At 57.1% G+C, this 243793-nt stretch overlaps 4 protein-coding genes across 14 annotated transcripts; 2 read left to right on the top strand and 2 right to left on the bottom strand.

Moving 5' to 3' along the window:
* Positions 1-91414: 91414 nt before the first annotated feature.
* BEGAIN (brain enriched guanylate kinase associated) lies at positions 91415-114707 on the top strand. 9 transcript variants are annotated; one of them, XM_055132302.1, is made up of 8 exons: positions 91415-91546; positions 100848-100876; positions 107099-107185; positions 108980-109141; positions 109875-109941; positions 111169-111276; positions 112137-112220; positions 112855-114707. In XM_055132302.1, the coding sequence occupies exons 1-8, from the start codon at positions 91505-91507 to the stop codon at positions 114211-114213; spliced, it is 1938 nt and encodes a 645-aa protein (XP_054988277.1). In that variant the 5' UTR covers positions 91415-91504; the 3' UTR covers positions 114214-114707. The 9 variants fall into 9 exon arrangements, with proteins under 9 accessions (XP_054988277.1, XP_054988280.1, XP_054988281.1 ...); XM_055132303.1 differs by lacking the exon at positions 91415-91546 and adding an exon at positions 100211-100249; XM_055132304.1 differs by lacking the exon at positions 91415-91546 and adding an exon at positions 100476-100499.
* A 1829-nt stretch (positions 114708-116536) lies between these two features.
* WDR25 (WD repeat domain 25) lies at positions 116537-206550 on the bottom strand. 2 transcript variants are annotated; one of them, XM_004603584.3, is made up of 8 exons: positions 206447-206550; positions 204885-205061; positions 202933-203774; positions 149919-150066; positions 141296-141426; positions 118721-118891; positions 117106-117246; positions 116537-116886 (listed from the first exon to the last, which is right to left on the bottom strand). In XM_004603584.3, the coding sequence occupies exons 3-8, from the start codon at positions 203737-203739 to the stop codon at positions 116665-116667; spliced, it is 1620 nt and encodes a 539-aa protein (XP_004603641.1). In that variant the 5' UTR covers positions 203740-203774; positions 204885-205061; positions 206447-206550; the 3' UTR covers positions 116537-116664. The 2 variants fall into 2 exon arrangements, with proteins under 2 accessions (XP_004603641.1, XP_054987243.1); XM_055131268.1 differs by having other exon boundaries at positions 202933-203828.
* Positions 206551-206593: 43 nt separating this feature from the next.
* Positions 206594-237741, top strand: WARS1 (tryptophanyl-tRNA synthetase 1). 2 transcript variants are annotated; one of them, XM_055133382.1, is made up of 11 exons: positions 206594-206686; positions 213295-213456; positions 220668-220872; positions 221768-221876; positions 228481-228600; positions 229629-229811; positions 231457-231557; positions 233533-233645; positions 233739-233912; positions 236204-236344; positions 236912-237741. In XM_055133382.1, the coding sequence occupies exons 2-11, from the start codon at positions 213361-213363 to the stop codon at positions 237071-237073; spliced, it is 1404 nt and encodes a 467-aa protein (XP_054989357.1). In that variant the 5' UTR covers positions 206594-206686; positions 213295-213360; the 3' UTR covers positions 237074-237741. The 2 variants fall into 2 exon arrangements, with proteins under 2 accessions (XP_054989357.1, XP_054989356.1); XM_055133381.1 differs by lacking the exon at positions 206594-206686 and adding an exon at positions 206732-207063.
* Positions 237742-238566: 825 nt separating this feature from the next.
* On the bottom strand, positions 238567-242603 carry SLC25A47 (solute carrier family 25 member 47). Its single transcript, XM_055133092.1, has 6 exons — positions 242503-242603; positions 240753-240796; positions 240397-240468; positions 239754-239936; positions 239111-239429; positions 238567-239016 (listed from the first exon to the last, which is right to left on the bottom strand). The coding sequence occupies exons 1-6, from the start codon at positions 242528-242530 to the stop codon at positions 238727-238729; spliced, it is 936 nt and encodes a 311-aa protein (XP_054989067.1). The 5' UTR covers positions 242531-242603; the 3' UTR covers positions 238567-238726.
* Between the last annotated feature and the right edge of the window lie 1190 nt (positions 242604-243793).

The raw sequence follows: 243793 nt of genomic DNA on the forward strand, positions 1-243793 counted from the left end.
TTTTAAATTAAAAAGAAAAAAACTCCAACTAGGTCAACATGAAGTGAGCAGAGAAGAATGTAGCAGACACCCTACATCTGTCTCCACGCAAGCGGGTTCCCAGCGCCGCCCGCCAGAACCCCAGGAGAGACGAGGCCAAACCAGTACAATTCACAGGCACACCGGTCTCGGGCTGCAGATTCTGGGGCGCTCTGCAAAGGGGGGGCCACGTCCCCACCCTGCTGAGGCCTGGGGGCGGCCCCAGACCTCAGTCACCTCAATGCACACCTTGAAGACGGTCCAACTTCAACCTGGGCAGATGCCAAGCCAATGAAACACTCCAGGTACTCGGGTTTTCAGGCCGAGAACCCTGGGGCCTTCTCAGAATTCGGCGGGGAAGCCCCCACCCCAGTTCTGCAACACCCAACTTCCCACAGTACCCGCGTACACACAGCTCCCTGGCCTCTCTGCCTTACCGCCTATCTCTGGAGAGACAAGTAAAGCCGCTGAGACCCAGGGGCCGGTTCTACAGCAGAGCCTGGAGTCTCGGACCCCGTGGTCTCAAGGCCGCCATCCTCACAGCCCCGGGGAGGCACCAAATTGGATGGGAAAGGGGTGTCGAAGCCAAGTAAGCTCAACTAACAAAGCCAGCAAGACAGAGGGTCGGCCCCCACACGCAGCTCAGCAGACCCTCAGACAGGGACTCTTAGCCCACCGTGGAGACAACGATTTCCACAATGTTTCCCCAGCTGGACTATTTTTCTATAGTTCCATGGGCCATTTTGTTGTAACCAGCAATAGAAAAGAAGTGACCTTGTGCTGCCCAGGAGGCAGGGCTGGGCAGGGGGAGGGCGCCCCGGTGGGGCTCCGAGGGGCTGGAGCATCAGACGCCCAAAACAACGGGGTTTTGAACAACTTCATAAGCCCCAGGGCCTAAACAGTTTCTTTAAAGAAAGAAAACAGTGGAGGGGAAAGTCTGCCTTAAGGATGTGCCAGGCTAACACCAATCAGAAGGAAAGAAGGAAACAGGGTCACTGAGTCCTTTCCCCACCGCACAGAGCGGAGTGAAGGGAGTGCGGGTGGAGGCGCCCGGCACTAACCGGGACGGGAAGCAGAGCCCCCTCCTGGCGGGACAGGCCCGTGCCGAGACAGTCTGTGCCTGACCTGACACCCTCCACCACACACACGCCTGCACACATGCACACACACATATGCACACATGCACACACGCACATACATGCGCGCGCACACATGTACATACATGCACACATGCATACACACATGCATATACATACAAACACGCACACGCACGCACACATGCACACACAAGCATGCACACACGCACACACATGTGTGCGCACACATGTGCACACATGCACACATAGATGCACACATGCCCACATATGCACACACACACGCACACGCATACACACATGCACATATATATGCACACACATGCACACACAACCACACACAAATGCACATACACAGGCACGCACGCAAGCATACACACACGCACACATGCATAAACACACATACACACGCACGCACACACACGCATGCACACACACACCCTCACACACATACACACATGCACACACGCATGCATATACAAACACATACACACATGCTCACATACACACATATTCACATGCACACATGTGCACACACATACACATACACACATGCATGCATGCACACACATGCAGCCCTGTCTAAGCACAGTGGGGAAGTTGAGGGCTCTCCCATTCTGCACTTGGAGCACCCCTGGTTTTGGACCCCAGTGGCCCCTCTGCAGGTCACGACGACCTGAGCTTGACCTTTTGCTTCTGAGAACCCCCCGGCCCTGAAAGGCAAACGTAGTGCTGTGGTGCCCGCGGGTCTGCCTGTCCGTGGGAGCTGGGCAGCAGGTCCCCAGGGCTGGGAGCCCGGCTGCCCCTCGGCTCCTGCTGCCCAGACGCACAGGCCGGGGGCGTCTCTGTCTCACTCAGTGCGCCGGAGGCAGGGGCCTGGGACGGGCGGAGGCGCCGGCCCTGCGTGAGGCTGACGCTGGTTTGCTCCCCCGGGAGCGCCAGAGCCCGGGGTCCTTTGCCGGGACCCACAGCCCGGTTGCAGAGATTCAGCACGAAGGGCCCCTGTCTCGGCACTGCCGGGAGGGCCCCAAATAGACGAGATAAAGCAGGAGTGACAGGAGCACCAGAGCACTGTGTGCTGGGCTCAGACCCGCAGCCGCACCCAGCACCGGCCAGGGACTGACCGGTGAGGGCGACAGGGAGACCGTCAGGCCCATCAGCACTGTCTGAGCTCCCCAGAGAGCTCTCGGTGACAGCCGGGGACGGAAGAGAGGGCACAGCCCGCAGGGCACCTGCTTGCACACAACTGGCTGTTCTCATCCCCAGCACCTCTTTATGGACCCCCACCCCACTAAGTTGGGTGTGGACACCCCAAAAACCATTAGGAGGCTTGCTGAGACGAGGAAACCAATGGCAGGGAGTCTCAGCGCGGGCCGAGAAAGCAGAACAACGTTCGCTCAGATCACTGACCGCGAGGACACGGTCGCAGACCAAGTCACAACCGGGGGACCGGGCAAGAGGACGTCAGAGGCCAAGGGCCGGGTCAGTGGGGTAGAGGCCAGGCCTGGTCAGTGGGGTAGAGGCCAGGCGGACTCAGGCCGGCTCAAGGAAGTTTAAGAACTAAGGGAAATGGAGTCTGTGTGTGGAGCAGCACGGAGAGGAGCTAATTCACATTCGAGGTTGCTCAGAAGAGGAGGAAAGAGAGAAAGGGGAAGATTCATGAGTAGCAAACAAACAGCCAAGACATTCCCCAGTCTGAGGACAGACACATATACCCTGATCTCAGCGAGTCGCAGGGTAAATGGAAACAGATGTACATCAATACATAACGGACTGGCAAGAGCCAGGACAGAGATAAATCCTGAAATCAGCAGGAGTCATATATAAGGGAACACCCTCAAGATTTATAGCATATTTACCGTCTGAAATCCTACAGGGAAGGGGGAATCAGAAGACATAGCCAACTGCTGGGGAAAAAAAGATCTTCAGCCAATAAAACTCCATCCAACTAGGTTACCACAGAGCTCTGAAGGATAATATAATGTTTTTCAGATAAACATAGTTAAAGAATTTCATAACCTCTGAAACACGCTGCCAGAAATACCACGAGGCCTTGAATAAAAAGCAAGGAAATCCATTTTTTAAAAGTAAAATATTTTTAAAAAGTAAAATGTGGTTAAGAAGGAAAGTAATCATGGGACATTTTAGAAAAACTCGACTGATTTTCCTTAAGTTTAATGGGGGATACAAGTTTAGAATTCTAGATGTGAACTTCATGACAATCTCAATACAAAAACACTTAGAAGGAAGAAAAAGACAAAAATGGAAGTTGATTACTAGACAAAAGACAGATACAAAAACAAGAGGAAGAAAGAGAGTTAAAAAAAGGAAAGGCATTTCACAGAGGCATAGAACATATGTGATCATTTAGAAAAAAAATGGAAATAAATTTCATTATTTTAACAATTTCATTAAACATTAACGGCCAGCCAGAGGGGAAGCGTGGCGAGGTGGATCAAGAGGTAAAACCCACTTGAACTTTACTAAAAAGCACAGGCTCGAAACAAAAGATTGGAAAATAATCACTCAGGCAAGGGAGTCGAAAAGGCAGGGACGGGAATATTTATACCTAATAAAACACAGTTCAAACAAAAAACAGTCATTGGGATAGGATTTATCTCCTGATTAAAGTATCAGCACATCAAATGAAGCTAATACTTATGAATATGCGAGTATGAAATGAGGGCAGGGAAACATCCAGTAACTCTGCAGAGAGAGAGACTTTGGCAGGGGCACGAGCGTTGTGGGAGACCTCGGCATTCACGTACGCCATTGGATAGATCAACCAGACAAAAAAATCAATAAGGGCCTGCTAATAGACCCAAGGAGATAAATCGACAACCACACAATAGCAGTGGGAGACTTTAATGCCCCATCCCTGCCGCTGGACAGACCAAGCAGACAGAAAATCAATAGGAAAACAAGAGCCATAAATGAGGAATTAGAAGAGCTGGGATTAGCAGACGTGGACAGGACGTTCCTCGTCCCAAACCCAAATCCTCGTCCTTCTCCCGGGCACACGGAACCTTCATCACGACAGACCACGTGCTTGGGCACAATTCAAGTGTCCACAGAATCATGAAAGTATAAGTTGTGCCAAGTATCTTTCAGACCACAGTGCCACTAAGGTATAAGTTAACTATAAAAAGAAAGCTAGAGAAACGCCAACATTTGGAAAGTGAACAACGTACTGTGGAAAGAGAAGTGAGAAGGTCCCTAGGTATGAGTCTCACGACAGAGCTGCCAGGACCCACGGGACACGGGGAGAGCTGTACTGAGAGGGACGTCCACTGTAGCACCGTTAACATCGGGGCATAAGAAAAAGTTCAAGTTAATATCCTCAATGCACAGTTTAAGATATTAGAGAAAAAATAAACAGCAAAGTCGGTAGGGGGAAGGAAATAATTAAAGTGAAAGCAGCAGAGATCAACGATACAGAAATCAAGAAAATAACCCAAAGGGAAAAAAAGAAAACCAGAAGTTCCTTTTTTAAAAGAATAAGCAATATTGGTGAAGGGAAGCTGACCCTGGCGGCAGGATCGGCGGTGGAACATGGTATGTCAAAAACCCAACTATAAAGAACTTTGCAGCTCACAGTGCTTTAATAAGATAAAATTTGAGGGAAAAAAATGACCAGAATGGGGGAAAAAAAAAAAAGAATAAGCCATATTGACAACCATAGCTAGAGTCATGAGGGGGAAAGAGAGAGAAAACTTTAACGAATAGATCACGGGTGAAAGTAGATAAAATGACAGCGGACACTTCAGGAATGCAAGGCGTCTTCGAGGTTGCTCTGAGCTACAGTACGGGGCGGGGCCGGGGACCCAGAAGGAAGCGACAGAACCACACAGTCGCCCGAGTCTGAGTCAGGAGGAAGTCAGAAGCCTGAGCAGGTAGGTCATGAGCAAGGACATTCAAACGTAGTGAAAAAAATCACCCCCAAGCACGAGACAAGGGCCAGAGGGCTTCAGCAGTGAGTGCCACCAAGTCTTCAAGGAAGACTTATCCTGACCGCAAACTCTTCCAGATTAGGGAAGAGACGAGAATCCTTCTGGCAGCTTCTGTGGCTCCCGTCCCACCCGGTAGGAGAAGAGATGAATCCTCAGGTCACTGCCGCCGGGAGGGGCTGGAGGCGCCGTGCCAAGCACAGGGCGTCAGAGGGAGGAGGCAAGTGCCAGGGGGCCTGTGCCACATGTGGCGTGTAAAGACACGCGGGGCAAACGCCCAACCACAACGGCCCAGAGTGGCCTGCAGGGCTGTTTGTCAGCGGAGGCAGGGGCGAAAGGGTCTAGGGGCCGTTGGAGGGGGCGGGCTCTCTGGTGGCCCGTGTCTGTGGTGGTGTTGTGGGCTGGTGCCAACCGCCAACTGTACTGTCCACCGCTGTGCCTAGATTCAAAAGAGAAGATCATAAACAAAAAGATGAACTACTACGATCCCCCTCAAGCATCTTGGAAAATTGAAGAACAATGTCCTGACGCCGCTGTCTTCATGGCTCCTCAGAGGGGCGGGTTCCCTCCTGGCCCCAAGCAGAGCCCCGGCAGCCACAAACCTCCAGAACCTAACCTCAGAACCTAACCTCAGAACCTAACCTCAGAACCTAACCTCAGAACCTAACCTCAGAACCTAACCTCAGAACCTAACCGCAGAACCTAACCTCAGAACATGACCTCAGAACCTAACCTCAGAACCTAACCTCAGAACCTAACCTCAGAACCTGACCTCAGAACCTAACCTCAGAACCTGACCTCAGAGCCTGACCTCAGAACCTGACCTCAGAACCTGACCTCAGAACCTGACCTCAGAACCTGACCTCAGAACCTGACCTCAGAACCTGACCTCAGAGCCTGACCTCAGAACCTGACCTCAGAACCTAACCTCAGAACCTAACCTCAGAACCTGACCTCAGAGCCTACCCTCAGAACCTAACCTCAGAACCTAACCTCAGAACCTGACCTCAGAACCTGACCTCAGAACCTGACCTCAGAACCTAACCTCAGAACCTGACCTCAGAGCCTAACCTCAGAACCTAACCTCAGAACCTAACCTCAGAACCTGACCTCAGAACCTAACCTCAGAACCTAACCTCAGAACCTAACCTCAGAACCTAGCCTCAGAACCTAACCTCAGAACCTAACCTCAGAACCTGACCTCAGAACCTAACCTCAGAACCTGACCTCAGAACCTGACCTCAGAACCTAACCTCAGAACCTAGCCTCAGAACCTAACCTCAGAACCTAACCTCAGAACCTAACCTCAGAACCTAACCTCAGAACCTGACCTCAGAACCTGACCTCAGAACCTGACCTCAGAACCTAACCTCAGAACCTGACCTCAGAGCCTAACCTCAGAACCTAACCTCAGAACCTAACCTCAGAACCTGACCTCAGAACCTAACCTCAGAACCTAACCTCAGAACCTGACCTCAGAACCTAGCCTCAGAACCTAACCTCAGAACCTAACCTCAGAACCTGACCTCAGAACCTGACCTCAGAACCTGACCTCAGAACCTGACCTCAGAACCTAACCTCAGAACCTAGCCTCAGAACCTGACCTCAGAACCTAACCTCAGAACCTAACCTCAGAACCTAACCTCAGAACCTAACCTCAGAACCTAACCTCAGAACTTGACCTCAGAACCTAACCTCAGAACCTAACCTCAGAACCTGACCTCAGAACCTAACCTCAGAACCTGACCTCAGAACCTAACCTCAGAACCTAACCTCAGAACCTGACCTCAGAACCTAACCTCAGAACCTAGCCTCAGAACCTAACCTCAGAACCTAACCTCAGAAACTGACCTCAGAACCTAACCTCAGAACCTAACCTCAGAACCTGACCTCAGAGCCTAACCTCAGAGCCTAGCCTCAGAACCTGACCTCAGAACCTGACCTCAGAACCTGACCTCAGAACCTGACCTCAGAACCTGACCTCAGAACCTGACCTCAGAACCTGACCTCAGAACCTGACCTCAGAACCTGACCTCAGAACCTGACCTCAGAACCTGACCTCAGAACCTGACCTCAGAGCCTAACCTCAGAACCTGACCTCAGAGCCTAACCTCAGAGCCTAACCTCAGAACCTAACCTCAGAGCCTAACCTCAGAGCCTAACCTCAGAGCCTGACCTCAGAACCTGACCTCAGAACCTGACCTCAGAACCTGACCTCAGAACCTAACCTCAGAACCTAACCTCAGAACCTAACCTCAGAACCTAACCTCAGAGCCTGACCTCAGAGCCTGACCTCAGAGCCTGACCTCAGAGCCTGACCTCAGAGCCTGACCTCAGAACCTGACCTCAGAACCTGACCTCAGAACCTGACCTCAGAACCTGACCTCAGAACCTGACCTCAGAACCTGACCTCAGAACCTAGCCTCAGAACCTGACCTCAGAACCTAACCTCAGAACCTGACCTCAGAACCTAACCTCAGAACCTAGCCTCAGAACCTGACCTCAGAACCTAACCTCAGAACCTGACCTCAGAACCTAACCTCAGAACCTGACCTCAGAACCTAACCTCAGAACCTGACCTCAGAGCCTGACCTCAGAACCTGACCTCAGAACCTGACCTCAGAACCTGACCTCAGAACCTGACCTCAGAACCTGACCTCAGAGCCTGACCTCAGAACCTGACCTCAGAGCCTGACCTCAGAACCTAACCTCAGAACCTGACCTCAGAGCCTAACCTCAGAACCTAACCTCAGAACCTAACCTCAGAACCTGACCTCAGAACCTGACCTCAGAACCTGACCTCAGAACCTAACCTCAGAACCTGACCTCAGAGCCTAACCTCAGAACCTAACCTCAGAACCTGACCTCAGAACCTGACCTCAGAACCTAACCTCAGAACCTAACCTCAGAACCTGACCTCAGAACCTAGCCTCAGAACCTAACCTCAGAACCTAACCTCAGAACCTGACCTCAGAACCTAACCTCAGAACCTGACCTCAGAACCTGACCTCAGAACCTAACCTCAGAACCTAGCCTCAGAACCTAACCTCAGAACCTAACCTCAGAACCTAACCTCAGAACCTAACCTCAGAACCTGACCTCAGAACCTGACCTCAGAACCTGACCTCAGAACCTAACCTCAGAACCTAACCTCAGAACCTAGCCTCAGAACCTAACCTCAGAACCTAACCTCAGAACCTGACCTCAGAACCTAACCTCAGAACCTAGCCTCAGAACCTGACCTCAGAACCTAACCTCAGAACCTAACCTCAGAACCTGACCTCAGAACCTAACCTCAGAACCTAACCTCAGAACCTGACCTCAGAGCCTAACCTCAGAACCTAACCTCAGAACCTAACCTCAGAACCTGACCTCAGAACCTGACCTCAGAACCTGACCTCAGAACCTAACCTCAGAACCTGACCTCAGAACCTAACCTCAGAACCTGACCTCAGAGCCTAACCTCAGAACCTAACCTCAGAACCTAACCTCAGAACCTGACCTCAGAACCTGACCTCAGAACCTAACCTCAGAACCTAACCTCAGAACCTAGCCTCAGAACCTAACCTCAGAACCTAACCTCAGAACCTGACCTCAGAACCTAACCTCAGAACCTAACCTCAGAACCTGACCTCAGAACCTAACCTCAGAACCTAGCCTCAGAGCCTAACCTCAGAGCCTAACCTCAGAACCTAACCTCAGAACCTAACCTCAGAGCCTAACCTCAGAACCTAACCTCAGAACCTGACCTCAGAACCTAACCTCAGAACCTAACCTCAGAGCCTAACCTCAGAACCTAACCTCAGAACCTGACCTCAGAACCTAACCTCAGAACCTAACCTCAGAACCTAACCTCAGAGCCTAACCTCAGAACCTAACCTCAGAACCTGACCTCAGAACCTAACCTCAGAACCTAATCTCAGAACCTGACCTCAGAACCTAACCTCAGAACCTGACCTCAGAACCTCACCTCAGAGCCTAACCTCAGCTGCGCTCTACAAGCTCGGACGAGCCTCACCCAGAGGAAACCTGCAGAAAAACCCAGGTTTGCAGAACCCATGACTGAGATACCCAAGCACGCCCGGAACGGGACTGGGCCTCCTCCCCTCCGTTCCCCAGTTTCCCAGTAGCTTGGCAGTCACACCCACAAACTGCCCCTGGCACCATGTAATCTCATCAACGGCCAAGACCCAGAGACTATGAAATAAGCTTCCGGAAGAGAGCAACACGTAACGTCCTGGACCTCTTATACTCTAGCCCACTGATGTACCAAAAGTAACTCACATTTGTTTGGTTTTAACATACAAGCTTTCGTTCTCTTTTATAAGGGCTTAAATGGCTCCAGGATGAAGTACAACAATCTTCACATACTTTCCTCTTATGGTGGTGGGAAGGTGTATGGTGGTGGGGTTGGTGTTTGATTATTATCTGTAATGACCTATTGTGAGCAACCATAAAAATAAAATTTAAAAAAATTATCATTATTATTATTATTATTATTATTATTATTATTATTATTATTATTTGTCATATCCAGTATGCACAGGTAGCTTTCCAGGCTCTGCCGTGCAGGCTCCATACTCTCGGTAGCTTGCCGGGCTCTCTGAGAGGGGCAGAGGAATCGAACACGGGTCGGCCACGTGAAAGGCAAACGCCCAACGTCTGTGCTATCGCTCCAGCCCCAAAACCAGTAACAGTAACTCTCTCAATGAGAGACATTACTGGTGCCCGCTCAAACAAATCGATGAGCAACGATGACAGTGACAGTGATTATTATTATTATTACTGTCATCCCATTGATCATTGATTTGCTTGAGTGGGCCCAGTAACGTCTCCATTCATCCTAACCCTGAGATTTTAGCAGCCTCTCTTTACTTATCCTTCCCAATGGTGTCGTATTAGAGGCTCTTCAGGGTCAGGGGAATGAGGCCCATCATTGTTACTGTATTTGGCATATGAATACGCCATGGGGAGCTTGCCAGGCTCTTCCCTGTGTGGGCAGTAAACTATTGGTAGTTTGCCAGGTTCTCCAAGAGGGAGAACTAGGCTATCAGATGCCTTCCAGGAACTTGGTTTTATAGTCTCTGGATGTTGGTCATTGATGGGATTACACGGTGGGGGGGGCAGTGTTTCTGGGTGTGACTGCCTAGCTACTGGAAAATGGGGAATCTGGGTGGAAGAGGCCCAGTCATATATATTTATATACATATATACATATATATACACATATATACATATATGTAAAATATATACAAAGAAAACTGAAGAAACAGGAATTCTTTCAAATAGTTTCTTGGAGAACAACATTAACCTAACACCAAAGCCAGTGAAGAATCCCGTTCCCTTTTTATTTTGGGCCACTATCTCTGAAGAACAGAGCTGTAAAAATCCTCAACAAGGTCCCAGTAGACCTAATCCCGCACTACATTAAAAGGATTATACATCATGACAAAGTGACATTTATGCGAAAGATATGAGGACGGTTCTACATATGCAAATCTATTTATGTACTACACTGCATTAACAGACCCAAAGGTGTGGAACTATGATCCTTTCAATAGGTGCAGTGAAAGCTTTGGATGAGACTCAGTGTCTGCTTCTGATAAGATTCTCAACACTTGGTTTTTTTTTTTTTTAATTTTATTGAATCACCATGTGGAGGGTTACATAGTTCTCAGGATTATGTCGGTTATACAATTCTCAAACACCCTTCCCTTCACCAGTGCCCATCTTCCATCACCAACCCCCCAGTATACCTGCCGCCCCCTCCCACCTCCCCAGTCCCCACCCTTGTACTTGATAAGTTTCACTTCGTTTATGCCTTATCTCGATTACATTCCATGTTTCAACACACAACTCACTACCGTTGTTGGGGTTTCCCCCCAAAAAGAAAAGCAGTCCTATTGCCAAGGAGGCATTTGATAGTTCTCCACTACTAAGAATATAGAGATATTAAGTCCCGCTGTTTGTTACATAACTTTTCTTTTTCCCCCTTGCCCCGCGCCACCGAGTTCACACCTGTTTAGTAATCGCCACGCTGCCTGACAAGGGAAAAAAAAAAACGAAAACAAAAAGCGAAAAGGATGGTTATTTCCCGTCATCAGCAGACGTGGGGCTCTGGCTTAGTTGATAGACTAGTAGAGTGTCTGCAAGCAGTTTCTGGAACCGAAGGTCTTGCGCTGGTATCGGCTCCGGCTCGAGATTCCACCAGCGTCCCACTGTTCCATGTACATAATTTTTCCCCTTATATCCCATTCCCACGCCACCAGGTCTGTTTGCTTAATGGACATCACATTGTAGTTGACGACACGCCGCGTTTCTTCCCGAGTTATAAAAACATAATATTGTCTTCTTGTGTCTATACAAAAAAGACATAGCTTTAAAGTAAATTATTCAAAAGGCATAAAGAGAAGAGAAAGGCAATGTTATAATATTCAGTGTCCTAGGAAGTTCTGACCTTACCAATTAACAGAGTTTGATTAAGGGAAGAGCAGATAAACTGGTAGAAATGGTTACAGATAAACAAAGGAATGGGAGTGACTCGGGAGCACTTTGATGGGTGTGACTGATAAACCTAAGCTCCTAGTGGCAAGGGGGAAAGGACAAACCAATGATATCCAACAGGAACCAATAGAGTTTCTATTACACTCGGCCCTGAGATTTTAGCAGCCTCTCCTTACTCGTCTTTCCCAGCAATTGGAGGCTCTTTCAGAGTCAGGGGAATGAGACCTATCGTTTCTGTTTTTGGCATATCAAATACGCCACGGGTATCTTGCCAGGCTCTGCCTGTGTGGGCGGGATACTCTCGGTAGCTTGCTGGACTCTCTGAGAGGCATATATACAACATATATGTATTAATATATATATAACAGATTATATATATAGTCTGTTACTGTATTTGGGGTATGAATACGCTATGGGAGCTTGCAAGGCTCTCCCTTATGGGCAATAGAATCTTGGTAGCTTGTCAGGTTCTCCAAGAGGAAGAATAAGGCTATTAGGTGTCACGTGGCCGCAAAGAGCAAAGTGGCCGCGTGCTTCTGGGAGCTTGGCCTTATGGTCTCTGGGATTACACAGTGCCGGGGGCATTTTTGGTGGGGTTACACAGTGCCAGGGGCAGTTTGTGGGTGTGGCTGCCAAGCTACTGGAAAATGGGGTGTCTGGGTGGAGAAGCCCCAGTCCCAATCCGAGCAGGTTTGGAGACCTCAGCCCTGGGTCCCGCACACCTGGGTTCCTTTGCTGGTCTCTTCACGCATGAGGCTTGTCTGAATGTGTGGAGAGTGGCCTTGGGCATGGCTGTGGCTGGGTTCCGGAGGTCTTCAACTGTCAAGGCTCTGCTTGGGGGGTGGAGGGGAAGGCAACCCGTCCCCTCCGAGGGGCGCCGGTGAAGACAATACTACTGCATTTTACTAAATAGTGGGCTACAAATTGATATTCAAAAATATGCTGCATTTCTACACTTGAACAATGAGCCAGAAGGAAAATATAGTTTAAAAATTCTCATTTACAACTGAATCCCCTAAATCAAGTATCTGGGAATCAGCTTAAGATGTGAAATGAAAGGCATCTACTAAAAACTGTAAATCAGGATTAAGAGAAACAGAGGAGATGGGGAAATGGAAACAATCTTCCCTGCTGGTGCCCAGAAAGAGTCGAGACTGTTAGAATAATTGTCCTTTCCAAAGCATCACACAAATTCCACACAAATCCTCAGGTCTCTCGGGGCATTCTTCAAAGACTCGGGGCAAACACTACGCAAGTTTGTGTGGGGCGACAAACGCCCCCACAGGGCAAGCAGCCCTCAGGGAGCGGAATCCAGAGGCACCGTGTTCCCGGCTGCAGGCTATATGGCAAGGCTAGAGTCATCAAAACAGTGTGGCGCTAGAATAAAATACCTCAGACACTAACGGCATAGAAATGGGAGCCTGGGGGCTGGAGCGATAGCACAGCGGGGAGGGCATTTGTCTTGCGTGTGGCTGACCCGGGTTCGATTCCCAGCATCCCATATAGTCCCCTGAGCACCGCCAGGAGTAATTCCTGAGTGCAAAGCCAGGAGGTAATCCCTGTGCATTGCCGGTCGTGACCCAAAAAGCAAAAGAAAGAAAGAAAGAAAGAAAGAAAGAAAGAAAGAAAGAAAGAAAGAAAGAAAGAAAGAAAGAAAGAAAGAAAGAAAGAAAGAAAGAAAGAAAGAAAGAAAGAAAGAGAAGGAAGGAAGGAAGGAAGGAAGGAAGGAAGGAAGGAAGGAAGGAAGGAAGGAAGAGAGAGAGAAAGAAAGAAAGAAAGAGAGAGAGAGAGAGAGAAAGAAAGAAAGAAAGAAAGAAAGAAAGAAAGAAAGAAAGAAAGAAAGAAAGAAAGAAAGAAAGAAAGAAAGAAAGAAAGAAAGAAAGAAAGAAAGAAAGAAAGAAAGAGGAATGGGAGCCTGACCAGACGGGGCGGGTGTTGTCCCTCCGCCTGCCCTCCAAGAGCTCCAGTGGTCGCCATCTTCTAGAAGCCGGTGAGAAGCACCAGGTACGAGTCTGGATGATGGTGAATCCCAAGTCTCGAGGGACGGGGAGGAGTGGGCCGGCCTTCCCCCCGCCCTGTTGGGACGCCAAGATGATGCCACATTCGCCCACTGTCTACTTAAGCTCCACGTGGCCACCATCCAGAGACACACAAATGAATCTCGGGTCCGAGCAACTTGCGGGAGCGATTTCTTCAGACCCTAATTATTAAAATCCTAGAATTCCTAGAACACGACATTATATTATATCCATAACAAGCAATACAAAGTACTTTGTCTAGCCATTGTATTTTCAGCAGGTATGAGGGTGGTACAACTGTTCTCGAAATATCGAAGGTAACTAAAGTAGAGAAAGAATATTTTGTAAATTGCCACACAGGCAGGGGGAGCTGTGGAATGGGGGGGGGGCGGATACTGGGGATTTTGGTGGTGGAAAATGTGCCCTGGTGAAGAGATGGGTGTTTGATGACCGTATAATAGAAGTTCAAACATGAAATTTTTGTTACTGTACCTCACGGTGGATTAATAAAAATTTTAAAAAACTTTAAAAAAGAAATAGGAGCCTTGGGAATACACCCTCAGCTATATGGACAGTAACTTATGATGAAAGAACTAAGAACATAAAAAGGAGAAAGAATTATCCTTGTCTTATCCACAAGGGCCAGCAATATCGCTCCATAGTTGGAATCCTGTCTCATGAGCTGGGGGAGAAGGCAGCTGGAATTCAAAAGGGATCACTAAGTCAGTGATGGTTGGAGAGATCACTCGGGATGGGAGCTGTGAGCAGAAAGTAGATAAAGGACCAAACGTGAGGGCCTCTCAGAATCTGTATTGAAAACCATAATGCCCAAAAGTAGAGAGAGAGTCTGGAGGAAATTGTCTGCCATGGAGGCAGGGGGAGGGCTGGAAAGGGGGGGGGATACTGGGGACATTGTTGGTGGAGCGTGTGCACTGGTGGAGGGATGGGTGTTTTTGATCATTGTATGACTGAAACTCAAACATGAAAGCTTTGTTACTGTGTCTCATGGTGACTCAATAAAAAAAGAAAAGGGAAAAAAGAATAGTCTAATCAACAAATGCTGTCGGGAAAACTGGAGAACTTCATGCAAAAGATTAAAATTGAACCATAGTCTCAGACATAGCACAAATAGTATCTCCATCTGAGGTAAGTGACATATGTGTACATAATCCCATGAGATACATCACGTAAGACACAGGCACAGGCTACGTGATGTTGCCTTCAATGTCATTTTCAGTGATGCAGCTATGTAGGCAAGAAAAGGATGATATTAGACAAACTGGGGTGGGCACAGATCCAGCTCAATGGGCGGGAGCACTTGCCTTGCGTTCAGGGAGCCCAGGTTGATCCCTGACACCACCCAGGTTTCCCTGAGCACCTCCAGGAGTGAACTCTGAGCCAGGAAAAGCCCCTGAGCATGGCTGCAAGTCCCCCCAAACAAAACAATGACAAACAAACAGAGGGTCTAGAAAGATAGTGCAGTGGGTAAGGCACTTGCCTAACACAACAACCACTGGGGTTTGATCCTCGGCACTCACTATGGTCCCCAGACCACCCCCCCCAGGAGTGATGCAGAGCACTGAGCCAGGAGTAAGGCCAGAGCACAGCCAGGTATGATCACCCCTGAAAAACAAAACCCAGGGGGCAGGAGTGATAGTACAGCGCGTGGGACATTTGCCTTGCATGCTGCCCACCTGGGTTCGTGCGATCCCCAGCATCCCATATGGTCCCCCCGAGTACCGCCAGGAGTGATTCCTGAGTGCAGAGCCAGGAGTAACCCCTGAGCATCGCTGGGTGTGACCAAAAATGAAAAACAAAACAAAACAAAACAAAATTTCTGCACTACAAAAGAAACTATTACTGAAACAAAAATAAATCCTGGTGAATGGGAGAAAATAGACCCACACTGTTCTTATGACAAAGAGCTAAAATCCAAGCTCTATAAATCACACCCAAGATTCAACAACAAAAAGACAAACAACCGAACAACTGCATTAAAAAAATGGAAGAACTGAGTAGACACTTCTCCAAAGACATAGAGATAGCTAGCAGGTGTGTGATAAAGTGGTAATCAATACTGATTGTCAGGAAAATACAAATCAAAATTACAATGAGATGTCATCTGGTGCCATTGAGAAAGCCTAATATCAAAAAAGAACATAAATAACAAGTGCTTGAGTGAATAAGAAAAAAAAACATATATCACTCTTGGTAGGTAAAAATGTTAATGACTATAAATAATGTAGATGATCTGAAAAGTTGCTTATTCCTCTTTCATAACTGAGTGATAACTAGCTGGGCAAAAAAATTCTCCTTTGGGGAAATTTTTCAACTTGCTTTTCTGGTCGGTTTCTGTAAAGAAATATTCTGGGGATGGGGTCCTATGGATATTTCCATTTATGTGATTCTGATTTTCTCTTGTTGCTTTTAGAAAGCTCTATTTTTTATTTCTTTCCTATTTTAGCTATGATGTATCTTGGTATATCCACATTTTATGTGTCTTTAAGGGGATTTCTTTTTCTTTTTGGGTCACACCTGGCAATGCTCAGGGGTTACTCCTGGCTCTGCACTCAGGAATTACTCCTGGCAGTGCTCGGGGGAACATATGGGATGATGGGAATCGAACCTGGGTCGGCCACATGCAAGGCAAACGCCCTCCCCGCTGTGCTATTGCTCCAGCTCCGTTCTTTGGGATTTGTTTTAACTTCCTGGATCTGGGTGTCTAACTTCTTTCTCAGCTTAGGGAAGTTCTCAGCTATTATTTCTTCAGGTCAAAATTCTGCTGCTTTAGCTCGGTTTCCTCTTCCTGGCATTCCCACAATGCAAATGTTCATCTTGATGCGGTCGCAGACAGCACTTAAATTATCTTTTGATTCTCTCTTCTCTCTGCTTTCTGCGGGCACATAAAATAATGTGCCACTACTTTATTTTCAAGCTCATGAAGTTCATCTTGGACTTCTCTCCCTCGGCCAGAGCTCCCCTGTTGTGTTTTTCAGTCCAGCTCGTATCTTCCTCAGCTCTGTCCTTTCTGCTCGGACTTTCTCAGCCATCCTCCCTCTTTGCTGATATTTGGTTCCGTTGGTTGCTCGTTCAGCGAGCCCTGGGTGGCCTGGGGCTCGGCGTTCTTCCTGCGGCTGCAGAGTTCCTTGCATTAGTTCTTCACAGAGCTTCTTCCTTGATAACGCCAGCTGCGCTGAGTTCCTCTCCCTCCCCATGAAGTCTTAGTTGTCGTTGTTGCGCTTTTCGGGGGCCATGCCCTACAGTGCTCAGGGGTCACTCCTGGCTCTGCACGAAGGCATTACTCCTGGGGAGTCCTCAGGAGCCCCCAGGGGAGGCTGGGGTGGAACCCAGGTTGGCTACATGCGAGGCCGACGCCCTCCCGGCTGGACGTCACTCCAGCCCCACGTGAAGTCTTGTCCCTGCTGGGGAATTGGGACTTTGCAGTCACCGTGTCTGGTCCCTGCTGTCGCTCTGAGTTCGAGCACGCTGGGGCTGAACAGGGGACTGAGACCGCGAGCGCCTACAGGCACCAGTGTGGCAGGGGGCAGAGTCGGCCTGGCTGAGGCCACAGTAAGCACCGGAGCCCCCGGCACACTGGCCGTGACTCTGGAGCAAGGCGGGGGGCTCGCTGGATGATGCAAGGGGGTAGTTTATCTGCTCGCAGATAACTGGGGTCCGGTAGGAGCTGGGTGGGTGTGTTAGGAGGCGTGAGCAGTGTGGATAATGATCTCTCCAGGCCCCAGTTAACTCGACTATTTGCCAGGAGGAGCTGGAACTTTCCAGAATAATCCCTGAGGACCCGTTGTAATGGTGGCTGGGATCCTATGTAGCACCCACCAGCAAGGTCTCCAGTTCTTGGGGACAGGTGCGGGTAAGGAAGTGCTGGGGTAGCTGCCCCAGAGACCCTCACTCGGCTACTAGAAAGACCAAGTAGAACAGGTTTTGTCTATCATAGATAAAGCTGGAAGGGTCATGTTAAGTGAAATAAACCAGGAAGAGAAAGACAAATAGAGATGACGATGACCATAGAGATGACCATGACCTCACTCAGAGGAGCGTGTAAGAAAGCAAGAGCGTTCGGTGTGGTCAAGCCCTTAGATTCCGACAGGAGAAGTGGGCCACTGAAGGTGGGGGAGTGGAAGGGAAGGACCTCTGGATTGGGGGGACGGACGTTTATGTCACGTGGGTATGGTGTACCACTTAAGCACTGACACTCTAGTAAACATTTACACTCTTGTAAACTAATGTTACCTAAGGAAATAGTGTATCCATCTGCATTATCTAATGATTCAGGATCAATTAATTCTCCAAGGCCACATAAAAATCCTTGATATGTATCTTCCTCAAAATCAAACATCAAAATAAGTAAGACAAAAACTGAGCATCATAAAGAGAAATAAATGAATGTACAGCATAATTAACACCACTCTTCAACGCCATTCTATCACGATCACGAAATCCCGTTAATCACCGATTTCTCAGGCGGGCTCAGTAACATCTCATTTCGTCCTTTCCCTGAGATCTTAGGAGTCCATCTCGACTTGGCCCTCCTAACGATGTTGCACTGGGGGCTCTTCAGGGTCAGGGGAATGAGATCCAGCTTGTTACTGGATTTAGCTTGCAAGGCTGTCCCATGTGGGCAGGAAACTCTCAGAAGATTGCCAGTTTCTCCCAGAGGGACAAGTAGGCTAAAGATAGGCTTCTGGGAGCTTGCTTTTAAGTCTCTGGATGTTGGCCGCTGATGGGATTACACACACCTGGGTTCCTCTGCCGGTACCTTCATGCATGAGGCCTGTCCGAATGTGTGGAGAGGGGCCTCCAGCATGGCTGTAGCTACGTTCTGGTGGTCTTCGGCCACCAGGAGCTCTGCTCGGGGTGGGGAGGGAAGCTGGAGCCCATCCCCTCCGAGGGGCCCTGGGGAAGACAGCCAGGCATGCGGGCAAAAGACTCTCTGCCATTCTATACAAATAGTCATATAAATAAATTACTTGTATCACTTGTCATCCCGTTGATCTTCGATTTGCTCGAGCGGGCGCCAGTAATGTCTCCACTCATCCCTGTCATGTACTAGTATAGCCCAATGGCATCTACTCACTCCAGGAAAACACAAAGAGCCTCAAATAATTTGTTCAAGGTTTTGACAAAGAAGTCTGACCATCTCGTAGGTGGGCAGCCACGAGATCTTTTATTTATTTATTTATTTATTTATTTATTTATTTTCCACGAGGTCTTTTGACATCCCATGGAATCCAGTTGGTAACACCTCTAGTCTAGTGGTTCTCTCTGAACCGCATTACGTGACCGGCCCATCTGATTTTCGACGCCTTGGCAAAGAGACAGCGTCCCTGATTCTTGACTGTCGACAGAGGTCGGAACTCCGGATTCCTTCTCTCACTTGAGTGAGACGTGATACTCCAAGCATGGCTCTTTCGATTCCTCTTTGGGATACCCGAATAGCGTTCTCATCCTGTTTGCGTAGGGCCCAGGTCTCTGAGGCCTATGTTAGTGCAGGAAGAACGGTGGAGTCGAAAAGATGTGCCCAGTGCCGGAGGTTCTTCGTCCTCTTAACCACTTCTTCGATGCTTTTGAAGGTGTTCTACGCTATCTCTTCCTCCTGCGCAGGTACCAGGTCATTTGTCATGTTGAGTTCTCGACCCAGGTACACATAACTGTTGCATTCAGAGTTGTTCGTTCTGTTGAGGGCAAATAGAACATTAGGAACTAGTTCGTTTCTCATGAACATTGTCTTCTTGAGATTCAGCTGTTGTCCGACCTTTCCACACTCATGGTCGAAGTCGGTCAGCATTTGTGCCGCTTGGCTAGTGTTTGGTGATATTAGAATGATGTCATCAGTGAAGCAGAGGTGGTGTAGTTGCCGACCGTCTATCTTCACTCCCATTCCTTCCCATTCCAGTCATCGCATGATGTTCTTGAGAGTGGCACTGAAGAGTTCGGTAAATGGTGTCACTTCCTTGTAGAATTGTGAGATCCTTGTGGTGAATCCATAATGCAGCTTGAGGAGGACCCTGATGTACTGAATTTGAATTCCCTATTTGGCCAGGGCTTCAATGACCGCTTCAGTCTCAACAGAATCAAAGGCCTTCTTTAAATCAATGAACGTTAGACAGAACAGCATCTTGAACTCTCGGTGACACAGTGACCTCATGGTTGTCCTTCGTTTAGTATTCAGCCAATCCTATTCAGGAGTGAACAATTTGTAGACAGATGGACAACAGGCAGATCGGGCGATAGTTGCCAATGTCATGAGAATGTCTCCCTTCTTGTACAACAGGACAGTCCTGCTGGTTTTCCATTGGGACGGAACCTTGCATTCTGACAGGTAGCGTGTGAAGAGCCAAGCCAGTGTATTGATGAGTACTGGCGGCAGATTCTTCAGGTGTTTGGGTCATTAATAAATAAGAAACCAATAAAGCATAACTGAACTCAGCCACACCATCAGGTGACTGGATATAATTGACATCTACTGACCTTTTCACCCAGCAGCTGCAGAATCTTCTCCACCTCACAGGAAACATTCCTGAGGAGAGACCACATTCTGGCTACAAAATGCGCCTAGAATTTTAAGACTAGAGATTATAGTATCTGCTTTGAGATAGCGAAGGAATTAAGCTAGAAATAATTCACAAAAATATAATTGGAAAATCCTAAGACACTTGGCGATTAAACAACACTCTGATTATAAATAACACTTGGCTCCAAAGAGAACTCTTAAGAGAAACTTTCAAAAATATTTTGAATAAAAATGAAAACACAACTTAAACTTCTGCAGTCCGGTGGAAGCTGGGCTTAGGAGAAAATTTATAGCATTCCACACGTGTTTTAGAAAAGGAAGGAGAGGTAGGACCGAGATGACTGAATAAGGAGAACTTGTGTTTATCTATCCTCATAATCAGGGCAAATCCAAGCAAAATTTGAATTTACCTACACACACACACACACACACCTGACATAGCTCACACAACAAAGTTTCTACAGCAACAGACAAAATATAAGCTCTCAAACAGATTGAAGATGGTGGGAAAGCCTTGTCACCAGGGAAGCCACCCAAGGGAACTGTAATAAGGAAGCGATCTTTACGTTTTGGAACTAAACTCTGGGAACACTGTCTTGCACTGACTACCAGAGCCCCAACGCTACAAATCTGTACCGGAGAGGCTGGCACACATCAAAAGGAATGAAAACCACCAGTGCTGGTGTGGATGTGGGGAAAAGGATACCCTCATTTCCTCCCTGCTGGGGGAATGTTGACTGGTTCAACTTTTGGGGCAAAAAGTTTGGACACTCCTCAAAAATACAAAGTTTTGAAATTTCATATGACCCAGCAATTCTACTTCTGGGCACCAACCCATAAAGACCCAAAAACTCTATTCCAAAAAGACATTTTTCAACCCTTTGACCACAGAGGTGAAACAACCCAAGTGTCCAAGAGCAGATGAGTGGGTAAAGGAACCATGGTACATGCACACAATGGCACAGCAGTTGGCTCTAAGAAACAATGAAATGTTGCAATTTTCCAATGCAGGGAGGGCCCCAGAGGGGATTGTACTGAGCTTCGTCAGCCAGCCAGAGAGGGACAGATGCAGACTGTCTGACGTGTGGGGCATGAGGAAGCAAGGAAGGAGTAACAGATCTCTAAAGGCAAGAGATCCTAAGCACTCGTCTACAGACCTGAGCTTCCTGTGGCGAGGAGGAGGAGGAGGAGGAGGGTTTTGGAGGGACCCTGAGACACTGTGTAAGGAACAGCGCCCCTGATAGGCGAGGGTGGGGTGTGCGTGTGAAAGCCTGTTATTGAACGTATTATAAATCTCAGTGACCGAAATGTTTTCGAGAGGGTAACAGGAGACAAAGATAAATCTTACCTATTGACCAGGGGGGTCAATCCAGGAAGACGGGAACTCGGGAACGTGGCCATTATTAGATAGCAACAGGGGAGTGTGTCCCAGGGTACAAATAGTCATTACCAGGCTTCACACCTGTTAGTGGGCCGACCTCTACAGCAATACAATAATTGTGTGGGAGCTCAACGCACCACCTACAGAAATGGACACATCATCTGGTCAAAAAATTAACAGGAAAATAATGTTACTAAATAAAACAACCAAAGAGATGGACGTAATAAATATGCAACAGAAACTTCCAAACTCAAAGATAAGAATCTGCATTCCTCTCAAATGCACATGGAACATTCTCAAGGGCAGATCATATGCTGAGACACAAAAGAAACCTTAATACATGCATGAAGACAACAACCTTTTCTGACCACAATGGGGTGAGAATAGAAATCAACAACAAAAAGAAAATATTTGAAAAAATAAAACTAGAGGGGCTGGAGCGATAGCACAGTGGGTAGGGTGTTTGCCTTGCACACAGCCGACCCGGGTTCGATTCCCAGCATCCCATACGGTCCTCCCAGCACTGACAGAAGTTATTCCTGAGTGCATGAGCCAGGAGTAACCCCTGTGCATCGCCGGGTGTGACCGAAAAAGCAAAAAAAAGTTAAATAAATAAAATTAAATTAAAAAAAATAAAACTAGAAAGGTAAATAACATGCTTCTGGATAATTCTTGGGTCAATGTAGATATGAGTGGGATATCTACTGAATATCTACTGCTATTCATTTATATTTAGTATCTACTACTAAAATATGAAAGCAGTGGGAGAACAACAGAGACAGAAAGGCGAGTTATCAGTGCTCTGGAGTGCGGCCAGGGCAGGTGAGGAGGAACAGTCGGACCTTCTGCTCCGTTGTCGCAGGTGAGGCGGCCTCCGGCTGAGGTCACGAGGCTGACGCCCCTGGGCCTACTGACGTCATTCCTGACATCACGAGGCTGACGTCACTAATCGGATGTCAGTGGGCCTAGTGCCGGGGGGTCCCAGCGGCCGACACCTGACCTGTGCCGTGTGAAGGGCCAAGTCACGGCTCTGCCTGACCTGCCCGCGGCTCCCACCGCAGGACCGGCAGAGAAGACAGGGAACAATCCCCGGCTTAATCCTCCAGTTTGTCCTGGGGTGGGGGCGGGGGTGACCACAACACTCACCCCAGCACAGCAGCGCTGGAAACCGACACGGTAAACCTGTAAAGCCAAGCCCAGCAGGCTCGGTGCTCAGTGCTCGGTGCGTGAGAACGATACCCCGGGAGACACAAACACCCCCAGCAGCCCCTCGGGGGGCGTCTTTGGTGACACTCTGACGAGGGTGTCCCAGGAGTTCAAAGGAACGACACGCAGGGAGCCGGCAAAGCACAGGAAGGTCCGGGAGTCGGAGTGGAAACCCCAGTCAGAGATGAGGGACGCGGGAGCGACACGACCAAGCCCCGGGAGGCAGAACAACAGAAGCCAAGCACAAGCTTTTATTGATTTTTTTTTTTTTTTTTTTTTTTATTGAATCACCAAGTGGAGGGTTACAAAGTTCTCAGGATTATGTCAGTTATACAATATTCAAATACCCCTTCCTTCACCAGTGCCCATCTTACATTCCCAACCCCCCCAGTCTATCTGCCGCCCCCTCCCACCTCCCTAGTCCCCACCCTTATACGTGATAGGTTTCACTTCATTTGCGCTTATCTCGTTTACATTCCATGTTTCAACACACAACTCACTACCGTTGCTGGGGTTTCCCCCCAAAAAGAAAAAGACAGTCCTATTGCCAATGAGGCATTTGATAATTCTCCATTACTAAGCATATAGAGATATTAAGTCCTGCTGTTTGTTACATAACTTTTCTTTTTCCCCCTTGCCCCGCGCCACCGAGTTCACGCCTGTTTAGTAATCGCCACGCTGTCTGACAAAGGGAAAAAAAACCGAAGAGGATGGTTATTTCCCGTCATCAGCCGGCGTGGGGCTCTGGCTTAGTTGATAGTCTAGTAGAGTGTCTGGAAGCAGTTTCTGGAACCAAAGCTCTTGCGCTGATATCGGCTCCGGCTCGAGATACCACCAGCGTCCCGCTGGTCCATGTACCTAATTTTTCCCCTTATTTCCCATTCCCATGCCACCAGGTCTGTTTGCTTAATGGACATCACACTATGTTTGACACCACGCCACGTTTCTTCCCGAGAAAGAAGGATATTTCTTCTCAGCCAGCGTGGGGATATAGCTTAGTTCAGTCTAGAGAGATGGCTACCATTTTGATTGCCTTCAATATTTCAACAAAATACTTACTATTCTTGTTAGGAACACCCACAAAAGTCCGACCCATTAAGAAGGAACCATTACATACTGCTGATACTAAGATGACATTAAGTCGCGCGGCCGCGGCAGCGGCCGCGCGGTTTTGGGTTTCTGTCTAAAGTCCAGGGAGAAAGTTGAAGGAGAGAGAGAGAGAGATTTCCGCACGGGGGACCTGGCGGAAACTCTCAAGTCACATACTGCAGGTTGCTGGTAGGCTGCCGGTGTCCCAAGCAGCTCCGTCCTCTTCGTCAGTCATTCTGGGGGTGCGGGCGCGGAGAAATGGGAAAGCCCACGTGGCTGCACTCTCTTTAAGTGTCCGATGTGGGCGGAGACCGGTACTTCCCCGCCCTCGATCCCCCGCCAGCCGCGCCGCGCACTTGGGTGCGTCTCTCCATTTTGTGCTCAGAAGTGGGATAGATGCTGTGCTGTGCCCAGAGGTTGAGGGGAAGAGAGATAGATTAAAGAAAAAAAAAAAAGAGAAACGCCAGGCCCCCGCTCGGGGGACCTGGCGGAAACTCTCAAGTCACATACTGCAGGTTGCTGGTAGGCTGCCGGTGTCCCAAGCAGCTCCGTCCTCTTCGTCAGTCATTCTGGGGGTGCGGGCGCGGAGCGCTTTTATTGATTTATTTACTGATAACTATAGTTGCCATTTCTTTAAGTTTTATCGGGCCAAGTAATAGTAAATAAATTTGTTATATACTTGCCCTCCTCGGAGGGGCGGGTTGAGTTTCCCTCCGCGCCCCAAGCAGAATCCCGGCAGCCAAAAACCTCCGGAACCCAGGCACAGCCATGCTCAAGGCCCCTCTCCACACGCTCAGACGAGCCTCAAGCATGAAGGAACCGACAGAGGAACCCAGGTATGTGGGACCCAGGGCTGAGCTCTCCAAGCCTGCTCGGATCAGGACTGGGCCTCCTCTACCCAGATCCCCCGTTTTCCAGTAGTTTGGCAGTCACACCCACAAACTGCCCACAGGCACCATGTAATCCCATCAATGGCCAAGATCCAGAGACTATAAAACAAAGCTCATGGAAGAGAGTGATGCAATTTTTCCAGGACCTCTTATTTATTTATTTATTTATTTTTCCCTGCACGGCAGAGACTGGCAAGCTACCCCTAACATATTTGATATGCCAAAAACAGTAACAACAATGTGCTTTTCGTGTTCCTGGAGCAAGCAGATGCCATTGGGCTACACTAGCACGCAACAGGGACAAATGAAAATGTTACCGGCACCCGCCAAGCAAATCAATGAACAATGGGATGACAGGGATACAATGATCTACTTGCCCAGGGGGACGGCTGGGGGTAGGAGGGAACCTGGGGACATCGGTGGTGGGATTAGTGCTGTTATGTTGAATGCCTGAAACAACCCTATTTAGAACAACTTCGTAAATCACAGTGTCTCAATAAACACTGAGAAAAAATAAAAAATAAGAAAATTACTCATAGCAATATAGGCCCACATCAGCAATCCAAAAATATTATCAAAAAGGGGCTGGAGCGATAGCACAGCGAATAGGGCGTTTGCCTTGCACACGGCCAACACGAGTTCGATTCCCAGCATCCCATATGGTCCCCTGAGCACCGCCAGGGGTAATTCCTGAGTGCAGAGCCAGGAGTGACCCCTGTGCATCACCGGATGTGACCCAAAAAACAATATACATACATATATATATATATATATTTAATCAAACAAATGATCTAGTCTTACACCTGAAGGAACTAGGAAAGAAGAAACAAATGGAACCAAAAACAACAACAGCAACAACAAAAAGAAAGAAAATAATAACACTGTCGCACTGTCCTCCCATTGTTCATCGATTTGCTCGAGCGGGCACTAGTAACGTCTCCATTATGAGACTTGCTGTTACTGTTTTTGGCATCTCGAATACGCCACGGGGAGCTTGCCAGGCTCTGCCGTGCAGGCGCGATACTCTGGGTAGCTTGCCCGGCTCTCCGAGAGGGATGGAGAAATCAAACCCGGGTCGGCCCCGTGCAAGGCAAACGCCCTCCCCGCTGTGCTATCACTCCATCCCAGTGAAAATAATAAAAAAAAAATTACAGTGGAGAAAATCAAATAGAAATAAAATGATTTTATTTCAAAACCCCCCAGTAAAACCAGGATTTGCTTTTTTTTGGGTAAGAGTAATAAAACTAATGAACCTCTTTCTAGGTTCACCAAGCAAACACCCTGAGAAAAGAAATCAGATGGAAAGGAAGTGAAGGTGCAAGTGACGACATAAGAACACGGAGTATGACAAAAATAAAAAATAAATTTCGGCGAAGGGCCCCTCTGGCTCCTGGTGAAGCAGCTTAACGGCCATGATCCCAGGGACACACGCGCGAATCTCAGAACCCAGCAGCTTTCGGCAGAAATTCCTCCGAATTTAATTTTTAAAATTTCAGAATCTCAAAGCCACGCGGCTGCTATTGCGGCCGTGCGACATCATATGCTATTCATAATCAGCAATAGAAAACAAATTGCCTAATGCTGCCTTTTCGGCAGGGCTGAGTGTTGGGGGCAAATCCCCAACAATAAGAGTGGGTCTGGGGTCGAATATTGAATGTAATCAAAGTAGAGTGTAAAGTGGAAATCATCTGCCACACAGGTAGGGGGAGGGTGTGGGATGGGGGGGACACTGGGGTTTTCTGGTGGTGGAAAATGTGCACTGGTGAGGGACGGGTGTTTCATCATTGTATGACAGAGACTTAAACCCGAAAGCTTGGTAACTGTTCTCATGGTGATTCAATAAATAAATTTATAAAAAAATAAAATAAATAATATTTTTTTTTTTGCTTTTTGGGTCACACCTGGCAATGCACAGGGGTTACTCCTGGCTCTGCATTCAGGAATCACTCCTGGCGGTGCTCAGGGGACCATATGGGGTGCCGGGGATCGAACCCGGGTCAGCCATGTGCAAACGCCCTCCCCGCTGTGCTATGTCTCTGGCCTCAGTCAAGCTTACTCTGACCCCTGCCACAGCCTCTGGTCCCCAGAGCACCACCAGGAGTGGTCCTTGAGCACAGAGCCAGAAGGAAGCCCCGAGCCCACCTGCGTGAGACCCCCCCAAGTTACTCCCCCCGACTACGTGGATTCCTAATGCAGGTCGCCTCGGAGAGGCAGGGGTGGCCAACTTACACAGATAAATGAACGGAACACTCAGCGAAAAAGAAAGAGAAAAACCCCAAGATCGTGTGAAAAGATGCCGGAAGAGCCTTTGACCAAAGTCGACAAATCATTTATAATAAAAACACCCAGTAGCCAGAAAGGAAGACCCCACATGTGAACCCGAGTCCTGGAAATCTGCACGAAAACTTGGGTGAATCACAGAAACATCCATGGAACCCGGGGGCAGGGGTGTGCCGGGAACAGGCGTGGGACGGACTGGGAGAGTCGGGCGACCTCACCCACGCGGAGGCCTCATTTCCAAGCATAGGATGCAGCAACCAGGAAGATAACTCAGGGTGGGCGAGCCGACAGCCACTGGCAGAGGGACGCCCCGATGGAGAGCGGGCAGGGGAGCTCCCGGCAATGCGGAAGGAGGGACAGGTTTGATCAGGAGAGAAGTCGCAGTGGTCTTGGCACAGGAAACTGAGGCAGACCAGAGGCCTGGCAGCACCCCCCATGGACCCTTGCGTTGAATCCCCTGCCCTGGTCAGCTGAAAACCCCCAGAAGGGGCCCCGTGGGCCTTCTGAGCATGCCCTTGGAAGCACCCCTCTATACACAACACACACACACACACACACAGATCTAAATTTTAAATGCAGTACAGAGGTTCAAGTCGAAAATGACAGAAACTAAAGATTAAATTCTTGAGCTCAAGGTAAGAGAATAAATCATCCGAAAGAACACATAGGAGTGAAAAGAATTTTAAAAACGAAGATGATGGGAGATTTATGGGAGCAGCAACCAGAAGAGCAAAGTCCACACCACAAGGTCCCCGGGAGGAAAAGTAAGAAACTAAATGGTGGGATTCATATTCGAGGAAATAATAGCCAAGAGTGTCCTCAAATGGAGGCAGAAGCAGGTAACCCAGGTCCAGGGATCTTAGAAAGTTGCAAAGGACTCAAACAGACGTACAGCAAGTGTATGTCAAAAAAATAACTGTACATTAAGACTCACTGAAATTAGGATGACAAAAGTCAGAGATTAAAAGAGGATCCTCAAAGCAGCAAGAGAAAATGAAACTGTTCTATGAAGGGCACAGAGACCCCGATCAGAGTTGTAGAACTGAAATCTCTCGGCCCCGAGGGACAGTAGGAAATATCCGAGGCATTGACGGAAGCAGATCTCCAGGCAGGAATATTCCACTCAGCGAGGTGACCGCTCCGATTCAAAGGAGTGATGCAAAACACTTTCAGATAGCTAGCAGTTCCAGAAATCCATGGTCAGACACACACAGAAATCTCGGACCCGAGCAACTTGCGGCAGAGATGGCCGGGACTTTGCAATAGTCCTTCTCCACTGGGCGGCTCCAGACGGGGGCAGTGCCGTCCCTCCGCCTGCCCTCTAAGAGCCCCAGCGGTCACCCTTTTCTACAAGCCGGCAAGAAGCACCAGCTACCACCTGGCCACGATCCAGAGACACACAAACCAATCTCGGAGCCGAGCAACTTGTGGCAGTGATTTCTTCAGACCCTCATTATTAAAATCTTAGAATTCCTAAGCGATTCCTAAGGACTGAAGCCATAGCACAGCGGGTAGGGCATTTGCCTTGCAGGCAGCCGACCTGGGTTCGATTCCTCCGCCCCTCTCGGAGAGCCTGGCAAGCTACCGAGAGTATCCCGCCCGCACGGCAGAGGCTGGCAAGCTCCCCGTAGCGTATTGGATATGCCAAACACAGTAACAACAAGTCTCACAATGGAGACGTTACTGGTGCCCGCTCGAGCAAATTGATGAACAATGGGATGACAGTGCTCCAGTGCTAGAATTCCTAGATCATGTGGCCGCTCTTGCGGCAGTGTGACATTGTATTATATCCATAACAAGCAATACAAAACACATCGTCTAGCAATTGCATTTTCGGCAGGTATGAGGGGTGGTAGGACTGGTCCCGAAATATCGAAGGTAACTAAAGCAGAGAAAGAATACTTTGCAAATGATCAGCCACACAGGCAGGGGGAGGTGTGGAAATGGGGGCGGGGGGATACTGGGGATTTTGGTGCTGGGAAATGTGCACTGGTGACGGGATGGGTGTTTGATGACCATATGATCGAAGTTCAAACATGAAATTTTTGTTATTGTATCTCACGGTGAATGAATAAAAAATAAAAAATAATAATTAAAGAAAAGGAAATCCATGATCAATTTTGCTGCAACAAGCAATACAAAATAAGCAATTTTGTGCCTTCCAAGGGGGCAAGCTTGGGAGGGTGGCTGGTAAACTGGGGACAGTGGTGAAGGGAAGGTCACACTGGTGTTCGAACATTAACTGCCCCAAAAAAACTGTAGTATGAACAATTTTGTAAACATGGTGCATAATGAAAAATTTTTAACTAAAAAAAAATAAGAAGAAATTCATGATCACTAAACCGGCTTTCTGTCCTAAATGGTCTGTGAAAGTCAAGGAAACCCCACTTGAAGTCAGAAGACACATGAAAAGCATAAAATGAAGGAAAGGAAGGAAAGAGGGAGAGTGTCCTGGAGTCAACACAGGATGCACTTGCTTTAAACATCAAATGAAAATCAAGCTAGGATTGCAGATACCAACTTGATGAGAACCTGGAGAGAAGAGTACTTAGCGGAAACAACCAAGAAACCAGCGCAGCTGAAGCTCCACCCATGCAGGCGTCCCCCGAGAGGATGCAGGGCCAGAGAATCGAGACAAAGGGTGCAGACTCCCCGGACCCCTGTGGGAGCACTGTACTTAGTTCCTTTATATCAACAACTTCTCTAAGCACCAACCAGCCGGACCTACCAATCAAAAGACACAGAGTGGCCAGGTCGGATACGGAACACATTCCCAACTCGGACGTCTACAGCAGATGTATTTGGAGTTTAAGGACAAACACAGGATCTGGTGAGAAGGTCAGGAACAGCCCGATGTGCCACTTCAGCCTTTAAGGGGCCAGAATGGTCAAACCTATACAGATAAAATAGGATTTAAACAGAAAAGGGCAAATGGGATGGACATTGTATATTAAGGGAGTGGCACATCAACGGGACTTAATCCTCACTGTCAAATATGCACAAGATTTTGGGGCATCTAGTGTCTAAGTTTATAAAGTAACTATTAATAGGCAGGAGAGGGACGCTGGCAGACACCGAGGAGAAGATTTATATGGCCTCTCACACAACGAGACAAATCAACCAGCCGGAAAATCTTCAAGAAAGCAACAGTTCTTAATACATGAAGAATTAGGTGATCTGAAATTAATAAGCACTTGCAGAGCTCTGTCTGACAGAGAAGGATGAACACGCACGCTCCTGCGGGTCAGGGGCACTCTGAGAAATAGACCACATGCCGCGGCACAAGTTTATAATTAATGAGATCATAAAGGTCGAAATCATATCAAGTATCCTTTCTATCGCAATGAAATAAAACTAGAAACCAACCACAGATGAAAAATAGAATTTAAAAGTTAGAGCATAAACAAAATCCTATTGTAAAGTGCTTTGGAAATGAGTAAATCAAAAGGAATTTTTTTTAAGTTCCAGGGAACTAATAAGAATAAAGATATGAGCTATCAGGACATACGGTCAAACAAAGGCAGTACATAGCCACGTAGGATTATATAAGAAAATAAGAGAAGGCTCAAATAAATAACATAACTAAAAATCTGAAGGAATCAGAAAAAGAAAAAGAAATCAAATCAAAAGAGAGAAGGAAATAAGACTTTAAATAGAGCAGAAATAACCAACACAGAAATGAGGACATCAGGACCGAATAATGAAACTAAGAGCAGATTCACTGAAAGAATTTTAAACGGGGGCCGGAGAGAAAGTACAGTGAGGGGAGCACTTGCCTTGTATTCAGCCAAGGCAGGTGTGTTCCCCAGCCCCACACATGATGCCCCGGGAGTGATCCCCGAGCACAGAGCCAGGAGGAAGCTCTGAGCATCACCAGCTGTGGCCTCCTTGTACCCTCCCCCCCAAAAAAAAAAAACTTGACAAACAGACTCATGAGGTGAAAAATTAGCAAAACCCTTAATAGAATCAGAAATGAAAATAAAAAGTCATAACCTGTAGGATAACATTGCCACAGGTAGCTTAGGTTTATTTGGGTTACTCCCATCACAGTGCTCCCATTCCTCTGTGTTTATTTGTAACTTCTTTCTCTGTGCTCTGTTAACTTGTGAATATTGTTTTCCTCTTCTCCTTAAGTTCTTTGCATAGTTTATTCAGAGCCATGTCCTTTTTGTATGGGCACAGGAAGACAGTAAATGCTATGTTAATTGACTCAGTTATATTTTCCTCCTGGGCATCTGTTCTCTCGACCTAAGCCTCAGCTGCCCTTACTTCCTAGCACCCCCAAAAGCAGGGTCCCGAAGAGGGACTGGATGGACCCAGGGCAAGCGGTGAGTTGTGTGCTACCCTGGCATCGAGATGGGCCTGGCCAAAGTGCCTAATGCTTAACCACAAGTTAAGAGCTTGGTCATGGACAGATGCTGTCATGATCCAAACAGTGATAACTAGATTCGGACCCTGCTGGGGCTACTCATGTGGTTAGAGCAAGGCCCTGGCTTGGACCCTCTGTACTGCATGGCCTCCTAACAGCAGCCAGGTATGACCCAAGACCCTCTGTAGAGCAGTCCCCTCATCAAATAAAAAATTGCATGCAATATACAGGTCACAGTGAAGCCGTGGTGGTACTGTGGTCACCTTAGCCACACGGCCTTAACCGTGAACAAAGACATGGGTTGTTGGCTTACTACGTGCTAACACGTGCCTAATAATGTGTGAAGACCATTGACAGTTGCATGCTACAATGACTCATTAGACATCCACTGAGAATCAGGTCCTAGATGGGACAGGAACTGCTGCTTCTGAGATTAATTAACTGGGATACTGTGACCTCCCCACCCCAAGGGACCCAGCCCCAGCAGCCGACCTCCACTACCCTACTGCCGCCATGCTCCAGGCCGCTTTCCACATGCTCGGGCCGAGCCTCACGCATAAGTTAACATATTCCTGGACCACCCAGCCGCAAAACATCCGTGTGACACATCATCACAGAGGGAAATATATATATATATATATATATATATATACATATATATGTATATACATACATATATATATATTCAGGATGACACGAGTGAACAACTTGTAGACGACAGACAGCAGGCAGATTGGGCGATAGTTGCCGATGTCGTGGATGTCTCCCTTCTTGTACAACAGAACAGTCCTACTGGTTTTCCACTGGGACGGAACCTTGCATTCAGACAGGTAGCGTATGAAGAGTCGGGCCAGTGTATTGATGAGTACTGGCGGCAGATTCTTCAGGTGTTCGGGTCTGACCTTGTCCAGACCAGGTGCTGTATGCCTCTTTACCATGAAATGGCATGTCGGATTTCGGAAGGGAGGACGTTGGGAACGACATATCCATCCTGCAGAATTTGGTACATGGGCAGGTGGACATGTCTGTCAAAGAGATCCGAGTAGAAGTCATGAATAATCCTGTCCATTGCCTTTCTGGAAGATGTGATAGTGTGATAGATGTCATCTTGGTCTTGTAGTTGGCAAAAGACAGGCGAGTGTTGCGAATACTTTTCCCGGCTTCTGCCGCATCGGCCAACACTGCTGCTCTTCTCTCTTTGAGGTCTTCCTTTATCGCATCTCTGCACAGCTTTGTGAGCTCGGACTTTAGCTTGTGGTTGCCTGAGGCTCGCGCCAAACCATGTTGACGAATGAGCTCGAGAGTTTCCAAAGACAGGCATCTGTTTGTGGCTTTCCCACTCTCGGTATTCTTCGCACAGGCATGGAGGTGCTGAACCAGTTGATCGTATTCCTCGTCAATGTTGTCAAGGACGGCATCTTCCCACGTTGCTGCAAAGGTGCCAAAGAGCTCCCAGTTGGTGGTCATTCTGGGAGTTGCCTTCTTAGACTTAAATTTTGCAGACCTTTCTCCTTGCTCTGTGAAGTAGAATTTTGCACAAAGGAGATGGAGGTCCGATCCCGTTTGGAATTTTGGGACAACAGCAACATCGATCAGGCAAAACCTTCGATTGAATATGATGTGGTCAATTTCCTTGTGGAACTGTCCACCGGGAGACTCCCACGTCCAGCATTTAGATTCGGCCTTCTGGAACTGTGAGTTACCATGGATGGTCTTGGTCGACATGATGAATTCAGACAGTCTCTCACCCTGTTTGTTCCATTCTAGGCCATGTGTCCCAATGTGGAGTTCTTCGGGCGACCTTCTTGGACCTATCTTGGCATTAAAATCACCAACAATGATCTTGTAGAAGGTGTGGTCTTCTTTATAGAACTTCTCCAGTTCCATGTAGAACCTCTCAATTTCTTCTTCATCGTAGTTGGAAGTTGGTGCGTAGACGATGAAGATAGAAACTGCAGGCAGTGAGCCACATCTATTCAAGCGTAATCGTCCAATTTGGGTTGTTAGGCATTCGAATGAATCGATGCTCATGGCCAAGTTTGTGTTGACAAGGACACCAATGCCACCGACGCCTCTGTTGTCACATGTTCCGAGTAACAATTCTTCTCCAGTGTCAAAAATGGAGTGATGTGATTGATGTCTCCTCGTTTCGGTCAGACCAATGATATTCGTACTTGATCTTCTGCGCTTGCACCATCAGGTCCTCGATGAATGCTTCTGATGCCAGTGTCCGTGCCTTGAAAGTACAGACAATCATTTTAGTCTTTCTTCGTTTTGGCAGCCTAGTTTGTCCCCAAGATTTCTTCAGCCTCTCCTTGCTCATCTTTCTTAATGCTGCCGTATTGGGGGCTCTTTCAGTGACAGGTGAATGAGGCCAATTGTTGTTACTGTTGTTGGCATTTCGAATATGCCACGGGTATCTTGCCAGGCTCTTCCATGTGGGCGGGATACTCTCGGTAGCTTGCCAGGCTCTCCAAGAGGGACGAAGGCTTTTACGGCGGCCTCTAATTGCCCTTAGAGTTGTTACCATTGTTCACACCAAATTTAAACCTATCAAATATGGTGCGGAAATAATGGGTATAAAGTGTCTTATGGCCTTTCCAGCCCCGCGCGAGATCGACCCCGGAGGCCACTGAACCACTTTGGACACGAGCGGTGCCCCCAAAATGCCTCCAAACTGTGTGCTCGGAGCTTCTGGCCCAGGCGCTGCCGGCAGGGTATGGTCTTTTCTCTCTCAACTCTTTCTTTTTGAACACAGCGAGGCAATAGCCGGTTTTTAGACTCTACAGGAAGCCCAGGAAAGCCTATGGGCGGGACTTCCGGATCCGCCCTGTGCCGGCCGACATTTAAGCACAGAGCCATGTGGGGACGCTCCTTTCCGGCCCTGCGCGAGATCGACCTCGGAGGCAACTGAACCACTTTGAACACGAGCGGCGCCCCCAAAATGCCTCCAAACTGTGCTCGGAGCTTCTGGCCCAGATGCTGCCAGCGACTGATGCAATTACCAAAAGAATTTTCCCTGGACTTCATATAGAAATCCAATAGCAGCCGCGCGACCTAATATCTCTTGATTGTCAGCAACGTGTAAATGTTCCTTTTTGGCAGGGCTTAACGTGGGGGGAAACTCCAAACAATAGTACTAAGTTTTTTGTTGAAGGGTAAAAGATTGTAGCGATAGAATTTTAGGCAGAATTTTCCCTGGACTTTATATAGAAACCCAAAACCGCGCGGCCGCGGCAGCCTAATGTCATCTAATCATCAGCAATATGAAATGGTCCCTTTGTAATGGGTTGGACTTTGGGGGGACCATAATAGGGTTAAAGTTTGTAGCGACGTGTAATTTCTGGCTGTGCTTTCCCTAGACTTTATACAGAAATTCAAAGCCGCGAGGCCGCTGCCATGGCCACGCAACCTATTGTCATTTAATCATCACCAATATGAAATGGTTCCTTCTTAACGGGTCGGACTTTGGTGGGAAATCCTAACAAGAATAGTAAGTCTTTTGCTGAAATATTGAAGGCTACCAAAGTGGTAGCCATCTCTATAGACTGAACTAAGCCATATCCCCACGCCGGCTGAGAAGAAATATCCTTCTTTCTCGGGAAGAAACGCGGCATGGCGTTAACCATAGTATGATGTCCATTAAGCTGACACGGACCTGGTGGCGTGGGAATGGGATACAAGGGAATAAATTATTATGTACTTGGAACAGCGGGACGCTGGTGGAATCTTGAGCCGGGGCCGATACCAGCGTATTACTTTTGGTTCCAGAAACTGCTTGCAGACATTCTACCAGACTATCAACTAAGCCAGAGCCCCACGCCGGCTGATGACAAGAAATAACCATCTTTTTTGGTTTGTTTTCCCTTTGTCAGGCAGCGTGGTGATTACTAAACAGGCGTGATCTCGGTGGCACGGGATGAGGGGGGAAAAAATAGAAAAGTTATGTAACAAACAGCGGGACTTAATATCTCTACATTCTCAGCAATGGAGAGCCATCAAATGCTTCCTTGACAGTGGGACTGTCTTTTCTTTTTTGGGGGGAAACCCTAGCAACAATAGTGAGTTATGTGTTAACATGGACTGTAACCAAGATAAAGCGTAAACGAAGTGAAACTTATCACTTACAAGGGCGGGGACTGGGGGGGCGGGAGGGGGAGGGAGGTATAATGGGGTGGTTGGTGATGGAATATGGGCACGGGTGAAGGGAAGGGTGTTTGAGTATTGTATAACTGACATAATCCTGAGAACTATGTAACCCTCCACAGGGTGATTCAATAAAATTTATATAAAAAAAATTAAAAAAAATAAAGTGTCTTATGGTGTGTCTTATGGTGGTCCGGAGATCCGCCCGTAGCGTGGCAGTGGCTGGGTAGTGGATGTAGTGGGGGTCGGCCAGTGAGGTATTTATCTGGCTTGGGTAGGGTGGGGCACCTGGGTTTGACGCCTCCCTCAGATGCCGGAGATTGGAGGAGGCAGACAGAGGATCTTGTTTCCAGGTCTCGTTGAACCTGGAGTTCAAGGTCAAAAAGTTCTGCTTACCTGGTTTTGTGGGGCTTCACTAATGCGTGAGGTTTGGCCCAAGTGTCTGGAGAGCGGCCTGGAGCGTGGCGGTGGCTGGGTAGTGTTCACTCGTGTCATCCTGAATAGAATAGGCAGAACATTAGACGAAGGACAACCATGCGAGCAAGCCGGGTTCCGAAGGGGATTTAGCACGATCGACCATATCCACAGAGTGACCAAACTCATTGAAGTTTCGAGAGAGTTCAAGATGCCGCTCTGTCTAACGTTCATCGACTTTAAAAAGGCCTTCGATTCTGTTGAGACTGAGGCGGTCATCGAAGCCCTGGCCAAACAGGGCGTTCAAACTCAGTATATCAAAATCCTCCACGAGCTGTATTGTGGATTCACCACCAGGATCTCACCATTCTACAAGGAAGTGATCATTGATGTAAAGAGAGGGGTGCGTCAGGGTGATACCATTTCACCAAAACTCTTCAGTGCCACCCTCGAGAACATCATGTGACGACTGGAATGGGAAGGAATGGGAGTGAAGATAGACGGTCGGCAATTACACCACCTCCGTTTCGCTGATGACATCGTTCTCATAACACCAAACATTAGCCAAACAGCACAAATGCTGGCTGACTTCGACCACGAGTGTGGAAAGGTCGGATTGCAGCTGAATCTCAACAAGACAATGTTCATGAAAAATAAACTGGTCCCTGAGGCTCCATTTGCTCTCAATGGAACGAACATCTCCGAATGCAGCAGCTATGTGTACCTGGGTCGAGAACTCAACATGAGGAACAACTTGGTGCCAGAACCGCGCAGGAGGAAGAGAGCAGTGTGGAATGCCTTCAAGAGCATTGAAGAAGTGGTTAAGAGGACAAAGAACCTCCGACTCCGGGCACATCTTTTCGATTCCACCGTTCTTCCTGCACTAACATGTGCCTCAGAGACCTGGGCCCTACGCAAACAGGATGAGAATGCTATTAGGGTATCCCAAAGAGGAATCGAAAGAGCTATGCTTGGAGTATCACGTCTCACTCAAGTGAGAGAAGGAATCCGGAGTTCTGACCTCCGTCGATTGTCAAGAATCAGGGACTCTGTCTCGTTTGCCAAGGCGTCAAAAATCAGATGGGCCGGACACATATTGAAATTCAGAGACAACCGCTGGACTAGAGCTGTTACCGACTGGATTCCATGGGACGTCAGAAGACCTCATGGCCGCCCACCAACTAGATGGTCAGATTTCTTCGTCAAATCCCTGAATGAACGATTTGAGGCTCTTCCTGTCCCTGGAGCAAGCAGATATCATTGGGCTGCACTAGCACGCGACAGGGACAAATGGCAACATTACTGGCGCCCGCTCGAGCAAATCGAAGATCAACGGGACAACGAGTGATACGAGTGATGCCTCTCAGAGAGCCCGGCAACCTACCAAGAGTATCCCACCCACACGGCAGAGCCTGGCAAGATCCCTGTGGCTTATTTGATATACCAAAAACAGTAACAATAACAGGTCTCATTCCCTGACCCTGAAAGAGCCTCCAATTGTCAGGAAAGACGAGTAAGGAGAGGCTGCTAAAATCCCAGGGTTGGGACAAATGGAGACATTACTGGCACCCGTTCAAGTAAATCGATGAACAAAGGGATGACAGTGATACAGTGAATCTGGCCTGGGAACTGTAGTCCGAGTCTGTGGCAAGATGTTCCCAGGAGAGCTGCCCTACAAGCCTCAATGTATCTCTCACTGTGCCCATACAAAAATAACTAATATTAAGATGTTAATTAAGATGCTAGGAGGAGAGGAATGTCCCTAGGTGGTGGGCAGTCAGGAAGAGCTTTCTTGTGTTGATTTTGTTGCCAGACTGGGGTGTAGAGTGGGCCCAGAGGGCAAGGGGTGGAGAGGAGAGTGGGGGAGAGAGGCAGAAAAGGGGAGTCAGGGAGTCCTTGGGAGAGAAGCAGAGTCAGAATCCAGAGAGGAGCCAGAGCCCAGGCTGCGAGATGGAGGCGGAGAGACGGGAGAGGCAGGAGGAGGCGGGATGAGGGGCCGTGTGAGGCTAGAGAGGGGGCTCAGAGAGACTGGAACAGGAAGTGGGGAGAATGGAATAAACGGCAACTGATCAACCAACCGGCTTGGCGCTCGTTTCCTCCTCCGTCTGCCCCATGGCCTGGGCCGCCCCGGCTGGGCGAGCAGCCCGGGACCACCCCTGGTGCCCGCCACCCTCGGAGATTTTACAATAACCCATAACACAAAAATACAAAAAATATGAGACTAATATGGACAACTTTGAGTCACTAAATTGGAGAAGCTAGAAAAAAAATGGACAAGTGTTAAGAACCATGCAACCTATAAAGACTGAATCAAGAATAAATAGAAAACCTGGGGCCAGAAATATAGCATAGTGGTTAGATCATTGCTTTGCATGAAGTTGACTCTCGGCCCCTCTGAGTCCCAGCACTAGGGTTTCTTAAGTACCACCAGGAACAACCCTGAGCACAGAGGCAGGAGTAGCCCCAAGTACTGTCACATGTGGCCCCAAGCCCTAACCCAAAAAACAACTAGAAACCCCGAACAGATAAATTTCTAGGAAGCCCAGATCCACAGGGGTTTACTAGTGAGTTCTAACAAATCTTTAGAGATGGCCTTTTTATCTACCTCTCTCACACTCTTTGTAACAATCAGATACTGGAATTTTTTCAATTGAATTTTGTATGGGACAAACATTTAACTAATACCAAAATCTGACAGTTCCTATATAAAAAAAGAAAAATATAGACCACTAGCCCTAAAGAATATAGATGCAAAAATCCTCCATAAAATTAAAACAAAACTAATTCAGAACTACATTAAAAGGATCGTATGTCCTGACCAAGTGGCATTTACTCCAGGGCTGTGAAGATGGTCCTACATGTGCAAGTCAATTTATGTAATATCAACAAAAGCAAAGATTAAAAACTCTATTATGTTAGTAGCTGCAGGGGAAGCTTCTGACCAGCTTCAATATCTGCTGGTGACAAGATGTTCCAGTAGCTTGGGGACAGAAGGAACATAATATTAGTACCAGTGAATGCTACATGCGGCACAGCCACAGCTAAAACCATGCCCCAAAACTACAGAGCTGAAAACTTTGATTAGGCATAAGACAAGGATGAACACTCTCACTGCTACTATTTGACGCAGTATTGGGAGTCAGACCTATAGCAATTAGGTGAGAAAAAGAAATGAAAGGGATCCAAATTGGAAAAGAAGTCAGAGCATCAATACTTGCAGATGACACAATAACATATATTCAAAACCCCAAAGACTCCACTAAAAGAACTATTGGAAACAAGAATCAATATGGTAAAGTGGCAGACTGCAAAATCAATATAAAAAATCTCTTGTATTTTTAGGAACAAAAAATTATCTAGAAGAAAAAAATAAATAAAACAGTAATGTTTAAAACAGCACCCTCCAAAAAAGAAATATCTAGGAATCAACTTGAGTTTTAAAATGAAAGACTTATATAGCAAAACTATGAAACCTGCCTCGCCCAGGTGAGATCCGGAGCAGCCGCGCATGAACGGCCCCTCTGCTCCTTAAAGACTATGATCCGGGAGGTCTATAACCCATTTTGGCACCCAGCGGCTTCTTATAGAAATGCATCTAGGCTGTGAACTGAGTTAAAACATCAGAAATCCAAAACCGGCCGCACGAGCTCATATAACTGTCATTCTCAGCAATGGAAAACAAATTATCAAATGATGCCTTTTCAGCAGGTTTGATTGTTGGGGGAAAATTCCAAATAATAATAGTGAGTTCTCTGTTGAAATATTGAATGTATTCAAAGTATAGAGCGAATAAAGTGAAGATCATTAGCCACTCAGGTGTGGGAGTGAGTGTGAGAGGGGGGTATATGTTGGGGTTCTTGGTGGTGGAACATGTGCACTGGTGAAGGGATGGGGGTTTGATCATTATATGACTGAGACTTAAACCTGAAAGCTTTGTAACTTTTTTCACGATGATTCAATAAAATAAAAAATTTAAAAAAATTATGAAACCCTATGAAAAGAAATAGAAGAAAATGGAAGAACATTCCACGCTCAAGGATTAAAAGAGTTAACATTGCTAAAAAGGTTATCCTCTCAAAGTACTATGTAGATTAAAATAAATACTTAACAGAATTTCAGGGGTATTCCTCAAGCCACTGGAAAGATGCAATAAACATTACTTAAATAGCATTGCTTAACTTTCTTTGGAGTTATAAACACCTCTCAAATACTCAAAACAACCCTGAGGAGAAAAATAAAGAATGTAGGAGGCGTTGTTTCCCAGATTTTAAAGCATAGGATAAACTTGCATCACTTGTATCACTTGTCATCCCATTGTTCGTCGATTTGTTCAAGCGGGCACCAGTAACGTCTCCATTTGTCTCTGTCACGTGCTAGTGTAGCCCAATGGCATTTGCTCCAGGAACACAGAGCCTCAAAACATTCATTCAAGGTTTTAACGAAAAAGTCTGACCATCTTGTAGGTGGGCGGCCACTCGGTCTTTTGACATCCCATGGAATCCAATCGGTAACATCTCTAGTCCAGCGGTCATCTCTAAATCGCATTACATGACCGGCCCATGTGATTTTTGATGCCCTGGCAGACGAGACAGTGTCCCTGATTCTTGACCGTCGACGGAGGTCGGAACTCTGGATTCCTTCTCTCACTTGAGTGAAACGTGATACTACTAGCATAGCTCTTTCGATTCCTCTTTGGGATACCCGAATAGCATTCTCATCCTGTTTGCATAGGGCCCAGATCTCTGAGGCGTATGTTAATGCAGGAAGAATGGTGGAGTCGAAAAGATGTGCCTAGAGCCGGAGGCTCTTCATCCTCTTAACCACTTCTTCAACACTCTTGAAGGCATTCCACGCTGCTCTCTTTTTCCTGCGCAGTTCAGGTGCCAGGTCATTTGTCACGTTGAGTTCTCAACCCAGGTACACATAACTGCTGCATTCAGAGATGTTGGTTCCGTTGAGAGCAAATGGAATGTCAGGAACTAGTCCATTTCTCATGAACATTGTCTTGGTGAGATTCAGCTGCAGTCCGACCTTTCCACACTCACGGTCAAAGTCAGCCAGCATTCGTGCCACTTGGTTATTGTTTGGTGTTATTAGAATGATGTCATCAGCGAAGCGGAGGTGGTGTAGTTGCCGACCGTCTATCTTCACTCCCATTCCTTCCCATTCCTTGGCTGACACCCAAGGACAGTAGATACAAGGGCCAGGAGGATTGCCCCATAGCTGGGAGACTGCTTCATGAGCGGGGCGGAGAAGGCAGATGGAATAGAAAAGGGATCACTAAGAAAATGATGGCTGGAGGAACCAGTCGGGATGGGAGAATAATCCACTCAATGTGAACTGATCGGAAATAGTAATTTCAATTATGAATCCATAAGCCTCGAGCGGATCTGGTGGGAATAAAGGAAAGAGGTGATTCAAGTAGAAAGGCAAAGCTAAAGTCTCAGAAGAAAAATGGAAGAAGCTGAAAATTCAATAAGTGACCTCAAAAAATAAAGTATACAACTCATCGATAGAAGAGGTAATAGAAAAAAGATCAGGAAAAATGAGAATTTGAGATAAAGTTGGCAATATCGGGACCAGAGAGACAGCCCAGCAGGTAGGGCACTTGCCTTACACTTGCCTTTCATGCGCCCCCACAATTTGACCCTGGCACTCCCTATGGCCACCTGAGCGCCTCCAGACCCCACGGAGCGGGAGATCCTCAATATGAACAGGAGATGCAGTGCCCCAGAGGCTGACAGAAAATCGATCAAATTAAACAAAACACCAAGACACACTGTCCTCGAAATGTGAAGAACCAGAGACGGGCCAGACTCCTTAAAGCCACAAGAGAGAAGTAAGAACTCACATACAATGGGAGAAACGTAAGATTTCTCACAGGTTTGTCCAGTGAAACTGCGAGAAAGAAGAGAACAGACAGGTATAAAGTATGAGTGAAAAATACCCAGCCAAGAGTCATCGGTTCTGCAAGGCCATCACTCAAGTTTGAAGGAATGATAAAAAACATTCTCTGGCAAATAAATGCTGAGGCATCTGATACCCTCTAAATCAGTTCTGATAGGGCTGTGGAAATTTAAAAAAATCAGTGGTCATACGTCAAAAGGAACAAAAATCCTCATAGATAATAAAAACAAATTCCTTTGTATCAATCACTTCCCTAATGTCAATGGAAAGCCCCATTGGAAGGCACAGACTGGCTGGAGGATCAGGACACAAAATTCAACTATTGTTTATAAGAGACACACTTCAACTCTCATGATACAAACCAGCTCAGTGAATAGGTGGAAGACAGGAAAACAGCCACACGGCTAGTGGTAGATGAAAGCTATGACATGCTGGTTAAAGATTCAATAGAGCAAGAAGCAACAGGCAAAGCTCATACAGCAACTGCTGATGGACATACAGAAACACACGGATGGCAACAGAAAAGGAGTGAAAGAGGGGCTGGAGAGATAGCACAGCGGGTAGGGCGTTTGCCTTGCACGCGGCCGACCCGGGTTCAAATCCCAGCATCCCATATGGTCCCCTGAGCACGGCCAGGGGTGTTCCTGAGTGCAGAGCCAGGAGTAACCCCTGTGCATCGCCAGGTGTGACCCAAAAAGCAAAAAAAAAAAAAAAAAAAAAAAAAAAAAAGAAAAGGAGTGAAAGATGCTAAGACCCCACTGTTAATTAGTCATTGGATTAATCAGACAGGACATCAGGGAAACAACAGCCCTAAACGAAGAATTGAAAGACTTGGGATTAAGACATATACAGGGCCCTCCAGCCAAGTCAAACACACATCTTCTCCAGTTAGCGAGGAACATTCTCCAGGATAGACAGCGTACTGGAGCATTATTTAAATGTCCATAGCTTCATGAAAATAGAAACCAGATCAGGTATACTTTAAATTTTTTTTTATTGAATCACCATGAGAAAAGTTACAAAGCTTACAGGTTTAAGTCTCAGTCATACAATGATCAAACCCCCATCCCTTCACCAGTCCCCAGTATACCTTCCCGCCCCGCGCTGCCTGTGTGGCTGATGAGTTTCACTTTACTTTGATTACATTCAATATTTCAGCAGGAAACTCACTATTATTATTTGGAATTTTCCCCCAACAATGAGACCTGCCGAAAAGGTATCATTTGATCATTTGTTTTCCATTGCTGAGAATGCAGAGCATATGAGGTTGTGCAGCCGCTGTTGCGGCCACGTTTTTTTGGATTTCTGGTATTTTAGTAATTAAGTCCAGAGAAATTTCTGCCAGGAGTTGCGTCTCTGTTTAGTGGGCTCTAAAACATGGCAGTCGCCACGCTGCCAGAGCCACAGAAAGGAAGGGCCAAGAGAGAAAAACCTTTCCCCTCCCGGGGCGGCATCGGGCAGTAACTTAGTTCACAGTCTAGAGACATTTCTGCAAGAAGCCGCTGGGTTCCGAAATTAGTTGGTGGGCCTCCGGGATCACGGTTGTTCAGGAGTGGAGGAGGCGTTCATGTGGTGGATCAGGTCCATTTTTTAGACCACAGTACTATGAAAGGAGAAATTAACTAGGAAAAGAAATCTAGGAAGAGTTCTAACATTATAAAACTGAGCTATTATTTATGGCCAAACAACATTAGATCAAAGAAAAAATTAAAACATTCCTAGAAATTAATTAGAACGAAGACAGGCTATCAGAACTTGCAGCATACAGCGAAAAGAGTAATAAGTTCATATCATTCAAACTTTCATCCAGAAACAAACAAAAAGCTCCAATAAATTACTTAACCTCCCAGCTTGAGAAACTAGAAAAAGAACAACAAACGAATCCCACATTAAGTGTAAGTCAGGAAATAATAAACGAGATACAGCTCCCATCTGAACCAGCCTCTCTGGAGGCCACAAGAGTCTGTGGTTGGACCCCATGGCCCCAGGTGATGCCCTCACTTGCACCCTGGCTTGAAATTCCAGATAAAGGAGCTGGGTGGCCCCGATGATGGAGACTAATCTTGGAAGGAATGCCAGGCTGATGGAACCCTGGGGCCTCCTTGGAAGGGGACGAGCTGAGAATCATCCCGGTTCTGCAGGTCCTGGATCGCAGGAATAGTCGCCCACATGCACAGCCACTCACCACCTCCAGATTCCACAGTCCTGACTGCCCCGTAGGAGCACCCACAGCAGCAGGAAAGGGGCAGAGAAGCCCAGGGAGCTTCGTAAACACAGAAGGCTCAGCTAGCAGCAGCACACAGCTCAGTAAACGCTCAGATGGGGACTGTAATAAACCTCTGTGAGGTAAAACTGTCACTGTCTCCGTCACTGTCATCCCGCTGCTCATCGATTTGCTCAAGCGGGCACCAGTAACATCTCCATTGTGAGACTTGGTGTTACTGTTTCTGCCATATCAAATATGCCACAGGGAGCTTGCCAGGCTCTGCCATGTGGGAGAGATACTCTCGGTAGCTTGCCAGGCTCTCCGAGAGGGACGGAGGAATTGAACCCGGGTCGGCCGCATGTAAGGCGAATGCCCTACCCGCTGCGATTTTCACAAATTTTCTTTTACTGAACTATTTTTTGAGAATGTCTGTTACCATTTTGTTGTAACAAGCAATATAAAATTAGTTATTTTGTGCCTCCTAAAGGGGGCCAGACTTGGGGGCAGGGGGCAATTGGGGAGGCTGGCCACACTGGTGGCGGGATTGGTGTTGGAATCCTGAAAGCCTGAAACAACTCTATTATGAATGGCTTTGTAAACCACAGTGTTTAAGTAGAAAAAATAGTTTAAAAAAATGAGAAGAAACGAAATGATAGAGAAGCCAATAAGATGATGTAAAGAGTAAAGGAGCTTTCTTTCCAAAAGAATAAACCAGACTGGCGAGTCCTCAGCAAAATTCAAGAGGAGAAAAAAGTGGAAATCCAAGTATCTGACAGAGATAAAGGGAAGAAACTACAATAGACACGTCAGACACGCAAATGGCCTCAGAGCTTGTTGCCGATGAGTCTCTGCTACCAGTTCGTAGAATCCACAGACATGGGGAAATGTCTGGCACCATACAACTTGCCAAGGCTGAGTCAGGAAGAAGTAGGAAAAACCTGCACAGCCAAATTTCAAGTGAGTGAATATAGATGGGAAGGATGGTTGAGTGGAGAAACTATGGAGCCCACAAACAATGGAGCACTCTTGGGCCTTAAAAACAGGAGAAATAGTGCAATTTGCTGCACTGGGTCTGGATCTGGGATCAGATTAGAAGTGAAGTTAGAAGAACATCTCTCTCATCTCTCTCATAACTTCATTGGTTAGGGCTGGAGAGATAGGACAGTGGGTGGGGAGCTTGCCTTGCACACTGCCCACCCGGGTTCTACCCCCAACATTCTGGAGGGTCCCTGAGTTCCACCAGGAGTAACTCCTGAGTGCAGAGCCAGGAGGAAGCCCTGAGCACCTCTAGGTGCAGCCCAGAAAAAAAAAACCGACAACATAGAACCATCACTGTCACTGTCTGTCACTGTCATCCCGTTGCTCATCGATTTGCTCGAGCAGGCACCAGCAATGTCTCCATTGTGAGACTTGTTGTTACTGTTTTTGGCATATCAAATACGCCACGGGGAGCTTGCCAGGCTCTGCCGTGCAGGTGAGATACTCTCGGTCGCTTGCCGGGCTCTCCGAGAGGGGCGGAGGAATCGAACCCGGGTTTGTCGCGTGCAAGGTGAATGCCCTACCCGCTGCGCTATCGCTCCAGCCCACGTAGAACCATAGTAGGGGAATAACAAACACCCAAAGGCAACAGGTGATGGGGACACTGGGACGAAGGTAGCGGGACGCAGACGCTCCGTGAGTGTTTAGTGTGTGAATCCCGACCACCAGCAGCTTTGTAAACTATGGTGTCTCGAATAAGTTTTTAAAAATATTCTTTCCACCCAGGTCCAGATGGGTTCCCTAGTAACTTCTATCAAACCTACAAAGAAGACTCACGTACCTATATTCCTCAAGGACTTGCAATTTTTCAAAGAAACAGGAACTCTTCCTAAGTACTTCTATAAAACCAACATTACCCTAACAGCAAAACCAGACAGATATTACTAAAAAAAGAGAAAATTCAAGTTAATATCCCTGATGAACGTTAACGAAAAGATCCTCAACAAAATCTCATGAGTTATTGAAGCTGAACTCAAAAATATGTCAAAAGAATCATAGTATGATCAAATTTATTCCAGAAACATAAAACGCAGTCAATATATGCAAATCAATTATGCAATACACCATGTCAACAGAAGGAAAAATAAAAAATCAGATGATCAGATCATTGATACAGAGACAGCTTTTGACAAGATTCAACATTCATTCAGGTTTGTTTATTTTTTTAATCAGCACAACAGGAATAGAAGAAGGAAACTTCAGGATATCAGCTGCCATACAGGACGAGGCCCCACCAACACTCACTCGAGGGTGAAGGGCTGGAAGCCTTCCCTCTGAGGTCAGGCACGGGCAGGGATGCCCCGTTCTCTACCGTCACTCCACAGAGCACTGGAAACTGTCGCCATGGCAATCAGGCAAGAAAAGCCCGTCCAAGGCATCCAAAGTGGGAGAGAAAATCGTGCTCTGGGAATGTTGTGGCTGAGAACTCGATCGGGGCGGCCCCTCCCACCTCCCCGCACTTCCACAGGCCCCGGCAGCCACGTCCAGGAACCACCATTGCCGCCACGTACACACAGCTACCAGCCTTGTTCCAGAAACTCATAAATAAATCTCAAAAAAAGATCAACTAGCTGTAAAATTTCCTGGACACCCATTCTTAGCTGAGACCTCCAGGGCGATGTCTGAACCAAGCCCCTGGCAGCCACTCCCACACCCCAAAGCTGCCGTCATGCCCCCAGCTGGACCCCTGCCTTAGGGGAGAGAACCTGACCTACTGAAAACTCCAGGTACACTGTGGCTGAAAACTCAGGCCTTTTCAGGGTGGGTTTGGGGTGGGTGACCTCCCCCCACTTCCCTGTACTTCCGGAAGCCAGGCAGTCATGCCCAGTTAAATACTTAGCTGCCCAGTTAAGCATTCTGGGTCTTCTGGAGCAGCGTGTCCAAACTCTACGACATTGCCATCCCAGCTGTAGGACACCAGGTTGGACAGGATGTGATGCAAAAGACAACCAACGTGGGGAGGGATGCTGGGGTCACCGGTGGAGGAGAACGGGCACTGGTGGAGGGATGGGTACTCGAGCGTTGTATGACTGAAACACAAGCACGAAAATATGTAAATCTGTAACTGTGCCCTCAGGGTGATTCACTAATTAAAAAAAAGACAACCAACGTGGACTAATAAAAACGTTGATACAGAAGGCTTAACTTGCAACAACAACTTAGTAAACCCTCAGCCAAGGATTTAATGTTCCCATATTGAGATACAACAAATTGCACAGATTTTCTTCTACAAAAATAATATTTTTATCATTCCGTTAGCTATATAATGGTAACAAGCAATATAAGATAAATGTTTGTGGGCTTGCTAGGGGTGCACACTTGAGGGGAGTTGGGAAAATATGGACAATGGTAGAAGGAAGGTGGCAGTGGTGGTGGTATCGGGGTTGGAAAATCGAACGCCTGTAACACACCATCATGAACAACTTTGTAAACCGCACTGTCCAAATAAAGTGGGCAGGGAAGAGAAGTGTGCCCAGATCCTTCCAGTCTGCCCTGGATTTTCACCCCACATTGCCCCCAAATTTCAGCCTACAGCCTAAACTAAAAAAGCCAAAACTGCCTGCTGTCCCTGTTAAGCCCAGGACTCTGGGTCCCCAAGCAGGGAGACGGACAAAAACACAAACTCAATAATGCAAAAGCAGTTTTATTCCAGTATACCGGGGTCAACTAACTCACCCACAGAGGGGTCTCTTGATAACGATCCCGACTGCAGGCAGCAAGCAGCTTATATAGGGTTTGATTGCATAAGCAGTACATGCCTTATTGTTTCAGAAAAGAATCTTACTTAGTTACCAAACAAAGGTGTTTTGGCAAGTGTCTGGGGTAACAGTGGTTAGGTAACAACTAAACAATAATTTCCAGCATCAGTGCCAATTTTAAGATCAGATAGACTTCTCGTTCTTTTAGGGTTAACAAAAAGCAACTTCTGGGGCGTTGTGAGAACTGATTGATTGAGCCACTTGCTGAGCCCGGGAACTTTCCCAGGTGGGCTCAGGGTGGCCAGTTACACCTTGCTCTATTGCTGGGAAACTGAAACAGTTCCCATAGTCCGCCAGAATCCAGCGGAGGGCTGGGAAGGTCTGATGAGATGCAGGTGAGATGAGAAGGCCAGCAGGAAGAGGCAAGACGGGACCAAGGAAGGAGGAGCAGGACAGGGACCAAGGAAGGAGGAGCAGGACGGGGACCAAGGAAGGAGGAGCAGGACGGGGACCAAGGAAGGAGGAGCAGGACGGGGACCAAGGAAGGAGGAGCAGGACGGGGACCAAGGAGCTTCTCCGTCGGGCTCAACGGCTGTTCCTGGTGCAGGGACAGGTGACTTCGGCGAGGTCGTGAAAGGTGATGGTTGGCCAAATTCATCTCCGTGCTACCTGGCTGCTGAAGGATGATGAAGAAGGGGAAGGAGAAACAGATGGTGGTGATGGTGACGATGAGAAAGAAGGACTGGGAGATGGTGAGAAAGAAGGGAGGGGGTGAAGGTGAGAAAGATGAAGGTGAGGACGAGGAGGAAGCTGTAAGGGAACATTGGTGGATTCCAGTCCTTCGCAGCTGTTCTTCCTCCGTTCTGGTGCTCAGTCACCCGACTTCAAGGTCACTTTCCTCTCATTCACATCACGGTTCTCCATTTAATTCAGGGGAATAACATTAAGCAGAACATAGTGTGTGTGTGTCGGGGGGGACTTCCTCCCCTCTCTGTCCCAACTTCATTTTTGCCCCTTCCCATCTCAGCAAAAACTTTATGGAATAAAATCAGCAAATGTTGTGTGGGGACAAAAGCAAAGAAGCAAAGCCTTCTTGGATCTGGCGGGTGCTCAGTCCCTGTGTGTGGAGTTTAGTGACTAAATTCTAGCGTTTTCCCTGCTTTATCTATATATGTGTCTCAGAGATCACCCTGTGTGATACAGAGACAGTTCACAATCACCAACAGGTACTGTATATTTTCTCTTGTTTAAAAAAAGTGGGGTTCTGGGGCTGGAGCAATAGCATAGCAGGTAGGGTGTTTGCCTTGCACGCGGCCAACCCGGGTTCGATTCCCAGCATCCCATATGGTCCCTTGAGCACCACCAGGAGTAATTCCTGAATGCAGAGCCAGGACTAATCCCTGTGCATTGCTGGGTGTGACCCAAAAAGCAAAATAAATAAAAAAGTTAAAAAAAATTTTTTTAAAAAGTTTTTTGGGTCACTGGGTGTGACCCCAAAAGGGTCACTTTTGGGTCACTTTTTGGGTCACTGGGTGTGACCCAAAAAGCAAAGTAAATAAAAAAGTTTAAAAAAAAGTTTTTAAAGTTTTAAAAATAAAAAAGTGGGGTTCTAACATTCATGGTGGGAATCTGGCTCAACCTCTGTGGAAAACAATACAGTTATATCTCAAAAAAATTAGGGAGAGGACTTCAATACAAGCCAGCTATTCTTGGCATCTGTTCCCCAAACACAGAAGCATTAATCCTGAATTGTGCATGCAATATGTGCATACCGATGTTCATTGCCACACTCATGACGATAACTAGGACGTGGAAACAACCCGAATGCCCAACTACAAATGAATGGATCAAAAATTTGTGGCATATCTACACAATGGAATACTATGCAGCTATAAAAAAGAACAAAATCAGGCAATTTGCTGCCACATGGATCAAACTAGAGGATCTCGTGCTGGGTGAAAGTCAGTGAGAATGAAAGGGACAGGTACAGAATGATCTCTCACGTGTGGAACCTAATGATACACGGCAAGATGGCAACAAAGGGCCAAAGGAAATATAAGAGAACTATCCACCCAACTGAGCTTGTGACAGAGAGAGGGAGGGGACGAAGGTGGGGTGTAGTATCGGGGTTACGGGCAGGTACACTGGTGAGGGGTGTGGTGTTGGGGTTGCATGCCTGAAGTCAATCATTAACAGTATTGTAAATCACAGAACCTCAATCAGTGCAAGTTCTTGAAAACGGAGGTTATAGGACATGAGCCAAGAGAGGCTTGAGACATCTTGATGGGTCAAGCAGGCGTTTGGAAACTTGGTTTCTCCTCCCGCAAGCTGGATCATGGCGTGCAGTTTAAAATTCTCTCCCAGTGACTGCGCCTCTCATCTCAACAGGAGAGTCAGCAGAACCTAAGGGATCTTAGTTGAATTGTAATTTTGCTCCTGCTTATTTTAGCTTTTATTTTTGTTTCACTGGAAAGAACTCCGTTTTTTATGCTAAAAATGTACAACTTGCTTTGTTGCAGTAAAACTAAATGCATATGTGAAAAAAAGGATAAAAATGAAGCTAATCAATATGTGTAGATGGCAGAGTAATGTATATGGAAGACCATAAAAGCTCCACTAAAAAATAGACTTTTAGAAAAAAAAAAACAATATGGTAAAGCAACATGCTACAAACTCAACATGCAGGAATCTTAATCTTTTGCATTTCTACATGCAGATGGTGAGCTAGAAGAGATGGTGAAAGACACGGCTCCATTTAAAACAGCGGCATGGTGCTGGGTGCCACGTGCACGGAGCTCTGAATTAACAGTATGGAAAGTAACAATGGCCCGGAAAAAAATTGGAAAGAAATCGTCTCTAGAAGCATCAAGTACTTAGGAATCCACTTAACACATGTGAAAAATGTATACATCAAAAACTGTAAGGCAGAGGGGCTGGAGCGATAGCACAGCGGGGAGGGCGTTTGCCTTGCACACGACCGACCCGGGTTTAATTCTCAGCATCCCATAGGGTCCTCTGAGCACCACCAGGAATAATTCCTGAGTGCAGAGCCAGGAGGAATCCCTGAGCATCGCTGGATGTGACCCAAAAGGTCAGGGGTTCCTCCTGGCTCTGCACTCAGGAATTACTCCTGGTGGTGCTGGGGGACCCTGTGGGATGCTGGGAATCGAACCCGGGTCATCCGCGTGCAAGGCAAATGCCCTACCCGCTGTGCTATCACTCCAGCCCCAGCCAAAAAAAAAATTTAAATGACTGCATTAAAAAAAAAGAACCTATAAGGCACTATTGAAATAGACTCGTACACTGGGAAATGGGAAAATAATCTGTATTCATGGATAGGAAGAAAAAGTAACACTGTTAAAACCACCATCATATCCAAAGCCTTATATGGATTCAGTGCATTCCCCATCAAAATACCAATCATATTCTTCAAAGACTTAGAACAAATGTTACTAAAATTTGCACAGAATCACAGGACTTCCTGAATAAACAAAGTAATTATGAGCAAATAAAGATGGGGGGTATTATATTCCCCGATTTTATTTTATTTATTTATTTATTTTTTGGTTTTGGGTCACACCCGGCGATGCACAGGGGTCACTCCTGGCTCATATACTCAGGAATTACTCCCGGCGGTGCTCGGGGGACCATATGGGATGCTGGTATTCGAACCCGGGTTGGCCGCGTGCAAGGCAAACGCCCTACCCGCTGGGCTATCTCTCCAGCCCCACATTCCCCGATTTTAAAGCAATCAAAATACATGTTACTAGAATGAAGATAGAATCTCAGATCAACAGAATGGAGTTGAAACCAGAGATAAGGCCTCCAACTTATGGACAGTAAGTCTATGATAAGGAAGTTGAGTTAAGAAAGAGGAGCAAGGAAAGTTTTTTCAACAAATGCTGCTGGAAAAACTAGAAATTCACATGCAAAGCAACTACAAAAACAGTCTGTATCTCACACCATACACAAAAGTTAACTCAAAGTGGACTAAAGACCTTGAGATTATGCCAGAATCCATAAAGCACACTGAAGGAAATACAGGCAAAGCACCAGGATACGGACTTCAGAGATATCTTCAATGATTTGATTCCACCGACAAAGGAAAATAAATGGATTATATCAAATTTAAAAGGTTCGGCATGGCAAAAGAAACCGGAGCTAAAATTAAAAGACTCCCCACTGAATGGAAGTATTTGTACTCGAAACATCAAATAAGGGTTAATATTCAAGACATATAAAGGAATCACGAAGCTCAGCAACAATAACAAATAATCCCGTCAAAAACTAGACAGGCGAGATCAGTAGACTCTGCCCAGGGGGATACAGGGAGGTCTGTCTCGGAGGAAAACGTGTTCACTGTCACTTTCTATCAGAGAATTGAAACTCGACTTGGCGATGAGACATCTCACACCAGTGAGAATGACACAAATGAAAAGGGCTGGAAGCCACCAGTGCTGGAGGGGATATGGCGGGGAAAGGTCGTTTCACAGCTGCTGGGAATGTCATCTGGCTCAGCCTGGCTGGGAAACAACACGGGGACTTAGCAAAAAAAGAAAAACAGATGGACTTACTCTCTCTCCCCCACAGAGAATGCAGAGGACCCGACCCAGCAATGCCAACAGCAAAACATCAATTGGAAATCGACTGGGTCACACCCAGTGGTAGTCAGGAATTACATCTTCTTCCAGCAACAGAACGTTCGTTGGAAATTTGTGCATGCTATTTGCCCAACTTTGTTCGTGGCGGGGCTACGTCCCATGGCCAGAAAGTGAAAACAACCCGAACATACACAGTGGAAGGTTGAGCGGCTACAGGGAAAGATTAAGTCTTGCAGTTGGCTGACGCCTGACAGAATCGGAGATAGCCACGTAGGAGAAGCCAGAGAGAGAACAGCTCCCTGCCACGCCCGGGTTATCCAGAGAAGCCCAGTGAGGGGACAGGTGATATTAACTGACAAGAGGCCTTGGCCTCTGAGGACAGGCTGAGATAGCGAGCAGTGGGAGGGAAGGAAGAGGAGAAGTAACATGAGGACAGTGGGAGGGACCAAGGCACTGTGGTCACGGTGAAGATGCAGTAGCTTTGTCTGGCCAAACCGTAAGAGCTACCATTTTGGAAACATTGGATCTCAGCTACAATTTTTTTAAAATTCAAGTGTGACTGGAGCCAGGGCGATAGTACGACAGGCAGGGCATTTGCCTGGCACGCAGCCGGTCTGGGTTCAATCCTCAGCTTCCCACAAGGTTCACTGAGCACCGAGAGTGACCCCTGAGTGCAGCGCAGTCCTAAGTCCTGAGCACTGCTGGGTGTGGTCCTAAAGCAAAACATAAAACAGAGCAACTGCGGCCGAACCAACCCAGAGTCTATTGTGGCCATTAAATTCCAGCCTCTCGTATCTGTACTTCACGATAATTGTCGTGTTTACCCGTAATTATATATGCACATATATGCATATAGCATGATTATATACGCATATATGTATATAATATAATATGTTTTAAAACATATTTGTAAACGTATTTTAGAAATTCTAGCCAGAGCAATTGGACAAGTAAAGGATATGAAAGGAATCAAAATTGTAAAAATAAAACTTTATTTACTGAGGACATGAACATACACATATTAAACCCTAAAGGCTTCTCAAGAAAATTAGCTTTAAAATAGTGTGTTCATTAATGTAGCAGGATACAAAATCAATAAAGGACCAAGAGCAATAGTGCAGCAGGGAGTGTGTCTGCCTTGCACACAGCTAACCCAGGTCTGACCCCCAGGAGACTATATGGTTCTGAGGCCTGCTAGCAGTGATTCCCGGGCACAGAGCAAGATGTAATTCCTGACTACCACTGGGTGTGACCCCAAAACAAAAAAATGGAAAAAGAAAAATAAATGTACCTTTGAGAGGAAATGGATGGACCTTGAGGTGATTATGCTGAGTACGATAACAGGAGTGAGACTCAGAGGGACTCAGTCATTGGCGGGACGTAAATCACTAAAGCTGGGCATAACCAGTTGACACGAGCTGGCAAGAAACACAGAATTCAGTCCTAGACTCAGAAGAAAATTAGGAGAGGGGTCTTTGGGGGCTGTATGGCGCTGGGGAGGCAGACAATTGCACATATGTCACAGGTATGAAGCTGAACCCCCGGAATTTCATAACTTTGTAAGCCTCTGGGCAAAGACGTTTACATTTAATTCAAATGTAAAACCCAAAATCCTAGAACACAACCGAGGAGAGTCTAGAATCTAGTCTTAGGTTTGGTGACATTTCAGATGGTGAAGGAAGGAAATTCCCTTTTAGACACACTCCGGAAAGGAAAAACGGGTGGATCAGACTCACCACAGTCAAAGCTTCTGGAGAGGGAAGGACAGAGGAAGGAGAAAGCACAGCACTGGAGAAGATGCTTGCCAGAGACACACGTGACGCCATCATCCAAAGACACGCGTGATGTCGTCATCCAAAGACACGCGTGACACCATCATCCAAAGACACATGTGACACCGTCATCCAAAGACACGCATGATGCCGTCATCCAAAGACACGTGTGATATTGACATCCAAAGACACGCGTGATGCTGTCATCCAAAGACACACGTGACATCATGATCCAAAGACACGCATGACGCCATCATCCAGAGACATGCATGACGCTGTCATCCAAAGACACACGTGACATCATGATCCAAAGACACGCGTGACATCGTCATCCAAAGACACGTGTGCTGTTGTCATCCAAAGACACGCGTGATGCCGTCATCCGGAAAGAGCCCCTAGTGCGCCGCAGAGAGGACACAGTCCGGCTGTAGCACAGCGAAACCCTCCCCAGGCCCGGCTGTGCCCAGGACGGCTGCTGCTGTGTCTGTTGTTCCCGGGGCCTCCGGCTGTGTCTGAGGGCTCATCCCAGCCTGTGCCCGGGGCTCGGCCTCCTCCCAGCCTCTCTCCATGCCCGACCTCGCGTGCGCCCACCCCCACAGCCGCACTCCCGCATGGAGCCCCCGATTCGCCCACCGCCCCCTCTCCAGCACAGGGAGGGGCGCTTGCCCTCCACGCCAGCCCCCTGCCTCCCAGCCTCGGCGCGGAGACCTGCCCTTCCTTGGTTCACCCCTCTCATTCCCACTGAGAGCACTGTGCCGTGAGCCAGGCCCTGGCAGAGGTGCCACGCCCACTCGTCAGGAACTCTGGGCCGGGTGTTCCGGGCCCAGCCCCTGCACGGGCAGCACCGGGGTGGCAGAGAAGTCTCGGGCGGGAAGCAAGAGGGGCTTTGCATGAGTCACAGGAAGGCACCAAGCCAGGTCGTGAGGGCACACACACACACACACACATGCACACACACGCGCGTGCACACACACGCACACACGTACACATGTACACGCATGCGCACATGCGCACATGCGCACATGCACACGCAGACACATGAACACACATGCACACACATGCAAACACACATGCACATGTACATATGCACACAAGCATGCACACACGCATACACATACGCACACATGCACACGCACACAAGCACACACGCACACACCACACATGCCTCCTTGCCTCCACACAGGACACAGCTGTCTCACACGTGTGACAGCAGCCCCGCATTTGGGCCTCAGTGGATTCTGTTGACCCATGAAGTGTTTCATGGAGACAGAGGGGGCAGACTGAGGCAGCTTTGGTGGGGGGGTGGCATTCCCTGGGGGAGGCCTGGGCACTAGGCGGCAGCTCTTCCCTGTCCCAGCTTCCTGGCTGCCAGGGACCTGCCAGGCTCAGGGCTCTGTGGGATGGTCCCTTACTGAGCACCTGCTGTGGACCGCTGACAGCAAGGCCCGGCCCACCATGGGGGAGGGCTGCACAAAGCACTGTCTGGGCATCTGGGGTGTGTGTCCTGGGCAGGGAAATACATCTGGGAGAGGGGGGGAGGGGAGGTGGGAGATGCTGATGGACCAGCCTGGTAGAGACAGAGGCAGGGAACCAGAGAGGGGGATGGCACTAGAAGGAAAGAACCTGGGGAAGGTGTGGCCGTGCAAAGGTCCTGGGGCAGACACTCCATCTGTGCCCCCGGTGAGGAGAGAAGGGGGTGGGGTGTCTGCATGATTGCAGGGGGCTCTCAGGAACCTGGGGGGTTTAAGCAACAGCACAGGTGGGCGCCTGGATAGGAGGAGGTGGGCTCTGTTGGTCTGTCTGCAGGGACACAGGCTGGGCCAGGGTAGCTGGAGGGAGGCCATGTCTGTCTGTCTGTCTGTCTGTCTGTCTGTCTGTAGGGACAAAGGCTGAGGGCCTGAGTAGGTGGAGGGAGGCCATGTCTGTCTGTCTGTCTGTCTGCGGGGACACAGGCTGGGGGCGGGGGCAGGAGCCCCCTCAGATCCCAGGGAGTGAGCTGCAGTCTCTGTCTGGGGGCTCTGGAGTCCGCAGGCAGCGTCTCCCCGGGCCAGCACCAAGTCCTGGCCTGGGAGCAGGTTCAGGGAGGTTGGGGCGGCCGAGCTCTGTTCTCCACGGACACACGTGCGGGGTGGGGGTGGGGGGGCAGGTGGCCGCCCTGACCCTTTCCCTGCTCTGTCCAGTGGACGCTGGGGTGGGGGGCCCTGCCGACGGCCCCTCAGCCTGGGCCCAGCCCTGAGCACTTCCGACCCTGTGCACCTGCTACAGCCCCAGTCTGGCCCTGGCACAAGTCTGCCTCGGTTTCCCCACTGGCTCACGGGCATATCTTCTCTGGCCTCTGGGAGGGCAGGGGTCAGGGTGCAGGTCCTGGATACTCAGGAAAGGCCTGTGCTCAGCCAGGGTGCGGGGTCAGCGTGCAGGGTCAGGTGTGGGGTCTGGGTGCGGGGTCTGGGTGCGGGTGGGTCCGGGTGCAGGTGGGGTCTGGGTGCGGGTGGGGTCCGGGTGCGGGGTCCGGGTGCGGGCGGGCCCAGGCGGGCGGGCCCAGGCTGAGCTGCTGCCCGGCCTCCCGCGGGGCTGCCCTGCCTGAGTCATCGGTGTCTGCAGGAGCCAAAAGGCCAATTGCGGCCTTTCAGCGCGGTGATGCGCAAAGTGGCGCCTCCGCCAGTCAGGGCGCGGGGCCGGGAGCAAAGGGCGCCCTGCGCGCTCTTCCCAGATAACAGCTCGTGCCCGAGCCCGGGGGCCCGCGCCCAGGGGCTTCAGCGGGCGCGGCCAGCCCGGGGGGCCAGCCCGCACCTGCCGGCCCCGACTCCCCGGCCCGTCCTGTTTCAGGGCAGCTGGGTGGTCTGCGGGCACGGGTGGAGGGCGGGGCCAGGTGGCCTAGCACAGGCCCGAGGTGCCCGAGGGGGGCTGTGCGCGCGTGGGCACCCCCAGCCGCGTCTAGGAGCATGCGCGGAGCACGGAGCAGGGACAAGGCGGCAGAGATGTGCCGCAGGGCTGCGGGAACCGGGCCCGGAGGTGTCTCTTCCCGGCCCCCCTCACCCCTGCACGAAGGCGGGGCCGCACCATGTCCATCAGCCCCCGCTGGCCCCTGTTGGGGTCAGCCCGCCCCTGACACTCGGGTGTGGGAGCAGAAGGTGGTTTGCTTCTTGGCTCATGGACAAAGGTTAAGTTTGTGACATCGGGATCCAGCTCCGAGCGGGCAGGTGTTTGCCTTGCACCGGCCGACCTGGGGACACCCCCAGCAGCCCGCCACGCGTCACCCCTGCGCATCATGGGGTGTGGCCCCGAGCACCACAAAAACAGCCCCACAGGTGACTCGGAACGTGCCCGGGGACATGAGGACCCAGTGACAGGAGCCGGACACAGAACAGCAAATCCTGCCAGCCCCGTCGTCGGGAGCCGGGCCGGGCCAAGAAGTCAGGGGTCTCTGTGCCTGGGGTCAGGGGCCACTCCAGCACTGGGACACCAGCGCCCTCCAGAGCGGGCTGCCGGGCTGCCCCGAGGCGCAGAGCAGGGGGCACCGAGCTGCCAGCACCCGACAGACAGCCGGGCCTGCTGGGGGCTCTGCGGGCAGCGCCTGGCGCGGTGGGTGCTGAGCCACGTGGCTCACGGGCACATAGAATCAGCCCAAACTCCATCCCAAAGATCCTCACCCACCTGGGCCCACAGGGGCATCCCTGCAGGGAGGGGGCCCCTCTCCCAACCTAGAACCTTCTTCCTGGACTCACATGGCCAGGAGGAAGTCAGTGACCACCCCCACCTCCCTCCTCACCAGTCACGGGAGACAGAACCCGGGACCCCTGGAGACGCCCCCCCCAGCCAGGAGAGTGGGGTTTATGTGGCTGGGCCTTAAACAGACAGACTCTGGCCCACACACGTGTCGCTGGGCCCTGGAGATGACCCCTGCAGCAGGGCCACGTCCCTCCACCCAAGTCCAGAGCTCACTTAGTCATTTCATCGGAGCAGTGCTCAGCGGCCACTCCTGGACCCTGGTGGGGGGCTTGGGAACCATATTCAGTGCCAGGGGTCAAACCAGTCTTAGCCAGCTGTACAGCCCGGCCTGCCTGCCTGAGCACTGGGCACTGAGCAGGAAGGAGACCCACCCAGGGCTCTCCCAGGTGGGCCGGAAGGAGAGGTGCAGAAGGGGAGACCCAGGGGACCACAGTCCTCTTCATCTTCTCTCACTGTTTTTTGACAGTTATTGATTGTTACGTGCCGGAGAATTGTGAGCTCTGTATTCGACCTGGATAGATATCTGGGCATTGTGTGCAAATTTTTCTCTTCCTGTCTAGTAGGGTTTTTTTTTTATATTAGCCTGTATCACTTGTATCACTTGTCATCCTGTTGATCTTTGATTTGCTTGAGCAGGCGCCAGTAACGTCTCCATTCGTCCTGTCGCGTGCTAGTGCAGCCCAATGATATCTGCTCGCTCCAGGGACAGGAAGAGCCTCAAACCGTTCAGTCAGGGCTTTGACGAAGAAGTCTGACCATCTCGTAGGTGGGCGGCCATGCGGTCCTTTGACGTCCCGTGGAATCCAGTCGGTAACAGCTCTAGTCCAGCGGTCATCTCAATAGCATTGCGTGTCCGGCCCATCTGATTTTTGACGCCTTGGCAAACGAGACAGCGTCCCTGATTCTTGACTGTCGACAGAGGTCGGAACTCCGGATTCCTTCCTCACTTGAGTGAAACGTGATACTCCAAGCATGGCTCTTTCGATTCCTCTTTGGGATACCCGAATAGCGTTCTCATCCTGTTTGCGTAGGGCCCAGGTCTCTGAGGCGTATGTTAGTGCAGGAAGAATGGTGGAGTCGAAAAGATGTGCCCAGAGCCGGAGGTTCTTCGTCCTCTTAACCACTTCTTTGACTCTCTTGAAGGTGTTTCATGCTGCTCTCTTCCTCCTGTGCAGTTCAGGTGCAAGGTCGTTTGTCATGTGAGTTCTCAACCAAGGTACACATAACTGCTGCATTTGGAGATGTTTGTTCCACTGAGGGCAAATGGAACGTCAGGAACTAGTCCGTTTCTCGTGAACATTGTCTTGGTGAGATTCAGCTGCAGTCCGACCTTTCCACACTCGAGGTCGTAGTCGGCCAGCATTTGTGCCACTTGGCTAATGTTTGGTGTTATGAGAACGATGTCATCAGCGAAGCAGAGGTGGTGCAGTTGCCGACCATCTATCTTCACTCCCATTCCTTCCCATTCCAGTCATGAAAAAAAAAAAAACAGGTCTTTTTTTTTTTTTCAGACTACAATGCCATGAAGGTAGAAATTAATTGCAAAAAGGAATCCAGGAAAAGTTCTAACATCTGGGCACTGAAGGGCATACTTCATATCGACATAAAAAGAGGGGTTCAGCAGGGCGATACCATTTCACCAAAATTCTTCAGTGCCACCCTTGAGAACATCATATTAACCTGAGTTTGTGAAAATAAATTTCAGTCTAATCTAGTCCAAGTTCATTCTTGCTTTGCTTTTCTGCATCAAAATTTGTTTATTTGAGAGTCTGGTGAGCAACGCGGCCGGAGAAATGCTCCGGACCGGAACCCGGGCCAACAACACCAGGGATCCGGATGGAGGAGGTACAGCTGGGACGCCTTCTCCAAATGGAGCCCTGGCGACACTGAGCAGCAACTAACACGGCTCCGGGTTGCGGGACTGGAACACATCCAAACTGCGCGGCCGCATTAGCGGCCGCGCGACCTTTTCTAAAAACTGAAAACGTACAATCTTTTAATGGAAAACCAATTATCAAATGCTTCCTTAGTAAGGCTGTCTTTCTTGGGGGGAAACTCCAACAACAATAGTGAGTTATGTTTTGCAATATGGAACGTAATCAAGGTAAAGAGAAAATGAAGTGAAATTCATCAGTTATACAGTGGGGGGTGGGGGGCGGGGGGTAAACTGGGGATTCTGGTGGTGGAATATGGGCACTGGTGAAGGGATGGTGTTTGAATATTGTATAACTGAGACAGAAACCTGAAAACTGTGTATCTTTCCACATGGTGATATAATAAAAATTTTAAAAAATAACACAAATAGAAGGGGAAAATCAATTAAAAAGAACTCTTAAGTTTTAAAAATTAAAAAAAATTGTTTATTTGACGGTTTTTTTCTGGATATCAGACTGTATTGCTATGAGCTACCCCACACCCCCAATTTCTGCTCTTGCTGTGTTCCATAAATTCTGATCATTTGTGTCTTTACTCTTGTTCATTTTGAGGAATCTTTTTATTTCTTCTCCCTGACCAATTGGTGTTTTGAAGAACGCCCTTCAGTGCCCAGATGTTAGAACTTTTCCTGGATTCCTTTTCACAATTAATTTCTACCTTCATGGCATTGTAGTCTGGAAAAAAACCTGTATTATTTTTATTTCATCGCCTTACAAAGACAAGAATTGTGCAGACACTTGATGTCTCCTGGGAAATGGGGTGTGTGTGTGTGTGTGTGTGTGTGTGTGTGTGTGTGTGTGTGTGTGTGTGGTTCTTTGCTGGGGAGGGTGGTGGGTGACCTGTTTATGTCTCTGAAGCCCACTTCTTCTGATTCCTGGTCGAAGCTTCTTGTTCCCTGCTGCTGTTCTGTCTGATTGATCTGTTGGGAGGTGAGAGTGGGGTGCCAAAGGCTCACGCTGCATTGAACTGCTGTCACTCTATCTCCTCGGGTCTATAAACTGTCATTTTATCAACTTCACCGCCCCTCTGGTGAATACACATTGACAAGCCCTCTTGAACTATTGATTCCTTACCTGATACACCATGTCCGGCCCTGCCTCCTTTTCCGGAGTGGGGGGTTAGGGACACGTCCAGCAGTGCTCAGGGCTTATACCTGGCTCTGTGCTCAGGGATCGCTCCCGGCCGACTCAGGGAACCATAGGGGGTGCTGGAGATCAAGCCCAGGGTGTCCACATGCGCCTCCCCTGCTGCGCTGTGGCTTCAGCCCTGGTCCTACCTCTTACTGCTTTCTTTAGCTTGGATGCTCTTTTGTCTCTTATAAATGTGGCCACCCCTGCTTTTTGCCAGTCACACTAGTCCCACTGGTCACTCTGAGCTGTGTGTTTATTCTGAGGATCCAAGGCTGCTCGCAGAAGCACGAGGAAGCTGCATCTTGCTTCCTGGCCCCTCCAGACGCTCCTGAAGTTCCGATGGCCGAGCTCGTCCACTGGCATTCAAGGAAACTACTGAGATAACTTTGTTTGCCATGAGGATGTTGGTGGCTCTTGATATGGGACCTAGGCCATTCAGTACCTCTAGGAGAGCCAGTTTAGATGTGACAAATGTCCTCGGTGCTTATCTGAGAATAATTTTATTATTCCTTCAAATCTGAGAGGTAAGGGCCGGAGAGACAGTGCAGGAGTTTGAGAATTTGCCACATACCCGGCTGACCCTGGTGTAATCCTCTGGACCACATAAGGTCCCCTGAGCACCACCAGGAGTGACCACTGAGCACAGAGCCAGGAGTACGCCCCCAGCACTACCTGGTATGGTCCAAAACCCAAGCAACACAAATAAGCCAAGAAATCCGAATGATAAACTTGCAGAAGGGGGCGGGGGGCATTTCTGGCTGAAGGTGTTTTTCATTCTATACTTTGAATTGATCACCTCAGTCTCTTCTTTCTTGTAGAACTTCCTTTGAGAAACTAATGTGAGTCTTTCCTTGTCCTTCGCTGATTTTAAGGAATCCGTCTTTTATTCAAGCCATGCTGATTACAGGCGTTTGGTTGCTGCTCTCCTTGGCTTGCATTTCGCTCTCTGGGCTCTGTGCACTGATCCACTCTTCAGAGTGAAGGAGTTCTCAACATTACTTGCCCTCCAGCCTCCTTCTCCTCCCCTTTCTGGCTGTCCTGGAACCCCTGGTCCTGAGGTCATTTCTCATGGTATTGTCGCCATCTCTCTTGCACGCTTTTTATATTTTTCCTGATCTCTTTTCTATTGCCTCCTGTTCACCGATGGAGCTGAGGCCCCTGGCTTCCAGGTAATTGGCTCGATTTTCAGCTTCCTCCATTCTGCCACTGAGACCTACTTCTTTCGTTCCTGAATTTTTACTTGAAAGAGTTCTTTTTTATTATTATCATTATTAGACTCGTCAAGTTTTTTTTATTCTCTTTCAATTATCTTTTTTTCCGGATCACTCGATGTTACAAAGATTATTGTTCCAAAGTCTTCTTCGGGTAATCTTAGAAAGATGGGGTGCAGATGAAGCCCGTCCTGGAATTCTGTCACCATAGAAGCAGTCGAGCAAATCCCTTCTTTTCTCTGATCTGGTGTGGCATCTGGGTGGGGTCAAACCGGCCACAGCTCCGGGCATCTCCCGCTGGTCAGGGGGCCCAGCACCCCCTGGGCCAGGCTCACGTCAGGGTGGGGAGTCTGTGCCATCTACCTGGCCCGTGTGTGTGGTGGAGCTCTGGCCACTCATGTCCCCAGAGTTGCCTCCGGCCGGGGCGCATCTCTCCTTATAACCCCACGTGACCCCCGTCAGCAGAAGCTCGCGTGAGTTGGAGCTGGGCCGTGCGCACGGGGCGGGCCTGGGCAGTGCCCCTAACCCCGGTGAGTCCTCCAGGTTCAGGCAGACGACTGCGGCCACTGCAGGACTGCAGAGCTTCTGTGGAGCCTTGGGTGTCTAACCTGCCACCACACAGGACACAAAGCTGCCCCCTGCAAATTTACCACATTCCTCAAGAAAGTACAGGACTGGCCCCACAGGCCATGCCAAAGTCCCAGGACCACCAGGCGGGTTTCAGTGGCGCGAAGCTCTTTAAGCCAAGAGCAGGGCTGTGGGGAGCACCAGCGGGGGAGCCTTCCTGGCAGCCTAGAGACAAAGATGAGAGTCAAGTTTTCAGAGCCCCAGAAAAAGGACTACACAGCACCCCGGGTGGGACCAGCCCGGGCACCCACATACGGGTCACAAGTCAGGGCTCCGGGGCCAGGGACAGCAGGGAGGGCACTTGCCTTGCACGTAGCAGATCCAGGTTCGATCCCTGGCACCACATAGACCCCCCCACCGGCCCCCAGCACTGCCAGGAGTGTGCGTGCAGAGCCCAAAGTAAGCCCTGAGCACAGCCTGGAGTGGCCCTAGCGCCCTCCACAAACAGACTTAGACCTCCTGGGTCTCAGCCCCTCCCCCTCCTCACTGTGCTGTGTGGCTCTGAGCCAGCTATCAGCGCCCCTGTGCTCCGTCCCCATGCTAGACACGCGGCAGGAACAGTGGGACCGCAGGCCCTGGCCTGCTTCCTGGCCTAAGCGGCCCCACGCCTCTCTGGCGCTCCGAAGCCGCCCCAGAGAAAATCTGGACTGGACTCTGGCCAGGCTCAGCAGTCTCTGTTGCTGGCCACTTGGAGGCCCTGGGGACACTGGGCACGAGCGTCACCTGGGACGTGGCATGTCAGAGACAGCGCGGGGAGAGTCTCGGGCAGAGTAAACACAAGCTCCCTCCCACGTTCCCGCGACTCGCTGCCCCACAGTGGCAGAGGGCAGCGCCGAGAGGGACTGCAGGACTTCGCCCCACCGGGAGTGACCGCCCGCCTGGGGCGGGTGTGTTCATGGGGGGCGGCCTCATCGGGGTCAGGGGCTGGGACGTGGCTCAGACGGGCCCCACACCGGAGCGGGTGGGCCTGGGGCCCTTCCCACTGGCTCCCATCGGGCCCTCAATCCCCTTCCCCTGCGCCCGGCGTCAGCTCCAGGGGGCTGAGACCGAGGCAGCATCCGGCCCCGAGCCTCTCCAGGGCCCCGGGGCGGGGACGGAGCGGACAGAGGTACCCGCGGTGCCCAGATGAATGACGACAGCTGCGCAGGTGGAGGGTCTGCGGGCGTGGGGTGGGGGCCGGGGGTCGGCCCGAGCGTCCGGACTCCAAGTCAGATGTCAGGCTGCACCTCCCGCCCCGCGACCCCCAACGCCAGAGGCACACCTGCAGCAACCCAAGGCCCCGGACGTCCAGTCCACCTGCAGGGCCCCCTGGGCCCACGCAGGGCAGGAAAGGACGGGACCCCCGCCCAGGGCGGCCAGAGACGGCCTTCAGGGTCCCTCGCCGAGCCTCCCGTCCGCCTGCCTCTTCCTCTTCCTGCTCCTGCTCCTCAGCGCCGCCCCCAGTCTCCGAAAAGAAAATCTGATTGGACCTGCTCACCCACTTATGCCACACCCCCCATGTTGATTGGCTGCCGGTCAGTGTGTGTCTGGCGTGGACCAATGGGTGCTGCCCTCGGTGGGGGGCGTGGCCACACAGTGTGACCCCGCCCCGTACAGCGACTACGTCAGCCGGCCCCCGGGCTTGGCCGAGGACCTGCCAGGGCGGTGGGCCTTGGACGAGTCGCCGCCCGTCCCTGTGCATCCGTTTTCTTTGTCGAATGCGGGCCAGGTGGTCTCCATCTCATGAAGTCGAAATACGACGTGCGTGAGGCGATTCCGGGAACCGTGCTTGGCATGGGCAATATACTTAGTAAATAAAAGCTGTTTATCATCCTCCAGCCCTCATTACTCGGGGGAGCACTGGCATCTGGCTCCGTTTCAGAAGCTCTGCCTGCGTCCCCCCCGCCAGCCCCCACCCCGAGCCTGCTGCGAGTCCAGGAGACAAGCCTGGTGAATAAAGCAGGGGGAGGGCGGGGAGGGAAAGCTGTAATTACCCGGGCTGCCAGCTCAGAGAGAGGATCCGCCCAGCCCACCTTGCAATTTATTTCCCGGGGAGGCCAGATGGGCGCTGCGGGGGCGGCCCGAGCCGCTGCTCCATCCCTTGTGGGGGGCTGGGGGAAGGGCCCTGGTCACCTGCCTGAACCTCAGAACCCCAGTCTTGGGGTGTTTTTGTTTGTTTGCTGGGGGGATCGGGGAGTAGGTCACACCCGGCTGTGCTCAGGGCTGACTCCTGGCCCCGCACCCAGGGATTACTCCAGCCTTGCTGCGGGGACCGCATGGAGTGCAGGGTTGGCCCCCGTGCCAGGCAAGTGCCCTAGCTGCTGTCCTGTCTCTCCGGCCCCCTCCTGGGGGGGGTTAAAGCAAAGACCAGACACCCAGGAGTCCCCCAAGGCCCCGGCTGGTCTTCTCTCTGCTCTTCCTGCCCTGAGCTCTGGCCTCTCTGCCTTTCCACTAAGCCCTCCTCTGACTCAGCGTGTTTGCAAGGGCTGTTCCCTGCCTGATGCTGTTCCCTGCGCCCTTCTTCTGGCTCCCTGGCTCCTACCACACTGTCCAGGCCTGCCCTGGCCCCCAGGCCCAAGGACCCCGCCCCCCGGGAGCCGACCCTTCCCCGGAAGCCTGCAGTCTCATTCCGGTCTCGTGAGGTTCATACTCAGGGACGCCCCTGGCTGTGCTGGGCTCTGGACCCCCTTTTCTCCGGGGCCCTGGGAGCACGCAGGCAGGAGCACCCTGACCCACAGGGCCACGTTTTACTGTCAAGTAGCCTGTCTCTGTGCTTGGGCCGGGGAGGCCTGTCGGACTAATTCATCTCCCAGGTCCACACAAACAAAAGAGCCGAAAAGGAGCACTGGAGTCAGCCCCAGCCAGCCCCCTAGGTTGCAGGGGCGAGGGGCGCCTGGAGGTGCTGATGGCTCCTGGCTTCCCCTCTTGTGGGCCCCCCTGGGTTAACCTGAGGAGCCCCTGTGGGCACAGCCACCCCTGGGTCCTCTACGCCCAGAGTCTGTCCTGACTCCCCCCACACCCCACTGCAGTCTCTGTCCTGCGAACAGGGAAAGCCCCACGGCCTGGTATCGCCTTCTGTCTGCCTGTGGGCACTGTCCAGGGAGCCCTGGTCTCCCTGTGCGATGTCCCCTGCCTGCCCGTGAGGCCCAAATGCCCTTGTCCATGTGTCACGGCCACAGACTGCCCTTTGGAGGTATGGGATGAAGGAACCTCAGTTCTGGGAACCCCCGCAAAAGCATAGACACCACTTGTTAGAACCAGAGTGAGCACTGGCCTGTGAGCAGGGCTGGAATGTGGGTGCCTGGAAGCCTTGGGTAGTGGGTGACCCAGATTCCCTCTGAAGCCAGCACCTCAAATGGCCCCTCTGAGTGACCAAGGTGGCCGGGGGTCCCTGAACCCAGCAGTGCCGGTTCAGGGGATTCCCAAATATTTACTCGCCAAAGGTCACGGGGTTACACGCCCCTAATACCCGGCCAGAACCCCACAACAAACAGCAGTTTCCCCCACTTGGCCCCGGGGTTCCACGAAGGACCCGCCCAGGACTGTGCTTTCAAACTGGGGGCTGAGTTCTGGGTTGGCGGGCAGGGGGCCCCCGGCAGAGCCTGGCAGCCCTGAGCGGCCCCCGAACCCCAGTCCTCACCTCTGGGCCTGGTGACAAGCAAGGTGGCCTTCAGCGTGGCTGGTTTGCTCATGCACCCTCCCGGGGGGAGGGGGGCCTTAAAGGGACAGGGTGCAGATGGAGAGTGTCTGGTCACCCTGGTCACCTCCCACTGACCCTGCGACGCTAGTCGGTCCCAGGCCCAAGTCCCCCACGTGGGGCCGAGGACCCACAGCATGAGCCTCCCAAGGGCTTCAGACACCCCCGTGGTGCCACCCTCCCCCCGCCCCCACTGGGCCTCAGAGGCCTGAGCTTCCACCCAAAACCTTCCCCCACACCCCCAGCCCGAGAGGGGTGGCGGGCGCCGGCCCACTGCTGGCCTGGTGCCCGGCCCTGCACCAGGGATAAAGGCCCCATTCACGGCAGGCCGGGTCAGGGCCAGCCCGCGGGCGCGTGTGGACACCCGGACTGTTGGCACCGCGTGCCTGGGCTGCCCTGGAGCAGGTCGCAGACAAAAGGGGCCTTGAGACCTCCCCTGCTCGGGCCCCCGGGGCTCTACCCCCAGCCTCCACCTGGCCCCCCTGAGGCTCCCCTCTACGCTCCCGGGGCCCAGGGAGCCCGGCCTCACCCCCGGAGCCCCCACACAGACTCCCCGTTTGGTGGGCGCCGGGCCTGAGAGAGCCTCCTGGTCCCCCGCCGGGCCCAGAGACAGCGGCCTTCGTCCCCGAGAGTCGCCCTCCCACAGCTGTGCCCCCACCCCTCCCGACGCTCAGACTCAGGATTCCGGGTGTCGCTGGCACGGGAAGAACCTCCTCCCTCCGAGAGCATCCCCAGGATAACTGACATGTGGGGTGGACACCCACACTCACCGGTCCTGCCCCAGAGTCACCAGACAGGCCCCCCGGGAAGGGAGACGCGGAGACCAGCCACACTTCACCTGCCAGCCACGTCTGAGGGGCTCCACACCGCCCAGCCTCTGCCGAGGGGACCGGGACCTCCCTGGAAGCCGCCGGGCTCGGCTGCAGCTCATTGCTGCAAACAGGCCACTGAAAAGCCGGGGCAGCCGCTATCACGTGCGGGGGGCCTGAGCCCAGAACGTCCGGTGTCCCCACGGGCTCCCGGTCGCGCTGCCTCCCTGGCATGCCAAGGCCCCTGGCACCCGCCCAGCTGCATGTCCGACCACCATCCCTGCTCCGGCTTCGAGGTCCCAGGGACGCACGTGCCCGGCTGTGACCCCCGCCCAGGGCGGCCCCCACTCCAGGCACCTGGCCAGAGAGCCCGACTTCCCGCCACTCTTCCACACAGACCCTGATGGCACCAAGTGGCCGCCCCACCTGGGCAGCCTGCGCCCCCGGGACCCCCAGGCCTCGAGTGTGGGCAGGACTGGCTTCCAGTGCGGAGAATCAGGTCACTGCCGTGTCACTGAGCACCTCGCTCACCCGAGCACTGCCAGGAGTAAGACGGACCACCTCCGCGTGTGGCCCCCAAGCCACGAAACCCCCCTGACCACAAAGGGGTAGAAAATAAGCCGTTAAGCGCAGGGTCCTGCAGGACCTCTGAGAAGGTGCCAAGACAGACCTGGGACCCGACAGGGCTCAGCCTGGGTCACGGGGGCTGCCACCTCGCTCACAGCTAAGAAGGGGGCCCTGGGGGCGGGGCGCAGAGGGGGCCCAGTGGCAGAGCGGCCCCTCAAGAAACGCATCCATTTGCCTGAGGAGACCACCAAAAAGGAACTACAGAGAGGCGGGAGTGATAGGACCTTGGGGAGGGCGTGTGCCTTGCACGCGGCCCACCCAAGTCCTGGCAACCCACGTGGTCCCCCGAACACCGCCAGGAATAGTTCTTGAGTGCAGAGCCAGGAGTATCACTGAGCCTCACTGGGTGTGGGCCCCGAACAAACAAACAAAAGAACAACCAAAGTAAAAGAGTAATCAAGGAAAATGAAGGCCAGGGCCAGAGAGATGGCCCCGGGCACTGGACACACACTTTGTATGAAGGCGGCCCGGGTTCGACCCCCAGCACTGCTTGTGCCTCACCACTGTGGACTGATTTCCGAGCACGGAGATCAGAGTAGCCCCTGAGCACCACCCACTATGGCCCAATAACCCTCCCCCCCAAAAAAAATTAAATGAAGCAAACAAGGGATTTATGGGAGAGTTTCAAGAGCAATAATATCCACGTGACAGGAGCCCCGGGGGGGGGACAGAATCGGGAGAGCTGTTGGTTAGAACGTCCCTAGTCTGAAGACCAAGGCACACACCCAGCTCCAAGAAGTTCAGAGAGTTTCAAACCAAATAAACCACAAGAGATGCACAGCACAATAGTCTCATCAAAATGGCAAGAACCGAAGGACCAGAAAAGCAGCCAGAGAAAAGCGAAATTTCACTCACAAGCGACCCCCCCCCGAAAGACTCGTGACTGATCCACCAAAGGAAACCCGACAGGCCCGAGGGAACAGCAGACCCTGGCCGGCACACTGAATGAAACAGACCCCCCCCCAAGAATAGGCTAGGCTGTCACCCGGACCGAGGGAGTGACACACGGCTTTCGACGAGCCGCAGCTGAAGAAGCTCACGGCCACGAAACCAATAACCCAGAACATTAAATGGTCATTTGTAAATGGCAAAGACGCCCTGCTAGAAGTATTGAGACGCCTCAGACACAGCGTGTGGGAGGGGAGGCGGCAATAACGGTATCGCGAATAATGAACTCGGCCTCCCTGGCTTTGAAGCTAATAAGGAATATAAGCGCCGGGCCGCGGCGACGCACTGCACGGCCGTCTCGGGGCAGACGGACTCGGGGCACGCACAGGAGGTCGGATCACGCCTCTCCCAAGGGCAACACACACAGGAAGGGAAAGACTAGACAGACACTCGGGGCCCATATGGAGAGATGACGGTAAGTTGCTTTATTTCGTGAGCTCACGAAAAGTCAATGACCCAAACTGGTAAAAAGACACAGGCGGCCTGATGGGTCAGAACTGAACCTGCTGCTGGTTATAAGACACTTGTACCATCACGATGAACAAAGGCGCAAAGTCAAGTGCTGGAAGTTACATAGACTAGGAGCAGCCTAACACGAAGGAAAGGGGAGGGCCCCGCAAGGGTACAGCGAGCCAGACACTTGCCTTGCACAAAGCTGACTCGGGTTCGATCCCCACACCCCATCTGGTCCCCTGAGCATACAATAATTCAGGGTCGTGTACGTCAAGAGTAATCAGAACTCGTGAACATATTCACCAAAGGCACAACCAAATGTATAAAGCAACAGGAAACAGACTCAAGGAAATAAGGCAACAGTAACACACGAGGAATAAAAGCTCTCACTCCTCGCAGTAACTCCCACCCCTGGATAGACCAACCGGACAATAAATCCATAAGGAAATATTTGCCTTAAGTGGGAAAGGAGAAGAGGCAGCTCACTAGACATGTTTGGGGCACATGTATGTGAATAGGTCTCTCTCTCCACCACTAATAAGCTTGAGTTTACATTTTTCCCCCTAGCACCTGGAAAGACAAGACATTCTTCAGGGTAAGACCACATTCTGGAACACAAGACAAATGCTTAAAAATTCAATATAGAAATCATACCAAGCGTCTTCTTAGACCACTATGCTTTGAAGATGGAAATAAATCACCTGCATACCAGAAGAAACTTGTGGAAAATCTAAACAGTTGAAATGGAAATGATTTACTACTGAATATTTCTTGTTGATGGATTGGAAATTTTAACATTATTAAAATGACCAATTTACCCAAACCACTCTACAAATTCAATGCAATTCCCATCAAATTCTACAGGTCTTCTTGAAGGAAATAGAACAAATACTGCTACAATTTGTAAGGGACCATAAATTTCCTTGAATGCCAAAGAAATTTTGATTAAAAAAAAAAAAAGAAAAAGAAGGGGGCCGGAACAATAGCACAGCGGGTAGGGCGTCTGCCTTGCAAGTGGCTGACCCAGATTTGATCTCCAGCTCACCGTATGTGTCCCTGAGTCTGCCAGGAGTGATCCCTGAGCTCAGAGCCAGGTGTAAGCCCTGAGCACTGCCAGGTGTGACCCAAAAAACAAACAATAATAATAATAATAATTTAAAGATAAAAAGAGAATAAGATGGGAAGCATTGCATTCCCTGGCTTTAAAATATAGTATAATGCAATAATAACCAAAACAGTGTGGTACTGGGATAAAGGCAAAGCTCTCAGTCTCTCCGTGAAGTAGACTTGAGAGCCCATAGGTGACCCTTCAGATGCTCGCCAGCTAAATCCTGGAAAAGGAGCAGCGCCTACGTAGAGCAAGCGGCTCTAGAACACAGATGGGCCACTTACAAAGAGAGATAAAATTGTGCCAGATTTCACCCCATACAAATAATAATTAATTCAAAGTAGATTAAAAACCCCTCTATAGAGCCCTCATCCACAAACTGCATCGAGAGCAAGACCAGGGCAGCCCTCGTGACATCAGCCCAGAGGTGACGCTCTTCGGTGAGTCAACCCTTCACTGGCAAAGAAAACAACAATAAACAGGACACAATAAACTAAAACATTTTTTTTGCATGTGAAAGAAACCACAGTTAAAATTAAAAGATACGCTCCTGGTTGGAAATAAATATTTATACACCAGACTTCAACCCGAGAGCTAATATACAAGATAAAGAAAATACCCGTAAGCTCAACAACAGAAGCACCACCCACCCATGAGGACACAGAGGGCACCTGTCCAGAGTGTGAACCAGCTCTCCGGCCAGTCCCGGGGAGAACTCAACGCCACGGCATCTTCCCTGGGAGACGGGTCCTGGTAAGAACTCCGCACCCTTCTGGGAAGGGGGCGGGCAGAGACCCCTCGTTGCCTAGGGGCTGGTGGCTGAGGCTACACTGGAAACAACCCAATGACACAGCCAATCTCCAACAGAACACTGAACTCAACATACCAAGACCACGGCAGTTGTAAACCATGAAACCGCAACGGATTAAAAAAAAAAAATACACATGAGACAAAAGCTAAATGCATTTCAGTACTCTGCCGGCACACTCTCAGAGAAGTTCATGCATATTTCTTGGTCTTTCAAACTATTCTTAGCAGGGTTTTGTCTAGGTTTTGGTTTTGTTTTTGTTTTTTGAGCCGCGACAGCAGCTAATATTAAAAACGGCCTCTTTGAACTCAGGGGAATATTTTTCATCTTATTTTAAGACCACTGGTTCCAGGGCTCAGGCCTTTTGTCAAGGCTGAAGTCTAACTTAGCTTCTAGGTTATACTCATAAATCACTCCAGACCCAACAAAATTATCCTCCCCACAAAAAAAGTGGGGCAGGTGTTGGGAGCGATAGTACATTGGGTAGGACACTTTATTTGCACGCTGCCTACTCAGGTTCCACCCCGGCTCTCCAGGACGTGAGGAGTGCTCCCTGAGCACAGAGCCAGGAGTAAGCCCTGCACACGTGGCCCCGTCCCAGAAAAGAGAGGGGAATTTTTAATGGTATTTTACTGAAATGATTTTTTTCTCTACAAGGTGGCTGGAGTGGGAAGGGGTCACACTAAGCAAAATAAATCAGAAGGAAACAAGAAACAGCAGGTGGTCTTTATTGGGGCTACAAAGAAACAAAGTGAGGACACAGAAAATGCCCAGGGCAAGCCACGCCCAGACGAGCAGAGCAGCAGGGGGCCGGGAGGGCGGGGCACAGGGATTGAGACACTGCGGTGGAAACATTGTATCCTCAAACCTACAGCACTTACTCTTTGGGGGGAGCAACTAAATCAATAAGAGAGTCTGCCAGTGAGTGAGCTGTCCCTGGAGTCCTGCTAACCTGGGCAAGAATGTTCTAGAACAGTCACAGACTAGAGATGGACCGGCTCAGTCCCACTCAAGGGGTGCAGGTAGGAGCCTCTTGCCAGAGTCCCGCCACGTGCACGAGAGACCCCCGTCCTGCTGAGACCCACCCTGCCCCAGGGACCTCGGCCAGGGACGCAGCGGGGGGGTGGGGACTCAGGCCGTGTCCAGGCCCCTTCCCAGCCTGGCACCGGGGGTCTCGGGGGGCTGCGCCTTCCAACACCGGCCACGCCACTTTCCCTGAGGGCGGCCCCTTCGGGTTTAGGGTGCCCTCACCCCCGTGGGGCCAGCGCCAGGCAGGGCAGGGAGAGGCCAGCAGCGACCCCAGGGACAGTGCCGCACCTGGGCCCCGTCAGGATGGCCCTGGGTGGCAGTGCCCCCTCTCCCTGCCTCCCTGCCGTGCCCGGCCACCGGTGCCTGGGTCCGGGCAGCAAATCGGGGTGACCTGCCGAGCCCTGGGCTACATAAAGCAGTTTCTCAGCCGTCCCCCCCTTTCCCAGCTTCTAAGACAACCACAGGCCACGATCTGAGGGAAACTGAGGCCAGGGCTTCTGCAGGGTCCCCTCTGGGGAGGCCCAGGTGTAGCAGCAGGAATCAGGGTTAGGTGGGGTGGGGGGCGGCAGAGTGGACACAGGGTCCTGGGCACAGGCTGGCCTCCCAGTCAGCGGAGCGGCCCTCCCGCTGCCCCCTCCCTTCCCACGTGACTGAGACCTGCCCCCCCCCACCCCCGCATCAGGGCCCCTGCAGGGGCTGTGCCGAGTTGTTCAGCCAAAGAGGCATGAAGAGACCCTGATGACGGCTAAAAATGGACCGTCCCTCCCGGGCCTGACCCACTTTCCCCACTCGGCAGCTGCCGGGGAGGCGGCCGCGACTCGGGCGCCCCCAGAACCTTCTCGTCCATGCACGTCTGGCCGCCCGGGCCGGCGCTGCGGCATGGCCAGAGGCCAGCTGGGGTCCACGCGCCCCGCCAGTGGTCGGCTCTGGCTTGGGGGTAACCCGCCCCCCTGCAAGGCCCCGGTCCCGCCACTGTCCCCTGGGGGCTCCCCGGCCTCTTCTGAGCCTGCCAGGCGGTGTGGCCTTGTGGTGGCCGTGTCCTCTGAGTGGAGGGCGGGGACAGAGCGTGTGCTTGGGGGACCAGGTGTCTGTCACCGGCGCTTCGGAGTGGCAGTGCGTGCCGGGCGCACGCGGGGGCCGGGATCCACACGTTGCGGAGTGCTCTGTCGCCTCTGTTTAATTATTTCCCCGACACGTGTGGAACGCCCCGGCCGTCCTGATGGTGTGGATACTCTTGTCTGTTCTGCTGTGTTGTTGGTGCGGGGAGGGAGGGGCCGGGCACCCCACGCAGGCCCCGCGTGCCACCACTGTAAGTCACAGCCCCCGGCCTCTGACTCTGAGCACACAGGAAGAGGGCCGGGCTGGGTGCTCAGCAGGACCCCTGGCCCACGGCCACCGCACCCCCTCGAGCCTTTGTTCCCGCAGCCTCGTGCGTTTCTCTCCTGCGCAGTCTCTGAGCTGGGGGTGGGGGAGGGAGTGCCCCGTCGCAGGGGTGTGTAAGCAGGGTCCTGTCACGAGGGCAAGGAAGCAAAAGGGGACTCAGGCACCAGGAAAGGGGGCAAGAGAGTGTCCCACGGGCCCGCCTGATGCCACGTTCTGGACAACACCCGGCCTGTGGCCCAGCCGGGCTGGGGGGGCGCCTTGAGCCCCGTCTTACCCCACAGGCAGTGCTGTGAGGGGGTGACAACAGGACACAGCCTCGGGGGAGGGGCCGCCCGGACTGGGGCCGCTTAGCTGGAGCCCCCGAGTCAGCCCCCCAGACTCCAGCCGGGGGGCAGGCGTGTGAGGCGGAGGGGCGTGTAGCAGGCTGGCGACACGGGTACCTCCCGCGCAGGGCTGGGGGTCACCACTGGCTCCGGGGTCCAGGGGGCCATACAGGGTGCTGCGGCCCATACCTGGCGCCCTGCCCACTGTACCCGAGCTCTCCGGCCAGGGGAGGCTGCTAACGGCCACGCCGCACCCTGGGGCCCCCAGGCTCCGAGACAGGAGCCCCCCAAGAGAGGGGAGAGGGAGGCAAGGAAACCGGGGCCGCCCCTCTCATCCCACACTGGACCAGGGTTTGCTCCAGGGCTGACGCTCCTGCCCAGTGTCCAGAGGCCAAAGAGACGGTGTCCCTGGCAGGCTGGTCCCTCCTTCCCACGAGGACCCTGACCCCCACTTTGCGGGGTGGGCGATGTTAGCTAAAGACATCAGCATGCCCCGTCCCCTGGCAACAGCGGTTGGCCGGTAGTGGGCATGTGACCTGATTCTAGCCTATCGGAGAGGAAAGTTCCGAGTGTTTCCAGGAGGAAGTGCTAGGGAGATTCCGAGGATGCGCTGACAGCTGGGGCCGACGTGTCCCGCCCAGCCCGGGCAGCTAGCTGGGACCTTGGTGTGGAGGGGTGGGAGGCGCCCTCTGGAGGTCAGGGATGGGCAGGACCCGAGACCCGCGCACAGCGCTGCGGAGTCAGCTTTTGGGCTGCTAGATCGAGCCTTACCTGATGCTGCTCTGCTCTGTGGGTGGTACGAGCCCCTGTGCTTTAAATTCCCTTCTTGTTGCAGCCCCCCAGTGAGGGTCTTCCCGCTCTGTGGGTGGTAGGAGCCCCTGTTGCAGCCCCCCAGTGAGGGTCTTCCTGCTCTGTGGGTGGTAGGAGCCCCTGTTGCAGCCCCCCAGTGAGGGTCTTCCTGCTCTGTGGGTGGTAGGAGCCCCTGTTGCAGCCCCCCAGTGAGGGTCTTCCTGCTCTGTGGGTGGTACGAGCCCTGTTGCAGCCCCCAGTGAGGGCCTTCCTGTTCTGTGCAACCTCAGGAGCCCTGACACAATCCCAGAACAACAGCGTCTCTCCGGGCTGCCCCAGGCCCCCAGGCGGGCCCTGACGAGCGGGTTCACAGAGTGCGGGTTCACAGAGTGCCGGGGTCCCCCGCACCGGCAGCAGGAGCGCACGCAGCCCCCGCGCGGCAGGCGGGACTCTCCCGCCCCCGCGGTGCATCCCAAAGAGGAGAGAGCCTCGGGCGCCACAGCCCACGGCGGGGAGACGCGGAGCCTTGGCAGAGCCTGGGAAATCTCGCGCAGGAAGCGGGGGGCGGGGGAGCAGGGCCCGTGGGCGGGGGTCGGGGCGCAGACTCTCCACTGGGTTGAACACAGCTCACACGTTGGTGCCTCCAGAGAGGCGGGTGGCAGAACGGGTGTGCAGCTGTGGCTTTCCCGTCCTGTCCTGTGACGGTGAGCGGGAGGGGCCCCCGGAGTCACTTCTCCCGGGCACAGAGCGGTGTGGAACGGCCCGGTCAGTCCGACACCGTGCCCCTGCTGGCCACGGGGGTGACCCTTGGGCACGGGGCCCCAGGCCAGGCCAGAGAGGCAGCAGCCGGGGCCCTGGAAGGTCGGTGCTGGGAGCTGGCCCCGCAGACACCGTGCAGGGAGACCCCACGGGGAATCTTTATGCTCCTTTGAGCCCCCAGTTGTCACCATTAGAACCGGAGCAAAGGAGGGTCCTGAGCCATAGTCCCGCAGGGAGGGCACTCACCTTGCCTGCAGCCCACCCAGCTTTGATCCCCGGCATCCCACAGGGTCCCCTGAGCACCTCAGGAGTAATTCCCAAGAGCAGAGCCAGGAGTAAGCCCTGAGCACTGCTGGGTGTGACGCTAAAAAAAATATGAACAAGGGGGAAACTGAGGCTGGGAGGTGAGGGAGGACAGGAAGACTCTCTGGAACCTGGAGGCTCCAACCCGACTGAACACACCCAACCCCATTTTCCTCCCCCGAACCCGCTGCACCCAGGCCACCAGCTCCGGGCACTCGCTCCTCCCCCCCCCAGCCACCCTCTGGGCCCCCCTCTGCTGAGGGGCCTCGCGGGCTGGTGTCCGAGGAAGGAGGGGCCTGGGGGCAGGCCATGTGCGTGCGGGGACGCTGGCAGGGCCCCGCTGTCCTGCCCCCCATCCTGGCCCCTCCCCTGCTCGCACGCGCAGGGCCCGGGCGGGTCAGCAGCTCGGACACCCTCGGATCTCCCGTCCTCCTCAGGTGTGGGGGCCCTGCAGCCCCCCAGCCCTCGGCCTCGCCAGGCGCTGCCGGAGTGTGAGGGGACAGAGGTGGGGCTGGTGGTGGGGGAGGGGAGGGCGCCACAGGGCCATCTGCTCAGGCTGGCAGCGACCAGAGAGAGCTGGTGGCCAGGACGGGCGCCGGGCGCGGCCCCTTGGGGCTCGTCACAGCCTCCCACCCCCCTCGGCTCCGAGGGCCGGGACAAAGCTCGCAGCTGCGCTCGGCGGTGCGGTGGCCGCCGCTGGCGTGTCCTCCCACTGTTGTCCCACTCCCCTCGCCGGTGCCAGGGGCATCCGCTGTGGGTGTCGGCAGAACCCGTGTGTCCTGCCTGGCTGGGCGCCGGGCGTGCTGCCTCCGCGGGACACACGCGAAGGCCACGCTCCCTCCTCCGGCCCGCGTGCCCCCGGCGGCCCCCAGCCTCGGGCACTCTGCACAGTGGGCCCCTGGGGTCGCCTCAGCTCTGGGCGTGGCCTCGGAGCAGGAAGCACGAGGTGTTGCAAGACCAAGGGTCCTCCCCAGGCGGGGCCGCGTGGTCGCCTGCAGCGGGCCACACTGGCTCACGCCTGGCAGTGCCACCAGGAGCTGGGCTCTCGCCCCCGACTCTTCCTCGGCTTGTGGCTCTCGCCCTCCTAGTCACGTCCTGCCACTGGGGTTCCAGCCATCGAGTCTTAATCCCAGGTCATCCAGAGAGGAGGGGGCTGCGAGGGGAGGCTCTGCCCGGCACTCCCCTCCCAGGTTCAGGACACACACACACATACACACACACACACACACGCACACACACACGCACATTCACACACTCATGCACACACGCACACACACACTCATCTCACACACATGCACATTCACACACTCATACACACACACACACTCATCTCACGCACACATACACACACTCATACACACATGCACACTCACACACATACACGCACGCGCACACACACATACTCACACACGCACACTCACACACCACACGTTCACATGCACACACACATATGCAGTCGTACATACACTCAGATACATACTTACACATGCACACTTACACACAGACACATTCACAGAGACACATGCACTCCACACACACACATGCTCACATACACATGCACACTCACACAGTGAGATCTGTACATGCACAGGCATGCACAAGCTCACGCACACACCCACATGCATATGCAGATACACATATATACACATTCACATGCAGACACACGTGCACATTCACACACACAGACACGTGCACATACTCCTGCGCTCGCACACTGAGCCACATGCACACACAGACACAGCACGCATGTTAAGGAAATTCTGCTTTTTTCCCTCCTGGCGGGACTTACTGTGATTTCAGTTACTCTCGCTCGCACGCTCAGCCCTGAGCCCCCGTCTCCCACCAGGGTCGGAAGGACCCTCCCTCGCCCCAGGTCTGCTCCCTGCCATGGCCCTTCGGCCCCGTGTGTGGGAGACGCCCGCGCCTCCCCTCCTGACCCCTCCGTCCCGTCCACGTGGGGCCCGTGGCACGTGTGTCTCCCTCGCAGCTGCCGAGGGCTCCGTCGTGCCCCAGCCGCGACTCTCCCCATCTCCCATCCCAATCTGGCATCCGGCTGGGCGCCGTGCCCGACTGTCGTGCCGAGCCCTGGAGCGAGCCCGGGGGGCATGGAGCCTTCCAGACGGGCGTCTCTGTGTTTGGGGAGCGGACACCAGGGGATTCTGGCACTTCTCTGCCAGGGTCTCCCGCGTGCTTCCCCAGAGCGGCCCCACGCGGGTTTCCCGTCAGCAGTGAGCCGGGCTCCTTGCTCACGTGCCCCGAGCTGGCTCAGGACACAGGCGAGAGGCGGCCAGAGAGCACAGAGGAGGGAGCCCGGCCCACGGGAAGAGCCAGCTCAGTCCGAAGCATCAGTGACTCGTGGCGGGGGCGGGGGTGGGGGTGGACAGCGGCCTGGGAGCACAAGCCGGAGGGGGAACACCAGTTCCTGGCCTTCCCGGGAGTGGCGGGGCCCGTCTCCGAGGGGGCGGCCCGGGATCTCCGGAGCCTGCTGTTCCCTTCCGGGCTGGTGCCGCCTTGCCCGCCCCAAGGCTGCCTCCCCTGCCCACCGCGCAGACGTGACGTGGTCTCCAAGTAACCGAGCTGTGTCTCAGAACAACGCCAAAACTGGCTCACGGAAAACTCCAGCTCGAACAAAGCAAATCTGCATCCTGGCATCCAGGAAACAGCTTCCAGGCGTTCGGAGAAGAAGGGGGGCCGGGGGGCCGGGCAGGGGCGGAGGCGTGCGCCCTGCTCGAGGCTGGCTCTGCTCCTCCTCTGGCACCACGGTTATCCCTGAGCACTGCCGGGTGGGGCCCAGACAGGAGGGAGATATGACACCTGGAGGAAAGAGGAACGTCACCAGAAACAGTCCGGGGGGTCCTGCTTGAGAAAAATCCCATATTGCCTCTTGAACAAGCGTCTCGCTCTCGCTCTCTCTCTCTCTCTCTCTCTCTCTCTCTCTCTTGCTCATGTTTCTCTGAGTAAATCTCCTTAAATAATACTATTTTACAAGAAAGGGAAGAAGAACAGGAAGAAAGGGAGGGAGGAAGGGAGGGAGGGAGGGAGGGAGGGAGGGAGGGAGGGAGGGAGGGGGAGGAAGGGAGGGAGGGAGGGAGGGAGGGGAGGAGAGGGAAGAAGGGAGGGAGGAAGGAAGGATAGAAGGATGGAGGACGGAGGGAGGGACGGAGGAGGAAGGATGGAGGAGGAAGAAAGGGGACCAGACATGCAGTGAAGAAGTGCAGCGAGGGTTGTGTAAGAGCACTGAGGGTCACACTGTGTGTCAGGGGAGATCGTGGGGACAAGAAAGACCAAATCAGTCTTCAATGACACGCACGAGACACACTGAGTTTCTGGAGCTTAAAAAAAAAATACAAGCGTGTGGATGACAAGAGAAAACAAAACCCCACTCTGGGAGCTTCAGCCGCAGAGCAGACACTGAGAAAGGGGAGACGTGTGAACTGGGAGACGGGGCGGCGGAAATCAGCGAACAACGCAGGGAAGGACAGTGGTGACTCCCAGGGCGGGCCGCTGGGCTGCGGGACGGAGCGTCCTCACTCTCGGGCCCTCGGGTGGGGGCTGCGCTATGGACACGGGCGGAATGACAAGCTCCAAGCAAAGGCAGCGAAGGACACGGGGCCGACTCAGACTCTATGACCCGGAAGGCAGGGAGCGGAGCCACGGCTGTGCGCTGAGGAAGGAGATCAGAACCACGGCCCACGGCCCCGCTCCGTGCTGAGACAGCCCAAGGCAGGAGGAAGAGGAGCCACACGCTCGCCGAAAGGACAAACACCGCCTGCCTACGACGTAGTGTCCGGTCACATGGCTTGTGCTTTTCACTGCGACGCGTGAGCTCCATTCCTGTGAACGCAGTTCCAGGCACGCAGTGCCCCCCACACTCCCGTGCCCGCCCCTTGGCTGGCTCGGCTCTGTGGGTGAACCTCAGGCTGGCACCATCAGCTGGTGGCTGCTCCCGTCCTAGGCCTGTGGGAGCCCCCCCGCCCTCTCCTCTGGCCCACGTCACCGAGCAGGGGGAGCCCCTCTGCTTACACTCACGTGGCAGCAAATTCATCGCAGGACTCCACGTTCACGGTGACCGGGTCGTGGGGACGTGTCTTTCAGGTGGGGGGGGGGGCTCGGGAGGGCTCAGGCAGCAAGCACCGGCCTGGCAGGCGGGAAGCCACCACCACAGGCCTGAGTCTGGCACAGTGCAGGATGTCCTTGTCACGACAAAGAGCGTGAGTCCTGGCGCTGCACAAAGAAATGCGCATGACCCTGATCTTTGCATCAGCAGCCATAGACACAGGGGGAGAGAGGGGAGGGGAGGGAGGGGAGGGAGGGGAGGGAGGGGAGGGGAGGAGGAGAAATCATTGTTCTTTAAATAGTCTATCTCCCTATAAAAGCAAATGGAGGTAGAATGAGGACTTTTCCAGACCTTTGAACACACCTTTGAGGACATTTCTCTCCACAGCCCAGCTGGAACTCTGAAATATTCCTGCCGGGGCAGGACAAAAGGACAATCTGGACCAACACAGAGGGACGAGGAGCCCCAGAAACAGTAGTCATGTGGCAGGTGCAGCAGAATTCATCCCTTGCTCTTAAAAATATCTTTACATTATGATTAAATGTATCACTGTCACTGTCATCCCATTGCTCATCGATTTGCTCGAGCGGGCACCAGTAACATCTCCATGGTGAGACTTGTTGTTACTGTTTTTGGCATATCGAATACGACATGGGTAGCTTGCCAGGCTCTGCCGTGTGGGTGGGATACTCTCGGTAGCCGGCCAGGCTCTCCGAGAGGGATGGAGGAGTTGAACCCGGATCAGCCGCGTGCAAGGCAAACATCCTACCCACTGTGCTATCGCTCCAACCCATGATTAAATTAATAATAATAATAATAAATGTGTTGGGGCATTTATAACATGTAAAAATAAAATGGCCCAGAGTATAGAATAGGGGTTTTATGGTGACATGTAGTGGGGTCTGTTACTTGTGAAATAATATGTTATTACTCAAAGGTAAGTTAAAAACATATACCGCAGGGCCAAGCAATAGGACAGGGAAGGGCACTTGCCTTGCACAGGGCCTCCTGTGTGATCTCCTGAGCCCTCCGCGAGTGCTCCCTTAGCACAGAGCCAGGATTGACCCCTGGGAACTGCTGGGTGTGGGCCCCAAAAATCCTAAAATGTATCTGCAAGCTCTGAACTACTACCCAACACACACAGCCAATATAAGAACTGATTAGTCAGTACAAAGTAAAATAAGATAGGGCTGGAGCGATAGCACAGCAGGGAGGGCGTTTGCCTTGCACGCGGCCGACCCGGGCTCAATTCTTTTGTCCCTCTTGGAGAGCCCAGCAAGCTACGAAGAGTATCCCGCCCACACGGCAGAGTCTGGCAAGCTACCTGTGGCGTATTCGATATGCCAAATACTATAACAAGTCTCACAATGGAGACATTACTGGTGCCCGCTCGAGCAAATCGATGAGCCACGGGATGACAGTGCTACAGTGGTACTTAATTGACTGAGAAAGAAGGCAGAAAATAGAAGAGGGAGAAGTAAGAACAGCTGGGTCAATACCTAGAAGCACTAAGATGAAAGACTTAAACCCAGCCATGGTATTAATCATACTAAATATACATCACATGTACCTCTAAAACCACCAATTAAAAAGAACGAGATGAAACCAAAAAGAAAAAAGCGGACCCTATAATTCAGAGTCTCCAAGAAACCAAATCTGGTAGAAGAGTTAATCTTGCAGGCAGATTAATGATAAAACTATAGACAAAGATAAACTATTTTATTTTGTTTTGGTCACTCCCAGTGATGCTCAGGGGTTACTCCTGGCTCTGTGCTCAGGAGTCACTCCTGGCAGGGCTCAGGGGACCGTAGGGGATGGCGGGGATCAAACCAGGGCTAACCGCATGCAAGAGAGATGCCCTCCGCACTGAGATGTACTATTTTAATTCAAGATGAGAAATCCAGAGTCACTATATGAATATCAGACAGTGTGGAAATAGAAGAAAAATATTATCAGAAATAAAGAGGGTTATTTTATAATTTAATAAAAAAACAGTTCATTTCCTCAAGCGTTCTTAACAATCTTGAATGTTTGTGCCCCACGTGACAGAGATCCAAATGCATCACGCAGAAAAGGGAGTGGAGCGACAGTACAGTGGGGAGGGCGCTCGCCTTACATGAGGCCAACCCAGTTCAATCCCCGGCATCCCACAGGGTCCTCCCAGCAACCACCAGGAGGGACTCCTGAGCGCAGAGCCGGGAGTCACCCCTGAGCATCACCGCGTGTGACCCCCCTCCTCCAGCAAAACTAAAAACAAATGCACAATGCAAAGCAACAGCAGCAGCAGCAGCAGCGGCAGAACCAGACGCGGACAGCCTAGCGAAGAGAAACGAACAGATCCGCGGTTACAAAGTGATCCCAGCAGGCCGAGAACGATGAGGACAGAGATTGCTCTTCAGCAAGCTCGACATGTGCCAACACTCCGCCCACGAGGGAATACACATTCTTCAGAAGCACGTACCAAACATCCACCAAGACGAAAAGCGTTTGCGGCAGTCAACAGATCTCCATAGAGGCTTGGCACACACGCCCGGGGCTGCCTGGGGGAGGGGGCGGATCCTGGCAGTGCTGCAAGGCCGTGCGGTATCAGGGCTTGAGCCCGGGGCTCCTGTAGACCAATCAGGCGCCCCGGCCTGGGAGCCATCTCCCCGGCTCTTCATGCAGCTGGAGGACTGGAACCCGCTGCTTTTGCTCTCTGCTCACGACGGAATTCAGTTAGAAAGCAACAGCAGAGAGGGCCCTGAAAACTCACCGCACATTTGGACACGAAGCTACGGACTCCGAAATAAACCGTGCATCCAAGTCAGAAGAAAAAGGGAAAATATTTTAAGCTGAACACAGTGAAAACACAGCATATAAAAAGCTGGGATTGGGGGAAAGTTATAGCACTGAATGCTTGTCCAAGAAGGCTCCGAAATTAGCCTCTTTTTACCTTAAGAGTCTAGGGAGAGGGGCTGGAGTGATAACACAGCAAGGAGGGCGCTTGCCTTGCCTGCGGCTGACCCGAGTATGATCCCCGGCACCCCCTATGGTCCCCTGAGCACCACCAGGAGCGACTCCTGAGTGCAGAGCCAGGAGTAACTGCTAAGCATCGCCTGGTGTGACCGAAAAAGCCAATCAATGAATAAATAATAACTGGAGAGGCCCCGTTTGGAGACTGCCGTGTCCTGGGTCCAGTCCCCCGCGTCTCTCTCTCTCTCTCTTTCTCTCTCTCTCTCTCTCTCTCTCTCTCTCTCTCACACACACACACACACACACACCTAGAGGGGAAAAGCCCAAAGAAAAAGAAGAAAAAAAGCATAAAGAACAGAAATCATAAAAGATTAAAACTGGGAGGGGAAATCAGTGAAGCCAAAGACTCTTCTCTAAGAAGTCAGTTAACTAGTAAATTTCTCAGCCAGACAGAAAGAAAAGAGGAAAAAATTAATTTTATATATAAAAGCATTACCAGGGATGAGGGGACTCAGCGGAGCGATAGCACAGCGGGTGGGGTGTTTGCCTTGCACGCGGCTGACCCGGGTTCGATTCCCCCGTCCCTCTCGGAGAGCCTGGTAAGCTACTGTGAGTATCGCGCCCACACGGCAGAGCCTGGCAAGCTCCCTGTGGCGTATTTGATATGCCAAAGACAGTAACAATAAGTCTCACAATGGAGACGTTACTGGCGCCCAATCGAGCCAATCGATGAGCAACGGGATGACAGTGCTCCAGTGAAGCAGTGATCAGGGTTGAGAGGAACCAGGGCCGCCCTGGGGCCTGCAGACAGGCCAGAGAAACCAAGTGGGTATTTGCAAACAGCTACGCTGACAACCTCCAAGCGAATTATTTGCGACCAGCAACGCTGTCACCTTCCATGAGCCAAACCATCCCTCTGGGTGCCTCCAATCCCTGACATTCACTCGGGAGTCAATCAATGTGCGGATGAAAAAGAAACTCGCGTAGAACAGTGAAGAAGCGGCTCGCGGGGCTGGAGTGATAGCACAGCGGGGAGGGCGTTTGCCTTGCATGCGGCCGACCAGGGTTCGATTCCCAGCATCCCATTTGGTCCCCTGAGCACCGCCAGGGGTAATTCCTGAGTGCAGAGCCAGGAGTGACCCCTGTGCATCAATGGGTGTGACCCAAAAGCAAAAAAAAAAGAAGAAGAAGAAATGGCTCACGCTTCTGGCCGGGTGCTCCCTTGCACACCTTCCCAGTGCCGTCTCTGACTCTTTGCTTCCTGGTTTCCGCTCAGGAGCTACCGTGATTTCTCCCAAACACACACTTCTCTCTCTCTGACTGTTTCTCTCTCTCCCTCTCTCTCTCTCTCTCTCCCTCTCTCTCTCTCTCTCTCTCTCTCTCCCTCTCGCTCTCTCTCTCCCCTCACATCTGTCTAAACAAGTTTCAGTAAAAACGCTCTTGCGAAAGCTTCGATGCCTGCGTTTCTTCCGCCTATTTCAGCAGCTACATGAACAAGTTGGCGTGGGGGGTGTTGGCGCCTCTGGGGCTGCTCCCAGCTCTGTGCTCCGCCGTCCCTCCTGGAAGCAGTGCTCCAACGTTATTTAGAAAGAGCATCGGCAGGGGTGGCGGGGGTGGGTTCTTCGCCTTGGTTCTATTCGAGGGGTTGGCGTTGGGGTAGGTGGAGGGAGCGGGCGGTGCTCAGGCGTCACTCCCGGCGGGCTTCAGGGGGTCGTGCTCAAAGCCTGGACTGGACTGGCCGAGCGGGCGCGAGGCAGGCACCCGCCCCGCCGTGCTCTCCCGAGGCCGCCAAGGCTTCCCGGTAAATCCCACCCGGCTCTTACGGAAGAAGAGGCGCCTGTCCGAGAGGAACCCCACGACGCCCAGGCGCTTCTCAGCGTGTGTTATGGCGCCAGCATCACCCCAACACCAGAGCGGGACACACAGGTCGCCCAGGAAATCTCTGCGGAATGCTCGAGAACAAACACGATTCTTCTAACGGCAGCCTCGGGCCTCCTGGGCGCCTCCCCTTGCTGTAGTTGTGGAGGTCATCGTGGCAGGGGTCACTGACTTCTGCACAGGGGGGTCACACTTGCCACTCCGGGGATCACACCAAGATTCCAAGCAGGGCCCCGAGTCTTCTGAGCCATTGCAGGAGGAACGGCCGCCGCGGGACAGCCTCCCGTGGCCCTCAACACGCAGAGTCTTAAGAAAATATTGGTCAGTATCTTGCCAAAAGGGCGGATGTCTCGTGAGAACGGGGGTCGCCGTGGCTTGGCGTTGGAGAGCCAGTCTGTGTGATTCAGCATGTCACAGACAGGACTCACACTCAAAGGCTCTCCTCAGTGGGTCCGGAACCAAGTTTCCACCCCCAGGTGAGACTCTAAGTAAACTTGGAGCAGAAAAGGGGCAACCCCGCTTGGTAGCGGTCATCTGCCGTGAGATGGCCACTGGGGCAGTGAAGGCGTCAGGGAGAGGTGGGGGAGGGTGACCACAGCACTAGGAGGTGCAGGAGAGCGTGATGAGGCAACAATGAGAGCACAGCACGGAGAGCCCACAGCGATAAGTAGAACGTCTGGCTCCCAGGAGTGGCAGCAAGGCTGCTGAGACATGGGCCACGTGGGCACCGACGCAGTTGAACTCCCCCCGGGAACTGTAAAAGGCGGTCCCCACCAGAGCGTGAGACTCGCAGGGCCGTCTGACGCAGAGCCAGTTGTATTTTCCTTGGGAGCAGCAAACAGCTGGTTAGGGGAAGCCCTCAACACAATAAACTGTATCACTGTCACTGTCATCCTGCTGCTCATCGATCTGCTCGGGCGGGCACCAGGAACGTCTCCATTGTGAGACTTGTTACTGTTTTTGGCATATCGAATATGCCACGGGGAGCTTGCCAGGCCCTGCTGTGCGAGCGGGATACTCTCGGTACCTTGCGGGCTCTCCGAGAGGGACAGAGGAACTGAACTCGGGTCGGCCACATGCAAGGCAAATGCCCTACCCGCTGTGCTATCGCTCCAGTTCAACACAATAAACTACAAGAAGAAAATATGGACAAAGTGGGCTTTCTCAAATTTTAAATCTCCTTGAAAGCTACCTCTAGGAGAGTCCGAAGGCATGCAAAAGGCTCGGGAAGAATATCTGTAAAGCTGGTATCGAGGGGCCGAAGCGATAGCACAGTGGGCAGGGCGTTTGCCTTGCACTCGGCCGACCCGGGTTCAATCACCGGCATCCCATAGGGTCCCCCGAGCACTGCCAGGAGTAATTCCTGAGTGCAGAGCCAGGAGGAACCCCTGTGCATTGCCCGGTGTGACCCCAAAAGAATAATTAATTAATTAATTAATTAATTAATTAATTAAGCAAGTATCAAGCAAAAATTCACGTCCGGAATATCCAGAGAACGCCTCCAGCAAAACAAAACAAAACACAGCACATTCACACGTGCAAAATAAGCCAAAGGTTTGAGCGGGCACTCGCCGAGGGGAGTCCGGACATCCTCGGCTTTAGGGAGACGAGGGCCAGAAGCTCGCTGCCACTGGCTGCCCTGAGTGGCCGGACTTCACGACTGACGGAATCGAGTCTGGCGACGCCACGGAGCCTTGTGAGGCCCCCGCGCGCTGTGGGGTGCAGAGGGTTCGCTCACGCGGAGACAGAGGCCGTGCTCGCCAGGCCGGAGGGGCCTGCCCTAGGGCGAGGTCACCGCGTCACAGCAGCCGTCACAGCAGGGCTGGAGAGGAGCACAGGGCGGGGCGCTGGCCTTGCGCAGGGCTGGCCTGGCTTTCACCCCGGCCGGCCCACGGCCCCCCGGCCCCGCCAGGGCTCCCCGTGAAGCACGAAGCCAGGAATATCCCCCAAACACCCCCCCAGGATGGCCTCAAGAGCCCCCACTGCGAACTCAAACAAGATACCCACACGAAGACATGGGCACAGATGTTTGCATTATTGGATATTCCCAGAGTGGAATCTGGCTCAGAAATAGAAAGAAAGGAACCTGGATACTCACTGCAAACATGAGTGAATCTGGGAGACATTGGAGAGTGTGGGGAAAGACAGGGGTGGGGAGAGGAGAGGAGAAAGGGAGAGAGGGGGTGGGAGAGAGGGAAAGAGAGAGGGAAAGGGAGGGAGAGAGGGAAAAAGAGGAGAGGGGGAGGGAGAGAAAGAGGGAGGGAGAGAGAGGGAGGGAGAGGGAGAGAGGGAGAGAGAGAGAGAGACATACATATGACTCCACTTACATAAAACTCCAGGAAATGCAAACTAAACTATAACGGTAGAAAATAGACACGCAGTTGCCCGGGCTGGCGGCAGGGCTGACTGGCTGGAAACGTCAGCAGCTGGAACTACTTGCTGCTTGGTTGTGCGACAGTGCCCTGGGTCAGTACTTGGGGCAGAGTTGACCGGGTTGGACTCGGCAAACGCAGCAGTTTATTGGAGGGGACCCTGGAGCACAAACAGCCACACGCACTCCCCTGGGCTTCTGGGAAATGTAGCCCTCGGACCCTCCCCAAAACACCCCCTACGATGGTGGCGGGAAGGTGACAGGTGTGGTGGATGGGTGTTGGGATAGCGGGTGCCTGGAACAAATCATCATGAGCAACTTTGTCAAGCACGGTGTTTAAATAAAGCGTAGGGGGAAATCTTTTGCATATGTAGATCCTAGCTATTTCATACAAACTCCAAAATATATTAGCACAGAATTTTTTGAAGGTTTATTATTGACGGTTAAGACATGATTATTACCACAATGAAATCCAAGTATACAATCATATTTAATGGGATACATTTTAGTTTCCAGAGTTGAAAACTTACTTATGTAAATGTGAATAGGCATTTTGTGATATTGTATTAAAGGGTTTTTATACCCTCATTTACATAGGTGAAAAAATCATACAGCAATCACAAATTGGCTCTCACGAATTTATTTTCTGATGATTCTATTTGCCAATTCCTTTTTTTGTGGGGGTCACACCCAGCGATGCTCAGGGGTTACTCCTGGCTCTGCACTCAGGAATTACTCCTGGCGGTGCTTAGGGGACCATATGGGTTGCCGGGGATCGGACCCGGCTCAACTGCATGCAGGGCAAAAGCCCTCCCCGCTTACTATCTCTCGGCCCCTTTTTTGTTCTCCCTTTTGCCAATTCTTTAAGTTTTGTTGGAGCAAGTAATATACATATGTTATGTTTTATATATATGTATACACACACACACACACACACACACACACACACACACACACCTCGGAGAGCCCGGCAAGCTACCGAGAGTATCCCACTCACACAGGCAGAGCCTGGCAAGCTACGGTGACGTATTCGATATGCCAAAGACAGTAACGATAGGTCTCATTCCCCTGACCCTCAGAGAGCCTCCAATCAGGAAAGACAAGTAAGGGGAGGCTGCTAGAATCTCAGGGCTGGGAGGAATAAAGACGTTACTGGCCTGCTTGAGTAAATTGACGAACAACGGGATGACAGTGATACAGTGATACAGTGATGTTATGTGACTAAGGGAACGAGTTAGGGTCGGGAGAGAAACTGGGGACATTGGTGGAGGGAAGGTCACACTGGTGGTGTTGGGACACTAAATGCCTGAAACAATTATATTCAGAATAACTTTGTAAATCATGATTTACAAAAAATAAAAATTTAAAACCAAGGTCAGTTTTATAAAAAATTAAAATTGGGGGAAAAAAAACAAACATCTTTCAAAGGCTGATGGATGGGACCAGGTCACAGCCAGGGGACACCCCTGACCATTGGGGACTCACTTGTGTGGGGTCTCAACCTGGCACCCCGCCCTCCTGCTCGGCGGGAACTGGAACCCAGAGCAGCCCATTCAGGTGCCAGCTTCGGGCACGCGGCCCAGTGCCCAAGGGTTGGCACCTTGCAGAAGGGGTGACCGGGCCCAGCGTGCAGCGGAGCTGCAGACGGTCTGTCCGGGACAGACCCCCGCCTGCAGAGGGGAGAGGCTCCCCCACCCCCGCCGAGTGCCACGTGGGAGATCCACCCCCCAGAATAATGTCCTCTGGGACAGCTCCTTTGGGGGGGCCAGTTCCCCGCCCTGTCACACAGGCGGCTACACAGGTCCCGAGGGCAAGACAGCAAGGTGGGCTTGGAAACAGGGGGACGGGCCCCGGGTGAGAGGCCTGAAGAAAAGAGACGGACATGAGCGGGGGGAGAAGGCAGCTGGGGTGGAGAAGGGGTCACTGAGTCAGTGACGGTTGGAGGGATCGTTCGGGAGGGGAGATGTGGCTGAGAGTAGGTAAAGGACCAAACGTGACGGCCTCTCAGTGTCTGTACTGCAAACCATAATGCCCCCAAGTAGAGAGAGAGTCTGGGGGAAACTGCCTGCTACGGTGGCAGGGGGAGGGTGGGGAAGGGGGGTAAACTGGGGACGTTGGTGGTGGGGAATGTGCACTAGTGGAGGGATGGGTGCTCGATCCTTGTATGATTGAAACTCAAACATGAAAGCTTATAACTGTGTACAATTATTTTTTTGTATTTGTATTTTGTATTTCGTATTCAATTGTAATTGAATAACCACAGTGATTCAATTTAAAAAAATTAAAATTGGGGCTGGAGCAATAGCACAGTAGGTAGCGTATTTGCCTTGCACGTGGACGACCCGGGTTCTAATCCCAGCATCCCATATGGTCCCCCGAGCACTGCCAGGGGTAATTCCTGAGTGCAGAGCCAGGAGTAACCCCTGTGCATCACCAGGTGTGACCCAAAAAGAAAAAAAAAAGTTACCGGGGAGAAAGGGCCGGGGCTGGGCGGGACACCGGGATGGGTCGGGGCAGGTGTGGGGGTCCCAGGTGCGGGCGGCTCCCCCCATCCTGCAGAGGGCTGACAGTGAGCCCCAGCGGAGGGCCCAGGCCTGCCCACTGCCCAGCTCCAGAGTCCACCTTGCTGGGCGCCCGCTCTGGACACGGGGTCACGGAATCTCCCCGCCCCACCCCACACCCCACACCCGTCCTTCCCGCCCCTCCTTCCTTGCTTGTTCCTTCTCCTCCCCCTGCGTCCCGGGATCCAGGGCCGCCCCCTCGGCAAGGAGTCAGTGCGCAAAAGCCAAAGTGGGTTGCAGTGGGCTGGGGATGGGGTGACTGAGAACCAGGGGCGAGGGTCACCACATGAGGCCGGGGGCCCTGGGGCCACAGCCCCAGAGAGGGTCTTCAAGCCTGGCCACTGTAAATTCTTCCTCTTACCCACCTCCCACTGAAGCTCCACCTCCTCCAGGAAGTCCGCCTGGACTTGGTGCTCAGACTCGGGCCTCACTTGTCTGCAGAGGCTCTTCTGGAAGACAGCGCCCTGCCGGCGTCTCCAGGGGGAGCCTGGCTCTGACTCGAGATGGGCCTGTGAAAGGGTGGAGTTGAATTCCTGGGCCTGACCAGATTGGCAGAATATTTGCTCGATGGCCTTTGTCAAGGGCCTTGGCCTCCCGAGCCTCAGTTTCCCCACCTGACAGAGGGGCTGGGGGCGCCTCCTGCTCAAGGCCACGGTTTCCCGTTTCCTCCCCTACTTTCCTGCACCACTGAGCTGGGGGGCAGCAGGCTGGGGGCCGGGCGGTGGCAGGTGGGGCAGGCTGGGGGATGGGGGGCTTCCCGGCAGCCCAGGAAGAGCCTCCCCGTTGCCTGAGCCCGGCTGGGCCGCCCCCGCCGCCCCCTCCCCCCACCATCTGCACTGCCGGCAGCTGCGGAGTCAGGGCGGGAGGCGAACGTTCCGGCACCATCTGAGCAGGCCAGCGTCTCCGGGAGATGTGGGCAGGGCCCCCTGCGCCCCGGGATCCCTGGGGGGCTGGCTAGGGGCTCCGTGCTGGTGGGGGCCCCTCGGGCCTCTGAAGGGGTCCCTCCACCTCCGCGACTCCCGGGGCTGTGGTGCAGATGACATGGTCCCCTCGCATCCTCGCCGGCGAGCACCCAGACAGGGAAGGGAGCACCCCGGTGCGCCCTGTGTCACCCGCAGTGCTGGGGAGAGCTGGGTCAGCCGGCTCCTGCCGGTCCGTGGCCTGCGCGATCCGTGTTCTCCTCTCCCAGCCGGGGACACGGAGGCTGCGCTGGCGCCGTGGCTGTTCGGCCACAGCAGACGCGAAGGAGAGGCCGGGACCCCTGCCTCGTGGCTCTGCAGGTCCGGCGCGGAGAGGGGCAGAGCCCCAGGACCCGCGTCCCCAGCCTGACCTCCTTCCGCGGGGCTCTGCAGGGGGCAGGGGTCGCCCGGGCCCGGACCCCCAGAGCCACCAGCCGCGCCCCCCGGCTAAGGGGTGACGGCGATGCGTGGGGCTCGGGGGCAGGTGGGGAACCCCCAGGACACAGGGGTGAGGTTCGGGGCCAGGCCCCAGGGCTGCGGGCAGGGCTGGCATGCAGCACGTGCCCCCGAAGTGCTGAAGCAATGAAGGCGCGAATGAATGAAGCGGTGGCCGGGCCAGGAGCGGCGCCTCTCAGCCGCCGCGCGCGGCCCTCGCGCCTCCTTCCCTCATTCATTCGTTCCCCCGCTGGCCGCCGCGCGCCTTCATTCATGCCCTCGGCCGAGCGCGCGCGCGCGCGGCTCATTCATCCCCGCGCGCTCTCGGGGACGGGGGCCCCCCGGCCCGCCGCGCGCCCCCCGAGTGCGCCCCGCTTGGGGCGCTGCGCGGGGCGCCGCCGAGGCAGGCGCGGCTGCGCGGCCCGGGCTGGCGGGGAGCCGGGCCGGGGGCGGGGGGCGGCGCTCCCGGCGGGAAGCGGGGCGGCCGGGGAGCCCCGGGCGCGGGGCGGCGGTGCCCGGCGGTGCCCGCGGCCATGTGGAGCGGAGGCCGGCGGCCGGGCCGGCTTCGCCGGGCGGTGAGTACCCGCGGGCCGGGGAGGGCCCAGCGCGCGCGGCCCTGCGGCCACCGGGCCGGGGACGGGGACGCGGGGCCCGGGCAGGCCCGAGCGGCGCGCGGGGACCCGCCGCGGCCCTCTCCGGGGGGCTGGGGGGGCGCGCGCCGACCCCGGAGCCCCCCTCCCCGGGAGGTGTCCCGGCTCGGGCGGGGACTCGCCCTCGCCCGGGGGTCGGGAGAGGAAACTGAGGCCCGGAGGGCGCGGCCCGGCCGCCCCGCGGGCGCTCCCCGCCGCGCGCCCGAGCCCCGCACGCTGCATGGGAATTTCTGGCGAGCGTTTCCGCTTCCTGCCGGGCTTCGAGGCGTCTCCTCCCCCCCCCCGCCCGCGGCCGTGCCCCCACCTGCCCCGCCGAGCTTCCGCGGGGCAGGAACAGCGGGGGCGACAGCCTGGAGTCTCCCGAACTGGGTGCAGGGGAGGCACCTCCGAGCGGGGGGATGGAAGGAGAAGCCCCGAAAATGTGAGCCCTGGAGTAGGTCCCGGGTCAGCCCCCACCCCCCGCAGGCAGGCCGGGGTCAGGCCCGGGCAGCGCCTCCCCCCCACCCTCAACACACAACACACACAGGCGGGGTCCGGGTTCCCCGGCCTCGCCGCTGCCCTGCGAGTTCCAGCACCATGGACAAGGCCCTTCCGGCTGGGGCTCCGGCTCGCGCCCTGCCCCGTGCCCTGCCCGGCTGGGAAGCCCCTCGCGGTGGCCGCTGGAGGCGGGTGCGCCTGGCATCTGTGACGCGCGGGGCGGGAGGCGGCAGCCAGGGCCCTGGCAGCGCCGAAAACCCTTAATTTTCCCGACTCTCACTGGAGTCAGGGCGGCTCGGGAGGGGACGAGCAGATGCGGCTTCTCTGGCGCCCAGTGGGGACTGCGGGGACCCTGGCCGGGCTTCTGCTGCGCCTTCTGGTCCCTACCAGCCGCCTGCGAGCTGGACGCACCTGGCTGGCTGCTGGCCACACTGTGGGGGTCTCTGGGAGAGGCCCCGGGGTGCAGGGGGTGGCCGTCTCTGCTGCTGATGGAGCCTTGTGCGGTGCTTGTTGGGGGACCCACACCCCGTGCCTGTGGGACCCCCACCCTGTCCCCTCCACCGGACCCCACCCACCCCATGCCTGCAGGACCCCGTCCCCTCCACGGGATCCCTACCCAGTGCCCACCGGACCCCCACCCACCCTGTGCCTGCAGGACCCCAACCCTGACCCCTCCACGGGACCCCCACCCTGTCCCCTCACGGCAGCTCTGAAGGGACGCAGCGTGGTGGGATTGTGACTAAAATGAGCAAATGAATGAAGGAATGATGATGGCGTGCAGTGCTGGAGGCTGTGAGAGCAGCCAGACGCCCAGGAGGGACGGCGAGGGGGTCAGGCCCCGGTGGGCCTGGACCTGGGGCAGGTGGGGGGGAGGGGCTCCGGGGTCTCAGGCCTGCTGGAGTTGGGGGCAGGCGCCTGGCTCCTCCCCTCACGGCCAGTGGCTCCCCCTGTCCCCAGCCAGGACTCGGGTGGGCTCCTCTTTCTCTTCCGCCCCAGCTGCAAAGTGGCCCCAGCCAGGCCGCTCTGGGTCAGGGGGTCACTGCGGGACCCCCACCTGCCGGGTCACCCACTCCAGGCCGTCCATTGCGAACACTCAGGGTGCCAGCGGGCTCCCCTCGGGGTCTGGTAGCCGGGACAGCAGCCCTGGGGGAGCCCGGGGGAGCTGCTCCCCGCGGGGACAGAGGGGGCCTGCCTGGGGCCCAGCAGGACCAGAGTGACGGGGACAGCGACGGAGGCCAGGGCAGGAAGCGCAGGGGCCGGAGAGACAGACACGCACGGGGCCGGCGCGTAAGGGGGCGGTGGGCAGGGGTGCAGGGGGTCCGCACTGGGGAGAAGCCAGCGCTGTGGTGCACACAGACGGGGTGATGGGGGAACGCGCAGCAGGGTGGGCAGCTGTGAGCAGGGGAGGCGGGCGGGCGGGGGCTGGGCGCGCCTGAGAGATGGACCCCCAGTGCGGCTGCTGGGGGGTTCCCCGTGACGGGGGGCAGAGAGGGGGTTGATGCACACAGGCTTGGGGTGGGCGTGAGCACCCCAAGTCCACGGCTGGAGCACCACGGTGGACAGATGTGTGCAGGGCCGGGGGTCCGCGTACGGGACGGGAGCTGGCAGGTGGCTGGCGGCGTCGGGGGGCGGTGAGGGTGGGCTCCGGAGGCGAGGACAGGAGATGCCACAGGGAGGCTGGGGGCAGAGCGAGCAGGGCTGGCACGCACGGGGGCGGCCTCCTGGACCGGCGGGCAGCTGGGCTGGCCCAGAGGCGCCAGGAGGCCCCTAAGGCCACCCGGATGCCCACAGAGCAGCTGACTAGCCCCTCGTAGAGACAGGCGACCCCCAGGGCAGTCCAGGGGGGGCAGTGGCAGGTGGGACCCACCGAGCAGGGCACCAAGTCTGGGCCCTGGGTCGCAGGAATCTTAGGGTCACTGGGAGCTGGGCCTCAGCCCCCCACCCCGCAGTGAAGGGGTGCAAGGGCTTGGCGGGGGGGTGGCCCGCCGTGGGGCCGCAGACTCCGCAGGACGGACCTGCCCTCTGTCAGCCCCGGCAGGCACGGGGGCACCCCGACTTGCAGTGGGGCAGGGGTGCTGGGGAGGAGGTGACAGGTGTGCGCAACCCGGGCTCTGGATGGTGGCTCGGCCTCTCCTGGACCCTGGGGACGTGGGGTCTGAGGCTTCCCTGGGCACAAAGCCACGCCCGGCACCAGCGAGGGCAGAGGGAGGGTGGCTACCCTGGCCATTGTGGGGAGGGCAGGGGTGGGGGGTACCCTGGGCATTGTGGGCGGCTTGTGATGACAACGGGAACTTGTCGGAGCTCAGATTACCAGCAGGCCGGGACCCCACAGCAATAAGGCCCTGCTGGGCGCTGGGGTCTCCTGCCCCCAGGGAACAGTGGTCGTGATGAGACCGGCCCCGGGACGGAGCTGGGGCCTGTTTCCTGGGTTGGTTTGTGGCTGGTGGGAGCGAGCCCAGGCCCCCCTCCGCAGAGCGTCATTGGGGGTCACACCCGGCACGTCTGCACACTGGCCCACCCAGGCAGCTGTCCCGACAGTCAGGGCTAGTAGGGAGTGTCCGGGAGATCCCAGGAAAGTCGGGGTCCCCAGAGCTCCATGTGGGCACCCCGGTGGGCTCGGCTGCACAGATGGGCAGGCCTGGAGCATGTGCCAGGACTGGGGTGGCGCTCAGTGTCCTACCTCCTCTGGGGTCCCCCCATTCCTCACCTACATGCTCAGAGCTCTCAGCCGCTCTCTGTCCCCCCGTGTCGGTGCTTGGCACCTCGGCTGGAAATAAACCTGGGTCTCGTACGCGGGGGCCGCATTTGCCTTCCTAGGGACGGTGGTTCAGGGCTGGTGATGACCCGGGCGCCTTTACGCTCTCTGCTCCTCCGCCTTCACGAGGGTGTCCTGCCACATGCTTGCCGCGCGGTGCAGCGTGGCTGCCACCGCTCCAGCCCTCGCGTCTGTGTTTTGGATTGAGAACCAGGAGGACAGGAGTAGGAGCCAAAGGACAGGCTGGACAGGCTGTCCAACCCCTTCCCCTCCCGTCAGCGCAGCAGCTTCTGTTTGTAACTCATTAGCTGTCCCTGGCTGCAAAATAAGCCTGGGAATGTGTCCTTTCCAGCGGGTCCCTGCCTTCCGGAATAGCCTGGGGGGAGAGAACGTGCCCCGCATCCTCCCCCTTGGCCAGACAGCGGCGCCATCTGGGCCTCGGACCCGGCTGCACCTCGCCCCCCGCGCCCGGCTCCAACCGGAGCAGGTCTGGACCCTCCTTCGCCCCAGATTCTTATTTGGGCTCGGGTGGGGCCCGGGCACAGCCCCCGCCCGCCCAGCGCTGCCCGAGCCCCGCAGCCAAGCTCCACTGGGCGAGCATCGATCTCGGGGGCAGGCGGCCCCTGATCGACTGATCGATGGGCAGCTGGGCGGGCAGACGCTGGGCCCCGCGCAGGGGCTCAGTCCGCGCGAGAGAGGAGCGGGCGCGGGCGCCCAGGACCATGCGCTCCGCGGCGGCTGAGCTCGGCCAGGGCCCGCCCGGCGGGGCGCCCGCCCCTGGCCTGCCCCCGGGGTCCCCGCTCGCCGCCAGCCCCCTGGCCCTGCTGGGGCGCCGGCAGGAGGCCCGGCTGCCCTTCTCCAGGTTCCTGGACGAGGTCACGGCGCAGGTGCTGCTCCCCGAGACGCTGGAGGCCTTCCGGGGGCCCCGGGGCCGCGCCCCAGAGGCCGCGGCCCACCAGCCCCTCACCGGCGCCGCAGAGAAGACGCCGGCCCCCAGCCCCGAGCAGCCCGCAGAGGCGGCGGCCGGGACCCCAGGGAGCAGGGGGTCAGGCTTGGCAGACGTGGGCGCCGAGCCCAGGAGCCCGCCGGGCTGGGTGAGTCTCTGCCCGCAGACGGCGGCCAGGGGTTGCTGACCCAGTGCCTGCCCCTGCCGGCCCCACCCACACTCTCCCCTCCTCAGCCTTTCCCTGCTCCTGTGCCCCAGTGGTGCTCAGGGCTCACTCCCAGCAGTGCTCGGGGGGTCCTGTGGGGTGCCAGGAATCGAACCCAGCGCCCTCCCCGCTTAAGGCTTAGGCCCCTGGCCACGTCCTTGCCGCCTGTCACAGGACATGCGGGGGCTAGAGGGGTGTCAGGATTCCCTCCCGGAGCTGCCTGAGTGGACGGGCAGCGCACTGGGCCATCACCCCCTGGGCCACCCAGGCAGCCGCTTCCACTTCCTCCAGGGCACCCGCTTGGGGTCCCAGGCTGGACGCCGAGCTCCGAGGGGGGCCTCTTGCCAGGGTCACTTGGTGTCAGACCCGTGCCCCCCACCCCCACCCTCTGGAGGACGCCAGGGCTGCGTGCAGGGCGCGGGTGGGGCGGGAGCCCTGTGCGCTGACCTTGGTGCTGAACCTCTGCCTCAGGCGTCTGCGTCTGCTGGGGCCTGTCCCTGTCCACGGGCAGCTGGACCGGCCCTTCCCGCCCCCAACCCCCATCCACTGGGCAGCTGGACCGGCCCTCCCCCGTCCACAGGGGAGCTGGACCACCCCCCACAGGCTGCTCTGGGGAGACTTGGGGGGACTGACCCGATCCCCCGGGAGGCCAGGCCGTCATCATGGGCCCCAGCTGCAGGGGGTCTGGAGCCCCCCGAGGAGCAGGGTCCGCGTCCAGGGTGCAGGGCCCCCCCCGGGCGGGGTCTCTCCACGCCCCACAGGCTGTGCCGTGGCCCGGGCCCCCCGCCCTCCCCACGAGGGGTTCTGTCTCCTCGCAGGCACAGGGAGAAGAGGGGTGACGGACAGCCCCGCCCTCAGTCGGGGCCGCGTCAGGCTGGGGGGGGGCTTGGCTCTGGGCTGCCGGTCAGTGGGGACCCGGGGCTGGGGCCGCGGGCGTCCACGTGCCAGCATCAGGTCACGGGGGACGAGTGTCCCCACAGGGCTCAGGTCGGAGGGTGGAGCCGCGGGTGCGGGGACAGGGGGCGCTGCCCAGTGCCGTGGTGCCTGGCTGCCCCCTGCCAGGACGGGTCTTCGTCCCCAGGGTCCGGTCCCGGCAGTGAGGGTCCCCGTGGGTGGGGCCGGGGCGGGGCCCCCAGAGCAGCGCCCGGGTCTTGCCCGGTGCCCCGGCTGGCAAGAGCCGGGGCCCCCTCGACGTGCCCAGGACCATGCCCGCCCCACTGGCCCTCGTCCTCCGGGGGCCAGCGCTGCTCTGAGCTCAGGGTGGGGGGTGCCAGGGGCCGGGTCCCGGTCACAGCCGGACCCCGAAACCCAGCCTGGAGCCCCACGCGGCCGGGGGGTCTTGTGCCCGGGCGTCCTCTGAGGGATCCCCCCGCCCCTGCCCCCTCCCGGGGGGAGGCTGGTGCCCCTTTAAGGGCAGCAGCTGTTGGGGTCCGAGGCTGCCCAGTGGGGTGCCCCCCGCCCCAGCTGAAGGGTTCAGGTGTGAACGCGGCTCCCGCGCGGCTCTGACGTCTTCAAAGGCCCGGCACGGTGCGAGCGGAGCCGCGTGCCGGCGGCCAGATTTAGCTCGGGCCCGCTTTGCAGCCAGAGGCCCGGCCACCTGCACCGGGCAGCTACGGGGGCAGGCCAGGGCGCCCCCCCCACCCCACCGCTGAGCCGGGGACACAAGCTCCGCCAGCCCCACTCCCTGCCTGGGCCAAGAGGGCCCTTTCCCACCCCCAGCCCCCCGGGACCCCCCGCTCGGGCCACCCGACGAGGGGCAGCTTGGCCCAGACCCTCGCCGAGTCACCTCTGGGCATGTGGCTACCCCCGCCCCCACTCACCCCTGTGCAGGAGAGGCCCCCCGCTGGCTTCTCTCCCCTCCCACTGGTGCCCTGGAGGGCCTCCACCCAAACTGAGGGGACAGTCGGCTCGGGGGGTGTGGGGGGGACGCAGGGTCTGTGTGCAGGAGTCCGGCCCCTGCCCGGGTACCTGGGGGGCTCAGGCACCCACCGGGGCCCACAGCAGCAGAGACTGGGCCCAGGCAGTGAGGCGGGGCGGGCGCTGAGTGACCCCCGCCGACTTTGGGGCAGGAGGTAGAACAGCCGGTGGGGCTCTTGCCTTGCACACGGCGACCCGGGTTCGATTCCCGCCAGGAGCGATCCCTGAGCCAGAGCCAGGGGAAGCCCTGAACACCGCTGGGTGTGGCCCCCAGGCCAAAGCCAGCTTCTACACCGGCCCTGCAGAGCTGCAAGGGTGCCCCTGAGCCGGGCATGGGAGAGTCAGTGGCTGAAATGTGGCAGTGTCGCCGTTGTCCAGATTGCAGGGCAGGGGTGGGAGTCCTAGGAGGGAGGGTTCTTTAGGTGGTGGTGGGTGGGGGAGCCTTCCTGGCTAGAGGAGGATGTGCAAAGGCCCTGGGGCAGCAGTAAGAGGGAGCACAATGCAAGTCAGCGGGTGGGGCGGGGATGTCAGAGAACTAGGGGCAGTCAGAGTCACCTCCCTCAGCCCCCTTGGGCTCCTGTCACACGGGGGTGGGGGGCCTCTGGGGTGCTCAGCCCCAGGTCTGTGTGCTGCCTCTTGTCTGCTCCGGCTTGTCTCTCCCGTCAGAGGGTCTGGGGAAGCCACTCCAGTGACCTGTGGGGCTCCGCAGGGGCAGAGGGTGGGGGCATGGCCCAGGTGAGCCAAGCTTCGAGCCTGCAGGGTTTAGAGGGAGGGGGGTGAGCAGACACGGGGAGATCTCCCCGGGGTGGGGCCGAAGCACGAGGCAGGGGCGAGCCCAGGAGCACTGGGGCCGGCAGGGCAGGTGCGGGGCCACGGGGCGGTGGCCGAGGGGGACGCCCGGGGAGAGCCCGCCAGGAGCTGTCCAGAACCCCGGGGTCAGCCCCTGGCCCCTCCTCTTTTTGGGCCCCTCCCACTTCCCTGGACGGACGCCCCGCAGTGCCCAAGCCCCCCACCCCCTGCCCCCCAGGCCCTCCCCCCACCGCCCCTTGACTGCCCTGGACCCCACAGCCGCCCCACGGGGCTCCCCGCCCCCAGTCTGCTGGGCAGGTCTCAGTCAACCCAAACTCCCCTGTCCCCAGCACCTGCTCCCAGCCTGCCTCCCCGACCCCAGGTGGGGGCTGACTCCAGGACACCCGGGACCCCCAGAGCCCCACAACTCAGCGGGGTCTCTGGAGGGCTGCCTGGAGGAGGTGACCGTTAAGCATCTGGGCAGTGGTTACCCCGTAGACCCTGGCTCCAGGGGGAAATGGAGAGGTCAGGAGGCCTGGGAACAGAGGGAGGCCGCTGAGGTGTCTGGGGGAGGGGGGCTCCTTTTCTCCTCCCCAGCCCCTGCCACCAGGCCGCTGTGCCGCCCCCAGCGCTTCCTCTGGAAGACACCCCCAGATGTGAGATATTCACCACCAATAATTAACATTAGGTTTGTGAAATTAAATTTTAATACGTTAGTACTAATTTAGACACACCGCGGGCCCGGTGAGTGGTGGAGGCCCCCCTGGAGGCGGGGGGCGTCCCTAGGCAGGGGTGCAGTCCAGCCAGGGAGGGCGCTTCCCTGTGCCAGGCTGTGCAGGCCGGAGGCGGGTGCCCACTCCCGCGAGGGCAGGGCCGGCCCCACCACGGCTCCTTCCCGCCCGCCAGAACCTCCCGCGGCTCGGGGTGCTGCAGAGCTGGGGCTGTGGGCCCGGGCTGACCCCCCCGCCAGAGCCGGACTCCCCCACGGCGGAGCCAAAGGGCTCAGGGAAGCGGGGCCTGAGGGGTGCGGGGTGCAGGGGTGGGGAGGTGGGGGGCTCCTTGCCGCCGCCTCCTCGTCTGCGTTTATTGAGCGCCTGCTGTATGCTGGGGTCTAGTGCGCCCACCTCGGCCATGGGCACGCGGGAGAGGTGGGCCCGCGGGGAGGCAGTGGGGGGCCGGGGCCGGGGCCGGGGGTCGGTGCCGCTGCCGGGAGTTGGTTCCCCTGAGGGGCCAGGCCTGCGGTCGCCGCACCAACTTTTCTTGTTGGGGGCCCGCGCGCGGTGCCCAGCGACTCGGGTGGCTCGCCCGGCGCGGCCCCTTCTCTGCCCCCGGGCCGGCGCCCACCCCGGCGTGCAGGCGAGGAAACTGAGGCGGGGACTTCCGGGCAGGTCCCAGGCGGGGCGTGGGTGTCCGGGGCACCCCGGGGCCGGCCTGGCCGCCGGGCGCGGGCCTCGGGGCTGCGCGCGGGGCGGCGCGGGAGGCGGCGCGGGGCGGGCGGCCGCGGCGGCCGCGGGGATGGGCAGCCATCTGGCGTCCCAGGTGCGCGGGGCCGGGGGCCGCGGGGCGCGCGGGGGGCGCGGGGGCCCGACCCCGGGGGCGCGCAGGAAGCGCGGGCGGCGGCCGGGAGCCGGGGGGCTGCGGGGCGGCGCCGGGGCGGCTCTGCGCACGCCCGGGAGGGAGCCCCGCGGGCGCGGCGGGCGCGCAGGGGTTAACCGTCGGGCCGGGAGGGGCGGCGCAGGCCCGGGGCCCCCGGCGCGGGGAGGGGTGCAGCGGGGTCCCGGCCGCCGGGGTGAGGTCCCGGGGCCGCCCCCGCGCGAGGCCCCCGCGGTGCCCACGTTCTCGGCTCGCGGGTTCCGCGCTCCGGGGGCGCCTCACGGGTTAACGGGCGCGGCGTGGGGGGCGGGGAGCGGGGGGCGGGGAGCGGGCCCGGCCGGCCGGGGGGTCCCCCTCCTCCGGCGCGCGGCCCGCGGCCCGGGGGGCGTAACTGGCGGCGCCGCGGCCCGGCCGGGCTCACCTGTTACTCGGCCCCGGCGCGCGGCGGCCGCTCGCGGCGCGGGGGGCGCGGGGGGCGCGGGGGGCGCGGGGGGCCCGGCGCGGGGCGCGGCCGGCGCTGACCCTGCCCTCTGCTTCCTCGCAGGCCTCTGCCGCAGACATGGAGAAACTCAGGTGAGTGCCGCGCGCGCCGGGCCGGGCCGGGGTCGGGGCGCGGGGGGCGCGGGGGGCGCGGGGCGCGGCCCGAGCCGGGGTGCCGGGCGTGGTGCGTGCGCGCGCGCGGCCACGCGATGGGGAGCCCCGCGCGGGGGTGTCCACGGCCCCGCGTGGCCCGGCCGCGGCGGAAGGGGGGGTCGGGGGTCCTGCGCGAGCGCGCCCCGGCCCCGCGCTGCGCTCCCGCGTTCCGCGCGGGGATCCCCCGCCCCCACCCCGCGCGGGGTTCGCAGCTTCCAAGTTTCCGCCTCGTGGGGGCGGGGTGCGGAATGGAGCCATTTTGGGGGATCCCGGGGCGCGCGCCCCGCGGTCCTGCGCCCGGGCCCCCCGCGGCCCCCGGGGGCCCGCCGAGCCCGAGTCGCGGCGCCGTCGCGGCCGCGCGCCCCCCGCGGGCAGCCCCCGCGCGCTGCCCCCCGAGTCCGGCCGGGCCCAGCGCACAGGCCGGGCCCAGGCTCCGTGGCCGCCGCGCGGCGTCCGGGCGAGGGGCCGGCCCGCAGCGGCCGTGCCCGGGGAGCGGCGGCGACCACCGCCCGGCTCCGGACCCGGGTCGGCCCGACCCCAGCGCACCCCCAGCCTTGTCGGCGCTGCTGCGACCTCTGACCTCCGGCCCACGCCCCGCGCAGGGATAACTGCCGTGACCAGGCGGGGACTGGCTTCCGGGGGTGCCCGAGAAGGGCCTGGGGGGTCCGTGTCCGCTCCCCACACCCAGCGGCGGCCCTTGCCATGGGTGGGGGCCCGGGGGGCCCGTCTGGTCTGCGCGCTAGGACTGGCCCGGGCTAGAGTCGGTGGGGGGGGGGGGTGCAGCGGCCAGGGCCCTGGGGTCAGCGCACTAGGACTGGCCCAGGTTAGGGGGGGTGGGGGGTGCAGCGGCCAGGGCCCTGGGGTCAGCGCCCAGGCCTGGGGGTCCGCTCTGCTCACCCCGCTCTGCACACGCGCCTCTGCTCTGGGCCTCAGTTTCCTGCCCCACCACTCAGGGCTGTGGAGGGGCCTCGGGCCGGGGGTCGCCGCCTGCTCTGGGAGCCCCCCACGTCGGGTCCTGGGGCATCCAGGCTGCTGACCCTGCGCCCCGGCGGGTCAGGGTCCGGCCTCCACCCCAGTGCGGTCTCTTCCTAGTTCTCTTGCCCCTCACCCTCTTCCCCACTGGGGTCAGCACTGACCTCCAGAGCCAGGTCATCGGGAGGACTGTCTAGGAGGACTGCCTGGAGGAAGGGACCCTAGAGCCAGAGCTTGAAGGATGAGCCTGAATAGGAGTTTGCAAGGACAACCAGGGAACAGGCTGTGTCCAGAGACCGCGGAGGGTGGCCTGGGGCTGGGCTCTGTCCTGCCCTGGCACGGACAGCCGCACCCCTGCTCCCTGGCTGCAAAGCACTGAGCCCTCCTGCCTCAGTCTCCAGGTTGGGAGACAGCCTGGGGTGCCAGTCCTCGCAGCCGCACCTGTCAGCGTCCCGGGTGGCTCCGCACCCTTGAGCCGCCCCCACCCCCACCTCCGCGGGCCCCCACACCCCTGGACCCAGAAGGTTCCAGGGAGCCCAGAGCTATGCCCCTCCCCCGCTCCTGCTCCCAGCGATGCAGGGGAGAGCGCTCAGGCCCCCCCCGGGGGGGTCGGCGGGGAGGGGGAGGGCCCCAGCAGGCAGGTGTGCCCCCCAAAGCAGCTCAGCCCCTCCCCCCTGCGCGCCCTTCCCCTCCTGGCCCGGCTCCTGACTGCTCAGCGGGTCTCACCTCCGTCCCCGTCAGACCAGCCGGGTTCTGGGCTGCCGGAAGGTGACGTTTGTGGGTGCCCCTGGGGGTCACCTGGGGAATGTGCCCAGGGCTGCTCCCAGCTCTGCAGGGACATGGTGCTGCTTGGGGGTGCTGCCGCCGCACCCCAGTGCCCGCCTGGGGTCCCTCCCTGTGACGCCAGGGGGTTCCCATGCACTTGACCTATTGGTGTGGGCAGAGGGTCCGCCCACTGCAGGACAAGCTGGTCACGTGATGACACTTGTGCTCCAGCAGGTGCTGTGTCTCCCCTTACTCACCCTAGATGCACCCACCTGCACCCTGCCCTCATCCTGCTTCCGGCCCCAGGGCCTTTGCACCTACTCTCAGCCCCGCTGCAGGTTCTCCTTCACCTTCCACTGCTGCCCCTCCCCTGCTGACCGTTTCTGAGGGCAGGCCACTGCCTTCAGAGGTGGGGGGCACGGGGGGGGGGTGGAGCAGCTCCCATCCTGGGCTGAGGGGCTTCTCCACCCCAGGCACGATGTGCCGGGACTCCGGCTGCCTTGGTCTCGGAGGCTGCTGGGTTCTGTCGGTGACACACGTTATTATAGATTAGCCCCCAGTTGAGTGACCCCAAGCTGTGGGAGCCTCCTCCTCTCTGCAGGGGTCTGGGGCAGGGGGAGGCGGGGGCGGGGAGCCCCAGGGCAGGGCGTGAGGTGGGGAGACGCAGAGAAGCTTCCGGATGGAGCGTGTGATGCTCACCGGCCCCACAGCTCTGATTCTGATGAGGGAAACTGAGGCCGGGAGTGGGGCTGCAGCCCCCAGGCCATGCCCAGTCTCGGGGTCTCTGGGAGGAAGGCGCGAGTGCGGGAGGGGCCTCGGGGCCAGCGCCTGGCGCCCGTGTCCTGGGGGCCTGACGGGCTGCCCCCCACCCTCGGGACTTGGTGAGCCCACGTTCGGGGACACGGGGCTCCAGTGCTCGCGGGGCCCGAGCAGGCGGTGAGGAGACAGCCTGGGCCCCACCCTGCTCCCGGGCCCGCCCGGGACAGGCCGGCAACACCGATGGGGCAGCGTGGCTGTCCCACCCTCAGTGCCCCCAGCCCGTCCCCCCTGCCCGTCCCCACCCCAGCCCGTCCCCCCAGCCCATCCCCCCAGCCCGTCCCCTCAGCCCGTCCCCACCCCTGCCCCTCTCTACCCCTGCCCGTCCCCCCTGCCCGTCCCCCCCAGCCCGTCCCCACCCCTGCCCGTCCCCACCCCTGCCCGTCCCCACCCCTGCTCGTCCCCACCCTTGCCCGTCCCCCCAGCCCGTCCCACCCCTGCCCGTACACCCCCGCCCGTCCCCACCCCTGCCCATCCCCTCAGCCCGTCCCCACCCCTGCCCGTCCCCCCTGCCCGTCCCCCCAGCCCGTCCTGAGTGCACTCACAGCTGCCCTGCCCCTCCCTCCCCCAGTCTCGTTGACCCCTGGCCCAGACCTGGTCCCTCCGCCCGCTGAGGCGAGGACAGCCCCCGCTGGACTGAGACTGGCCGTGGGTCACTGCCGCGAGCACACTGGTTGCGGCTTCTCCCCCTCCTCTCGCGGCCTCGCGGGGCTGCGGGTTCCCTGTCGGCAGCGGGAAGGGCACGTGGCCCTGCGCCCCACCGGAATGCCCAGCCCTCAGGCCCTCCAGGGAGGGTGCTGCGGGGGGAGCCTCTGAGAGTTTGCATCTGGGGCTCCACAGTGGGAGGGGAGGTGCAAAGGCCCTGGGACAGGAGCATGTGAGGCCCACGGGATGACGGGAGGCCACACCCCAGCGGTGGGGGAAAGGGCTGTGGCGGGCTTTGAGCAGAGGGGCGACTGACTTGCTTCCCAGGGGTCCCGTGGCTGGAGTGAGAGGCCAGCTCCAGGCCATGCTCCTGGGTCCATGCTCCTGGGTCCGTGCTCCTGGGTCCGTGCTCCTGGGTCTGTGCTCCCTGGGTCTGTAGTCCCTGGGTCCGTGCTCCTGGGTCTGTGCTCCCTGGGTCTGTAGTCCCTGGGTCTGTGCTCCTGGGTCTGTGCTCCTGGGTCCGTGCTCCTGGGTCCGTGCTCCCTGGGTCTGTGCTCCTGGATCTGTGTTCCTGGGTCTGTGCTCCTGGGTCCGTCCTCCTGGGTCTGTGCTCCCTGGGTCTGTGCTCCCGGATTAGTGCTCCTGGGTCCGTGCTTCTGGATCTGTGCTCCTGGGTCTGTGCTCCTGGGTCTGTGCTCCCTGGGTCTGTGCTCCCTGGGTCCGGGCTCCCTGGGTCTGTGCTCCCTGCGTCCGTGCTCCCTGGGTCTATGCTCCTGGGTCTGTGTGCTGGGTCCGTGCTCCTGGGTCAGTGCTCCCTGGGTCTGTGCTCCCTGGGTCTGTGCTCCCTGGATCTGTGCTCCCTGAATTCGTGCTCCTGGGTCCGTGCTCTTGGGTCCGTGCTCCCTGGGTCTGTGCTCCTGGGTCCGTGTTCCCTGGGTCTGTGCTCCCAGGTCCGTGCTCCTGGGTCTATGCTCCTGGGTCCGTGCTCCTGCATCTGTGCTCCCAGATCTGTACTCCCTGGGTCTATGGTCCTGGGTCTATGCTCCCTAGATCTGTGCTCCCTGGGTCTGTGCTCCCTGGATTCGTGCTCCTGGGTCTGTGCTCCCAGGTCTGTGCTCCCTGGGTCTGTTCTCCTTGGATTCGTGCTCCTGGGTCTGTGCTCCCTGAGTCTGTGCTCCCTGGGTCTGTGCTCTCTGGGGCCGTGCTCCCAGGTCTGTGCTTCCTCGGTCCGTGCTTCCTAGGTCCGTACTTCTGGGTCCATGCTCCTTGGGTCTGTGCTCCCTTGGGTCTGTGCTCCTGGGTCTGTGCTCCCTGGGTCCGTGGTCCTGGGTCCGTGCTCCCTGCATCTGTTCTCCGGGGTCTGTGCTCCTGGGTCTGTGCTCCCAGGGTCCATGCTCCTGGGTCTGTGCTCCCTGGGTCCATGCTCCTGGGTCTGTGCTCCCTGGGTCAGTGCTCCCTGGGTCTGTGCTCCTGGGCCCGTGCTCCCTGGGTTCATGCTCCTGGGTCTGTGCTCCCGGGAGAGAAGCTGCTCGGGGGTACCATCGGGGAGACTCTGGGGCCTAGTGGGGGTGTGGAGCTGGCCTGGGGGCAGAAGGCCTGCGGGGGGTGGCCAGCAGGGGGCATCCTGGGCAGGGAGAGGCGCTGGGTCCAGCAGGGGGTGGCCTCTGGGCGGGCTGGGACAGAGGCTGGAGCCCCGACCCCCATAGCAGCATCCGGGGAGCCCGAGAAGGGGGAGGGGCGGCCAGGCGGGCTGGGGCGCAGGGGCCAGCCGAGCCCCAGGGCCGTCCTGGGGGGTCGCAGCCGGGACAGGGCACAGGATCCTCGGCCCGACGCCAGCCAGACGTGGACACGGGGGCAGGAGGACGCATGTGCCTGGAGCCCGGAGGCCCAGTGCTCTGTCCTCACTGCCTGGTGCCCACGCACAAGTGGCTTAAGGGAGCACCAAGGGCCCAGGCCGAAGGGGCAGGGGGCGGGGAGGAGGAGCAGCAGGGGGCTGGCTGGGCAGAGGAGGAAGGAGCAGCAACCCAGAAAGGCTTCTTGGAGGAGGTGGCATTTGAGCTGACGAGAAAGGAGCAGAGGTGGGGACTCCGAAAAGGAGGCCCCGGGGCCGGCATGGAGGCCTGGAGTGACCGTGGCGTGAGCGGACAGTGACAGGCCCGGGGCCTGAGTCCCCGCAGGCCAGCCCAGCCCCTCTAAGGCCCACCTCCCCACTCAGAACAGAGGCACTGGGGCGGAGGCACCACTGCGGGGAGGGGAGCAGGATCACCCGGACCCCCCAGCCCTGGGGAGGGCGGCCCGCACAGCGTCCTGTCCTCAGCCCTCCCCGGGCCCCCGCCAGCCTGCCCCCAGCCTCAGTTTCCCTCGGGACCCCCCTACGCTGAGCCCCGTTGGGGGCCGGCCCCCTCCCCGTCCCCCGGGCGCCCTCCGTAGGCCGTCCCTCACGCCACCTCCCGCTGCTGAATGACCTTTTTATTCTGGGGGGCATGTTTCCCCCCCCTCGCTGAAGGACTGTCCACACCCTCCCAGCCTCCCCACAGTGCTCCGGAGTTCTCAGTCCCGCCCTGTGGCAGGAGCGTCCCCAGAGATGGTGGGGGCTGGGCTGCCCTGCCCTGGACCTGCCAGCAGGGCGGCGCCATTCCTGAGAGGGCACTGCTCAGCAGGGGTGGGGCCGGGTTCTCGCTGTGGCACCGGGGCGCCTTCCCCCCTGGGTGCCCGGAAGGTGGCCTGGTGAGGGCAGCCCATGGGAGAGGGCAGTGAGGCTGGCCAGGCACAGACGGGGCCACGCCGCCCCGTGCCCACCCCTCCCACAGCCTGCTGACGGCGGCCCATCCCCAAGTCCCCCATCGGCCTCCCTGGCGTGGCCCCTGCACCCCCATTCTCCCTGGCGTGGCCCCTGGTCCCCCCGGCGTGGCCCCTGCCCCGCCCCCCGCAAGGGGCTCAGCAGCTCTGTCCTTCCGCCCACAGGCTGCGCGGCCCCTGGGTGTCCTGCCTCGGGCAGCCCCGCGTCCTGCAGGGCCCGCTGGCCCACTCCACGCCCTCGCTCTGGGACAGGTAACCCGGCTGTGTCTCCCGTCTGTCCCAGACGTCCGTCCCGTGTCTGTCCCGTGCCGTCTTGCTAACAGGGGCCCCCCCTCAGCCCAGCCGCAGACCCCGGGCACCGGGAGGCCGGAGGGGGCCGCCGGAAGGCCAGCGTCTGCCCAGCAGTGAGTGGCCGCCTCTGCCCCCCGGGGCGGTGGCCCTGGCCTTGAGGGGTTGTCCCCAGCTGGGGTCCCCCAGACGCCGGCCACCTGGCCCACGCGCCGGGCGTCCTCACGGCGGGCGTGTAGGGGTGTTGCGGAGTCGGGGAGACGGGCCAGGGTGCGCCGGGCTCAGCCCCCTGTGCCCAGTCCGGCCCCATGAGCACAGACCCCAGGGCCGTCCTGACCGGGCCGTGGAGGGGACACGGCGCTGAGTGGGCCGTGAGGGCCGGGCCAGGGGTGGGGGTGGTCAGGCCTCTGGCGTCTCCCAGGAGGCGGGCGCAGCCCCGGGGGCGTGCTCGGCCGCGATGCCCCGGATGCCAGGGCCCCAGCGGGGAGTGGACCCAGAGGAGGGCAGGCGGGACCCCCAGGTGGGGGTGCCCAGCGGGCTCGAGGTCTGCTGAGACCCGGACCTGGGGACGGAGCCACAGGAAGGCGCTGACCGCTGGCCGGGCAGATCCCCTCACACCTCGCCACTCCTCCTGAGACCGAGAGGGGGACAGCGGGCTGTCCTGGGCCGGGGGGGGGGGACGAGTCAGGGGCCATTGGGGTGGGAGCTGAGGTGGAAAGCGAAGCTCTGAGAAACAGTGGGGTGCAGCCTGCAGGACGCACGCAGCAGGGTGAGGGGCGGGGGGACTAAGACAGGAGCACCCCCTCTGTAGACCGGCCCCCCGCCCTGTGTCCAGGAGCCTTGGCGAAGGGGCCCCGAGGCCTCTCCCTGTACCCGGGGAAAGTGTGATTGGAGTGGGGCAATCAGGAGGGCTTCCTGAAGGGGGTGGCAGCTGCAGGGCTCTGCCTCGGTGCTCCCTCCTGGCTGTTCTCTGCATCCTGCTCAGAGCACTGCCCTCGGAGCACCTACCCTGTCTTCTGCCGAGGTTCCCAGAAGAGAAGACGCTTTTGTTCCCTTTACTGGGCTGTGAGCCCCACGGTGGACACACAGCAGAGGCGGGTGGTGGGCGGGTGCGGGGCACCTCTCACGGCCCAGTGTGGCGACTGCACCCGGGACCCCCATCCTGGGTCAGGCCTGTCCCCCCTCTGTCCCCTACCAGCCCTGGAGGTGCTGCCGTTGGGCCTGGCACGTCTCCAGCACGTCCCGCAGAGCCAGGGCGTGTTCCCCAGGCCGGGGGCCGTCCCTGGGCCGAGAGGACATACTGGAGCGGCAGCCGGGCCTGTGTCCCCCCCTTGTCTGTTTTCTGAGTGTTCAGGGCTCGGCGTCCCGCGGGGAGACCCCTCAGTCTGGGGGGCGGGGAATAGAGCCTGAAAAAATTAAAAATAAGGCTCAAACTTGGGCCTCAGGTCAGGCGTTCTGGAAGGCTCCCTGGAGGAGGGGGCAAGGAGCAGGCTCGGGCTTCGCTGTGTCCCTGACGCCGTGTGCAGCCCAGATGTCACACCGCCCACCCGGAAACAGACCTGGCCTGGCCGGGCCGGCACCCTGGTGGCGCAAGCGTGGACTCAGCGCGGCAAGAGCGGCGCGCAGTCTGGGGAGTGTGACCCAGGACTTTCGGGGGGCAGGGGCTGGAAGCGGCGAGGGAAGCCCGGCCGAGGCCCCGCGAGCACTGTGTCCCGCGCTCAGCGCCGCGGCCCGGGCCGCCGCCGCGTGTCGTTGCAGCGCGCTGCAGGAGCAGAAGGGCGAGCTGCGCAAGCGGCTGTCCTACACCGCGCACAAGCTCGAGAAGCTCGAGACCGAGTTCGACTCCACGCGCCACTACCTGGAGATCGAGCTGCGGCGCGCGCAGGAGGAGCTGGAGAAGGTGACGGAGAAACTGCGCAGGTGAGGGCGGGGCCGCGCGGGGCGGGCCGGGCCGGGGCGGGGCTCCCCGCGTGGGCGGGGCGGGAGGCGGGGCCTCTCACGTGGGCGGGGCCTCTTGCGTGGGCGGGGCCTGGGCGGAGGCGGGGCTAGAGGTTCTGGCTTGGGCCTGGCGAGGGCCCTCGCTCCGCGGTTTGCTTCCCCACCGGACCCCTCCCCACTCCCCGCTCACCTTGGGGAGGTGAAGCTCCGTTTCCAAGGCAACGCCTTGTGCCAGGGCCGGCTCTTCCCAGACTCCTCCATCCCTAGCTCCTTCCTCGCGCAGTCGTTGGGGGCAGCAGCAGGACGTGGGCAAACGGGGTCTGGGGACTGTCCTAGGAACCCGCTTCCCTGGCGGAGGGGCGACGCTCTGGGACCGACCAGGGCACACAAGCCTGCTGTGGGCCACCCTGTGTGCCCTGAGGGACCCTCCAGACCTCAGTCACGGTCCTGCCACCAAGTCAGCACCTGCAGCCTGTTTCCCGTGTCGGGCGTGACACTGCCCAGTCTCACCGCACCCCTCCTCCTGGCTCAGCCCAAGCCCCTGGCCCTGCCCTCGGCCAGGCGCCCAGACCGAATGGCCCACGCTGGGGACAGGGCCCAGTGGCGCAGGAATAGCCCATGGCCCGAGCCTGGCACCTTGAACCTCACGTCCAGGGCATGGCGGGAGGGGCCCACGGCCTGCACTGACCCTCCGCCCCTCGCCCTGCTCTTGCAGGATCCAGAACAACTACACAGCCCTGCAGAGGATCAACCAGGAGCTGGAGGACAAGCTGTACCGCATGGTGAGCCCCGGCCCCCCAGCTCTCAGCGGTGACCCTTGACTTCTGACCCCTGACCGGGGAGGGATGGGCTCTCCCTTCTTCCCACTGACTGTCAGCTTGGGCTGGTTTTGACTTTGGGCTGCACGCAGCAGTGCTCAGGGCTACTCCCGACTCCGGGCTCGGGAATTCCGGGCTGGGGGGCCTGGGGCAGCCACGGCACAAGCGCCCTCCCCGCCGAGCTCGCCTGTGGTGAACGGCAGCGCAGGCGGCAGCTCCTGGCTGCGTTGCTGGAGCTGGAGCCCTTTCCCTTCCTGCCTCAGCCGCCGCCCGGGCATGTGAAATGGGCTTAGGGTGGCCGTCCGTCTCCCTGCATGCAGATGAGGGAGGACACCGGGCCGGGGTCTCTGGTCCCAGGTCCCTGCATCGCGCCTCAGTCCATTGGCTGTGATGAAAGCCCGAGTCACCACAGTGGAGGCCCAAGTGATGGTCTTGGGGGTCCAAGTGATGCGGTGGAGGCCCGAGTGACCGTGGGGGGGGGCCGAGTGACCGGGTGGGGGCGGCCGAGTGACCGTGTGGGGGGCTGAGTGACCGTGTGGGGGCTGAGTGACCGTGTGGGGGCCGAGTGGCCATATGGGGGCCCGAGTGACCGTGTGGGAACCCGAGTGACCGTGTGGGGGCCCGAGTGACCATGTGGGGACTGAGTGACCATGTGGGGACCCGAGTGACTGTGTGGGGACCCGAGTGACCGTGTGGGAACCCGAGTGACCGTGTTGGGGCTGAGTGACCGTGTGGGGGCCCGAGTGACCGTGTTGGGGCCGAGTGACCGTGTGGGGCCCGAGTGACCGTGTGGGGGCCCGAGTGACCATGTGGGGGCCGAGTGACCGTGTGGGGCCCGAGTGACCGTGTGGGGACCCGAGTGACCGTGTGGGAACCCGAGTGACCGTGTTGGGGCTGAGTGACCATGTGGGGGCCCGAGTGACCGTGTGGGGGCCGAGTGACCGTGTTGGGGCTGAGTGACCGTGTTGGGGCCCGAGTGACCGTGTGGGGAGGTTGAGTGACCGTGTGGGGGGTCGAGTGGCCGTATGGGGGCCCGAGTGACCATGTGGGGGCCGAGTGACCGTGTGGGGACCCGAGTGACCGCGTGGGGGCCGAGTGACTGTGTGGGGGCCGAGTGACCGTGTGGGGGCCGAGTGCCCAGCATCGCGGTGGACTCCCGAGTGACGCCGCCTTCCCCCTGCCCTTGCCCAGGGCCAGCACTATGAGGAGGAGAAGCGCGCCCTGAGCCACGAGATTGTCGCCCTCAATAGCCACCTGCTGGAGGCCAAGGTGACCATCGACAAGCTCTCAGAGGACAACGTGAGTGGCCAGTCCTAGTGCGGCAGGTGGGGCCGGGCCAGGGCCTGGGAACTGGGTCCGTCACACCCGCAGGCCGGAGGGCTCAAGGCAGGAGTTCCGGACCCCGGCCCACGGTGCTCTCTTGGCCACAGCCCCGCTGACCACGCGGGGCATCTGCCCCCTGCGAGACGCAGCCTGCAGAGCGCCCAGGTCAGCCGCTGCGGGAAGGGCGCCCGCGGGCCCCGCGTGTCCTTCCTGGGACCCAGAACCGCGGCGGGGCAGAGAGGGCCTGGGGGGCGAAGGGGCTGCAGTCTCGGCGCCTGTAGTGAGAGTGAGCCTGCGGGCCACGGGCAGGGAGGCCGAGGGCAGCCTGCCCAGGCGGACATGCGGGGTGGTGGACCCTGCCGTGGGAGCCACACACGGGGCTGGAGCTGTGGGACCAGCGGGCGCGAGGCCGACACCCCGCCCCGAGCCTGGCGTGTGGGGACCCAGTCACACAAGGGACACTGGGCAGTCTCTGTCGGGGTTCCAGCCTCGGAGGGTGGAGGGTGCGTCCAGGGCGGGCGGGGATCCCAGCCGGGGTCTCCGCGCAGCCCAGGACAGGCTGCCCGGAGTGCCGGGTGCGGGCGGGGAGGCAGGGCCCGACAGCACATGCAACAGAGATTCTCCGTGACGACAAGCGCCCCCATGCCTACTGTTTGCATCTGTTTCCGCTCAGCCCGGCTCCCCCCGCCCCTGCCCTCGCCCCCCGCCCCCAGCTCTGCCCCGCCACTGCCCCGTGGCCCTCCGCTGGGGCTCCCTCCCATCCTTCCTGCCGGCACGGACGCCAGGAGCGGGGGCGCGGGGACAGCTGCAGGCGGGCGCCTTCTCTTGTCTTCCAGGAGCTCTATAGGAAGGACTGCAACTTGGCGGCCCAGCTGCTGCAGTGCAGCCAGAGCTACGGCCGCGTCCATAAGGTGTCCGAGGTAACGCGCCCCGTGGCACCCTCCGCCTCCTGGTCTCCCGGGATCCGGCACCGGGGCTGGGCCACCCACCCCACACACACCCCCTCCGCAGGCACAGCCCGCCCGGCCCCCCCCCCATGCACCCGGGGCAGCTCCTTGGCCCTGCCCCCACCCCCCACGTGGGCTTTGGTGAGGCCGCAGGTCTGGGCAGTGGCGGAAGGTGCCGTCCTGAGAGATCAGCAGACAGGCCCCGGAGGAGGGGTGTGTCCAGCCCCCCCACCCCAGCCCCTGCACCCCACCCCCGACTCCCCCGAGCCTCAGTGCCTGGCTCCAGGCCACACCTGAGACACAAATAGATCAAACAGTAGCGGGACAAGGTCCCAGGAGGCCCTGCCCTCGAGGCGGTGGCCGGGCCGCCGGGTGACGCCTGGCCCAGGGCTCAATCTTTGTTGCATCTGTTTCTGCGTCTGTCCTGTGCGGTGGCCCAGGGGCGCCCCAGGCCCGGTTCCCGGCCAGGCGGGCAGGAGGGAGGACTGAGCTGGACCCTGGTCCCAGCCTGGGCGCTCTGGGAACACGGACGCCCGGGGGCCTCGGGGGCCTGGGGGCTGCAGCCCCCGCTGACCGCCGTGTCCCCGCCCGCCCCCGCCCACTCCAGCTGCCCTCGGACTTCCGGGAGCGCGTGAGCCTGCACCTGGCTGCCCAGGGCCGCAGCCTGTCGTCGCTGTGCCCGCCGGCCTACGGGGACAGCGTGCCCACCTGCGTCATCGCCAAGGTCCTGGAGAAGCCCGACCCCGCCAGCCTGTCCTCCCGCCTGTCGGACTCCTCCGCCCGCGACCTGACCTTCCGCGACGGGCTGGACAAGCCGGGCCCGCGGCCCCCCTACAAGGGGGACGTGTACTGCAGCGACACGGCCCTCTACTGCCCCGACGAGCGCGGCCAGCAGCGGCGGCCCAGCGCCGACCCGCCCGTCACCGACGTGGGCTTCCTGCGCGCCCAGAACTCCACCGACAGCGGGGCCGAAGACGAGGAGGAGGCCGAGGCGGCGGCCGCCTTCCCCGCCGGCTTCCGGCACGAGGCCTTCCCCGGCTACGCGGGCTCGCTGCCCACGTCCAGCTCCTACTCGAGCTTCAGCGCCACGTCGGAGGAGAAGGAGCACGCGCAGGCCAGCACGCTGACCGCCTCGCAGCGGGCCATCTACCTGAGCGGCCGCGACCAGCTCTTCGAGCACAAGCCGCCCCCCGCCGCCGCCGCCGCCTACGAGGGCAGCCCGCGCTTCGCCAAGGCCGCGTCCACCGGCACCGGCCCGCTGGAGGCCGAGGTGGCCCCGGGGTTTGCGCGGACCGTGTCCCCCTACCCGGCCGAGTCCTTCCGCTTCCCGGCCTCCCCGGGCCCCCGGCAGGCCCTGATGCCCCCCAACCTGTGGAGCCTGCGGGCCAAGCCCGGGAGCGCCCGGCTGGCCAGCGAGGGCGTGCGGAGCCAGTGGCGGCCGCTGAGCGTGGAGGACGTGGGCGCCTACTCGTACCCCGCCACGCCCGCGGGCCGCGCCTCGCCCTGCAGCTTCTCGGAACGCTACTACAGCGGCGGGGGCAGCCCGGGCGAGAAGGCCGAGGGCCGCGCCAGCCCCCTCTACGCCAGCTACAAGGCCGACAGCTTCTCCGAGGCCGACGACCTGGCCCCGGGCCACCTGGCCGAGCCCTGCTTCCTGCGGGCGGCCAGCGAGCGGAGCCTGAGCCCCAGCCGCGCCGGCGACCCCCTGCCCGGCTACGAGGCCAGCGAGGGGGCGGCCGAGAGGCTGGGGGTGCAGCTGTGCGGCCCCGGCGGCAGCCCCGAGCCGGAGCCCAGCCCCCACAGCTCCCGGGACTCCCTGGAGCCGTGCTCCATGGAGGCCTCCCCGGAAATGCTCCCCGCGGCCCGCCGCAGCCCCCCGCAGGCCTTCCCGCGGACTGGCACCGTGGGGCTCAGCCGGAAGGACAGTCTCACCAAGGCGCAGCTGTACGGGACCTTGCTCAACTGAGCGCCCCCCGCCCCGTGCCCCGAGCCCCACCCCGTGGAGCTCCGGCCTCGACCGTCTCCCCCCCCCACCGGGATCAGCGCCCGTCCCCCCTTTTATAAAGTGAAACTATTTTTTTAGTGCGAAAGGGTCTTTCTCCATGCACCGGGCCCCGGCTCCTGGCCCGCCGCCCGCAGCGCCTTCCCTCCCCGCGAGCAAGCGTGGCCGGCCAGGGGACAGGCGTGTCTCGTGCCCACCCAGCCCCCGACGCGGGGGGAGACGGGCCAGTCAGCTGGGGTGTGGCTCAGAGGCTGGACGCATCGCGTGGCCCCCAGCTCTGCCACGGCCCGTCGTCCCGAGCGGGGCCGGTGCTCGAACCCGTGTCCTGCTCCCGGCACCGCCTGGTGCTACCTCGGCCCGGTGAGGCCCCAAGTCCGCCCGCAGCTTGAGCCCCGCCCTGCATGCCCCGTCTCGGTGGTACTGTATTTGCACTCAGTAATAAAGATAAGTGGAAGGTGCCGAGGGTGCTCGTCTCTTCTCCCCGGCCGTCTCACGGCCCACCGGGGGCCCACTCGCGGCTGCTCGGCGCCCGGGGTGGCTAAGGCCCTGCTGAGCCCTCGGGGGGCACGGGGTGTGGCGGGCACCGAGAGCCCGGCTGCCTGCGGGCCAGGACCCCCCACTGTCCCTTAGTTGCTGCAGAGCTGGGACCTCGTGAGAGGTTTGCGGGGGCGCTCGTGTCTGTACATGCGGGTTTCGTCCTTCTGGAAAGTTCCCGGCTCCTCACATGGCTGCGCCCTCACTGGTCTGCCCTGCCACAGACCTGGGGGGTGCCGGGCTCACCCCTCCACTATTCCAGAACCCTCCCACCCAACAACCCCACCCCCGCCTCCCGCGCCCCGTTCCTGCCCTGTGACACCAAAGACACCCCCCCCCCCCCCGCCTCCCGCGCCCCGTTCCTGCTCAGAACAGCAGGGCTGCCGGCCCAGGACCTGCGGGCGGGGCTCTGTGCCCTTCTCCCCGGGCTGGCCCCAGCGCCGTTCCTGCTGCCCCTCCTGGCTTGGGCTAACTCCCCCGTGTCCAGCCTGCCGGACACAGGGGCTGCCGTGCTCCCCACAGCCTTGCGGGTGAGGGGCTGGGCCTCTGGGGGGCCTCTGCTCCGGGGGTACTTGTGCCTGCGGGACCTCACCCGGGCTGCCCACCCCCACAGGCAGGCAGATGCCCAGGAAGCGGGTGTGGCGACTGCAGAGCCCAGCCCCACCCCGGGGTAAACCCCTCATCAGGGGCAGATGGGAGACCCCGCGGGGAGAATCCACGCTGGCACCCGCAGCCACCCAGGCCCAGCCAACACCCGGGCACAGGGGCAGCCCTGCCCTGGGGGAGGGGCAGCCCGGGCTCCTGCTCCTCGGCTCCAGGGTCCGGAGGCAGCTGGCCTGGGTCTGCAGCTGCGTCTGTCCCGGTGCCCCACACTCAGGCTCTGTCCCCGCTGTCCCCTCTGATGGGACCGCCCTGGACACCGAGCCGGTCCCTGAGCGGAGCTGTCTGGGCCACAAAGGCTGAGGGTCTGGCTCCGGACGGGCGGGCGCCAGGGGCGGGAACCAGGGTTCCTTGGCCCGCACACCCAGAACAGACGGGAGGTCGGGCTCCGGCCCCTGTCGGCCACAGGCGGGCACTGCTGAAAGGGCTCTAGATTCTAGGCGGGGGGCGGGGGTTGCTTCTCCCTCGGCTCTAGGTTCAGCTCTGCAGATTCTAACACTGCAAACGAGGGCCTGGCACCCGGCAGGGGCGGGGCCAAGGCATGGGGATGGGGTGAGCGCAGGGCACAGGGGGACGGGGAGGGGGAGGCCAGGTGGAGCCCCAGCGACCTGCCCTCACCGTCCTGGTGAGGAGAAACTGAGGCTCGCAGAGGAGAGTGCCCTGCCCCAGGCCTCGGCCACGGCAGAGCAGAGTGGGCAGGGCAGGGCCGGGAGGTGGCCAGGGAGGACGCCCCCTACTCCTTCGGCTCTTCCTGACTGGGGTCCCCTGCCCCTCCCCACTCACTCCCTGGCGGCTCCTCCAGGGAGCCTTCCCAGACTGCAGGAATGCCCACCCCTCACCCGGGGGCTGGATCTCGGGTGAGCCCTCGATTGTGAGTGCTCTTGGCTCCTCCCAGGCCGGGGGTCACCCCCACCGCTGCCTCCCCAGGCAGTGGGGACACCCCATGAGCACCGGCCATGCTCGGCTCAGAGGTCCTGCAGCTGTCCCAGGATCTGGACCCCCCAGAAGTCGCCCCTGGTGGAGGTGCGGCGGCACGGTGGGGCTGCCAGGGGGCCCGGGCTGGCCAGGCCAAGGACATCACTCGACACCAAAGGGCACGGAAACACTTTATTGGGTCCGGCCCGCTTGGTGCTGACCCCATTTTACAGATGAGAAGACAAAGGCACAGCAGCCAGGAGGGCGCCAGCCCCTGCTTGGTCACCTCCCCGCCCGGGAGGCCCCTCAGTGCCAGATCTTCACGTCGCCCTCCCAGGAGCTGGTGGCCAGGACCGAGGGCAGCGCGGGGTGGAAGGTGGTGCCCACGCAGGCCTCCGTGTGTGCGTTCAGCGTGCGCGCCCGGCTGGCCGTGCGGAAGGTGTAGAGCAGCACGCGGCCGTCAGCGCTGCCCGTCACCAGCAGGTCGCCGTCGGGGGAGCACTCGCAGCCCACGGCGTAGCCCTCCACCTGCGGAGGCGGAGGTCAGTGCCCGGAGCCCCGCCCGCCTCCCCGAGCAGGGCTGACACGGCCCTCTCTGCCCTGCCCCACCCCCCCCTCGCCTCCACCTGTCTGTGGGAGCCGCGTGGGCCTGGCACGCGCCCTGGAACCAGGGCAAGCGGGACCCGGGCTCAGGAGCCAGGCTCGGGGCCAGTGCTCGGCTTCCAGCCGGGGCCCCGGGACCCGCACCTTGTGTCCCTCGTAGCGCCGCCGCCGGCTCATCCTGTAGGGCCACACTGCGGAGAAGAGCGCCAGGTAGTTGCCGTTGGTCTGCGCCAGGAACACGGGCTCCCGCGGGTGCAGCGCCAGGCTGGGGCAGGTGTACCTCTCCTGAGCAGCAGCGGGACGCGCGTCACGCGGGCAGGGGCTCCGTGAGGGGCCCCTGACGCACGTCCGAGTCGGACCCGGCTCTGTCCCGGGGCTCCTGCCGGAAGTCTGCTCCCTGCCCCCCCAGCTTCTAGAAGCTACCGCAGGGCCTCTGTGGCGGCTGAGAACAGCCCTGCACGCCCACCTGGTCCCCGAGGCCTGCCACCGCGACAGAGGGACCCTCCGCGGATGCTACCTGAGGGACCGGGAGAGGGACCGGATCTGCTTCTCATAGGGGTAGGGAGCAGGCAGGAGGGTCGGCCGACAGGAGGGGGCAGTTAGACGGGGAGGGGCTCGGACACAGGAGTCTGGGATTCGGACACAGGAGGGGGCGGAGCTCAGATACAAAAAAGGGGGTGTGGGCTGGAGCGATAGCACAGCGGGGAGGGCGTTTGCCTTGCACACAGCCGACCCGGGTTCTAATCCCAGCATCCCATATGGTCCCCTGAGCACCGCCAGGAGTAATTCCTGAGTGCAGAGTCAGGAGTGACCCCTGTGCATTGCCAAGTGTCACCCAAAAAGCAAAAAAAAACCAAAACAAACAAACAAAAAAACCAAAAAAGGGGGTGGAATTCAGACAATGGGAGGGGCGGAGCCAAACACGGGAAGGGCAGGCCAGACAGGGAGGGGAGGAGCCAGACACGGGAGGGCGGGGCCAGACAGGGAGGGAGGGGCCAGACACGGGAAAGGAGGAGGCAGACATAGGAGATGCGGGGCCAGAGAGGGAGGGGAGGAGCCTACATAGGAGGGGCGGGGGCAGACAGGGAGGGGCGGGGCCAGACAGGGAAAGGCGGCAGGCAGGGAGCCTGGCGGGGTGGACTGGACGGGGGAGGCCAGGGCGGGCTGGGCAGCAGCGAGGGGCAGGCTCTCCCCCAGACGCCCTGCAGAGAGCGCAGACACCTAGAGGTCAGTGCCCCGAAACTTCCTGCCCCAAAGCTAGGGGGGAATAAGCTGCTGTCTTCCACCAAGGGCGTGGGGACTCAAGCAATCCCAGCGGGGCCCCTGGCCGTGGCTGGCGCGGTGCCCAAGCACCAGGGCAGGAGCCTCCAGCTGGCCAGCTGGCTCCCCTCAAGGCTGGAGTGCCGAGGGCCAGCCATGGTGAAAAGGTGAGGCTGGTGGTGATGGTGGTGGAGGTGATGTGGGGGTGGTGCCGGGGCCAAGGGGCAGGAACTGCATCTGTGACTGCTCCTGGGTGACGTCTGTGCCACATGGCAGGCAGCACTGCCATCCTTAGTTCTGAGAGGAACACGAGGACTGGGCGCACAAACGGGTCTGGGTCGGGATTCGACACATGTCCTGGTCACAGGAATCCCCCTCCCGCCGGTGGCAAAGCCACAGGGCAGGGCCGGGTGGAGGCGGCGGGCCGGCTGGGATGGCGGCCGGGGCAGGGGTGTCCTGAGCCGCGCGGGGAGCGGGGGCAGGGCAGCGGGAGCCTCACGTGGAAGATCTGGTTGGAGATCTTGGCGGAGCTGCGGAAGTCCCAGGCGATGATGGTGCGGTCGGCCGAGTCCCGGCTGGAGGCGTCGGTGCTGCTCAGGAACTCGAAGCCTTCCTGCAGGAACAGGATGTCCAGGGTCTGCTGGACGGTCGCCTTGTAGCCTCTCACCACCTGCGGGAGCGGGCACCTGTCAGGCAGGCGGGGGGGAGGCGGGGCAGCCCCCCAGGCCGAGACAGGCCGCCCCACGCAGCCGCCCAGCCCCCCACTGCAGAGAACACTCCCAGGCCCTGCACGGGCCAGGTCCGACCGGCGCCCCGGTGCCTGTCAGCGTCGGCAGGGCCTGAGCTTGTGACGGTCTCGCTTCTGAGACGGGAGCGGAGTAGTGAGGCCGTGGGGGCAGCTGGTCCTGGGGGGACCCACAGAAGCGCTTATGGGCCCCTGCGGGACACTCTAAGCATCCCTCCATACACACACACCACACACACACCACACACTGGACACACACACACTGGACACACACACACACACACATACACACACACACACACACACACACACACACACACACACTGGCCTTCACCGTGGCCACAGGCTTTACTCTGGTCCTGGGGTCTCCTCCCGGGCCAGGGGCTTTGCCGTGACATCAACTCAGTCAACTCGGTGTCCCCGGTCCACTGCTTTCCACCCAGCAGCTGCTCCCGGGCCAGCCCCGCGAAGGGCCAGGCTCCCTCCGCCGTGCAGCCCGCCCGGATCCCACCGTGTTCCCAGGGGCCTAACCCCGGCCTGGCCCCCTGGGGCGCACTCCTGAGATGCTTCTTGGCCGCATGTAGAGATCTCAGCCTCTTATTCCCCCGCCACCTTAGGCTGCACTCAATGCAGCCCCCCAACTCCAAATCAGCAGGGGATGGTGACCCCAGAACCAGGACAGCAACCCCCAAAGAGCAGCAGACTTTCCTGTCTCAGTGCTCGAGAGTCACAGCACAACTTCCAGGCCATGAGCGTGACAGAGGGAGGACCCGCCGCCACGGGCCTGCAGCAGCCACCCTGGGGCGGAGGGCCATCAGGGCGCATTAGTGGGACACGGGGGCTGGCGGGGCTGTTTGGTATCGGGGAGAAGGCGAGCCCCTGCCTCGTGTGCGAGGCCCCAGGTTTGATCCCCGGCACCACAAAAACCTTTTAAGAAACCAAGCAAACGAAACACCCGTGTGAGGTCCAGGGAAGTAAGAGTCCACGGGAAGGAAAGAAAGAGCAGGTGCCGGTGCGGGTGGGCACTGGGGGGGGCAGCCGGCCTCTGCCTGAGCCCCCCCTCCAGCGCCACCTGGTGGCCAGAGCCTGCATCTCTTCTCCTGGGAATTCAAACTTTCCCCATTAGTGGTACCAGTGTTTCCAGGTCACGGGACCCACAACAGCGCAGCAGGGAGGGCCCCTGTCTTGCACGCGGGTGACCTGGGTTCGACCCTGGCACCCTGTATGGTTCCCTGAGCCCCCCAGGAGCAATCAGTCCCCGAGTGCAAAGCCAGGAGTAAGCCCTGGTCACCGCCAGTGTGGCCCCGAACCAACAGATAAACAAAACAGTGTTTCAAGGTTCAAAAAGCAACCCACTAAATCATATCAAATAGGAATAACGTACTTCTAGGTACTAAGGGAAGTCTGTCTATAGAATTGAAACAAAACATCAGAAAATCAGGACTTTGGGGCTGGAGCAATAGCACAGCGGGGAGGGCATTTGCCTTGCACATGGCCGACCCAAGTTTGATTCCCAGCATCCCATATGGTCCCCTGAGCACCTCCAGGGGTAATTCCTGAGTGCAGAGCCAGGAGTAACCCCTGAGCATCGCCGGGTTTGACCCAAAAAGAAAAAAAGAAAAAAAAAAAGAAAAAAATCAGATCAGGACTTAACCAAATGCTGTCTATAAGTACTGTATTTAATCTTATTAAAAATGTTTTTTACTGGGGGCCGGAGCGATAGCACAGTGGGTAGGGCGTTTGCCTTGCACGCAGCCGACCTGGGTTCGATCCCCGGCATCCCATATGGTCCCCCAAGCACTGCCAGGAGCAATTCCTGAGTGCAAAGCCAGGAGTAACCCCTGAGCATTGCTGGGTGTGACCCAAAAAGCAAAAAAAAAAAAATGCTTTTTACAAAAAATGTATTTTAAATACAAAGACACAGGCTAAAAGTTCAAAGATGGGGAAAAAATCAAGGAATAGTAATTTCAAAAATGTCCATGTTAATAAGAAGACAAAGTGTATTTTGGAGTAAAGACCATTGCGGAGGGTAGGAGAGAGAGTGGGCCAGGCGGAGCACTTGCCTGTCTGCAGTGAACTCAGGCTCGATCCCTGGTACCCCACAATGGTCCCCTGAGCACTGGCAGCTGTGATTTCTGAGCACAAAGCCAGGAGTAAGCCCTGCGCACAGTCAGGACGAACAAGGAGGTAAGACAAGGAGGAGCTTTTCACAGGCTGGGCGCACCCGTCGGCTAGGAGAGCATCAGGACCCTACATGCTCACGAGCCCCTTGGCAGGGGCCCGAACAAAACCTCCCGCCGCCTAAAAAGGAAATAAAGTAGGGCCGTTCTCACAGCCCCACGTTTCAAGCAGCTACTCCTAATTCAGAGAACACAGACTTGATATCAGGGAAGGCAGAAGACGCGCAGAGAGCTTCGGCCAGCTGGAGCTAGCAAACGTTTCTAGAACAATCCACCCAACAGAAGCAGATTTTGCTGCTTTTCAAGTACGCACCAAGATAGACCTCAAGTGTCGGTCAACTGCATGGGATTAAACAGGCTCGGGCTGTGCCGTGTCCAGATGGGGTTAAATTAAGAAAGCAGCTAAAAATACCTGGGAAATTCCCAATGCTCGGGACCGTCACGGCACACGCTTTAAAACAGGAAGGTGCCAGGCATGGGTGTCGCTACCCCACACCCTCTGCCAGGGTGTCACTGCCTCCCCGCCACTATCTCTGGGTCCCCTCTCACCCTCAGCCCCCACTTAGCTGTGTGGGCTGGCTCCTGGGTCGGCGTTTACGCCTTTCTGTGTTTCTTTACACGACTACACGACCCGCCCTTCACTCTGGGCTCACTCTGACGACCCCCAGAGCTCCATCCCCAAGGCAGGGGACACAAGGCTTTCAGCTTCCTGGCTGCCGGACTGCCGCCCACTGTACTGAGCACGCCCAGAGATAAGACAGGAACCAAGAAGAAATCAAGAGATCATGACGAGGAGCTGCGGAACAAAGATGGAACAACAATCTCTCAGCAGCTGCGAAATGCAGCTACCAGCACAAAGGGCAAGACACAGGCACTGAGCAACTGGGACAGAACCAAGGGCTCGGAACAGAAACCCTGACTCCACCTTAGACGGGAAAGGCCGGGAGAGAGCAGAGGGGGAAGGCGCTTGCCTGGCATGTGGCCGGCCCCCGCTCAGTCCCTAGCACCAGCGGTCACTCAGAGCACTGAGCCAGGAACAGCCCCTGAGTGTAGTTGGATGTGACCCACGAAGCAGAAAAAAAAAAAAGGAGGAGGGAAAGGTAGGGGGAGGAGGAGAAAGCGAAGGAAGAGGAGGAGAAGAGGAAAAGAGAGGAGGAGGAGAAAAAGGAGGGCTGAGGGAGGGAGGGAGGGAAGTGCATTCACACTGCCCGGGAGTGTAAGTCCCTCTGCTCACGAAGGCGCCGTCCACTCTGCAGAAAATCCAACTGAATCCACACAGAAGCAACTCGAGCTTAGCATGGCTGCAGAACTCAAGGCAACAACCCGGACGTCTGCTGAATCTCTAGTCTAACAGTGCAAGGCAGAAATGGAGATTCAAAACTCGGACAGCAGCGCAAAATGCATATACCTACGGGTACACGTAGCAAACAATGAAAACGACGAAACAGAGATTCAAAGGAAAATAGGGAAAAATGGGACAGTGCTTGTGGGTTAGAGGACTCAAGACTGTTGAGAATTCTATTCTTCCCCAGACTGATCTAGTGAGCAATGGCAATAATACTCAGAGTTATAGAAGGTTTTGCTCTGCCGGGTTCCCCTGCGGTTCCTTCATGCGTGAGGAACCCAGGCATGCGGGACCCGGGGCTGAGATCTCCAAGTCTGCTCGGATCAGGACGGGGCCTCCTCCACCCAGACCCCCCATTTTCCAGTAGCTTGGCAGTCACACCCACAAACTGCCCCCGGGCGCCATGTAATCCCATCAACGTCCAAGATCCAGAGACTATAAAACAAAGCGGCTGTGCGACCTCTTATAGTTTAGCCTACCGATGTGCCTAAATAAGCACACGTGTTTGGTTTTAACATACTTGCTTGTATTCTCTGATATACATTCTCTGTTCTTCTCGGAGAGCCCAGCAAGCTACCGAGAGTATCCCGCCTACACGGCAGAGCCTGGCAAGCTCCCCATGGCGTATTCAATATGCCAAAAACTGTAACAATAACAGGTCTCATTCCCTTGACCCTGAAAGTCTCCAATCATTGGGAAAGACGAGTAAGGAAGGAGAGGCTCCTAAAATCCCAGGGCTGGGATGAATGGAGATGTTACTGGTGCCCGCTCAAGCAAATCGATGACCAATGGGATGACAGTGATACAGTGATAGAAGGTTTTATTTTTTTGAAGAAAGAGATTATGAAATTGAAATGTACACGCAGAAGACCTACAGTAATCAAAGCAACTTTGAGAAAAAAAGACAAAATGAAAAGACACACACTCCCTCGGCAGAGGGCAGAGCTCAGAGGGCTGGCGTGTAGGTCCCGAGTCTGATCCCTCCTACCACAGGCGCCCCAGAACCCTGGCTACATCCTGGATGCCCCAGGCCTGCCGGGTTACCCTGGGGGCCCTGTAAAAGACATACACCAGCTGGGAAGCAGCAGGGAGGTGGGGCTGGAGAGACAGCAGGGAGGCATTTGTCTTGCACTGGGCCGACCTGGGTTCGATCCCCCGAACCCCATGTGGCCCTCTCAGCTCTATCAAGTGATTGCTGAGCACAGAGGCATGAGTTAAGCCCTGAGTACTTCTGGGAGTGGCCAACAAGCAAAGAAACTAAAAAACAGTGTATAAGCACCGAGCCTGGTAGTGTGAGCCCTGAGGGCCCCAGCACCTGGGCCTGTGCGCCTCATCTGTGAGCACTGCCCCCTGCAAACCCTGGAAGTACGGGGTGCAAGAGCGGCTGCCCGTGGTGCAAGCACTGGGCCCGTGTGAGCACCACAGCGAGAGAGCAGGCGGCCACTACTCCAGAGTAACGTCAGCCACAGGAAGGGGTGGGCGAAGGCAGGAATCAGTCAGCGGGGGGCGTGCATCTCAGAGGACAGGGAGGAAGGAGTCCCTGGGCCACACGAGCTTCTGGAAGTTGATAAATGCGGACACACACGTATGTGTGTGGAAACACCCAAGCATGAGTTCCAGACATGTGCAGACCGTCAGCTGTCAACTGTCTTCTGTGGGGTGTGACTGACGCAGTGAAGGCAAAATAAAGACTTGAGCGTTTTTTTTATAGGAATCGTTATTTTGCATTTATTTCTTAGTTTCACGGCAGAGCCTGGCAAGCTCCCCATGGCGTATTCGATATGCCAAAAGCAGTAACAAAGTCCCACAATGGAGACGTTACTGGTGCCCGCTCGAGCAAATCGATGAGCAATGGGACGACAGTGCAGTGCAGTACAGTTCTTATTTTAGTCCGTGTTATGTGAATAAAGACTTAACTAAAACAGAAAGAATTAGCCAGCAACCAATCAGTATGAGAAGAAATATCAAGGGAACTTCTTCAGGCTGAATAATAAAGACACTGGATGGATGCTGGGAGTAGTAGGAAGGAAGGAAAACTACTGTCATTATGAACACGCGGGGCCAGAGAGCTACAGGACAGGAGGTGAAACCCTGCATGCGGCTGCTAGACCCTGTTTTGTTGGTGTTCTGCTTTGGGGCCACACCCAGCGATGCTCAGGACTTACTCCTGGCTCTGCACTCAGGGATCCTACGCCAGGAACTGAACACGGGGTCAGCTGCATGCAAAGCAAGCACTCTATCCACTGTACTATCTCTTTGGCCCCTTGACCCTGTTTAAATTACCATCCCCTGAGTACCATCAGGGGTCACTCTTTGGTGCCAGAGGAGGTTCGTGAATGTGACTGCTCGGGTTTCTGGAAGCACAGGGAGATGGGGGGAGGTAGCCCACCCCAAGGGATTTCAGTCACAAAATCTGCATACATGAATTTTTCAGCAGATTCATTTCTGGGTGAGACTCAGCCTGAAGTAGTGGAGTCTGGCCAGATGGTGCCTGTGGAGTGTGGAAGCTTCTGGCTGTTTGTTTGAGGGGCATACCTCTTCAGGGTGCCCCAGATAACTCAGCCATGCATGAGAGTGCCCGGGAGAGTCTTCTGCAACTTGTTGATCTCTTTGGAGATTTATTTTCAGGGGTCACTTCGTAGCACAAAGCCAAGAATAGCCCCTGAACACCACTGAGCATGGCCCAGCTAGCCCCGCTCCAAATAGTGAAATAACCCCAAGTGAAATAATCTCAAGAACAGTTTTAGGGCAACAGATTTGACAACTGGGATAAAATAGCAAATATCTTGAAAGAAAAAAGTTACCAAAATGACTTAAGAAGAAATAGAAGTACCTGAATAACCTCGTATACATATATGTATGAGATACATATATACCCACTAAACCCAAAATACCTTCCCCAAAAGTCACATACATCTTGCATCAAGAAGTCTTCAATGTGGGGCTGGAGCAATAGCACAGTGGGGAGGGCGTTTGCCTTGAACATGGTCAACCCGGGTTCGATTCCCAGCATCCCATATGGTCCCCTGAGCACTGCCAGGAGTAATTCCTGAGTGCATGATCCCGGAGTAACCCCTGTGCATTGCCAGGTGTGACCCAGAAAGAAAAAAGAAAAGTTTTCAATGTTTCTGTCAAACACCAATAACATGAAATACTCAGAAAAGAACACCTCTCAATTCATTATTTGGAGACCAAATCAACCTCACATCAAAGTCAGACACCAAGGTATGGGGCAAGGAAGTTGGTTTAATGGCTGAGCAGTCGTTTCGCACATGGGGGATCCGGATTTGGTCCCTGGCACCGCCTAACCCCTGAGCACTGCTGGGAGTAGCTCCCAAGCACTGAGCCATAAGTAGCCTCTGAACACTAGCAGCAGTGACACCCCACACCCACACTCAGAGCATACGCCACTAATTCTCATTAACACAGACACTAAATCTTGAGCTACTATTTACAATGGTTACATTGCAAAGTAAGCCATATACCATGACCCAACTAGGGTTTATTCTAGAAACATGGCTGCTTTTAAATTTGTTTTTACCACATCTAACATCATTCCTAGTAGTAAAAAGCAGAATGTTTCCCCCGCAAGGTAAGGAACAAGACAATGATGTTCACACTCACCACTTTCATTCAACATTTGTAGGGAAGGGTTTAATCATTTGGATTAAATTTGGGGCAGGAGGGCTGCATGTACATTGGAAAGTGAGCGGACAAAAACCAGATCATTCTCCAAAAAAATGTGCAACGTACATCCAAATTCCTAAGCAATCTATGAAATACTTATTAGGAAAAGTTAACAGGATACAAGATTACTGAAAGAAAGTTAACAGTATACATACTACCAACAAATAATTGAAAATGAGTTAAAAGCAAAATAGTACAGACAATAGTATCCAAAAATCATGAAACACTAACAAATCTAGTACAATTATGCAACACTGAAATATTCAAAACTGGGGCCAAGGTGATAGTACAGTGGGTAGGGTGTTTGTCTTGCACGCAGCCGACCCAGGATCAATCCCCGGCTTCCTACATGGTCCCCCGAGCACCGCCAGGAGTGATTCCTGAGTGCAGAGCCAGGAGTAACCCCTGAACATCGCTGGGTGTGACCCAAAAAGTAAAAAGAAAAAAAAGAGAGAAGGAAAAATATTGGAAACAACAAGACTGCTTAGAAAAGCTAAGAAAGTCTAAATAATCAGAGACACACTGTTCCTGCAGTAGACAGCTCGTACCAACATGTTAATCATACAGAAATCAACCTAAACATTTGACTATAATCCTAGTCCAAGTGGCTTTCTTTTGGTAGAAATTAATACGATGATGGCAAAATTGAAATATGAGGGGGAAACAACAACAAACACCTAGAATGGCTCCTACCATTTTTTAAAGAAGTTGGAAATGTGACACCATCCAATTTCAAAAATCACTGCAGAGGTCTTAAGCCCAACAGTGACATCTGGTCTGAGGACAGTCCCTCCCCTTCCCGGGCCTTCACTGAAGATCATGTTTCTGTTTCTGTCGTCTGTCCTGGGCCACACTCGGCAGCGCTCAGGGCTTACACCTGGGTTAGCCCTCCGGGTCACTCCTGAAAGGGCTTGGGGGGCCACGTGGAGCGCCAGGAGTTGATCCTGGGTTGGTGGCATGCGAGACAAGCATCTTCTCTGCTGGATTCTCTCTCCAGTCCCATCCCCAAAGACTGTGTATCCAAGACCCAAACGTTTGTGAATCAGGATCCCCATGTCAGGGGGATGCTGACATGTCCGCAGCTGATGCTGAAAATCGGGTGGTACCAGAGGCAAACGCACACCCTCTCGATGCCTGGAGCCCCGGTACACACCGGGCTAGTCTCTGCTGGGAGAAGAAGAGACGCAGCGGAGCCCAAGGGATACGACAGCGGGGAAGGCGAAGCCTTTGGTCCCCAACATCCCAAATGGTCCCCAAGCACTGCCAGGAGTAACTCCTGAGTGCAGAGCCAGGAGTAACTGCAGCCCTAAGTATCACTGGATGTGCCCCCACCTCCGCAAAAATAGAAAACAAAAAGGAGAGAAAAGAAAATAGGAAGCTAAAATGAGAAAACTGGATTCCTGGACAACACAGTAAACAAACAAACGCGTGGGTTTCTAGTGTTTTTCAAGCATCTGACACAGAGCAGGGGGTCCAGATGCCCTGGGTTTTATGGAATTACTGCTGATTTTTTTCCTTCAAAACTTGGACACAGCCCAGCAGTTGGAGTACTTCTGTTTGTGACTTCACCGAATACTTACCAAGAAAATGGGCAGAGCACAGAGCGTCACAGGAGCGTCCCGGGCCTTCATGAAGGCGCACGGAGACCGCCCCCCACAGCTGCACACCGTCTCGAGGCCCAAGACGTCTTGCTGAATCTGCTCTGCGTGGTGGGCACGGCGGGCGCGGCCTTATGTCAGGGATACGATGGTGCTTAGGGACACCGTCAGAGACACTCGGGAGTAACGTCCCTGCCGGGAAGCGGGAGATCACGACGCGTGCCGGGTGTGACGCCGAGACACGGGGTTTCAGTACCGCACCCACTGTTCCAACTTAGCCCCTGAATCACCCGGCCCTGGGGGCTTGCCCCGCGTTCTACTGAGTAATCAGATCGTCGCCGGGAGAAGTGCTGGCTTGTCTGTCGCAGAATGAAAATGGAGACGAGAGAAACAGCCTTCCAGGAGGTGGCAGGCCGGGAGACGCCTCCTAACTCCAGCGCACGGCCGGCTACGGGGCCCGGGAAGACAGGCTCATTCTCCGTGTGCTCGGAATAGAAAAGTGAGGAAAATGGGAACGAAGGCAAGTGCGAGTGATTCACTTCAGAACTGTGTCATCTCAGATTAGTCTTCGGGCTACACATACGGATAAAGATATGTAAACGTATACAGGGATAAAGTTTGACTGGCCTTATGTCAACCTGAACTGGGAGAAAGCAGTTACAGAGTTTGGTCTCAAGCTTTATTTATTAGTCGACAAAAACATGACCAACTTTACAAAAATCCTTAGAATATATTAGGGGCTGGGGGACTGGGGAGAAACTGGGGGCGCTGGTGGTAGGAAATGTGCACTGGTGAAGGGCCAAGTGTCGGGACATTATATGGCTAAAACCGAATCATTAACAACTTTGTAACTGTGTATCTCACTGTGATTCACTTTAAAAAGGAATTAACTGAAACATAAACAAACAAAAAGAATGCATCAGGGGCTGGAGCTATAGCACAGCGGTAGGGTGTTTGCCTTACATGTGGCCGACCCAGGTTCGATTCCCAGCATCCCATATGGTTCCCTGAGCACCGCCAGGGGTAATTCCTGAGTGCAGAGCCAGGAGTGACCCCTGTGCATCACCGGGTGTGACCCCCCCCCCAAAAAAAACCTGAGAACTCCACACAGCAAAATATATTAAATAAACATCAACCTTAACTCATACCATACACAAAAAACGAACTCAAAATAGACCTACACAAAAACTGTAACATTTCTAGAAGATCACACAGTTGGAAACAATCGCAACCCTACAGCAAGCAGAACTTTCTTAAAGAGAAAATGAAAATTCATGGCATGAAAAGAAAATAATTTCCAAATAAAGGAACATCTACTGGCCAACCATCATCCTCAACATCCTTTAAAACAGGCAAAAGGTGTTTTTTGTTTTGTTTATTTATTTATTTGCTTTTTGGGTCACACCCAGCGATGTTCAGGGGCTACTCCTGGCTCATGCACTCAGGAATCTCTCCTGGCGGTGCTCAGGGGACCATATGGGATGCTGGGAATCGAACCCGGGCCAGCTGCGTGCAAGGCAAACGCCCTACCACACCGCTTCAGCCCCGGCAAAAGGTGTTAACAGAACCTCAACCAAAGAAGACAGTCAAATGTTCGCCTAACCAAACTTTGGTCACCGAGAGATGAAAGTAACATGCACTCAGACACCAGCGCATGTCCAGCAGGAAGACGACAGTGGAAAGGTAAGGTGCCAACTCGTGAGAATGGCGGACCGCTGGCTGGCTGGTCTGGGGGCCACCCTGGAAGAGCTCAGGGTTTTGCCCTGGCTCCGCGCTCAGAGATCACTGCTGGTGGGGTCCGGGGCGCACAGCCGTGCTGGGCGGAGCCAGGGCCAGCCGGTGCACGAGGCAAGCGCCTGACCCTCCCGGAACTACCAGCCCCGAGCGTGGGTGAAACCGTCCAGAGACTGAACTTCTCCGGCACTAACAGGAATGCAAAGTGACACAGCCAGCAGGAAACAGTTTGGCAATTTATTAGGAACTTAATCATGTACCTACCATGCCACTTAGCAATGCTGTTCCCAGTTAATTGAACAATAAAAATTAAAATATACATCCACACAAAAGACTTATGAATATTCATAGCAGCTTCATTTGAAATAACCCCAAACTAGAGGCAACCCCAAATGTTTGAGAAACCTAACTTCAGTCATCAGAGAAATGAGAGTGAAACACAATCAGATGCTACTGTGTATCTAGTGGAAAGATACACGGACACATTCACCATCGCCCGCAGACGGGTGTGGAAACAGGCTATAAGCAGGCAATGGGGCCAAGATTCCGGAAAACCACTACATGTGCCAATCTGAGTGGGCTGACACCACGCACTGAGCCAACACATCTTGGGAAAGGGTCTTGCAACCTTGTGCTGCCCGGGGTCAAATCTGCGCCTTTGCCTGGGCTCCCTCCCTGGCCCTCAGTCAAGCTGCTTTTTAAAAATGACTCTGGTCTGTGTCTAGAAGCCGCTCCGGCCTAGTAACAGCCCCAACCAACACACGCTGTATAGAAATGTTGATACTTTCAAACAAATATAAGCCCACAGTTCGTAATGATAATTTTTTTTTTTAAAAAAAAAGGAGGAAAAGCCCTAATTAGGTACTACTGCAGACTACTAGCGAGCCTTTAGATTACTCAGGAAAGGACGCGGTCATTTCTGGAAACTTTTACATAAAAGAAACAACACAAAGGTTTCTCCTGCCTTTCCCACGCTCAGGGTAAGTACGCTTAGGACAAAGTGTCCTGGGTGGAGTCAGCACAGGGGACACTCAGCGGGAAGCTGACCCCAGATACTTCCCCAACCCCCCACCCTAAACAGAGCCAGAAGTAAGCGCTAAGCAGTGCTGGGTGTGACCCCAAACAAACAAATGCCAGTTTTCTTTACAGCAGTGCTTTACATTTTACAAGGGATTTTACTTTGCCCTCCAACTGACTGCTGTGTCTGCACAGCATCACTGGACTCGGCGTGGGGGCCTGGGGGCGTTATAATGGCGTCAGCAGGCAGAAATGCCTACCCCCGCCCCCGCCTCCTCCATCGGCGTGGCCCACCCAGACACGGGGCGCCAGAAACTGGGCCTGCAGTTGATCCGACGGCCTCAGCACCAAGGCAAGTTCTCTGCAGCTTGTCACTCTCCTCGCTACGCAGAAAATGCAAAGGGAAGGCGGGGGTGAGGTCCCGGGCTCCTGTCAGAGTCAAACCTCCGCAGCCCCCCCGCAGCCCCTCGGGGTGGGCGCCAGCTGGAGAGGGGCAGGCAGCCGAGAGACGGGGTTTTCACGAAGCCTGAAACGCTGACCCTCACTGCCGCTCCAGGCAGCTTCTGAGTGGTCCAGGGAAGAGAGGCAAATGCTAAAGGCCACGGGGGACATAGTGGGAAATGACCGCGGCAGGGCCACCCACGGGAGCCTTGAGAGCAGAGGGAAACCAGTCAGAGGAAACCAAGAGCGAAGAAGGGAGACTTGAGTGGCAGGGCCAGGGAGGGGGAGCAGGGAGGGCGCTGGCCGTGCACGTGATGCATCTAGCTTCAGTCCCCGGCATGCCACAGGGTCCCCCGAGCCCACCAGGAGTGCGTCCTGGGAGCAGAGCCAGGAGTGAGCCCCGAGCATCGCCAGGGGTGGCCCCCAAAACCAAGAAGCAATAAAACAGAAAAATAAAATAAAGAAGACTAGAAGGATAGGAGCCAGAGCCATAGGGCGCTCGCCTTGCATGCCGCCCACCCAGGTTCAATCCCGGCACTCCATGTGGTCTCCAGAGCACCAAACTCCTGAGTACAGAGGCAAGAGGAACCCTGAACACTGCCAGGTGTGGCCCCCAAAAAAACCAAAAGTAAATACACACAATGAAAGAAGGCTCGGGCGACAGCGGCCTTCTGATCCGAGTGTGCGGAGGTGCTGAGGCTCCGCGGCAACTCTGAAGGCACCCTAGGAACCTGCCGTCGGGGTGGGACGGACGCCCCGTCTTTCTCAGAAACACAGCGTGAACAAGTGAGTGACAGTCTGCCGCGGAGTCACTTCAGACAGTCCCGCTGTGGGTGGGGTGAGGAGGCAGGGGGCCCGTGTGCGGGAGTAGGGACCCAAGAACCTTGGCAACACGTCTGGAAGTTAAAAGGGGGTGCCGGCGGCCTGAGGGTCCTTCAAACGGCCTGTCAACTGTGTTGCATACTGAGATTATTTTTTTCTCAGTTTAAAAAAGTTTACTCAGTAAAGTGTTCTGCGGGGAAAGAGACGTTTTAATTCTCCTCGTCGGGCCGGGCCTGAGCACTCCCCAGGGGGCGCCGGCTGAGACCGAGCAGCAGGCCTGGGCCCGGCCACCGGAAGAGGAATCAGAGCTCTGCAGCACACGTGGGGCCCCACGCCTGTGACTCAGCCCCGCCTGCCAATGGCCCCCGGAGTCATGGGGGGCTGGGGCCGTGCCGGGGGGAGTGAAGGAGACTCGGCGCTCTCCCACCTAGAGGCGGGGGTTTCTATAGAAACCTCGGGAGAATGACGTTCCCGAGAGCACACCGCGTCCCCACTGGCCTCGCCGGCGTGCGGCACGCACCCGGCAGCCTTCAAAGAGGGCCCGTGGCTCACTTTTAAAATAGGTACAGCGCGTACAGAGCACCTGCACCAGGTTTCCAGGGAAACCGAGGCCCAAGACACCCTCTGACTTCATTAGCATCTAACACTCCCTAACGAGGCCTCGCCGCGGTGCGTCTGACCGCCATCTGCTGGGCAAGGACACGGTCCCGCTCGGGACGGAGCGTCCACTCCCTCCCGCGGGGCGCACAGCTCCAGGCCACAGCCTGCAAACTGCCAGAGTGGCAGTGCCCAGCGTGTAAGGACAGCGAGCACCTGTGTGCACCCACACATACACACACACACGCACATTCACACACACTCTCACATTCACATTCACACACACTCTCACATTCACATTCACACACACACACACATGCACATTCACATACACACACACTCTCACATTCACATTCACACACACACATGCACATTCACATACACACACATTCGCATTCACATACACACATTCACATGCACATACACACACATTCACATTCACACTCACACACACATGCACATTCACACACACATGCACATTCACACACACACATTCATACAGACACATGCTCACACACACGCAAACACATACACACACACACCCGCGTGCCCTTCCCCATGCCCACCCTGGATTCCCTTGCCCCCTGCGGCTGCTGTGCCCGGGGTGCCTGAGGCGCCCTGCCCTGATCTGCCACCGAGAAGGCTCCTGTGCATGCGGAGAAGCCCCCCAGCCCCGTTAGCTCCTGCACCCGCCCAGTGGGGTCAGCAACTCCTTCCCCCAGGGCCTCGGTCTACCGAATGCGGGGACTCAGCCGGGCACCTCCTTCCCCTGCAGGCAGGGTGGCCGTGGCGGGGCTGGCCCTGAAGCTGCTCCGGGCAGTTCAGAAAGAAGGGCAGGTCCCACGTGTCCCACCCAGGGCAGGGGCCACGTCACAGGTCCTTCCCCTGGGTGCAGCCCACAGTGCAGCCTGGCCAGGGACAGGGGCGGGTCAGGGGCCTCAGGCAGCGGCCAGTGCAGGCCGGGCACCCCTCCTGGGGAGCCCAGCCCAGCCCACTCGGGCCTCCTTCCCGCCCGCTCGCTAAGTGCTAATTAATTCATCTCTCTTCCAAACGTGCTCAGCGGCACGGTCACGCCCACGTCCCGGCCTCCGAGCTGCCCGGGATGGCCCAGTGACCGCGCAGCTCCGAGGCCCAGCGAGAGCTGACCCCTGACAGTCGGGCCAGTGACCCACGCGGCCTGGCAGGCGGATCAGTGGATGGCACTTGGCTGTCAGCAGCGTGCCGCCCGCCCGCACCCACTCCTGGAGGGCACAGCCGTGGGCATTGGGCACACGCACCGCCCACCCGCACCCACTCCTGGAGGGCACAGCCGCGGGCATCGGGCGCACGCACCGCCCACCCGCACCCACTCCTGGAGGGCACAGCCGCGGGCATCGGGCGCACGCGCCGCCCACCCGCACCCACTCCTGGAGGGCACAGCCGTGGGCATCGGGCGCACACACCGCGCCCGGGCAGCAGCTCGGGGCTGAGCCGGTGGCCTCGGAGGGGCCCGATGAGGTGAGGGGCTGGGGGCAGAGCCGGAGAAGCCGGCAGAGGAAGGTAGCTGCTCAGTTAGTGCTCACTGGCCCCGGAGCACATCAGAACCTACGCGCGGAGAGGCTGGCACGTGGGGGAGCGTGAAATTCTAAATGACGGGCCCAGCACGCCGGGGACGGGAAGAGAAGCCGAGACAGACAATTACACATGTATCTGCGCCGCAGAGCCGCTCAAGTGAAAAATTGCTTTTCCTCACTTTACAACGAAGCTGTGAATCAGAAAACGGGGTCCCATCCACGCAGCACCCCCGCTCCGCGGCAGAGGCCCCATGCAGACGCGGTTCTGGGCGCCAACCCCAGGGGAGCAGCGGCGGGGGGGCAGACCAGGAGGCAGAGGGCAGGGCTGCCCACCCTCCAGCCCACCCGTCTGCACCGGTCTCTCCCCCAGAAAGAAGCCAGATGGTGCAGAAACGCCACCTGCACCGTGACGGGCCCACTCACAGCCCACCCCCTCTCCGGGGTAGAGGAACCCCCAAGCCCTGTAATAAGCTCCACATCTGGGCGCCTTCCCCAGAGCTGTCTGCCCGCATCCCCTCACACAGGAAACGCCGAGATGTTAAACACACCCACGCCGGAGAACCAGACCGGTGGGATGCACTGGGGCACACTGGGTAATTAATATAAATTAGACTTTCCAAAACTATTAACAAGACGGAAACGCTAATGATATTAAGTTGGGGGAAGAACATAAAAATGTAAATCCATGCATGCGAGGCAGGCGGGGGCGTGGCGGCCGGTGGCGGACAGGGCCGGGCTGGGACTTGGGGGCGCTTAACCTTGTTTGTGTTGTTTCCTACGTCCCTACTCGGCAGACCCCGTCCCGCTCCTGGTCGGCAGCATGAAGGTGTCAGGGGGCTCAGGCCCATCCCCTAAGGCATGCCACCTGTACCCTGGGGCCCGGGGGGACCTCCAGAGACCTGCACCCCAACCAGTAATCCGAGCGGCCCTGACTCAGCTCACCTGCCTCCCGGGCAAGCGCCTTCTCCCCTTTGCTGCAGGGAAAGATCGACCATTTCTCACGGCTGAGTCCTCGTCCCCAGGGCCCAGAGAGGGAGCTGGGTGTGCCGAGCACAGGCAGCTGCACCCAGGGGGTCCCCCAGCACCTCCAGGGCTGACTCCCGGGCACCAAGGGCTTGGGGTTGCCCCACACACCACCATGGAAGTGGCCCACGAGCCAAAGGAAGGAAGAACACCCCCTCTGACCGGGCCGGGGAAACCTCGGGGGCTGCTGCCCGTCACCGCCACGGAGAGACAAGCCGGGAAATCCCCCACCTGGTCGGAAACGAGGCAGGAAGTGTCTAGATGATCCAGAGGTCAAAGAGGTGGCAAGAATGAAAAGGGAAAAGGAACGATAGCACAGCGGTAGGGCATTCGTCTTACACACAGCCGACCCGGGTTCAATTCCTCCGCCCCTCTCGGAGAGCCTGGCAAGCTGCCAAGAGTATCTCACCCGAACGGCAGAGCCTGGCAAGCTCCCCATGGCGTATTCGAGACGTTACTGGTGCCTGTTCAAGCAAATCAATGAGCAATGGATTAAGTGATGGTGACAGTGAAATAAAAAAAAAAAAATCCAAACGGAGCTGGTCACAGCCGTGGGTGCCCACTAGGTGTGAGGGAAGGTGGAGCCTGAAAGGGGCCCGAAGAAAGGGCATTTGCACCAGGCTGATGTATCACCCCAGAACGCCCAGGAAGGGCCCTCGGCCCTGGTCCTGTTCCCAACACTGCTCTGCTCCCGTCTACTCCAAAGTGGGACTGGAAGGTGGCCGGGGCGACAGGATGGAACGTTTGCCTAGCGTGCGACTGGCCCAGGTTCCATCCCTGACACCCCACACGGTCCCCTGAGCCCTGCCAGTGATCCCCGAGTGCGGAGGCAGGAGCCAGGCCTGACACTGGTGTGTGCCCTGCTGTCCCCCATGGAGTTGGCCCAGGAGCAAACTTAGAACTGCGAAGGCTCAAACAGTGCACGTAACAAGGCTGTGACACACAGCGGACCAGAGACAAACGGGGAGCAGGGACCCTCGGCAGTACACGCCAAGCCCGGGACCACTGCCCGAGACAGCTCACACCCCCCAGACGCACCCAGCACCCGGCATGGCCTGGGGTGGTGGACGGAAGCTCCCAGAGTCTCCGACAGGGGCTGAGAGACCCTCCCCCTCCCAGGGCGCAGCAGAGCCCCAGGGGGCGCCCGGGCCCTCACCCCAGAGAGTCACTGCCGTGTCCCCAGCCGGTCCCCAGCCTTATCCGGGAAGGCAGGCAGGCAGGGAGGAGGGGGCGGGGGTGCCCCCAGGGATGCAGGCCGGGGCTCAACAAATGAACCGCTGGGCTGTGACGTGTGTGTTGTGTGTTATGTGCTGTGTGTGTGATATGTGTGCTGTGTGTGTGCTGTGTGCCACGTGTGTTCTGTGTCCGTGCTATATGTGCTGTGCGTGCTGTGTGTGTGCTGTGTGTGTGCTGAGTGTGTTCTGTGTGCTATATGCTGTGTGTGTGCTGTGTGTACTATGTGTGTGCTGTATGCTGTGTGCTACGTGTGCTATGTGTGTGCTGTATGTGTGCTGTGTGTATGTGCTGTGCGCTGTTTGTAGTGTGTGCAGTGTGTGCTGTGTATGCTGTGCTGTGTGTGCTGTATGCTGTGTGCTGTGTATGTGTGCTGTGTGCTATGTGTGTGCTGTGTGTTGTGTGTGCTATGTGCGTGCTATGTGTGTGCTGTGTATTGTGTTTGCTGTGTGTGTGCTGTGTGTGTTCTGTATGTTGTGTGTGCTGTGTGTTGTGTGTTGTGTGTGTGCTGTATGTTGTATGTGCTGTGTGTTGTGTGTGCTCTGTGCGTGCTATGTGGGTGCTGTATGTTGTGTTTGCTGTGTGTGTGCTGTGTGCTGTGTGTTGTGTGTGCTGTGTGCTGTGTGCTGTGTGTGCTGTATGTTGTGTGTGCTGTGTGTTGTGTGTGCTGTGTGCTGTGTGTGCTGTATGTTGTGTGTGCTGTGTGCTGTGTGTTGTGTGTGCTGTGTGTGCTGTATGTTGTGTGTGCTGTGTGTGCTGTGTGTTGTGTGTGCTGTGTGGTGTGTGTGCCGTGTGTGTGCTGTGTGGTGTGTGTGCCGTGTGTGTGCCGTGTGTGTGCTGTGTGGTGTGTGTGCCGTGTGTGTGCTGCATGTTGTGTGTGCTGTGTGTGTGCCGTGTGTGCTGGCTGTCCAGGGTGAGCTGCCGCTGCTGCCCTGGGGGCTTCTGAGAAACCCAGAGACAGACGCGTGGTCCCCCCACCACGCAGCTGACGGCATCTGGGGGCGGGACCTCGAGGGGGCATCAGGGCCGTTAGCCCGGGGAGCAGGGGGAGCCGGGTTCGGACAGACTCACGCCGGGAACGAGCCCTCCCAGACCCCACCTGCCGGGGCCCGGCCCCGACTTCCGGAGGGCGAGACATGGACTGCTGTGGGGTGAGCCGCCTGCCCGCAGCAGACCTGCACCCCAACAGGAGCCCCGGGTGTCCCTGAGCATGGGAAACCCAGCGCCAGGCTGCCCGGGGCCCGGGGGCCCTCACCGTGGAATCCCCCCAGAATCGCCAGCGGGGAGAGCTCAGGGAGGAAGGACGCCAGCCGGGTCAAAGGCAGCTCCGCCAGAGGCCGGCAGGGACAGGAGGGCCAGGCCGCGAACACGACCACGTCCCAGGCGGAGTCGGACGCCGTGTCGGGGTGCCGGAGCCAGATGCGGAGCACGCCAGGGGCCAGGCGCTCAGGGGCGGGGCGGATGGGGGGTGGGGGGGGCACTGCTTCATCGGCAGCCCCAGGAAGGGAGCAGGGGGCCACGAGGCCCATCTGAGTCATGAAACGGGCAGGAGGCCTGAGTGTCGGCACGGCGCTCGCTGCGTGCTGGCTGAGGAAGGAGACCGGTGTGGGAAAGGCCGGCTTCCCGCGCAGGGGCGTGTGGACACGGGGCACCGAGGAAGATGCAACTCCCGCGCCCTTGAATGGACGGCGGCTCTGGACAGAGGTGGCCACGCGGGGCAGAGCAGGGGGCACCCACGTCCTCGGCCACAGCAGGAACGGCAGATGCCCGCACACACACCCACGCAGGGCGGGGCCAGCCAGTAGAGGTCCCTGTGGCACTGCTGGCGAGTGGCCCACTCCCCTCCGTGACCCCCACACACAGCAGCAGGGGCCTGTGTGTACGGGTACACCTGCAGGTGTTCCAATAAAACTTTATTTGTTATATTAACAGGCGTCAGACCTGGCTGTGGATCGCTGCCTACTGATCCCCACCCCCGTCTATTTTATTCACTTGCTTATTCATTTGGGGGCTTTTTGGGCCACACCCAGGAAGTGCTCAGGGCTTCCTCCTGGCTCTGTGCTTAGGACTCACTCCTGGCAAGGCTAAGAGGACCATACGGGGTGCCAGGGATTGAACCTGGGATGCTCGTGTGCAAGGCAAGGGCGCTACCCACTGTACTACCTCCCCAGCACCTTGCCTGTAAGTAGAACAGGGGAGAGGAGGGAGAGAGGCCGTGCAGGAAAGAGAGGGGGAGGTGCAGAGGGGGGGTCTGGAGACGGTGTGAAGGCTGGAATATTCCACAGGGGTCACAGTGAAAAAGCAGGTACCTGGTGGGGTAGTGACCGTGACAGAACAGGGGACCACACGAAGGAAACAGGTCGGACACGGCAGCAACAGGCAAAGGGGACGATGGCTGGGCAGGTGAGAGCCCAGGTTCAAGGCCCCGAAACAGCAAAGACGAAAAGGAAGGGGGGGGAGAGACACCGCGAGTCTGACCCGGGGAAGCCGGTCAGGGAGGGAGTCAGGGTCCCTGCGGGGGCCGCCCAGGCCTGCCCGAAGGACACGGTGCAGGGGGAGCCACCATGAGATGGAGGCGAGTGGCCAAAGCCTGTCTGACACCTGCCGTGAACACACACCCGCGATCACAATCACGCCTGATCACACACATGCACTCACACACACACACACACACAACCACGCACACTCGTACAAATCTCACACGCAACCACACACACCATCTCCCACAGACACACGTGTGAACACGCGCATGGCACAGCGCGGAGGGTCACCTTGTCCTGGAAGCACCCGCCCCGTAGCCCCCAGCTTCCAGCTTCCTCATGTGCTCACAAGCTGCTTCCACACAAGTCCCCAGGGCGCACAGGCCTGGGCAGGAGGAGACTCCAGCACCGGGGACAGCGCCTGGGGCCGAGGAGCGGGGGCGGGGCTTCAGGGGCGGGGCCGCAGCAGCTCTTGGGAGCCCAGGGCCAGCCCCGGCCGAGGGCGGGCGAACAGGAAGTGAGAACAAGCTGTAATCCCTCTGCCCAGAGTCCGCCAGGACCCGCTCACACTCCCAGCCACATCTGCTCCCACCCGCCCAGGCAGAGCTGGGCGCGGGCTCCTCCCGCAGGCCCCACCGGCGCCCTGCCCCGTCCTGTCCCAGAGTCCCAGCCTGACCACAAGTTTCACAAAAGAGAAGTTCCACTGCATCGGGGATGATGCGGGGGGCTGGGGAGGAGGCACAGAGGGAGGGCGTGGGTCTTGCACACGGCCAGTCCGGGTCCCCTGAGCCCACCAGGAGGCGGGTGTAAGTCCTGAACCCCAACCAAAGAGTGATTTTCCTTCAAGTGCACCTATTTCTGCTGACCAGTGCCCCCCTGGGAGCCCTTTACCAAGAAAGCAGAGCTTGGGGGTCTCCTCGGAAGCCCGGCAGCCCCACCGGGGGCCGGAGCAATAGTACAGTGGGGAGGGCGTCTGCCTTGTATGCAGCCGACCTGTGTTTGGTTGCGGCATCCCATAGGGTCCCCCAAGCACCGCCAGGAGTAATTCCTGAGCATCGCCGGGTGTGGCCCAAAAAGAAGGAAGAAAAAGAAAAAAAGCAAGCAGCCCCGCTGGTAGCATGGGGAAAGCATTCTGCAAGGCAGTACACACACACACACACACACACACACACACACACACACGCACACACGCACACAGGGCAGACCGTGGACATGGCCCCTCTGCGGGGTCCCTGAGCGAGTCTGGCCCAGCAGAGAGCGGGTGGGGGCCCAGGGCCACACCGCCAGGGAAGGGCACAGTGGCACCCACCCACATCTCTCTCGCAGGGCAAGCCGAGGCTGCCCCGCTGGCTGTGCCTCCGTCTCCAAACACTGAGGGTCCTGCTGTGTCCGACCCCGCGTTCCTCCTCCAGCCGGACCCCGGTGCCCTGGCCCAGACCATTTCCCAGGGGTCCTCATCGCCAATTCAGATCGGAAACCGTGGCTGAAGGCTTCAACCAGCACCTGCTGACGCACCACCCACCGCCAAGCACGCGCCAGGGCTCCGGGGGCCCACCCGCCTGCACCCCAGCTCCTCCTGGGGCTCCCCTCTCCTCCCCCTCCCCCCTCGCCTCCTGAGTGCTCCCCTCTCCTCTCCCCCTTCTGAGTGCTCTCCTCTCCCCCATCTCGAGCACCCCTCCCCTTGATCGCCTTCCCCTCCGCTCACTGGACCAGACGCGTAGGCGAAGTGCCAGTGGCCCCTGGCACCACGCCCAGAGCGCAGTGAGGTGAGAGCAGAGAGAAACGGCCCCCCTGGAGGAAGGGGAGAAGCGGGCGCCCGGCCGAGCCACGCCATATGCAAGGGCAGGGAAGGTGCAGGGGTGGGGAGGACCCTGCACCAGGGGCTGCGCAGGGGCTGGGCAGGAGGGGGCGTCAGAGCTGCCCTGAGAGGAGGAGGTGGTGCTCCTGCCAAGGGGCTGTGGGAGGACCCCAGGGTCTCTCGGCCATTTGGGGACACTGGCTTTGGGGGCCAGGGAGCGCCTGAGGGGCATGGATGGAGCCCGGAAGCTTTGGGGGGGCTGCCCTGCAGGGAGGGGTCGCGGGGGTGGAGTGGAGATGGCAGCGAGCGGGGGTGGGGGGGGACAAAGCAGGGAGGACCCCCAGGACCGGGCCAAGCCCCCGGGAGCCAGTGTCGTGCTGAGAGAGGAAGGGCCCAGCGACGGCAGGCTGAGGGAGGGGGAGGAACTGGCTTCTCTGGGACGAGCACTGAGCAGCTCTGAGCCAGGGAGCACCCCAGGGAGCACAGCATCACCCCAGCACAAGCTGGGAGCACTAGCTCAGCTGAACGTGGCCCCTGCCTCTCCCCTCCCCTCCCCTGCACTGCCACCCCCCACTGGGTACCAGGCGCCAAGGACAAGCCCCCACCAGGCCTTCCTCCCCCCGCCCAGAGGGGAGGGGAGGGGAGGGGAGGGGAGGGGAGGGGAGGGGAGGGGAGGGGAGGGGAGGGGAGGGGAGGGGAGGGGAGCGCAGGCCCGGAGGGCTCAGGGCCAGGCTCCGCCCTGGGACACGGAGCCAGGAGTCCCCAGGCTCTTCCCAGCGGCCCCCCAGGTGAGTGGAGTGGGGCGCTCCCGCGGGGCCCACCTTGCCGATCCGCACGTCCCAGGCCTTGATTTCAGAGCTGAAGCCCCCGCACACGAAGACACTGGGCTCCTTGGGGTGGAATTTCAAGGCAGTGACGCGGAAGTCACTCCGGCCGGCCAGCAGCTGTGCTCCTGAAACAGACGCGGGACAGCGGTTAGACAGACCTAGAGGACCAGGCTTGGTGCCTCTCAGCGCCGGGGGCCCGGGCTGGCCCCTGGGGACTGTCACCCTGAAGAGGAACAGCACCTGTGCTCACTCCGGCACCCTTGGTTACAGAGCCCCCACGCCGGGGCCCAAGCAATGGGGACAACGCCTTTTTTAAAAAATGTTTTATTAGTGAATCGGCCGCGTGCAAGGCAAATGCCCAACCGCTGTGCTATCGCTCCAGCCCAGCAAGCTACCGAGAGGATCCCGCCCGCGCGGCAGAGCCTGGCAAGCTCCCCGTGGCCTATTCAATATGCCAAAAACAATAACAAGTCTCACAATGGAGACGTTACTGGTGCCCGCTCCAGCAAGTCGATGAACAACGGGACGACAGTGCTACAGTGATTAGTGAATCACCTTGAGATAAAGTTACACTTACAGACTTTCACGTTTGCGTTTCAGTCAAAGATCGAGTGCCCGTCCCTCCGCCAGTGCCCATTCTCCACCACCAGTGGTCCCAGCGTCCCTCCCACCACCGCCACCCTGTCCCCTCCACCCCTGCCTCTGTGGCAGGGCGCTCCCTGTTGCTCTCTCTCCCCTTCTGGGTGCTGTGGTTTGCTGCAGAGGTATTAGTAGGCATCACGTTCAGTCTATTTCAGCCCGAGTCTCCCATCCCTAGTGGGCCCGCCCAGCACCCTTTGTTTGGGGGGGGGGGGGACGCCGCCTTCTGCAGGCCCCGAACACAGGCGCCTCTTCCCAGCAGGCGGGGAAAGCAGGGCTCAGGGCAGTGACCAGCCCAGGCCCAGGCGGACACTGCACAGGGGCTCCGAGCAGCAGCGGGGCAGCCTGGGGTCCACCGCCTGGCCTCGCTCCTGGGTAACAGGGCGGGTCACGTGAGTGTGCTGGACGCGTCGGGCCTCTCTGGCTCCACGGGGCTGAGCGGCACCCTGCCCGGCCACCCCAAGGACCCGCGAGGGCAATGGCCTTCGTGTGCGACAGCTCAGACCTCGGCCGTGGGGGGAGGGGCCCGGGAGGGGGGACCTCCAGATCCACACCGCGCTGCCGCCCCCACGCTGCCCTCCCGCCAGGACCCGCCCGCGCGACCCTGAACCCTGGAGCACCGAGCCGGGAGGAAATGAAAGCCATCCGTCACGGCGACAGCCACGGCGACAGCCGGCCCCGTGCCCCGCAGCCTCGGGGCCACAGGACCCACTCACAGGTCAGTCCGCCGGCCCACGGGTGAGAGCCCGGCCGGGAGACGCGTCCCCGGGAGGGGTGAGGGGGGTGGGGCACATGCCCCGCACCGGCCAACCCGGCTCATCCCACAGGGTCCCCGAGCCCCGCCCAGAGAGAGCCCTGGGCACTGCCAGGCGTGGCCCAAGGCAGAACCAGCACCTCAGAGGGGTTTGACTGAGTCCTTTCCAGGAGCAGGGCGTCCGCCACCTCTCTGTGCCCAGCGGGAAGGTCTGGCCTGCCTCCCTCTTCCGTGTGGGAGGGGGTAGGGTGGGCTGGAGGCGCCACCAACTCCCAATACATTGAAACACAGAAGGTTTACTTTTTTTTTTTTCTTTTTTGGGGTCACACCCGGCAATGCACAGGGGTTCCTCCTGGCTCTGCACTCAGGAATTGCTCCTGGCAGTGCTCAGGGGACCATATGGGATGCTGGGAGTCGAACCCAGGTCGGCCGCGTGCAAGGCAAACGCCCTCCCTGCTGTGCTATCACTCCAGCCCCTCACACAAGTGTTTAAAGCACCTTTCATACGTGTGAGATAAAGACAGTAAGGGGACAGCGACTGAAGTCGTGAGAGCTGCAAACTCTGTCCAGGAAACCGGGCTTGCGTGGGGAGGGCCGGGAGGCGCAGGGGGGCGGCTCTCTGCGGGCGCAGGAACGCGTGACTCCGTACTGCAACCCCGGCACCTCGGTACACACGGGAAAGGCAGGGGTGGGGCCTGACCTACTTCCCCACAGACCCAGCTCCTCCCAGTGGCGCAGGGGCAGAGGCCACTCCCTTGGGGACGTGCAGCTCCTCTGGCCCCACAGATGCCCAGGGCCGGCACCTCCGGCTGCCCGTGTCTACCGCGGGCTGGTGTGAAGGGCGCGGAAGCTGGCGGGGAGGTTCCAGCTCCCAGGCCGGGGCGCAGAGACCAGAGTGTGCGTAAGTGACACTGACAGTCACACTGGTCTGGGCAAACAGTGACAACAGAGGCGGCGCAATCACACAGCGGGGAGGACACTCCCCTTGTACCCGGCTGACCCGGGTTCGACCCCGGCACCTCATATGGTCCCCCAAGCAGCACCGGGAGTGACCCCTGAGAGCAGAGCACCGATTTCCTGGGGGGCAGTCAGTCCTCTCCCTCACGCGTGGCTGAGTAACTCCAAAACGTGGACACACTGCGATGTCCCCAGAAAGAAGGAACCCCGTGAAGAGCCGGCGGCAAGGCTGGACTTAGGGCTGGCGCCACCACCCTGCCAGCCAGCAGACCGGCCGCCAGACCAGAGCGGTGCCTGCTGCCCCTCCCCCCTGCCCAGCTCTTCCCGTCCCGGCTGGACGGGCCCCTTCTTCCTGCCGATCTCACACCCTGAACTCAGGCGTGGGCAGGCACCTGTAGCCTGGCACAGCGAACCCAGCACCAGGCATGGTGAGCAGCTGTGAGCGATCGGAAGAAGCAAAATGCTCTTCCCAGCGCTGCCGGAGGGCACCCAGGGGCGCCTCAGGCCAGGGACCGTGAGAGGCGTGTCACAGCCTCAGCGGAGGCAGAGCACGAGGCCTCTCTCTGCCCACCTGCGTCCCCGTGGCGAGTCCTCCTGACCCTCTCTGGCTGTGTCACTGCCTTTAGCCCAGAGACTCGCAGCTGTTTATGTTCATTACGGGGAATTCTACTTGCTCAGAGATAGAGTCCTCCAATATTTAGGCCGTAACACGGACCGCATCGGGCGGGGCACAGCAAACCCCACCGTGATGAGGACCCCGCGGATCCCCCCGGCACTGAAGGGGAATCATTTCTTTCCCTCCGTGCGTCAATAAGGACACACGGAAACTCTGAATCATCACAAAAGCAACAGCACCCTGCAGGCTGCGCGCGGGCGCGGCATTTGTTCTGGTGGCGCCATTGTCACGGCAGGGCGTCCTCCCCACCCCTCTGTCGCTGGGAAAGGTCACTGGGAGGCGCCCGCCAGGGGACATCGCAGAGCCCCCGCCCCCTTTCTGTCTCATCAGGGCTGGGGTGCGGAGGGCCCCCTTCCGTCTGGGCACGCACGGGCATCTGGTACCGGTACAGAAACACCCGGTGGGCTGGCAGCCCCGGGCGAAGACGGTGCCCGATGCCCCAGGCCCATCGGGAGCTGGCTCGTGCCAACCTGAGGGTGTACCAGCCCACTTCACAGCTGGGTATCACGAGGACACGACCCCTGGGGACAGGGGCTGGGGCCCCACAGCCCCACCTCGCCGGCCCATGGGCTGTCTGTGACCTTGTTTCTCCTGGGCTCTGGTCACGTCCACGCAGGGAGACTGGGGACGGGAGGCCGGGGTGGTGCTCCAGGCGGGCGGCCTGTGACTCACGGCACGGGGATCAATCTGTCACACGCGCCCTCCGGGAAGGACTCAGCCAGCTGTAAACCCAGCCGCCCTGACTCAACGCTCCCGGGAAAGAGCTTACCAACCTTCAGACGGGGCCCGGGAGCCAGGCCCCAGGAGCGTCTCGGCTGGGAGAGGCAGGGGAGCGGGAGAGGCAGCACAGCGAGCGGGCGGCGGGGCCCGGGCCGGCCACGGCCACACGGGGCAAGAGGCTTCCTCTGAGCAAGCCGGGGACTCTGGGTGCGGGAGGTCCCCACACGCTCGCCCGGACCCCAGGGAGCACCAGGTCCGCAAAGGCACAGACACGCAGGACGGGAAACGCAGCAGGAACAGGTGGACGGACAGACGGACGGGCAGACGGCACCAGGGCCAACCTGGCCTCAGCACAGGGGATGGGATGGACACAGGCTACGGGAGGACCTCGGGCACTGCCCAAAGAGTGAGAGGGGCTGGCCGAGGGTCTTCACTTCCGGTTCCGGTAACAGCTTCCGGCTGAACTACCCTGGCAGCTGCTGCCACCAAGTGGGAGCACCACAGCCTGCCTCGGGAGCACCACAGCCAGCGGCAAGAGCACCGACACCCACTGAAGTGGCTTCACTTGGTCGCATCAGGGCGTCTGTGGGGGTCCCTTGGGGTGGGAGCACCTGCACTGATGTCCCGGGAGGCCACAGAGAGAGAAGCAGGCCAGAGCCCGGGAAGGGGGACGGGGGGCCCTGCTCGGTCAGGGCTGGGGCTCAGGGGGAGGAGACCGTGTTTGCTGCCCCCCGGCCCTGACGCCCTCCCATCTGGGGGTGGGGGCCGGGCTGGGGGCGCCGGGGTCCACAGAGGGCTGGTGCTCCCCTCGCCGCCACGGCCCAACGCACCAGAGACGCCCCGTGAGGAAGATTACAGGCTGAAACAGGAGCGCCGAAAAGAATTAATCTGTGAGCAGATTTTATTTAAGCGTTGATTCATGGCTCTTCCCTAGCCCAACAGCCCGTCAGAACTATAAATTAACGAGATAAAGCGGTGCCGGCCCTCCATATTTCAGGCCGGTATTGACGGCTCCAAATCCACGGATTTTAAACTGTATTGATTGAGGACACCAGGATAAATGGCCCTGGCGCCAAACTCCCATTAACGACAATGGCCACCGAGCGCCTAATTCCCAGAGCGCTGCCGTGAAAATGCCCCACGCCGCCGTCCCCGGCAGGGAGCTCTAATTAGATTGAAATGAAAAAGCCAAATCACCAAGGGCAGGGAAGGCAGCGCAGACGCCGGGCTGAGAAAGGACAAGGCAAGTCACACCAGGGCGAGCCCTCGGGGTCGCACAAGCCCACCCAGCCTCGGCCAGGCTGGGATTCGCAGCTGGCCGGGACACGGGGAGCCCCCCACGGCCCCTGGGGAGTGCCCGGCGGGAGGGGGGGCAGCTGGGTCTGCCTTGTCCCCACTCACAGAGCAGCTACTTCCAGCCGCCCGCACGGACGAGGGAGTCACGGAGACCAGAGGGCAGGCCCAGAGCCTCAGCGAGCCAGGGGCCCCGGTCACGGCACACTCAGCAGGAGAGGCCCACCCCAGGGGCTGACGCTCCCCAAAGGGACAGCCCTGTCCCCGCACTGGGCCCTGCCCGGACCCCAAGGAGATACTCCATAGGGACCAAGGAATGAGTGAGTGAGTGAGTGAGTGAGTGAGTGAGCGAGTAAGCGAGTGAGCGAGTGAGTGAGTGAGTGAATGAGTGAGTGAGTGAGTGAGTGAATGAGTGAGTGAGTGAGTGAATGAATGGCCTTCTAGTGGTGAACCACGTGCTGATCACAGTCCCAGCAACGTGTGGAGTGGAACCCTCCATGTCACCTCCCCAGCCAGATGGCCAAGCTCCGGAGGGCAAAGGTCAAGTGCTTCTGGTGCCCCACACCCGCGGGGGAAGGGCAGCCTGGCCTGCAGTCCCCACTCCAGGGCCCCCGGCCCTACCCAGGCCCGCTGGGAGACCAGGGCCACGGGCCCAGGGCCACGCAGCACAGGCCTCTAACCAGAGCAGCAGCCCCACTGCCACCTACTGCCACGTCCCTCACAGCCGCACAGACGCAGACACACACAGATACATGCTTATACACAGCACACATGCTCCCGTATGCACTCACACACACACCCCCTTACACAAAACATACATACTCATACTCACATATAAATGCATGTTTACATAAAACATACGTGCACCTCATGCTCACATACACAAATACACTTACATAATACATACACTCATGCTTAATACACTCACACTCATACACACAAATATATGCTCATATAAAACAATGCACACTCATGATCACACACAAATACATGCTTATAAAACATACATGCACTCATGCTCACATATGCACACATACACTCTCAAATATAAATACAAATACACACTTATATAAAACATACATACACTCATGCTCACGTATGCACACATACACCCTCTCATATATACACAAATACATGCTCACATACATGCAAGTACATGTTTACATAAAACATACACTCATGCTCACACTCATACACACATACAAATACACGCTTACATAAAATATACATACACACTTATGCTCACATGTGCACTAATACACACTCTCACATGCTTATATAAAACATACATTCATGATCACATACAGTCTTCCATACACACAAATACACTCTTACATAAAATACACGCATTCATGATCACAGGCATACTCATACACACTCTCACGTACATATAGCTACATGCTTACACAAAACATGCTTACATAAAACATGCATGCACACATACACACAGATACACTACATAAAACATGCATGCAGACTCATGATCACGTATCACTGTATCACTGTCATCCTATTGCTCATCGATTTGCTCGAGTGGGCACCAGTAACATCTCCATTGTGAGACTTGGTGTCACTGTTTTGGCATATTGAGTACACGGGGAGCTTGCCAGGCTCTGCCGTGCGGGCGGGATACTCTCGGTAGCTTGCCGGGCTCTCCGAGATGAACGGAGGAATCGAACCCAGGTCAGCTATGTGCAAGGCAAACGCCCTACCTGCTGTGCTATCGCTCCAGCCCCATCATACACTCTTACATACACGCAAATATACTCTTACACAAAATATATACTTACATATACACACCTGTGCTCATACAATTCATAAACACTTTTATACACATACACTCTTACATAATACACAATCATGCTCACATACACACATACAGGCGTACACACACTCTTACATAAAACACTTTCATACATACATATGCTCATATATGTACTCAACTCACTCTTCCATACATACAAAATACACTTACCACACTCATGCACACATATGCACTCATACATACACACATATGCACATATACATGCATACCCTTACACATACACAGACACACAACACACGCATTTATTATACACAAACACAATCACAAATACTCATGTCCACTCTTAGAGAACACTCACACATACGCACACAAATCCACTCATACACATACACACATTCACACACATTCACACAGGCACACACTCACACACACACACACACTGGCCTGTACCTGACTCCGCCGTGCCCAGGCAGATCTCAGCTACTCAGTCGGGGCAGTCCCTGGAGAACACAAGAAGCTCCAATTCCTGTGCCCCCAGCTCCCCTCCCCCGCCCCCACAGCCCCCCACACACCGTGCCGTTCAGCCGTGATCTCACTGCCCCATCCTACCCAGAACCACCCTCTGCATCAAGAACGGCCCCTCTACCGACTCAGCGCACCCAACTCCTGCGTCAGCCTGGGTTTCCCTTCCTCCAGGAAGTCTTCCTGGAGCTCTAAGGTGAGGGAAATCCTGGTGCCTGCATCGTGCCTGTATCACAGACGCCCTCAAGTCCCAGCACTACCCAGTGACCGCCTTTATGTTTCCGGGGCAGACGTGGGCATCTCTGCTTCCAAACGCCTGGTTCACGGGCCCGGCGAGCACGAGAGTGCCAGGGAAAACCCGGAACCGCACGTCCGTGTGCAGCCTGGCTCTGTGCCTCCCGCGGAGGCCCCGGGGTTGTACTGCCCACAAGAGGAGTGGACGCCGCAGGGCTGCAGAAGGCCGCGCACGCCGAGGTCCTGCCGTCCCCGAGACCCCCCGGTCTGGCTCAGCTGCCCGGCACACGTTCAGCCACAAGCCCCTGGCCAGGCCCAGGGCCCACTGGAAACAGGGGTCAGCGCACTGAGCAGAGGGGCCCCCGGACACGCGCTGGATGCCGGCAGCGAGAGACTCCCACGAGGCTCACGCGTGACCATGGCATGGCCTCCAGGAGGAGTGGAGGACATGAGAGGCCAGAAAGCAGGCTTCGCCCAGGCGTCCCTGCCTGGGCCCCCAGGAGCCACCGGGCTGGGGGCTGGCAGAAGCCAAGCCAGGGTCGGAGGCTGAGGCCGGAGCCCGGCTCCATGTTCCGCCCTGCCTTGCCCCAAGGCCCCCCGACGGGCCAGCCTGGGGTGGTGGGGCCTGAGAGGCCAGCCCCCTGGGCAGGGGACGCTCCGTCCCCTGGCGGCTCCCCTCCTCTCCCTGCTGGAGCCCCCGGGGTGCGCCCAGCATGGCTCTGCCCTCCCCAAAGGCCTCCTGACACGGGCACGGGGCCGAGCTGGCTGGAAGCTGCTCCTCGGAGCCTGTCAACAGCAACACAGGCGAGGACTCGGGACTGGAACCCGCCAGGGCCACTGTGAGGCCGCATGTCTTTGGGCACAAATGCACGTCACAAGCTGATGGGAACGCTGCCCCGGGCGCCCCGCCCTTGGGGTGCTGGCCCAGGCCCCCCGGAACCTCACCTGGACAGTCCTGGTTCTGGGTCTGTCCTCAGCCTCGACCCCCTGAGCCCCGCTCGGGGCCCCTCCCCGCCAGCAGGTCCCCCAGCCGCCGCGCGGGGAGGGGGCGCCTCACCTGTCTCCAGGTCTGTGAGGTGCACGGTGAAGTCGAAGCCGCCGCTGAGGATGCGCCGGCCACAGGGAGACCAGCGGGCGGCCCGCACCGCCTCGCTGTGCAGGAAGTAGGTCTGCAGGCAGCTGCCCGTGTCCACGGCGTCCCACACCTACAGGGCAAAAGGCACCGGCTGTCACCCGCGGCTGAGCCCTGGGGAGACCCCAGCAGGGCCTCTGCTTGCGCTGCCCGGGAGGAGGACGGGCAGCGTCTGTGCCGGAGGCCACGCCAGCCGGGCTGGCTCCCAGGTGCCCCCGCGAGGCCCGCGGCCAGCCCTGCCGGGAGAGGAGCACACGCCGCCGTGGCTGAGCGGCTCGGCCTTCTGGGAGAGAAGCTTCCAGGCGTCACGGCCACAGTGCGGGCACCAGGCTGGGCGCAGGACGCCCTGTGCTCAGGGGACAGTGTCCGAGACCCTTCGGGGCCTGGGGGTGCTCGGCCAGCTTCTTGCAGGTTCCCAGGAAACCGCCCAAGGCCAGGGAGCTGGAGCCCAAAGTGACCCCGCCCAGCAGGCTGGAGACCCCCAAAGCACCGGCCTCTGACCCCCCGGGAAGAAGGTCATGCCCCCCCATGCCCCGGCTAGAAGGCTGAGACTGGGAAGTGCAGGAGGAAAGGGGGGAGGAGGAGGTGCAGGAGGAGGGGAGGAGGAGGAGGAGCAGGGATGCAGGAGGCGGGGAGGTGTATGTGTGTATAAGTGAGTGTGAGTAGATGTGTGCGAGCCTGAGAGTGAAGATGTGTGTGTATGTATGTGTGTGTGTGTTCACAGAGGGTAAGGAGGGGTGTTTGTGTGTGCGTGTGAGTGCACATGCGTGTGTGAGTGTGGGGCTCAGGTGGCGCTGGCTGCGCAGGGAGGACAGGGGGCTGGAGGGGAGCCCAGGGGAGGACGCCCGTGCAGCCCCTCCCTGCAGCACTGCCGCAACAGCTCAGACCCGGAAAGCAGCCGGGTGCCGAGAACGGACGAGTGGGCACGGAACTCTGGCACATCTACGCACCGGGACAGTGCTCGGCGGCAACAGAGATAAAGCCGCGCAGTCCGCACCATGGCGGGCCCGGGCGGTCTCCTGCTGAGGGGGTTGGTCAGGGGGTGCGAGAGCGACTCCTGTCTCCCACAGGCGGGGTATGAGGAAACGGGCCGGGAACAGCCAAGGCCCACAGGCAGCGGACACGAAGACCGTGGAACTGGCGTTCTGAGGAAACATGCCCCCTGGGGTCTGGGGGTCGGGCAGGGAAGGGCAACACGGGGGGAGGGGCGGGGGGAAGGTGGGAACATCCTGCAACAGGACCGGGAGCCACAGTGCAGAAACTGACTGGAACGGAAAAGCACCTCTAGCAGAGGCAGACTCGCGGGTGGGGGCACACGGGGGGCGGGGGGTGGCAAAAGGAAAGGAAGTTAACAGGAAAGAAGGGGAAGGGCACCTGCCTCACACTCGGCCAGCCTGGGGTTCATCCAGGGCACCCCACAGGGCCCCAGAGCCCGCTAGGAGGGAGCCCTGAGCACCGCCGGGTGGGGGGATGTGACTGAGGAAGGAGAAGGCAGGGACAAAGACAGGGAAGGAAGAAAAGGCACAGGGGCGGGGAAGGACGGGGACCAAGGGGGCGGGAGGAGTGGGGAGAAGGGGAGGAGGGAGAGGCCAGGGGGCAGCGGAGGTGAGGGGAGGCGGGCGCGGGAAGGCCAAGGCCCAGCAGCAGGCCCAGTGGCACAGCGGGAGCCGCGACTCCTGGCCAGGAAGCCCCGCTCCCTGCCCTGATGCGGCACGGGCCCAGTTTCAGGGGATCCAGGACATCCACCACTCTGCAGATCCTCCGACATGTCCCCTTCCCCGGTGACAAGGGTGCGCCGGGATGGGCGTGGGCCGCCACCTGCCGCTTCCCTGAGCACCGGGCTGCTAACTGCTCCCTAACTGAGCTCAACGTCCACGGCCAGGCCTTAATGAGGAACTCCCGAGCTCCGCGCCACGGGACGGGACGTGCAGGACTTTGCCAGTGGAGCCACCGGGGGTGCAGCCTGCTGTCACACGCTCGGGCCCTGTGCTGTCACCGGTCTGTGTGGGCAGCGGAACAGGACAAGACACACCCAGTCCCGTGGACCTGCCCATGCCCTATCTGCCGCGCCTCTGTGCCCGCTCTCCGCAGGAGACTTACAGTTTCGGCCACTGTGGGAGAAGAGAAACAGAAGAGACAAGAGCCCCCCCGCCACCAGCTGCCTCCCTGGACCTTGGCCCTGGCCACCGCCCGGCCTGGCTGCCTCTGCTGCCCCGACATCACACTGGGGGAAACTGACCAGCCCCCAGCTCCGCACGTACCCCTCGGCCGGCACCTGAGACTCGGCCATCGGCCCTGGAGTTCTGGGGGTCCCTCCCGCGGAGCTTGTGCGTGTCGAGCTGACCGAGCTGACCGGGACACTGGCTTAAGGGACCAGCGACGCAGGGGAGCTCCTGGCCTGGGGCTCTGCCCCTCTAGTCACATCTGCAAGCCTGTAGTTTGTAGCGGGGGGGAAAAATGTGCCTGTTTCTCATGTGGGGCTTTCGGGGGAGGTTTGGGTCACCCCCAGCTGTGCTCAGGACTCCCTACTCCTGGCTCTGTGCTCAAGGATCACTCCTGGCAGTGCTCGGGGGTGCAAGTGATTGGCCGCACACAGAGAGGTGCCGTGACGCCCGTCTCCGGCCCCGGCCCATCTTCTGTCAAACTTATCTCTGGATACTTCATGTCCTGACGGTATTGCAAGTGGTTCTGACTTTTACATAGGAGACTCCTCATTTCCAGTATGCAGAAATAAAACTGGTTTTTGTACACTGACTTGGGATTCTGAACTGGTGGTTCCAGAAGCCGTTTGGCTGTGGGTCTAGTAGCACAGGACTGCTACCTAGGCGACCGTGCCTGCGAGCAGGGCCCCACCTGCTCCCTCCCGGCCGCCGCATTTCCTTTCCCTGTGCTGTCCATGGCTGGACGAGTGGCGCACCCCTGCCTTCTCCTGAGCTCCCGGAGAAGATAACCATTCGCATCGCAGGGGTGATGCGGGGCTGACTCTTCCGTAAGGGTCACTCGTCAATTTAACAGGCTGACACCGTGTTGCGATTTGTATTCATTAAGGCATAATCCAAGTGAGTCACAAGTGGTGGCACTGCGGTCAGCATGTTAAGCAAATTCCCTTTGAGGCCTAATTTGCAGAAAGTTTTTGAAAGTAAATAATTTTAGGGAATTATGGAGAGAGACAGACAGAGACAGACAGAGAAAGAAGGTGAGAGTAAGAGACAGAGAGGCAGGGAAGAGGGGAGCGAGAGAGGGAGCGAGAGAGATCCCATCTCAGGCTGGAATGTGCATGAACCTTGAGGAGAGAAAGAGAATCAGAGCCTGAGACTCAGGCTGAGACGTCGGAAATCTCCAGGATAGAGAATAAGCTGCAAATTTTAACATGGATCACAAACAGTAGTGCTCAGGGCTTACTCCTGGCTCTGTGCTCAGGGCTCGCTCCAGGTGGTGCTCGAGGAAACACACGTGGTTCCAGGGACTGAACTCAGGGTCAGCCACATGCGAGGCTTCCTTCCCCCGTACTAGAAACCCCGCCCCATCACTGCAGGACTCTTAACAGGGACCACGGGCAGTGGTGCTGAGGCAGGGGGTGCCAGGGTCCACCTGGGGAGATGCTCAGAGGCCACCAGGAGGACACCAGCAGTGTCTGGGGCCCCGGAGGCTGCGGATGAAATACAGGGCTCACACATGCTAGGCACACGCTCCACCACACGAGCCGTATCCCCGGTCCCTAAAGACCGTACCAAGAGTAATTGCCGGTTACTGCCAAATGCCATTCCTGTATCCTGACATGGTCATGTGGACTTTTTTCTTTTATAACTCACTAATATGCTGGATTACATTGATTTTTTTCAGTGTAGACCAAGCATGCATTCCTGAGACAGGTATCACTTGGTCACCATATATTCAATAAAAGCAACCACAGCTGGGTTCATGCGCCAACAGGCAGCTACAGCTTTTGTGCGTGTGCGTGAGAGAGGTGACGATCCGTCACGGCGTCTTCCCGGGTCTGGGACTAGGTTCTTCCAGACTGAGGTGCTCTAAGAGAGAACTCTAAGTCACCTTAGAACTGCCACTAAAAAGTGCTTAAGCAGCAGACGTGTCCCGTCCTGTGGTTCTGGGGAAAGTCTGGAATCAAGGCACCGGCCAAGCTGGTCCCTCGAGGGCCGTGAGTGGGGCCGCCACGAGCAGCTGTCGTGGCTGTCTGTGTCCAGGCCTCCCACTGGACCAGAGCCCGTTCCACTGGCCAGTCCGCCTTTTCAGTTGATCTTCTCTGTACAGGTCTCAGAAAGAGACGCACATACAGAGAATGAAACACCGGGCAGTTAGGAGTTCAAAACAAAAGCGAGAGAGACACATTTAAGCCCGTAACAAATTGGCATTATTTACTCATTAAAAGTTTGATAGAAGCCCCCGGTGAAGTCACGTGACTTGGAGTTATCTTAGGGGGAACTATGAATTCCGAGTTTAACTAAGAATTCTATTTCTCTCATAACTGCAGGTGGAGCAGGAGTTATCTGTATCTTTGTAAGTGAGCTTTATTTGGGTTTAATTTATGTCATCTAAGTTGTAGAATTCATCGGCATAAAGTTGATCATTAATATTACCATAATGTCCCCCTTTTAATAGCTCTATAATAATTATTAAATCATTTCTCTTCCTAATATTGGTAATTTGTATCTTTTTTCTTTTATTGCTGCCTAAAGATTTATCACTTCTGCTTATCTCGAAGAACCAGCTTTTAGTCTCAATGATTTTTCTCTATTGCATTTCCATCTCAATTATTTCTACTTTCACCCTTATCGCCTTTCTTTTTGCTTATTTTCGGTTGAATTTGCTCTGCCTTTTCTTGTGTCATGAAGTGGAAACTAAGATTATTGATTTGAGATTTCCTCCATTGTTAATGCAGGCACTTAGTATAATAAATCACCATCTGAGAAGCACTCTAGCCACAAGTCACAAAACTTTTAATTTTGTGACTTCATTTGCATTCATTCGAAATACTTTCTCCTATCTACACTAGTGTCTTCCCTGCCTCCCTGGGATCTTTAGAAGTGCATTATCTGGCTCCCAAATATTTGGGACCGCTCCAAACTTTTTCTATTATTGATTTTTTTTTCATTTAATTCCACTGTTATTAATGAAAGCTTTGAAATATTTTGTTCCTTTAAATTAACTGTGGCCTGTTTAATGGCCTCCGATATTATCTATAAGCATTTCTCAACCAGGGGCCATACGGCCATCTCTGGGCTCCCGGGATGTTTCAAGGGGCAACAGGTGAAAACCGTGTAAATGTTTTGGGGCGGGGGGGGGGGTGCTGGCACAAGGCTAGGGGAGCAACTGGTAGGACAGGGGACCGGGGACCACCGCAAGGAAACAAGGCCAGAGGGTGCAGCTGCCCAGGGCTGGGGCAGTGCTCTTAGTGACACTGTGTGGCCTTGGACGATGACCAGAGTGTCCTACACATGTCAATTAGGCCAAGCTGGGTGGTAACATCCTCCAAACCTTCTATACTGATTTCCTGTCTACTTGATCTATTGATTACTGAGAAAAGGGTGTTGCAACTTCCAGCTAGGATGTGGATTTGATTATTTCTCCGTTCAGTTCTATCAGTTTTGCTTCAGGTATTTTATTTCCTTTAATTTATGCCTTTATTTAGGTGTGGGGCTGATGCCCGGCAGTGCTCAGGGGACACTCCTTCCTGGCAGGGCTCGGGACACTCTATGTGGTGCCTGGGTGGCCAGTCTGCATGCAAGGCCAACACCCCCCCACCAGACTATCATTCTGGTTCCAGTGTCAGGTACTTTAACGTTCACTTACTAGGCATATAAATATTGAGGCACCTAATGTTCATTTGTTCGATCTTGGGTCACACCCAGTAGTGCTCAGGTGGTACTCCTGGCAGTGCTCAGGGGACCAGGTGAGATACCAGGGATCGCGGATGGCTTAGCCACGTGCCTGGCAAACACCCTCCCCTCTGTGCTACCGCTCTGGCCCAGCACCTAATGCTTTTGTCCCCAACATTATGTCCTTTGATAGTCCCTTTATCATTACAAAAATTATCCTCCTTAAGCCTAATATTCTTGGCTCTGAAATGTGCTTTAATATTAATATGGCCAATTTAGCTTTATCATTACTACTCACGATATATTTTCCCATCCTTTTACATTTAGCCTTTGGAGTCTTTCTAGTTAAAGCGAGGTTCTCCTAGGCACTGTATAATTGAGTCCTTCCCTTCCACCTGACCTAACGGTATTTCTCTCCCGTGGGCGCTGGAGGCCTTCATCTATTATGAATATACTTCCGGCTCTGCTGTGCTGCTTGGATTTCTCTCCTCTGCTCTTTGTTTCCACTTACCTACTTGCTTCCGCTGGTTGGTTTGGATCTTTTGGGTTCTCTTTTCTTTTTTTTTTTTTGGTTTTTGGGTCACACCTGGTGATGCACAGGGGTTACTCCTGGCTCTGCACTCAGGAACCACTCCTGGCGGTGCTCAGGGGACCATATGGGATGCTGGGATTTGAACCCGGGTTGGCCGCATGCAAGGCAAACGCCCTACCCGCTGTGCTATCACTCCAGCCCCTTGGATTCGCTTTTCTTGGGTGCTTCCTCCCTCCCCCTCCCTCCTCCCTCCACTGTAGCTGATGGGCGGTGGGACAGACTCCGGGTGGCAGTGCTCCCTTAGGGCTGCCCAGCAGCCAGCAGTGCTTGCACACTGGGCCACAGTGCTCCCCAAGGTCTGCACTCCTTTAGGTGAGGCGCTTGCACACGAGTTCACTGGGCCTCGCGCTCTGGGTTAAGGCCCACAGGTAAGGCTGCAGTGCCCTGCAGGGTGCGCTTCCCGACTGCAGTGGCTGGCGTATTTCACATCCCTATTCCATGCTGCTCACACACGCCTGAGGGCAGTGTGGCTGGAAGTGGCGTCTGTCAGTGGGGTCGCAGAGAACAAAGCTGCCAGCACCCCCATGCTCGGCACATGTGGGGCAGCTGGGATTCGTACCCGTGACCAGATGCTGGTGAGCCCCCAGTCCACCAACTGGGCCTGACTATGTCTCTTATTTCATCTCCCAGTACTGGATTACTGACCATACGTCTTGGCTTTATTGTGATTACAGCAGTCACCTTTTTCAGAGTCGACCTTCAAGTAGTATTATCACTTCCCTCACAAAAACAATACGCCATCCCCCCCGCCCACGGCCGAGCATCCTTCTCAAATGTTCTAACTCCACACAACATTGTTCTCTCTCTCTCTCTGTCTCTCTGTCTCTCTCTCCCCCCCCACACTCTCCCCCCTTCCCCCCCATTCTCTCCCCCCCTTCCTCCCGCTTTTTGGATGATACCTGGCTATGCTCAGGGGACGATATGGGATGCCGGGGACTGAGCTTGGGTCAGCACCGCTGTACTATGGCTCCAACCCGACACTGTTCTCTTTACCAATCATCATGTCACATGATTTTAACAGGAACAAACAAGAATCCCTCACATAGTCATCATTTCTGATGCCCCCCTGGTCCTTTTAATTTTTTGTTCTAGGGCCACATCGCGCAGTGCTCTAGAGGACCCTATCTGGTGCCTGGAACCGAGCCTGAGTGGGCCGTGCGCAAGGCCAGCGCCCTGCCCACGTATGATCGCTCGGGCCCAATGCCCGCCCAGCCCTCCTCTGAACCACTGTAGCCCTCTACCTGCCATCGTGTCCCTCAGCCTCAGCTACTTCCTTTTCCGTCCCTCGTAGTGCAGATCTGCTGGTGGTGAAGCACCCAGCTCCTAACTGCCTAAAAGCAAAGTCTGTCTTTAACAGTATGAAAAAAAAAATACCTTTCCGGGTACTCCGTTTCAGACTGACTGGGTTTCCATCCCACACCTCCTACTGCTCACCCCACGTCCTCATCACTGCCAGGGAGGGGGGTGCCGCCCTTCACGTCTTCATGCCCGTGTCACTCGTCTGGGCCCCGCTGCCTTTGCCATGTCTCTCCCTGGTTCCAATTCTATCACCGGTTAGAGGAAAGGCTGTTATGAAGTTTCTTAGTGAATTTTTTTTTCATTATTTCTTGTGCTTGGTGTTCACTGAGGTTCTTATACCTGTGGGTCTCCAGTTCCATAGATTTTTTTTTTTTTTTTGCTTTTTGGGTCACACCCGGCGATGCACAGGGGTTACTCCTGGCTCTGCACTCAGGAATTACACCTGGCAGTGCTCAGGGGACCATATGGGATGCTGGGATTCGAACCCGGGTTGGATTCGAACCCGGGTTGGCCACGTGCAAGGCAAACGCCCTACCCGCTGTGCCATCGCTCCAGCCCCGATTTTTTTTTTTTAAACTCCTAGCCACTAGTTATTGAAATCTTTTTCCTGCCCTTCCCTTTGAGGGAAACACCAGGCTGTTTTCACTCGGGGCACCCCAGAGGAGGGCGGGTGAGAACCCTCCCAGCCCCAAGGGACCCAGCCCCGGCAGCCGACCTCCACCACGCTCCAGGCCACTTTCCGAACACATTATACGACACTTCCTACCCATTTTCCATAATTAACACACCATATTTGATGGAGTTCAGATAGTACGCAACAAATAATAGTTTTATATATATACGTATACATATATATACACAGACACCTCTCGAAGACCCCAGCAAGCTACAGAGAGTACTCAACCCACACGGGCAGAGCCTGGCAAGCGACCCGTGGTGTGTTCGATATGCCAAAAACAGTAACGATAGAGACCCTGGAAGAGTCTCTAATCGGTGGGAAAGACGAGTAAGGAGAGGCTGCAAAAATCCCAGGGCTGGGAGGAATAAGAGACATTACTGGTGCCCACTCAAGTAAACCGACAAGCAACAGGATGACAGGGTTTTTTTTCCCCCTTTGGGGATTCCGATTTCGTGGACACAGTGATCTTGAAGATGTCACAGATACATCTTCATTTCTTTCTAAGCTTTTTGCTCTCTGGATTGTACTTTTTGATATTTTTAGTAACCACGGCCTCCAATTCGCTGACCTGCTGGTGCTGATCTACTACTTTCACTGGAGTTTTGTTGCTTTTTTTTTTTTGGTGTGTGGGGGGGAGGGGGGAGGAGGGCCACCTACAGAAGTTTGAGAGTCCTCTCTGAACATCTGGGTCACTGTTACATGTCACATCCACGGGTCACATCCATGTCTCCGGTTAACACACACAAGCTTCTCCCTGCCTCCCATGGAGCAGACAACAGCCATCGTGCCACTCATCCTGCCACCGGCTTGGCATTGATTGGTTCTTCCCTCGTCCTGGTCCCTGTGTCCTACTTCCTGGCACATCCTGTCATTCTTGTTTGGGTGCCAGACGCCGCGGATTTCACTTTATTGTATGTGTTACTTCTCTATGCTCCTATAAATACTCCAGGTTGTTCTGAGGCACAGTTAAATTACGGGGGAGCACTGGGCCCCTTGCCAGGACAGCTGCTAATCTCTGATGGGTGCGACCAACTCAGCATCTACTCGGGGCTAATTTTACCCAGGACGGAGGCAATTTCCTTATGGATTCTGGGAATTCCCCGCCCTGATAAATGGGAGTAAAGAGTCACACGAGGCTGTGAGCTCTGGGGCTGACTCAAGCCCCTCCTGGTGGTCTCTGCTCATCAACGCCCCCCGAGGGTGTGAGCGGAGCCGCCCGCCCCTCTCCTCCTCTCCCGTCTGCGTCTGGGGACTGAGAACTGCAGCTGCCTCCACCTTCCAGGACCTCCTCAGTCTCAGCCCAGGATGCTCACGGGGCCCCCTCTGGAAACTTCCGGGCTGACACTGCGGGGCTCTCCTCACTCGGCTTCCCTACTCCCCAGGACCACAGTTCACACTGTCCGATGCTCAATATCGGAAAAATCTCTGTTTCTCATATTCTGTGCGGTCTGCTGTTCCAGACTGGGGCGTACGCTGTCCTGATTGCTCCCTCTCAACCGGAAGCATACATCCCCGTGAGCTAATTAGATGCGGCTTAGCGCTGATGTCCACAGAGCTGTTCTCACTGCTCATGAGCTGGTTATTACCATTTGTAATTAATTTTCTCCCATTGTGGGCAGTCTCGGTTCTGTATTGTTTCATTCTTTTTAGACACACTGAGATTTGTTTGATGTCCTGGGGATGTGGTCTATCTTAGCCAGGGACTATCTGAATTTGAAAAGCCTGTGTACCCTGCACATGTTATATATATTGTTCTGTAAAATGCAATTACGGAAGCTGATAGCGTCATACGGATATTGTCTTTATTGATCCGTCTAGCTGCTCTATCCATTACTCAGAGAGGTGATAACATCTCATTGTGACTGTTTATCTCGTTAATTTTATATAAAAAAAAAACTTCATGTATTTTGAAGCTCTGCTATTAGGTACATAGATGACAGTTAATGTCTTCCTGATAAATTGGTCCGTTCATCATTATGAAATGTCACTCTTATCTCTAGTAATACCATTTGTCTTGAAGTCTATTTTATTGGTTCACAGTGTAATACTTCAGTCTTCTTGTGATTACTATGTGAATAGTGTCTCTTTATTTCATCTCCCTAACATTTCACCTATTTGTTCATTTTTTCACTAGAAGTCCACCTCTTGTCAAAAAGCATATGATTCAGTGCAGTTCTGTATTGCTTTTAATTGTGAAAGTTTACTCCATGTAACTGTTGATATGACATGGCTTATCTTTTGCTATTAGTTTTTGCTATTAGTTTTCTGCCTTTACCTATTTTATTTCTTCCTTCCTCCTCTGTGACCTTCTTTTGCAATAACTCCTCTAGAATTCCATTTTGTCTCCTGTCCGTTTAGCAATACCCCCTTCGTTTTTCAGCGATTTCCCCAGGGTTACAATATACATTTTTATTATTTCTAAATCCTCTTAGCTAAGAGTGGACCCGTCCACATAAAACCTAAGACACTTTCCATCAGAAACATGCTTTCTAAACCCCACCCTTTCTTTACTCTGTAACTGCCACATGCATTACATTTCCAAGTTTAAACCCCCACACTGTAATAGTAAAACTTTTGCTTTGAATAGTCAGGCGACTTTTTAAAAAATTTTAAGAGAAAAGAATTAGCTACAGCATCCACACGGGCACTGCCACCCATTCTCCCCGTTGCAGCTCTTTCGTTCCTCCCTCCAGACCTGAGTTTCTCACCAGGGTCCCATGCTCCCACCCAACAGGACTTCCTTCAACACAGGGGCTCCCAAACTGATTTGGGTTACGTCCTCCTTTGCAGAAAGAAAACTGAATCATCATTCAGCCCCCTGGACATTCAACGGAGAGCCCCCAGCTGCACCTGAGGCTATGCCCAACATTTTTCTAATTCACTCTTCCTGACAGTGAATCCTTGGTTTTCATTTATCTGAAGGTCTATTTCACTTTTGTTCTTGGGGGGGGTGGGGGCAGATACTCCCAAGCAGTGCTCGGGGGTCCGGCCCCAAGTGTGCCAGCCCTTTGTCCTCTCTCCCTGGCCGCACTCTGCCCTTCTAGGGTACAAACCCAGGACTGACCGGCCTTGACAGTCCCATCAGCACCCTCAGGCTGCCAATGCACCTCTCTGGACCCCCTTCTCTGTGGGCCACCTGGGGGTCTCTTCCAAGGCCCGCCAGAGCTCTCTGGACACTGCACTTTGACTCCGATGTGCCACAGGGTGCTTTGTTTCTTGGGGTGTGGGGCCCTACAGAAGGTTCCCAGGGCTGGGGGCTGGAGTGATAGCACAGCGGGTAGGGCGTTTGCCTTGCACGCGGCCGACCCGGGTTCAAATCCCAGCATCCCATATGGTCCCCTGCTCACCGCCAAGGGTGATTCCTGAGTGCATGAGCCAGGAGTGATCTCTGTGCATTGCTGGGTGAGATCCAAAAAGCAAAAAAAAAAAAAAAAAAGAAGGTTCCCAGGGTTCCTCTTGAATCCGTACTCTACGTACTCCACCAGATCCAAGCAGTCTCCAGCACGTCCCCCCTGTTCTCCGCAAGTCCCGTGCTGCTCCGGGGCCCCGGGCCCCGGCTCTTCTCCTCTGTGCCCAGAGGGTGCTCCCCACCTCTCTCCCGCTCCCCTGCTCTGCAGCCCCACCCGGCGCTTCTGTTTCCGAAGCTCATGCCCAGCTCGAGAGACACGGCTTCCCTTCCGGAGGGGCCGGCCTAGGTTTTAATTGTAGCGAGTTTGTTTCCTTTGATTCCCGAACAATTTTCAGAACATTTTCCTGCGTCTTGCTGCCTCGGGGACTCTCCGGTTGGGTGCCGGGTGCCACCGAGCAGGTGAGGCCTGCGCTGTGGGCTTCTCCTTCCAAACAGGCGGGAAGCGTGGCTCAGGGAGCACTGCGCGCCCCATCTCCTGGTCGTGGGCAGCCAGGGGACTTCCTGAGTCCCGGCGGGGCTGACCCGTGCCTGCACCGTGCAGGACCCCACACGGCTGTGTCCGGCGCCCAGCCTTCCTTCCCGAGACCCCACGCCAGGCTTCCCCGCGGCCGCAGTGGCGCCAGTGCGGGCCCGCAGCTCTCTGGCCACTCCCTGCCGTGCTCAGGCCCCTCTGCTGAGGGGGCTCCCCGCACACACGTGCTACACTCATGTGCGCCGTGGGACTGCCACCGCTGCCACCGTCACTGCTGAGACAGGTGGGCTCAGAGCCCCCTCCTCCTGGTCTCTCCCGACGGCTGACACACACACGCCTGCGCCCTCGCAACGACACACACCCACGCCCACTCCACGGTGGGAGGGAGGCCCAGCCCGTGCAGCAGCTGAGCGGCTCTTACTGCCACAGCAAGAGGGTCAGCGGAACTCGCCCACGTCACTCACGTCCGGGAAAGCCAGGAAGGATGTGGGGGAGCAGCCCGTCCCGCTCTGTGCCCCAGTCTGCAGAGGTGTGGGGAGGCTGAGCCGAGGGGCGCAGCCTTGGGGCACGGAGCCAACCACCTCCCCAGCTGGCTAAGAGACAGCCGGGTCACAGGGGGGCGCCAAGGGCAGGATGGTGAGACTCCAGGACACTGGCACCCACGTCGTCATCCTGAGTGTTTCCTCAGCGGTGAGGAGGCCCCTCACAAGGTGGGCTGGGGAGAGACCCCCACAGCACCCGTGGGAACATGGCGGGTGTCCAGCAGCCAGAGAACCCCAAGAAGTGATTCTTTCTATGCAGCAGTCAGACCTAAGGGAAGGAAGGCGCTTCCGGCGTCAGCAGAAGACGAACGGGACCGAGGCGAGTGTCCGAGGAGTGAAGGGGGCGGGAGGTGCCTGCGGGGTGACGTCTGCCTGCCTTGGACAACCACAGGGACCCCGGCGGCCGCAGGGTCTCTGCAGGCGGGAGAGCAGAAGGTGGGAGGACCAGGAGCTCCCACCACAGGCGTGGCCTGCAGCAGCCCACAGCTCCCTCGGAATCCCGGGGCCCTGAACCCGGCCCGCGGTTCTCCACAGCTGGGCGTTCACGGTGCTCTGGCCAGCCACGCCTGGCAGGCATCAGGTGGTGTCACGAAGGGAGCCCGAAACTCCTGACGGCCTTGATGAATCAGACCGCCTAATTACTGCAGTGAGCACAGAATGACTCCCGTAGAGAGGTGCGAGTCGTGATCCCAGGGGATTAAGAGGAGTTGGGTAGTGATAAGCCCCTCTCATCCGAGTCAATGATTTTCCCACTGTGTAGCCATTAATGAACTGGAGCCACAGCACAGCGGGGAGGGCGTTTGCCTTGCATGCAGCCAACCCGGGTTCGATTCCTCCGTCCCTCTCGGAGAGCCCAGCAAGCTACTGAGAATATCCCGCCCGCACGGCAGAGCCTGGCAAGCTCCCCGTGACGTGTTCGATATGCCAAAAACAGTAACAAGCCTCACATTGGAGACGTTCCTGGTGCCCGCTCGAGCAAATGGATGAGCAAGGGGACGACAGTGCTCCAGTGCAGACAGACAGTAGCCACTAATATCCCAAAACTGCTGGCAGTGAGTGTGAGAGGCAGAAACCCTCACACCCACCTTTGCGCCAACAGTCACCGACGCTGGGAGCCGAAGTGAGCGGAGACCGAGGCCGGGCAGCCCGCCATTGGTCCATCCGACCATCCCCCTGGGTGAGACACAGGCTGTCCTTTCACTTGAAAAATGAAAGGGGGCACCGGGCTGGGCTGCTCGCCTGATTTGGGCTTTCGCAGCAACTCGCATTGTGCTCCTCACCGTCTACACTGCCAGCTCGACTCTGACCACTCACACCCACAACGTCCCAGCTGTGTCACTAGTGGGCACCCCTGACCACAACTGACAGGCTCTCGTGAGGCTGGTCCGCTCTGCTTTATCCTGCTGGGCCTCAGGGCCACCCCTCACTCCTGGCCACGGGGCAGGGGCATTCCCAGGCCACAGCCCCAGAGCAGGGCAGGTGAGGAGGGCCACAGGCTGGCCCCCCGAGACCCCTCCCCTTGAGAGAAGAGCTTGAGTCCTTGGCAGTAGGTAGGGACGCCCAGAGGCCCCCATCAGAGGCCGGCAGGAGCCGGAATCTTCCCCTCGGCCCCATCCTCCCAGACACGGCCCGGCAGACGCCGTGCTCGCTGCTTGCAAGGGGGTGGGAAAGGGGCAGCCGGGGGCTTCCTTCCTGTCCAGGACTAGGACCCCGCCACCAGGCAGCCCTGAGGCATCCTAGGCCCCAGCGTCAGAGGCTGGAAAGTGTCTCCGGGCCCCGGCCGCTGCCTCAAGGCTCCTGGAAACACTCGTCTTCTTTACAAAAGCCTCGGCTGAACCCCCGTGTCGGGCATAAACTTTTACAAACTTTTATAATAAACCCGTTTCAGGTCTCTTCTGGAAGTTGCCACAGCATGAATTATAAATAGAAGCCAACAAAGCCAAGGCTCCAAGGAAAAGCTTTATTACCACCTTGAAGGAATCGGTGTCATGTTTCTTCCAGTAAACAGGAAAATCCAGGCTCGAAAACCAAACAAGGTTGCTGGATTCTGTGACTTATTTGCATGAGCATTAATGGCAAACAATAATAAAATGTAACTGGATCCTCTAATCCCAAATTCATCTAGAATTTGCTTGCAGAGAAAAGCATTAATAATCAGTTCTGAAGCTTTACAAGCCGAGCTGCGGTGAAGAACTGAGAGAGCAGGTGGGGGGGGAGACAGAAGGGGCCGGGGAGCAGAGGGCGAGGCCACACGGCACTGACCACCACACCCTGAGCACGGCCTGTTGGAGTGTGTCCGATAGGACCCGGGGGAGAGTCCCAGCTGTCCCCCTTAAACTCAGGGCCAGAGACCCAAGGCAGGTCAGTGACGGGTCCCCAAGGGCTGGCACAGAAGAGTCCAGCAAGAAAGACCAGCCTGGGCCAACACGTGGAGGCTGCCCGGCCCCTCCGGCTGCAGAAGTGCAGGACCCTGGCGAATGCCGTCTCAACCGCTGGCGGCCACCCTGGCTGTGCCACGGGGGGTGGGGCAGGGGTAGGAGTAGGGGTGGGGGCAGAGCAGCCAAGGCCTGGTCACCCCCTTCCAGCAGCCCCCGGCCCCTGGGGTACCGAGAGACTGACTCAGGGATGCCAGGGCACAACATGGGGCTCGGCCCTGCCAGGGGGCGGCTCCCTCCTTACGTGGTGGGCAGCCCCGCAGACAATGAGGCCACTGCTGACAGGCAGGACGGGACGGCAGGTGGACGCCTGCTGCCCAGCCTGGCCCTCCCGCGGGCTGCCAGCGATCTCCATGTCCACGCTCCGAGGCCCCAGTCCTAGAGGGAGGGCAGAGAAGGGAACGATCTCTTCAAGGCTGCACCACTGGGGACCCCTCCTAGGGCCCACAGCCTGCCACCGAGACCCCCGTGCCGCCTGCCACCTGCCTGCCATGCGCACGTGTCTCCAGCAGCCCCAAGCGCTCTCAATTAATGAAAGAACAAATTAAATTGTCATTACTGGGGCCTAATCCTGTAATTAAGGAACTCCAAGAGGCGACAGGCTCTAAATAACGCCTTCTTCTTTGCAAAGAATTGTCTGGTCTGGGCAAAAGGGGGCTGGGGAGGCTGGGGGGGAGCCTGAGGCGGGAGGGAGCAGGAGGAGAGGGACACGGGGGCCACAGCATCATCCCTGAGGCCCGGAGGGAGCCCTTGTGGTGCGCGCCCGCTGAAGGACTCGATCTGTTTTTGAATTCAGGCTCCGGCTAGCAGGGAAGATGGGGAAGACAGCAGCAGCCGAGTCGGGGCTCTGCGTCACGCCGGGTGACGCACGGGGACCTGGCGCTGCTGTGCTCACGTAGCCCCCTCCCCAGGGAAGGGGACAGCGGGAAGCACAGCAGCACACACAGGCTCCGACGTGTGTGTGTGTGTGTGTGTGTGTGTATGTTTCTCGGGGCAAACACAGCAGCTGCAGGGTCCAATGTGTGGTGTGTGTGTGTGTGTGTGTGTGTGTGTATGTTTCTCGGGGCAAACACAGCAGCTGCAGGGTCCAACGTGTGGTGTGTGTGTGTGTGTGTGTGTGTGTGTATGTTTCTCGGGGCAGACACAGCAGCTGCAGGGTCCAACGTGTGGTGTGTGTGTGTGTGTGTGTGTGTGTGTGTGTGTGTGTGTGTGTCTCAGGGCAGACACAGCCGCTGCAGGGTCCAACGTGTGGTGTGTGTGTGTGTGTGTGTGTGTGTGTGTGTGTGGCACAGCGACCCGGCCCCCACCACTCGGACAGCGGGGGCGCCCGGTGAGTCTGCCTGGGGCTGGCAGGCAGAGCACGAGGTCTGAATTAGGCATCAGCAACCAGGCCTGCACCTTCAAATTAAATCCCTTATTGACATGTTTTCTCCTCGTCAGGCATTAATGTTTTCATAAATCTCGTCCACAGGATAATTGCAGTGTCGTGATTCTCTGAATCACATAAAGGCCTTTCAGAGGTGGCTCCCATTTACGCGTCTATTAGCTGCAGTACCCAAAGGATAAAATGTTATTTAATGAAACTCCTTTTTTTTCCCCTTCTGCAATATCGCCATGTTCCAAGAACAGCTCCAAGGTTTCCCTGGAAGTTTGGCAAATGCTTTGTGCACAGGGAGCGGCGGCGACCCACCCTGCCCGCCTGGACCCGGTCAGCGCCCCGCGCCGCCTTGCCCTGCACATGGGAAGGGGGAGGGAAGGGGCCGAGCCGCAGACAAGCCCTCTCGTCGCCGTCTCTCCCAGTCAGGGGCACAGAGGTGGTGTGGAGTGGGGGGGGGCAGGGTCCTCACGTGTGAAATCTCAACATAAGCCTGTAGTGCAAAGCTGCAAAGCTGCAGAGCCGTTCCTCACGTGCAGTCATTGTTCATTCCTCCCCTTCTTTCCCCAGGGCCGGCCTGGCCTGCCCTGGCCCTCAGCTGGCTCAGCGGCTGCTCAATGCGCATTGCCCAGCAGAGGGCTGGCCTCCGAGCAGGTGCCCCCGTGTCAGGGCCCACCAAGGGCAGCGTGATGAAGCCCCTCACACGACAGGTGGCCCCCGACGCTGAAGGGAGCCTCACTCAGGCCCTGTGTTAGCCTACGGCCAAGGACGCCCTCGAGGCCCTTGCTTAGGCAGGTGCCAAGGCCGGCAACCGCTCCGCCGTCTCAGGGAGGCTCTGAGTGCAAGGGGGCGGCGGATACCCGCCAGAGGCCAAAACGAGGGCAGCTGCACTTGGCACTCAGTGAGCACTGGGGGGGGGGGCATGCTGCTATTACATCTGCACCCCAGACCCGCCTGCCTCTACGCCACGGCCCACAGTGAGCAGGCGGACGTGCAGTACGACCAGATGCCCAAGTACACAGAGCCCCAGCCCGGCTCCCTGGGAAGAGCCCCCACCCGCGGGACCCGGCCAAACTCCCAGAACACTCTGGCCGGGGGCCCTGAGTGCCTCCCCTGCCCCAGCCCCCACGACCCCGTGTCCTAGGCTGACAAGCCAAGCCCCTGCCCGCAAGGCACATGTGACGGAGCAGCCCCACACGGCCTTGCCCGCTCGCCCTCGAGAAGGGGCACGGGCCCCGCAGCGACCCCTCTGCATCCCCGGGGCCTCACACCAGCAGGCACTCAGCTCACAGTGCTGTGAGGCGGGTTCGTGAGGACACCTCCTGAGTCCATCACAGCGCCGGGGCCAGAATGTTCTGGAACCCTCCGGGCCGGCATCAGAAGCACAGCAGACAGGACCCCGCGTGCCCCGCCTGATTAAAGTGACGAGCAGAAAGCAAACACAGGGCTGCGTGCGTGCCGGCTCGGCGAGAAGCCCGCTCCAAATGCCAGGCGCCGAGGACGCTGACACAGACGCGGCGGCAGCAACTTTAATCATCTCAGGGTTAATAAAAAAATGTCAATTACATTTGCCATCACAGCTGTCCTGGGGGAGCAGCCCCCGCGCAGACCATCTCGGGCCCGGCGACAGCCTGGGCGGTTTGTCACGCATCCCTCCAGCTGCCTGCCTGACGGATTAATCGAGCCGGTCACCTCCCCCTGGCCTGTCCATTCGCAAATAATCAGAAGCAATATGGATCTCCCAAGTAATCCGGCCTGCGCGGCCCTGCCGCTCCCTAAACAAGGGGACTGGGGACAGGGAAGGGGTCCCGGGCAGGGGCCCCTTCTGCAGGCTGCAGGCAGTGTGGGGGCAGCCTGCTACCTCCGCCGCCGGGGGCACCGTCCGCCCATCCCAAGGGCCCTCCGTGCCGGAGTGAACGCAGCATGGTGTGGGTGGGCCCGTTCTGCCCCCTTCCCTACGCAGGCAAACAGCAGCTTGGAAGAGTCCAAGCCGCGGTCATGACGGCAGCGCAAGGCCAGTGACTGGCGTCTGCCCGCTGCCCCTGGCCGCCCGGGAGCAGCTGCAGGTCAGTCTGGAGAGCAGCTCTTTGGCGGCAAGGAAGCCCGGCACGCCTGCCAGGCGCACACGCAGCCAGGAGGGAAGTGCTGGACTTAACACGATAGAAGGGGGGGGGGCCTGGAGCGACCGCAGTGGCTGGTCCCTCCCAAGCAGGCTGCTGACCTGGGCTCTGTCCCCAACACCTCATATCCCTGCGCCCCGCCAGGAGTAAGCCCTGAGCACGGCTGGGTGTGGACCCAAAACTTCAAAAACAAAACAAGACGAAGTTAGCCCGGTGGGTGCTGAGGAAGGGAAACTGTTCTGTCCCAGTCCGCTTCGGCAGGCTTCCGCCATCATCTGCCGCCCCCCACATCCCGCCCTGCCCGAGGGGGCTGCAGGCTGAGGGTCCCTGTGCCCTTCCGCAATGCCTGCACAGGGCACACCCTCCCCCAGCAGGCCGCTCCGTGCGGGGCCAAGCCAGGGCCGGGCTCCCCAAACGGGAAGTGGCGTGGACACAAAGCTCCCCGATCCCCCACGCTGAGAGCGGCACGGGCACATGCCAAATCCTGCTTCGCCAATCTCCTTCCAAAAGCCCCCCGCACGTAAAGAACCCCTCTCCTCTTTAGAGGAGACCGGGCGGTGGAAGACCCGCTGCTCCCAGGGTTCATTTTAAAGCTGACACATTTCCCAGGGCTAAGCTGAGCCCCGCTCCCTGGGGACCACGGTTAATATCTCCAGCCCCCGTGGAGAAGCAGCGGCCTCCCCCACACAGCAATCAGGCTGCCCGCTGCCCTTCCAGGGAGTCCTGTCTCCAGCGAGGAATCCAGATGACACCGTCTCGACAGCCGGCAGGCATCAGGTCTGCAAGTTTGCTTTCACGAGACAGGCACAGGCTCTTACTGTGATGGCTCCCCACATTTCAGCAATTTCATCACCTTCATAAACACTAATGGCTCCTGAGTGGCCGCTGTGGGTGGGGTGTGGGTGCTGCGGCCCACCGAGCCGTCACGCACTGCCGCCATCCCCGTCTCCTCTGACAATCAGCAGCCTGAGTCACACAGCACCGGGTGGGAGGGGGTGCTACCACCCAGTGGTCAGCACCGCAGCCAGGGCAGGGCCCTGAATACAGCCCGGCACCCTGGGTTCTCCGTGAGCTGCCACCACGGCCCCGCCACGGCGCCAGGCCTCTGCACGCTGGCAGGCCGGCAGCCACAGTGGGGGCGGGGGAGGGGGGAGATGCAGAGTCCAGAAGGTTCTGGAAGGAGCCAAGCCCTGGGGCCGGGGGGTTATGGCTGCCCAGAGCAGCCGTGTGACCCTGGGCACATGGAGCTCCCCCCACCGGCCAGGGGGGAAGAACAGGCCCCCCGGAGTCTGCCCCTCCTCCCTCCGCCTCGGCACATGGCTGAGGTGGCACAAGCAGAAGCCGCAGCAGCCACAAGGTCAAAGCCCACCCTCGGATCGAGACCCACGGGCAGGGCGGGCCTGGGCCCCTGCGAACGTGGCGCAGCCCCCAACGCCCCCCCCACCACCACGGACAGACACAAACAACCGCCAGGGCACAGGCCACGCACGGGTTAACAAGACTGTGTCTGGCATGGAGTGGGCACTCGGTGAAACCTCATTCAATTCAATTTGACTTAATTAAAAACCCTGACTCAGTGCCTGGAGAAAGCAGGAGCAGAGGGCTGGAAGCACAAACTCGAATCCATTTGAAGCCCATAAATTTTATATCCTGCCGATGAATGCATTTTCTTATTAAGCGACAATATTCTAAAGCTCTTGTGAATTCCTGGCACCGTTTAAGATCTTACCTTCCTGGGCTGAAAGCTGTTGTTGAATCAGAAGGAACTTGAAGGGGCCCTAATGCCACTGATTAAAAGGAAAAAAACTGAGACCAAGTTTACCGAACAAATCAAATCATTTCGCTGCCATGCCTGTCTTCGCAAAGCTTCTCCAAATTACACTTCATTACGAGACTCGGAAATTAGACACCGGCAACAAAACGCGAAAGCCAGAACACATAAATATTTACACAATCGTCAGAGTAATATTCTTCTGTGCGAATCCACCTACTACTTTGTTTATTCTTATTAACTCCCGTGTAGAAATGGGACAGTTGTGTGGAACAGAGCCCCGGGGACGGCCCCCGCCGGCTCCCTTTCCTCCGGAGACCGCGGAGGCGTACGTGGGAGGGAGCAGGCGGGCAGCGGCCCCTCTCCCCTGCCTCCAGCGGGCTGCGACTCCGCTTCTCTCCGGCTCCTGCACCGTGGGCACGGCCTGCGTGGGGGCAGCGCGAGAGCGACGCCGGCCCACCGGAACTTGCCGGGGGCTAAGTCAAGGAGGCGCTGGTGCACGAGCCGAGCAGAAACCCTCCTTGGAATCCTGACTCTGGGTCTGTCCCGGGCTGCTGACATCGGGCTCCATGTTCCTAGGGGACGGGCCGCAGCCCTCGGTGGCACGGCTGACACTTTACCCAGCCACCGGTCAGTGCCAGGGCTCTGCACACATGCAGGCGATGGGCTGGGCTGAGCCAGGAATGTCCTAGGCACAAGGGGGAGCTGAGGAGCATGGCTGGCACCTCCCTGGGCAGAAACAGCAGGAGCATTTGCAGTGAGCCAGCGGCGGGAGGCTGGCGCCTGTCACTGAGGGCCCCCCACCCCCCGCCCACCTGGGCAGCCAGACACCGAGGAGGCAGAGTCCGTACCAGTACGAAGACGCTTCTCTGGCCAGTCAAGGACATGCATGTCCCCGGGGGACTGTCACGCCACCCTACCCACGGGCTCTGCTCAGGAGCCTTCTGCCCCCAAATCCCAAGGGTCCGTGGTGTCTAAACAAGCAAAGGACACGGTTGCAGTTCCCACGGTCTGACCGCAGGCGCATCCCCAGGCTGTTGGGTCTCGTTCTCCCAAACAAAAACGCGGAGGGGCTGGAGCGACAGCACAGCGGGTAGGGCGTTTGCCTTGCACGCTGCCGACCCAGGTTCAATTCCCAGCATCCCATATGGTCCCCTGAGCACCGCCAGGGATAACTCCTGAGTGCAGAGCCAGGAGTAACCCCTGTGCAGAGCCAGGTGTGGCCCAAAAAGAAAAAAAAAAAAAAACGCGGAGCAGACAGCACGGCACGTGAGCCGCAGTAACTCTAGGTCCTCCCTGCACCGGAGCCGCCTCCGGCACCCGCTGCGGCCACTCGCAGCACTGAGGACCGATGCTCCTCTTCCAGGGATGGGGGCATGACCCAGAGGCCGCGCCCCGCCGGAGTGGGAGCCCGGGCCCCGGTTCCCAGCCATGGCTTAGGACGAGGAAAGCATCTAACTGCAAATCCATGGAGTCACCATTACCAGGTCGTTCAAATCCCATCAAATATGCGAGCGCGATGGAAAACGATTTCATTACCAACTATACTGATAAAACACACTCACTGGACTTCAGAAAGCATGACAGGGACTGGAGACATAGTGCAGTGGGTAGGGAGCTTGCCTCGCATGTGGCCAACCCGGGTTCGACCCCCAGCATTCCAGATGGTCCCCCAAGCACCACCGGGAGTAATTCCTGAGAGCAGAACCAGGAGTGACCCCCTGAGCATCATGGGATGTGGCACTAAAACAAAACCCCCCAAAAAGGCATGACAGTGACCCAAGAAGAAAGGGGGTCCTTCCTCCAGCACGGGGGGGGAGGGGGGTCAAAGGAGGGCAGGCAGGGGCTGGCGCAAATGGAGTCGGGCCTGGCAGCCAGCCCTGCCTCATCTGGCCTCTGCATGTGACCAAGGTGCGGTCCCATTGGCATCTCACCTACCCCTGCCCCCGAGCCCGCAAGGGACAGACACGCGAGCAGGAGAGCAGCCGTGGAGGCCCGGATGCACGAGGCTGGAAGGTGCAGGGTCGGGAGGTGTGACCCGGGGTGCCCCGGCCCCTCCTGTGGCTACAGAGCGGGCCCAGACGGCACAGCGCCGAGGGCACAGCGCCCAGAGTCCTCAGGCTCCCACGATGCCTGGCACGGCAGCAGTCACACCAGCCCTGGCTGGAAGACGCCCCCACACTCGGCAGCCCCCCGGGGCACCCCTTTCTCGTGTCTCCCCAGATCTGGGACCATCCCTGGCTGTGCCCAGGGCTTACTCCCGGCGCTGCACGCAGGGATCGCCCCTGGCGGTCCTCAGGGGCCACACGGGGTGCTAAGGATCAGGCCTGGTCGCCTCGTGAGAGGCAGGCGCCCTCCCCCCACATATTCTCTTTGGAAACCCTCCTGGCCCCCACATCCCCCTGGTGTCTCCCCTATATCCTGTGCGCTTCCCCAAAGGCCAGCCAGGCAGCCTCGCGACGCAGGAACGGGGACCGGCCGCCTGACCAGCACGGCTGTGGTGTCCGGCACGGGGCTGAAGGCCAGACGCTCACAGGTCACTGACCAAGGCCACTTCAGCGGCCACCTGGCGCGCACGCGCTCTGGCAGCAGCGAGTCCAGAGGCACGGAACAAAGGACAAAGAGGAGTGGTAGGGGTCACTCTCCTCCCCCAGGGCCCGGGCAGCTGCGCCCAGGGAGGACCGTCATTCCCAGCCCACGCTTCAGCACCAGAAAGACTGGCCTCAGTTTCCCCCAACAAGCACACCACCGCTTCTTAGAACGGCAGAGGAAAGGAGAGGGCATCCAGGAAGGCCATGCAGGAGCACCCTATGCAGGAGCATTCACCTGTGGGAGCCCCAGAGGGAAGGGAAGGGAAGCTGACTGGTGGCGGCTGCGTGTCAGGAAAGAGAGAACAAGGAACAGAGTATCTGCACAGAAGGAAAAGACGGAAACAAAGTAGCCGTCCTGCAAAAAGGCAGCACAGACAACAGCTAAGACTAACGGGCCCCAGAGGGCAGGAGATTGATGGAGACAGGGAGCAACTGAGCTTCCTGAGGGACAAGGAAGCGGGAAGGGAGGAAGGGAGAGTGGGAGGAAAGGAGAGAGAGGGGCAGGAGGGGAGTGAGGAACGGAGGGAGGGAGGGAGGGAGGAAGGAAGGGAAGAAGGGAAGGAGGGAGGAAGGGAGAGTGGGAAGAAAAGGAGAGAGGGAGGAAGGGAGGGAGAGGCGGAGGGAGGAAGGGAGGAAAGAAGAGTGGGAGGAAAGGAGAGAGAGAGGGAGGAGGGGAGGGAGGGAGGGAGGGAGGGAGGTTTGGGCCCAAAACAGATTATGACTTTTCAATTGTTATCACTGCACTGTAGTTAAGGAAAAGAATTCATGGTTTTAGGAATTACATACTGAATTATTTAAGAGTATATGTCTGGGGGGTGGAGTGATAGCACAGCGGGTAGGGCGTTTGCCTTGCACGCAGGCGACCCGGGTTCGATTCCCGGCATCCCATATGGTCCCCCAAGCACCGCCAGGAGTAATTCCTGAGTGCAGAGCCAGGAGTAACCCCCTGAGCATCGCTGGATGTGACCCCCCCCCAAAAAAAAAGCAAAAAAAAAAAGAGTATATGTCTGAACTATTTAAGAGTATATGTATGTACAGACTTGTGTCTATGCATACGTAGACAGATGCATGTTGTGTTGTGTGTGCATATGGGCAGACGTGGATATACAACGGGTATAAATAGAACAAATGCATGCAAGTGTGAACATGTTTGTATGTGAATACAGTTATTTCTCTGTGCATGCGTATATACATATTTGTGTGGTATGTGCATGTATGTAATCTATTCTATATATGTGCACATTGGATATAAGTGTGTATACATGCATGTATACACATTATGCATGTGCGTGCAGGTATGGTGATCTGTATGTATGTGCATGTGTGCATGCAAATGTACAGATGTGAATGTGTGTTGTGTGTACATATATGTAAACACGCTCAGGTAGAGAGGATAAGTCACACGAACATTTGACGATCAGACTATTTTGACTTTTTCCTCCGACTCGGAGACTGTGCTGCATGTTTGAGAGCCGGGAGAGGAGGCCAGAGCTGGGCAGCTGACACTGCAGGCCCCTGGGGAGCTGGTGCCCCTGGCCAGGAGTGACACAGGCCCCTCACCAACTCTCTCTGTCCCTCCAGTCAGCTCTTGGTGGATTCTTTCCAGACACAGAAAGTGGGAGGCCTTAACAAATAATCCTCTAACTGCTTTTATCAAATGTATATTACTTTTAATTTGTATTAAGCAAAACCAAACGAAAAGCCAATTTCTTTAGTTAACTAGGGAATTGAAGTGTCTTGCCAGGCAGTTATAGGATTCTAGGGAAAAAATCCTTTAGAAAATACAATTAAGCCTAAATGTTCTAAAAAACACTAGTCATATCAAAAGTTGCTTTACTAACTGCAACTGCAAGAATCCAGATGCCGACATGAAGGCCTGCCCCGCTGTGACCAGGCAGGGGTGAGTCCCCAAGGCACCGACAGCACCTCCGAGTGGCCGTACACGAGAGAGATGGGGTGGGTGAGTGGACGGGTCACCCTCCCTCCCCGTTAGGAAGGCCTTCCAGGGTGTGGCTGCCGCGGGCGCTGAGCTCCTCTCTCCCAGCTGAGGGCAGGGCTGTGGGCCCGGAGGGAGGGGGACAGGCCTCTGCCTGCCGGGCTCAGCCCAAACCTCCCAGAACAGGCCGGGCTGGGGTCCCTCTGTCCTCACAGCAGGCGGGGCCAATGCAGCGATGCTTCCATGTAAAGAAACTTGTCTTGTGCGTTGAGGACACCTCCTGGTGACCAAGCCACAGGCCTCCTGTGACAGCACCTGCCCGGTGTGTTGGCCACAGCCTGATGAAGGCGTTGCGAGTGACAGAGAGAGCCCTGGGGAGCACCGGGCACGGCTCCGGTCCCCATGCCGGAAGGAAGCCGCGGTGGGCACCGCAGAGGGCTCAGGCGGGGGCTGAGGAGCCACAAGCTGCCAAGAGGTCAAGGCAGCCGGAGCTTCCCGGGGGCTCGCGGAGACGGCGGCAGACACACAGTCAACAAGTGCACGGCTGGACCACACAGGTGGGAGGGGAGCAGGTGCACGGGAGGACTCGGATGGCTGTGAGGGGTCCCGGGGAGCACGGAGCACGGACCCTCACAGCAGAGCACGAGGAACTGCACTCCATGAGAGGCGCAAAGAACAGCAATCTGGTGGGATTTATGTATACAGGACCTTAACCACGAACACGAGTGGGCCACAGAGTGGGTAAGGCGTGTCCTTGCATCCAGCCCACCGGGGTTGACCCCTGGTATCTCATATGGCTCCCGAAGCCCCCCAGGAGTGAGTCCTGAGAACAGAGCCAGGAGTTATCCCTGAGCACTGCCAGGTGTGGCCCAAAAGCCAAAAACAGAAAAATAATCCAACGTGCAATGGCATCAACAGAGTGTTCCAAGCAGGATCCAAGGTCCGGGGCTTCCGCAAGGGGCCCCGGGCGAAATGCACACACGGCTCTCACTAGGGGCTGGGGCACGGCCGCTTCAGGGAGCGGCCAGTCGGCCGTGGGACAGGAACAGGCCACCTGCAAACAGCACCCCCCAGAGACAGACACAGTGAGCCCTCAGGGCTCAGAGTCCTCCACTCCAAAGATGGGGAAACTGAGGCCCAGAGAAGCTGAGAAGACCCCCCCACGTGGGTGCACACACAGGGCCAGGCCCCTCGCTGGGGTACTTGTCCTGGGACTGTGCACAGCCTGCTGGTCACCCAGGCCCCTCTTGGGGATGCTGCTCCGGCCACTGCTGGGGTGGAGGGAGAGAGCCAGGGAACTGCATGAGCACAGCCGAGGCTGGTCACGGCTACACCGAGTGAGTCCCACCTTCGGGCCCTGGTGCTCCTGGGAGGGGCCAGAAGCACGGGCATGGCAAAAGGAGATGCCGCCGGCAGCGGGAAAGGAGGGCAGCGCCCCGGCCCTTCCGGCCAGAACACCAGCTTGAACACGCGGCCCACGCGGGGCTGGCCGGGAGTGGACACTGTGGGAGATCCACACGGGTTCCACACAGACCCTGCGGGCACACGTGGCCGGCAGCAGGCCCACCCCACTCGACTCCTGTGCCACCGACGCTGGCCGGGAAGGCACAGGAGCCCAGACACCCCATCAGGGGCCTGCCCGGGCGGCAGGAGCCACAGCGCGCCCCGACACACGGGCTAGGAGGTCCCTGGGTAGACATCCTGCCGGGACCCTCCCCGAGCCAGCCCGAGGCCCCCGCGCCCCAACGCTGCGTGCACACCCCAGCAGCCAGGTGAGCCCTGGCAGCAGCGACTGTGCCTCCGAACACAGATAAGAAGCCCTTGAGGAGGCAGGCAGAGAAGAGAACGTTCTCGAGCGAGGCAGGCCTGAGCAGCGAGACGGAACGAGATTAAATTAAAAAGGAGCTGGAAGTTGCCTTTTGGAGGAAAGCTGAGGAATTCATTTCCAGAGCTGGTCGGACATGGCTGTTTTCCAGATGCTTCTGAGAGAAGCCAGTCAGGCGTACTGATCGCTGCATGAAGGGGCATTTGGATCCCCGGGCTCCACGGCAGGCTCTGAGCACTGAGTATCAGGTCCCCAAGCCAGGCCCCGAAGGGGAGGTGGGCTACCGGCCACCCCTCCGTGTCCTTAAATAGCACCCCTCAGCATCTGGGGACTGTGCGCCCCCACCCAGCCCCACCCCAGGGCCAGTGAGTGCCCCCACCCGAGGCCCACTGACCCCAAGAGCAAGTATCACGCACAGGATGGGAGCAGACCAGGTGGGGGACATGGCCCCAGAAGTAATTAAATGACAGGAGATGACAAGACTACAAGGAGAGGCGGCACTGGGCCCTTCCTTGACACCACTGTGACAACCAAGCCAAACAGGCCTGGGACGGGGAGCACGCCCGCCTCTGGGTGGCTCTACACAGGGCAGATCACGGCGAGGTGAGCAGGGACATGGAAACCCATCACTTCACAAGCCCAGTCTGCAGTCACAGCCGCTGGCCCTGGGTGAGTCACCGCCGGAGCCTTAGAATAGTTCGCAATAAACTCTGCAGGGCATCGCCACTTCTCTCTTGGAAAATGCCATCGTGAGCCAAAAACCTGCACTTTGACGTCTCTGTCTCCTTTAGAGCAGCCTGCGGGAAAGGCAAGGCAACACCCGGCCAGGGCCAGGGGGCAGGCAAACAACGGGACCTGACCCCGCACCCCCAGAGGGCAGGGATCACAGCCCTGGGCGGGAAGTGCGGGAAGGTGAGGGGCACTGCTGTTCTCCGGGGGTGTCCGTGCACCAGGACAACAAGGTGGCCCCATCCCCTGGCCTCAGACAGCCGGGAGGGGTCCAAGCCCAGAAGCCTTCTGGGTAAGCAGGGGCGGGGCAGCTCCGGACACCAGGACGCTTGTCCCGTGACACAGGGGCCTGGCCTCCTGGCACTGGGTGGAGGCAAGCTCGGGGAGACAGCGCCCCGTCCACCCCCAACACTGTGCTCAGCAGCACCCTGGCCCGACACCCCGGCCCGAGAGGCAGGGCAAGAGTGCGCGGCTGGAACGGACGGCGGGAGGGGCGGGGCTCTCCCCTGCGGGGAAAACGCCACGCTACGGCCGGGTCTGAAATTACTGGTGCAAAATGATCATTTCTGTATTACTGCGGGCGACGGGGAAGACAGCATGCTCAGAGGAAGCGCCAGGCTGTCAGACGTCCTGGGAGAAGCGCATCTGGGACTGTGTCACGGGCGGCAACGCCCCCTCAGGCACTACCAGGGACTCTCCGCCTCTCCGAGACCAGACGCCACTGGGCGACACTGGAACCCTCGAGAGCTGCCCCGTCAGAGCACAGCATGGGGGTCAAGCCTCGCTCTCCGGGAGACCCGCTGGGGGCCCCATGGGACAGAGACGGCCCCGTCCTCGGTGGGAGCCAGAATCCCTGCCCCCAGCTCCAGGTCTCGCTCAGCTGCCCCAACCCACTGGGCACCGCAAGGCAGAGACACCACAGAGCAGCCGCCATGTCCCACAGGCTGGGGGTCCTGCCTCAACGCGCCCCCCCCCCATGGCTGACCTGGGCACAGGCCTGGCAGAGGACCCCGGGTTGGGCCAGCCAGAGCGGAGGGGCGGGAGACTGGCCCGGGAGGGACCCTTCCCGGAGGGGCGATGCTGCAGGGCCCGAGTCGGGGGCAGGAGCCCATACCTGCTCTTCCACTGCAGACACGCGTGAGGCCGACCCTCCCGACCCCGGCCACGGGGGTGGGGTGAGGCCACAAGGGACCCAGCAGGAGGCACTCGAGATGGGGGCTCTCTTACACAGGGCTCCTGGCCCACCAACCCCTCCCGAGCGATGCCGCCTTTGCTGGCGCTGTGGGGAGAGAGCTGGTGGCAGCGAGAGCAGCACAGCGAAGGCGCCCGCCTGCCCCCGCACCAACTCCCTCAAGGGTCACGGCCCTGTCCTGCACCCCACGGGCGGCCTTCCCAGGGCACGGGACCCTGAGAGCTGAGGGGCCATCACCACACGGGCCAGCCGCCACCCTGAGCTGCTAGCAATGCCCACGCGGCGTTGACCAAGCATGACCCCTACCCGCCCAACCGGCTGGCAGACCGCGCCCCCAGCAGGCATGGACATGCAAACAGCGTGCGGCTATCTGCTGGAATACTACTGGGCAGTGAAAAGGAAGGAGCATGTACAACAGCCCGGGGCATCTCGGGGCCAGGAAGTCAGGGGAGAGAAGGGGTGGGAACAACGCTGCACAGCAGGGCCCCATCGTGCACTCACCTGCAGCTCGAGAACAGCTCTGCAGTCTGGGGCTGGGCTGGGCGGGGACTGGCTGATAAAGGACTTTGCTGGGGGGCTGGGTGGGTCCTGCGGGGGGGGGGGGGGAGGAGCGGGGGGGGGGGGGGGGGGGGTGGGTGCACAGGTGCAGACAAGCCGCAACTCCAACAGCACACCTGTGTCAGCGACACCTCCACAAAGCCAACCCGCTTGTCACTTAGATGTCAACAGCTCCCCCCTGCATCCCCCGGCGCCAGTGCCCACCATGTCCCTGACCCTGGCTGCAGACACCCCTCGGCAAACTGTGGGGCCTCCCTCACCAAGGAGAAGACCGGAAGTAGCAGCTCCGGGAGAGGCGTGGGGATGCGACCGTCGGCTCAGACGCTCACATGCACCCAGAGACCCACCTGCAGTAACACAGAGATCCTCACCGCCTCCCACTCGCCCCAGGCCCCCAGACGACTGCCCACTCGTGGGACCTCCCGCGCGCGGGGAGGGGAGGCCTGAATTCTGAGCCCTGGCACGGCCCCCAGAATTTCCATGGGACCCCAAACAGGGACGTTTTATCACCCCAGTTCCCAAACTGCACCACGGCATTAGAGGGTAACGCAACGGGCCCAGCCCGGCACGGAGGGGCAGTTCCGTTTCCTAAGGAGAGGGCTAGGCTGGGGCTGGGCTGACGGCACAGAGGGGAGGGTGTCTGCCTTGCATGTGGCCAACCTGGGTCCCATCCCCCCTATCCCACAGGGTCCCCTGAGTACCGCCAAGAGTGATTCCTGCGTGCAGAGCCAGGAGTAAAGCCCTGAGCATTGCTGGGTGTCGACCAACCCCCTCTCAGCAGCACGTGGAATTCAAAGAACAGAAAAACCCGGGCAGAGCTGCCAGGACACAAACGAATGCTGGGTTGAAGCCCGAGCCCTGCCGAGTAGCAGGACCACGCGGTGCTGGCAAGCAGGGCTGGACCTGGGGCGCCGTGACCGAGAAAATGGCTCGGTCTCTAGTTCAGAGACGGGGAAACCAAGGCACAGGCTGGCTGCGGGCGGGACATGATGAGGGCTCAGAAACTGGGGCTCCGGGAGCCTGACTCCCCACCCGGAGGTGAGACACGCGGCAGGAGAGGCCCCGGACGCCCCTCCACGCATGCGTTTCCTGTGAGGACAAGCGTGGTCTTGCACCCCACTTCCCCAAGCGCCCCCCCCCCCCCAGACTCCTCAGCTCCCACTGGCCACTGGTAGGACGACTGAGCTCAGGCCGAGGAGGGGCAGAGTGTGCCCTGGGCATGCTCTTCCTTCCCTGGGCCCCAGGGCCAGGAGCCATACGCCGCTCTACCCTCCAGGCAGGCCCTGGGAGTCTCGGCAGCCATCCCACCGCCGGGGGGAGTCCCGCTGGCTTTTTTGGGGCGCTCCCAAGAGGCGTTTCGGAAAAGGCTTCATCGGGAACCTCCACCTGAAGTTCAGAGGGGCTCTGACCCTGAGCAGTGCTAATCGAACGCACTGATCTTCTAAAACGGTCAAGTTCTGTGGCTACCGCAAGAATTAAAATCGAGACCGACCCATGGGGAGGCGGAAGGAGGGCGGGTAATTACTATCAACAAAGCCACTGAGAGGGAACAAATGTGTTGGGCCAAAACTCTAATAAAATAAGTATGAGAATTCAGGCGCGGCTCTGCAGGAAGCAAATTACTCTTCTGCGTCTTCACAGACAATACACGGGAGAAGCAATTTATTAACTTGTGCCACGTCGGCCTCGGCATTAACCTGTATCCCTAAAGTACTTAACTCGTACCCGGGAAACTGCTTACTTAACTTGCATTAGGACACACAGGCCGGATGGAGGCTTGCTCGTCGCAGCTTCCAATTCAATTGGATGGGATTCCTGTTCCAATTTCCTGGAGAAAGTTGCCCCGTGTCCTAATACATCAGTGTCAGGAAAGGCGGCCTCTTCTTAATTTCTCCTCATTATTCATTTACGCGGAGATCACCCAGACCAATTTCTCCTCCTCTGGGCGGCCCCCAGCAATGAGGCGGCTTTGGCTTTTCACCTTTACAGGGGCCCGCTGCTCTGAGGGGACCTCTGCCCTCACAATATGTCCTCAGGGACCCTTACGGAGAGGAGGGGGGATGGCAGCATCACTGCAGGGCGACGTTCTCGGTCTGAAAGGCCGCGCAGAGAAAAGCAGGAAAGACTCCTGAGCACCGGGACCTAGCTCAAGAACCGGAAATTCTCCACTTAAGAACTAGAGGGATTGCAAACTACAATGCCTAGAAGGGAGGGGGGGGGGGGAGAGAGAGAGAGAGAGAGAGAGAGAGAGAGACAGAGAGACAGAGAGAGAGACAGAGAGAGAAGCACCTGCCATATAAATAGCTTTGTAAGGGTCTATCTCATTGATTCAATTTAAAAAAAAAATTTTTTTAAAAAAGAATTACAGAGGTGGCAGGGGGGAGGGGGGACGATGACAGACACGGACCCGGATTGACAGTGCAGGCCTTTGTCTGGCATGTGGCCAACCCCAACCCAATTCCCGGAGCCCCCGGTGGTCTCCTGAGTCCGTCAGGAGTGATCCCTGAGCACAAAGCCGGGAGTGGGCCCTGAGCACCACCACCCGGTGTAGCTCTAAAAACCAAAGAAACAAAGGGGGAATAAAATTTCCAAGCTGGGGGCCAGAGAGACAGTACAGTGGGTAGGGCGCTTGCCTCACACGCGGCCAGACCCAGGCTCGATCCCTCGCACCCCAGCACACAGAGCCCTGCCAGGAGCAAGCCCTGAGCACTGCACATTCCGTCTCCCAAAGACGGAGCACTCCAGCCGAGCAGCCCTGAAGCCTCTCCTCCAAGGCTGGTGAGAAAAGCCCCGTCAGGAGACAGAGTGGGCTTGGGGCTGCAGGGGGCGTCGCTGCCCTCCCCGAGGTAGCCCGTAAAGATCTTCCTGGGGCCCCAGAGAACAGGCGACAAGACACAGATCTGAGTTAGTGCAACAGTTCCTCAATTACAATTAAGTCTGGGGCTCCAAACTTTCTCTGCACGAGCAAAAAAAAAAAAAAACACCCATAATAAGACCGTAATGGGAAATGATTCATGCATTTTATTTCCTGTTTAGTGCATTTATGTCGTTTCCATGATGAACATACATTATTTTAATAATCAGAAGAAAATAAACGTGATTTTAAAAAAATAATTCACGCAATGTGGTCTTAAAAAACAAAATGCCTGAGGCACAGAAAAGGCGGGGGGGGGGGGAGGTCACTCCTCGGGCCTCCAAAATCAGGGCCCTCCACACCCGCCCCCGCCCCCCGTCACTCACAGCAACACCCCTGCGTGTCCTGCTGTCCCAGAGCCCTTCCCTGGAGAAGCCTGCTGGGTCCCCGCCTACCCGCCAGCGGCTGTGTGCCACTGGGCCCCAGTTCACCTTGGACCTCAGGGGCTGGAGTGGAGAGGGGCCGAGAGGCTCTGCCTCCCCCCTACAGGTGAGTTTCTGCCCGAGACCTGCCGCACAGAGCTCAGCCGCGTGGGAATTCAACGTGCGGGAGAGTGAGTTTGCAACCAGCGGGGGAGGGGGCCACACTGGGGTGCTCGGGGCTCCCACACGCAAAGCCCACGCTCCAGCCTTACGCCGCTCGCCAGTTCCGCCGGGAGCCCTGAGTTTCATTCCAGTCGACATTTAAGCGCTGGGAATCTACGCGGACGCCTGAGACAGCCCTGTCCCCCTGCCCCCACGGAGGCTCTTCACGAGGCAGGGGCATGTCCATCCCGGTGCCCTGGACGCTGCCCGCCAAGCCCAAGGGAGCCTGACGGCCGCACTCAGCCCTGGGAGGTCTGCGTGTAGACGAGCGGGCAGGCCCGCCCAGCCCACACCGCCCCCTCCAGCCCGCCTCACCCCGGGCCACGGACGGGCTCTTGAACGCTGAGGTGGCAGCAGCTACCTCTGCAGCCACAGCTCCGCGGGTCCCTCCCTCCCCACCTGGCGGGCTCAGTCCCCAGCACACGCTGCCCGCCTTGTGCTCTGGACGTCTCGTGCAGGTGGCCGTCAGGCTGGCCCCACACAGCATGGCCGGTGCAGCGGCACAGACCCCACGACCAGAGGTGGGGGGCGTAGAGAGCCGGGAGAGCGCGACACGAGGACAAGCCCCCCTCCTGGCTGGGTCAGACGGGCACGGGCCTGCGTGCTCCGGGCCCAGCAGTGACACTGCGCCCCCAGAGCCAGGGCAGGGTGGAAGCCCACTTTTCTCCACACCTCCCGGGGCTCTTTCAAAGGTTCCACGAAGCTGGAGCCCGAGTGACAGTACAGCGAGCAGGCGGCTGGCCCTGCACGCGGTACCCAGATGACCCCTCAGACGTCACCAGGAGCGACCCCTGATGCAGGGCCAGGAGGAAGCCCAGAGCACCACCGGGTGTGGCCCCGAAACAAAACAAGTATATATTTTTTAGAAGTACTATGAAGTATGTGTATTTTTCCTATCCAAAGTTAAGTCTTTTTTTTGGGGGGGGGGAGGAGGCACACTCAGCAATGCTCAGGGGTCTGGCTCTGCACTCAAGAATTAGTCCTGGGGCTGGAGCAATAGCACAGCGGGTAGGGCGTTTGCCTTGCACGCGACCAACCCGGGTTCGATTCCCAGCATCCCATATGGTCCCCTGAGCACCACCAGGAGTAATTCCTGAGTGAAGAGCCAGGAACAACCCCTGAGCATCGCCAGGTGTGACCCAAAAAGAAAAAAAAAAAAGAATTAGTCCTGGCGGTGCTCAGGGGAACAATACGGAATGGCAGGGATCAAACCCAGGTCAGCTGCATGCAAGGCAGATGCCCTACCCGCTGTGCTATCGCCCGGGCTCCAAAGTTAAGTGTTTTAATGAGGCAGTGGGAGGTTTTGGCGAGGTCCTGCAAAGATATACACAACCAGCAAGGAGAACTTGACACCCCCGTGTGAGCTGGGCAATCAGCGTGAAGCCCCAGCAGTCAGACTCGGCTGTGGACCCCCCAGGTCGGGAGGGGCCCTCACAATGTCGGGCTCCAGGGCCCTCCCCAAATACTGGCCACCTCACACCATGACCGTGTCCCCCGTGGCTCCGTTACACGTGACCATGTGGTGATGCCGTATCCTTTGGGCCTTCCTCAGAGCCGGGAAAGCTGATCTGGACTCTTCTTCTTCTTTTTTTTTTTTTTTGGTTTTTTGGGTCACACCCTGAGATTCACAGGGGTTACTCCTGGCTCTGCACTCAGGAATTACTCCTGGCGGTGCTCGGGGGACCATATGGGATGCTGGGAATCGAGCTCGGGTCAGCCGCTTGCAAGGCAAACACCCTCCCCGCTGTGCTATTGCTCCAGCCCCTGGACTCTTCTTTGGGTCGGGGGGGAGGAGATCGGGGTGGGTATCCACAACGCTCTCATCGCCCCATTTCACTAGGAAGCTAGAGGAGAGATGGAAGGCCCTCAGAGATGAGTCACTCCTCGTGCAAGAGAGTCGGGCAGGAGGGCCTGGCTGAGACCCCTGGCAGGACCCCAGGCCCCTGACCTCCATGCCCGGAGCAGCAGCGCTGGGTCTGCACTGAGAAGAAATGAGGCCCTCACAGGGTGGGCCGGGAGGGCTGCTGCGGGGGGCTGCGGGGGGGGGGGGGGGTCCTCTCAGGAAAAAGTAATAAAGGCAAGGAGGGGAGCGTGTCGGGAGGGAATCCACCCTCGCCGGGGCGGGGGAAGCCGCGCACTGGCCGAGCAGCAACGGCTGACACATGTCACGGGCGCAGGTCGCTCCCTGTGACAAGGGCACTTGGGAGGAAGGCGGCGCAAATGGAAGCTTTCACTCTGCTTTCCAGGGTGGAATAAGAAGTCTCGGGGCCGCGCAGACAGACGTGCTGGGGCAGCGCGTGTGCACCGAGAGGCTGAGGAAACCGCCCGGGCCATTACCGGCGCGCGTGGGAGTCGCGGTAATAACCGGGTTGTAAAAGCCTCGCGCGACTGAGCAAAAGTACTTTCCAGCACCTACGACGGCTGCCCCAGCCGCTCCCAGAAGGAGCAGGCGCCCCTCCCCGAGTCTGTGCCGGGAATGACACCCGCGTGGCGCTGCGCGGCTGGGGAGGGACCCACTCGGACCCACTCGGCGCCCACCTGCTCCGGCCCCCCGGGCCTCCCAGGCTCTCTGCGAGCACGTCGGCATTTCAGGATCGGGACAAAGTCAGAAGACAGGATTTGGCGGAGGGTCTTAAAGGGCGCCAGAAGGTCCTGGGAAAGCTCTGGAGAGCAGCGTGAGGGAGTCCAGCGGGGCTGAGCAGAGGTCAGGGGGGGCCTGAGGCTGGGGGCGCCCCTTTCCGGGAGGTGGGGAGACCCCAGCCTCAGGAAGGGGCCGGGAAGGGAAGCACCTACTCCCCGGACTCGTGGGCCCACGGGCAGGGGGACCCGGGGAGAAGGGGCTGGCAGCGGGGAGTGTGGCCCCAGGGTGGGAGCAGCCGTGACGCCCCCAGAGGCCCAGAGGAAATATTATTGTGAGACAAAAACTGAATTATGAAATCCGCAAGCAGTAATTAGTTTAAATTACTACTTCTACTTGAATAATTAAACACGCTTATTTTCACTCACTGATGTTTTATTCATCACCATACATCTTTCCTGAAAGTTGTTTTTAACGTGAATATTCTTTTATTTGCAAAGATCCCACTAGAGATTTACTATGCTAATTCCAAACCTTTCTTCTAAAATAAAAACAACAATAACAAAAACACTCCGGCTTATTACCCATTAGTGCGGGGCGCTGTCCTGAACCCCAGCCCTGGCTGGGGCCTAGAAGCAGCGGGGGTGGGGGGTGACTTAGTCACACACCAAGGCCTCCCGCTCTGAAATCGCTCCTGGAAGGGTGTTATTGAAATCAGCTCCGAGTGATCGCGGGAATAAAAGCACCCAGCTGCAGAGGCCGGCCGGGGCACGCGGAGAGGCCCTTGTGCTCTTTATCACACCCTCTATTAATGACAATGTTTTTGCACTTCCACAAATACTGTTTGGATTTTTTCAGCCTTGTTTCTACACCCTGCAGCCAGGATACCAATAAGCACAGTAATAAAGGCCCGAGGTTTTTATTAAGCAAAGTTACCTTTGGGGATAAGCACTAACTTAAATATAACCCATGAACTAAAGCTCCCCGGGGCAGCCAGCCCCCGTTCACGCCCAAAGGGCGGGCCTCAGCCAACCCTGAGCAGACAGAAGGGCCCGAGGAGGGGACCCTGAGGCCTGCCGGATGTTGCCACGGCACTGACACCAGCAGGTGTCCCTCCAGGGATCACTCAGACAAAGGTCAGAAACAGCAGGCATCAGGCGTGCACATGCTGACCCGCCACACAAACACATAGCAACACACACACGCCCAGGGAACAAAGGCTGCCTTGCCATGGGTCAGTCTTCACTAAACATCTGCCTGGTGAGCACTGGGTCTGGAGCACTGGGTCTCTCCAGAGGTCAGTCCGTCGTCCTGGCGTACGCACAGACCAGAGACTGCAGCCCGCGGGCAGCCCAAGTGCCCGACGCCACCCGCTCTCTGGAGGGTCCCACAGCAAGCTCAGGTGGACCCAGTGAGTATTTCCACCAGACTGGAGTCAGCCTTCGGGAACAACCAGAATGGGGACTTGCCTTAAACTCCGAACTTCCACCCCAAAGAGACTACCCCCACCAGGCAGAGCAGGTGCTGGGCACCCGGAGCGCTGGGCAGCGAGGGGCCCCGGCGTGGCGGACCCCTGATGCCGACAGTGTGCGTCAGCGCTAAGCACAGCAGAGCTAGTGCGGGCTTTGGTTTCTGTGGCAACAGCTTCCCGGCCTGACACAGGGGAGGCTCCACAGGAAGGAGGGACTGAAGGTGGAGAAGAGCAGAGGGGTGTAAGAAAGCAAGCAAAGGGCAGAGGGGAGGCGGGGAGGGGAGGGGGCAGCAGCCCCAGCCCTTCGCTCGCGGGAGGAACACATTCTCACTGCGCTTCTGCCTCAAGTCAGAGTCAATTATCTGATAAGCCACAGGGAAGGCGTGTGCGCAAAAAGGCTCCCCACACCGGCCACGCCACGGAGCACCCGCAGGCGAGGAACTCAGGGAGAGAGACAGGAGACCAGTCTGATGAGAGCCGCCAGGCTACGCCACCCTCCCTCCCCTCCCCTCCCCCCCTCCCCCCCATTCCTCGCCCCTCCTCTCCTGCCTTCCTCTCCGGCTCTCCTTTTCTCACCTCCCTCTCTCCCCTCCTCTCCCTCTCTCCCCTTTCTCCCCTCTCCATCTCTCCTCTCCTTCCCATCTCTCCTCTCTCCGCTCCTCTCCACCTCTCCTTCTCTCTCCCCTCCTCTCCCTCTCTCCCCTCTTTCCCCTCTCCATCTCTCCTCTCCTTCCCATCTCTCCTCCTCTCTCCCCTCCTCTCCCTCTCTCCCCTCTCTCCCCTCTCCATCTCTCCTCTCCTTCCCATCTCCCCTCCTCTCTCCCCTCCTCTCCATCTCTCCCCCTCTCCATCTCTCCTCTCCTTCCCATCTCTCCTCCTCTCTCCCCTCCTCTCCCTCTCTCCCCTCTCTCCCCTCTCCATCTCTCCTCTCCTTCCCATCTCTCCTCCTCTCTCCCCTCCTCTCCACCTCTCCTTCTCTCTCCTTCTCCTTCTCTCCCCTCCTTCGTCTCCTGTCCCCTCCTCTCCCTCTCTCCCCTCTTCTCCCTGTATCTCCCCTCCCTCCCTCTCTTCCCTCCTCTTGTCCCTTCCTGCCTCTCTCTCCCTTCCTATCTCTCCTCTTTCCTTCCTCTCCATCTCTCCTCCCCCTCCCTCTCACACACACCCAATTTAAAAGAACCCCATCCTAGCCTGGACCAATAGAGGAGTGGGCAGGGTGTTTGCCCTGCGTGCAGCTGACCCATGTTGGATCCCCAGCATCCCGTATGGCCCCCTGAGCCCTGCCAAAAGTGATCCCTGAGTACAAAGCCAGAAGCCCTGAACACTGCTGGGTGTGGGTCCAAAACAAACAAACACACAAAAAGAAACCCATTTTGGGAACCCAGAGACGCCCCCTCTTGAGCTTGGCTGTGGTGCCCTGATGTGGGGCTCAGCACAGGGACAGCGCAGGAAGTGGCCGGAACAAGGCGTCGGCCCCTGCCCTGCCCCCCAAAACAAGCCCTGCACAAGTCATGAGGTCGAACTGGGGCAGGTGCAAAGGGAACGCAGACGCGGGTTACCAGCTGCAGCGCACACGCAGGAGCACGGGTGAGTCACAGGTTTGCAGGGACCCTCGCCACCACCTTCACAACTCTTCCGTGAGGTCTTTTGTTTTGCTCTTTCACCCGCGGAGCTGGTGGGATGCAATCCCGAAAGCGTGGAGGGACACGCACCGCCAGGGGCCAAACCCAGGCCTCCCGCGGCAAAACACGTGCTCCCGCCCACAGGGCCAGGCCGGCACTTCAGGGCCAATGCCTGGAGGACAGCGAGGCCCTGCAGTGCCGGGGGTCACCTGGGTGGCGCTCGGGGTTCCCCAAGGCTGTGGCCGGCGATGCTCAGGTGACCGTGAGGTACCGGGGACTGAACTGCAAAGCAAGTGCCTTAGCCCCTCTGGGCCCACTCTAAGTGTTAAAAGAGAAGTAACAAGGACAGCTGAAGAATCAGACGGGTGTTTTCTGATTTCTCGCCCCTGCCGCACCAGTGCCCCCGACAGGGATAAGGCTGGTGCCCACAGCACGGGGCAGCGGCCGCCCCTACCGCTGAGACAGGCCGGGGCGCCTCGAGCAGCCGGGACAGGCCCTGAAGAGTCCTCGCAGCCTCTCAGCACTCACACTCCTGCGCCTGCCATTCGCACCTCCTCCTGATGGCCCCTCTCCACTCCGACCCCGCCATGGGCCTCACCCCACCCAGCAGTGAGGCTGCCTCCCCGCCAGGCAGGGCCCAGGGAAGGTGCCTGACTCTGACCCTGGTGCGCACCGGGGGCCCGAAGTGAATGGGATGCAGGAGTGGAGACCGCGGGCAGGCAAGCGAGGGGGAGAGCATCACAGCCCCCCACCTTCTGTTAAAAGGCCGGGCAGACTCGGCACCGGGGAAGTAAGCCCTTCTCCGAGAAACGGGTCTGGCCAGAGGACAGAGGGCCATCTCCGCTGACAGCGGGCTGCACAAGGAGCCTCTCTCAGCCGGCCTCGGAGCTGAAAAGCTTTTCAAAGGTTTCCGTTTCCCTGGCAACAGCATTGCCGGAGACAAGCAGGGAAATAATTAAAAAGCATGCTCCCTTCGCCACGAGCCCCTCTAAGTGTTCTTAAGCAATCCCGAATGGGCCACGCTCGCTGTGGGCAAAACCAAGGGCAGGCCAGGCCCACCCCAGGCTCCAGGGGCGCCTCCCCACCTTGGACATGGGGGCCCGAGGGGCAGCGCCAAGCACAGAAATGACGAGGGGAGACACGGACGGCAGCACAGCCACGTGATGGGGTCGGGGCAGCTTCTCTCTAGAGAACCCCCCTCCCTCAGAGCCTCAGGCCCCTCCCCGGGCAGGAGAGGCCCAGCCTCTGCCCACGCAGCGGCAGCCTCGGAAGCGGGGGTCCACCCTCCTCCTGTCCTTCCCGTTCCCACGGCCTGATGGGCCGGGACCTTCCCTGGCCGTCCACAGTCCTGCCTGGAACACGGGGCCCTACGAGCACCGGCGCGCCCCGTGCTCCCTGCAGAGGCTGGAGCCAGGGTGTGGGGGTGCCCGGGAGTCCCCCACAGTGCAGCAGAGGGGACGGGGGTAACGACACCGCCACCATGCAGGAGCGCCTGCTGCCTCTCGGCCCCAGCCAGGCGGGCCTGGCCGAGACCAGCCTACTGGCCTCTCCCTGCTGCACGGGAGGCTGAGGGGAGCACTCAGGAGGGCTTTGGCACCAGTTCCGGGCCTGGGGCAGCCTGTGCTCCGGCGCCCGCCCTGGCCCTGGTCTTCTCACCCGGGAGGTGAGTCTCGGGGAGCAGCTGCCACCGGCACAGGCCAGGCCTGGTGCTCTCCCTGATGCCTAAGACTGAACGGGGGTCGGAGTGACGGCTCAAGGGCTCAGGCACGCGGCTGAGAACCGCCGTCTCAGGAGGGGCAGCTGGACCTCCAGAGCACTGTGTGGGAGGCGCCCCAGAGGAAGGAACGGATGCTAATGTCACCCCCAACTCTGACAGAGAAACTGGCCCCAAACCATGTTAGGAGGTGCAAGGCCCGGTCCCGCCGTGGGACTCGGGACCATGTGAGACTCTGGCTGCAGGCCAGGCTGGACCCCACAGCGGGTGTGCGGGACGGCAGCACGCGCAGCGTCCCCTGGGCCTGCCTCACCCCTGCGTCCCTTCTCCCCACCCTCAGCATCACTCGTGTCCCCTGCAAGTGTCCCGCCAGCCAGGGTGCGGTGGCCCCAGCGAGCGCCGGGCCGTTCCTTGCTGGCATCAGGCGGGGCCGAAGGAGAGACCAGCTCTCCCAACCCGACCACCGCTGCGGGCCCAGGCCACCCTCGGGAGCCCTCACAGCTCTCCGTAGCCTGCCAAACTGGCACAAGCCCAAGGAACTTGCCAGAAGGTTCCTGGAGGTGGCGCGATCCCAGGAGCCTGCCCCATTGGCCCCCAGCCCCTGCGGCCAGGACACGCTGCTGAGCTGGAAAATAGGAAGCCCCGTGGAGAAGGGCAGGTGCCAGGGACCCGGCAGCGCACACCGGCCCCTCCGCTGCGCGCGACAAGGGAACCGGAGGCAAATTGGATTGCCAACCCCCGCGCTCCAGCACACAGCTCAGGAGGCAATTACAGGCTAAGCCCTGGCTTGGAGTTGGCGCTAATACCTTCCATTTGTAAGGGCTTTATAGTTTACAAAGTGGTTCCACACAACTAACCTCAGCTGATCCTTCCAGCCCTGGGAGGTAATTATTTCACAGATGAGGGTGCAGGGGCCGAGGGGGCCCGGGGGCCGCACCCGCCTCTCGGCGAGTGCTCCAGAGCGCCCGGCGATGTTCCAGGCCCAGTGCAGGGCAGTGCCAAGCCACCGGGGGCTCCTCCACCAGCGCCCAGACTCCTAGAAGTACCCCGAGGGCCAGACGCAGCCTGCGGCACTAAACCCGTTCCCTCCACCCACCCGCCCCAAGAACCTCTCCCCCAGCCCCCCTCGGCCTCCCTCAGCCTTCAGGACCCGAGCGGGCCTGCCTGGCACAATGCCAGCCCCCAGGGAGCAGGACTTCAGGCACACGCAGAGCAGAGCAAAGTGCAGGGGTGGGGGGCGGAGGAAAACAAACAACTTTTCTCACCGCAGGTTACAAAAACAGCGTGTTTCAATCCGAGCTTTTGTACCTTCCACCGCGGCGCTGCGGCGAGTTGAGAAGGAGCCCGCTCGTGTTTACAAAAGCGCGTCAGCTATCCCCCGTCCCGGGGCCGGTGACACGCCCCCAGTGGGCACACAGACCGCTGCTCGGGAAACTTGTAACTCGGGCATGCACGCGAATTAGAATTCTAAACTCAGCAGGGGAAAATGTTCTGAGAGCAATTTTTGGTGTTAGTCTAAATAATTATAGATCACGTTCACTCAGATAAGGGCCTCTGCCCCCCTCGGGGCTCGGAGGGGAAATTCTGGGCGTGATAGTTAAAGCCAAATGGCTGGTTATTACGCTGGCTTGGCGGTGGCAGTACAAATTGGAATAATCCTTTTGGAAAGCAATCTGACAGGAGACGTATCTGGGCCCCGGAAAATGCACGGCCCTTTGACCCAGCAGTCCCACTTCTGGGAATCAATCTGAAAGAAATAATCCAACAGAAAAGGGGTTTCATGCATGAAGATAACCACTTCAGCATTATCTATAATAGCAGAAATTAGAAACTACCTAAGTGTCCAAGGCCGGCTAAGTAAATTACAGCTAATCAACTCGATGGCACATCATGGAAGCGGCGAACAGGGACGGGGACGGCCTGCAAAGAGGCCGAGGCCAGCGGGGTCTCCGGGGGCGGCAGGGGAGGCGGGGCAGAGAGTTAAGTGGGAGAACCTCAAGACAGCCGGCGGCTGGAAAACACAGCCTGGAGCCGCAGAAACGGATGGGACGGGGTTAAAAGGATAATGGGGATTTGGGTGCCTGCAAGAACGGGAGGCTCACTGCCTCCCCAGGCCAGGCGGCTGGCATCTGCACCAAGAGCCACAGGCTGTGGCAGGGTCCCCGTCTGGGAGCCACCAACATCCTTCGCACCCTCCCCTCGGGCAGGAGGGGACACTCCTGTCCCCTATACAGCCCTTGAAACAGAACTCAGTCACGCCAGGCTTCTCCAACCTTGCCACCGCCACCCCTGCCACCCTCAAAAGCGAGCGTGGCCCCCAAGGAGCGGCCTGTGTGGGTTGGTTCTGTCTCCTCTCGGATACTTGGCGCATTCGGGACTAGAACCTGGGCGATCTGAAAACACGGATTCATCTGTGTAACAGCCGCAGCACACGGAGCTCCTCCTGGCCAATGTATGTTTTATGAAACCCAGTCTCTGTTCCCAGACAAGAAAGCCAAGGCCTCGGACACCAGCGTCCGCGTCACCTCACGCGAGACAGCTCGGAGCTGCTCCTGCATTTCCTCCCGGCCACAGCGCACAGCCCCGACGCCTCCGGAAAGCTCCGTGTACACTCCCGAGAGTGAGGGTGAAAGGGCAAACAACTTTTAGGTATTATTATGAAAATAGTTTTCACCCCACGGACCCCGTGAAAGGGTCCTGAGGACCCCCGGGCTTTGCAGACCACACTGAAAACCGCTGCAATAAATCGCAGCATTAAAAACAGCTGCTGCCACCTGGGGGGGGGGCAGGGAGATCGAATTATACGCCTGGGCGGAATTCAAAGCCGCTCTGGCCACCGCCCCAGGATGGGGAGACGGCGCGAGATGGTTTCTCTGCCCACCGTCCTGCTTTCCCCATTGTGGGTGTGTTTCCTGGACGGTCAGCGTCCACCCTTCTTCCCGGGGGCAGCGTGGAGGCGCGGGCCCGCGGCGTGCGCAGCAGCCTGCGTCAGTGTGGGGGCGCGGTGCGGAGGAAGCCGCCGGCTCCTTAGTATGCCGACGGGTCCCCACGGCGGCGCACGCACATCCATCACGCACACGGCCGGCCCGACCCACAGACGGGCGGGTGGGCGGGCGGGCGGCAGGAGGGCATGGTGACGGCAATCGGAGCTGGCTCCGGCGAGTCACGACTACATGCAGGTGACTGGCCATCAGACCTGGGGGCGGACATGCGTGGGAGCCACAGGCAGCAGAGGGGACGGCGGCCACCGCACAGCGGGGGGCTCTCGTGGTGGAAATTAATCACAGGAGAAACTCCTCCAGGCCCATCAGGTCCGGCAGGAAGGGCCGTCTGCAGTCGTTAGCATGTAAATTGGCCCGTGCAGGCGCTCGAGATAATGGAGGAGCACCGGCCACCAGCGCCTGCTCGGGGCCCACACCGCGCCAGTCCGGTGAAGTCGGAGCAGAAACGGACTCACTTAGTTATCAAACCAGACACCATGAGACTAAGCAAAGGTTCAAACAGTCATAATTGTGACAGGGCACATCTGCACGTAAATGATGGGGCCTCTGACACAGGCTGGGAAACAGAGGGAGCCACCCCGGGTCTCCGTGGGACCCCCACAGTCCTCCTCCCAGGCCGCCCCAGTCCCAGTGCCACCGGGGGAGATGGTGGAACCCCAGGGATAGTGCCAAGGACCAGGGAACACCAGTCCTGAAGACACTACATTTGGGGACATGGCAGGGTACCAACTAGTGCCTCATCATCCCACAACCGTGAACAAGCCCAGACACACACACCAGCATATATCACACCCACTATGTGCATGTCATGTACCACATATGTGCCATACACACCAACATACCATACCTCCACAATCACTACATACACATACCACACGGTACACATATACCACACGCAGAACATACATAATACACCCACTACATACACGTCACGTATGTACTACACACATCACAATCACACCCCACATACACTACATACACATACCACACACAGAACATATATAACATACCCACTATGTACATGTCACATATGTACCACACACATCATAAACATATCACACCCCACATACACTACACACACATCTCATATCACACACACTACATACTACACATACCGTAACACACTATGCATATCACATACCACACAACCCACAAACTACACACCACGCACACACAACACGTATCACATACTAAACACAGCATACACACCTCAAACACAGCACACACACACACACACACACACACACACACTACATATGCTTCACACACTCATACAGTCCTGGTCACGTCACCTTTCTCAGGCTCCTCCCATGCCCCAGAAAGGATGAGCAGAGAAAACCTCTGGTGGGACGTAGAGACACCACAGCGCACAGAGGAGCCAGGAAAAGGCAGAAACTTCAGAAAACACAGGGAGGGGCTGGAGCAATAGCACAGCGGGGAGGGCGTTTGCCTTGCACGCGGCCGACCCGGGTTCGATTCCCAGCATCCCATATGGTCCCCTGAGCACCGCCAGGAGTAATTCCTGAGTGCAGAGCCAGGAGTGACCCCTGTGCATCGCTGGGTGTGACCCAAAAAAAGTTAAAAAAAAAAGAAAGAAAACACAGGGAACTTCCAGTCAGAAAGCCGAGAACCCTCTGCACGTGTGGCGCGAGACGGGGCGCTCAGAGAGCAGCAGCTCCTGGCAGATAAACGACGCTGACGCTTCTGCGGGCGCCGCCTGCCAGTAACAGGGGCGAAACACGGCGTCGGGACGCGAGAGCCACACGCGAGGACCAAGCGAGGGAAGGCGGCGGGCTGGCGGGCAGGCCAGGGGGCTGGGAAGGGCCCCAGCACCACGCGGCCCTCAGAGCACTGCCGGGGGAGACCCAAAACCAACCAAACGGAGCCAGAGTCAGTGCAATGGGCGGGAGCGCATGGGTGTGCCCCCCCTCCGGACACCCCCCCCCCAAAAAAAGAGAGAAATTTTGAGAGAAAAGGCAAGCAAAGAGTCCAGCCAGCGGCCAGAAGCCAGCAGGGCCCACACGTGTGCTCTGAGCAAGGCGGGGGGGCAGCCCTTCCCACCCCTTCCCTTCCCTTCCCTTTCCTACCCTTCCCTCCCCTACCCTTGTCACAAGGGTCTTCAGGGCAGGGCAGGAGGGAGACGAGTCCTGGGCCACAGGCCCTCCCCCCTGCAGGTGGGGGGTCCCCAGCCTGAGAACTGAGAGAAAGGATGCAACAAAGTATCTGGCCAGGAGCAGACTGGGAGGAAAAGGGCCCCTGCTGAAGAGGGTTCGAGCCCCAGCAGCGCCTGCCGCCCACCTCTGAGTCTGCACCGGAGGGGCCGGGGGTCGTGTTTCATGTCCGAATTTGACCCCTCGTGATATAATGAAACAAAACCTGAAACAGCTCATTTTTCAGAAAAGGAGGACAGAACCCCCGGGGCACCGGGCGAGCCCCTTAAGAGCCTTCGGTGTCCAAGGTTTAAAAGCAGCAAGAAATAATTCACGCGACCAGCTCAGCCCCCGAGAGTGCCAATGTCGCAGTCTGCGTCTTCCAATTACACTGAAAGCATTTCCCCCAGCCGCTCCACCCTTCCCTCCCGCGGCACCTCCACCGGGCCCGGCTCCCCGAGGCAGCTGGCACCCTCGCCCGCCCGGAGCGCCTGCGACTGTTTAGCTTACACCGAAGGAAGTTGTCAAGAAGCAGAAAACACAGCTTGGGCTCTGCTCCCCTTTCCTGCTCATCTCCCTCCTTCAGCTCAAGGATTTTTCTGGAAGGCACGAGTCTGCCAGGGCCTTCTGGCAGGCAGCTGAGAAAGGCAAATGTCTCATTTTGTGGGCCTCCCATACGTGGCAGCTTTCATCTGGGGGTGGGGGGTGTCAGAAGGCGCGTGGCCCCCAGCTCAGCAGCAGGGGGAAGGGACGGAAGCAGGCGAGGTGCAGCCTTTCGGTAAGGTACCCAACACCCGGCTCTCACACCCGTGGCCCGCGCTGTGTGCCCTCATGCCAGTGTCTTCCCCTCTCTGGGCCTCCATCAAGGGAAGGAGGAACTAGGTGATCTTTCTGCAAGCTTGCACACGCATGCACACGCACATACAGGCGCACACCCTGCCCATTCTAGCTCTCCTCGCCTTCACCTAATTACCCTCGATGCACTGTTAATCATCCACTCCCCAAAGACCCCTCGGCGCCCCCGCCCCGTCCCCCAGCACGGCCGCCCGCCTTTCTCCCAGCTGTGCGGCTCATTTCCAACAGATCTGCCTCGTGCTTGGAATAAATCGCCGATCATCTGCATAATGCCCGCGGCCGCGCTCTCCGCACCGAATCACTCCTCACTCTCACTCTGTACAATCCATCAAGGATGATTCTCTCGAAACTGAGCAAAAGCCCCCTCACTCCGGCACTTGAATCCATAAATTCCTTGTTGAATCTGAGATCTCTTGCTTTCTGCAAAGCACGTCTGAGGGACCCTAATACAACCAGACACGCCAGCGATGATAAATCAATGCGGCCCGGTGAGACATGAAAAAGCTACACCTTGCCACAGCCCAGAGCCCCCTCGCCTCACGGCTCCCCCGGCACCGCAGGCGTGGCCCCAGGGGCGTGTTCCCAGAGGCAGGGGAGCAGCGAGGGGTCTCCCGCCCTTCCTAGCCAGACCCTGCTGAGGTACCAGCTTCCCACCCTGCCCCCACACAGCTCCCACACAGCGTCTCCCACGGGATCAGGTCGGAGACGCTGACCCCGGGTACAGGCCCTGGAAAGGGAGCAGCAGGCAAGTCCCCAAACTTCTCAAACTCTGAACGCATCCCAGGAACTGAGACGGAAACGCCTTTTCTTTGTCTTGTTTTGGGCCCACACCCAGGGATGCTCCAGGGGGACTTAGCTCTGCACTCAGGAACTATTCCTGGCAGGAGACCGAATAGGATGCTGGGGATGGAACCACTGTGGCTACATGCTAGGCAAGGACCCTCCCCGCTGTCCCCTGGCTGAAATGGAAACTCTGGAAAAGACGTGGACTGATCGGCACAGGGGCTGGGGGCTGGGAGGCACAGCTTCAGCTGCTCAAGTTCCCCTCCACAGTGACCACCGCAAAGCTCTTTTCCCCCATCCAGCCGGACAGGGTCAGCTGTGGCCCAGCGTGCTTGCCTCGAGTGTGTGAGGCCCTGGGTTTGATCCCTGGCACCACCAAAATGAAAAACAAGAAATTAAGAAGGCAGCATTCACATCCGGCCATGTTGCCCACCTGCGGGCTGTTCTTCCGAACGGAAGCAGGAAAGAGCAGGACCATGCACGTGGCCAAGCAGACCTTGACATCGCAGCTGGGAAAACTGGGTGGCGGAGTTTTAAATAAGGTAGGATGTGTTCCTCACGGACACCACCGAGATGGATGTGGGTGCGGGACAGAGAACCAGGCACCGCGCAGAGAGGCCGCCAGGAGGGACAGTGACTCTGGGCTTCACACGTTCTGCTTCTGACGCTGTGAGGGCCTTGCCAAAACACACCTATTGTGATCAAAACTAAACCTTCCTTCTTGCTTTCTTCCCTTTTCTTTGGCTTGTGGACCACACCTGGTGGTTCTTAGGGGTCCCTCCCGACTCTGTGCTCAGGGATCACAGCTGCCGGGACCCAGGGGACCCTATGCGGTACCGGGGATCAAACCTGCATTGACCATGTCAAGGCAAGCGCCTTCCCCGCCGTCCTGTTTCTCCAGCCCCCAAGACAGAATCCTTTTTAAGGACCACAAGGTAGCTTGCTGCTACAGTGTTCCTGTAAATGATGTGCTCTTTTAGGGCACACACTTTGTCTTGAACGGCGTACCCTGGGTTGAGGGGTGCTTCCGGTGTCAGGACTCCAGCGTCCCGCGCACACAGTAGGTCCCTGGCGGCCTGACCCACCAGGAGCTTCTGGGCACCTCTCTCAGAGCTGGCCGGGGGCTCTGCCCATCGGGCTGGCAGTCAGGGCTGTTGCTGGGCTCAAGCATCCACACTGTGAGTCAAGCAAGGATACACGGGCATGGAAAGGGCACGCTTGCTGGGCTCACACGCAAGCACGCGTGTGTGCCCAAGGGGGCAGCCAAGGCACCTCGAGAGAGAAAACAAAGCCTCAAGGTGCAAATATGAGTCATTGTTTTCTCTGACTTAATTTCTCTGGCTGCAAATTTTTCAAAACTAATATGAGCTTATTTTACAGCTCACAGCACATTTAGAACATATTAAAATAACTCTCTCTCTCTCCACTCTTACATGCCCAATTGAAATTTATGAATTCCAAAACGACACTTTAAGGCGATGAAGCAACTGGCACTTCACAGTCTTTAGATTAATCAGATGGATTGGGTTGTTTTTCTCCTGGTCAGAAAAGAAATCTTTCGGCAAACGTTACCTTGAATCGAGGACTCTCCCAGTTCGCCAGGGAGACAGCGCGTGAGCTTACGCTGTCTTACTGTGCCCCCTAGTGGCAAGCGGGGTTTCTGCGTGTAAAAATTCTTAGCCCACGACTGGAAATGAAATTCAAAAATTGGGGTTTTCATCTTTATTCACCACTTAACGCACGAAAACTCCGTGTCAGCAGAAGGCTCAAGTATCACCAACCAACCCTGTAAATCCTCAGAGTTTAGTAATATCATTGTGAGATTCCTCAGATTGACACTTACTAAGTTTTGATCATTCAATTTCACCTTTGTGTCGTAACACATAATGTGAAGTGAATTTGTTTGCCTAAGGGGGAAGGCCGGGGCAGGGGTGAGAAACTGGAGACAACAGTGATGAGACGGGCACACTGGGGTGGAACACTGAACGCCTGAACAGCTAAGATTATGAGCAACCCGGAAAATCACCGTGTTGTAATTTTTTTTTTTTTTTAAAGAAACAACTCTGTGCCAGGAGCAACAGAGAGAGGATAGAAAACCGGGGCTGGCCGCTCCCAGGCCCAGAAGATTCTATCCACGCAGTGGGGCTGAGCAGGTTCCACCCCGGACAGGACAGAGTGAGACGCCACCTTGTGGTCGCGGCAGGGAAAGCATGAGGGTGAGGCTGTGTGCCAGGCTGTCCTGGGCACTTGCACCCAACAGCAGCTCCTCTTCAGGAACCCCGGTCATCTGTGCTTAGTGCCCACGCCACCTAGTCAGGCTGAGGCTCAGGGGTGTGAGGTCACTCTCGCGAGATCACACGGCCAAGCCGCAGCAGAGACGATTCGGGCTGGAATCTCCGGCCCCAGCCTCCGTCCCTCCCTCCTTCCCCATCAGTGGGCAGCGAAAGGGCCTCACGGCAGGCCTGAGGCAGAGGACAAGGGGAAAGGCACCCAGGAAAGGGACGCAGGGCTAGAACAGGGCGCCCTGCCACACGCACGCCTGCAGCTCATGCCTACGGTACCACCGGGGCACAGGCTGGGCTCTGCCCCACCCCGCTCCAGACCGAGTACAGAGCCTGCCCTGCGCCCCCCGTCTCCACCTCCGACAACAGCGCAGGGAGAACCCAGTGCCCGGGGCTGTGGGGCTGCCCCCTGGCTCCTCCCGGACCCAAGCGCCCAGAACACCTGGGCCCAACCGGGGCTGCTCTCTCGAGCCCAGGCCCCACGGCCCCAGCCCCTCTGCCCCACCTGCTCCTCCCGTCCCTGCCACACACTCTCCATATCAAGAGTCGTTTCAAATCAGGCTCGGAGGGGGGCCAGAGCGACAGCACAGCGGGGAGGGCGTTTGCCTTACACCCGGCCGACCCAGATTCCATCCCGGACATCCCATATGGTCCCCTGAGCACCTCCAGGAGTAATTCCTGAGTGCAGAGCCTTGAGCACCACTGGGTGTGGCCCGTTTAAAATCAATTTGTCCATTGCATGCATCCAACCCAGGTTCCATCCTGGCACCACAGAGAGTCCTCTGAGCACACCTGGAATGACCCCTGAGCACAGAGCCAGGAGAAAGCCCCGAGCACCCAAGTGTGACCCCTCAAACAAAAATAAAAAAAAAAAAAAAAGGGGGCTGGAGCGATAGCACAGCGGGTAGGGCATTTGCCTTGCACACGGCCGACCCGGGTTCTAATCCCAGCATCCCATATGGTCCCCTGAGCACCGCCAGGGGTCATTCCTGAGTGCAGAGCCAGGAGTGACCCCTGTGCATTGCCAGGTGTGACCCAAAAAGCAAAAAAAAATAAAAATAAAAATAAAAATAAAATAAAATAAAATAAAATAAAATAAAATAAAATCAAAGGGCCTGAGCAATAGTACAGCAGGGAGGACATTTGCCTTGCATGTGGCCAACCTGGGTTTGATCCCCAGCACCCCGTCTGGTCCCTCGAGCTCTCCAAGAGTGATCCCTGAGTGCACAGCCAGAAGCATGCCTCAAGCACCACCGCGTAGGGCCCAAGACAAAAACAAAAATTTGTAATTGAAATTTAGTTGTTTCTACTTCAGGAACTTGATTTGGGGGAACAGTAGGTTCAAAATGAATATATCCTTCACATTCAGAACCATGCAACCTGGAGTCCCACTTTCAGCATTTTAACTACCTCAATAATACTACAAATATAAGATATTGACAGAGCTCACAACTTGAACCAATCGGTGCAGATGGTAACTTAATGTCTTGTCAAGTGCTTTTATTGATTGGTTTTATATCCTTCCTGTTATAGAAGAGGATGCCTTTTTTAAAACCTCGTTAATAACACTGTCCCAATTTATATTTGAAAAAGCTAACAAGCACTGGGTTAACTGGGGGAATAAAATAATTAGTTGGTTACTATTGCTGCATATCTACTAGGGATAAGGGGTAAGTGGAGAACCAGAACTATTTTTAAAACATCAGTTTTTAATATAAATACAACTCACAAATATTAGACTGTGGAGGCTAAAGGGGCTGGGTAGTTTTGTGAGTTTTGTTTTAATTTCTTGACTAAACGCCCTACCCGCTGTGCTATTGCTCCAACCCCTCTTGACCATTCTTTAAAGTAGATTTGTTTTGGTTTTGAGATTACTGGACCATCACTTAATGTGTACCATGAAGAGATTAATGATATGTATAAAGGGTTTTACCAAATTCCACTAAATACTACTCAAGTATAAAATGCAAATCAAGATGTTTCTGTGGAGGCTGGAGTGATAGCACAGCGGGGAGGGCATTTGCCTTGCACGGGTTCGATTCCCAGCATCCCATATGGTCCCCTGAGTACCGCCAGGAGTAATTCCTGAGTGCAGAGCCAGGAGTAACCCTTGTGCATCACCAGGTGTGACCCAAACAGAAGAAAAAAAAAAAGATGTGTCTGTGTTCTGATGTTAGTTGCACGTACTGTGATGCTAATGGGCTGAACATATGCAAAACACGCCTTACACACATCAAAACTGAGTCCCAGCACTGCCTGGTCCCCTGAGTACCACATACCACCAGGAGAAACCCCAGAGCCGGAAGTAGTCTCCAAGCACCACTGGGTGTGGCCCAGAAACAAACAAAAGTGTCATCCTTTGGTTTGGCTCATTTCAAAGTTCTCACTCGTCCTGGGCTTGCTTCCTTCCTCTCTGAAATGTCTCCAAAGGCCAAAACCCTCCAGACAGGGGACGGGAGAGACAGACAGGGATTAGGGCGCTTGCCTTGCACTCAACTCTCCTGGTCTGACCCCCCGCACTGCCAGGAGTCATCCCGGAGAAGAGCGGGGAACAAGTCCTGAGCACAGTCGATGCGGCCCCTCCCCAACAACAACAACAACGAAACCTCAAAATGTAACTGCAGATACAAGATTCTGAACTCTGAAGGACGCGGCAGGACTGGAGAGAGTACGGCTGAGAGGGTGCTTGCCTTGCGCCCAGCCAATCCGGGTTCGATGCCCAGAATCCTATTTGGTCCCCCAAGCCTTGCCAGAGGAATTCCTGTCCCCAGAGCGAGAGTAAGGCCTGAGCGTGCTGGGTGCGCTGCCCCCCACGGCAGAAGGAGGCAGGTATACTGAGCACCTGCAGGCCCCCTGGCTCTGGACACGGGCTCAGCAAGCAGTTTCTCCCGACCACGCACATGCATTAATGATGCCTAATCGCGGGGAGAAACCAGACTCAGCACGGGCATAGCTTGGGCCACAGCAGGAATGTGGAAAAATCACATGCCTCCCCCCCACACTGTCTCTTCCTCTCTGCATGTCTGGGGCACCTTGCAAGACGCCGAGGAGTGGAGAGGGAGGGGCTGGCACCCAGGCAGGGAAGACACATGTCACCCCCATTCACAGAATCGCTCACCATGCACTGTGTCCCTCTGGTAGCTCCAAATACCCAAGCAACAGTGGAGAGTCTGGGCACGTCTCACAGCCCTGCCCAGTCTGGCCCTGCCTCCTGCCCAGACTCAGGCTCCCCCTGCCCTCCGCGAGTCTCCGTAAGGCCACCTTCCACCCCAGTGCTGTTCACCCAGTGGCCCTTCACCGAGGCCCCCAGGCTGGCTGGCCCCCTCCCGTGCTGAGGGTCCTCCCCACGCCTGTCTGCCTACACCTGTCCACCCCTGCAGCCCACAAAGTGGCCGCCGCTGACCTCTCAGCAGGAGCTACGGGGGTTTCAGGCTTCTCCTCCCCCGGCTCTGTCAATGACCTCAATGTCCCTGGGGATCGGGACAGCATCCTGGGGGGTGGGGCGTGCAGGGGCAGGGTGGAGCCGACCACCAATAAACTCCTCGGAACAGAACAGAGAAGTGTGCGCACACCCCACGTGCCACATTCAGCCCGAACCTCCCCGGCCGATCCCCAAGCGCAGGCTCACCCGGAAGGTCTTGTCCATGGACGTGGAGAGCAGCATGTGGCTGCGGGAGAGCACGGGACACCACTGGATGCTGTTCACCGGCCCCCGGTGGCCTCGCAGGTGGAAGAGCACCTTCTGGGCGATCAGCGTTTCTTTGTACTGACTCCGCAGGTACGGCTCGATGAACTCGGAAACTTGGGGGCGCACAGACAGAGGGGCGGGGGGCCGGAGCCGGACGGCCGAGGAACCCTGCGGCCCTCCGTCTCTGCTCTTTCTGGTCTCTGTGCTCAACCCCGGCGCCTGGCGGAATCTCTTTGGGGTGTAGGGCACAACACCGTCCTCACCCCGTTTCCTCTGCAGAAAGCTGACAGTTTTCCGGGTGGCTTCGGCTTTGGTCTGAGCAGGGCTAAGCGGCTCCAGGGAGCTGGACCTTTCCCAGGGGCACTTTGGGGCCTTCCCACCAGCCGCTGCCACAGGCACGTGGCTCGCCGGCACGTGGCTCGTCCACAGGGAGGAACAAGGCTGGTGGGTGGGGACGGTGAATTCCGGCTCTGTCCGAGGCCACTGCAGCCTCTGGCTGGGGCAGGATGCCGGGGCCACTTTCCCGAGCCGTGCCAGCGGGAGATGAAGACGAGGTCCCGCTGCCTCTTCACCAGAGCCAGGTTTGGGGGGCAGCGCTCCCCCTTTCGACTCCCCCAAGGCACCTGAGGCAAAATCCATAGGCGGGACCACAGCAGAAGAGTCTCTCCTCGGCCCAGCTGCGCCACAGCCGTCAGGCTCCGGCTCCGAGTCTGAGTCCGAGTCATCGTAAGCCACCAAGGACGCCATGGCGGTTACAGCTGCTGTCCCTCACGGCCAACAATCTAAGAGCAAACAGGGCCAGCGTCAGGGAGCGTGCACAGGAGGACCCGGGCCACCTGAAGTCAGAAGGAAAGAGACCAGGCTGGCGTGATGGTACAGCGGGGAGGGTGTCTGCCTTGCACGCAGCTGACCCAGGTTCAATCCCCAGCATCCCATATGGTCCCCCAAGCACCTCCACGAGTGATTTCTGAGTGCAGAGCCAGGAGTAACCCTTGAGCAAGACAGTGTGCCCCAAAAAACAAAAGAAAAGAAAAAAAGAAGAGGAAGAGGAGGAGGAGGAAGGTGAGGAGGAGGAGGAAAAGGCAAACAGACTGGCCAAGCCAGACTTACGGCCTAGTAAGAATGAACTCACAGGGCCAGAGCCATAGTACAGCAGGGAGGGCACTTGCTCCGCACACAGCCAAGCTGGCACATAGCACATAGTCAATCCCCAGCATCCCACGGGGTCTCCTGAGCCCTGCCAGGAGTTATCCCTGAGCAGAGCCAGGAGTAACCCCTGAGCACCCCTAGGTGTGGCCTCCCCAAAAAGGAATAAACCTGGAGGAAAGGCGGGCGTCTGTCCACAAGGAGCCCTTGAGGTGTGGAAGAGATCTGGCCACAATCACAGCAAGCTGCTGAAGACCACTGCCAGTTACAGGGAGGGATCAGTGAGGAGCGGTCTCCACCGAGACACAACGCCAGGACAGATCTTTCCCTCTGGAAGATTAACTTAGGCAGCAGCAACTGCAAACTTTAACAAACAGGGATGGAGAGAGAGTACCACAGGTAAGCCGCTGGCCTTGGATGCAACTGACCTGGGTCCAGTCCTGGCACCCCATATGATCCCCCCAAGCACTGCCAGGAGGGATCCCTGACCACAGAGCCACAAACAAGCCCTGAGCACAGCCAAGTGCGCCACCTCCCCCGCCCCGGCCCCCAGTAAAACTGAACATAGAGTTTGAAGGCCAGGAAGGCAGAGAAATCAGGAGTGTTTATGCTATTAACACGAGCTTGACACCAGAAAAGCCAGAAATCAGGGGAAACGCCCAGCTTGCCCCAGCCAGCAGAGAGCGCAAAGGACGGGCCGAGCCACCCAGGGCTCAGAGACACTGCACAGCCCGGGCGTCTCCTACCTTAACAGACCTCCAGCACGGAGCCATAGCACAGCAGGCGGGGTATTTGCCTCGCAGGAGGCCGCTCTGGGCTCGATCCCTGGCACCCCATACGGTCTCTCCTGAGTCTGCCACGAGGGATCCCTGAGTGCAGAGGCAGGAGTGAGCCCCGAGAACCACGGGATATGGGCCAAACACCTAAACAAACAAACAAACAAACAAACCTCCATTATGGGGATCGGGCAAGTTCCAGAAGGTTCCCTCCCTCAAGTCACTGCAGACTGCCTGTCACCCACCTCTCCCAGGAGCGAAGTTTCAAGTCAACATGCCCCACCCTTCCCGCACCTTTCTACCAAAAGGCATCTTTGCTGTCTACAAAATCAGGGTGTGAAGTCTGTCTCCTCCAACAGTCCCCCCCCATCTGCAGCCTAAGCCACCCCTAAGGCACAGACACAAGACGTCTGTAACAGGTCAGCCCCCCTCAAACGGCACCAGGAGTCGGACCCAGGCCTGGGCATGATCCGACACCTTGGTTCTCTAAATGCCGAGCCCGCTCAAGGCCTGTCCCTGCCGGACATTTCCCCGGAAGGCCCCGACACAACTGCCCAGTCCTGCATTGGAGACCCCCCTGCCCTCCCCCCAGTCGGGACCCTCGACCCAGCTGTTACGTTCAGGGCCCCCTGCACCCTGCAGCCCTCGGAGGCCACCCCGGCTAATGGGCATAACTGGACACCAGGGCTGAGGCCAAGAACAGAGGAGAGCCGGCTGGGAGCCCGGGAACCCCCCCGGGGCCAGCGAGAGGCAGGGGCCGCCCCGTCCGCCCCCCGGGGGCAGCGAACACGAGCACGCGTGCTGGGGGGCGGGCGCGCGGTGCCTGTGGAGGGGCGGTCTGGGCAGGGGCTGCGGAGGGAGAGGCAGGGGCCGCCCCTCCGCCCCCCGGGGGCAGCGAGCACTTGTGCTGGGGGGCGGGCGCGCGGTGCCCATGGAGGGGCCATCGGGGCAGGGGCTGCAGGAGGGCGGGGAGCAGGGCCCCACCTGACCGGCTGGGTGGGGCTGGGGGCGGGGGGAGCCCAGTGAAGGCGACAGGGGCCGGCGGGAAAGTGCTGTCCGGGCGACCTGGGCAGCGGGGCTGAGACGTCGGGGACTACAGGGCACGCGGCCACCCGGCTCCCCCCGGAGTCGCCCCCGCAGGTGCCCTGAGCACGGCGCCAGGAGCCCCCCGTGGGCGGAGCCCGAACAAGAAAAAAAGTTCTCTGGACACGGGGGTGCCGGGGCGCGCGGCCGGGGGCGGCCCCGGCGAGGGACGGAAACGGGCGCTTCCCACGGAACCAGCGTGTCCCGGTTCCCCACTCGGGACCACGCCTCGGTCCAAACGAGACCGAACGCGAGACCGGAGCGGCCTCGGCGCGCAGGGCCGAGGCTGGGGCGGGCTCGGACGGGGGAACTGGAGCGTCCGGTCACGAGCGGGCGGCAAGGGGCGCCCGAGAGGGAGGGGCGGGGGCGAGGCGTGAGGAAGGGGCGGCCCGCACGGCGCGGGGCGGCGCCCGGGTCCCGGCCCCCCGCGCCCCCGGCCCGCCGCTCACCGCACGCGCCGGAAGCTCCGTCCTGCCGCGGGCCGCCCGGCTGCGCCCGCCTCCCCGGCGCGTCCCGCCGGCGCCGGCGCCGCCAGCCAATCAGGAGCGGCCCGGGCCCCGCCCCCGCCCAGGGCAGCCAATCACGCCGCGGCCGGCCCGGAAGTGGTTCCGGCCGGACGTCGTTTCCACGGACGCTCTGGAGGCCCCCCGCGGCGGAGCGGGCAGCGCTGACTGGCCCGGAGGGGCCCGGTGAGTGGGCGGCCTGAGGGGGGGACGGGCGGGGGGACGGAGAAAGGGGACCCGAGCGTCCCGGGGGCGCCTCCGCCGGAGGCCCCCGCAGAGCCCAGCGCGGGGCCCCCCGGCCCGGCCCCGCGAGCGGGTGTCCCGGCGCCCCGCCCCCCGCGCTGCCGCCCAGCTGTCGCGGAGGGCGGGGCGGGCTGATGCAACGGGCTGCCCTGCCCGGCGGGCGCCCCTCACCTGGGGAAGCGGGGTGACTTCTCAGAAACGCGCGGGGGGCGCGGGCGGCGGCCCCGGAAGGGAAACCGAAAGCGGGAGGGGCGGCTATTAAAGGGGCCACCGCCGCGCCCGCCGCACACCCGCGCCCGCGCTCCTGCTGCACCTGCACGGTAGGTACCGCCCGGCCGTGCCCCGGGGTGGAGGGGGCCTTCCCGCGGGCACTGACGCCCCCGCGAGCCACGCTCGGGGGAGCACCCGCAGCCTCGGGTGGGCTCGGCCGCTCTGCCCTGTAGCGGAGGGAGGAGAACTTTCGGGAAGGAGGAGGGGACGGCGCGGGGCTCCTGGCTCTGGGCGTCGGTTTCTCCCTCCAGCTTGGGGTGGCCAAGGCCGTGGGCACCCCAGCCCCGTGAGAGACCCTGTGGATGAGGGTGTCCCACATCCCGCCGTCCCCGGCACCCACAAGTTGACTCCTTCCCCACGCCACACACACACACACACATATCCCGGTGCTGTCCCCAGCACCCAGAAGTTGACTCCTTCCCCACGCCACACACACACACACACGTATCCCGGTGCTGTCCCCAGCACCCACAAGTTGACTCCTTCCCCACGCCACACACACACACACACACACACGTACCCCGGTGCTGTCCCCAGCACCCAGAAGTTGACTCCTTCCCCAACGGGACCCCCCCCCCACACACACACATCCCCAGGGCAGTAAATAGTTTTTCTTTTTGGGTCACACCCGGCGATGCACAGGGGTGACTCCTGGCTCTGCACTCGGGAATCGCTCCTGGAGGGGCTCACGGGACCCTCTGGGATACTGGGAATCGAGCCCGGGTCGCCCTGTGCAAGGCAAACGCCCTCCCCGTACTAGCGCTCCGGCCCCAGTTTTAAACAGAAAAGGCAGGCGGCGGGGAGGGGAGACTCGGCGGGCAGAGCTGCCACTCCGGGTCCAGCCTGCAGGATGTGGGTGCTCTGGGTCCAGCCTGTAGAATGTGGGTGCTCTGGGTCCAGCCTGTAGAATGTGGGTGCTCTGGGTCCAGCCTGCAGAATGTGGGTGCTCTGGGTCCAGCCTGTAGAATGTGGGTGCTCTGGGTCCAGCCTGCAGAATGTGGGTGCTCTGGTCCGGTCTGCAGGATGCGGGTGCTCTGGGTCCAGCCTGCAGAATGTGGGTGCTCTGGGTCCAGCATGCAGGATGTGGGTGCTCTGGTCCGGCCTGCAGGATGCGGGTGCTCTGGTCCGGCCTGCCGGGTGGTTTCTGGGTGTCCGGTGCTGCTCGTCAGGTCTGTGGTTCTCTTTCCTCTCCGCCGCCGCCCAGACCCTACAAGTGTCTCCTCCGGAGCGTTTGAGGGAGCCGGGGATTCAACCTCAAGTCCTTAGAAAGAGGAATCGAGGGCTAAATTTTTGTCTGGCTTTCTCTGTTTGGGAGCCACACCCAGAAGTCGGGAGGGGGGGGGCGCCGGGCGGGGGGATTCCCGGGGGCCCAGCGCTCTTCTGCTCTGGATTGGGGTGGGGACACCCACTGGTGCTTTTGGGGGATGCTGCTCCTGACTTGGTGCTCAGGGGTCACCCCTGGCCATGCCCAGAGGAGACATGTAGTGCCAGAGAGGGAGCTGGGGCTAGCAGCTTGGGAGGCAGGCACTGGCCCCTGAGGCTGGGCTGTCTGCTGTGGAGGTCTGGTGTTACTCTCTCAGCGTCGGGGGGTGTTAGGGAATAAGAGATTGGCTGCTTCACAGATGCGCGCTTCGTTTTTCAGTTGTATTTTACTATTCCATGGATAAAACAGCTTTCCTCAGCAGACTCGAGGCCCTGTTTAGAGTTTATGCAGTAAGCACCCAAGACAGTGGTCCTTTGGAATCTCGGGGGGCTAAATGTATGCTTTACAGTGGGAGACCCAGGTTCTGTCCCTGGGTCCCTACCACATGGTGCTGAGCTCCGTGTGGAGTGTACCCTAAGTACAGTACCAGGCGTAGAGTCCAAATGCTGCCAGGTGTGACCAAAAAACACGAAGCAAAGCCTTTCGGCATCTCAGACCGAGCCTAGATAATCTGCCCGGAATATGCCCACACCAGTGAGCAAATCATACCACTAGTAGTATGATTTCAGAAATTCTGAACCAGATTAAAGGGATCTGAAACTGGACTTTAATAATTAATAGAGGAATAAAGGAGGCTATTGACTAGCTGAGGGGGAAAGATCATGGCACAGTTTTTGGAAATGACCATGCGCAGCCTGAAATGAGAAATACGGAAGTTCTGTTTCTCTCCTCCTTGAATAATTGCATCATATCCACACAGATCCTGTGGTGTGGGCGAGTCCCCGACACTGTGTTATTACAGTGGGTCATGAGAGCAGAGTGACCTTATGCTGTTTCCTCTGATTTCACTGCAGAGAATCATTTCCTGAGTGGCTTTCTGGAGCCTAAAGGTTTCCTCCCTCCCAGGTATCCCCTAGTGTAGCCCAGTTCCTCTGCGGAGCCGCTTCACTGAGGGAGAGTGAACCGTTCAGGGCTGAGCCAGACTAGCACCTGCCACACTCTCAAGGATTTCAGTTGGTCTTGGTTTGGTATTGGTCTACCTAACATCTAGAGGGGGGAAATCCACCTTTAACAGACATTTGCAAATAGGTAATAGGAGCATGCATCCCTAAAGGAGAAGTACAGCTGGATGGATTCATTTGTTCAGCAAATGTGTGCCAGGCACTAGAGTGCATGAACGCAAAGAAGAAAATCCAGTGCTTAGGCCAGGAAGAGAGCACAATGGGCTGAGGGCAGGTTTCGCATGAAGGATGCCAAGGTTTGATCCTGGTACTGAATGGTCCTCCAGCCACTGCCAGAGTGTGCTCCCTCCCCACCAAAAGATAAAACAGTACTTGGGGCTAGGGAGACAGCACAGCAGCTTGCTTGTGGCAAACCCAGATTCCATCTCCATAGCCCTCTCTGGTCTCCCGAGCACTGCTGGGAATGATCCCCGAGCGCAGAGCCAGGATTAAGCCGTACCTGAGAGCTACGGGTATGGCTCCAAAGTTTTTTAAAAAGAGCTTTCACCTTCTAACAGAGCAAGCGTTCATGCTTCAATGGGTCTGAGAACTAACAGTTCCCGACGTGGGATCCTCAAGCGACGGAGCAGCTAGCTTCACCCCCGAGACATAGGGGTGAAAGAGCTACAGTTGGGATAGTTTTTCGTGCTTTTTGGTGCCAGGGATCGAGTCCAGGACTTCACACATGCAATATTGGGACAGTATTGTAGAATACACTCCCGGTACACCCTGAGGAGTTCTGGTTTGAGTGCCAGAGAGGATGGAAGGCATTGCGACAGCGGGAGGGCGAGCAGCTGGAGTTCTGAGGGAACAAGTGATCGAGGGGGCTTTGCCTTCGCCTCTGACAGTGTTCTAGCAGGTGTGGCCCTCTCCACTCCTGTCCAGCACGCACTGTCAAGCCCCGGGCTCTGAGTGCGGGAACTCGGGCTGCGCTGCAGAGTATTGGAGCTGGTGCTTAACCACCTGCGCCTGGCCCTTTTCACCACTCGGTTATTTGAAATGAGCCTGAGTGTTTCTCTAAGGAGGGGTAGTCAAAAGGGTCTTCCGCATTCCGGGCCCTAAACCTGGGAGTTTCCGTAGTTAAGTCATTTATCTTATCAAACAGTTCTGGGAATTGAGGTGGGTTCTCACCAGGAAGAAACAGAAACTGACTGCCCTCACAATATGGTGTTTGTTTTAGGGTTTTGGTTTTGGTTTTAGTTTTAGACTGAGATTGGTGGAGTTAAAATTTACATACTTAAATATTTAGCTAAAGTAAAAATGAAACCCTTCTATTTGTTTGGTGACTAGGGTTACTGAAAGGGGATTTTTATTGGTGAGGCGAGGGTTTGTTCTAGTGTAAAATACTTTCCTTGCTTTTTGTTAAGGAACGAAAGACTATAATAACATCTTAGGTTCATAATGATTTATGATATAAATTAGTCACATTATTAATAGAACAAATAATCATGCAGCATATAATAAAAGCAGCAAAATTGATTTAAAAAAATTAGCTCAAATCTTTTTTTTTTTTTTTGCTTTTTAGGTCACACCCCGCGATGCACAGGGGTTACTCCTGGCTCATGCACTCAGGAATTACCCCTGGCGGTGCTCAGGGGACCATATGGGATGCTGGGAATCGAACCCGGGTCGGCCGCTTGCAAGGCTAACGCCCTATCCGCTGTGCTATCGCTCCAGCCCCAAAATTAGCTCAAATCTTAAAAAAGATACCGGGATCAGAGAGATAAGGCACTTGACTTGCATTCCGCTGATCTGGGTTCAAATTCTGGCACTGCATAAACCTTGAGAAGTGATCTATGAACACAGAGGCAGGAGTAAGCACTGCGCACAGCTGGTGTAGCCCAAAAACAAAAAAGAATTTTGAGACTGCTGTGATAATGACATGCCAACAAAACAGTAATCTAGAATAAAAAAGGTTTCTAGAAATATCTAGCCTGCCAGAAGCGAATCATGAAGAAATAGAAAGACTGAGCAGACCCACAACAGATAGGGAGATTAATTAGTAGTCAAAAACCTCAGGGGTTTAAAATCTTGTTGGGTTTTTTTTCTTGTTGTGATTTTTAATAAGCTTTTCTAATAAACTTTTTAAAGTTTTCCAATAAAACTTGTAAACTTTTAAAAGAATCACCTGTAATTCTTCCCACAAATATTGAAGACAAATTCTCACAAACTCATTGTGCAATGCTAACATTTAGAACAAAACTATCCTAAAATTCATCTGTAACTGCAGAGAACCCCAGATAGCCAAAGCCATCTTGAGAATGACCAATTCTGGCTGTCTCATAGTTCTTGATTTCAAAGAACAGGTCTTTCTTTTTTTCATTTTACAAACTGATGACTTATTAAACCTCTACTGCAGTGCAGAGATTATGTTAGACTAGACTATTTGTGTACCTGCATAACCGAGCTTACTCCATACACAACCCTGGGACGTGGCTGTCATCATTCATCCATTGTTCAGTTGGGAGTTGAGGCTCATGGGTAAGGTTAGGTCAGGGGTGAGGTGGTGACTGAGCAGATACACTCCTGGCATAAATAAAGGCTTTCGTTTTTACATCCCATCTTTACTGCTACTTGCTGTGTTACTGTCCAGGGCAAGTATTTTGTGGTAGTAGTGTTGGGGTGGTGATGGGAGTTGCACCACCTCTGACTATGTTCCTGAGGACATACCTGGCTTGGTGTTCAGGGGACTATGTGGTGCAGGGGATCAAATCTGGGTCTCCTACGTACGGAGCATGCATCTCAGTCTTTGAGCCATGTCCCAAGGAGCTGGCTGTTTGGCTTGGGGGAGTCCCCCCCCCCAGTGGTATTCAGCCCACTACTGGCTCTGTGCCGAGATCACTGCTAGCAGTGCTGGGGGACCCATACGCTATGCCAGTGAGCAGTGGGTTGGCCCCATGCAAGGCAAGGCCTAAGCACAACACATCGCCTCACGGGATTGCTTGAAGGCTTAAATGGATCCATGCGTACAAGGTGCTTAGAATAATCTCAGGTGCAGACGTGTTGGAAATGAAGCCCAGGGCCCACCTTCCTCCTCCTTCAGCATAGAACAGCAGGCGGTGGGTGGAGCTGAAATTCAGCCAAGCCCTGCCGTCCAACAAGGACAGTTTCCCTAACTTGCTTGTGCTGACCTTTACCTTGCTATTCAGTTTGCAGTGTTCTTCCGTGCCATTTTGTTTTCTGGCTCTTCCCAGACAGCCCTTGAGCTAGGGAAGAAGTTCTTGATAGTGCCATTTAGAGATGAGGAAGCTGATTGAGAGAAAGGAGGTTGACCTGCGGCTCAGTATCAGCCCCAGGCCAGTATCAGGTCCTTCCCTGCACCCCGCCCCACCTTTTTCAAAGTAAAGACTCACTGATGATTAACAGAAGGTGCAGCAGGCCTTGAAAGGTTTGCTGTCAAACAATGCTGCAAAATAAAGGGACCAGCTATATATAGAACCTGACGATAAGGCCCTTCCCATGCAGCTCACCTGAGAACAGAGCAGCTGGCCAGCAGGGAAGCTGTTCTTGTGTGTGTTTTTGTGGCGGGACTGCAAAAACCTGGCGATCTGACCCCTGTGCAATTAAGATAGAGTAGAGACTTGTCAAAGTTTTCTTAGCTCTCGTGAACTTGGGTTTCTGAAAGCCTTTTGGTATTTGCTCCGTGATCAAACGTGAATCTTTCCTATGTCCTGGGCACAGGCCCGGGGTCCATTAGCAGACACATCGGGTCTTGGTTGAAGGACTTCTCCAGTCCTTCAGTTCACATTCGATCTGAAAAAATGGACTGTGTTCTAGCTTATATTTTTATGAATGTTACTTTATGTGTGTCCCTTATTATAACATAATACGGGTTTTGTTCCTCTTTTCTCACCCAGTTTTGTCCGGACCTGTGAGCACGTGTTCCAGCAGCCGCCTAGTCCGCTCCATCCAGGACCCTGGACATGGCAGATATGTCCAACGGCGAGCAAGATCTCTTCAGCCTCGTAGCTGCCCAGGGGGAGCTTGTGAAGTCCCTCAAAGCTGAGAATGCATCAAAGGTGTGTGTGACATGCTCGGGTGTGCCGTGGAGCGGACTCTCGAGACTCTGCTTAGTAACTAAGAGCTTTTGCCTGTAGTTTGACATTTATTTTCAACTTTCTCAACAGTGCTGAGGCATGTGGTCTCAAAAGCAAGGGATTTAAAAGCCTTTGAAACACAACAGCCGCTCATCCTCCCACCCCATCTCCTGCTCCCACAAGCAGTCATGTCCTGCTCTTGGGCTGGAGAGATAGCACAGTGGGCAGGAACCGCCTTGCTCGCAGCCGTCGTGGGTTCGATCCCCGACACTTCCAAGCACTACCAAGATTGAGCCCTGAGCACCGCTGAGTGCCCCAAAAAATGCAAAAAGGGCAAAAAAAAAAAAAAGCACATATCCTTTTAGCTGATCTTCTGATATGTATATCCCCATATCTCTGTTGCTCCTTGTCGGTTTCAGACTGGGGCCTTCTCTGTGGAAGAGGAGGTGAGCAGTGTGTGTAAGCACGTCCTGTCCCCCAGCAAACCACCATTCTCACTGACATGGGCAGCAGGCAGGGCCGCCGCTGCTGGCCTCTGCAGTGGCCTGGCGCTTCCTTTCCCTGCCTAACTCGTGCTCTCCCTCGGCGTGGCGTTATCTTGATTTCCAATTGTGCAGCGTTTTCGCGTACTCGTGAGCCTGAGGCTTTACACCAACCTGGATTTGAGAGGCCTCCTCCCGTGCCCTTTGCCCCCTCCACCTGGGACTGGTCACTGCCTCCCACACTGCTTATCTTAGGATCGACTGACCCTCTGTCCCCAGGCCTTCCCGCACCTCTCTCTGCCAGATCCTGTAAAAAATATAAGCAAGCACGCGAGCGCGCGTGGAAAGGTATGGTGTGTGTTGTGTTGTTCTCGGGCTCACGGGGCGGCGCCCTCTCTCACTGCTCGAATTCGGTGCTCTCAAGCTGCCGTGTATGGACCGGGTCGGGATGGCTCCTCCTTGTGCTCTGCTTCTGTGTGTGCCGCTGTGCTCTCTTCTGTCTGTCTCTCTATCTCTGTCGTCTCTCTTCTGGCCTCTTCTGATCTCTCTTCTTCCGATCTCTCTCTCCGGAGCCCTTCTGCTCCAGTCTCTGGAGCCCTGCTCGCTCTCACTTCTCACTCGCTTCATGCTCTTTCTTTCCCCTGCTTCTGGCTCCGATGATTCCCCTTCCCTCTGTGTCTTCTCCTTCTGTGTCTTCTCCCTTGTCTTCTCCCTGCCTCTGTGCCTTTTCTCACAGTCTTAGTTTATATAGCAATCACATACGGCGGTGACACAAAGGTGGGTTGAACATTAACAAATCATCAGAGAGGGGTAAGACCACTCCTCCAGGAGATGAACAAAATCTCATCTAAGGAGATTACTCCAGATTACTAGGAGATCCGCTCAAGGGCAGGATCTCATCTAGGGTGTGGGCTAGGGTTTGGATGGGATCCAAACAAGGGTCTGTCTCTTTCTTCCTTCCTCAACTAGTATTCCACTTAAATAGTTGTAGTAAATCTACTTTAAATATTTCTAGCAATGTCATTCTGTATGAGCACAGTAAGAGATATCACTGTCACTCTGTTGCTCATCGATTTGCTCAAGCAGGCACCAGTAACGTCTCCATCATGAGACTTGTTACTGTTTTGGGCATATCGGATACACCACGGGTAGCTTGTCAGGCTCTGCCTGGGGCGAGATATTCTCGGTAGCTTGCCAGGCTCTCCAAGAGGGGCCAGGAAATCAAACCCAGGTTGGCCGCGTGAAAGGCAAACGCCCTGCCACTGTGCTATCGCTCCAGCCCAGTAAGAGATATATCAAACTTAAAGTTTGGTTCTTTCTCTGGAATCTCACTATATTTTCTAGGCCACAGTCCTCAGGTCAGGTTAGTCTTCCTAACCCCATCGGGGTCCTGGTCTCATCGTTACTTTTGGATCATGACAGCATTTGTATGACCATGCTCTCAACTTATAGTTGAGTATTGTGGCACTTTGGCCTGGCCCTTTTCGATGCCAGGGTAGCTCACAGCTTGCCCTGGGTCCGTTCCGTCCCTCGTCAGTACCCTGCTTTTGGGGTACTAGGAACTAAAGGCAACTGAGTTGAGAAAGCAGATGCTCAGGAGTAAATATTATTGGAGCCAATCAACTCCCGTTACAAAGCTTAATATTAACTGTCTTCCTGTGTCCATACAGAAAGGACATTGCTTTAAGGTAAACTAAGTTCCCTGCAGCAAGGCTGAAAGGACAAACCCAATGTTATCCTACAAGGTCCCTCTGATCTTGTATTGCATCCCCTGGGTCAACTATCTTGCAGAGTAAATCTTTGAATAGTTTCTGAAAAAGTAAAATAGTACTAAGGAAATAATTTGGGGGGTCGTGCATGTCTGAAGTATCTTTTGGTTACTAAGCTGGGTAAATCATTCTAGGGTAGAAGTGATTGTCCCAGAACCAGCAGCTGTCACTGACTCCCAGGGCTGCTATGAAAAAGCCAGATGCCATTCCTTGCCTTCCTAGAAGCTGGCAGTTCTTTGCTTTTACCAGTGTTCTGCAACTTCCTGGGATGGCTTTTTAAACTAAAATCTCATGATCCTTCTTAGAAATTGTGTATTTTTCTTTCATTTGCTTTCTCTACTTTCAATTTGTGAATTTCTTTAATTCAGAAACTAATCTAATTATCTGACTTTTTTTTAAGTTTTCTTTTTTCTGGGTTCCATTTTTTTTCCCTACTTGAGGCATATTTTCTCAACTTTGTTGTTTTCTATTTATCAACTTTTTTCTTTTTTAAATAATTTTATCTAGGAAATATGAGAGAGGAAATATGTACCTCAAACTAGAATGTGAGCAATTCCAGAATAAATGAATGTACCTCTTATTTTTAATTTCTAAAATTTCATCCAATCTCTGTTCCTTTTGTCATAGCACCCTGTTCTCATTTTATAGGTACAATGTCCTTTTATGTCCTTTTATGTTGTATTTTGTATCTGAAATACAATTTCAGATTGTATCTTCCTGACCTTCTCTGCCTACCTTTACAATCTTGTTTTCCTCCAAATTAATTTTTCACTTTGGCTTTCATATGAGAGTGATTTCTCAAGTAGGTATTTGACTATCACTCATGGGAATATTTATTTTGTTCGGGGGCCATACCCAGCAGTGCCCAGGGCTTACTCCTGGCTCTGTGCTCAAGGATCACTTTTGATGGGCCCGGGGGACCCTGTGGAGTGCTGGGGATTGAATTTAGGTCAGGTGTCTGCAAGGCAGGTGCTCTGCCCACTTGTACTATCACTCAGCCCCCTCATAGGAGCAGTTCAGAAGGAACATGGAAAGCTGGTTTTAAACCCGGGATTCTGGGTTCCCAAGCAGCAAGACGGACAGATAATGCAAACCTCAATAATGCAAAAGCAGTGGGAGTTTTAATCCAGTATACTGGGGCCAACTATCTCACCCACAGAGTGGTCTCTTGATAGCGACCCGTCCTAAAGGCAGCAAGCAGTTTATATAGGGTTAGATTACATAAGCAGTGTATGTCTTATTGTTTCAGAAAAGAATCTTACTTAGTTACCAAACAGAGGTGTTTTGGCAAGTGTCTGGGTTAACAGTGGTTAGGCAACAATTAAACAATAATTTCCAGTATCAAGCAGAGTCTCTTGCCCGAGCGCCTGGCTGTCTTCCCCCGGGCCCCTTGAAGGGGATGGGCTCCAGCTTCCCTCCCCGCCCCGAGCAGAGCTCCCGCGGCCGAAGACCTTCGGAGCCTTAGCCACAGCCATGCTCAAGGCCCCTCTCCACACCAAGCTCCCTCTGGGAGAGCCTGGCAAGCTACCGAGAGTTTCCTGCCCACATAGGACAGCCTCGAAAACTCCCCATGGTGTATTCATATGCCAAAATCAGTAACAATGCTGGGTCTCATTCTCCTGACCCTGAAAGAGCCCCCCTCGTTGGGAAGGACGAGTAAAGAGAGGCTTCTAAAATCTCAGGGCTAGGACAAATGGAGACGTTACTAAGACCGCTCGAGAAATTCGACAATCAATGGGATGATGATGATGATGATGATGATGATGATGATGATGATGATGACGATGATGATGGCGATGATGATTGATGATGAGGATGACGATGAGGATGATGATTCTAGTATCAGTATCAATTTTATGATTACATAGACTTTTCGTTCTTTTAGGATTAACAAAAAGCAACTTCTGGGGCATTGTGAGAATTGATTAATTGAGCCCGCTTGCAGAGCCCAGGAGCTCTCCCAGGTGGGTTAGGGCTGGCTAGTTACGCATTGTTTTATTTTTGGGAAACTGAATCTGTTTCAGTTCCAGGAACTGAATCTGAGGCCTACCTGATTTTCCTCATTTCTGCCGCCTGTCACCGCGTCAGTTTCGCCCTTACACTGCATGCTCTGCACCAATCACTGTTTTAGTCTATCAGGCCCCAGATAAACTATTTTAACATTGAAAAAATAATACTAAAGAAAATGATATCAAAAAATAGTTATTCACAAGAAGAGATTCTTCACATTGTAGATAGGACTCAATAGTGAGATTAAGTTTAAAATGTATATGGATAGTATAGTGGGCACTTTTCTTGCTTGCAGCCAATTTGGGTATGATCCCCAGGCCCTGCCAGGAACCAGCCATGAGCAGGGCCAGGTGTGTCCTCAAAACAAAACACCAAGAAGTATGTAAAACAAAGAAGGGGGCCAGAGTGATAGTATAGCAGGTAGTGCATTTGCCTTGCACATGGCTGACCCAGGTTTGATTCCTGGTACCTCATATGGTCCCCTCAAACCTGCCAGGAATGTTCCCTGAGCCAGGAGTAACCTCTGAGCATCACCAGGTATGACCCCAAAGCCCCACCCAAAACAAAAGTTTTAATTAAAATGAAGGAAAATGGGCAGATGGTACAGCAGGTAGGTTGCCTTGTTTGTGGCCAACCCCAATTCAATCCCTGCCACTCCACATGGGCTCCCGAGCTCGCCAGGAGTTCCCCCTGAGTGCAGAGCCAGGAATAGGCCCTGAGCACTGCCCGGGTTTGGCCAGAATACAAGAAGTGAATTTATCTGTACCCCTGGAATATCAGATGATAGGACCGCCTGATGTTTCAGAGATTCACTGTAAGCAGCCTTTGAGTCCCCTTTGTAATACCAGACAAGTGGCCACTGCAGTCTTTGTCTCAGGCCGTCTACTGCCACTGTCCTCCATGTCCTTTTCTGTTCCCAAGTACCCTGCGAGTAAGATGCACTTTGTGAGCAACTGTAATTCCTCAAAGCAGGGAGCCACCGTCCCTCTCGGAGAGCCTGGCAAGCTCCCCGTGGCATATTCTACATGCCAAAAACAGTAACAACAAGCCTGACAATGGAGATGTTATTGGTGCCCGCTTGAACAAATCAGTGAGCAATGGGAGGACAGTGACAGTGACAGGAAGTCTCCTGAGGGAGTGGGTCAGAGCCAGGAGTTCAGGTAGAGAAAAGAGTTTCTTTTTGTCTGGATACATTTTAAATATAGAATACATTGTTCTTAAAGGAAACATGGAGATCATAGGCAGATAGGCCCATGAATTTTCACAAATCGACCATAGCTGTGTACGCAGCATCCACCTGGAGCAACAGCTTAGCAGTACCCAGAATCTGCCCCCGAGCCCCTTGGTCCCTCCACCTCGAAAGTTCTGCCTGTATTGGAACTGATACATAACCAGGTAGTAGATTGTCTTCACCTAGCTGTTTTCAGAACAGGCACTTTTAACTTTTGTTTCACTGTGCCCTGGTCTAAATTGAGAGCAAGCAATAAGGCTCGATGTGCTTCCTTGTCTGTCTCAGCCCTTTTCTAGCCACACAGCCTTCACTCAGACACTGGCAAGATCAGTGCCCTTCTGCGAGCCTGTAAGTTACAGCATCAGGCCTGATAGACTATGAAATGCCAGCACTCCTGTGATGAAAGGATGATTTTTCCTGTAGAGAATTCCAGAGCTCATCCTTGCCAGACTTAATTTTACTTCAAGCACTGAGCTGAGGCACTTCAGAAGTGAGACTGATAAATAAAACCGTCTCACCTCCCTGACCCTGTAAACACACATTATATGTCCGTGCAAGATGTACCCATAGGAGTATTAACTCTGCACTCTGATTCATTTTACTGATAAATTCCACATAATATCAGCATTTGAAACAAGTCTGTCGCTACAGAATCACCCACAACAATAGACCCATCCTCAGTTCTGTTCCTGGTGGAGCAGTTCTGTCTGCAAGAAGGTTGGGGTTGCTGTGTTTCCCCACTGGGAAATCCCGTTTACGATACTTTATGTACAAACTCTAAGTGAAAATGTTGTATTTCCTTGGCAAGCAAATTGGACTGTGTATGCTCTTTGTTTTCGATCTAATCCAGCAAGACCAATTACTGTTGTAGAGCTTTAGGGCATAGCATGACTAATCTGCTTAATTAGGCCTGTTCTCTTAAATGCCTGGCTTCCAGGGAAGCTGTTGCAGGGCTCCTGGAAGAGGAGGTCTTTAGTAGATTAAAGTACCCATTTCACATTTATTTGTCATCTGCTTATTTTAAAACAAACATGCAGGCATTTTGAATAGCTTGATAAGGCTCCAGAATTCCACAACATAACTCTCCCCTAATGGCTGCCATTTAATTGATGTTTTCATGACATCCATTTGAGTTACTGTTACTCTCCTTGGTGGCATCATTTAAGTTTCCATACATACTCACCTCAACCTGTGTAGCATGTAAGAACAAGTTCCACTGTGGAAAACAGTTCAGTCGATGAAGGGATCTTGTCACACATCTGGTCTGGCATCAGTGGTGTTCGAGAAGTCGTTGGCATTTTAACTGCCATGCAGCAGTGGGCATCATGTTACCACGATGGTCCTGTGGTGGTTGTGGGGTGGTGTCCGCAGCACTAAAGCAGAGAGAAAACGTATCCAGTCCAGGCCCCAGTGTCCTGCTGCAAGCTACCTTCTTCTCTCTGAGACTCGGACTCTTTACCTGGGGGTGTAGCTCCTCGGTAGGGCGGGTGCTTTGTACATGTGAGGTTCCAGGATCCATCCCCAGCACTTCCAGAAACAGAGCCCCAGGTGTTGAGCAGGAAGCTGTGACAGTGCTGAGCCTCCTGGGGTTGCTAAAACGGGGCCTTGTGTTGAAACCTTAGGATGAAGTCGACCACAGAGACATCTAGCAAGTGCTAAATGTTCATGTGCCTAACCCTTGCCTTTATTTCCTTTGTCCAGAATGTGATCGACTCTGCAGTACAAATGTTGTTATCGCTGAAAATGAGCTACAAAAACGCCGTGGGGAAGGAGTACAAGGCTGACTGTCCTCCAGAGAAAAAGGCATCTGGGGCCAGTAGTCCAAATGCTGGGGGAGAGGATTTTGTGGACCCCTGGACAGTACAGACAAGCAGTGCCAAAGGCGTTGACTACGACAAGCTCATTGGTATGTCTTGCGAAAATCTCAGCTTCAGAAGGAATTCCATTGCTTTGGTTCCAGTGATGGTTTAAGTTTTAACTAATTGTAAACCAGTGATGCTTTTCTGCCCAGGGAAAAAAAGGATCCTAAAGTGTCTTGGTGGTATGTATACTCCCAAAGGATTAGTGTAATAAAATAACAATATAAAGCTAATTTCCATATAATGGTTGTAGTAGACAATTTCATAGAAGCATTTTTCTCTTTCTTTGAGCTATTTAGAACTTGCAGTGTCTGTTTGAAATTGACCTTTTTGCAGAGACTTAAGCTGTCTTCACCTAGTGATCATGGCTAGGTTACTCAGATCCACCCCCACCCAGTGATGTTAATTGTGAGCTGAAAGCTGGAAGTCACCTTTGGTTTGGTTCGGTTTGGTGTGGTTTTTGTTTTCAGTCACACCCGGTGGTGCTCAGGGCTTATTCCTGGTTCTGCACTCAGGGATCACTCCTGGCAGGACTCAGGGTCCTGGCAGTATGGGCTGCTGGAGACTGAACCTGGGTCAGACACATGCCAGGCAAGCACCCTGTCCACTGTACTCTCTGCAGCCCCTGGCAGTCAGCTTTTTTTTTTTTTTTCTGTTTTTGCTTTTTGGGTCACACCCAGCAATGCACAGGGGTTACTCCTGGCTCTGCGCTCAGGAATCACTCCTGGCGGTGCTCAGGGGACCATATGGGATGCTGGAAATCGAACCCGGGTCGGCCGCATGCAAGGCAAACGCCCTACCCGCTGGTCAGGGGCTGGAGCAATAGCACAGCGCCAGATGTGACCCCCCCAAAAAAAAAAAAAAAAGTAAAAAAAAAAATACTGCCGGTCACTAAACATTCCACCACCTCAATTCGTGGGTCTTTTTTCAATTTTCTTCCAGTTCGTTTCGGGAGCAGTAAAATTGACAAGGAGCTGATCAACCGCATCGAGAGAGCCACCGGCCAGAGACCACACCGCTTCCTGCGCAGAGGCATCTTCTTCTCACACAGGTCAGGGCGCCGCTCCACCACCCCCTTCCTTTGATTTAGCTCCTGGTCAGGAGGGTCCCGTCCTAGTAGCCGCCTGGGACCTGCCCCTGTGGGGAAGTGGGAGTGAGTTGTGACTGAGATTCTGCCCTGCTTCCATCCTTCTCTCTCACCCTGTTTGTGCTGTTGTGAACTGCCCATCTCACAAGGTAGGGTTTAAAGCAGGTGAGATTCATGCCAGATTACAGACTGTAAATTCTGAAATTTACTGACTGCCCTGGCGGGTTCCCCTTCTCCAGCCTGTCCTTATCTGGGGACCCTTCTCTCTGTCACTGAAGAATGATCGTTTTGCTGCTTTGTGGGGACAGGGAAGTTATTTTGTTTCTTTTGTTTTAAATTGAGCTGGAGCTATAGCACAGCGGGCAGGGCGTTTGCCTTGGATGCAAACAACCCAGGTTCAATTCCACTGCCCCTCTCGGAGAGCCCGGCAAACTACCGAGAGTATCTCGCCCCACGGCAGAGCCTGGCAAGCTACCCGTGGCATATTAAATATGCCAAAATCAGTAACAAGAAGTCTCACAATGGAGACGTTACTGGTGCCAGCTCAAGCAAATCGATGGGCAATGGGACGACAGTGACAGTGAAATTCTAAAATGTCATAAATACAGATGAGATAAATGTGCTCAACTTCGACATTTTCCATGCAGTAAACAGTAAAGTAGGCTTCCTGAAATTTTGTATCCTCTTCCTCTTATTGTACAGGCCCCATTGTGTACAAATATCAAAAGAGAAACTAACAGAATTTCCATGGAACGCACCCTCCCTACCTTAGACAATAAGTTCCAAGCAGATAACATCAGAAAGTGGGCAGATTCCTAAAGGGTTTCTGCCTCTCCCCCCTGCACAGATCACCTTTGATTGGGGCAGTTGATTTCTGAGTAACATGTAACTTGAATTTAACTTCCAGGTAGGGTTGTTCTGTCCTGCTCGTGTTTGCATGGTTACAGGAGCACACACATAGAACTTGGCAGGCTGCCCCAGCACTTCAAATTCTACATACAAAGAACTGCAGGTCTCTGGGACTGATGTGATAGTACAGCAGGTAGGGTGTTTGCCTTGCACGCGGCCGACCCAGGTTTAATCCCTGGCATCCCATGTGGATCCCCTGCACCGCCAGGAGTAATTCCTGAGTGCAGAGCCAGGAGTAACACCTGAGCGTTGCCAGGTGTCACTCAAAAAATAAAAAGAACTGCAGGTCCCACTGAGTCCTGTCCGTGGTTACCGTGGAAGCACGCTTTGTTCGTAATAGAGATGTCATTCACAGGTCGGAATTTACCCTTTAAAGTATTTGATTCAGGGTGTATTAATATACACGTACACCTTAGACATCTTGAGGGGGCTTGGTTCCAGACCATCATAATAATGATCGTGAGTAGTTTCCTGCAGATGAAAGTTATATTTATCCTCCACCGTATAAAAGTGTGCAGTAGCATTGAGGCTTTTCAAATGTACATATCTGAGCCGGAGTGATAGCATAGCAGTTAGGGCACTTCCCTTGGACGTGGCCGGCCTGGGTTCGTGGCTGACCCTGAGTACCCTGAGCCCAGCAGGAGTGATCGCTGTGCGCAGAGCCAGGAGTAAGCCCTGGAAAACAGTACATACCTCAATTAAAGAATGTTTTACTGCCAGAAGAAGGTTGTCAACCATCATCTGAGCCTTTAGCAAGTCAGTCTTATGTTGGCATTAAAAATGCAGCATGAGGGTAGGTAAGGTAGAGAAGCCAGTGGTATGACGACAGTAGCTAGGCATGGTCATGCTGGACAAGAACTCACCGTTCAGAGTAGGTAAAAGGATATTCTTGATAACCTTTTGGTATCGGTATCGAAAACCACAGTGCCTAAAAGGAGAGAGAGAGAGAGAGAGAGAGAGAGAGAGAGAGAGAGAGGGTGAGAGGGAGAGAGGAAGAGAGGTGGGGAGTGGGGGAGAAAAGAGCCTGCCACAGAGGCGAGTGGGGGGTGATGGGAGGGAGCTGGGGACACTGGTGCTGGGAAACGTACACTGGTGGAGGGATGGTGTTGGAATGCTGTGTGACAAATCCTATCGTGAGCAACTTTGTAAGGGTTTGTCTCACAGTGATTCAATTAAAGAGTTTTTTAAAAAAATGCAGCGTGAGGCAAAGCCCACTATTCAGAGCACTATAAAGCCCACTGTTCAGAGCACTCTAAAGCCCACTATTCAGAGCACTCTAAAGCAAGGCAGGCCGGTACGCTCCGCTGTGCAGCTGTCACCGTTACTTAATTGCAGAGCATTTTTGTTCTTCAGAAAAACACCCCATACCCGTTAGTAGTCACTCCTGCTTCCTGCCCACCCTTCCTCCAGGCCACCTCGCTGCTGGCCACTGATCTACTTTCTGTGTTTCTGGATTTGCCTGGACTCCACATTTTACAGACTCATCTTACAGGTGACCTCCTGAGCCTGGTTTCTTACACTTAGCAACGTATGTTCAAGATTCTTTCATGTTGTGTGTGACAGAGTGCCTGTCTTTGTGTACCTGAAAATACTTCGCTGAATACCTGTTCCCACATGTTGTTTGTCCCCCATCATCTAATGCAATTTAGGCTATTTTCACTTGCAGGTTATCGCTAGCCTTTGGATATTTGTGTCCAAGTTTATGTGAGGACACGTGTTGTCAGGTCCCTTGGATTATACATCGTGTGCAGCTGCTGGGTCATATAGTTCCTCTGTGTTTAGTTTTTTGAGGAACTGCCAAGGTGTTTTTCCCCAGCATGAGCATCAGTTTTTCTTCCCGCCAGCAGAGGACAAACAAGGAATCTGATAGGTTCACTTCCTTGTCAAGGCTTGTTATTTTTCATTTTGTTTGTTGTTACCTTCTTAGTGCATTAGTGGTATTTCGCTGTGGTTTTGATTTGTATCTCCCAAGTGACTGATGATATTGAACATCTTTTCTTGTGTTGGTTGGTAATTCTTTTAAATTCTTTGAAGAAGTATCTCTTCCAGGCCATTAGCCATTCTTTAATTGGGATGTCTACCTTTTTGTTGTTAGAATAGTTCTTTATTCTGGACTCTTGTTTCTTTTCAGGTAGATAATTTTCAGGTAGAGCATTTGTAAGTATTCCAGATTGGATGGGAATGTAATATAGAAGCCAGCCAATCTTGACAGACAAAAACATTGACACATGGGGCTAGAGCGATAGCACAGCGGGTGTTAGCACTTTTGCCTTGCACACAGCCGACCCGGGTTCGATTCCCAGCATCCCAGTACTGTGCTCAGGGATCAGTCCTTACAGTACTCTGGGTATGCCAGAGACCAAACACAGGTCAGCCACGTGCAAGGTAAATACCATACGTTGTAGTACTTTGGCCTCTTAAAACAGATTTTAATGTCTTTGAAAACAGTTCTTGGGGTAGGAGCGATAGCACAGCGGGTAGGGAATTTGCCTTGCATGTGGCCAACCTGGGTTCAATTCCCAGCATCCCATAGTAATTGGAATAATTCCTGAGTACAGAGCCAGGAGTAACTCCTGAGCATCGTTGGGTGTGACCCAAAAAGAAAAAAAAAATTCTTTTATTTTATCCAGGTTAACTACATAGAAATTTAGAAATTTTTCCCCCCTTAAAATTTCTTTTTGACAAACTTTCTGTATGTTCCTTTTACATTCAGAGTCTGGGATCTAGGAAAAGGCTCAAAGGACTGGAGTGCATGCCTGTGTGTCTGCCGCCTGGGTTCGATCTCTGGCCCTGCTTGGTCCCCAGACACTGCCACTTGGAAAGACCCAAGGGGAGGAAATGTTGACTACATTCTTGTTTGTCCTGTGACTTTCCTTTAATTCCACTCCACAGTAAGAGGTTCATGTTGAGACAGAATTCCTCCTTTTCCCTCAGCAACACTATCTCCATTCTTTGCATCTTTATTACTGAAGCACAAATCTATTTTCTTTACATTTAGAGTTGTTTCCCTTATTTTTGTCAGCTTAAATCATCGAGTTCTTAGAATGATTAGCCCTTAAAACCTTAATGTCCTAATTTCAGATTTGTAAGTAATTGCTCAAAAATGATGTCATATTTAGCATTTTAGATTAGATGACATCAATAAATATGAGAATTTATTATGAGAAATATATTTATTATGAGAAATTTATTATGAGAAATGCCTAGACCAGAGATTTTCAGCCTTTTTACACCTGCAAACCTGCACCTGTTCTCATGGTTAAAATTTGCTGACCGGGGGACCAGAGCAATAGTACAGCCAGTAGAGCACTTGCCGTGCACGTGACTGACCTGGGTTTGATCCCCAACACTCCATATAGTTCGTCAAGCCCTCCAACGAGTGATTCCCATGTACCAGAGGGGATGGCCCCAGAACAAACTGGTCTGGAAAGTGTGCTTAGAGATCCAAGTGCTTAGTTACAAAAGTCATTACTGCTTCAGTGAAATGATCTAGATACTCAGGTGCATTCCTTTGATAACTCTTAGTAAAGCTTGATTTTCCCAAGAGACTCAGTGAACAACCTAAGAAACAGATCCAAAATGCAGTCCCCAGTGATGATCTTCACCGAGATTCAGTATCATGGCTTCAGTTCCTCCAGGGGTTCTGTCTGGAGAACTGGTAATATTGTCTTGCCTAGAGTAACCCAGTTTCTTGATTCAATTCTAATGTTTATCCAGTTTCTTGATTCAGTTCTAATGTTTCAAATTGCCAAGAATCTGTAAGAGCCTAATATCTCTAGGGATTTTTATCTTTTGCTTTAAATCATTTGCCTTTCAGCAAGTTTATTTGAGATTGCCGAGTGACATGGAGTTAGCCCAACAGACACTACCTGGTCATCTTTGGTGAGATCAAGCCAGCTGATTTCTTTGCTTAGATAACACGTGCTCATTCTGACTAATAAACTCCAGTTTCTGCAGCCATACTTAGTGGCCCCCTAAAAGGCATCAGACTCAGCGACTTGCTTTCCTGGCCTCCAAGCAGAATTCTGGGGCCCCAGCGCAGCAACTCTTGGCCAAGCAGACTGTCGCTTCCACGCAGGGGCCTGGGGATCAGGCCCTGCGGTGCTGAGGGACCAGAGCCCCCCAGCAGTGCTCAGGGACCTCCAGGGCTGCACCTGGGGGTGCCCGAGGTAATATGCGTGGGAAATCCAGCAGGCAGGGAACATGCCAGGGAGTGTTTGTACATTTCTTGTTTGTGCTTAGGGCTGACTCCTGGCTCTGTGCTCAGGGATCACTTCTGGCAGGGCTTAAGGACCATATGGGGTGCTGGGGATTGAACCCAGGTCAGCCTCATTCAAGGCAAGGTCCTTGCTTGTTGTACTATCTCTCCAACCCCTGTTGCTGTATTTTTTTTTCTTTAAAATCCTTCGTTTTGAACAGAAAAATTTCATTCCTAGCCCCTTCACCTTCCTCAGTTTGGGGGGTGGGGTTATGCTGACTGAAATCTGAGTGGATGTAAGTTCCCCTGACAACCAGGACCTATCTGTGGCTTATCTAGAATCTGTCCCAAAGTCACTTCTTGCCAAAACTCTGCTTTGTTTTAAAGGATCTTTGTTGTATGCATTATGGTGCCAGGCAGTACAGGAGGTCAACTGCTGGCCTTAGTATTAGCAGCTGCTGTGGCACTGTGAGCCACTTTGAATCCTTAGCACCGTGCATGGTCCCCAAGAACTGTCAGGGGTCACCCCAAGGATTTGCAGAGCCATGAGCCTGAGATCAGACGAAACAAATATAAATACATAGACATACATAATTTATTATAAACATATTGACAGTATACTCATCTACTTTAGAAAATACAACTAATTTTGTCTTTTTACTCTACTAAATTCACTTATTCACCAATTATTTTCCTTTCCTTTTGGGGGAATTCTTTACCGTCTTCTAGAGAGACAGTTGTGTCCCCGTAAGATAGTTTAACTTCTCTTCAGTTTGGATTTCTTTCCCCTTTTCTGGTGTGTGTGACCATTTTCATTGCCACCCCTTTTCTTCATTGTTGTCATTGTTGTTTATGTACTCCCCCGAGCATTAGCGCTTGCTATTTTCCTCAGAAAATTCATTCCCACTTGCGAACTGTCAGAGGAACCCAGGTATGCGGGACCCATGGCTGAGATCTCCAAGCCTGCTCAGATCGTGACTGGGCCTCCTCCACCCAGATCCCTAGTTTTCCAGTAGCTTGGCAGCCACACCCACAAACTGCCCCCAGCACTACATAATCTCATCAAAGGCCAAGATCCAGAGCCTATAAAACAAAGCTCCCAGAAGAGAGTGACACAGTTTTTTCTGGAGCACACGGACACAAATGCAGCCGTACCACCTCTTATACTCTAGCCCACTGATGTACCTAAAGCAGCCCACATGTATTTGGTTTTAACATACTTGCTTGTATTCTCTTACATACGGGCTTAAAGGGCCCTAGAATGAAATCTACAACCTTTACACACTTCCCATTTATTGTAGTGTGAAGATGCTTGTTGGTTGGGTGGGTGTTTGAATTGTTATATGTAATGAATTATTGTGAACTGGTTTATGAAATGTATAAAAATCGCAAAAATAAATAAATTAAATATACTAAAAAAAATGGGAAAAAATTCATTCCCCTTCGCCTTCTGTCTCTTAGAGATATGAATCAAGTCCTGGATGCCTATGAGAACAAGAAACCGTTTTATCTGTACACGGGCAGAGGCCCCTCTTCGGAAGCCATGCACGTAGGTCACCTCATCCCGTTCATTTTCACAAAGTAAGTATCAGCCATGGGCCTTTTCTTGCTTGTTGGTGAATTGGGGCGTGACGACCAGACTGAGGCCAAAACTCACAAGACAGTGCTCCTGCACGTTCGCCCCAGGAACTCTAAGGGGACTGGTGCCTCAGCTGCTCCTTTTCCCTCGACTCTTCCTGGGCTCACCTGAAGGGAGGTGTTGTGGCACACGGGGGGCTGCTTCTCGGCACCTCGTCCTCTGTTACTGTATGGGTTAGAGCCTCACCCTCCGTTGTAGTCGGTGGGGTGACCTAACCTTGGCAGTGGGCAGTCATAAGGTCACAAGACTGTGGACAAGGGTTAGACATCATGGTAGGGCTAAGAAAGGGAAAGTGGGGCTGGAGAGATAGGACAGTGACTCACCCGGGTTCGATCACTGGGACTCCATATAGTCCCCGAAGCATCACCAGCAGTGATTCTCTGAGTGGAGTGTCGAGCCAGGAGTCAGCTCTGAGCCCTACTGGGTGTGGCCCCAAAACAAAAACGGGGGGTGGGGGTGGCACACCCTACATGTGCTGGGCCGCAAGTCGGTACTGATGGGCTTGCCGCGTCTGGGCTCCACCTCCCTGGAACGGAGCCCTCGTGGTCAGCACCATGCGGTCATCTCTGCCATCACCCGGGCAGATGCGCTGATCTGCCTCAAAGCTTCTCTCTTCCCCGTGCCGGTACCTATGCCAGAAGCCATCCTCACCCCTTCTGCCCACCTCCTCTCTCTGGAAACCTCCCTTTGGGGAGTCTGGAGATGGGGCTTCGTGGTAGAGCACTTTCCTTGCATGTGTGATGCCCTGGGTTCAATCCCCAACACTGCAGAAAAAGTGAAAACTTCCCGTATTGTACAGCTCTTTCTGCGCGCTGGCGGGGCTGCTGCCCGGCCGGGACGCGCCTGGCGAGCAGTGAGTCTGGCACCCCGGGTCATACTCTGGGCCAGGGTGCTCGCTGTGTTTGCCGACAGACTAGTGCTCGTCTGCATGGCATTAACCTGTGGTCTTCGTCCCGGTCTCCCCTCCCAGGTGGCTGCAGGATGTGTTCAATGTGCCCTTGGTCATCCAGATGACCGATGATGAGAAGTACCTGTGGAAGGACCTGACCCTGGACCAGGCCCATGGCTACGCCGTGGAGAACGCCAAGGACATCATTGCCTGCGGCTTTGACATCAACAAGACTTTCATCTTCTCCGACCTGGATTACATGGGGTGAGGAGGGACTTTTGGCTCTCGCAAATGCGATTCCCAGGAGCAGCCATTCAGTCAGCAGCCGCACAGCCAAATTGGAGACAGCCCAGATGCCCGTGGGCTGGTAGACAATGTCTCCCTGATGGACGTTCTGGGTTGTTGGTTTTATTTGCCCTGTAGGAGTCTCACCGAGGGCATGGAGATGGCAGAGAGGCCAAGGCTCTAGCCTGCAGGCAGCTAGCTGCAGCCCCTGCGTCACAGATGTCCCAGGACTGCTGGGTGTACCCCCAACCCCACCCCAAAGAGAGGATTTTCACTCAAGGTTGTGACGCATCCTGCAAAGTTGGGGTGTAATTCTCCTCGAGTTATCTTCTACTTCACAAAGTCAAGACTCACCATTACACATTCCTTCATGGTCTAGTTGTTTCTGAATGGCCATTTAATAAGCCAAAATAGGGGCTGGAGCGATAGCACAGCGGGTAGGGCGTTTGCCTTGCATGCAACCAATCCGGGTTCGAATCCCAGCATCCCATGAGCACCGCCAGGAGTAATTCCTGAGTGCAGAACCAGGAGTAACCCCTCAGCATTGCTGGGTCAAAATAAGACCTTGTTGGGACCAGAGAGTTAGTGTTTGTCTTGCACACAACTGACCTGGCACCCCAGAGGGTCCCTGAGCCCCACCAGGAGTAATGGAGGCCTGCCCTGCATGCCAGCCAGGACTGAGCCCTGAGCGTGCTCCTGGGTATGGCCCCAGGAGCAAAATGACTTGTTATAAAAGCACACACCTGTCCACTGTCCTCAGCACATTCCTTGCACGCCCCCAGGCACGGCGAGTGGGTGGTCGCGCTCCCTCTTACTTGCCACGTGGGAGGTGGCCCCTGAACAGCTCAGAGTTCTGCCGCACCGGCTCCCTATCACGCAGGGTAGTGAGATTGCTTCCAGGATGTGATGAGCAGTAAGTCCCAAGCTCACTCGTCACCTCTGCCCCGGAATGGCGCCTTGTTTACGCACTGAAATCTGGTTACCCTCTGAGCGAAATCAGTGTCTATGAATCCGGGCCTTTCTCTGCGCGCATAACTGAATTCACATTTCTGCAGTGCGCTGGCCGCTAGGACTGCCCCCAGCAGCCCTGGGAGGAAGAGAGGCCTGCGGTGCCAGGGATAGAACTCGGGCCTGGCGTATGCCGGCGTGTGCCCTGGCACTCAGCCATTGCCCAGGCCCCTGAACTCTGCTTTCAGATGCTTTCTCTCAGGGCCAGCGCAGGGTAGCAGGCAGGGGGTGTGCCTTGCACAGCGCCCACCGCAGCTCAGTCCCCAGCATCCCATGCATTCCCCCAAGCACCGCCAGGAGTAATTCCTGAGCACAGAGCCGGGGTGCCCCTGAGTACTGCCGGGTATGGCCCCAAAGCCAAGAATCATTTTTTAAAAAGATAAAAGGAAGAGCTGTTGAGGCTCTCAGCCTCGACCCGAGCCTGCAGGGTGGCAGCCCCTGACTTGGGCCTCTGCTGTGGCCTCCGTGGAGTCACGCGGGTCCCCCTCCTGGGCAGCCCCGCAGGAAAGGAACCACCTGCAGCTGGTTCTTGGCACCTTCCCGCCCAGCGTGTGCTCAGCCTCTGTGTGTGCTCGGAGGCCGCCCACAGCGGGCGCTGATCTCACTGTCTTTGCAGTTCCAGCCCCGGCTTCTACCGGAATGTGGTGAAGATCCAGAAGCACGTGACCTTCAACCAAGTGAAAGGCATTTTCGGCTTCTCCGACAGTGACTGCATCGGTAAGGAGCCGCCGCCAGCCCTGCTGGCGAGTAGGGGCTGCCCCCAGCCCGAGCTGTCGCCACCTCTCTGGTAGAAACTTCAGGTCAGGGAAGAGGACCGTGCCCGCAGCCCTGTGTCCAGCTGTGTGTGCTGTCCTTTGAGATGTCCGTCTGTGTCCCCTCCGTAGTCCATTGCAAGCCTGAGAAAGAAAGAGGGCCAGGGCTGGAGCGGTAGGCGGCGGGGAAGGCGCTTGCTTTGTACACAGCCGACCCAGGTTCGATCCCCGGCACCCCGTGTGGTTCCCGAGCACCACCAGGAGAAATTCTGAGTGTAGGCCCAGGAGTAAGCCCTGAGTATCGCCAGGTCTGGGGAAGACAAAGGAGGCGAAGGAGGCCAGTTGGTGTCCCAGGCGGGAACACACGGCTGCTCACAGGAGGCGCAGCTTTAGTCCCGCACCACATGGGCCCAGAGCACCACCAGGAGTGGCCCGAAACGGAAAGAAAGAGGCTCACTCCTCGTGCCCGTGTTCTCCCTTGAACACACCTCTACTTGCTTGTCTCTTTCCTTGCTTATTTCCACAGTTTCTCCTTTTCTCTCCCCTTCTTGCTATAAGCTTCAATAAAAACTTTCTTGCTTCACCAAAAAAAAAATGAAGAATTTGACCCTCCAGTGCTCATGCTTTGTCACAGGACCTCAGTGTCCTGCCTGTGGCAGAGGCGCTGCGGGGCCTGCAGAGCTTTCCCTCCTGACACGCGTGACTCCCGGGCCCTTTCCAAGTCACTCCTGCCCTCGTGCAGATGTGCTGACCCTGTCGCCTTGCAGACCCTCCGCTCTGCAGGCCGAAACGTGCCTGAGACCTGGGGCTGCCCCTGACCCCTCCACACGTGGCCTCTGTGCATGGTTCCAGGCCCGGTGGGCTGTGTCAGCTGCTGGCTCAGACTGCTCCTAGGATATGCTCAGGGTAGACCCCCTCCCCGCTCTGCCAGGGGCTCCTGTTCCTGGAGTGCCGGCCGAGGCCTGCGGGGGAGTCCTCTCTAGATGCTCCACCAAGCCCTGCCCTGGAGCTCTGCCGGTGGGAGGAAGCCCCTCCTCCGTGCCTTGCTTGGGGGCCTGCTCAGGGCAGGTTATGCAGATCACTCAGGAGATGGCCCCACAGATATCTCACCTCCTCCGAAACGGCAAAAACACTTTAGATCCCAAGATAGTTCACGTCAGCCTGGATGGAACTCAGCAGTAGAACACATACCTTGCATTGGTGAGGCCCTCGGTTACTTCGCTAGCACCACAAAGCACAGGAAAACATTGACGATAGCATGCATGTGTTTAAAGATGAGAACAACCTATGAGCGTAGTGACTAGCGGTTAGTTAAATAATGTATGAGACGTGTGCAGAGCTAGTGACAGCGAAGAATGGTCACTTGTGGGGGCTGGAGCACAACGGGTAGGGCGTTTGCCTTGCATGCCGCCGACCCGGGTTCAATTCCCAGCATCCCATAGGGTCCCCTGAGCACTGAGCACCGCCAGGAGTAATTCCTGAGTGCATGAGCCAGGAGTAACCCCTGTGCATTGCCGGGTGTGACCCAAATAAAAGCAAAAAAATAAAAGGTCACTTGTGAAAGGATAAGAGAAATGTAAATAATATCACAACTGAAATGCATCTCACAGGGCCCGAGAGGCAGTACAGGGGTTAGAGTGCCCGCCTTGCACATGGCAACCTCCAGTTTGATCCCTGCACCACATACAGTCCCCGAACACTGTCAGGAGTTTCCTCTGAGCCCTGTCAAGAGTAAGCCCTGAGCCCCTCCATGTGCGGCCACCCTGAAAAATAAAATCGTAAGAGACAAAGTGGATAGACATAAACTGAGACTAATTGTTTCTACTTTCCTGGCTTTTGTATTTCTCTGATTATTTCCTGTCTCGTGTGGGGAAGCCCACTGGTGTCTCCCCCCGTTGAATGGCTCAGCAGGGTCGAAGTTGGTCTCTGTTTGGTTTCAGGGAAGATCAGTTTTCCCGCCATCCAGGCTGCTCCCTCCTTCAGCAACTCCTTCCCGCAGATCTTCCAGGACAGGTCCGACATCCAGTGCCTCATCCCTTGTGCCATCGACCAGGTGAGGAGGGGCTGGCCCTGGGCTTTGGGCGTCAGGGGTGCAGAAGGGGCCGCAGTCCGTTCCTAGGCCCCAAACCACCCCCCTCTCCCGCAGGACCCGTACTTCCGGATGACCAGAGACGTGGCCCCCAGGATCGGCTACCCCAAGCCTGCCTTGCTGCACTCCACCTTCTTCCCCGCCCTGCAGGGGGCGCAGACCAAGATGAGCGCCAGCGACCCCAACTCCTCCATCTTCCTCACTGACACGGCCAAGCAGATCAAGTCCAAGGTGAGCCTGCGCGCGTTCCCCGGGCGCCACGACAGGCTGGTCCACGTCCGTTCATCTAAGCAAGAGCCTGCTCTTCTGTTCTGGACGTGGCCTCGTGGCGGTCGTCCAGGAGGGCCGGGGAAACGGTAGGGAGACTTGCCACTCAGCCTCACTCACCGTCTCCCTTTCAAAGTGTCACTGGGGGACAGTGGTGCCAACTCGCAAAGAGCTGAAGGAAGTGGGTCCCCAGGGCCCAGCAGCAGGCTTCCTTCCCTCCCCCGACAGGCGCATCCCGCCCAGGGTGCCCCCACCCTCAGCCAGTGCAGCGGCACCCAGGAAATACTTGTGGACCACCTGGATAGTGATCGGGACCCACAGAGCTGTCCGTGTTTCCCTGGGCCTGGTGGGTGCCGGGAGGGGGACCGTAGCCTGACCCGTAAATGCCTTTGCAGTGAGTCCCGCAGCCAGCCGCGTCACTGCCAGCCTCTGACCCTCTGCAGTCCCCCAGATTCTGGCTGCGATGGGAAGCCAGATAGCAAAGCTCGGCAGGAAGTGCGGGCCCTGCTCGCCCTGGGGGTGGGAACCAAACAGACTCTCCCTTTCCCTTTCCCTCCGCCGAGGCTTCCTGAGTGTGGGTGCCGGGGGGGCCAAGTGTGTTTCAAGGAAGCAGCTGGTCCCAGCACCCAAAGGGATGTTACTTTCGCTGTGGGCCTCAGGACTGGGAGAGGGTGGGCCCGGGCCATGGAGACCCCGTTCAGAGCGCTGGGCACCCATGCAGGGTCAGCCGGGCCCGTGGTACCAGGCGTGCGGGTGAGCTCGGCAGGAACCCAGGTGCAGGGGGTCCCGCTGCGCCCTCGGGCCACACAGCTGGAGCAGAGGCACCGGGACATACACGGCTTCTCGCACAGCGTGGGCCCTGACACACACCAGTCCCCGTGAGGCCTCGGCGCCTTTGGTACCAGGGGCAGCCGTGCTGGCCCCTGAGGCCTTCAGGTCCCACGCGGAGAGGTGGCCCCCAAGTGCTGCCCAGAAAGGTGGGTGCTGGGAGGGCCGGAGCACCTGCCGAGCCACACGCGGCAGCCTCAGGGACCACCACACGCAGGACACCGGGGCAGCGCTAACAGCCCTGCCAGCCAGCAGAGGTGGCTGAGTCTGCGCCGCTGCGCGCCTAGAGCAGCCCTCAGGCCCTCCCCGGCACTCCTCGCGGCTGGACCCTGTTTGCTTGTGCTGGCCCAGGCGCCAGCACCACCAAGAGCCACCAGCTCCCGTCCTCCCGGCCTGTGTCCGGGGCACCACTGAGGCCTGGCAGGCTGTGTCCTTGTGCCACCTCACAGCCACCACGTGACCGGGCTGGGGGACTGCTAATGAGGGGCTTCGCCGGGAGGAAGCCCTGGGCCGGGCGTCGAGTCTTCGGGCTTCCTCCCGGCACTGCCTGGCGCAGAGGCCGGCCGCAGGAGCTGTGTGCCCGTGAGGCTGGCCGGGGGCGCCCTGGCCAGCGTGGCTGCACGCGCCCATTTCGAGAAGGAAGGATGGGCGCCACGGTGCTGGGCCCCTCCCCGGCGCTCACCCCGGCCAGGGGCAGCAGCCCGAGGAGAGAGCCAGAGAGCCCAGTTCAACTGGCACCACAGCATGGCCCCCCAGGCACCACCAGGTGTAGCTGGGAGACCTCCAGGTGCCTGTGGGGTGGCCCTGACCCCCCCCCCCAGGCCACATCACCAGGCCCAGCACTGAACTGTCTGAACTGGCTACAGGGCGCTCTCCAGGAGGGGCCCCAGGGCCATTTGTCACACTGGAGAGCAGTGGCAGGAACTTGTTTGTCCTTGTCAGCGCTGTCTGGCCGTCAGCTAGACTCTCCAAGATTATCTTCAGAGAGTCCTGAAAACCGTTTTTTGTTGTTGCTTTCTGAGGCTTTCTCTCCTGGCACTTATTTTCCCGTGCGTGTGGCCTTTCTGCCCTTGGTGGCTTTATCCCTGCACCCTTGTTTCTGCCGGGACAGAGACCGCCTGGCCTCTGGGCATTTCTGCTCTGCTGCCCCAGGCAGCAGTGTCCCCCTGGCTCTGAAGCTTGTCACCTCCCTTAGGAATTCCCTCAGGTTTAGCTGTCCCGGCTCTTTGTGTCCCTGGGGCGCGGGTGTGGGAGCCAGTCCACCCTCCTCGTCCCTGTCTGCAGAGAGGCCTGGGACGGGGAGCCACGCCTGGCAGGAAGCCGCAGTTGGTGGTGCTTCCCCCCGCCCCCGCCCCCCGCCCCCAGCCAGGCTCTGACAGAAAGGGCCCCTCCGCGGCGGCAGAGCCTCAGGTCCCCTCTGCACGCAGGTGAACAAGCACGCGTTCTCCGGAGGGCGGGACACCGTGGAGGAGCACCGGCAGTTTGGAGGGAACTGCGACGTGGACGTGTCCTTCATGTACCTGACCTTCTTCCTGGAGGACGACGACAAGCTGGAGCAGATCAGGAAGGTGAGCAGGGGTGCAGATCCTTGGGGCACAGGGTGACTTGGCCACTGGGAGAGTTGGGACGGGCGCCAGACGCTGGCAGTTGGGCACCGAGTCTCAGGCCCGGACACTCTCCGAGCCTCTCCCGGGTCTTCCAGTTCAGCATCTTTCCCAGGAAACCTCGTGAGTGGGAAAAGGCCCCCTTGGGAGGCAGAGGGGAGGGACAGACGAGGATGGGTCACCAGGACTAGGGGGTGGACACATGGCAGGCAGTTGCCACGGCAGCGATGGGAGGAGCCAGGTGGGGCTGGCAGTGGGGCTGCAGGCCCAGTGAAGGTTCTGGAATGACATCGGGCCCTGAGCCCTGCCGCCCAGTGCCCTGGGCCAGGCGGAGCCGGAGGGGCGGGGCCAGCCCTGTGCCCCCGGTGTGTGCTTGGCTCCCCCTTTCCCGCTGCCCTTTGGCTGTGCGGGGACACATCCCCGCCACCCCTGGACCTCGGTTCCAGTCACTTTCAGAGAAGGGCGAGCCGAGGGGCGGTGGGTGGGGCCCAGGCGAGCGCAGCCACGTCCGTGTCCACGTGCCCCCGGCAGGACTACACCAGCGGCGCCATGCTCACCGGGGAGCTGAAGAAGACGCTCATCGAGGTCCTGCAGCCCCTCATCGCCGAGCACCAGGCCCGGCGCAAGGAGGTCACGGACGAGATGGTGAAGGCGTTCATGACGCCCCGGAAGCTGACCTACGACTTCCAGTAGCGCCTGGCCCCGCCCTGCAGGGAGGCGCCACTTCCCTGCCTCCCGCCCGCCGAGCCCATGCCCCGCGCGCTTGGGGGTCCCCCAGTCTGCCTGTCTCCTGGGGGCAGGCTCCAGGGCGCAGTGGGGCGCGGGGGCCAGACCAGTCCCGCCTGAGACCAGCCCCAGGCGTCCCAAAGCAGCGCCTGAGCCCCGTGTGCCCCAGAACGGGCCGTGGGAGCTCCCCGCGCAGGCCCTGCATGCGGAAGGCCTGGCTGGAGCCCGCCCCGAGCACACCCCTGCTCTGTAGCCAGCCACGCCGTGTCCACCGCGTCACTGCGGGCCCTGTAGGCCAGGGGGCTCGGGGGGATGTGCGGGCAGTGGGTGCCTGCCGCCTCGCCGCCCATCTGCCACGGCAGCTGCCCCTCCACTGACGCCGGCGGGAGTCGGCCGCTTCCGCTCCTCTGCAGCTTCGCTCAGTGGGACCTCGCCGTCCCCTGACCTCGGGTCACCATCATGCTCGTCCCCACGGGCACCGCGCAGAGCAGGCCCGTGGCTGGCTGCCGGGCTGTGTGGACGCCCTTCGGCGTGAGCCTTGCCTGTGGCCCGGCCCCCTAGGTGCCGGCTTGCTCCCCCGCGCTCCACCCTCCGTCCCTCGGTGGCCTCAATAAACTCCCTCTGGTTCGGCCGTTGTCGCTGTCTCCGTCTGGGCGTGGAGGAGGGAGCGGACCCTCGGATGGCCCCTGTCTGGCCGGGTCTCGGGGACAGACAGTCCCAGTGTGGGCTCCGGGGAAGAAGCCCCCACACAGTGTTCCCAGCTGGGGGCGGGGGCTGCACGCACCTGGTCCTCGCTTTCAGACACGGGCACCGTGATGGGGTTTGTGGCAGCTCCGCGTGGCTGGTGGGCCCTGGGCACCGACCCCACCCACCCATCTCCCGTTAGGTGAGGGCACGGCACGTGGCCCAGACACGGTGCTGCGCTGTCCGGGTGGTCACTGCCTGTCCCTGGGAGGGCTGAGCCTCAGAAGCCGACGGCGCCCCTGTGCCAGTGGGGGCCCCAGCTTCCTCATGGACCCCAGCTGCCCTGCCGGCCACGTTTCCCAGCCTGCGGGCATCAGACCCCTCCCGACAGCTGTCTGGGACGTCCCCATCCCGTTCCCGCCAGGAGAAGGGTGGGGGGTCCAAACGGCACAGGTCTGGTTGGAGGGAAAAACAAAAAATGGTCAGAGCGCCCGTTCTGGGCTGGGAGAACTTCATTTGCTCTTCATTCAGCGCCCAGCCACTCCCACAGCCCGAGCGCCTGCCCAGGGCCAGGGAGCCGAGCAGGACACAGACAGGGCGCCTGGCCCACAGGAAGGCTTCCTGGAGGAGGTGTCCACGGGCAGAGTGGTCGAGGCGTTGTGGGGAGAGGGGGGCGTTCCGCCGGGCACCGTCCAAGGCTGACCTCCGAGCCCCCCGTGGGCACACGGCCACCACACACAGTCACTGCGCATCTTGGAAACTTTATTGCTGCGGCAGGGCGGGGTGGGCCGGCAGAGACCCCCCGGGCGTCTGAGGGGACGTCGTGGGGACTGGGTGGGTGGGGGCCACGGGAGGCCACCGCCCAGCTTCTCCCGGGGACGGTCCCCGGCGCGGAGGCCCCTGTCAGGACCCCGGGCCCCTCTGTCGGGGCAGTGGTCAGGGGCACGACGGGGCCAGGCCGCGGGTGAGCCGGAGCGCGGCCTCGTAGGCCAGGAAGACCACCATGTTGACGGGGAAGGCGCGGCCGCAGTTGAGGGCGAGCCCCCTGAAGAGCACGCGCGGGCCCTCGGCGCGCACGCTGCTCACCACACAGTGCAGGAGGCCCCGGTAGCGCCGCCCGCCCTGGCCGTCCGCCTGCAGGCGTGACTTGATCACGTCCATGGGGGTGGCCACAGCCCAGGCCAGGGCCCCCGCGCAGCCGCCGGCCAGCAGCACGCCCAGCACGTCTGCGGGGACACCACCAGGGCCGTGACGCCGCGCCGGGCGGACCCCCCCCCCCACCTCCCGGCCTCTGCCGCCCCCAGCCCCAGCGCCGCTCACCTGGCCGGCTGTGGCCGGCGGGGGTCAGCCACTCGCTCAGGAGGGCGTAGGACAGGAAGTAGGTGGCGAAGGAGTGGCCGTCACGCAGCAGCAGGGCCGAGCTGCCCGCGTAGAGCCCCCGCAGGCCCTCCTCTCGGGCCACCGTGGCCAGGCAGTGCAGTGGCCCGCGGTACTTGGGCCCCGACCCGGGACTCGCGGGGGCCACGGGGCACAGCGGGGGCGCGGCCGCGGGACTGGAGACTGAGGCCCGGCGCGGCTGCGCCTGCTTCTGAGTCTGCAGGCGGACCTTGGCCACCTCGGTGGGCGCCGTCAGGAAGACCTGGAGTGGGGGGAGGGGGGCAGCCCGAGACCCTAAATTTCCAGCTGGCCCCCAGGTTCCAAGCCTGCTCTGCCCCCCAGCTAGCACCCCTGGTTTATTCCGCGCTCACTCTGAGCGTGCCGAAGAAGTGCTCCCGGCGGCCGGAGCACCCCACTGGGAGTGTCCATCGGCGCGTGAAGACGCGGCCTCCCACCCAGGCATTAGAACGCCACGTGCGCGAGCGTCACTGCGCTGGCCTGACCCACTCCCCACCGCGGAGCCCAGACACAGCCAGCTGAGCTTCCCCGCCTCGATTTCCCCGCCTTGCCGCCCCTCCCCACTCACACGGACGAGGCCCGAGGCGAATCCCGAGAGCGTGACGTCGGCCTTGGAGGGCTTGGCGTCGGCGCTGCCGTAGCGGGCCCGGCAGATGCGCGCCAGGCAGTGGCGGTAGGTGCCGAAGGACACGGACGAGACCAGCGCCGCGGTGCAGACGGGCAGCGAGAGGCCTCTGTAGAAGCCCGGCAGCTGGCGGGCGGCGGGACAGTGTGGTCAGGTGGGCGGCCAGCGGGGGGAGGGCCCCCAGGACCCTGGCCAGGGGAGCGGAGGCGTCGCCCTGCTCTGTCCGCCCGTCCCGGGGCCCCGGGAAAGGAGCCACCAGGCCTCGTCTCCTCGGTGAGGCAGGGCCGCTGGGCCCAGGCAGTGGCCCTGAGAAGGCCCAGCCTCTGCCCGTCGGCTCCCTTTCCCCACCGCCCCCCGTGAGAGCGTCTGCGTCCCCCTGCCCCGAGGGCCGCTGAGCTGTGAGCCCAGAGGAGGGGACAGACACGCAAGCAGCACCCCCAGCCCTGCCGTCCAGCCCCACCCGCCCCAGGGCGCGGGCCAGGCCTGCGGAGAGGGAGCTCCAGGCCAGGGGTCACATCTGTGCTGGCCAGCGAGGGGCAGGTCGGGGGTCGGACCCCGCCCGGCTCCTGACGCCAGGCAGGCCTACCCGCTCTCGGCGATACGTGTCCCGGACGCAGTCCCAGATGCCTGTGAACCTGGGCTCCGTCTGGATCCTGACCTGGGGGAGAGGCGGCTTCAGGAAGGGCTGGCTCCAGGCCCCGTGCCAGGTCGGCGGCTGGACGAGGGCGGGACCGAGCCCCTGGCCCTCCCGGACACACGGGTCTGAGGGCTGAGCAGGGACAGTGAGCGCCCCAGGAGGAATGACGAGCAGCTGGCGAGGCCCAGGCACCTAGACCCCGTAGCCTGGATTAGCGCACAGGAGAGGAGCGGCCATGCAGGGGTGCCGAAGCCACCGAGAGCAAGCGGGGCGCGGGGCGCGGGCAGGGGAGTCGCGTGCCACACCTTGACTGTGTCCAGCGGGTAGCCCACAGCGACGCCGCAGACGCCTGCGGGAGGGAGGAGGTCAGGGCAGGAGAGACACTGGCCTCTGCGGGGACCGTCCTCACGGCCCACGTCACCCACGCCATCGTCATGGTCCCCTGCCCCAGGCCGCTCCGCTAGCCGCGTCGGCCCCTCGGGGTTCCCGGGCGCGGCCTCTCCTACCCGCTGCTCCGGCTGCAGCCCCGACACCCTGGAGGACGTGGCACGGACACAGCCCCCGTCTCCCAGCCAGGGCGCGCCCAGCTGCAGGGCCGGGGCATCCGTGCCAGAGCCCCCAGAAGGAGCCGTCCCGCTCCTGCCCGTGTCCCGTTCCTGCCCGTGTCCCGTTCCTGCCCGTGTCCCTCCTGACCCGGACCCAGACCCAGACGCCGGGTCCCGTGTCCTGGCCCCCAGCACGGCCGTGGGCGGCCGGGGGCAAGGGGCATGTTCTGGGGCACAGAGGGAGGGAGGGGGAGAGGCTCTGGGGACAGTAAGGCACACTGACTGACGTTGCGGGTGGCTGTCCCTGGCTCTGCTCAGGGTCACTCCTGGGGACACTCGGGAAGCATGCAGGGGCAGGACTCAAACCCCGGACTCTCAGGTGAGGCCTGCGCCCAGCTGACCAAGCTGGTTCTCCAGCCCCAGACTCTGTTTCTATGTGGCCCAGGACCCAAAGAGACGCACAAAGGAACAAAGTGAATGAATGAATGAATGAATGAATGCACAGAAGGAGTGACGCAGAGGACAGTGAACCTAGTAGAATGCTCGTCTCTGCCCTCCAGTAGATGCGCTGAACTCCTACTGACCCATCAGAGCCCTGTCACTGCATCCCCTCCTCCCTGGAGCCCTCCTGGCTTCTTCCATGACGAGAGTTCAGGGCCGGCCCAGAGCAGAGGCCCCTCTCCTCCCAGGCTGCCCCTGGGCTTTGGAGGGAAGCTACGGGCTCGGGAGCCCTTCCTGGCTGCGTCGAGTGACCAGCCTCCCCTCAGAGTGTCCTCCTGGGGCCAAGGACCAGGTGGGAAGCAGCTGGCACAGGGCGGCCCAGCAGGAGGCCCTGGTCAGTCCTGCCGGGGCGCCCCTCCCCCGAGGATCCCCCCTGCTGTCCCCAGAGGCGCTGCTATTTCACAAGACAAGGCGTAGGGCCGCTCGCCCGAGGTGGCCCGGCCGCAGGGTCGATGGCCGGGCCGGCCCGCTGCCCTCTCCTCCATCAGTCTTTTGCAACCGGCCTGCGAGGAAGAGAACAGTTTGGGGTCCAGGAGGTCAGGATTCTGCCCGGGGGGCCTGCCCCTTCGCTCCAGGGCTGGGGCCCCGGTCCCCGACCGGCTCCCCTCTGATGGCTCCACCAGCCGCACCCGAGACCTACCACCGGCACCCAGCACAGTGTTGCCAGTTCACGGTCACCCCGCCTCGGGCCGCGACCCCTCAGCCCCCCTCTGGGAGCCCGCCCTCTCCTAGAACCCATGCACCCCCCGACCATGCACCCCTGATCGCGCTCCCCCAGGTCACGCACCCCTGATCATGCCCCCCTTGGCCATGTGCCCCTCATCATGGCCCCCGGTCATGCCCCTCCCGGTCTTGCACCCTCTGGGTTGTCCCCCCCAGGCGTGCACACCCAGGCAGGGGGCGCCCAGGACCCTCTGTCTCTCCACCGCTCCTCAGGGCAGTGTACCCCAGCCCCCTCCGTGCCCCGGGACCAGGGTCCCAGTGGGGCCCTTGGGGTCCTGTGTGTCACCTCCAAAGGCTCCAGCAGCAAAATCCATGGGCGGGCGTGGGGTGTGTGTGGCCAAGGCCGGCCCGAGTGCCAGTGGCAAGAGCAGTCCGGGGCACCGCAGGGCGGCCGCAACCACCCGGGGACGCCTCCGGGACTTTAAATACCCAGGGGGCGGGGGCGGGGCAGCATGGAGGGGGCTGACTGCGCCCAGAGGCTAGGCCGGTCACTGCCTGCCCCCTGGAGCTGGGCAGCTGGCAGCCCGCCAAGGCCCTTGTCCCAGTGCCCTGGGGACCCGGCAGGGGGGCCGCGGGAGGCCTGGGGAGGTGCCCACAGAGCTGCACGCAGGTCCGTCCCCCCAGCCCACGCGCGTGCCCCCACCGCGCCTCCCCGGCGCCCTGGAGGGGCCCCAGGAGCCCCCACTTACTCGTTCCACAGCGACTGCACCAGGGCTGCTTGCGGACCCCCAGGGGGCACGGGGCGCTCTGCAGGAAGCTTCCAGAACCAGCACCCACAGGGCTCAGCCCACTCCCTCTGTGGGCCCGAGGTTCCTGCTGTGTCCACTGTCAGCCTGGTCGTCCCGGGGGGGCCGCCTAGACCCGCCTCGTCCTGGGGGGTCTGCTGGACTCGGGAGAGGTCACCCCTTGTGGCAGCGGGACTCGGCAGGGCCCCGCGTTCACCAGCTGTGGTTACTAGGGCTGGTGGCACCACTCTACAGATGGGGTGACTGAGGCCCAGGAAGGGGCTTGTCCCTGAACAATGACCCTCTGGAAGCCCAGGGGCCAGAGCCGCGAGCCTCAGCCTTCCTCTGGTGCCAGGAGGGTCCTGTGGCACGGTGACCCGGGGGACACTGGCACCCGAGAGGCTGTGTGTGTGCCCAGGGCCACAGGACAGGGAAGGGCAGGTGTCTGCTTCACAGGGGACCGGAGCCTGCAGGAAGCCAGCATGTGGCCTGTCCCCTGGGGCAGCCCCGCCCCGTGTGATGGGGGCCCAGACGAGGGTGGCAGGGGGCAAAGGGCAGGTCGGGGCCCGTGCAAGGCCAGTCCCGATGCCCGCCCTGCCTCTGGACAGACGCGGTTCAGTGTCTGCCCGGGACGGCCGGACTCGGGCCGCAGCACGGCCAGCGCTGCCTCCCCCTGCAAGCAGCGGCCCTGTGAGCCGTGGCCAGCCTGTGCCGAGGCTGCGTTATTAGGAGCACAGGGCCTAGGAGCACGGAGGGGACGGGCCTGTGTGGGCAGAGGGAGGTGGGACTGGGGGCCAAGTGCGGATGTGGCGCTTGTGACACCAGCTGTGGGCAAGGCAGGAGCTTAACGCG

Source organism: Sorex araneus, chromosome 3 (assembly GCF_027595985.1).
Source record: "Sorex araneus isolate mSorAra2 chromosome 3, mSorAra2.pri, whole genome shotgun sequence".
In the NCBI taxonomy this organism is placed as follows: Eukaryota; Metazoa; Chordata; class Mammalia; order Eulipotyphla; family Soricidae; genus Sorex; species Sorex araneus.

Coding starts and splice junctions, on each gene's coding strand:
- WDR25 (XM_004603584.3), bottom strand. CDS start 203,739: ATGGCGTCCTTGGTGGCTTACGATGACTCGGACTCAGACTCGGAGCCG. Junction 141,427..149,918: donor CCTCACAGACCTGGAGACAG/GTGAGGCGCCCC, acceptor CGTCTGTTTCAG/GAGCACAGCTGCTGGCCGGC. Junction 118,892..141,295: donor GGGACGTGCGGATCGGCAAG/GTGGGCCCCGCG, acceptor CCGCTCCCGCAG/GTGGTGAGAGGCTACAAGGC.
- WARS1 (XM_055133382.1), top strand. CDS start 213,361: ATGGCAGATATGTCCAACGGCGAGCAAGATCTCTTCAGCCTCGTAGCT. Junction 229,812..231,456: donor TCCGACCTGGATTACATGGG/GTGAGGAGGGAC, acceptor CTGTCTTTGCAG/TTCCAGCCCCGGCTTCTACC. Junction 231,558..233,532: donor CTCCGACAGTGACTGCATCG/GTAAGGAGCCGC, acceptor GTTTGGTTTCAG/GGAAGATCAGTTTTCCCGCC.
- BEGAIN (XM_055132302.1), top strand. CDS start 91,505: ATGTGGAGCGGAGGCCGGCGGCCGGGCCGGCTTCGCCGGGCG. Junction 100,877..107,098: donor GCAGACATGGAGAAACTCAG/GTGAGTGCCGCG, acceptor TTCCGCCCACAG/GCTGCGCGGCCCCTGGGTGT. Junction 109,142..109,874: donor GTGACGGAGAAACTGCGCAG/GTGAGGGCGGGG, acceptor CTGCTCTTGCAG/GATCCAGAACAACTACACAG.
- SLC25A47 (XM_055133092.1), bottom strand. CDS start 242,530: ATGGATTTTGCTGCTGGAGCCTTTGGAG. Junction 240,797..242,502: donor TGCTGCTGGAGCCTTTGGAG/GTGACACACAGG, acceptor TCCCTCCCGCAG/GCGTCTGCGGCGTCGCTGTG. Junction 240,469..240,752: donor ACCCGCTGGACACAGTCAAG/GTGTGGCACGCG, acceptor CCTCTCCCCCAG/GTCAGGATCCAGACGGAGCC.